Raw genomic sequence first — 288,358 nt, forward strand, 5'->3', positions numbered from 1 at the left:
CTTCTGTTTAGGACCAAAGCTTTCATAGTGTTATCAATAGTCCCAATAATAATTTTAAATTAAAATTTTAATGCTTTCAGTACCCTTGATTAATGCCTAAGTATTATCAAATACATTTTAAATTGAGATTCACTAGCAACTGACAAAAAACCTTAGGAAGATAAAATCATACAGGAGTAATAAAAAAGATAAAATATATACAGTACATCTTGACTGGCTTCCTTTACAGAAAATTAAATATAGTAATGTTATATATTAATAAAATAATAAAACTATGTATAGGAAATACAAAATAAATAAGGAAAAGACTGAGAAATCAGAAAATTAAGTATAGTAATTTCATATAAGTACATAAATTATGTTTTTAATGTATACTGAAATGAAGTGCTGCAGGGCATATGCAGAATTTGTTTACTGTATGTTTATTACTAGTGTCAAAGAGTAAAAGTATAAAGGTTTGGCATCACATAAATGTCAAGAATAAAACCCTTTCATAGCTATTTATGTATTCCTCTTTTGGGTTCAGGCTTTTCAGAAGCCATTGGAAAACTAAAGGAGTCAAAGAACACTGATTTTTATCATTCCAGATTGTCAACCGAGATGTATAGAATGGAGTGAAAATACCTTGCAGCAGTTATTAAAATCCAGCTCGAGTCAGCAGTATGGTGTGAGGCCTGATTATATCCAGTAATGTTCTTTGGTGTGTCATCTGTTACCTGTCTTGATTTCATTGCAACTGCAGTTTCATGTGTTTCATGTCTATATATGGATATCTTTTGATCAACCTGTCAGAAAGCATTTTCCTATTTGAACAGATGAATGGTTCATTTTTTCAAAGAATGATTTCTTCTTAAAATAAAATAAAATCCATCCATTTGTGAAAACTGCATAAAATACAGATCACAGCTCACGGATGCAGAAAGAAATATTATCCTAATTGTAGTTCAGGTGGGTAGCTGCGTCAGCATGCGTAGGCTGCAAAGGAACAAGTAATAGGTTTATTCCATGCTAAAAAAAAGGAGAAAGAAAACACAACGTTTAATAAGTGACACTGCATTTTATTAATGTTTTTCCAGGACCTTTTATTTTTTAACAAATATATAGCCATTCCTTTTCTAATAATGTCATGCAATACAGGGGAGCTGGAACCTAAACAGGCAAACAACAGACACAAGGCAGGATACACCCTGGACAGAACGCCAGTCAATTGCCAGCCACACACAGACAGACACAGATAGCACACCAGGAACTGAACCGAGGGCAGCAGTACTAACCACTGTGCCACTGTGCCTCCATTATATATATATATTCAGTGTACAAATATATATGTACACTGTACCTGTAAATCTCTGTTATAGTACTACTACTTAACATGAACTCACTTGGATGAAAACATGCCTTAGCAATAAATAATAGAAAAGCACAAAATGTGAGGAAGCATGTAACACCAAAAGTCTTAAAACAAGTTTATACTATTTTTCCAGATAAATGCAGGCTACAGTTTTCTTACATCAGTGCACATTTCTCAATCATTCTGACACAAACATGCATTCTAATATGTTTCTTATAACTACAATATCTCAGCTAGTCCATGTCTTTCCGCAAGTGTATTTTAGCCACCTGCACTCACTTATTTTGTGCATTTTTTCCTTGGTACAAATAATCAACATTATAATGATCTCCAGATCTATTCCAGCCATTTATATTAAGGCCTGATAATAACACACTGTTGCAACAGTATACTGTATATATATTAATTTAATATATATACTTATTATATATAGTAATTATTATTAGTTTCAGAGTATCTGCTGCTAGAAGTCATTCAGCCATCAATCGCCTATATATATACTGTATATTCACATGGTGTGAATTATTTTATATTTGGCTAATTAATTAAGGGTGAGTGGCACATTTCGACATATGTGTCAATTAGCCTAGGCATGGTCCCACATGGAGAGATGGTGTTGTATTTACACCATGGTGTTGGGTAGGAACGTTCTTTTGTGTACTAAAGGTTTTGATGTGAAATCTTTTTTTATTTCAGAATGTTTCCTTTCTATTGTAGTTTTGTCCATGTGCTCAGGCCTCAGGAGGTACCTGAGGAGACTTTGGCTTGTCACACTGTCACGGACGTCCAAAGGGACTAACCGTGGGGAGCAGGAGAGCAGAAAAAGACCCATGCGTAGCGGCGAGACGGGAAAAAGGCCCGGGCTCATTAGTGCAAAGAGTTCAGGAATGCCGTATAGAAACCTATGCCCTCAGGGAGCGGACGTGGGGCGCCCTGGTGCTAGGCGGGTCTCAGGACATCTGAACGTCAATGCTGAGCGAGGACAGAGTGCAAGACCCGGAAATATATAGCCCAAAGGAAAGAGAGGGACAGGAAGGACAGCAGACCGGAAACTAGGGACAGGACAGAGAAGGAGCGCCCTCTGGCTGCAGAGGGCGTGACACACACAAATTTCACCATTTTTTTTCTCTCAGCAACAATTCTTATTTAACTGAGTTTTCACAGTCTGAATCATCTTAAAAGTGTTTTGTAAAGTACTGCTAATGGAAAGCTGCAAGTTCCCATAGAAACTTCAAAGGGGATGGCAACAAGGAATTTCAACAGTACATCGAGACAATTTTTGAACAATATATATAAAATTCACACAGCCAATAACATTTTTCCTGATTAAAATTTAGAATCGCAAGCTAGATTGTTAGTGCTCCTACAGTATATGAGCTTTGGTCTTGCTTTACTTTACAGAAAGAAGGGTCTGTGTAAAGTTTGGGTCATTGTCTTTAACATTTCTTTTGAAAGTGTTGAAACATACTTTATACCATGCTACACATTTGTAATGTAATACTTATTCAGTGCCCTCTTTCAAAGTCACTGGTAACATTGTAGTCAGAAGAAAATTTAATCCACAGACAGTTTTATATGTATACAGACTTTAGAGAATACCAGGTGACTATTTTCTTTTTTCTTCTTGTAAAGCTGAAGGAGGACATTTGGACATTTGTTTGAAACTGTCCCTTTTTGTATTGAAGTATAAGATTTTTTAAATCATTAAAACCCTATTTTGCAACATACAACTATCATGCCTGCTCACACCCTAGTATTGCTAATCATCCTCAGAACCCCACAATCGGTGTCAGACCTCCTAATCAGTATCGTGGTTTTTGGATTTTTGCTCTTTCTTCTCTTCACTTTTTGAAGTTTCTTTGGCTTTCTTTGGCTTCTTGTTCAAGTTTTTTGGGGGGATTTTTGAACTTTTGCCTGTGTCCAAGTTTTTGCCTTTGGCTCTCCTATGACATCTTAGCTTGTTTTTTCACGGACTTGAAATCCTGTTCCTTCTCATATTGTGCTACATGGCTTGTTTGCTCCTCACTACAACTTGCTACTTACCTGCCATTACACCTGTCTTCAGTTTGGAGTGCCACACTTAACGTAAGTGCAGTGTTCTAAAATTAAGACAGAGCCAGTCATGGATCCACTATTCGTTAAGAGGAAGTTAAAACTGCTTTAAAAAATATGTCAGAAGCTATGGCACAAATGCAAAGCACCAACCATGCATTTTACCATGCTAAGCACCAACACTCCTGCTGTTACTTCATTCACTGCTGTGGCTTTGCATCCTTCTTCTTCATCTGACAAAAGTATCACAGAACCCCCCATGCCTCCCCAGCCTTTCTCTGTTGAATTTTCAAACTGCTGCAGTTTTCTCACTCAGTGCTGCATTATGTTTTCATTACAGTCATCATCTTTCCCTTCAGATCAGGCAAAATTTGCCTAAATCATTTTGTTGCTCTCTAGAAAAGCTTTAGCCTGGGCTGCTGCACTGTGGAAATAAAAGGTCCAATCTGCAAAGATTTGGCTCTATTTAAGAACCGGTTTCATATGGTTTTTAATGTACCAGGAGGCTCTTCAGAATCCTTACATCAGTGATAGTCAAATAATTTACTGAGGTCAAATGAAGTCGCTGTTACAGTAAATCATTAAATCAGCCATAATGAAACATAAATAAAATAGACTGACTGGGCCATTTCTTGTAAGGTCATTAAGTGAGTATCCATGTGAACTGACCATAACATAAATACAGGAAAAGACACGAAGTAGAAGGAAAACGATTTGATGTCAAGGTAAACTGAATGCTGAAAGCGTTCCAGTCTGAGTTTTATTATTGAAATGAGCTTGCTGTCTTATTTATCCAGAAATTCACATTTCTTCTATTTTCTTATTATTTTCTATTTGTGAGCAGTTAAGAAAGGTCATTAGCCTGGTTTGTATCTGTTTTGTTTATAATGATACAGGTTTTTGTTCTGGTTTGTTAACTTCAGATTCTAAGGACAGATTCTAGACTTTCTATGTCTATAGAAATGTAACCTTTTATATTGTGTAACATTGTGTGTTCTGTACTTTCGTTATTTAGTGTTAATAAATATTTGACTATGTTTAGTTCACATTTACTGCTCTATTATAAAGCTGTGCTGGAGAATAAAATAAAGTGTGTGCTGTGTGATGCTTTCCAATCTGTAACTTCAGGGGGTAAAAATATTAATCTTTAGAATTTTATTACACATTCATTGGATTCCAGATCCTGATTTTTACACTGATTTAATAACCTCCTTATTTTATCATTTGATCACACCTGTGATTTGTAACAGTATATAATCATATAGTTATGCCACCAATGCATTTTCTTTCTTGTCAACTCAAGGGTTTCGCAAAACTTTTTTGCTTTGTCTGAAGTTTGGAATAGCAGGCTCAATTTATGAATAGGTCTCATGTACATTTTTCAATACCTGGACTATGGCACATGTTAGTTTTAACCTGCTTTTTGTTTCTGAAGGAATATGGCAAAGGAATATTTTTTTTGACCATGAAGTTTGAGTAACATGTAGAACTTGTTTGCTTGATATGGTTGTTTGTGTGTAAATGTAAGCAGTTATACAGTATTTACAATCTTTGATGGGTGTATGAGTGTAGTGTTTAAATGTGCCTCTTGAACTGGCAGGTCAAAGTCCCTGTAAAGAATATTAGTTCCAGTTGTTTTGCATTCTGAACTAAGATTTAATTCTTTGAGCTGCACTTTTTTTGTGATCTTTCTATAACTTCTAATATTAACAAAAGAATGAAGGCACCATTACTCTTATGTATCAATATGTGTGCTTATCCTTCGCTTCCTTTGTTGCAATTAAGTTTTGACTCTGAAACCAGTAAAGGAGTACTGTACTTGTACTATACTGGTATTGATTAAAAGCATTCTCAAATAAATGTCATGAAGGAATGAGGCAGAGATTAAGAGAATTAAAATGAGATAAGGTAGTTTTGTAATTAATACAGAATGGAGGGCAAAAATGGATATACTGTACAGTATATTATGCATGAAACACGAAACAGATTCAACCCAAGTGTAAGCAAATTAAAGATTAAAAGTTGTAGCTAAAATTATGTAATAAATACATTAAGTAAAGCATATGGAAAAATACATTTTATAAAAAGAAAAGGCTCCACAAAAACATATAATGAATTGTGAGCACAGTTATAATATTGATATTTTAAAGGTCAAGAGAGAGACTGAAAACAATATTATAAAATAGGCTAAAATAAATAATAGAAGTATTTTTCATTATTACAGCCAAAAAACAGCAAATGCTGAAATATGTACATACAGTATATACATAATCCTTAAACCCGAAGAAGGCTCCACAGCCAAAACATTGTTTTTGAATATATAATTATTATTCCTCAAATATTCTGCACCTCCTGCAATGGGCATGGATGGAATTTACTTGCAGGTGTTGCAGATATCCTGTTAAAATGCATTTCTGCAGAACCATGCCTCAACTTCTAAGTGGCTCCAGGGTATGCTCTCCTATACAACTACTGAACTGTGGTGATTAGATGATACATATTGATGTAGACATCCTGATCACAGCCTTTTTGTGATTGAAACATATGGACTGTTTCATTTGGCTTAAGCATTTAAGTCTTTAAACAAAACTAACCACCCTTGGAGTTTAAATACAAATATTATAATGGAACAGTCCTTTCCAGACCCTATGCGGACGATACAATCCGTTGTAGTGAGGAAATACTGGGGAGAAAAGCCATGCAGGAATCGGGAATGAAGTGTCCAAAGTGCGCAGGTGTCCGTGGGGGTGAGTCCGGGGCAAACAATCAACAATCAATCAATCCAAAACAGCGCAAAAGTCCATGGCCAGTTGATCCATCCAAAACAAAGGATTAAAAACTGGAACCGGGTCGGAACCGGTGGGAGGGGACTCGCACGATACGGAGATCAGATGCGGAGCCTGGATTTACGTCAGCTCCTGGCTTTTAAGGAGGACTGGGAACAGGCTGAAACGGGACAGGTGCACAAAATCAAGTCCGAAGTGAAAGGGCCAGAGCGCCCTTAAGGGGGGGGGGGACTAAAGCAACCGTTGTAAAGTACAACATCACTGTCTGCAGCAGGGACTTTACCAGGAACCAATCGTGACAAATATGAATTGCAGGCATCTGTTATATTTTTCAGCTTTTATTTATAATTGTTGTGGAAGACAAGAAGCCTAGCACAAATGATGAATTCTTTCTAGCACAAAGATGTTCTTCTTTGGTTGTGGGTATAAAGAAAGGATTTGTCTCACATTCACTGTCTGAAACATTTAGATACACAATGGAGAAGACAAGCAAAAATCTTAGTCTCACCTGGAGGTGTAACCTAATCTAGTCTAATTTACTTCCCCTCCACTGTAGCTTTTTTACACTCTCTTTCCCATTTTACTGATCTCTCAGCTTACCTTCCATCTCTTCCTCTTTCTATCAAAATCCATATCTGTCAGAAAGGATAGAATGAAATATTTCCTTTGATATTAACAATATTGTAAAAATAATGGTGATGGAAGTCATGGGGTTACAAGTATCCTGTGTGAGCTTTGTTTACTCCTGACATCTTACTTTATATGCACAGTGTATTTTCTTTAGTAATCGCCGTAATAATTCAAGTGCAAAGGGGAGCTGCATCAGCATGTGTTGACTGCGAAGGAACAAATAAAGGTTAATTCCATGCTGAAAAGTAAAATAAAAAACACAGCATTTTGGCTATTGACCCATCTTTAGGTGTGAGGGAGAGAGTGGGGGTAGCAGGGATATAAAACAAAGGAGAACAGGAGAGAAGGTGAGAATGGACACAGAACAAGTGAGAAAGAGTGTCACGACTAGGGGAAGTCTCTGGGAGAGGTGTGAAAACTGAAAGCTGTAAATGAATGCAGGGGTTTCAAAAGAAATTAGCCTGTCACTGAGGCAGGGGGAGAAGGTGTGATCCAAATTTAAGGATAATGGTAGCTTCTGATATTCTCCAAACAACATGCATTGGTTTTGGAGAGCCACAATAGGTGCTCAAAGCTGGAAAGGGTAATATTTTGTGGTTGCCCTGTAAATTACAAGTAGTATTGTTCTGCTTGGGAAGAAAGAGAGCAAAGGAGTTACCATTAGTTTGCTACAAGCCCAACATGCTTTCAATTATTCCAGCAAACTCAGAAAACAGATGCTTATTTTGTTCCACCTCAACTTCTATAAAATATATCTTTTGCCAGAATTTTCATTTTCATCATAATTTTTTACAAATATTTTCAAGCCCAGGAGATTAGCTTTTCAAGACTTCTAAACAAGTCCTGATGGTAAAGATCGGGAATTGATTGGATACTATTATATTGATAATATTATTCTCTTGATGGTGTTGTTACAGTATGTTTAGCCATATTTCTAAATCTGTTCATATGAACTTCCTCCAGGTGGATAGCAGCAGAGGGACTTGCTCTCACACCATCCCATAAAACCAATAAAAAACACCCATATAAACTTGTTTACAAATACAGCATTAATATAGTTATAATAGTGAATTTACTCTAATTCTAGCAACTATCAATTTGTCCCATTGCAAGTCATACATAGCTAACTACAACAAAATATGTTAAAATGTTTATACCAATGCATGGCTATATAAATTGTCCACAGCTAACTTTTTAAATACCTTTACTTTTATTTTGTTGGACAACATATTGTACATTGATTTTACGTTAATAGGCCATCTAACGCAAAGATCTAAAAGTGCAACGTTTTTCTTAATATTTTAAAGCATTATTGATCCTTCTACTATAAAAAAAGTTGTGCGCAAGAAAAATAAGCCTGTACCACTACACAGCATCTGCCATCATGATTCTTTTCATTAGGGTTCTGATCCTCTTTTCTTCCAAACATATTACTCCTTTCATGGCGAACGTTTTATGTAGGACTTAACCGGCAGGTTTGCTTATTCACCAGGCTTCATTGGATGTTTAACAGAAGAATTAAGTTGCTTTGTTTTGTGTAGTGTTTTTTTAAGAGAAGGTTTTTATCTTGGCTTTTCACCCCTGGCTATACAGATGGAGCCATTCAAAATGCTCGGGCGATACCGCATTATTTTCCGGTACGCTGTACACAGTCTACCGCAAGTTACCGGTAAATACCGCGAGTTACCGGCAAATACCGCTAGTTACCGTAAATCCTCCTATAATACGACAAGCAAAATAATAGTATCCGGAATTTCCGCAAGGTGGAGCTAATAAAGCTCAACCTTTCATGTTTTAGCTGTCGCCATCAAAGTCTTTAACGAAGATATTACTAATAGTATTAATAATGAATGACCTTGGACAAGCTGTAAGTGTAAACTCAAAGTATTGCCCTGGTCAACATTCTTTTTTTCATTGACCGTCTTGTAAAAGTAACACCACAGCATTTCACAATCACGCATTTGTTTCCAATTATTTGTTTCCAATCATGCAAAGTACAGTAATTTTTGAGAATCGATTCACCATGCCTTTCACATGCTCATAAAAGAGATTGATTTAGGAACATTAACATATTACCGTATGCAAACTGTACTGTTTACAGTATGTATATGTATATACATGATTTTGTCATTCTTTGTATATATGTGCAGTACATCGAGTCACATGAAGACAGAGGTGAAACAGCCCTACACAGCCCTGTCGCAGTACACGAATATAATTATATCTTATTAATTTCTTGAGATACACGATTCTTTTAATACAGTCTTTGCTGTGCTCTAGAGGATCCTTGTGATATTTCGAGCTCTTGGTGAATGATAAGTGTTGCAGTTTAAATCATTTTCGTAGTTAGAAATTATGGAACGCTCTGTTAAAAGCAAGGGAGTTTTTATGTCCGTTGCAGTTTTTTTGCAACATAAACATAATTATATCGTTATTAATTTCTTGAGATACGCGATTCCATATTATATTCCCTTTTAATCAAATTCTAAAAGTATGCTTGTTGACTCCGGTATCACGTTAGTTAAAGACTTCGATGCATAAAATGTTTAGGGAGAAATGGAATACTGGTGTGTATGTTTTCTTTAAAGTACCAAGACCAGCTATATACTGTATGTTTAAGTTCCGAAATTAATATCGTTTATGGCCTTCACACGCATTGCAGTATGCTCCTATTCTTTTTATGCTCAGGCACTAAGATTTCCCTTCACAGGTAAAATTCCATATAAATATTAAATACTACAATGGACACAGTAAAGACGTTTACTGTAAATCTTTCTACGACAGACCAAGTGCCCCTGTGCCCCTGTCGGTCAACCAAACACGTACCGCTGTACCCCACGTCACCTTGCGTCACGATGCGTGACGCCGGAGCCAATTACCTCCGGTACGTGTCTGTACTGCGCACTTTGAATGGCTGCATCTGTATGTCCTGTCATACAGTATGTTATACCTAATGGTTTGCTCGTGAATTTCTTGATCTTGATTGTCCTCTTCCAACTCTTTAACCGGATCACTCTGCTGAAACAGAATTATTGAAGCAAATCATTTCTTTTCTCATAAGAAATATTATAGGTCATACTATAGAGTAAATGAACAGTTGCACTACTCATACACATTTGCGAGTTGTTTAAAAAGTCTTGGCAGGTAATGGTTCCTGGTAAAGTCCCTGCTGCAGACAGTGATATTGTACTTTACAGTGGTTGCTTTTGTTCACCCGCTGTATAAATGGGGTCCGGCATTGCTGGGAGGTAATTCCTGTGATATATCTTGAGGAAGTCATGTACTGTATGCTATAGTCCACTTAATGCTAAAGAAACTGGGATACTCTATCCAGTTGAACCACTGAAGCACTTCAGTGACTTTACCTTTTTATGTCCATGTGTCATTTTCAAAAATGCTCTCTCCCAGCGTGCAGCCATTTAAATTCATTTAAATGTCATGAACTATGACATGCACAAAGAAATGAATTTGTATAACCTTAGTGTCAATTCGGCAAATGAAAAAGCCAAGAACAAGTATAATAAGGGCTACTTGATATAAAATTCAGATAAGGGTTTCCAGATTTTTTTATTCAAATAAATTCACTGTTAAATTTATTTAACACTAATTTTAATTTAATATAAAAATATGAACTAAATATTAAATAGAAAACCAATAATTTGATATACCTGATATATTCACTGTATTTGTAATTGCTGTATTTGCTAACCTTTGTGTCATAAGGTGCTCTTGTTGAAAATATAACCCATTACATTGAAAGGCTAATATATATCCATCTTTTATTACATGCTTTATCCAATTTAGGATCACAGGAGAGTTGGAGCTTATCCCAGCAAGCAAATGGCACAAGGCAGGATACACCCAAGATGGGACAGCAATCCATTGCTGGGCACACACACAAACACAGAAATGGGTCAGTTTTCCCAGGAGACAAGTCACCTTCTAGTACAGTTTGTCTTTAACTGTGTTCAGAAACCAGAGCATCTGGAGGAAATCCACTCAAATACAGGGAGAATATACAAACTATGCCGATAGCATCCCAGGTCCAGTATTTAACCCAAGACCCCAGTTCTGCTAACCATAGCGACGCTGTACTACCATAGCTAATAAACAATAACATGATAAAATGTGTTATTTAATGGTGGAATATAGTGAAAAACCGTGGTGCTGAATCCATTTAAGAAGTGGACTGACAATGAAATATGTGTTTGCAAAACCTTGTTCACATCCATTACCTAAGGGATATTTCACACCAAAGTGTAGATTCAATTTAAGCTGTAGCAATGTCATGGCTAATTCAGTTCTAATAAACAGTGTTTATTGGAAATCTAAGAGGATTTGTCAAAACTGAAAGAGAAAAATGTTTCAACTAAACATTGTAAGAACAGGCTGTGAAAAAGGTTTAATTAAAATCATAAAATGTAGATATTTTTTATTCTACTGTGTATGCAGAATTAAATCATGTTCTGATAACCCAAGGCTTGGTTTGTGTATATTAACTGTTCTGATCCGATTTTGCCCTTATTCCTAAAAAGTGCAATGCATTAGTGTTTTAACTTTAGAGTATAATTACATGCAATATAAAATGTACCAAATGGTAATGAAAGTATGATTCCCAATTGTAAAAATGCCTGGAGAATTTTTGTGTGCATTATATTGAAATGTTCAAACATTGATGATTTTTAAACATTCCATATATGAAGTGAATGTTCATATTAACACAGTAGAGAATGAAGTGTTTTCTCTATTTTTATAAATATGTTTGGACACCGAGCTAAAAATAAAATGTTCAACCCTAATAGTGACAGAAGTGTCTGTATAGATCTTTTCAAAGAAGAATAGAATTTTATTTCTCAACTGAGCAACTATTACAAAAAGGAATGTGATTTGCTAAAGGCAGCTTGCGATATCCCACGTTAAATATATATATATACCTGTAACACTTCAAGACAGCAGGTCACAATTAGGTTCTAAAGGAAAAACAAACATACTAGGAAGCAAAAATTACACAGTTTTATCAACTCTAATCTATTTATTGATGGGATAAGCATTTTAAGTAGACTTATCTTGGGTTTAGTGACCCTTGAGGGGTTTTAAACCTGACAGCTGCCAAATAAAACAGATATTGATCTTTCATTTAATTTCTTTTGGAGTGAGCCACACTTGAGAAGGGTTTACTCAACAACATGACAATGACTGTTTATAGAAAAGATCTACCTGAAGAGAATAATAAAGACAAATATAATTTAGACAGGTGCTAATCGCTAAATTTGGTTTAATGGAGAGTTTAAGATAAATGTGAAAAAAAGTGAAGAAATAGTACAGTTATTGAATTAAAATAGCGTATTAATTATTGATAACTCTGTGATAACTAAAGTATTAATTAATGTATAAGAGAATGACAGTTACATTATTTAATATTTTTAATATTGAAATAATGCTAATTATTAATAATTGCTTATATTTATAGAAAATCTTCCCTTTAAAAGGATCCCGAGGAACATTTCACAAAGGATCAGATCCTCTTCATCCACTTCTTAAGTGCAGAACCCACCTGAGTGAGGTGCAGCACTCATTTTTCACTAGCAGCCCCACTACACAACAGATCAGTAAGTAAGAAATTGCTTTGCCAAGCAAAGTAAAGGGAACTTTAGAAACGTTTGTGTAGTCAAGACCTTGGCCTAATGTCTCATCTCAAGGATGGCATCTCCTATAGCACAGTGTCCCCAGTCATTCGACTGTGGTGGAAGGGTTGGTAAATTCTGGTCCAGAGGAAAGATTCCAATCTACTGGTCCTCTAATATGTTCTTTCATCAGGAACTTTATTACCTCGGATGTCTCTCATCACAGTACTACCAGCCTTACATATCTTCTGAGATCTGCCAAGTTAAGGCCACAAAGTAGTAACATTGCTGCATGTCCAGTCCTTAATTGAAAAATGCAATGAGTTTAGTGGTATCAGGTTCCACAGTGGGTTTGCTAGGTTCATCTGTACTTTGGGTGGACTGGACAGCTGGTCATTTACTTAAGCTTAGAGGCAGAGGCATCTGTTTCTATGAGCAACCAAAGATGGTGCTCACACCTTGATGTACTTCTAAAATACTACTCTCCGGAGTTAGAAACACTTATCATAAATTACAGACCTTTTTATCTTGCTTCTGGTAAGTGGTTTAGGTCTGTCAGTATAAGGACTACTAGCTTCCGTAACAGTACCTACCCAGAGGCTGTGAAACATGTGAACTCTGCACTTTGATTTTGAATTTTGTGCTTGGCTCATTTATAGTTTATCACCACTTCTGTATTTATCTAGTATTTATCACTACTGTTTTTATTTTATGATTGCCTAGATAAATACAGTAATGTGTTTAGGCTGGTATGAGAAGATGTGTTGGGTGGATGCTGTTTATTATTTATTATTGGCTCTATGTTGTATGGCTTAAATACATCTCAGTGTTGTAGATGCTCATCAGTCCCATCTTCAGTTGGATCCTCCTTCGTCAGCTGTTTCGGCAGTATCCACGACAACCTCCAGGGTTGAGGTGATCATGCTTGACCCAGAACTGATTGGCTTACTCACCTAGATGGTACTATTGATGCTCTGCTTGTACACCATATAACAACTCCTGATGTTATTGAGTTTAAGGTATTTGTAATGTATGTCTTTTTTTTTAAATGTATGAGTCAAATCCATGCAAAATGTTGTTATGGCAATAAAGTATTGGACTTATACTTCATTTACAACAAATGAAAAAAATGACAACAAATCAATTTGATAGTAGATAATAACTTAAATATGGAAGAGCTTCTGTCTCTGCAAATATACGTCTTATGAAGAGAACTAATGTATACAGTAAAAACGAACACATCCGCATTTGTACTGTTTGCACAAGGTTAAGGCTAGGACACAAGAGATTTCCTGGAAGTATTGCAAAGATGGCAAAAATCCAAATGTTTCACTGCAGTGAATGTTAGAATAGGCCATTTTCTTGTTTCTACTTAGGTCAGTAACCTTTAAAATCAGCACATAAATACACAAGTGGAAAGCAGCTGGAGCATGCTTGATTATTTCTGTAAGAAGATGTACTATGGAGCATACATAATTCATTGTTTCCCAATGTTCACAAAGAAAATATCCAATCCATTAATATCTATCAATTACTCTTCAATACCGACTACAAAGTGAAAAATATTTTTTTCAAATACATAATAGAGTCCCAGCTTCATGTCTCATATATCTTAATGACCAGATAGTGTAGATGACAAACCACCAGTGACAACAGACTGTAATAACTTCTATAACCCTCCTATTTCAATGTTTAATTTAATTAACCATGTATTTTCAATTCAGGGGCATTAAAACATTAACTTCACTTTATTTGCATGTAACTGAGTCTTAAATCTGTATCACAAATGTTGTTAAAATAAAAATTAGCCAAGGTATAACTAAGGTAAAACTGGCCTCTAAGCAATTTATTTGCAGAAGTAATGTAAGGTAAATTTCCCCGGTCCTTGCTCATAACTTGATGTTTCTTGAATGTCAGTATTCTTTGTTTTATGTTCATATGATTGTTAAAATATTTAAGATTTAATAATGTAAGCACTAATTTCAATAGCATTTGTGTACATTGGAAATATATGATTTTCAAGTCACTCCTCTCAGTGGATGACAGTTTTAGCACAACACTAAACAGATTTTGAACTTATTTCAAACATTCAATCAGAAAACACTGCAAAGGATTCAGGAGCAGATCTTCATAAAGTCTACATAAATTATAACACCTACTGTATATTATACCGCTTCAGTGTAAATCTGGAAATTTATTTAAAGAATCTTTTTATATCCAATATGGATTAAGACATTTAATATTCTCTGCCATTAAGTCCAGTAACTAGGTTTAAATAATGAGGACAGACAAAAAGCTTGTGCACATCACTTGCTGGGTTAATCCACTATGTCTAGAGATTTGATCAGGATGGAGAACCTCAAATCAGAGGCTAGTTAGTGTGTTCTTTGATCTAATCACCAAAGGAAGTCTGTCTCTAAAGAGGACTTGGAACCTTGGACTTGGCCTAAGAGGTCAGTTGTATTGGCCTTGTTGAGGAAAATTTAAACTACACTCAATGTAATTATAGTTGATATAATTGATAAAAGCATACATTGAAGCACTTCCCCTAGAATGGGAGGTTCAATGAGGGAGAGCCCCCTGTGAAATTTGTCACAATGAGAAAATAGCAAGCTAAGAAGTGATTCTTCTTGCTCACTTCATAACTTTCTCGATCTCCAGAACTGAAGAAAGACACTGCAAACTAGTTTTACCTCCTACAGACCAATGCCTAGCAATTTGGGATTACTCTTTGAGGAGTAATATAAAAGGAATTTCTGAGCACTGAAGAGACTGAAAGTGAATTTAGAGAGAAAAGGCTGTGTGTATTTAATGGAAGGAGATTTTGCTTCATTTTGGTACCATTCCGGCAGAGCTTGTATCTCTGTGATAGTTTATTTGGTCTCAAGAAGACCTGAGAAGAACTCGGTTTTCACACTTTAGCATTGGTTTTAAAGAACAGATTGTCCCATGGGGATTTTAATCTTTAGAAGGCATAATTACCTCCACAAATCTCTATACATTTGCAGAAAGACTAGTCCATCTTTGAGTGGTCAAGTGAGGTTTGTTAACATTGAATATTAAAGACAGAGCTCAGGAACTTGCTGTGATTGTAAACAATTTGTTAAATGGTAGTTTATGCCTTAGTTTATAGTATTCAGAAAAAAATGTCTTTTAAGTTTGTGCCTCCTTATTGCACTACCATCTCACTGTGCCCTGGAACTAAAGAAACTACTGTACATGATACACTTGGTTGGTTTTCATTTCTGATTATAGGGTACATGTTACTCATCATTTTACTCTAGTATTTTAATTTGGTGTCAGTTTTTTTTCCTTTTGTATTTATACAGTTCCCACCCCCTTTTATCACATTAAAAGTGGTAAGAAAGTGGTTTTCAAAATCTGTTTATTGTCTTCTTAATTATTTTCTCATTTGGCAGTCTCTTTGCAATTACATGTCATTGGTTATTCACAATTTACAATAGTATATATGGCAGGGATCCAAATTTTTTCAAAACATCTCCAGAGAGAATGTAGCTGAATAGAATTTATGTTCCTCTGATCTTCCATCCATGTCAGTACTCCTTGCACATACTGAATCTTGTCAGTCTCCTGTAAGTTAATGTTGACCTCTAGCCTTCACATCACAGAAAAGATCCTGGATGGTTTCACATAGGCAACTGATGTTTGTAGTGTGTATTTTTTTATTTCTTTCCCCTATCTCTGGATTAAACATGTTAATGCTTCTATTATATGAATGTAAATGGTAACGATTATTTACCCTATGACACTATAACCTGTGTTTAAACATGTTTGTTTAATCTTTCTGTACAAAAACTTAAAACTATTAGTATTATTGCAAAATGGGACTTTGAGCTGCTGGAAGGAAGTGGGAATAATGATTTTGATATGGAGGACTGCAAGATATACAGTACATTGAGTGGTCAGATTATTAAGTACACCTGCCCTTTCCATATAATTCATTGCTAAATCAGTGAGCGTTATACTGTATGTGCAGACTATACTAGTTTATGTGCATAGGCTCATGTGTGTATGTAATTCTGAAAGAGAATGGGCAAGACAAAAGAACATGGAATGATAGTGGGTTCCAGATGCACCAACCCTGCTGGGGTTTTCATGCATTACAATGTCACTGGTGTATCAAAAATATACCACAACCCATGAAACATTCAACCATCAGCAGTCAGAAACAGACAGTTGATTAAGGGGGCCGATGGAGGCTTACATGACTTGTGCCGATTAACAGATAGATAGTCAATCAGTCAACTTGCAATACAACAGTGGTCTAAAAGAGGCATATCAGAATGGACAACTTGTCGTACCTTGATGAATATGGTAGCCAAGGATCCAGCCAAGTTCCTCTCCTGTCAGTGAAAAACAAGAAGGTGCTAAAGGAATACAAACACTGGACTCTGGCAGACTGGAAGAACATTGGCTGGTCTGATGAATGGTGAAAACTGCAATGAGTCCATGGATCCATCCTGCTGGGTGTTAACAATTCAGTCTGGTGGTAGCTGTGTATTTTTTGTGGGATACATTTGATCCCTTTATATGTGTAGAGCAATGTTTGGATGCCACAAGATATACAGTATGAACATCATTTCTGACCAGGTGCACCCCTTTAGAGCACCAGTATACCCACCTGCAAATCAGCTTTTTCAGCAGGATAATGCTCCATGCAACAAGGCTAGGAAATTCCTGTAATGGTTCTAGGAACATGACAGTGAATTCAGCTTAATGCAGTGGCCTCCCCAGTCACCAGATCTCAGACCAGTCGGACATCTGTGGGATGAGATGTTACTCGGTAAATAGATCCACCAACAGCTACAGTAATTTGCAACAACTAAGGGACACATTTGAGTTGATACTGTATGTGCATCCCTGTGCCACACTTTTGCCATGTCTCAAAGAATTCAGTGTGTTTTGAGGTTAAATGGAGGTATTGTATTTTATTAGGTATTGTAGATGTATTTAATAAAGTGGACACTCAGTATATTAAGCAAAGCAGTGGTCTAAACACTGAACTTACTTTAAACCTATTTAATAAAGTTCAATAAATGCTTAGAAGCAGTACATGCATGGCACATTTTAGTTCAGCCAACTAACTGGTTCACAAACAATGTCAGCTCTAATTACCCATTTCATGAATAATATACAACAACTGCCAATGAGCAGCAAGGGGAGAGATTTGTTAATGCTTAAACCATTAAGTCTTTTGACTGAATTTATCTTTTCACTTCCTCCATTCTTTATTTGACAGTGATACTGTACATATTTGTACAATATCTACACATTAATTTCCCGGCAAGTAAAAATAAATACAATAATACACAAAAACAAATTCTCACAGCACATTTTCTTAATCTTCTATTCACTTATTAAATTACAAATTTATTAATTTGTTCTATTTACTGTATAAATAAAATCTGGAAGTCTGCCACATGCTTCCATTATCAATTATATAGTCTTGATTAAATTGTTCTACTAATTCTGATTAATTAGTATAGATGGAAAATTATAATTATGTTACAGAATGAGACAGGGCCTAAATAATACTGGTTCAAGCATTGTTGGTTTAGTACATTTAACAATACAAAACAATGAAGGTACTGACAAAACAATGTTTTGTTATATTGCTGTGTTGATAAACCAGGGGTGTCCAATTTTAATCCTGGAGTGCCTGTGTGTCTACAGTTTTTCTCTTTAAAACAACAGCACCTGAAGAGCTGGGAGATAGTGTTCTAATTTAGCTGGTAACCAGCTGTTTTAGTTTGTTAAGGGTTAAGCAAACCTTCAAACACACCAGCCCTCCAGGACCAGGATTAGACATCCCTTCTGAAAAAAGTTATAATTTTAAAAACATCCATGATGATACCATGCAAGTATATTGGATATTTTAAAATTAAGAAAATATTTCTGTTATAATATTTTGTTTTGACAGTTTGTCTAATTACATATATCACTGCACAGATTGGACAGATGGCTCATAAAAGATTCCACATAGTTTTGAAAAAGGAATACAAATCTCTCTTCAGACAAACCAGCATTTTGTAAAAAAGTCATTCATTCATCAAGAAGAACATGCACAGGAGATGAACAAGCTCGGCAGAAAAAATAAAGAAATAGCAGGCTGCATCAATGACTTCAATTCAGCTACTTGAAGAATCCCATAATTCTTCAGTAGTTCTAATGTTCCCACAGTCTTCACATAGAATGTAGAATCCTCTACCACTCAGCCTACATACTGTGTGTACAGGAAGAAAATTACATGTAATTTCACAGCAGTGACTTCAACTGAATATAAAAAGCTCACCACTACTGTGACTCCATACACAAGAATTGAAGGTTAGGCCGAGAAGCACATAGTCTGTAGGTTTGCTTGCAATACAGTAGCTACAGATATACACAATGTATATGTGCTACAAGAGTTTGACAGTTTCTATTTATAATAAAATCTTATTATCTGGTACAGTGTATGTTACAGAGGTATGTGAATTAATACAAAACCATCTATACCTGAATATTTACATAGCAGTAGACTGAATCCTGACTTTATTCCAAGTTTCCAAGCTACATGGATGCCGCTTTCTGGTGACAGCTTGAAAACAGTGTTTCTGTACCAAGAACTTTTAAATATAATTTTAGATAGATATCTAAATGAAAGCTATTTAGATTTAGCTATTTTATTTTATAAAAGTGGAATGGTTATGACTGCACCATCCATAAATAGCATAACATATATACGATCATGAAATATAGTGCAATGAATAAAATAATATGGGAAATGTAAAGAAATGAGTAATAATCCAACCTTCTTTTGGTAGTTTTTGTTTCAATTTAAAAGACAGAGATTCATGAAAATAAATAAAATGTAAAAACAAGTTAATTGGACTAAGCACACAAGACTACAAAAAATACTGCAAACTTATATGAAATTAAGTATGAACTGCAAGATGTAATAAAATTATATGTGCATATAATATGCTATACACTGTATATAATGTGACTGTGATTCATTTAACTAGTGCTCTCCTATCTGTGTCTTTTTGTACTGTTTTTATCCTTTGCAATGGTAAATAGCTGCTGTATTTGTATAAATACACACAAATGGACAATTTACTTGTTTGGTACTTTAAACTTTCTTGTGTATTATATTGTTCCATGGAATGTATTTTAAATCATATTGCTGCTTCTGTAATTATCAAACCATTACGTGGTCACTGACTTATTTCTAATTTAATTGTTTTCCAGATAAATGTAGTGTTTTGACAGATTAGTTTTACATCATAATCCAAATTCTTACAAAGATTACACTTTTAGCCACAAAAACTAATTCATTTATAATTTTTTTTTGCTTATACTTATAAATTCAGAGGCAAAATTGCTTATTTACCACTTTTAACATTACCCTTATCTCCCTATCCTCTCTCTATCCAGCTAGCTACTAACTTGATCTCATCATCTGCAGAAACTGCTCCTTCTTTCACTCTGTCACTCCCCTTGATGTCAGTGACTACTACTTTATTATATTCTGTCACTCTCATATCAACTTACTCTACCTCCCACTGGCTCTATTGGCAGCAACCTCTGGTCTCCCATTCTACCTTTGTTTCTTCTGCTCCCCCTCATCTTCCTAGCACTGATCCCTTTCCTGATCTTGCCCCTGAATCTGATGCCACCTCCCTCTTTTCTTCCCTTGTTTCTATCCTTGATGCTTTTTGTCCTAAGGGATCTCAACCTCCCTGTCACTCTCCAACCCACGCCTAGCTCTCCACTGTTCTTAGCGAGAACTAAGCTTCACTCAGCTGAAAGGAAATAGACAAAAAACAATTTACCACCCACTTTACATTTCTACCATTTCCTGCTTTTTATTTTCCACTGCTCTCCTCTACCAGGTACTCCTATTTCTATTCCATCATCTGTTCTTCAAATAAAAGCTCTTCTCTACCTCCCAAACAATGAGGAGGTATTTTAAAAATCATTTTCTATCTATGTTATAGTGAGACTATAACTATGCCTAGAATTAATTGTTCAGGAAAAATACAATGAAAATGTTTCTCTTCCAGTAACTGCCCAACTCCTCTGCACAAGCTCCTTAGAAATATCTCTGCTTTCATTAACATGATGCTCTGACACTGCAATGTCCAAACTAGAACAACATAACTTTGGTCCCCTAAATATATGATGTTAGAAAGGAAGACTCTCTGTCTGATGTTTCAAGAGGAATTGTTATGTTAGTAATTTGTGATATATCCACTGTCAAGGCCAGAATGATTCCCTAAGTAAGGAGCAGGCCACTTCAGTTTGCCAATGCACCTGATGTTGTCATGACCAATCACAATTTCACGTATGTTGTACCCATTGGATGAAACACACAGCTAAGCACAGAAGCTGTTAGCTGTACCATTTCAATGCACCAAATGCATGATCTTTTGGCAAAGCACCCAATGGACGATGACAGGATAAGCTTTGACATGGATCCAGCTGTTCCTCTCACTGGAGAACTTTCAAACCTCATCATTTCTGAGTAAATGAAATTGAGAAGTCACATTTTATGCTTCAAGTTATGCTTTTATTTTATGCTCCATCTTAATTATTGAGTTTTAAAGCTGATTGAGAAATATATATATACATATAGAATGTATGTTCACACTTATCTTGGTTGAACTGCATCATTTATTATTGTGTAAACAAAATGTTATTCTTGATGTCTATCTATGCACATTGCTAATTACAGTAGCCATAACATGCTTCACATTCGATTAAACAGTTTCTGCTTGTCTAAGTAAATTTGAACCACTTACTATACTTCCTTCTCAATCACACTCCTTTTCTGATGCAGTGCCAGCCTTTACCATTTTGATTCCACAGCTTCTCCTCATTTTTTTCTTTTTCAGGCACTTTTTCTTTTTCTCTACTTTCTTCTGAAACATCATAGGTCTGCCATGTGCACTCTTGATCACTTGTAAATTTTTGTCTCTACTTTTTCAACATATATGGGTCTTTTTTCTGGCTCTTTTCTATATGACTTTAAAAAAAGCCACAATCATCCTAATAAAAAAAGTAACTCTGCAATAGAGCCTCCTGCACCTTATTCTATTGATGTTTGTGTTTTCATTTGTTCCTGAAGTCACCTTATCTAAAGGTGGGTTCTGTATTCTCCTTATTGGTGGATATCAATACCATCAATACCAGCAGCCATATCACCCTGCAACTCACAACTGGCAGCCCACTGAAGCTAAGCAGGTGTGAGCCTGGTCAGTACCAGGATGGGAGACCTCCTGGGAAAAACTAAGGTTGCTGCTGGAAGAGTGGGGCCAGCAAGGGGCGCTCACCCTGTGGCCCATGTGGGTCCTAGTGCCCCAGTATAGTGATGGGGACACTATACTGTAAACAGGTGCTGTCCTTTGGATGAGACATAAAACTGAGGTCCTGACTCTCTGTGGTCATTAAAAATCCCAGGACGTTTCTCGAAAAGAGTAGGGGTCAATGGTCGAGTTCATGGTCAAAGTTCCCAAAGAGTTCATGGTCAAATTTCCCATTGGCCTCCTAATAATCCCCATCTATGAATTGGGGTCATTACTCTGCTCTCCTCCCCGCTGATAGCTGATGTGAGGTGAGCGTTCTGGCACACTATGGCTGCCATCACATCATCCAGGTGGATGCTTCACATTGGTGGTGGTGGAGGGGAGTCCCCATTACCTGTAAAGCGCTTTGAGTGGAGTGTCCAGAAAAGCGCTCTATAAGTGTAAACAACAACTATTATTATTATTACCATTTCAATATCTTCTATCTTTCTATCAGAAAATGCTTCCAGGCTTCCATATTTGATTTAACCACTGACCTTTGCTTTAACGTAAGATCTCTTATGTCATGTTATGTTCATTTTTTGTTTTTCTGTTGCTTTTCTAGGTGTTCCTTTGCATGTCTTTCCCTTGTAGTCTTGTAGAAATGACTTTGTCTGCTCACTGCACTTTTCATATATATTACTTTTATGAATTTTATCAACTTCTCTTCTGTTGCAGCATTCCTCATAGCTTGTCACAGCCTCCTTGCCATGCCACACTGAGTTGATAGCCTAGTTATAATCTATGAAGTTTATGTAGCATGTCTTTTTGACCTCAATGTGCTTTTTGCAGATTTGTCTGATCGTGAACAGTTGATTGATCATGCTTCTTTCAGGCTGAAACCCTGCTTACTTCTTGCCCATCACTTTTGGGGATTGTCCTGAGGGATATTTTTCAGTCATATTCAGCAGTGTTTTTCTCAGTAATTCCTGCATTATGTGTTATCTCCCTTCCACTTGTAAAATACATTGGGACTATGAGTGCATTCCTTCTCTTTGCATATCTCATTGACATATATTTTCTTAATCATATAAATTTGAATTCACATGCAAAGCCTTAAACTCAGCCTCTTTAAGCCTCTTTAAATATGATGTGCTTTAATTTCCTTATTCCTGTCCCACTTGAATTTATCATGTTAGTAGCAAAGATAATAACAATAATAATGCAATGTAAGTACTATTTAGAAAATACAAAATACTATATTCCATTCGATGAAACTACCCCTTCAGCCAATGCCAGAAACCTTGAAATAATTATCTTTCCTCTGCTATTCCCAATGTAAAGGTTTGCTTCTGCAGCTTTTTTTCTCAATTTTGCAGGAGATAATTATTGAGATATATCCTGCAGGTTATAAGAATTATTGCTGAGACAAATCTAGCAAATCATCAGGCTCCTGTTGACAGATATCTTACAAGTTAAAAGGGATCATTGTTACAATATGTCGATTTCCTGGCCAACTCAAACACACACAACCCTAAGAACACTTGGCCAGTTGTGGTATGCTACCTGACCAAAGTCAATTGACAAATCCAGACTCAGATTGCAAGATGGACTATAGGAATCATCCTGCACTCTAAACAAATACCTTTGGTGTTCTGTCCCCTCTGTAATCCCCAAATGTTTATTATTAAAGAGAAAACACTTCATTCTCCCCCTTGTTATGCTTTGCCAGAATCTCATGAATAATCAGCACATTCAAATTTAAATTTAATTAGGAGTTACTGCCACTGAATTTAATAACATTTCTTTATGTCTATAGTCTACACTGGTGATTAAGATTTTCTGAGAAGGTTTTTTCACAGCATATTAGTATTTTTCTCAGTATGACTAAAAAATGTGAGAATCTTATAATACAAGAAAAAATACAGTACATCCTCAAGCATTCTATGGATTCAGTGATTCTTTTGACCTTATAATTATGTAATTATTTTGCCTTTGTGCAAGCACATTTTATCTCAAATTTATTGCAATGCCATGATATTTAATTATGTTAATTAGAAGAACTGAGGATAGCTAATATATTAATAGTACTTCTCCTTCAAACAAAATTTTAGTATCAGGCATTCACTTGAGGACATTAAAAGAAAGATGTGGTGACCCAAGCAACTGGGATGATGTAATCAAGTCTCACACATTCTAACAGGACACTTGCATTAATTTATTTTGGGGCTTTAGCTTTTAGCCATCGTTTTTTTTTTTTCATAAGTGTGCGTCTCTTCATTGCACAGTCAAACTAGATTTTAATTCATATCATTATATACTTTGCAAACTTAAATATTCAGTGTCACTCAGTGTCAGTGTCAAGCCATCCTATTGAAGTCTCCTTTGCTGAATTCACATATTTTTGGCATATTACACAATTTTATTATAAAATGTAAAGCTTAGATTTTTTTTAACACCAGTCATAAATGGAGTTTTCTATGAATGCCTGGGAGGGATAACAGCAGCCAAGTTCAATTGGTCCTAATTTATAATCATTCTTGACATTATAATTTCTTCACATTAAAAAAACATAAATAGATACATTTATGTATCTATTTGTCCTTTGCAATTATCGTTTCCATCCCTAATTTACCTCATACTCACATAAGCACCTACGCATTAATCAATCCTTACTCTGAAAAGGGGTCTCAGCCTATGCCAAGCAGGTTTAACCAAATTCACTTGACCAAAATACTCAATATACATCTATAGACCTAATTCTTGGATGTTGTTATTCCAAGTGAAATTATATTACAACGTTCAGTTCTGATAATTACGTCACATAATTACATAACCTCGATTTTAAGCACAGTGGCATGGTGCTTAACACTACCGCCTCACAACTCTTGGGTCTGTGTGTGTGATTATGGACAAGGCTGTTTTGGTGTGAAGCCTGCATTTTCTCTGCAGCACATGCAGCTAAATTGCCCCCTTGCATGCATGAGAGCTCCATGAGATGTTCTGCTCTTATATCTGGGGATTTCCTATGCTTGCTGAATGTAGTTAGGCTCCAGCTCACTACAAATCTAGAAAGGAGCAGTAATGGATAATTTAAGGATAGATTTTACTATATATACAGTATAAATGAAATTGATTTTAAAATAAACTTCCAATATTACGGTCCCAGCTCTTTTCCAAATTTACATTAAAACGTATTAAAATGAGCCCCTGCCACTAAAAGATATTTAAAAAAATCATAATGGTCAAGAGATAAGATGTCTTGATGACATTCCCCAGAAAGACACTGAAGGGGAATTAACTACCTTTTACTTAATGAGGAAATGATTGGTTAAGCGATGGTTTAAAATAAAATAATCAGTGTTTATTAGGTGGGAAAGCCAATTAGCTACTCTGCTCAATTACCATTAACAAAAGATGTTCAGCTTAGTTAGAGTTGAGATAGAGCTAGTATTTTTGTTTGATCTATTTTAGTCTTGGTTTTCCTGTACTGTGAAAAAAGGTCAGTACAGTACAGTAGTAAGTCAGTGCAGTAGTTTAGCACTTAAGATGTTTTAAAGATCTTGGACTTGGAGCCTCCTCGATATTGTGATGTAAACACAGTATACGTGGTGTTCTCACAAATATTTGCATTTAAATGTTGCACACAAAATCAAATACCAATTCATTTGATTATGTTTCTAAGGACAATTTTTAAAAGAGAAATTAACTTTAATCACTTTGAACTTGATATTTATCAAAAGACCTTTATCTTTGATTTACAGGCATAGCTCCTTTTCCATTACTTCTTTTTCAGCTACTGCACTACTCTCAAATGGTTGCTGCTTTTTTTATTTAATTGTTGTAAAACATACAGGTTCCTTATTATTCAAGTGTATTTTCTATGTTAAAATATACATTTTAAGAATTAATGTATTACCTATGAAATGATATGAAATGTAAGAGGATTTGCAAAATTCATTTATCAGGAAACCAGTAATTATTTTTGATATTTTAGATAATAATGGTTAAACATTGTCAGATCAAATTCACTACTTGATTATACAGAACATTCTTTCGCAGTACCTGTGGATCTTTGTTACTGGCGCAACCTGCATACCAATGTAAGATTGGTTCCAGGTATTTTCTATCTAAAGAGGCAAAACAGAACCATGGAAAGGCTGTTAATATAAACTGTGGTTAGCTGGTGTTAATTGAAAAATGGAGGTATGAGTACTTAGAACTGCATGCATTTTAAGCATTCATAAGCTAGATTCCTATTGGATCACTGCTGCCATGCTATGCTTAAGGAGAAAAATTAAACTGAATTGTATGCTAATAAGGGGGAGAAGAGTACACTGTAGTATTTCAATTCCTTAAACCCTCTGCAAACACTGCCGTGAAACAGCATAGGAAGAATGTTTTAATATTGGTTTTAAAGAATGTTATGTTCTTTAAAGAATGACGCTCATGGGTTTAGCAATGCAAAACTTATTAAAACTACAATCCCGGGATGGAAAACTTTGGAGCAAATTTGGAAGTGACTGTATAGAATGTATCATGATTTAAATGTATTTCTGTATACTAGAATTAAGTGAATGCACTGAATGTCTGAGTTAAAGTGCTGTTTGTTAAAATGGAAATAAATGAAAGTGTCACTCTTAAACCTGATTTAATAGTAATACTCTAATGATAACCTACATTCACCTACATTTGTCCTAATACATTGCTCTAATCTATTTTTAGTGGCTTTCTAGATATCAGGAGATAAGAAGACATGTGAAACAGAATCCTTAGCAAGGAGAAACAAGACAATTTCTTATCTTATCTGACAGTACAATTTATAACAATTCCTTATTACCAAAATGTGTCTCTACAAAACAGTTTCTGCCATGAAACATGACATAAAGAATATTATATTTTATGAAAAAAATAAAATAAAATTAGAATTAACCCTCTCTGAAACAGTCTGTAATGAACTGAATCATTACATAGTGGTAGACTTAATTTAGCTGCCTTTGGAGTATGACCATGTTTAAAAGCAAAGGAATTTTGTTTCTTCAAAAACACATTTTTAAAGTGCTATAACAAGGTTGGAAAGTTTCATTTATATATTTTAATGGCAAAAACCATTGCAGTTAAAAACACTAGGGTATCACTGTTATTATTACATTTATTTAGCTAAAAACTGCTACAGTACAGGATATAAGGCCATATCTTTGGTTGTCATACATTTGTCAATCAAATGTAGTGATTGTGCCATGATGTAACAAAAGGCAAACATAAGAAACATTTTTATTATTAAATAATAAGGATAATTCAAACAATGTCCAAAAATAACAATATTAACAGAAATTCTGAATTTAATTTAAGTTATAATGGTATGACGGTAATTCAGTTTTTCTTTTGTGTGTTTTTTGCAACTTGAGTAGAACGAAAAGGAAATATAAACACACTGGAAACTGTATTAATAAAACCAATGGCAGAACAAGAACATGCACTGAAAGCTATAACATAAAGGTCTTTAAGTGAGTTTTAAACATGTTGACAGTTGCAGAGCTTTTAATGGATCTGAGCAATAAAATCCAGACGCAATACACTGTACAAAAGAAGGCTCTAACACTCATAGCTTTAAGCCTGATCTTTAACAGAGTGAGAGTATCAGAATCAACAGATCTCCAATTAAGAGCTAGTCTGTACACTTATGCCCATAAAATAACCTGGAGCCTTATACTGTATGTAAGTATGAGAACCTTAAAGTCCACCGTAAGGTGCCAGTCTAATTTACATAGTATGAGAATTACTGTACAGGCTTACATGCTGATGCAAAAATACAGTGTTGAGAAAAGGCTTGTGAATCCACTAGGATTTCCACATACTGTATTTGACACTCAAATGTTATCACATCCTAATCTAAGTACTAATAATAGATAAAGTTAATCTGACTAACCAAATGACATAAAACATGATACTCTTTTAGCATTTTTATCATTAAAAGATACAACATTAAATACCCATTTATGACAAAGTTTGTGAACCTTTAGATTCAGTACTTACTTTTGACTTGTCTGTCCAGAGAACATTTATCCAGAAACCTTGTGGATCATCAGTGCTCTCTCTGGCAAACTTCAGACAGCCAGCAATGTTCTTTTTGGAGATCGGTTTACTCCTTGATGTCTTTCCTTGAACACCATTCTTATTCAGCTGTTTTCTGATAGCTGTGTCATGAACAAGCACATTTACTGTAACTTATGTTACCCTTAGAATGTATAAGTCAGTGCCTCTAGGTATTGAATGCAATAAAAAATGTATACATATACAATAAAAAATCAAAAATTGTGTTTGCATCATTTTTAATTTCACAAAATGAAACATACTGTAGGAATGTTTTGAATACTTCTGAATAACACTATAAACATAAAAAATATACTGTACAGCCCAAATAAGTTTTTAAAAGGATTTTTAAGATTTTTTGAATAGTGCTTCCTTTATATCTAACCCCAAGGGCACTGCTGTAACTTGTAAGAAGAAGGCTGCTCTCAAGTGCTTTGGGGCAAAAGAAGTTTTGTGTGTTATTTTTATTATTCCAACTGCCCTCACATGAGCAGTAGACAATGGCCAATTGAATTTAGTGATATATAGTTTTATTACCACCAAGACAAAACAGTTGTCCTCCTTTTTAAATTATAAAAAATTCTAAACTGAATTCTGATAACATTGTGCTGTATTCTATATTCATTAAATAATAAAAATAAAAATAATATATTTTTATGATTCTTTGTCTTTTGAGTTCCATTACTGTTGTTGTGTGTTTTCATAGATATGTGCAACTGCAACTGTGAGGTTAACACTTTAAAGAATATTCCATATATGCCAAGATTATAGAGTCAAATATACATAGCACTGGAAGAAAAAATCCAAGTACAATTATATTTGAGCTTTTAATATAATAAAAATATTAAATTAAATTGGGATGGTCATATTAATTCAGTGCATCTTCAAATGGTTTAAAATAAGACTACAGAAAACTCAGAAATCAAATTATGATTGGGAAGGATATTAGCACATCCAGGCTAGACTCCCACTCACCTGATGGGTAAAGGAGCCAAGGAGTCTGTAATGGGAGCCGGTTAAGACTCCCATATAGTGCGCATTTAGGACCCTATGCAGACGGTAAAATCCGGAAGAGGCTGGAGAAGGGCAACAGGGAAACACAACAGGATCAGGACAGGATGACAGACAGGGGGGCATGACGGCAGTGTTCCTGTGCTCGAGGGGGCGTGGTGCAGGCGAACAAGTCCAAAACTAACAGAAGGGGAAAGCAGGTACCCGTCCAAAGTCCATTGCCGGGAGATCCATCAAAACAGACACAGAAATGGGAACGAGGAATCCGGACCATGGAAGTAAAATCATAATGGAGCCGGGTGCTCCGAGCCCCGGATCCAGATGGTCAGGACGCCAGGGAATAAGACCTGCCCTCGGGCTACCTGCGAGCCCGGGGAATAGGCAAGCCTGGTGGCATTCAGCCATCTTCCAATGCTGATCCGAGAGCTACGGAAATGCCACGCTTAAATAATAATCAGCAAACAGGGGGCAGGTGCACGCAATAACGAAACTAAAATACAAAAGGGTAGGAGCACCCTCTAGAGGAGGGATGAAGATGACTTAAACTCATGTAGTTTGTAAATGTGTAACAGTTTCAGACCCATGTAGTTTGTGCATAGCTACTCATGGAGTTGTGTAGTTTGCTTCCTAAATGCGTATTCCCTTATTTTCTACTTTTGTCCTATGGGTTTATTTCTTTGTTGGGTTTTATATATTTAGTCTTTGAGCAAAGCATCCCATGGTCTTGGTGTCTATCGAGAGTAGGCTTCATCACCAGTTTGATAATCTGATTTTGGGAGCACACTCTTGGACAGAGCATAATGCCAATCTACGAATCTGCCACCAGGATGTGAGAAAAATTAACTTTTCAAAAACAAAACAAAATTAAATAATGATTTAGAGTAGTTATTGTTAATTGTTAAAGTTATAGTTAATGAAGCACAATGAAAACCTAGCAGTTTCCAATAGCCATTTGGATATATAAATAATGTTATTTATCATTAAACTGTAAGCAGACATGTTTATTGATTATTTGAGTGCCACTGTTCCATTGATATAGCAACAAAGTAAGCCCAAGTCACTTAATTTGACAAAAACACCAGGTGCATAGTATTTGATATTTTAATTCAGATAAAAATGAATTGACTAAGGATCTATATAAACAGCTATTCAAAAGACATACTTTTATGTAATGTAAGAACAGTGAAAGAAACAATCATGCCCCACTCCAATAGTGAAAATCAACTGGTTGCTGTATAAGCATGATTGTAGGTGACTAGAGTAAGACAAGTTGTCCAGACAATTCGGTGTTCTGGTTCAACAGTCATCAGACTAGTCCGTAGAACCAGGAAACTGAATCTCTGAGGGAAAGCAATGTCCTTAAAGTCATGATACCAGATGCAGGACCATGACATCAATCTGATCCATCTGTGTAATCATTATGTAAACTGCAGTGGCTACAGCACTAGGAATTCTCAACAGAAATAACCTGTTATCTCTCTCATGACCCATATCCAATATAATGCCTGTGGAAGCAAGACAGGAATGGCAAAAAAAGCAGCCAACTATGACCAATGAGCCCTCGCAAGCTGACTACAGCTGCAAAGAAAGAATAGCAGAACATTCCACAGCACTACCTACAGGCTGATCAATGTTGTGCATCTATCCTGCCAGGATCATGTTAATGTTCAAAAATGTCATAACCATTTTTCAGATGTCCTCATTTTAACAGTGTTATATTGTCCACAGTTTTATTTCCCCACAACTCTTTGATCTATGCTGTATATTGTTCTGTGATTTTGATATTTTATGAAAAAAAAAATATTTGATTCATCAGTTAGGTCTGACTGCTGTGCATAATTATAAAAATCATATTTATTGGACTTGATCATTTAAGACATTAATGAATAATGTTCATGTATGGTGCCAATAATTCATGTGCTTTATTATTGGGAGTGGAAATCAGGTAAGAGATCATTTTAGTTTCCAAATATCTTTCCCTTACACCTTAAATACACATCCCTATGGTACATCCCTTTTTAATACTCAATACATTTGCAATCATTTGTTTAGCAAATGTTTTACAAATTACAGCTGTGGCATGAATTGCACCTGATATATTCTGTAGATTAATGTCTTTAATGTCTTTACTGAATAGGTAGCATCATGCTAATTTATCGCCTATATTAAATATCCACCATTTCACCGTATTTTGAGTCCTAAATGAAAGTCTAAAAGAAATGAAAAGTAGAATGTTTAAAAACTCCTTCAAATTGCCAGCCATAGCAATTTCATGGAGTACAATCATTATTTAATCTATCTACTGTACATCATCGTTCAATCCTTTTCAATCCTTTCTTGTGAATATTCTATATTCTATTCTAATTGTTAGTTTAATTTCTCTTTCCGATCAAAGACTTTCAATTTTCAGGTGTCCATCATACCAACCTTTCAAAGACATGTTTTACCATTTTTCTTTTATGTAGGGAGGTCAGATATAGAACTGTATCAGTAATAAATTTAGTGGTAGTTAATACAGGTTGTGAAAATAGTTCTTGGACAGTGTCCTGCAAATATATTCATCCAGTTCATACATGGACACTGCCCAATTCTGACTCTTCTCCATTCCAAAGTCGAATTCCAGCCTGCCAGAGTCACCCTTCCTCAGACCAATATTGCTCAGACCTGTCACGACTGTAATCCCTGCTCTTAAGGGCGCTCCAGCTCTTTCATATTTTAGTTGATCATGTGCACCTGCCGCCAATCCTGCCCCTCCTTAATTAAGGCGGGTGCTCTTGCTAGTCCCAGCTCTGCATTGGAAGACGTGTGTGTTTCTGTCTGTGCTGCAATACACTGGCAGCGCATCTACGATGTATCCCAACTTGCACCCATTACTTGGCAGGACAGGTTCTGCTGTAACCCAGAATTGGAAGGAGAAAATGGATGGATGCAAATAGTCCACATACAGTTCAAAGTACTCTGAAGACCAGGAGATTAATCTTCAAACTACAGATTATGACAATGATCAACTCTGTTATGATACACTAGGAAGCAGAACCATATACAGACATATGATGCTACTTTCCCCACATTTGAAGTCAGTGTCTAAAGTCACAGTCAGCTCTTTTGTTATTATTCTGGTTCACTGGGGCAGCGTTACTAAGTTTGGAACAAGTAAATGTTAATTCCAAGCTAAGGAGTAAAAAGAAGAAACAGTTGTTTTTCTGTCTTATGTTCTGCATGGAATTAACCTTTACTTAATGACAATTGACTGGTTTCCTGTCCAGGGTGTATCCTGCCTTGCGCCCATTGCTTGCGAGGATAGGCTCCAGCTTCCTTGTGACCCTGCAATGGAAGAAGGACTTAGAGAATGGATAACTAGAGTACTAACTAAAGATACTAACTACAGTTAGCTTAGGAGCAAGCTGATGTAGCTAGCACTTGCTAACCCAGCTCCCCATTTGAATAGCTAATTTTGAGTTTGAAATTGGAGCATATACTTTTAGGATTTTTGTGTCTTTAAATAGCAAATAGACAATATTAATTATTTGATTATCAGAGTTATCTCAAATACTTTCTATATTGAAATCATGGTGTCATTGTGTGAAGGACTTTTGTCCAAAAGACCTGTAAGCATTTAAATTGTGTACCAAAAAATCCCAATATATTCTTTTCATTTGTAACTATTTTACAAAAGTACAGACATATCATGGGTACATACAATTTAGTGTGAGTTTCTGGATTTTTCACACTATTGCAGTGATTAAGAAATAAGGATAGAGTCTGTAAAAAGAAAACATCTGGAGTTTCTCCATAATTTTGCATGAAAAACCGCTGCTTAACCACCATCCCCCTCCCTTTTGCATTGTAGCCAGTGTACTGTACGTTTCACAAGACTTTTGTATAAGAGCGCCACGCTGAGTAAAATTTAGATCCATGCCTTAAGGCTATGCTTTGGCTGTGAGAGTCAGTATTCCAACAGACCACAATGCATAAGTGTTATCCATAGGTTATCCATAGTATTAGCTTCAAAGAGATGAGAAGCATATTTACAAAATGTTTTTTGGTGATGTGATAAAATAAGACCATTATGTGCTTCAAAATTGTGATAAAAATAATAGTATATATATAGTAAAAAAAAGATAAAATCACAAATCGAGTTTTATGCTCAAGTTATAGCATTTAAATTTCGAGTCTAGTCCTAAAATAGTAAGAGTGCTTACATCTACTAAACATACATATATAAACTGAATGTCTGGAAAATCTGAACGCGTTTTTTTTCCCTGTGGATCGAACGTCCTTAATTTATGTATTTTGTATTTTTACGCATGTATTATACATAATTCTTCTTTCATTTAAAAGTTTGCTTTAAGAATCATTGTTGTACCTGAGAGGTCGTAGCTATATTTCTTCAATGACTAAGGGTAATGAAAACAGAATTTATCTGGAGTGCTTTAATAGCTTGTGCGTATCTCACACATCTTTCGGTTTTATTTTCAGATACAAACACTTTGTACTATTTTGAAGGAGAGCGCGGTCTTTACAAAGAAACTGGTGTTTGAATTTCAGCCCTCGTTCGTTTTTCTTTTACTTCACAAGACTCCGTCACAGCGGAGCTCTTCATTAACTAAAGCTCCCTTCGCTTCTGTAACTGCGGCTTCTGTGCTGTTAACGGTTCTCTTTCCTAAATGAACAAGAGCTGCAGTGAAAACCCTGCGGATATTCTCGTCACAAAGCTTTTTTTTGTTGTTGTTTTTGGATTACGTGTTTCGTGCGGTTTTATTCGTACTGAGCCGCTAAAAACGCTGCTAAAACGAAGGGTTGGAGAATGGTAAATTGATCAATAAACCGGAGTCGGAAAAAATACACGATTTGTGAGAGTGTGGGAAAGAAAAATCCCTTGTGATTTTCAGTCCGTTTCTGTGATCTATCTTGTGAGTTTTTCCATTCAGTCATTTCAGCACCACTAGAAACAGACAGCGACCGCTTAGCTTCCAGGAGATTGGAAAATGTACAATCTGCATTTCACTTGGATTTTACTGGAAATCGGCAGTGAGGAGAGCTAATAACGCATTCAAAAAGGAGCACATACAACTTGTGTTTAGTTTTGCGTTTCACTTTGGGGCATTTAATTTCTTTTTATACTTCGTCGTTCTCAGACACTCTCGGATGCTGCGTGGAAGATACGGGGACCAGGATCAGAGGCGATTTCCATGAGGTTATTGAGAAAGAAAAGAAGAAAAAAAATAGCCCGGAAAAACAAACAAGGAATATTGTAACTTGGGTTGGAAGGATTTGTGTGCATACAATAAAAAGGGAAGGGTTTTATAAATACTGGAGCTCCACCTGTTAACTGAACACCAGGTAAGCAGCTGAATTGTGTTTTAGTACTTTGTTTACAGATACCAAATAACAGACATTTTGATTTAATTAATAAAATAAGAGAAAACGTACGAACAAGTGTACACACTGCCCTTACACTGTATATACATATAGAGAAAGAGGGTGTAGTGAACAAAAGTATTTCTTTCATTGAGATTGTGTTTATTTAATGCTTTCGGAACTTTGTGAAATTTGCTGTCGCATTACTTCGGTCTTAGTTTCAGAAATATGTCCAGATCTGAACAGTGAGAATGCTAGAAAAAAAAAATCTCTTGAATTGCCAATCCACCGCGCTCTTTCTTTTTGTATAGAAACACAACGTTAAAGATTATGCTGATGTTAGCGCTGGTATTTGCTTATTAACAGTGTATAAATAATAAAATAATAATAATGAATCTTTTTGTCGACCGCGCAGTATATAATCGTTAGACCCAAGTTATCTTAGTTACAGGGACGATGAATCATTTGTTACACAACATATTAATTTAAACACATTTCAATAAACAATTTGAAAAAGATTCGGAATGCTTGAGGTTCAGAAATGTGCCGTGTACCTTGCCTGTTTAGATCCTGTAGTGGCTTAAGGAAAACTAGAACTGTTAGAACCTGCTAGTAGCCTACTTTATCATTGAAGAATGTGTCTATTAGGCTGTCTATTAGGCTGCGGGTTCGAAACTTACTAAAATTGTTTAAAAAAGAAAATATAAACACGAGAGTTAAGAGTCGGGACGCTGTTTTTCATACCTCCCAATTTACGTAATCGGTTTTTGATAATAAATTACTTTAAAGACTCACGTTTAAAGGTTCATGTTAAATAAATACCGGAGAGAAACATTCTGCAAGTAGGGATGCTGCAACAGCGGTGAAATAAAATCTTAAAGTCTTTAAATATTAAAAACTTACAGTTTTCCTGAAATTCGAGAATTTTTAACTTACAGTATTTAACATGCCAGACACTATTGAATATTTAGATAACTCCCAGAAACATTCAATATGGAATGATCTAGTTGTTTTTAAAACGTTTGAACCTGTGTATTTTTTTCTAATGATCTTTTTTGAAAAAAAAAATACTGTAGGTGATGCCGGTTATTGGGGTAAATCATTTCGCCTTGGTTATTCGTGCAAGTTCTATATCTATATTTTCATTACCATTTCTATTTGTATATTTATATTGTATGTTAGTGCACATATCTTTACAAACTCAGCAATGTGCTATAGCTGTCTTTTCAAAGCAAATCACATAACAAACAGGATTAACATGATAGCACAACAAGAGGAAAAGCTCAAAAAGACCGATGAGGTTCTGAGACCTGAAGAGAACCAACCTATGAAGGTTTTAACCTACGGAGTTTTGCTTCATTGTTTGAAATTGTGTTGGTTTGCTCCCTGTTTAAACTGGGCAGTTCACAAAATGTCTGGGTCCTGAAGCCTTTACTGAAATAATCAAATGAAGGTAGGAAGATAAGATGATGTCCTGAATTTGGATTGGATTGAGTCAAAACGTAGATCCACCTGCTGCTCACCCATTGCTTAAGGATATGCTTTTATTGGGAAGATGAAAAGACAATGACAGACACAACCCCATCATCCAATTATGTTTTTTATTTAGCAGTTAACATGGGGATTAGTATTTTTGATCTGTGGGTGGGTCAAAAATGTAGATTTGATCTGTCATGTTCGGCCTTCAGCTGGCCAACCAACCTTTGGGTTCCAGAAACATGAAGAGTTATCAGCTTGCATTTGGTATTGCAGTGTAGGGTTTCTAAATTAGGATTTCCTTAGGCACCCCCTCATTTTTTTTTCTTTTCAGCCTGTCATAGAACAATCCTTCATCCCAGAACTGTCAGACATCCCTTGCTTATGTCTCAAACAACAACTAAATCTAGTATCATGCGTCTTCCACGATGCCCTAAGGTAAACACATTTCCCTATGATACTGTATGTCTACAGTCCCCACAGATGCTGCAGATGAAAACAAGGCACTAGTATACAATTATTGATACAATAGAATGTGAAGATGTCACAACTAATGAAAGGATCTCTGATTTTTAAATATGTTCTTATGTAGTACAGTTTCCTATTTAAACCTTTAGCTAGTCCTGACACAAGATACTGTCATTTCTTTTGTGTTACTGGCTACCCTACATTTCGGATGTGAGGCAGAGGCAGAGTTGCGCACGGCCTTACTCCCAAACAACATAAAACAATATTTGAGTACTGTGGGGGTATAAAAGCTCCACAGGACTTTAGGAAGTATACCCTTCCACTTTGTTGAAAGAACAAGTACCTGGTCACTAAAAAATAATATAATTTTCCACTTTCCACTAAATTAAAATCCCTTTTCATTGTACATTGTTTTTCTGTAATAGATTTATATATTTAATGTAAGTACACCTCAAAATATTCCAATGAAAGTAACCAATATCAATTAAACACATTTAAGCACATATTATTATAAGGATAAGAGATTATCCTAAAATAGGCATAAGGCTAATGAATAATGGCAGTTGTATACTGCCATTATAGTTCAGCACAAATAATATTATAATATACTGTGCAATATTTTTATTGTTTGGGGAGGAAAAACAAATTTTACCATTATAAATCATATTTTTTGTACAGTCGCATGGTAGAATTATTTAACTGTAGAAACTGTAGTGACTGTAGTAATCAAATCATTTTTTGCCTAATATACAAAAGAGGGTAGACTGAGAATGTAAATTTATTGTTGTCGATTTCTTAATAGTGATTTTTAAATACATCTGAAAAGATCTGAAGTGATCTTATTATAACATGGCATTTTTTCAAGTAAATCAGAAGTATTTATCATCTACACACTGTGTTTCTGTTCAAATAACAATATAAAATAGGCAGAAATGCATTATTTAACAAAATATATATTTTAGGCAGACATGCCAAACCATTAACCATGAGTTCCAGATGTAAGCATCTGTATGCATGCCGGGGGTTGAAATTATTCATCACAGCAGTCTACACTTCTGTAATGCTTAGTTGCTGTCACCCAGCTTTAGACCTTGGCAAATATCATTTAGCAGGTCTACTATGATGCAAATCACGGCATCAGTATACCAGGCCAGCTTCTTAAACACACTGCATGTTTGGATGTACAGTTAATAGCACTCATAAGTCATTAACTTGTCTCAGCTACAGGGGTCAGCATAATGAACAAAGCACTTTGGTTAATGACATGTTATTGCTTTCTTACTTGTATCATTCTACGCTTTACTATTTGTTAAAAATAAATACCACATATGAAAAGATATTATAATAACAGTGTGTTTCAATTATTAAGGTAAAATATCTGTCAGTCCAAAAGGAATTACTCTGATGGGAGGATGAAGGAAGAGGGCTGAGTCCACAGAGCCTCACTATCTGTCTCTGCTTATGTCAGTTGTCATGTAATAATTCAGCATAATTTAGGTTGTGGGGACTATGCTTTGGATGAGGCCTGGATTGTTGTGTCATGGTCATCTGCGTGAACAATATCTCTGGGCCACATGTTGCCAATCCCCCTGCCATATGCAGTTATGGTGTTATTAATGGGACATGATGGATGGTTCCTCTCATAGCCCTGACCCAGGAGTCTGTGATCCACACCTCTTTTGTCCCTTAAAGATGCTCTGTTTAGTTGTGGAGGCGTCAGGTCCGGAAACTTGCCTAAACAGGTTTGGAGACCAGGAGTACTGTGGCTTTATTGATTATACATGTATACAAGTACAAATAAATGAGTGACAATTAGAGTTCATTAACTTACTTATTGAAACACATTGGAGTATATAAAGACGGTACAGGATACCAAACAGTATACACTTATACAATATACACAAAACAAATATAATAACTCTAGGAAGAGTTTAAATACGAGTCAGAAGAATAATTCTTGGCTCAGGAGATTCTCATGCATAGACATGATCAGAGAAACAAATCCTTTACTACAGAATACAGACTGAAAAGAGATTTAATCAAGTATATGAAATCTTAAGAGCTACATATACTGTAGGGTCAACCTGTCACAGCATTTCATACTCAGTATTAAAAACAAAAACACATTGTTTTGCAATTGGAAACTACAGATGCAACCTATAGTTGCACGAGTGGGCATCGCAGTATAACAGACAGCAGCAGATCGTGGCTTTTTTTATTTTTTCGAATCATCTGATGAAAGACTGCACTACTTTGTAAAACCACACCTTTGTATAGTTATCTGACAAATCGATACAGTATTACATGTTTATTAACACATTACTGCTTTCCTGCAATCATTGTATAGAAGTAGTAATTAGAAAAAATATTTTAGATGTTAATTAGAAATATGTATATTATACATAGTGGCTTCAAAAATCACATTTAAAAGCAAAAAAGAAAAAAGTTTGAGTGTTGCATATTGTAAGTTGCATTGTAATAATGGCACTCTGAAAACATTTGTCTATAATAATTAAAGATACTATAGCTTTGGATAAGTTTGCAACTACAGTATGTTGTTCTAGACAAATAGACAAATACGTCTGTGCCCCTTTTTCTTGTCTTGCAATATACGGTATATGCAATTTGAATTAAGGGTGATCACCCTATTTAAATGGATCAGAAAGTGTCTCCTTCATGTGGTTTTTAATTCAGCTCATGAGTCAAATACATGTACAAAAAAACTACATTTCCCAACGTATCACACGTTTAATGAAACACAACTACCACATATTGATCTTCTTTGAGCCGTGAATGACTAAATTCTGTATGCAGCACTAAGTACTACACTGCAATACACTTTCTTCCAACAACCGTTTTGACATGCATTCTAGATGGCTTCATCTGTAAAAGGACATTGATTTAGAGCAGAGAATAGGAATAAGATTTATTTACTGAATGTAGGTGTTGGGAACAGGCTACCCAGCTAGGTGTTTAAGGCCCCAAATCCTGAATAACATTTTAGATACATTTTAGATACATTTAGCTACTAAACTACAAAACAAGGAATATGGGCTAAATGACTTTTGGGTTTGGAACCTTTCTTTAGTCCTTATGGGTGTATGTGCAGTGCCTATAGTAAATCTACACACCCTTTCCTAACAGTCTGAGATAAGGACACATTTAATCAGAATTTATTTTACCTTTATTTATACAGTATATTGTAACGAGCTTCCAAGTGAAAAACAAAACACTGGAAAAATCTGTAAAGCAATAACATATTAAAAACTAGAAAAATGGTCTTAGTAAGTGTACACACCCCTGAGTTAGTACTTGGTAGAAGCACCTTTTGCTTGAAATACAGCCATAATTATGTTTGGATAGGTCTGTACTAATGTAGCACACCAAGAACTGGCAATGTTCCTTACAGAACTGTTAATGCTCAGCAGAATTGAGATGGGATTGATTATGGACTGCAAACTTCAAATTATTCCAGAGATTTTCAGTTGGATTGAGGTCAGTGCTCTGACTGGGCCACTCAAGGACATTTACCTTTTTGGTCTTTAACAACTCCTCTGTTACTTTGGTTGTGTACTTTGGGTTGTTGTCATGCTGAAAGGTGAGCATCTATCCCAGTTTCAGCTTTCTTGCAGAAGGCAGTAGGATTTCCTTAAGGACTTTTCTGTACTTTGCTCCATTCATTTTCCCTTCTATCCTGACACATTCTCCAGTCCCTTGTGGTGAGAAACATCCTAGTAACATGATGCTGCTCCTACAATTTTTCACAGTATGAATGATGTTATTTGGGTGATATGCTGTGCTGAGTTTGCACTAAATGTAATATTTAGGCCAAAAAAAAGTTCTATTTTAGTTTGTCATATCACTTGCTATCAATGTTTTGTTGCAGTTTTTTCAGTAATTTCTTCCTTTTTGCCCTCCTGCCATATAGGCCAGGTCTGTGGAGTGCTTTGGATATTGTTGTTAAATGTGCACTTTGACCAGTCTTGACATTAAAGCCTGTAGCTCTCTCAAAATTGCAATTGGCCTCTTGGGAAACTCTCTGATCAGTCTCCAACTTGCTTGGCCATCCAGTTTGGATGGATGGCCTGATCTATACAGGGTTTGGTGGTATCAAACACCTTCCATTTCTTAATAATCATCCTGGCTGTGCTCCAAGGGATATTTAAGGCCTTTTAAATCTTTTCATTTCCACCTCCTACTCTATGCCTTTCCACAAATTTATCCCAGAAGTCTTTGAATAGCTCTTTGTGCCCATTGTTGACTCTTCACTTTGAGACGCACTACCCAGCCTAAGAGACCTACAGAAAGCTGATTTTATTCTGAAATAATCAGAATCACTAGTTGAACAAAGGTGGAGGCTAATTGCATGTAGTTTGGAAGATAATTGGTTACATCAGAGCTAATTTACAATTGCTTATACCAAGAGTTATGTGCAATTATTCAACCTGGTTTTCTAGGTTTTCATTTGTAATTACTTTTCCAAATGATTGAGCATTTGTTTTTCACTTGGGTGTTCTGTGTTATGATGTTTAAATTAAGGTAACATGAATTCTGATTAAGTCTTGATTTCAGGCAGTCAGGGTAAAATTCCAAATTGTGTTACTTTGGAAAGGGTATGTAGACTTTGGAAAGGGTGTGAAGATCATATCAATCAATAACTTTTTCATGTTTAATTTTTATGAGTAAAGATTTAAAGATTTTTTTTCTACCATATTTATATCATGTTTCATGCACCAGAGGACATATGCATAAAACATTTCAATAAAGTTGCAGTTGAGGTCATTATATTTCAAAATTCCATTATTCTGTTAGAAATCCTGGCATTCTAAGCAGCATTCGAATTTAATATGCTTTCTACAGTATATGTTATTTTCAAGACTGACTTTAATAATTTTCATCCAGATGTGTTAAGTTAAATGACTCTAGAGAAAGTCTTGCTCCCTCATATACATGTATTTGCTCATGTAATATTGATCCAAAGTCGTCGCCTTGACATATATTGAAAGATCCAGGCAAATCAGTGTCCACTTCATGCCTGGGAAATGTGTTCTATCCCTTCAGCAATATTTCTTGCATCCAGCTCTGTCTTAAGCTTTACTGTATTCCTTCTTTATTTCCAGGTGATTTCTCTGTTCTCTTTTCTTGTTTTGAATTTTTTAAAAATGTCCTTTTGAAAAATCAGTCAGACCTGACTATAATATTCTATAATAGGTTATAGATGATTCTACGGTTCTGCTAAAATAAGTTGGTTGCTTTGTGCTCTTTCTAGTCTAGTTATATTGGTTCTTAATTGAGTTGGCAAATACGATGCATTACACTACAAAACCACAAAGTGCCTCTTATGTTTCAGTATTTTCTGATTTGATTTTAAGTCTCTTGCATTCCATATATATTAACAACTATTACAATGGACTTTAAAGTAGATTTTCATGGTAATAGTAGACAATAATATTTTTTGCAATTTTGTTCTAATTTCTGTTTCATTCTTTTTCTGGGTGATTATCATAAATACTGTACAGTATACAGATTATCATCATGATGATCATTTCAATAATGACTTATCCAATTCAGGGCCATGAGTGCCTGGAGCCTATCCCAGGAAGCACTGGGCACAATGTGGAAAACAGTCTGGATGGAACACCAGCTTATCGCAGAACAGAATACAAAGATACAATTTCAAATTAAGCATTGACAAATATTAATCACATTGGACACCTCTTTCTCTTTAAGACTGCTTATACAATCCATTTCTTGTACAGCAACAAATTGTATTCCCACATCTGATGTATAATCGATATACAGTACCATGGAATCTTCCTTCTTTTTATTACAGGACTCTTTGAAAAGTTTACAGTTGAAAATGCTATGGATTTTGATGGCTCATATACGTTTTAGGTCTAATGTCTTCTAAGGCTTACTTCTTGGACTACTTCTAATTATTCCCATACTGCCTGCCACCTATTGTATAATGTATTACAATACTGTAGGCTATTTATTAATTACTGCACATTTGTTCAACTTAATAAATTGCAAGTCAGTAATGAATTAAAATTGACAAAATGCAGTGTGACCGGCTGTCACACCAAGTGTATTTTATAAAAGCTGGCTACATATTGGACTGACACATTTGATAAATGCCTGAATTTTTCCAGCGTTTTAGAGAATTTAAAATTACTGCACATGGTATAATAAATGAAAGAAGTCACAACTAGTAAAACAATTTTAATAACAAGAACAGTATGTAAACGGAACAAGTACATAAAGATTATTGTAATTTCAACATCCTTCGTTTGGGCTGGGCATGAGTTAGATTGTGTATATGTTTGATCACCACATCAAAAAAGTACAATTCTGCTGTGGAATCATTTTAAATAAATATTTAATACTTCTTTAATACATCTAAGAAGTAGACAATATTCTAAATGAGAACGACCCAGGTATTGTCATGAATGACCCGCTAAGCAAATGGGAGGATGGACCCTATGTGGTACCTTAGGGTGCCTGGAGATAAGGAGGAAGTTTCCTGAGAAAACGAGGCCTAGACGAGTGGCAGGGTCGAAGGTGAGTTCCGTGGCTCGTAACTAGGAGGTCGGCGAGAAGGCTTCCAATCCAGGAGAGAGCTAGGCAGTAGATGAAGTCAAAGTGGAAGTTCCAAGGTTCGTAATGAGAAAAGAGTTGATTCCGAAAACAAAGGTGAGGTAGGAGCTCTGAAGAACTACCAATACCAGGCAAAGAGCAGAGGGTTAGGAGGGTTTAAGTATTGTGAGATGGTGTCGTTTGGCAGAAGTGCGCGGGGCTGGAGTATAATTAGCGCGAGTGCGCTTCGGAGCGGTGACTCTGTTTCTTAGGATCTGCCTATCTGCCCTAACTGCTCCAGGGGCGCCGTACAATGGCAGACCCTGTGCTCTGACCCCAAGCTTCTCTCCCTGTCTGTGTGTCTGTGTCTCCATGGAGAAAAGCTGGGGTATGCGAAAAGACGAATTCCTTATGCAAGAAATTGTATAGAGCTAATAAAGAAACATTATCACATTATCAACATGTAAGAATCTGGTGGGAAGAGTCCGTGACAGGTATTTTATATTCATAGCATAACTGGTCTTAGCATAACAGGCATGTGCCAGTGTTGCCAGACACTATGGAATGAGCCGCCCCACTGTGTCCCAACTGCAGAGAAGGTTTCAGCAGACCAGCAGGACAGATGACCGATCCAAGATCCAGTTGCCCTCGAGTGACCACACCAGAGCAGGACCGACACATCAGACAGGTCCATCTGAGAGATCGTTTCAGATCTGCCACCCGTACTGCTACTGAAACTGCCAGCAGACACAATGCCCGCAGTGAGGCTCCATGCTGCTCTCACCTCTGCTCAGGCCTTCTGCTCACATCTCCTAGACGTCACACCCGACTGGCTTGGGCCAGACAGAGGCTGTGATGGACTCGTCAGCAGTGGCATCAGGTCTTCTTCATGGATGAGTCACTCTTCAGCCTGTTCCACACAGACGGGAGGTCCAGAGTGTAGAGATGTTGCGTTTCTTTATCCCATCAGTACATATGTTGTTTTTCAACTGAACTGTTTTTGTTCAAAAATATAATAATCATGTTGAAAACGTTTACATGTAAAGCCAAACCTGCAAAGAAGATATGAGCAGTGAAAATTACTGGTTGCATAAAGATTCAGGCCCTTAAGTAAGTAATTGGTGAATGCACCTTTGGCCGGAATTATTGCACTCTGGACAGGTCTTTACCAGCTTTGCATAATACAATCAACTTATTTTTACCCATCTATCCTGACAAAATTCCTTTAATTCCAGTAAATATGGGATCAACTGCAATCTATAAGTCTCAACATAAATGTTATATTGGATTCAATGGTTTAGACCACCTCAGTGTGACTTACAGATAAAAGTTACATTATTCTGTAATCCAGTTAAACTACTTTATCTTCCACAGAGACCACAAGACTTTTGTTTTTGTCTTTAAAACGTTTATTTACATACTTTACATACCTTTTTTTTTTAGTTTTATCAGTTTAGAATAAATTGTGATGATTACAGTATAAATATACCTATTTGAAAAGTTATGACTTTAAACAGTCATAAGACAACAAAATGTGAAATCTTTGTCTGGGGATTAGTCATTTTGTGAGATGATCTGTATTTATTTATTGATGAAAGGTATTATTATGAAAATTTATTTCACAAGACATAGTATTAAAGAAACATCTATCATATGTTGTTTCATTTAGAATCAGGGGAAAAAGTCAGACTAAACACACTGATTAAAGAAAAGAAAAAATAAGGTTGACATTCATTCAGTAACAGGAAAGGCCAGTGAGACCATGGACACAAAATAAACATATCAGAATAGACTTCTTCTTCTGTTCTTTTTCTTACCTTGACACTTTCTTTCCCTCACCAAAAAGTCAGGATTTTCATTGTCTCTCTTACTTCAGGTATTTTTCACAACACTAAATGATTAAAGAGGAAGTTTGGTGCGTTTGTATTTAACTGAGTATCTGTTAGTTTTCTACCTGTCTTATCTCTAATGCAATATTTTATTTCTGTAGGTCTATATGTACGTTATTTTGTTTATTACACTATAAGAAATGTACATACCTAATTTACAGGTCCTCTTACCTAAATAATGATGTAATATGTAATCCTTTATCCAGAAAAGCAGCTTTCTTAGGGAGGAGATCTCATAAATCAACTTCTTGTAGTAACCTATTAATTGTGTTCGTGTTCCTCAACATAAAAATATATTTTTTAAGTGCAAGATTAATGTGCAATATTTGTATTATTACTTTCTGAAGCAGATGTTTTATGCAGTACAAAACATTTTCTAAATAATACTTAAAGAGGAATTTTATTCATGTTACATGTGCAGAGTTACCAAACAGATGTACTGTTTAAAGCAACAAACCTTTTCCCCAGTGATCAAACTATGGATAAGATTGCTGCTCTTGTATACATAGACTAAACTTTTTTGCTGCTATATACAGTATATAGTTTTGTGCTCCTGTATTTGTTCAATTATTGCCTATGGACTTGTATTAAAAAAACTAGAAATAAATTAATTCTAATTGAAAATCATTTTAAAAAAATTAATGAGCACAAAGCTCACGTAATCAAGATGAAAGATTAATTTTGCTGAAGCGATTAACTTCCACCAAATGATCCAAAACTATTTCAACCATTAAAAAGAGATTATATTATAGAGTTATGTTTAGATTTGTAATATGATCAATTCTCTTTTTATTTATGTTTATTATTCTGCTGATGCACTCAGTTATTTGCAGTTTATGGTGTACTGTAATAGTATAAATACATTAATGTTGAGCTCAAATTGACCATAGTTTACCACCAGTTAAAAGATAATTGATTTTGAGCCACTGTATCAGTGGACAATGCCTTCAGGGTTCACATACAGGCATCCTCTCATATAACTCTATTTTAAGGTCCAATGTCAGTTTCATAATGAACTATGAATAACATTCTGAAATGATTCCTATATAAATTAATACATAATGAAATGTCATACCCTCAAGACAGAACCTTAGAGGAACCTAGTAACCCCATCCACCATTATGTTTAAAATATGTAAAGTAGCTCACCGTAAAAACATGTCTAATTGCAAATGCTATCTATATATGTATGTATTATACATGTGTCTGTTGATATTTTGATTGTATTTACTACATACTGATTTGACAGTTTCTCGCTTGGTTTCCTCAACATATTGTTTTGTTTTGTCATAGAATTTTCTTTTAAAAGAGCTTAAATTTCCTACAGCAGAGTACTAGATCATTTGACATTCCATGTTTGACATTAGTTATTGCTCAGGTGGGTAGCTGCGTCAGCATGCGTAGGCTGCAAAGGAACAAGTAATAGGTTTATTCCATGCTGAAAAAAAGAAGAAAGAGAACACAACGTTTCGGCCGTGGAGCCTTCTTCAGGTGTGACACCTGAAGAAGGCTCCATGGCCGAAACGTTGTGTTCTCTTTCTTCTTTTTTTCAGCATGGAATAAACCTATTACTTGTTCCATTAGTTATTGCTCTGCAAGCCCAACACTTCTGTTGATTGAGATCCAAATATCCAAATTCATTGCCACAGCTGGATATATTATTAAGTTTATGTAATTAAAATGTTCCTGTATCAGAAGATACACATTTTCTAATCTCCGAATCAACTGGAATTTATTTGTGTTTTTCAATACTTTTAATGAATTAATATGCAGTAACATGCAGTTACTTTGATATTTGATATTTGACTTTGATGTTTGTTTTTCTGTATTTCATAGCCTTCACTTCTCTTTCAATGGTTTAATTTCCTGCTAGTAGAAGTTGCAAATAGAGATTTAGAATTTCCAATCCAGGGGGCTGTTTAATGAAGCAGGTTTAACTAATTCAGGATTTTATCAAAACAGATTTAATTAACTTGATAACAGACTTCAGGTTTACTCTGGTTTTACAAAGCCAAACTCAGATTTCAGTTATCTGGTTAAAGCAAATCAGTTTTATCTGACAAGCAACCAGTCCTTCATCCACACCAGCAAAAACACAGAAAAGAATGTGTCTTAATCCAGTGACCACAAATTATGGCTTCGTATTAAAAACTATGAAATCTGTTGTAGCTGCTTCAAAAGCCAAAGACAGCTGGCAAAGCATCACCAATAAATTGAATGTGAAAGCTAATGATAAAATCCAAAGAAATATAAGATTAGTACAGGTATTAGCATGACTCATTTGGTAACTGTGGTACAATGCAGGGAGTGCATGGTGAATTTGGGGCAGAGCCTAGGATTTAGGGAGATGCGTTGCCGTGGGAACCACACCTGACATGAATAAGTGAATGAACTGCAGGTGTAGAAGTAGTTTAAACTAGCTTGAATACTTCCTGGAGAGGGGGAAAGATCCAGTAGGATCTCAGTCTTGCTGTAGATGCTGTGGTGAGAGGACAAACGCGGAGGCTCTGCTGTGAGAGAGTCGGGCTAAATCATGATGGGAGCGGGTGTGAGACACTACCAGTCGGGGCGATGTTAGAAGAGTGTGCCACCGTGTATGAGTGAACAAAGAATGACTAGCCGCTGTAGTAACCCCGCGAGGGGGTGAAGAAGAACGACAATTCAGGAGGGGATTTTGAGAGGAATACTGTAGTCTGCGAGGAAAAGCAAGGGGGGATCCTTTGGTTACATGTGGGCGACCTCCAGTCTCGACTCTTAGAACAAGGTAATGTCCTGGCACTCAGACACACTGGCTGTCACGTGATTGTCCGAGCTGAGTCTGAGAATATCCCAGAGGGGCACTCTCTGGGCCCTGTGCTGCCTCTTTTATCTGGAGGAACAGTCATTCATTGGTTGAAAGTCTCTCAGGTATTCATGACCCATGTGGGGTTGATTAACTGATCAAGGTGGAAGATGAGTAACAATGCTCTCTGACCTTAGGGTTGTAAACAACTTGGGATGAGACTCTCCTTTGGAATCTCCTAGACAGGAAGGTGCCAGAGATGACCATTTATTAGGGTGGCTGGAGATTCTCAGCCCTGGGAGTTGTTCCTTATCAGGAAACTCTATCAGATAAAAAACCTCTTAAATCTGAACCACATGGAATGGCCTCTCATGGAATGGCACCACAGAGATAAGGGAGAGATAGACTGGAAGGGGGACAGCAAACTTAATTCCTGTATTATTAATAAGCATTGCCGCTACAGCCCTCCGGGAGATAGTACAGTAATGGCTGGGCACAATGTCAGCTGTGCTGGCAGCTGTGAGTTCACAACCTAAGGGCGTGAGAGTGAGATCCCAGAAAGGTTGTGAGTGTGTTAGAGAGGGACAGTGTGTTGGGTCTCGGCACAGTGTGTAGTGCGGAAAAGACTCATTGATGTAGGTAGTGTGTGTTTATTAGCCCAGCCTAGTGGCGTCGGGAAGAGGATGTCAAGGATGGAGGCAGACCTGGGAGTCCAAGGCACTGGTTGTGTGTGAAACAGTGGCCCAATGGAGTAGGAGCAGGAGGCTTCGTGTTGGTATCTGGGAGCAGGAGGTTCCTAACAGCGAGGACAACAGGATGAACTTGGTGAACTAGAGACTCCGAAGTTAACGGGCCCAGAAGTAACGGAATGTGGAGTCATGTATCCTGTTACCCTGATGAGGGGTTCAGTGTGATCACCACTCTTGGAGGAGAGAGTGTGTAAGATAAAGAAAAGGAACCCAAAAGACCTTATAAAGGGGCGTGACAGGGGAGAATGGGAGCCTGACCACACCCAATGCAGTGTTAATTACCCCCATGGCACTACATAACATAGGAAACTCCCTCGAGGTAACAGCCTTGTAGGCACACAGATTTAAAAAAACTTCTTTTGAATGAAATGACTGAAAGTTTTTTTTGTCTTTTGTGTAATCGGTGTTCATATTTCTTAACACTTCAGGTTAGTATTTTGATTTTTACCTGTACATTGATGCTGTGAATTGAACATTCCAGCAAGGAATCATGGTCGTCCCATGGCTCAAAGGATTCATCTGAAACCAATTTTCAGATCACTCCTCCTTTTATCACTTAGACACACAATCACTGATTCATTCATTAGCTATTTAAATAAGAAGCGCAACAGAAGGTTCACTTCTTCATTGAATTCAGTGACAGTACTGACATAAGAACAATCAATACTAGACATGCTCAAAGTTTCTCTAAGGATCATGAATCCCAGAACTGGTCTATGCCTCGGGCATTAAGCATTTTCCCCAGTGTTTCCCCACGACTGTCCCAGCTTCTACCCTAGTTGACAGCCAGCCCCTGCTATGACTGCATTGGTTGCTACCCCAGTTGGCAGTGGCAGCCAACCTTTGCTTTGACCATGTCAGCTATTGCCCCAGTCGACAGTCTGCTTCAGCTATGACTACAACAGTCTCTCCGGTCCACCTTTACCTGACAGCCAGTTCCTGAACAAGCCTGCTGTGGTTTGTTCAACTTTACCAGTCCACGGTGGTTCCTTTTGCTTCACAGTCTGTCATGACCTTTACAGCAACACGGGTCTGCAACAAGCCAGCTGTCATACTGTCTGACTGGCCCACTTCAGTCTCAACAACTCAACAACTTCATCAGTCTGCCATAGAGTACTATGGACTGCTATCAGGTAGCAGCCAATCGCTGCTGCGACTTCGACGGTATTCTGGTCCACTACACACCAGCAGCTAGTCCACGCAGGATCACAGTCTCCCACAGTATCTACAGCACAACCCATCAGCTGCAATCCAGAGGTTCATTTCCTCACTACCCTCTGGCGAGCTGTACAGCTCCATTGCTCCTCAATACACCAGCAGCCAGTATTGAGTTGCTCCTCAATACACCAGTTAAACAGAGACATTAATGGCCCGCCAGTCAACTAACAGTCAGCAGCCCATCTCTCTTTGCAAATGCTTCAGTTCTGCTGGTCTACAGCAAGTCGACAGTTCTTCAGTGTGGAGACTACTTCAGTGCAGAGCTCTGCTGGATCCAGTAAGGTGTAAGACTGACCACCATGGTGATGGTCACGGTCACTTCACCACCAATTCAGCAATTCCACTGTCACTCAAAAGGTTGTCAACATATTTACTAAACCTATGTGGCTAACTGAGCAATCTTGCTTTGTAAAATAGTCCCCAGGTCTGGACAGTCAGGTATTATTCTTTGAGTTGAATCTCCCATTCCATTTCAGGTTTTCTCTTGATTTGCACTACTGCATGTATTCTAAAGAATATGAGAAGTATTAGTTACAAAACATTATATATTGCATTTTAATACTTTTACATAACATAATTTATATTACATTTTACAAACACACAATAATATAGTCTAACAACAGTGGAATACATTATAGTAAGCTCTTAAAAATATCCATTTACATTGCAGACATAATACCAAGGAATTACATCATACAGTACACAGATTACCATAAACCTTATTTTTAATCTAGAAAGCACAGTACATTTTTACATTCAAAGTTGATGAGAAGCTAGAGTATTAAAAAATATATACTAAAATAAACAATACAACATAAAATCACAAGAGAATTAAGAGAACAGCTGCAAGCAGCTATGCTCTTATTTGGGACATCAAGCAAAATATCCCAAAAGGTAGGAAGAGAATGTTTGAAAGGCCCTTACAAACACTAGACTGAGAGTCAAGGACCTATAGAAAAATATGGAAGATTCTAAAGTAACAGTGCATAAAATAATGTACAGTTATCAGCAGCTAAGGCTAAGGTACATATTTGTTTTTCTCAGAAGACACAAATGCAAGAATACGGTATGTCAGAATGCAGTGAGCACAGACAAGCCAGATAAGGTAATTGACAACATCTTACAGTCTGGAGGGAGAGAAAACAAACTGTTTCTGAGGCATGGCACAGAATTTATACAGTACATAAATGAAAAAAGGCCTGGATTCCATCATGACTCTGCCCTTCTTTAACACTTCAGCGTCTAGAAACCTTTGTTACAGCGAGGCAAAGATGGAAGGAGGGACGTTCCACGAAACGCTACTGTTTAAATGTCAGCTCATTGGATATTGCTTTAAAGATTAGCCCAGCAACAGTGAACCAAGCCACTGTGACCTATAGCAAGTGATGCCCTGTCTGTCAAAACATAAGAACACAGGAAATGTTACAAACAAGAGTCTAATTGATTAGGTAATTGATCTGAGGATCCTTTAAACAATGTACTGTAGCAAGTTAGCTTGTAAACAGCACAGTGGCAGTGGTGGAGTGAAAGCCAACACCTCCAAAAATCAAGCCTTACAAGCCATAATCAAATGCTTTAGACCACATGGTTTTTGTTCATTTATTCTGGTAAACCTTTCTATTGTGTTATTTATTTCAGTGCATTTCAGATATATATATAAAAAGAGAATGCGGAAAGGCTATTGTGATCTTTTCACATGGTAAAATATTGTACATTGTTTATCTTTGCATTTAATGATTATCATCATTATGCAAGTGCATGTTCCTTAATTTGCACAATTTCTGGAAAAAGGCCAAATATTTTGGTCTTTGACTGTACCTCTGTAACTCATTGTGTTATTATGGTACGTTCCATGTTTCTTTGCTTTATACGGTAAAGTGTATTTGTCATCTGGACAACTTATTGAAACTGAAGATCAGGTTGAACCCATTCCAGGCAGAAAAAAGCCAGAACACTTGTACGCAAGATTAGAAGTGATCCAAAGGTTGCCAAACGACTAGCTATTCAAACCTGATTTATAGCAAGTGCCTGAGTCTGATACCCTGTGATTAACAGAGATGCTCCTGTTCTTATTATAAGCTTCAGATGAGAAACTCAGCTCTGCTTGGGGGTGACTCAGGGTTAAAACGAGTTTTGTGTTTGATCTGGTGCAGTACATAAGGCATGTTGCTAGAATTACTTTGGTATTTTTGTTTTAAAATTGTCAACCTTCATATTCTTCCAGTTACCTTCACTACATTCTGTCTGTGAAGATAACTATTTCTTAATACAGATTTATCTTCACTTGCTAGCTTATTAAATTGTTATATTTTGAATGTGAAAGCAAACTCTTACATATAAACACATGGAGTATGATAAGGAGCTAACAACATATTAAAACAATATATCATTGTCTTTGCTTTAATTATTAAAATCAAACTTGACACAGAATATATGGAACTTATTTTCTCTCATGTTTTGCAACTACCAATTTAATTAGAATAAAGACATTCCATATTTTCCATAATACTTCCATATTTTGTGATGAAATTCAGTTAGCAGAGATGCATTGGAATATCAGTTTCCTAAGAGTTACAACATAGGTTTATACAATTAAACAAAATAGACTTCTGCCTGGGAAATTGTAGCTCCAGATTCAATTCATAATTATTGTCTCCTCTGCAATGGTATTCACTCTTGGCCCTGCAAAGCGTAGAAAGGAAAATTTAATTAAATTGCTCACTTACTTACTAAGTGCTCCGCTGGAATAAAGCTGTGGTCTTCTCAAGGAAGAGGCGTGAGTAAGCATATCCTTTTCCTTATGTGTCTAAATTAATTAGTTTTTGTTATCAGTAAATAGTAGACTTTAATGCAATATAATTTTTAAAGAAATAGTTAAGATTAAACATATTTACCCAGACATTTTTGTTTTGAAGGTTGTATACTAGTATCCTCTTGGCACTGAAACCCCAAATTCAAACCATTAATGAATGACTATTAGCAAATTAACTAAAATATTTTCATTAATTTACTTCTGACCCCAACTACTTTAGCCCCCAGACATCCTGAGGACTAAAACCCTCCCCTCATGTGTAACCTTTCTTACGTTTGTACGCAGAAAGTTTGATTCAATACATCTTATTCCTGTTAATCTCAGTAAAAAAAAAACAACTTCAGAATTATAACTGCTTTAGTATAACTTAATGCATCTTCAAAGTAATTATTAAGGAGTATCTACAGGATTAAATGTTAATCCAAGTCCTATTCCTTTCTCATCACCATGAAATTCAAGGCGCAGAGCCAACATCATCTTTGAAGCTCATGAATGCCACTTTGTAACTAGCTATTTTCCATTAGAAAAAAGTAGTCAGTGCATCTTAATGTAAATAGGACGCTACTGCATTTTTCAAGGAATGTTTCAGTGTGAAAGTAGATTTTCCAAAATGTTAAGCACGGACATTCAGGTTTAACAGGATATATCGACATGTCTTGCAAACAATCCATATATTGACTTTTAATCACATTCATTATAAAAATAATTTAAAACAGTAAATTTTAACATTAGCAAATTCTAAACAAAATGAAATATATAATAAGAGTGAATTACAGAGAGATTTATTTAGCATTAATGCATTGAAACTACATATCACCATGTTACCTACTCATATTTATTTTTAAATAGTTATTCATTGTATCTTTAAATGGAATGATTGATTTACATAAAGACAAACATTTAATAAGGTTTGCATCAATATATAGGAAATCTAAATATACTGATGACTAAATTTCCCACTATTGTGCATTGGTACCCTGAATTATTCTGACAACCAGAATGATTTTATGATGTAATAAATACCATTTTACTCTTTTTACTTTTTAGTTTTTTTTGGCATGTAATTTCACTGTTTAGATAGACAATAATAGATTTGTGTTTTCAGTTGATAAAAGAGCAGCTCATGGAGACATACCTATTTCATGTTTGATAAATTTACAGTATCAAGAAAAATTCAAAATACGGAAGGGATTTCATTTACAGTGCATTGCATTTCTATGAAGAATAAACAACGTTTATTTTTTCAAAGTCATCTTCATAATTACACTAAATACATCTCTTAACCCAATAGCTAATGCAGATTCATTGCAATACATTTTCCTTTAATAATTACAGACTTTTACCTTTAAATGGCAGTTCAATGTCTTTAGTGTTAGAGCCATAAAAATTGAATCTCGTGCAAATTTAAAGGCCTAACTCAAACATACAATCATTATTAATAGCAAACACAGTCATGGCAGAATTAGCAAATTAAGGTTATACCTTTTTAATATCCCAAAATCACTTGATTTGAAATCTCACTAGGTATTTGGTAAAACATGACTGCAGATGTATTGGAAAGACTAAATTTCTGTTTAGGGAACTATTATTGAAGGTTTCACATGCAGCCTGTTTTTTAATAAATGTAAAGATTTTTTGTCACTATCCCCATTACTCCCAAACTGTGTATAGAAATACATACAAATGTCAATTATTTTCAAAGGAAATACCGTATCTCTGTTACACTTACAGTAACAGAGATAATCAATCCTTTAATCAATGGGAAACCATTTTCCAAATGGTACTTTATTGAGGATTGGGAAATAAGGATTATTTTGGCTGCTAAAATACCAATTTGAATGACTCAGATTGACTCCCAGAGCATGTTAATTAATTTAGGTAATAGCACATTCACTATATAAAAACCCTTGTTGTTTAACAGAGAGAATACTTTGCTTGTTGCATTCTGAGGTGTTTAACTGATGCCATAGTTACATACTAAATAAATCAACAAATTATTAGTACATAATATATTATTGTTCCATGGGATCAGTTTTTAGACTTTCTGAATAACAATCTCACATTTTTATACAACTGAATAATTTTAAAATATTAAAGTTTAGAGGATATAATGTAAACTATTGTTCATTTGTTGAAAATATTTTAAATAAAAAATACCTATTGTATGTGGTAAATAGTAGTAAATGCACATACTCTCACTTGTTTTAGGTTTATACAGTAGGTATGCTACTACATAAATTTACTTTTATTAAGTGTATTTATGGCATTGCAGCTCTACATCTGTTACTGCTGTAACCTCCAGATTAATGACTCAATACATTTATTGATCAGGCACATCACCTTATCTTAATTACAATGGCACAACCTACTCTATGGAGAAAAACAGAACTAAGATTTATTCTTCATGATTGACTGAAAGGATATTGGCTAAAGAAATACACTTAGAGATAATTATTTTTATTAAGATACAATCAGTGTTTCGAAAAGCCAAACGGGAAAATTAATAGCTCAGTCTTAGGTAATGGTTACACTTTCATTTTACCCTAGTAAATCCACTTTACCCTCACTGACACCATGAATCAGGATCCACTGAGGGGAGAACCACTTGCAGGAATGAATATGGAGAGAAGCACCAGCAAATTCATAGCTGCAGTCCCACCAGTTAACCAGAAGAAAATATCCCAAAACAAACAAAAAAGTTATAATTTTGCTTCCAGGCCAGAGTGTGTACAGAGAAGGCTAGTTATTATATGATTCCATCTATGAGGGGTCAGATACACTCTATGAAGGAAAATGTAACTTAAATTATAGAAATACATTTTTATTTATAAATAATTTAGACTCCTAAAACTATATTTGTTAACACGGAAAAGTTGATGGGGTCCGTATTTGTTATCTTTATAGATTATCGTATCTGGTTTTGACCTTGACTGTTTAATATTTTGTCACCAAGTAATGCTTGCTTCCTCTTTTTGTCTGCGTAGCAGTAAATATTCATCCTTTCTCTGGCAAGTGTTCAATTTTTACAATGTAGTTCAATTTAGCCCTCTGACTTCTCCACCTCCTGCACCACCTCAGAATGCGTAGAAGCCAAAGGTTAGACAATGCAGACCTTTCGTACTGTAGAATGGACAATTTGAGTTTCTTCTTTAAACATGAATTCTGAAATCTTAGAATGCAGACAATAACATAAAGGCAGAGAAAGAGGAACTAAAAAAATCACTTGGAGAAGCATATTCACTTCTTTGGAGATATAACCTGAATATAATCGAGTGGAATCAGTCTGTTTAGGTCAGCATTCCCCTGTATAAAAAGTTTATAAATTAGTTTGTTGTGATAGCCTATATTCGGGTGTGCAATTTGAGGCAGGTTGGCTTTGAAAAAGGCAGGTGGAAAAAAAATAATTTTATACATGTGATTGGTGCTTAAAGCATTGAACAAAGCCAGCAGACGAGGAAGGGATTGGATACCATTGTCTACATATAGCAATAAACCATCTGCTTAGAGCAATATAAAATGTTAAGTATTGTTAACATTTCATCAGTCATAGGGGTGAAAGTAGTAGACCAACAGATCATCTGTGCTAGATGTATTCAAAGACAATGGTGACAGTGGGCATCCCTGACATGTTCCCAAGAAATAGAAATTGGGAAGAAATCTTGTTTCTTGACATAATTGCTGATTGGTTCAGATATAGAATTCTATCCATACTAATGAAACATGATTTCAAAACGCATAACAAATCCCCATCTAATAAATTATATATCCATAGATACTTCTACTCAGACCACTCAAATGTCTTTATGATCTAATGACAGAATAATACTGAAGGAGATGATGTCTGTAGTTGAGTGTATAATGTGGAGAAGACAGGGACCAATAATCCTGTCTAATGACAGTGAACTAATTAAGTAACATAAACCTAGCTTGCATAAATGTATCCTAGCATGCATCTTGGCATAATTTCAATAATACTGATTTAATGGAATTATTACCGATATTTCCAGAGGGCTGTTATTTAAAGGCCATATGTACAATGTCAATAAAATGTGGACTTGATATTATATACTGTATGAGTCTCCAGTACAACTGTCTCTGTAGGTTAAACTATAGAAATTAAAGACAAACCTGTTAAAAGTATCTGAGATCTGACAGTAATTCTCTCTGTGCCAAGCTAATGACAAAAATATTAGGAAAACATCCATAAACACATTTAGCCATCCCCTCGGACCACACCTACACCATCACCATCTACCTCATTGTAATTTATTTATTGTATGTCTCCAGTCATTGTTTACACGTCTGTATTGTTTACATTCAAACTGTCTGCATGTTTACTTGCACATTGTCTATTGTTTGTTTGTACATTGTCGTGATGCACTGTTTGCACTTTGTTTTGTTTTTTACACTTGTTTTACAATCGAGAGACTTTCTGTGAGTAAGAATTCCATTGTACCAGTACCGGTTACATATGGCAATAAAGTTCAAGTTCAAGTTCAAGTTCATTACTGCACAGTATAAGATTTTGAAAGAGGATATGTTGAATGCTATTAAAATAATAATTTTCCCTAGATGGATGACAAATTTGGCATGGTGCCTTGCAGTGAGTTTAATTATTTTTTAGAATGTTGATTTCCAATGTTCCATTCCATGCTGAAAAAAAAAGAAGAAAGAGAACACAACGTTTCGGCCGTGGAGCCTTCTTCTGGTGTGAGTCTGTTTATCTGCTCACTAATCTCAAAGCAGACTGCTTTCAATCCAACCACTGTTAATATAATTTTTTAACACACCAATAAATCTCCATTTAGAGAATGTCTTAAAAGGTCATACGTCCCCAGAGTAGAATATGGACTTAACCTTCTTAAACAATAATATAGTACTAAATGCCTCCAGTGAAACTACAATTGTTAGAGGCCTTTTTGTGGCATCTTGAGGATGATCTACTGTACACCCTCCATAGACTGGCCTGCCCCAGCCAACAAGTTTTATTTTATAGTAGTGTTACAGTATGTCAAAACTCTTAAGGTGAGGCTACAAGGTCAAAACTCTCAAGATGGGACATGCAAGAGTTCGTTATTTTAAACAAATCTTCATAAATTGTCATGGTCATCAGTTAGCAACATGGGGTAATCTCTGCACCGTGTACCACAAAAAGACGTAATAAGCCGATTCTCAAGATTCTGAAGTGACTATTTGTAGCCAAAAAAGTAAATCTGGCAGAGATGTTAAACATACACTATATATCTATGACACTCAGATTAGACATACAATTTCTCAATACTATAGATGCCTAAGTGATTTATTTCCTTTGACTTTGATCTGTCAAGTGTATGATTTATGACTTATACTGTCAAATATATTATTTATTCATGCCTGCAACCTAAACAACTTTAAAGTCAGTAAGTTCTAACAGGAATTTGGTTCAAATACATTTTGTTCAAATATAATAGGATTGTAAACTGATGAAAAATTATTCCTTTTGTCTGAAATATTACTTTTGGAATGTGTCTTTCTCACCATCAACCACTAACACAAACTTTTGGTAATTTCTTTGCAATACAGTTAAAGCCCCATTTGTTTTGTTTTTTTGCAGAAGAAGAAGCCACCATGAGTCTTAAATAGCATTTAGAATTTAGCTCACATACATTCCAGGTCAAAACAGAAACTCATTTTTAGCAGAAAACAGATGTATTATCTAGGATTAATTCATATCTGTAATAAAGAGCATACTACTGGTACTAAACGAAAGTTAATGATAATAAATGGTACTAAATAATAGAATAACAAAGGTAAAGTTCTTAATCGTTTTAACATAGTACCACTCCTCCCACTCCTTTCCCCATTCCATACAGCAGAAACGTACACAAAGGTCCTGCCCTGCCAAAAGTAACATCCATGGGAGGCAAGAAGATTCCAAGTTGGAGTCCCTATTCCTTTCACCCCTTCCATCCCTTCCCATTATTATTTTCACAATAATGTGGTCACGGCCTGATCCAAAAACACCAGTGATCCTCCCCAAAATCCATTCAAGAAACTGTAACAGGTTTCATAGGAAGAAAAACAAACTCAAGTGCATATACAGTACCATACAGTATGTCATTTTCACATGTGTTGCAGAAAATCTATTTAAGATGGTAATGCAAACCTTTTGGATACAGTGAACTCTTTTCTTAATCGGATTTTGTTTTGGCACTCATTCACCAATGAGAACTGAAGCTGTCTGCTGGCATGAAGGACCTTAACTCTATGGGGTACAGGAATAAAAACAGGACCCCCCACCTCCCTCAGTAATCCTTTAATCCTAGGTCAGAGGGGCAATTAAGATTTGGTGAACTACATCAGCAATTTAAACAGAAGCAATGTGCTAGGATTATACAGTAGCATGAAGGACTGGATTTTCCCTTCCCTCAGTTACCTTCTTACTCCTGCAGGTGAAGGTGAATTTCTTCTAGCTGTCACTGTAATGTAATTGTAGTAGTGCAGTTCAGAACACTCCACCATGTGAACAGTGCTGGACTGCCTTAATTCTTCCACAAAAGAGTTGTCTGTTTGTGTACCAGCAAAACATGAAAATAAACACGTACTGTAAAACTTGTTGTGGCTTCCATAAGAGCATCTTTATATGTACTATGCACCATATCAATAAACAAGTCCTGTTGTGTCAGGGTTTGATACCTCTTAGGGATTGTTTTGTTTAGGAATTCAACTGGATTGTCACTGTTAACCCTACAAATTCAAATATTGTTTCATACGGACTAGATTTCAGGCTTGCTGACCTTGCATTCCAGACTTTACAGCATTGTTTCATTTAATTTCAGTATATTTATGTACCTTTGTGTTCAATTTAGACAACTGTTTCTGATTAGATTTCATCTGAATGATTATGGTCTTAGACAATCCATCAATCTTGGAGTTCTTCTCATGCAAATCATGGGAATCAAATTCTTTCAATTTTTTTCATTAGAAAAGTTGGAGACAGTATTAAACTTTTGGGGTCCCTACACAAAAAGATGTAGCAGGAGATCTACTTGGACTACATGTCACGATTATAGCTCCCCCTCCTTAAGGGCGCTCCCGCCCTTTCACTTTAGACTTTATTCTGTGCACCTGCTCCCTATTCCCAGCCCACCTAAAAAGCCAGGCGCTGACGCTCATCCAGGCTCTGCATCTGATTTCCGTATCGTGCGAGTCCGGGACCTGGAAGCGCCTGGTCCCGTTAAGGTTTTAATCTCTGTTCCCGTTCCTGTTCCCTGTCCGCTGGTTCCGACCCGGCCTCTGGTTTTAATTCCTTGTGTTGATGGATCTCCTGGTTTTGGACTTACCCATTTGTTTGGATTCTCTCTAAGGATTACTCTTTTGGATTGTTCGCCTCGGCCACACCTCCCCCGTCCACCAGCGCACCTTGGACACGCCCCCTGTCTTCAGCCCCGTATTCCTGCATGACGTTTCCCCAGTGTTTCCCCACTTCTTCGGATTGTGCATAGGGTCCGGAAAGAACTGTTCGTTACACTACAGTGTTAGTGGCCAGATACATTCAAAATCTTTTTAACCCTAACCCTAACCCTCATTGCTGATGAATCTTTTCAATGCTTCTGAAATGTTAACAATGTTATCCAATGATCTCTTGAAAACAGAATGATTTGCTTCCCCTAGCAAAATACCTGAAGGTGAAATGGTGGCAGCTTCTATATGATTATTTCAACTACATTACAATATACAGTACATCTATTAGTCAGAAAAATGTTATATTAAAAGATAATCAAATTTATCTTCAACTTTTCTACATTTCTATATATATGAGAGAGCATCAACAAGTTTTAGACATTCCAGCCTTGGACTAATGGTACAAATATAAAGGTCAAATTAGCAGTCTCATTTGACATCAAGGTATTTCTGTATTTTTTAAGTAAATTTCTGAGATAACCATGGAAAAGAAAAGGAAGAATGGTCTGTCAATTCCAGAGAGATGCAATTTCAGATACTGTATGTGGAACATTCTAAAGGTTAGACAAGACAAGGTCACCGTCTTAATTAATCAAGTCAAGGAATAGGTCATTAAAAATAATCCATCATTTCAGTCTAATTCAAAAGGTACCATTTCCACACCTTATATCAAGAATTCTAAAAGGAAAGGGTTCTTATTTGTAAATAAAATCGAAAAGAATATGTTAACTCCACAACCAATCCCTTCACTTCCACTTGCCTGTCCTACTGATTATGTTATCTTCAAAAAAACTTTGCTTAACATTTTGTAAAGAATCTTGTCTAAAGAAAAAATATAAGAATGTTTACAAATGAAAGGAATTCTGCCCAAAAGGATGACTTTGCAGCTAGGAGCTAAGTGACCTGAGGATCTCATCTGAAAGAAGTCAAGGATATGACCTTCAGCAACATAACTGATAGATTTCAAACTATAGTAAAAAACAGTTCATTGATAAGAACAATAAATACACAAAAAAGATGTCCCCACTCTTTACCCACTTAGAAAATATTATTTTCCCCTAGGAGGCAAATTTGCTTGTCATATTAGACCACAAGCAACAGTCTTGTCTTTACAAAATAACAATAAGAATAAATTAAAATGGAAAATTGTTTTTATTCAAATCAAAATATCCACCCGTCCATTTTCTTATCTCTTTATCCAGTAGGGGATTGCGAGGGAGTTGGAACTTATCAAACAAGAAATGGGTGCAAGATGGGATACACCCTGGTCAGGATATAAATCCTTTGCATAGAACACACAGAGAAAAACATTCACACACTCACACCAGGGCCGATTTTCCCAGAAGTCCTACCAAAATACAGTATAATGTTTAGTATCTAGCCTTCATTGTAATATTCATTTATATCATTCTCTTGGCCTTTATGGCTTTTCTTGTACTATATTATATTCATTTTAACAGGATCCTATTCTTTTTTGTCATTTCATAAAGTGCTTTCTTTATCTGCATATTTTGTCATAACTGATTTATGAAACCATATGGGCAACTGCTTTCTAGCCTTTGATTTGCTTAGTCTTGTGGTTAATCTGTTTGTCTGCTTCAAGCAGAATATCTTTAAAATGTTACAAACCATTTTCTACTGATTTCACAAATTTCCTATCCCACTTTCCATCTCTTAGGCTCTGCCTAATTCAAAACGTCTAGCATGCAATCTGTCCCAATACACTAAAAGGAGAGGAAAAGGAATCATAGAGCTAAAAATGTAAGTGAGGAAGCACATTCATTTTCATTATTGAGATGCAAGCTCAAAGGGAATTGGGAACATGTACCCATCTGTTCAAGTCAGTGCATATCTGTTTAAAAATGTTACTAAAGTCTTTTGTTGTGATGGCACGTAACGAAATGTACATCTCAATATCAGATTATCACAAATGTTTGATCATTGGTTTGTTGGTGTAATTTATTGCAAAATGTAGTGTATGTAATTCAACTTTGGCTTACTTTTATAGACTGACATAATGCTGAAATCTCTAAAAACATTAACAGATGAGGCATTGAGTGGAAAACGTTGTCTGCTTATAACCATATATCATCATAGAGCAATATACAGTAATGAGTAATGAAAATAATAAAAGTAATGAAAATAGAGAATGATGGATTGCTTTATCTGGTGATTTTAAAGACAAGATAAATGGCAAAGGTGAAAGTATGCATACCTAGCCAGTGTCCTTATAAACAGCATACTTGGGCATACTTGGAAGAGCACTTAGCGCCTGATAACACTATTGTTAGCACATGAAATGTAAACCATATTACTTGAACCACATTATTGGCCTTGGGATCAGTTTTCATTAATGTTCAACCAACAATTGACATTACAAATGGAGCTGGTTGAATGTAATTTTGGTATCCAGTGACAAATGGCATAATTGCATACATTCTAACAGCTGCAAGATGTTCTTTCATAAAGCCTATCTAATTGTAAGGTAATCATTTTGTCATTTAAATCTCAGGTTGCCATGACAGTATCTTGACATGCAGCTTATCTTTAAAGAAAACAATGATAATGACTTGGATCTTGGATATAGTACTTTACACATAGGAAGTACATCACCTGCTTGGGATATATGTTATATATAAGGCAGGTGTTTTTCATCACAGCCTCACTACACTGTACATTAAAAGAGGATGTCAGCTCACTCAAAAACCAGAATCTTTGTCCTTTTTCAATAATAAGGATGCAAAAGTAGTATTAACATTCCTTAGATATGAACATGTCTCAATGGCTGAATGCAGAATTTCAAGTAGAAGGAGACCTAATTGGGGCTAAAATGTCAAACAAAATTCAGCAGGGAGGCTATCCATACCATGATTTACCCATCATCATGTCCACCCTTAGATCAGATAAGCCTGATGTATATGGTATAACCAGCAAAATGTGGAGTTTATCTGCACTTGACCTGATAATAATACCTAAGTGTCAGTCACCCAGCAGGAATATTTTCAAAACCTTCATGATTAGTGTGTCTATTAAGGTTGATTTTCAGTGAAAAATTATCAGAAAATCAAACTTGTTTTTTACTTCATTATTTTTTACAAAGGCAGATAACATCAGAATTATCTTCAATACATCTTTTAATTGCATCCCATACAATGAGGGAGGTTGTATTCTTTGTATCAGCAATTGCTGCATTGGTTAGATGCAACAGTGTGCTGCTTATATTGTAGCGGCTGCTCCTACTCCATCAGACATTTGTCAGGGAGACAAAATGGAAATGAGGGCACCTGGGGATGGATCTGCTTATTTCCTCAGTAAGCAAGTGACGTAACCAGCCTCCCTCACCAAGGGAAGTCTTAGGCTCTGAACATTGAAACAGAGAACATCTTTCTGTCTTTTCTGTGTTCTATATTATAGCCTCAGGTGCCAAACGGATGGATCATGACTCATTTCACAATCTCCGTTTTTGCCTGATCGCAAATTTTGTTGAAATCCTGCAGCTCAATCCTGTTCAACAGCAATAATTTCCATCACTGATCACAGAACTGAGGTGCACTGCTGAATTTGCTCATTAGCCTATGCGGAACTGTACTGTGCTTAACTATAAGAACAGTGGAACGAGAGGAACAGGTGACTGAAAAGCAGCTATAGTTTCTAAAGGATCAGAAAAAAAGCGATAGATTTATAGCCTGGACAGATCCTAACATATCCTACATGTGAGATTTGTCTGTCCCAGAATAAAAAAAAATGAATGGATTGACTGAGATGCAAGACAGCTGTAAGATCATTTTTATTATTTCATTAAAATGATCAGGCTAAAGGATTTGAGTGACATATTCCTCAGAGTGACTTTAATCCATTTAAAGAGAGAACCAGGGCATTAGGCTCTAGCTGATATTGATGATTAGTGAAGGCATCTGAAGAACGTGCTTCTTTCTGCTAGAACAATTTCATAGTATGTAAGTTCTTGTGCTTAGTTCTGAACTACAGACCTCAAAATGCATAAACGCCTTCAGAACTGTATGCTACACCTTGTGAAAAGGATGATTTGAATTTACCGATTTGCTAAGTGTACTGTATGTTAGTAGGTTTCTACCAGAAAAGACAGTATAGAAAAAAATGCATTTCATCAAACTTTGGTTTCTAAGAATTTGAAGTCATGCTGCTTAATATTTTGAATTCTGTTGAGAAGCAGCAGCAGGAGAGTGCTGTTGGTAATATAATAATAATAATAATAATAATAATAATAATAATAATAATAATAATTGCTTACACTTATATAGCACTTTTCTGGACACTCCACTCAAAGTGCTTTACAGGTAATGGGGACTCCCCTCCACCACCACTAATGTGCAGCATCCACCTGGATGATGCGACGGCAGCCATAGTGCGCCAGAACGCTCACCACACCTCAGCTATTAGTGGGGAGGAGAGCAGAGTAATGAAGCCAATTCACTGACGGGGATTATTAGAAGACCATGATTGGTAAGGGCCATTGGGAATTTGGCCAGGACACCAGGGTTACACCCCTAACCTTTTTGAGAAATGCCCTGGGATTTTTAATGACCACAGAGAGTCAGGACATCGGTTTTATGTCACATCCGAAGGATGGCGCCTGTTACAGTATAGTGTCCCCGTCACTATACTGGGCCTTTAAGACTCACATGGACCGCAGGGTGAGCACCCCCTGCTGGCCCCACTAACAGCTCTTCCAGCAGCAACCTTAGTTGTTTTTCCCAGAAGGTCTCCCATCCAGGTACTTACCAGGCTGCTTAGCTTCAGTGGGTTGCCAATTGTGAGCTGCAGAGTGATATGGCTGCTGGCTAATATGAATCTGTGTGATTTTTTTATTTAAATCTGTATGACCCAATAATATTTGGAAACATGTATTTGCTCAAGAAGCCTGCTGTTTAAAGCTTTCTACACATAAATGTCAGTTTTGTCAATCAATGGTCAGTTACTGTATGCAGAACAATGCAGGACTCTGTGAGCACTGCATGTTTGTGGCATAGAAACCAGTGAGGGAAAGAAAAGGTGAAGGTATTTCCACAAGACAGCAAGTATAAGATTTGCTTCTGCTGTGTTAATTTATGTTCTCTCTATAGAACAGTTCAAAACACAGGTCTTATAGGGCAAACTGGCTAATCATGAAGAAAAGACTAATGTTACCCAAAGGTTTACAGGAAGAAACAGTTTTCTCTCCCATAAGATTAAAAGGGTAAATCACGGTTACGTTTCAGATTCCTGCTTCAGGTTAAAATGGCAGAAGAGCGGTGCTGCTGTCCTGTCATTTAAAATTAAGTTTACAGGGGAATCTAATGGGGCAAGTCAGGTTGAAAGATTTTAATTCTTTAGAATTATTATTAAATATGTAGTAAATAGGGTGCAGGTACCTTATAACAGAGGTTACATATACAGTATGTAGGACCTCCACACCGCACTATCAGCATTGTAAGGACCTGCCACAAGACATATTGCATCAACAAGTGGCATAACAACTGACTCTGACAAGGCATCTGCTGTCACCATTTGGGCAAGACCAACTAGTGTACAAGTTTAAAGATTATTCTTTGAACTCTATGTGTACCACAGGAGGTTTTTAATAACTTTTTATTGCTCAACAAATCAAATACCAAATTTCAAAATGTGGGAAGAGCAAATAATTAGAAATACCAGCTTTTTGTGGCAATTCCATAGTCAATGGCTTTTTCACCACCACATATGTAGTTAAAATACTATAAACCCTTACCTGATTAAAGACAGAAAATAGTGTTTGTCTTTAAATCAAAAATGTTTGAATCAAATAACCTCACAAGATGCATAATTGTGAACTAATGTATATTGAGTTTGTGGTATTCTGGTTTATATAGTCATTTGCAGGTATATAAATATATATAAACATAACTAACTCATGGATGCTGCCTTTCCACAGTATTCTTGCCGATGCATAATTGCACATAAATAAACCGATAAGGTTTCCAAAAGTACTATTAGGTTATAGATATAATTTGATTAAAATTGGTTAAAAAATTACAAAAAATTGTCTTATTTAAATCTTAAAATTAAAATCTCGTTTATGTGTTTATTTGTTTTTAAATACCATATGTCTTTAAAGCCATGTACAGTACAGTATAATATTTTATTATTAAATCTAAAAATCTTGTATTGTATTAAATTGTATTAAAATTTATGTTTTCTAATGACTATTTATGCAGTATACAACTACTAATTGTTCTGTATATTGTATGTAATTTAAAAAATGATAATTCTGTTAGTGTTATACATTATTGTGACATACAGTATCTCATTTGGTGTTGCGTTAGCGATATGGCATCCTGTCTCAACTGTGTAATCATTATATTTAACTAAATTGTGGCTAGTATGCATACACTTGATTAATTAATTAATAACTCAATGAAATGACTAACAAGATGCCAGCAGATAACTAGCAGATGCCAGGGGAGAAGAGGCGGCGTACTAGCTCGTCTATGGAGGCATCCGCACAGACCACCACTGCCGTCTATTTTGTTAGCTAATGTTCAGTCACTGGACAATAAGATAGATGAGCTAAATTGCTACAACGTAGAAAGGGACCTGAGGGAATGTTGCGTATACGCCTTCACTGAAACCTGGCTGGATGGAAAGGGGTTCACTGTTTACCGCATGGACAGAAACCACCAAGCAACAGGCAAATACAAAGGAGGAGGCATCTGCTTCCTGGTCAACAGCAAATCGTGCACCGATGTGGAGGTAATCTCTAAATCCTGCTCACCGAACCTAGAACACCTGACCATAAAATGTCGACCCTTTTATTTGCCGAGGCAGTTTTCTGCCACCATTATTATGGCCGTTTATATTCAACCTCAAGCCTGCGTGGAAGCAGCACACAACGATCTCCACGACATTAGAAGCAAACAAGAAAACTTTCACCTGGAAGCCATCTCAATTGTAGTTGGGGACTTTAACCACTGTAATCTCAGGAATGTACTGCAAAAATACATTTAACACGTCACTGTATCGAAAGAGTAGGCAATATTTTGGACCACTGTTACACAACAATAAAAGGAGCATACAAAGTGCTTCCCAAATCACGTTTTGGCAAGTCGGACCACATCGCTCTCCTCTTGCTTCTGGACTACCAACCGAAGATGAAAACCTCCCCCATTGCGAACAGGTCAGTGCACTGTTGGTCGGAGGAGGCAGAAAGCAGGTTTATAGACTGCTTTAATTGTACAGACTGGGGCGCATTCAAAGCTCCTGACACATATTTAAATGAGTATTCGGATGCGTTCACCAGCTATATTACATATTGTACTGACATCTGTGTTCCAGAAAAGAAAATTTCCCAATCAGAAACCGTGGTTCAACAGCGACATTAACAATAAAATAAAAGATAGATCCACTGCATTCAAATCAGGGGACAAAGAGCGGTACAGGGAATCATGGTATGCATTAGAGAAATCCACAAAATGAGCTAAACGGAGCTACAGAGTGTGGCTTGAAACGCAATGCGTGGCAGGGATTACAGTCAATCACAGGCTACAAGGACTGCAATCATAAGATTGACATGAACATCACATCCCTGCCTGATGAGCTGAACCATTTCTATGCCCACTTTGATGCTCTGAACACGGACACTGCTGAGAAGATCCCAAGTGTACAGGACGAGTTTGTTCTGAAACTCTCAGAGCAGAACGTGCAGAAGACTCTGAGCAGGGTGAAAATCTGTAAGGCTGGAGGGCCTGATGGGATACCACTCCACGTTCTTAGGACATGTGCAGTGTTTACGGACATCTTTAACACCTCGCTGTCACAGTCCATTGTCCCCTTAAAAAAACACTATTATTCCACTCCACAAAAAGGTAAAAGTGACGTGCCTGAACGATTACCACCCATAGTGGTCTGTGGTCATCAAATGCCTGGAGAAGCTGGTGTTGTCAAACATCAACTCCTCCATCATGGAGTCCCTGGACCCCTTGCAGATCACCTACCAGAACAACAGATCAGTGGATAATGCTGCATCCCTAGCTCTACATACAGCCTTGGAACACCTGAACAGTAAGAACACATACAGTATGTGAGAATGCTATTTGTGGACTAAAGTTCAGCATTAATTTCCATCATACCCAGCCAACTGGTGATAAAGCTCAGGGGACTAGGACTGTGCAACTCTGTCTCCAACTGGCTACTGGACTTCCTAATCAATAGGTGCGGATAGGTAATGAAACATCAACACCACTCACCCTGAACACTGGCACCCCACAAGGCTTCTGTCTGAGTCCAAGGTTGTACTCCCTAATCATTCATGACTGCACAGCAAGACACAGCAACAACCACATCATTAAATTTGCGGATGACACCACTATAATAGGCCTGATCAGCGATGATGATGAGTCCACTTACAGGGATAAAGTCGTAGACCTGCTGAGGTGGTGTCATAGCAATAACCTGGACTTGAACATGAATAAAACAAAAGAACTAATAGTGGACTTTCAGAGACACAGGCCGCACACTCATAGCCCATTCATCATTAATGGAACGTTAGTGGAAACAGTCACCAGCTTTATGTTTTTGGGAATTCACATTTCGAATGATCTAGCCTGGACTGTGAATATGGACTCTATCTTGAAGAAGGCTCTGCGGCGCCACTATTTCCTGAGGTGCCTCAAATGATGGGGGATGTCAGTATCTGTGTTGCTGAACCTTTACCACTGCACAATCGAGATCATTCTCACCAACGGAATCACTGTGTGGTACGACAACACCTTTTCTCAAGAGGTGAATGTGGACCAGAAGATTATCGGCCATGGTCTCACAGAGATTAAACAGCTCTATGAGGACCGCTGCCGTGGTAGAATTCTGGCCATCACAGAGGACAGTCACCACCCCGGGCATGAGATCTTTACTGCCCTCAGACAAGAGATACAGATGCAGCCATTCCAATTGGGTGAGGTATTTCGCGGGATACCCCGGTGGGCGTGTCGCGGTATCACACGGTATCACGCGGTGTCACGCAGTATCACGCGGTGTCACGTGGTTAATCACTCATCATTTGACGCTCTGCCGGAAACTATCTGGCGTCACCTTGTAAAACCGCCAGGGGGAGCTTAACCTCTCATGTACAGCATTTGAGCCTTTAATTTTGAACTGTGTATTACAGCATGTTAATCATCAGTCATTAATATGTTGGTATATTTTATGAAAGCAAGATTGCTTAGTTGGACAAAAGTACACAACCTACCTTTGTCAGAAATATTTATGCATCAAGCCTTTACTGAAGATATTACTAATAGTATCAATAATGGATGACTTTGGACAAGCTGTATACTCAAAGTATAATTTCTTTAGCACATTTGTACAAGCACTTGGAATCTGGTTGTTTTTATCCTGTAAAGGATAACACGCGTTTGCGATTTAAATCAGAACACGATTTAAATCAATATAAATGTTTATATTGTAACGCATACTGTCCAGCCTCCATTTCTCTATAAAAATTTACTCTGTTGCACACACACACACAATAGAAGCAGGAAGCAGAAGCAGGGACCGTTGTCAGAAGGGAAGAAGGTGACTATTCATTGTTATCAAAAATGACTTAGAATCGATCATGTTGCGATATTTTGAAATATAAAAGTCAATTGATTGTCCATAATATCGCTATTCTAGTTTTTCGAATAAATGTTTGTTAAAAGAAAAGTCCAGCACCAGCTGGATTCAAACACACAACCTGCTAGTTGTTAGTCAGGCACGTAGACCAGTAGGCTACAAGACAACTCGCATGAACAGGGAGGCGAAACAGCCCCACACAGCCCTGTCGCAGTACACGAATATAATCATACCGTTATTAAATTCTTTAGATACGCGATTCCATATTATATTCCCTATTAATCAAATTCTAAAAGTATGCTTGTTGACTCCGGTATTACGTTAGTTAAAGATTTCGAAGCTTAAAATGTTTAGGGAGAAATGGAATACGTGTGTATTTTTTTCTTTAAAGTGCCAAGACCAGCTATATACTGTATGTTTAAGTTCCGAAATTAATATCGTTTATGGCCTTCACACACGTTACAGTATGCTCCTATTCTTTTTATGCGCAGCTACTAAGATTTCCCTTCAGTGGTAAAATTCAATATCTACAACGGGCACAGTAAAGACGTTTACAGTAAGTCTTTCTACGACAGACCAACAGACCACGAGTGCCCCTGTCGGTCAACCAATAACGTACCGCGGTACCCAGCGTCATCTTGCGTCATGATACGCAACACCGCAGCCAATTACCTGCGGTACGTGTCTGTACCGCGCACTTTGAATGGCTGCATCTGTACAAGAGCATATGGTCACTTACCACTACGTTCTTCAATAGCTTCTACCCACAAGCAGTGCGATTTGGTGAACACATTTGGCTATGCCCCTCGGAATACACCATCTTACTCATTATAATTTCTTATTTATTGCACATCTGCAGTCATTGTTTATATGTCTGCATTGTTTACATTTGAACTGTTTACTTGTACATTGTCTACCGTTTGTTTGTATATTGTCTTGATGCACTGTCTGCACTTTGTGTTTTTTCACTTTTTTAACAATTGAGAGACTTTCTGTAAGTAAGAATTCCATTGTTCCAGTACGTGTACTGGTTACATATGGAAATAAAGTTCAAGTTCAATTTGCATTTCAGTAATTTAGCAGCTGACTAATATCATTTACAACCCATTAAACATTGCTGTATTTCTTTCATAAAGTATAGTGTCTGGCCCAGCTTTTCAGGAGGAAGTTTATCATTGTTAAGACCTTGAAGTACAACTGACTAATCAGGTCCAAAACATCAAGATGTCAATCATGCCAATCTCTAAAACTAATCTGAAGAATAATTAAGTAATGAACACACAAGCTCACTACTGACATTTATATCACTCCCTCTGGAATTCTGCAGGTTGATTTTTACAGGGTTCCAGTAAGTCTGATGGATAATTATAGTAAGAAAGAGATCCAGTACTTTTCATGTACACCATAAAGATAATGGAATTAAAAAAAAAACACAATGATGAGCTTTCTTTCATCATTCATATTACTATTCTTCAAGTGAAATACAGAATAAGCAAACTTGAAAATGCCATCTAAATTGCCCATTCTAAAAAAAAACAACCATATACATTACGACTATACTTAATTTACCTTATCTGAAAATTATTTCTTAATTACTCACACAGCAAGAATAAGAATAGTGCTCAGAAATATGTCACATTTTTTGTATGTCAATAATGTGGTCCAAACAAATACTGTATGTACAGTAGTCTTGGTCAGATGAATGCTCAGTGTGAGAAAGAATGGACAAATGACAGTATAATCGTTACCTGCTCTTCTTGGTAATTGGGTAGCAATTGTTTAGCAAATGTGTTTTTGCTTACATAATGTGCTTTTTATTTTAGGGCAGGTTTAAAAGTTTTTACTTTTGCTGCCTTAAATTTACCAGAGATTATGGAGCCATATGGTAGATCTGAAAATAACTGAGACAGGAGCAAAGAAGTTTCCAAATATTGTGTTTTCAAATTCTAATTGTACTTCTGCTTTTATGTGGAGAGGAACTCTTTAGCTCTTTGTCCTTTTTTGTGCTTAGTTAAGAAGTTACATGTATTACATTAAAATTTATGAATTCAGAATGTATTTATAATACCTTAAATAAGGCCTTAGAAAAATATTTTCATAGTAGAGGCTAACAAAGTTTAATCAAATTCAATTTACCTTACATTTATAAATGTTTTGGTTTATAAAATGATATTGATACTTTGCAAAGTAACTGTAGATGTCAATTTGATTAAACTCCTCTAGAAGTATTTTTTTTCTTATATAGCTCCTTGAGAATTTCAGTTTATGCAGATTCTATACATTTATATAACATTACTGAATTCCTCATTTCCAGCACACACATAACACCAGTTGTTAAAGAATTCTCAATGTAAACCAGGCTGGTTTCCACAAAAAAATGCAGCACAACAGATGTGGTACTGGCGCTTACCTTCATTAAAGGAGTACCTGACTGTCTCTGGCAATTTTGTCAATGCTTATGACATCTGTTTGGCAACACAAACTCCCAATTTTGACACCTTGGTCCTAAATGAGGATGCATTTATATCAAAATAGTAACAGTATTGCAATACCTGGTAAACTAAGACCCGGGAAAACAGTTTCAAGTCTATACAACCTCCATGATGCAAAAAACTACAAAAAAGCTCTAACATTCAACAATTAGAAATTGCGATACCAACCTACTCCAACATACCTTGGAGTGATCATATGTAGGAAGCTTACCTTCTGGGAGTACTTAAAGAAAATAGTAGTGTAGTCAAAACAAGGCACAATCTGGTCTCCCAACTTGCTAGTACAATAGGGGCAGGGCCACTATCACCCTCTGGACTTCAGCCATTCAACTATATTTTTAAGCAGCAGAATACTGTGCTCCTGTCTGGTCAAGATCATCACATACTCAGAAAGTAGAAACCCTGCTGAATACCACCATATGCAGCATCGCTGGAATCTTAGGCTCTATCCCATTCCCCTGGTTTTCTGTCCTAGCAAACATCACTCCTCCACAAATCCAACAACTCTCAATAACCTACAAAATTCTCAAAAAGATCCAAAACACCCCTCACCTGCCACTAGATGAGGACATATTTAATACAATAGGAATCATTGGACTTAAGAAACAAGCACCTCATCATGTGCCCTACCCAACAAACTCCCAGCTTTCACCTTCCAAGAAAGAAAGTGTCTCAAGACTGGTCATGGTCCATATCTTGCCTACCTTTATAGATGGGGATTCTATTTATTCCTGTGAGATCGAGCAGACTATGGCTTACATCCTAGAGGACTACCTATTCCACAGACTCACAACAAACCCTTAACATAGCTGGGCCAGAAGCTATCACTTGGTTTAGGAACTTTGCATTCACTAAGGAGAATAAAGAAATCACTTTCAGTAACTGCTTACTGTATGTGATGGTTTGCAAAAGACAGAAGCTTAACTTTCTTGGATAGGGTCCCTTGTGTCCTCACCTAAACTTAAATCGATATCGTTGGAAATATAACAGTTAGTAAGCATTGAGTAGTCTTCCAAGGCAGACCTCAGATAGTTTGTATATTGACAGGACAAGATGCAAAGTGCTGAATCAAGAAAGCGTGGATATAATAAACTGGAGGAAGCCCTAGTAAAAGTGCTACAAATCATTAAAGTTTTCTTATTACTTTGAATAAAACTATGACTAAACTTGTTTCCATTGATTTGCTTCCACATTGTTGGGTGACATCCAAAATCTCAGGAGAGATTTTGCTCATAATGGACACACTGCAACTGATAGAAAATTAGTTTTTTCTAATGCAACTTGCTGAGAAATGAACTATTCAGCAATGTGATTTTTATCATCTATTATTTCATGCCCTCTATCCTGTACAATTGATAATTGTAAATAATTTATATAAAAAAGCAACCCTTAGATGAAAGTGGCTATTTTATGTTATATAATTGTGTTCTCATGTTTTTGTGGTAACATATTAAGTATTAAGCTTTCTTAAATGTTTTAAAAATGTAAAAATATATTTAATCATACTGTATTTACACAGAAATCATATTCTCTCATCCTGATGAAAGTTATGTGTTTTGTGGCTATTTTTAATTAGATCACAACTGCCAGTGTCAAATAGTGTATTGGAATGAGTGAGGTATCACTATTTGTGGATGATAATTTTTCTTACTGTACGTGACTCTGCACCTGCATGTGAGTGAGGCAGAAATTTCTGTATGAAAGTTTTGGGAGTCATAATACTTTTAATGTGAGAGCAGTTTTTTTTTATTTTCAGACTTGTGACTTCTCAACTTATATAGTCATCTTTGGGCAAACTTATGGAATGTGTCCTCTTTGGAATCACAACACAAACTGAATTATGGATAGGGACTGTAGTCCCAGTGGTAAGAAGAAATTCAGTTACCTATACATGACAGACAGTTCTGCTATTGTTGAAACAAAATTAAAATACCTAAAATACATTTCTAGAGTTACAGAGTTACAAATATTCTTTGATGAAATATAAAAATAAATCCATTATCTGTTGTACAATATATGCAATAATTCACCAAAATACGGCAATTGCGTATGTCTCAAAGCATGCAATTTAATAAAAACCCTATCTGTCTAACAGGATATCCAAGCTTCATGCTATTTCAATATATAGATGACATTTTTAGCACAGTGTACAGTATCAGTTTGACATGAGTTGTCTTTAATATATTTGTATATTATATTAAGTTGTATATTATATTCAAGTATGTAAATTTGGTTACAAAAATCACACTTTTCAGTGGAAATATTTGTTTATGTTTTAAATGTAAAACATTTAATTATTTTACAGAGTTATACTTCTTTTTTTAAGGGTAGGTCTATTTAACTATTTTTATCCCACCCATCAAGATGCTTGCCTGGATAGGCTCCAGCTCCTCCATGACCTTGTATCGGATAAAGCACTTAAAAAAGTGATTGATGGGAGTGAATAATTTTGCAGTGCACTGCATGTATTGGTGTCTTTACTTTGCAAAGGTAAAGGTGGAAGATTTGCCACATGCTGTGATCCATAGTCCAAGCAGGTTTTAAAATAAGTGTGGCTGAAAAAGAACCATTCTCTTGTATGCCAGGTAATAGATGACATTGTTAAAAGTGAAGTGAACAGAAATATTACTCTCAATTTGTCATACATTGAAAAAAGTATTTTAGATGTAAGAAACACCTTTTGATGGTTGGAGAGCATGTGAATTTGTTTCTTTTTCACAAATGAGCCTCATTCCTGGCTTGACTTCTCTGACAGCCTCTTAGAAACTTGTTAATGATATGAGTGTGAAGTGAATTGCACACACCGAGGAGCTAGGGACAGAATGTGGTGGTATGTTGAGGAATGACAGTGACTCAGAGGACAGCATTGGTTAAGATGATAAAATGACTGAACATTCTGACTTTCTTTTTTATCGTACGTTGACAATATTTGGCGAAATCTGACGGCAAGACGACATCCCCTCCTCCAAAAGTATTTTATCCATAAAAGTACATATTTTAAAGATCCACAGATATGACATAACCTTAGAAAAGGGATGTCCAAATTTGGTCGTGGAAAGACAGTGTATCTGCAGGTTTTCAAGCTATCTTTAAAGCCAAGAGCTGGGAAACCTGGTAAACTGATCCAGTTAGGCCAGTAACTCGTTTAACTTGCTTAGAGCTCAATGGGAATTCAAACCCACAGTCCCAGTGGCCCTTCAGGACCAGGATTGCACAACCATACTTTAAAATGTTATTATGGGATAATTGCCTAGATTTCCTCAGAAACTGTCATAAAAAGTTAATTAAAAATGTGGGATTTCTGTTATCACAAAAGAGCTTTACAACCATGACATTCATTTTCTATGCTGTTCCATACAAATTCACATTTGTCCAGAGACACAGAAAGATCATCAAGCTTTTCTGGGTGCTCTGCGTGTGTTTTTTTTAACTTTAATTTTCCTGGCTGCGACAGACTCTCTCTGATTGGTTGATGATACTTTATTTGTTGTCAAGATGGATGAAGTGATCTGTGAAAAATTAAACAAGTGTCAAAGAATCATGTACAGCAAATGTTCATAGTGGAATTGCCAATTACACCACATCACAAGAGCTGACATAGTGACAGTTGCTTCACAGATTTAATTATGCATAACTGACACATTATGTTCTACAATTAATTATTAGATAAGTAAACATTAAAATAATGAAGATGATTTAATTTTAAAGTTATTTTGTTCGATAGAGCAATATATTAAAAAATCATGGTGTTTGCAGTTACAGTCTCAGTTTAGTTTAGTTTTTTCTCATCTCTTTTTCAAATAAAATAGCTTGTAGCACGGTATACTGTGGTTATTATTTATTGACAGTTTTGGTATACCTTGAAATTATATTTTGGAAATATTTTAGGTAATCTCCATGATGATTACAGGATTCCAAACACAGTATGATCCTTCTCTAACACACATGTTTTGCAAGAAATAATCAATAACTTTCTAAGTTTACAGTATGTACACATACCACATACAGATATCTTTGTTAAGACTATTTGAAATAACACAAAGATGATGATTTCTTTAAATTTCACTTGTTATACTGTGGGTATCAAAAGTATTCAGCTTCCTTTATTACTGTACAGTGGACTTTTTAAATATAGTTAATTTAGGAGGATCTATAGATTTTTGTTTTCACTTTGACATTATAGAGTGTATTTGTCTCAATGGCAAAGAATCAAAAATAAATACATTGTGATTCTATATTGTAACACAGTAAAATATGAAGTCTAAGGGGGTAAATACTTTTTCTAGCCACTGTATATACTAAATTTGTATGCAGGATATACAGTACAGTTCAAAAGAAAGTTGGCAAATTTACTTTACAATTTACAATTTACTTACAGTACAATGTGGTGTTGCCACCCTTGTTTCCTGAACAGCTTGCAATCTTATTTTTTGTATTTCTAAATCAGTTCTTTGCATCTTTGAAGAGATGCTATTTTTGTCTATTGTTTTAAGCACATCAAATCTGAGTTCTGTGCGTACTTTTTTGAAACAGCAGTGGTCAATGCATATAATTTCAGCTGGGACTGAGATAGCCAATTCATAATGGTAAACTTACTTTACTGCAGAATAAATCTTTTTTTTTCATTCTTCACATATTACTTTATTGTTATCCCACTGGAATTGCAGCTTTTAATGCAATAAGCCTTGTACTACAGGGCTGCTCACATTTGTATGAAATTTCTAGAAGATATGCAGTATTCATTGATCCTTCTGCAAAACAAAATTGACAGTGCCTGAGGGTGAAAAACAAGCTCATAACATGGCAGGAAACATTCCAACATTTCTTAAAAATGACCTCTCTTCATACAAATATATATTTTATTGTAGAAACAAAATAGAATTCTGTGATTATAAAGTTTTATTAAAGAAATTAAGCTTCTTCAAATATCCAATGTAAAACTGTAAATGCTTTTGTACATTTTAGAAAACGTTATAATATTGGTTTTCAGTTGTTAAGGTACTGTTGATTTGATCCTGAATTTCTTTTTAAAACCTTTATACTAATCCAAGGGCTTTATTCAGGCAGCTTGAATGATTCTTGCTCCATGTTTTGCAGAATGCAGGAATGGATAGTTGTAAATGAGCAGAGGCTTTGTGTCTCATTAAACTCAATTGGTATTTATCTGTGTTAATAATAACCTCACAAGGGTCTTCAGTAGACCTTATCATTCTTTCATTACCTTGGTAGAGTCTCTACTTTGGTTGTATCTCTCTCTTTTAGTGATTGTTGTTGTATTGGACCTTTTCCCTTGCTTTTTTACGTCACCGATTTCCAATTTATCTTTAACATTTGATCCTGCATTTTTCTTAGATAATTATGAAATAATGGTTCTCAATCAAGAAAACTACCATTAATTAGCAACAAATACGTTTCATTTTAAATGTACTGACTGCACATTTAGTTAACCTGAGAATGAGATTAGGTATATGCTCTTTTTCTTTTCTTTAATGTATGTAATTTTTGTATTTTTTTAATGTTAAGCCAATTGATTTATTCTAATGCAAGATCTGGACTCCTAAACCCTTTCTCGTGAACTGCCTCATGCTCTCACTCTTATTAGCACTTTCACGTTTAAGGTGTATTCTCTGATCTGTGCTTCACTGTTGATTTTAGGAAGGCAAGATTTTCTTTTTTGGTTTGAGTCAGATCTCTGTTCTCTGTTTAAGATTAAGGATATTCATTCTTTTAACTTGGTTACAAATAAAATTAGGTCATTTGGCACATTTAGTTCATTGGGTTGCTAGTAACTAATTGATCTGAATCCTTCATCCAGCCATTTCTTGAAAAAAAACAGGGTATGAGCCTTTACAGCTGAGCAGCTTGTTCCAAATTCCCACGACCCTTTGTGTATGGAAGTGTCCTTCCCCTGTTTTCAGATTTAAATGAACTTCCACTTAGTTTCCATTTTTGTCTTCTACTCCTTGTTTCACTGTTGATTCTTAAGATTTCTTAAGGCTGTCTTTAATATCATTGAAGATTTGTATTGTTACACTCAGCCTTCTCTCTGCACAAGAAAATAAAGATAAATTCTTTTTGAGTATATCTGGTCACTCTTCTCAGAACTGATTCCAAAACAGAAATATATTTAGAACACTTTTATAAAATTGTATAATTTGAAACTTGATACTCCTGGATTAAAAGCCTGCATTTCTAACTATATACCCTAACTTTTTGTTGACCATTATTACTATTTCCACTTTATGACATGTCAATATACTGTAAATGCTTACATCTTTTTCTTACAGTTTCTCTCTCAGTTTCTCACGTTATATCTATAGTTTATTTTTTCTACCTACACTTGTTTATAACTTGTTTAAATCTCATCTGCATGTCATTTGTCAAGTTCACGTTCAAGTTTATTGTCATTATACTCATATACAGGTATATGGTATAACGAAATGCTATTTAGCTAGCTCTCAGACAGTAAGAAGTACAAAAAAACCAACAACAATACTTTTGTTTAAGAAAAGAAAGACAGAGGCAACAGGCAATGTGCAAAAAAACAACAGTTAACAGGTAATGTGCAAAACAACATCAGATGTGCAAAATCATACATCAACAGAATGAAATAAAGGATAGAAAATTATGGGGAGTGAGATTCTTGACATGTGAGGTAGAGGTAGATTTCATTGTGTGTAAGAGCTTTGGTAAGAGAGAAGGCATTGTGAGGTTCAGATCGTAGGTGAGAGAGGCTGGGAGTTTAATAGTTTGTAGTTTAATAGTTTAATAGTGCGGGGGTAAAAAATTGTCTCTGAGTCTGGTAGTCCGGGCCTGAATGCTCCGGTACCGTTTCCCAGATGGTAGAGGGTCAAACAGTCTGTAGCTGGGCTGTGTGGGGTCTTTGATGATGCTTAGAGCATTCCTCAAGCATCGTCTGTCGTAAATGTCCTCGATGGATGGGAGGATCTGGGGACATATCTTAGCCTTCTTCAACCATCTTAGGAAGTACAGGCACTGTTGTGCTTTCTTAATCAGACAGGTAGCATTGAGAGACCATGTGAGGTCCTCAGTGATATGGACGCCAAGGAATTTGAAGTTACTGACCCTTTCCACTTCAGTCCCGTTGATGTGGATAGGGGCATGTCCATTTTGCAGTTTTCTGATATCAACTATCAGCTCCTTGGTTTTGATGACATTGAGGGTGAGGTTGTTGTCTTCAAACCACGTTGTAAGGAGATTGACCTCCTCCCTGTAGGCCCTCTCATCATTGTCTGTGATCAGACCTACAACTTTGGCGTCTTTTGCAAACTTGATGATGGAGCTGATGTTGAGTTTGGCCTTAAAGTCGTGGCTGTAGAGGAAGCAGAGCAATGGACTAAGCACACACCCCTGGGGGACCCCAGTGTTCAGAGTCAGTGTGCCGGAGGTGTGGTTTCCAAGCCTGACAGCCTGAGGTCTGCCAGTCAGAAAGTCTCGAATCCAGCTGCAGAGGGTGATGTCGAGACCCAGTGCACTGAGTTTCTTGACTAGTTTCTTTGGAATGATAGTGTTAAAAGCTGAGCTGAAGTCGATGAATTGTAGTCTTGTGCATGTGTTCTTTTTATCCAGATGGGATAGGGCAGTGTGTACGGCAATGGAGATTACATCATCTGTGGATCTGTTTGGCCAGGAGGCAAATTGGTATGGGTCCAGTGTTTTTGGAATTGTGTCCTTAATGTGCCTCATAACCATGATTGAATTTATTCAATTCTAAATACATGCATTGCCTTGAAATTTTAAGAATTACAGTGTCTTAGAAAAGTATGCACCCCACTTGGATATTTTATTGTGTTACAGCATGGAACCGTTATGTATTTAATTGAGGATTTTTGCCACTCATCAACACAAAGTACTCTATATTGTCAAAGTGAAAACAAAAACCCAGACATTTGAGTAAATTAATTAAAAATAAAAGAAAATAATTGAATGCATAAGTATTCACCACCCCCACCTCCCCAAGTTAATACTTGGTAGGACCACCTCTGGCAGCAATGAAAGCTGTGAGTCTCTTTGGAAACGTCTCTTTTAGCGTTGCACATCTTGACACTGGAATTGTCAAGTGTCATTGGGGGTGAATACTTTTGCAAGGCACTGTAAGTTCGTGAGAAACTGACTATCCCTTAGAGTCCTGTTGCCATTCATATGAACCTCTGTTTTATTTCTAAATTATGTTTCTATAACCTTACATGTAATAGTAATAGGTCTTACTGACATATACAGTAATTATATTGTATAAAAATAGAACTGCCCTTTTTACGGATGTTCTATTTGAAACTTTTCCAGTTAATGAGTATTACCTCCATCTTAAATAATTGTTGTAAAAATTTTGTTGATGGCCATTACCCTTGGGGTGATTTTTTTGTGCCTTAAGCAGAGTATCTGAAACAGTTGCTATCTTCTCTCTGCTGAATCTATATCCATTCTATCCTATTCGACTTCTCCTGAACTCTGTATCATTCCTTCATTGTCTGATTTCTCGAAATGGGTACCCTTGTTTTGGATTGTATTTGAGATGTTTCAAAATATACTTTACAACTTATTGTTTCATATTCCCTTTTCCCTAGTGGTTTTCTTACCTCTCTTTTTCTTCTTCCTCTGTTTTGAGTGTTTTAAAGACTGAATTAATAGACATTCAACCTTATGGTTTCTCTGACAAATAGAGCAAGAGAGTACCTTTGAGGCATGTATAATTTTTCAGTTTCAGCTGCTGACACACATAATGGTTTTTCCCTATCTACTGTAGGTGTGGATAATTAACATCTCCCATCATAGTGATTTCTACCTTTGTTCATACATATATCATGTCTTGTACAAAACTACATTTTAATTGTAATTTGAATCTGGTGGCTTGTAAGTCTAGGCATATTTATTTTTGGTGAGTCCATCCTTAAGTATACATAGAAAAGGTCACTATCTGGAATTAGGAATATGTTCTAAACCATATTGAATTCCCTCTGAAGCTTCTACTTTGTATCACCTCATATTTTAGCATCATCTGCAAATTCTTTTCTGTGAATGGATGCATGGAAATTTGCATTCTTTCAACTTGTCACTTCCACCTTGTCTTGAGTGACTGTTAAAAAAGAATGGAATCTTCTAAGTCTAGAAATGTTCACATTATTGTAGATGATCAAATGCTTAGGGTGCACTTATACTCACCTTGTAGTATGGTTTGTGCTTCACTTAAAAAGGAAGTTTTACCTGCATAATCTAAATTAACATCTGTTAGAAGTTGCTCCAGATAAATGAGCAACTTTTGGAGATAATAAAAAAAACATAAAAGGTACTTCTAAGAGCAAAAGTAAATTAAATTCTTCTGGAACTCATTAGCTCAGATTTTGTGAGACTGATAAAATTAGATTATTTTATATTTTTACATCTCTCATGCATATATCATGTAGGTATTTAAACTTTTGCTTTGGAAACGTCTTAAAAATTACACCTTAAGCCTGACCTGAAATGGGTTTGCATATTTCACTGCATCTTATGATAGAACATTATTTATATGTGAAATTCCTTTAAAGTAATTACTGTAAGTGACTGCATTCTCAGCTCAAAACCTTAATGTGTCAAACATTTGAACGATTTCTGTTGCAATCTGTTTTCTTTGACAAAATGGCTATGGAAATTGGACTTTATTTGACAGCAAATTGAGTTCTTTGTTGTATATAATGTACTGTATATCTAATTTTATATATATATCATGATGGACCTATTTCTTACAAATTACAGTACAGAACACCTATTGTATTCTTGAAAACATACCAATGTGACTTTTAACAGCTACCTCATTAGTAATTGAATATTCAATACACTTAGATCTAATTTTACTCTATACGCTATATACTTCAATATATGAATATTCATATATTCATGTGAACTACAGAACAGTTCTTATTAGGTTGCAACACTATCCATATCATCATCACTGACTCTAGTCTCCAGCTGCAGCTCTAGCAATTCGTGAAGGACAATATATTTTCAAATTGGATCTACTCTATTTTCTACAAAGAAGCTTGTGGGCATTTTATATAGTCGCCCTCTTAGGTTCATTCATCAAATGGCATTCATTGCATTCTTCGATGCCTTTATGTTGCATCAAATTGCCATTGTACCCAGTATAACTGCTCTAAGGAGTAAAAAGAAATACATTTGTACCTCTATCTGTGGTGCCTGGAATCTTTGATGTAAAATTATAGGACATTATACTTTGTGGAATGACTCATATTGTGTGAAAATACTGATTTAAAAATACCAATTGAAATTTTGTGTCCCTCTAAAATACAGTAACAAAAACATTTTTGTTTACAACACCCTGAAAGAAAATTCAGAACTATAATGACACTGTATATCTGTAGAGTATGTATCATTCCAAAAATAATTGGAATTGTAAACCTACTTGTGTTGGAATGCCTACAGAAATACAATAAATAATGTATCATTTTCTAATTTAATGAGTAGTATTACTTTATTAGTCATTTAGTTTTAACACCAGTATATTGTATTTTACAGTGCATTGATTATAATAGCACTCGCATCTTTCAATATGATGACTGTTTTCTGAATTCTGCTTATAAAAGCCTTTTAATTATGATTCTGATGACAGAAAAAAACAGGTCTGTCAGATAATGTTATAGAGAATGGTTGCAGTGTAGTCTGTGACATGCTTCAGCAGTAAAGCCTGATGTGGTTGAATTTTATCATCCAGTATGTGCTGGCTGGAGATCAAGAGGTAGTTTGAATGCAGTAGCCTATTTTATATGGAAAGAATATTAGCTACCTACACAGTGCTAGTTACAATTTTATTTTTGCATTAATACTAAAATCAGCTTAAATGGCAAAGGAGATTAGCTTATTATTTTAAGCTTTCATTTTGGCCACAGATTTCACACAGATTGCCATTACACATAATTTCCCTCAATTCAAGTGCCATTTCACATTCCCCCTCTGTCTTTTTATAAATTCAAATTCATTGTCACTTGACCATATTAAATTGCTTTATAAGTAACTCTTATAATTTGTTCAAAATATTGTATATTATCTTACCCATGTATACTGGTGTTTCTGAATATATTACTACCCATGTTCTGTATATTCTGATCTTGATGTACAGTATCAACTTATGCATGTGTGCAACAGTACTGTGGGGTTTCTGTTTCTGATTTTTTGTAATGCTATAGCTTTTTTACTACCTCATGAACCCTAAATGTTTTACCTAAAATCTGACATACTGTGTCTAAGAATCTACAAACAATGGGTAATACCTAACTAGTGTCAATATTTACACTTCTTAGAGCTTCAAACCAAGGGATATTTAGGTATGCTGGGTGTGAGACACACTGATCAAAAGAATCACCTTTTTTAGCTTAGTTAATTAAGTTTTGGGTAAATGATTGAGTGTAAAAAATGTAGCATAAAAGACAGAGGACAGAACAAGGGAAGGGGAGACCACAAGAACAGGAGAGACAGGAGGAAAGAACTTAAAGTGTGTGTCAGGTGAGAGGTCCTTATTTGAGATCTTCTGAAAGACCTGATTGGACTTAGAATTTGAACCATGCTAAGAGATTTAACTATTCTGTAGTTTTGGCCTTTCCTTCTTAGTGGGTACAGTTGGAAATATGGAGATAGGTTCCCATTTATCTTGTGGCACCTGGGTTTGCAGAGAAAGAGAAATTTAACCGCAGTTTGTATCTTTTTTAGTTTAGAAGGCAGCTTACCTGTTCTTTGGGCCTTTGTAAGTGTTAGGAGTCTGAATACTTTTCAGCTGTTTGGTTTAGATATAAGTTTCAGAGACCAAAGAACTTACATGCCTCTAACTATACAGCACCACCCACTTAGATATATTCCTGGCAAAATCCTTACAAGTTAGGGGTTATGATATTTTTTGACAAATTATTTATTGACAAACCTGCTCGCTCGGTTTACTGGTTTTCTCAATTTTCGTAGCCCCCATTTGTAACTATATATATTTCTCTGCACCATATCTTCACTCATTGTTTCACAGAACAAAATAAAAAAAAAAAAAACAACTACTTTTTAGTTACCTTTGAGGAATCTCCTTTGTGTAATTCAGCACTAAGGTGCCTCTGTGTTAATGAAGAGGACAATTATTAAAACAACAGCCAATGTTTCCCATTGAAAATCTACTCCTATTTTCTATAAGGAAGCAAGTTCAGCCACTAAGGTAAATCATTTCACAATTTTAAATATGTACTGCAGTTGTATTTTCAATATGTTCCCTAGAGATCCCCAGTGGCAAAGGCAAATAGAGAGCTAAATAGTTGTGGCATCTTATACGAGAGCCAAAACTTTGTCTAAGAATATTCAATATGACTCTAGTGACCTCAAACAAACCTCCATTCGGTTCCCTCCAGGAAAACTAGAATTGCAGGGGATAGTTAAATCAAGGTTTCACAGTATAAGGTACCATTTTAATAACTTCTAACATGCTGAATACAACATACTGTATATAATATTAGTATAACATGAAAGAAAAATCCTTGTGCTGATAAAAAATCATATACAGTATTTTTGTAATTAATAAGAAATTGTAGATTTGATGTATTACTACAAGAAATGAAAAAAAAATCGAATGTTTTCCTTCTGTTTACAGCTTTTCCCAATTTTATTTATTTTATTTTACTTTTATTTTTTTTTGTTTCATTTGAATTTCATTATTTTTATTTACTTTGCCAACACTGATTATGCCCATCGGTCATGCTAATAAAGCACCTTGAATTGAAATTGAATTGAATTAATAGGCAGTGAAAACATTTGTCTGTCTGTCCATGGGGGGAAGGGGGACTGTCTTTCATTGGAAGGTCGCCTATTCTACTCTGAGAATGTAGGGGGGGGGGATACCCGTGGTCTTTTCACTGATTAAGTTGTGTTAACAAAAACTACAGTATGCTTAAGACTTGTTAAACTGGTTTTTATTTATTTTTCGGCACAGCCAGCTGGCCCGAACCAGTAAGCTTCATGTTTTTTTTTTTACTTTTTAATTATACATTTTAAACACTTTAATTTTGAAAACACAACACACATTCCATACAGATACAGTACAATCACATTCTCCTGTCTTCCCGTGGAAGCAGCACCTTTCAAAAAGTCCCCTAAAACCCAAAAGTCTGTGAGTGACTGTGAAAACAGTCACAATGTACTTTGTACACACAGCAAGTGTTTTCGTATCTCTAGGAGGTCTTGTGAAAAAGCTACAGGCATGCCAAAATCGTTTTCGAACTTCAAGCTAACTTTACCCCGGTGTGGGCGATGCATTGTTATCTCAATTTCCAGCTAATTCATTTTACACCACGGGAAGACAGGAGATGTTAGTGGGGCTTAGTAACATCTCTTCCAGCAGCAACCTCAGTTTTTCCAAGAAGATCTCCATCAAGGTATTGGCAAGGCTAACACCCACTTAGCTTCGGTGGGTTGCCAATTGGGAGTTGTAGGGTGACATTGTTACTGGCGTTGAGTTAATCTTATCAGTATCTCAAACTGACTTTACTACAGGTGATACTGATTACTAATCCCAGAGACTGTATAAATCTACCCCCCCATAATTTGTGAATCATTCCTCAAAAAATATTTGTCATGTGAAAATTAATTTCCCCTTACTTTACATGTAAAAGATTTGTTCCTGAGGTTTAAAACATCATTCATTATTACCTTAAGAGTATGACATTCTGAAATTAAGAACACTATTGCATATTTATGGTCATTCACCCACTGAATTTACTACAGTGGTTAACATGATACATAAAATGTATATAAATAGTAAACTTGAACACTGACACAGTACATCTAAGAACTTTGCAGTACAAACAGCTTTCACTGGCTCATCTTCTTCTATGCTTTTTATCACTTCAGTCAGGGATGTTATACTTATTTTCTGTGCTTTTGTAACACCCAGAGTACTTGAAAGATTTTGCTGACATAATGTTCAATTATAAAAATCACAAAGTAAGCGAGACTGCAGTGGAAGCGACTACAAAGGGAAGCACCTTTTTGTAGAAAAATGACTTCTTACAGGGAAAAACATTGAAATACAGATTTCATTGTAGATAAAATTGTAAAACGAGTATTTCTATAGTGAGGGATGGGTATGTGTAGTTGCACGTTTATTTTCACCTATTGTTTAACAATTTTTAACAGAACTAAAATGTATGTAGTGCACACAAATCACAACTCTGCTATTTCAATTTATTATGATTAATAATACACATTTCATAATGCTAATGACTAATTGCATTTTAAAGTGTAAAATATAATTGTAAGATAAGCACAAGCATTGTAATATAAATAATACCATGTAACAGGTTTGACTCGTATTTCAATACTTTGTGGTACATAAGGCTCACCTGATGTACATTTAAATACAGACCTAGCCATTCTGAATGCACACCTCAAGGCACCGGAGTGCGCTGTGCATTTAAAAAAATATTGCGACTGGACTACTTTGTAAAACCTCCAGGTGTAACAGTGACTGCTTAACGTGGTGTGTGGAAGCTTTTGCGCTGTCACCAGAAAATGCCTGGTTTCAAATCCCAGTCAATGCTGAGACCCTTTAAATAATCTTTTTTCAATTATAGAATTTAAATTGCATACTGTTTAGACTTCTTTTAATTTTAATCTGTGTATTATAGTATGTCTAATAGTAAATTAATTTAAAAAGAAAGTAGGTGTTTTTTACAAAAAAACGAATTATTCAGTTGGAATATAAAAAAATATTTATTATTATACAGTAGCTTGTTGTGAATGTGATGTGCTTCTTTCAGTTTACATCCATTTTTAGATAATCTATATGTGGTCTTAATTAAAATTTCAGCAACAAGTAATCAGGAAACAGTTTAACTTTAGATTTTGATGAAAAACATACTTCACACATATTGTACTGCAGTGGCTTTAAAGTATTACTATTGAGATATTTGGAAGAAATACCACACATTCTGCGTGGCTGCATCTGTATAGCCCACCATAGCAATTATTATAACATTCCTGCTATAAGGAATTATGACAGTTTGGAATTTCACTTTAAGGACATATGAAAAAGGACTTTTTTTAATAAGTCATATTTGGTTTGGTATATACTGTATGTTCCATAGTATGTTCCGACGTTAGTCAGGTCGTGAGCAAAGTAATTTTATTAAACATCATGTAAGAGTCCTGTTTTGTATTCCGCAGTAACCTTGACCATATCCGCACTCTTTATAGAATTATAAGCTAATTATCAGTTTTAGTGCTGCCAGATCATGTGACTAATAAACTTTATTTGATTTTGGACTACAATGCAATAGGCTACTATCCGCCTATTGTTTTTCTATTATATTTTTAATTAAACACTATACTATAAATTGGACTTTTATTTACAAATCTGAAATATTTATTTCAGGTGCAGAAACCCTTCAGGAGTCTACTTCTTCTTTTTCATATGACAACTTTTGAAGAATCTTAGACAGATGTGGCCAGAGCTGGGATACAGGCATACATGTTACACACCATTTCTTTGGATAAAATAATTAACTTTGGCATACTTTCCCAAAGTAATAAAATTTAGAATCTCTTCGGAGCAGTAAACATATTTATTGCAATCATAATTTTAATGCATTATTCAATTTCAAAACGAAATGGAAATCCCAGCAGTCTGTTAAGTATTCTCTGTTGGAAATACAGAACAGTCTTGCCTGTGTGGGTAGCCAAATGGACTGTGTTGCTTGCTTCCATGTGAAGATAATCTGTTCATCAGGAAGCAATAGAACTAGGATGAAATGAGGTTCACAGATTAAATTAATGCAAGGTTCAATCATTAATATAGAAGACTGCTGTGAAGGCAAAAATGCGGGCACAGCTTTTTGATTACATTTTTTCTCAATTGCCTACATGCAATTCCTGAAAGGTTATCTTATTTTCAAAACACGTAATCTCAACTACACAAAAATAGCATGATTTGAGACCCACTTTATCCTTTATGATTGTGTTCAAAATGAAAATGTCAACTACTGTGTATATTTGTGAAAATCCAATCAATGCAAATCTTTGCAAATGACACACACACACACACACCAAATAAATAAGTATTGTAAAACAAAATGAATTAATTCGTTCACAGTTGAATGCAACTTATCCCATGTTTGTTCAACCTTACCTCATAGGTACAAATCCTAACTGCAGAACTGTTCAACTATCAATCAATACTTAATCACACATACTGTATATAAGGTTACTAGTAGGTTAGCATGTCTGAAAGATGGAGTGGGAACAAATAATTGGAAGAGAAAGAGGGATCTGAATGAGTGGTGGTAGTGCTGTCAGAAGGGGAAAAAGAAGGTGAAAGTGTATAATTATCTCTGATTAGTTGGTGTCATTGCCCATACTGTATTCCCACCACTGGCTATTTGTTGTACTGTGTGGAAACATTGTTATGTACAGTAACACCACTGGTAAAGTAATTACATTTTCAATGATTAGTATTAGATTGTGATTAGTATCATCTATTATTAGTTAGAGGTAAGGTAAGTAGAGGAACATGTACTAGGGTCATACTGATGTTGATATTTAGTATTTTGTATGGCGCTGTTTAAACGCTGAGAAAGAGAGCTTCTCAGTATTTAAACAAAAGAGTGTCTTACCAACACAGTTGTTCTTTGTGGTAGAATTATTGGATTTTGAGCCATGTGGTAAATATTTTGACTGCCTTGGGGCCTTTTTGACTCCTAATCTGTTATTTTCAAACTAAAATAGAGTTTGGGGATACTGTACATGTTCACTGTTTCAACTTTGTCAATATTGTTGTAGGAATTGCATTTAAGCACAGAGAAAAACTGCAAATATCAGGCATGTGGTACGACTAAATGTAGAGAAAATGGTTTCTCAAAATTGATCAGGTCATCTGGATCAAATTTTGTATTTTAAAAATGAGCAAAAATGTATAAATACATACAATAAATGAAAGGATGAGATTGGAACAAATTTGTAATCCATTGCCAAAATTACTGGCTTTAAAACGAATTCAAGATTTTGAATCTAAGCTAAAACCAATCATTGATCAAATAAATATTTTTAGAAACCATTATACTGTACTACATTTTACATTGAATGTTTTACTATTTTTTTTTTAATTAAGCCTACATCTTTCAGGTTTTTTGTAGTATTAGTCAAAATTGAACAAAGGAAAAAAAATAAATTTAAAACCAGTCCCAGCATTGTTTGTGCATTGGTGGGTGGCAATTTCTGAAAATTCAACAAAACAATTAAATGTATAGCCCTAATATTATGTATGCCTTATGAAAACAAATAAGACAGAAGAAACATATTATCTTTGTCAGTGTAATTATAAATAATAGGTTGATAAAAAGCAATATTTTTCATGAGAAATTTACTTATTAAAGTTTATGCTGTTTTAATAAGTTGTGTACAAAGGAGCAAGATCATTTATAAAAATTCTAGGCAGCTTACTGTATATGTTACAGTGACATGAAAAGGTTTAGAAAAAAATTGTGTTTTGGATTGGGGAGGGATCTTTATTGGACATTCCTGGTTAACACATAGTTTGCCATACTGTACATGTAATTTTCATTTTCTTTTGTCAATAAAATAAAGAAAACCAACAGATAATACATTTCTGAAAATGAAAAGACATGTTTAACTAAAGTTACTAAATTTAAGTTGTATGTTACAATTTCTGGTAATTTTTATATTTAAATTTGAAGAAATTGCCTTTTGTATAATGAATGCAAAACACTCCTTTTCTTAAGAATATAGAAGAGACTATTCAACCCTTAAAAGCTAATTGGTCCCAGGTCTGTTTCCAGTTATTTCTTCAAGAACCTGTGGGAATAGACTGAAAGCAAATTGAGTTAGTTTATTCCAGACACCCATATTTTTTTCTTTAAAGAATTACCTATAGCTAACCCAGGGGTTTGTAGCTGTAGTCCTGGAGAGTCACATTGCCTTCTGGTTTTAATTCCATCAGAGTTCTAAGTGTTTTAATTGGGTCACACAATCAATTGCTTAATTAGGGGGATTTAATGTGCTTTCCAGACCTGGGATCATTTATTGTACAAGGATACCTACAAAACCTGCAGGACTACGCCTCTCCAAGACCAGGAACTAACCCTGAATTAACCAGATTTTCTAAAAAATATATATGATTCACAGGAAATTGTAAAATCTTAGTCTTGATTTTCTTCCTAGAAAGTACAGGCTGAAAACAAAGCCTCATTTAATATGTAAGTACTACATTAATTAAAATATGCAGAATAACTTTACAGTGTAACAGTGTAAGAAAAATAAAACAAATGGTAGCACGTTAAAATGTAATTTCTTATATACTGACAATTTACAAATCTCCTTGGACTAGGAAAGCAAAATTTTTAGATGACTTGGAAAGACCTTAAAAATACTCACACTCATTTTTTAACTATATTGTTATCTATGATAGTCTAAATTTGTAATTGAATTAATAAATGTATTATTATTCTGGCAGAGTAACAATGAATATGCAAATACCCTGGCAAATAATATTTATAACATACTAATTTGCATACACCCTGAGCATATTAAGCAACATTTACACACAAAAAGTAAACTATTGTTTCTTGAAAGTTTTTTCATGTATTAAAAACTCTGGCTCACAAAGAATTCAGTGTTCTGCATATTTCTCCAGAAGATGTTATAATGCATTTATTTTTAAATTAAAAATACTCGGCTAGTATTCCCACATACTGTATGCCACCCAGCTATTATAATACTGTACTATACTGCACAAACTATGACTTCAATTACATTGTAGCCTTCAAATGTGCAAAAAGTAAAGGTCCTTAATTAATACAGCACAGTTGTTTATAGCCTCTTGTCAAATACATGGACTTTCTACAGGGTAGAGTGGGGAGCTGTGTCAGCATGTGAAGCAAAGTAACAAGGCAATGTTAATGGGAAGATGAAACATAAAAAAGCAAGAGAAAAAAATCATGATTGTGATGGTGGAGTTTTCTTCAGGTGTGTGAGGGGAATATATGAGAGAGCAGGAATGCTACTGTACTTTAGTAAGACATATTCTGTTTTACACTGATTTATTTATTTGCTGATTATTAGGTTTGTGTTCAGTCACATTATTATCCACAGTATACTGCTCTCGAAATGCCTGTAGGACAAGGGAACGCCCTAGTGTGTCAACTTTAGGCCTTATCCTAAAATGACATGACTGAATTAATTATTAAATCATGTAATATTGCTGAATTGTACACAAGAGGAATGCAACCACAAGGTGAAATATATTCAGGGTAATTGTTTGATTTCCATTTAATATGTCCCTCACATTAGAATAGATAGGAAATATTGCATAGTTCATTTAAAACAGGCTGAGGACCATGTGTTAGATCTTAGTGCCATTTTTAAAAGAGGTGAGAGTGGAATTATTTATCATTTACATTGTTTTTGCTTGTGCACCTGGTGTGTAATGTTTTCTACGTTCGTTCATTTATATTATATTAATTATGAATTTAATTCTAGATAATTGTCCCTGAGACATTACCCTGGACTAGAAACTAATTTGTACCTGGTCTGCACTGATATTTGCATGACAGCTTTGGTAGAAAACAGTTCAACCAAATCAAGTCTTAATATTTTCTTGTGATGTAATTTACTTTTAAGGCAGCAGGAGATATAGGGCTTTGGTACTCAAAATAGATTAAAACTCCTGCTGTTCTTATTTTTCTTCCATCAAATTCTACCATGAGAGGAAATTTTGAGAATTTTGAGATTTCACAACCTCTAACTTGAAAATTCCATACTGTTGTATACTTTTACTCGGTTAGGAACAATGGATTGTACAGTGGATTTTTTTGTAATGTATATGGAAGACCTGAAAAAGTCTGCTGCAGGTGGTCCAGGTGGATCAGTAGGTGGATCTCTTTCCTTTTAATCATGTTTTCATACAGTAGGTCCTTCAGTATGGTCGCTAGGGATACCATGCTTTAGAAGCTGACCTTAAATCAAGGTCCTAACTATTTCATGACGGAAGATCCCATAGCACAGTTTGTAAGAATAACAATGTATACTCTGGTGCCCAAGCTAAATTCCACTTTTAAATTAATTTTATTATTATACTGTTATGGGCGACACAGTGGTGCAACTGTTAGCATATCTGCCTTGCACCGCGGGGGCCCTGGATTCAGTTCATGGGGTGCTACATGTGTGAAGTTTTATGTTCTGCCCATGTTCGTGTCCATGTGGGTTTTTCTCTGGATGCTCTATTTTCATCCTACAGTCTAAAAACACTCTAGTAGGTTCATACTAATTAGTTAAATGGGTGAATGGGTGACTTACAGTGTTCACACTGTATAACCAAGAATAAAAGAAGAACTGTGTTTTATAGATATGTTCTGTAGCTTATATCCAAAAGAAACATAAGAACAGTTACAAGCCAGAGGAGGACATTTGACCCATTTGGTAGAAGTAATGAATAGATTCAAGGTTCCAGCTGTTTCTTGAAAGAAGCCAGGGTATTGGATTCAATAACATGGCTGGGTTCCTTGTCCTTGTTCCTTTTGGGTTATGAACTGCCTCCTACTCTCAAGTCTGAATACACTTCCCCAATTCCCCAGCCTTATGAGTATATGGAATCATGTGGTTGAAGCACTTTAATATACAGTAAACAGAAGGGGGCTAAAACTGAGCCAACTGTGAGCCAGAAGTGTGGGAGGGAATGTGTGCCAAAACATCTCTTCAATCGATTGAAAAAAATCCTCACTTATTCTTACACCTCCACTACAAGACTGAGGAAAAGATCTGACATCATGAACAAATGGCAACATCAGGAAGTGAATTCCAAGATTTGTAGAATTTGACATTTAACTGTCTTTGTTAGCTTTTATTATTAACAATGGTGGTAGAAATAATAAAAAAAATACTTTTTTCTCAAACATACTACCAAAAAATACTTTTTTTCTCAAACATAGTTGCTCATAGTCAGGAAGATCAACTTCACCATGGGGATGAAGCCTGGGGCTTCAGCTCAACTTGTGATACAGTATGTGCCAGTCACTCTAAACTAACCTTAACCTTATCAATGTGCACATTACAGCTCAGTTGTAAAACTGAGTTTGAAAGTATAACAAACAATTGTAACTAGGAACTTCTCAAAAAGATTGGAATGTAAGCGAATTTAATTATTGACGTACTGTATGATTTTTCATACTAGTCCATATGTATTTATATACTTTTAAGATGCATTGATTATCAGAGAGCATGTCTTTTCATATTTTTATATCATGATAATTTCAACTGTGTACTTTGTATCCTATCACAGAGTGATAGTTAGAGCTCTGAATTCTGAACTCATAATACTGTGGATTCAATCCCAGGTGCTTCTGTTGTACTCTTGAGCAAGGTACTTCACTCAGATTGTTTCTGTAAAATGCTCAGCTCCATGAATGGTTACAGATGTAACTCACTTCGGTTAAAAGTGTAAGTTAAATTAAAAATAAAGCAATCTATTTAACGTTAGTTGATATTCTCTCTGTCATTGAAAAGAAATAGTCTGTGTTGTAGACAATGAACAAAACAAATAGAAAATAAGCAGATTAACACAACTTGTAATGAAAACGAATTTATGTAAAGAAAAAGGTTGGAGAAGTTGATGGCATTTTCTTCTGAGCCAGACTTTCCCCAGAGCAGTTACAAATCGATCAATGCCGCACTTAAATTCCAAATGAAACGAGTCTAAAGAAAAATGGATTAAGGTTGTGGCTAAAGTGCAGGAGTGGTGGAAGCTTTAGTGTTCTCTAAATATTCTGAATGTGAAATAGAAAATCTTCTCTTGCTTAACACATAATAGAAGAGAAAAAACATAAATCAATAAGAATGCATTGGAAAAAAAGCCTTTGGAGTCTGCAAACATGGGAAACAAATAAAGCTAAAAGGTGTTCACCGGTTTTAGCAACCATTACACTGTATTTCAGTGATAACTCAGACATAAAAGAATCTAATAAGTTTATAAAATAAGTACACAAAGAGGGATAAAAAGGGATAAAATAGTTTAAGGTTGCTGTAAATATTTGGCTAGTGATTTACACTAGAGCTCTGTAGGAGGCAACCAGAATATGCATAAGATTTAGTTTCTCCTTTATTCACTATGTAATTACACACATACTCCAATTACCAAGTTGCATGAATGTAGTTTGCATATAGTCACAACATGTGGAAATGAGGGAAAATATGGAGAAACTTCACTGAATATGCAGACAGGGTTACATCAGGGTGAAGAAGGATGACGTATATATGCATAATAAGGAGTAGCATTGAATAACATGTTCTGGATCAACCTTCTGTGAGCTTGTATGATATTACAGCCCATGTTTTTCCAATACTGACTTAATCACCTGTGGACCCTAGCTGAAAACCATCATCCTATGCCAGACTACTCAAACTGATTTTTCAGCAGAACTCTTTTCTCTGTGACTAGCTCTGACTTCTGTGATCGTGGTTTCATAACAAAATTTTCAAAATGTGTCAGGACTCTGAGGGAAAGGAAGGAAGAAAATAATATCATCCACTTTTTTATTATATTTTTTGATTATCAATGCTTGGTGTTTACTTGATTAGCAGTTTTAAATAAAACCTATTTCCTTGCACAATTTAAGCAAAATTAAATTAGTGGAGTGGAGGTTTAATACATTTTCTATATTCAACTTGGAATGACTCTCTTCTCTCTTGGTGATATAATGTTAAATTATCTTGTGGATACTGTAAGGAAAAAAATACTGAATAAAATTCTGTGCATTTACTTAAATAAATAATGTACATGCCATTTACTTGTTAAGCTGTTTATAGTGAGGGGCCTTGCTATTATTATCATTATTTAATATATATATATAATAAATAAATAATTTCCTCGTGATTGTGTAATTTTCCTCTGGGTTCTCTAGTTTTCCCCCACAGCTCAAAGATGTACAGTCCAGTACTGGTACAGTAGGTTAATTGGCTTCTCAGAAAATTGGCTTTAGGTATGAATGTGTGTGTGTCTGGCTTCCCTGGATGGACTGGTGTCTAATCCAAGGAGTACCCTGCCATGAGCCTGTTATTTGCTGGGATAGGATCCAGCTTCCCACCAACCCTGAATTGGAAGAAGCAGTTAGCAAAAGAGATGGATGGATAACATAAATCACATACTGTAACAAATGCATATGGACTTAATACTGTACTAAAAGATCTTTTCAGGCATATGAGACTTACTAATTAGAAAAATGTTATTATCTATGGAATTCTTCTGTTATACTGTTACAGCTTTGGGTGACTGTGGAGTGTCTCTTAGCTTTCAGATAAAGTTTGTGACACTTGGAAGAGTAAACACTTCTAACTTCAAAGCGGAGAGGATATTTGCTGAGCTCTGGGGGTCCCTTTAAGAGAAGCAATTGTAAAATTTACCTTAGTATACCTACTGTACAGTCGGTAAATTGTGGATTAATGATTCAAGGAGCAGTACAGACACAAAAAATATAAGATCACATTAAGAGCACAAAGAGAGGGAAAGGAAGAAAGAGAAGAAGCAGAGACGAGAGAGGAGTCTTGAAGCTTGTGGCAGGCGAGAGCCCCCTATTTCATTATCATCCAAACCAAACCTGACTGGAACTAAGTATTTGAACCTTAATAGAGAGAGTGTGTTATTCTGTGTTTTAGGGAACTTGGGTTTCCTGGGTAAAAGATACCTCATTTAGAAACATCTTTCCTACTTAGTATGTAGTTGTATGGATAGGGATATAGGCTCCCATTTATTTTGTGGCATCCAGGGTGCAGAGAGATTTAACTGCAGGTTGCTTTGTATTTAGTTAACAGTTTATCTGTTATGTGGCCTCTGAAGGCATAAGAGTTGAATGCTTAAAAGCAGTCTAGGGTTTTCTGGGTGACCAGAATGTTAGGCCTCTGACATGCCTTTTTTGTAAGTACTGTACATTGAGTAACTTGTATGTTGTATGTTTTGTTGTGTGTACTGTAGTTTTTGGTTTGTCATTGTAATAAATATTTGTTTAACCAAGTGTGCCTGGATTGTTACACTTCTCAACAAAGGTGTGCCAGAGAATAATAACTTTACGTGCCTCTAATTACACCAACCGGATATATTGCTAGAAATCACACAATCACAAGTTGGGGGTTATGAATAATTATTTTACTTGTTGACTAAACTGCTCTGTCAATTCCTGATTTTCACCAGCTTCGTAACCCCATCCCCCCATTTGTGACAATACCTTCAGTATTTTAATATTTTACCCTGCTTATCATGCCTTATCTAAGGATACAGTAACCCCTACAGTGAAAAGAGTGTGAACTGTTAGCATTCAAATGTTTTCAAGCCTCCTGAGTGCCTCAGCCAGTAAAGGTGCTATACAATGAAAATGTTTATAGACTTTTTTGTAAAACCAAATATTTTTTTTCATTAAATGAGATAAGTAACACACCTGTTTTTTTTTTTCCTCCACAGTTCATGTGTACACCGAGGTCTCTCTGTAGTCCCTTGTAAGCTTTTGGCCAAGATCATCTTCTCAGCCAGGATTCAAACCAGACATCTCCCTGTTTCCATGTTCGCAATACACACCATGTGATGTGCTGTTACAGTGAGGTGAGCCCCCCTGACTGCTTTAATACACAGTTGGAAAATGTTCTTATTTGAAATACCTTTACTGACATTATTTTTAACCTAAAGAGTTACAGTCTATTTAAGGTCCAATCAACACACCCAAACACATAGAAACTGTTTAATGTTTAGTTCATGAACTGAGTTCTCTTATGTATTCATAAAAGTTCTTTATTTACATATTATTTTATAGAGGGTGGGGACTGATAAGTAAGTGCGTGTCAAGGATATTTTGAAGAGTTTAAAAAAATAAAGGTAAGTCTCTCAGAGATATAAAATATGGAAAGTGAGTTTTAGAATGTTTGAAGTATTTTCTAAAACCCAGTATGTGTGCATTCTTTTTTGTTTATTACAAACAATATTCTTGTACATTTTCATGAATTTCTAGGCATTTAAATACGTATACTTAAATTAAAAAAGGGAATTTATAATGGCTGGTGTACAATCCAGTGTTTATCCTGCCTTGCATCTGTTGCTTTCCTGTTGCTTTTATACAAACCTGTATTGGATAATGTGGTTAGAAAATGGGTGGATGGGACTTACAATGGGCAAATTATCTAAAACCAGTGATTTATTCTTCTTCCGTGCAAATAATCAGTTTTCATAAAATAGCAGGATTAACAGAATATGTTGTTAATTATGCCATACCATTCAGTAAATATTAATGAACTGCAGATGCTTTCCTTTCCTTTCACTTAAGATAATGGGGCCAAAGAGTCCTGTTTCTTGGGTTACAGGGATCGGAATTAGGACAACTGGGTTTCCTAATTAATATTGATGAAAATGATTCTGGTACAGTCATGTACTGTAAATGGATGATACTAAAATAGAAAGTTTAGCAAACACTGTTGTAGCAGAAAATCTCCCTAGAGAAAATTCTAGACTGTGTAGAAACATGGAACCTGGTAATTTTGTTTGTAATTTTGCTTGCACTCTAGTTGTATGTAGAATGGCTTTACATTTTCTAAACCAAACCAGTTTCTTAACAACCATTAGTAAACACACTTGGCAATCACAGTCCTATAGGTTAATTTCCTAATGAAATTAGCCAGCTACATATACTTGTAGACCTAGGCTTATTCCCTTCACAGTATAGTAAAATGGAAGAGGCAGAAAATTACAGGCCCTTTTGGGAAGTATGATAGGACTTTGTTAGTCCTAGAGTTGCTTTGTTTTAGAGTTGTTTTATTTATTCTGAAGAACTTTAGGATTTCCTGTATCTATTCATTCTCAGTAAACATGGCTCTGACTACTAAGTCCTCAATGGCAGAATAAGCAGAAGATGATACATCACCAGGAATATCTAAACAGCTACTCTGACAACTGAAGGCTGCATCACAATGAGAACTGCAATCATTTGGGTGTTCATGCCATTGCATAAAGGTTGGGTTCTAACAAGATATGTGGCAGCTGGTGTTCAGTTATTTCCCCACAATAAAATATGTCATTCACAAGAACCACCAATTCCCGGTACATTGTTCTAGTCCTTCTAGAAACCATCTAAATGAAGAGGGAGCAGATAGTGATACCCTGAAGCTCCTAGTCATGATCTAGCACACAGGTAACTTTTATAAGATCATCAGAATCTTTGGTTGAAGGAGTAGTGAACAGTGAACTATCATTTTTGAAAGAGGATTAGAAAAAATGTCCTAAACATAGTCTGCCTCATTACTCTTGGATTAATGAAAATGTGCAGTAAATTATCTCTTATTGTGGTCAAAGAAAATGAAAGAGTGTATTAAAATTTGGGACCATCAGGACCCCTGTGCTGTCCAGACAATTGCTATCCAGAATGTCTCACTGCATTTGTAGCTCAAGAACTCCAGAGGTCATATTTCAGAATTAATACCCTGAATGAAACCCACTGAACTCAAAGAACAAATAGGTGCCAGTACCCTTATTTCATGGAGTTGGATTTGCTGTCAAGAATGAAAACACCAGCTCAACCACCTTGAAATTTTCTGTTAATTCTTCTTTAATCATGACTATTCTTCTCAAATTTGCAGTGAATCCATGTTTAATTTAATCCCGTATTAGGATTCAAATACCAAAATCACTTCAATGACAATCTTGACCAATGTTTTGGGGAAATCACAAAGCAGGACAAATTCATTCCACATGTCTACTTCAAAACTAAGGTTGAAAGAAATGCCAGTTTCCTGAATGAAACTATTGGAAAGAAAGTTGTAAATGTGAACTTCAGTAACATTCTTCTCCTTGGAGAATTTAAGGAGCAGGGGATTATCATCACCAATATCATGCTTTTTCTGAAAAATCCACACCTGAAAAATCCTGGCAACATCTGCATTCAAAACACTGGCACCTTCTTGATTATGATTGCCAGTGCCTGGAATCACAAAGTTATTTAACAGGAGCAATGACATAAGCAATGACTACAGGGCTGGTCACCATTTAGTCCTTACAATTATTTCCTTAATTCCCCAAATGTCACTTATAGAGGAACTAATGATATTGGAATAATTTTGGCCTTAAAGGATCTCACTAAAAGAGACGGTTTTCAACACTGTTCAAAATAAATATTTCCCATGGCTACAAAGGTACACTTAGAATTTATGCTACAATACACCGCAATTGCTTTGACAATAATGGTCAGGTGATCACAAGTATAACATTTTCTACTAAGGTTGTAAGCAGAATGACCAAGCAGACGTGGCTAACCCATGGGCATTGGCAGAAATTTTCAAAAGGAAAACTCATGACAAGAACAACAGAGGGCAAAGAGAGAAAACTCAAAGGAAAATTAAACTTTTGCAGACAAATGAAATTTGAATTTCTTCACTGAAACAAGGCATCCATACGACTTGTATATCCTCGCATGACAGTGTTAGCATGCCTGACACCAGAAGCCCGATAGTCTGATGTGATCTGTTCCTTTGAGATCTAAAAAAGGGGGTGGCCTGAACAAGAAAATGGACTGACACAAAATCCATTAGAAGCATCCAAATCAAAATCAAAATCAGGAATTCACTACTGGCAACATTCCACAACACACCTTTAAAGAAAGCAGGGCAGGCAAATACAAACAGACACACTCACACCAGGACCAGTTTTCCCAGAATCCAATTAACTAACAATATGTTTTTGGACAGTGGGAGGAAACAGGAACACCTGGAAGGTAGAACATACAAATTTCAGACAGAGAGTACCCTGGGAATTGAGCTCAGATCTCCAGTGCTGTAGGTTCATGGTATCTTGTTGACAAGCCCAATGGTATCTTGTTAATTGTGTCAAGAAAACTAGAGATGTTATTCAGAAGCCATTTATAAAACTCTTCTTACAGTAACTGAAGACAGATGTAGTATCCGTGAACTGGAGAATTGCTAATATATCCATCCATAAAAATTGTGAACAAACTGACCCAGCTAATTATAGGCCAATAAGTCTGAATTCCTTTACATATATGGTAACGGAAACAATTACTAGAACAAAATTAGAAATAACATCCAAAAGAGCAGTCAGAATGGATTTAGAAAAGTTGGTCTTGCCTAAAGAACTTGTTAGAGTTATTTCAATGAGCGATAGTAAGAGATTTATACAGAGCATATGATGTGGTGTACAGTAGATTTTAGAAGGTTTTTGATAAGATTCCCCATTAAGAAGTAATTCTAGGATTTAGTTGATTTGTTAAAGGAGTAAAAAAATGTCTCATATTGACAGGCTGATACAACCAAATCTTTTTATTCTTGGATAGAAAAAAGACTATGAGGAGAATTGATACAAATATTCAATAAACTCAAAGGCAATTACATAGTCAATGCACTGGGCTTCTTTCGAATAAAAAGAATAGCAAACATAAACCAGAGAGGAAAACTGGAAAGTCCATGGGAAAGCATTAAAAACTGAGAACTAGAGGCATTTCTTTATCCAAAAGATTGTAGGAGTATGGAACAAGCTACCCAGCCTTGTTTTTGGAGCCGATATTCTGTCTTCCTTCAACAAATGCAGAAATTAATGACATACTTGAATCAATGTTTTGGGGCTAAAATAAAGGTACATTACAGTAAATCAAAACAAAAGCCCTATTTCCAGAAGCTAAAGATAATTAATATTATAGTTGTAGAAATTAAAAGGATTTTCTACATTTTTTTAATTCAACTATTGCCACAAATCATTACTAATGACTAATGTACTGGAACAGCCTGAGAACAATATCCTTTTATATCAGTTCACTGTTTGAATGAATGGAACAAATGGGATTGATTTGAAATTAGAGTCATCTTACTCTCTGGAGCAAGAGGAAATAAGACTATATGTTTTCTGCCAGTCGTCATGCCCTCTAAATCAGGCTCACCTTTCTTAGTAAAACAAGTAGGACATATTCATGGCAGTGAGCTAATGTGACTTCACGTAACACAATCGTGTCTGTTATACCACCAACTGTAACTATGGCAAAAAGGTATTTTGTCAAAACTCGAGGCATCACAAACGTAACTAAAAAGCAGTTAATCACAAAAATATGTCATTTGCATTGTTATGGAAGACAAATTATCAGCAAGTGATCCATATTTTCATTTGCAGTTCAATATCGCATTCACATTTCCTTAATTGCTTTTTAGCACAATATGTTCTGCTTCATATGCCCTACTTCTAATTATCTGTGAAATACACAAGCCTCTCTTGCATCTAACCACATATGAAATGTAAAGTTAAAGTACAATTTTAACATATGTAGCTTAATAAATCTCTTTTCCTTTCAAGTAGGAGATCAGTGAAGGACGATTACAAATTTCACCCTCATTTGCTTCTGATATTCTAAATATGATATGAATTTCCTTTTTTTATTACTGCAAAATTTGTCTTTCAAGTTCATATATACCTATTTTATTGAGTTAATGTAAATTAATCTAGCCAACATAAGATCCTAAGGTGCACATAGACACTTTTTAATTAACTAAAACTGTTGCGGAAAATGCTTTTATATACTGTAACTAAAACACCTGCTGCTGTGCCCACAATAAACTGCCTTTTATTTGAGAATGTTGAAGCACATATAGTATACAGTAATTCACAAGGAATAACGACATCCAAGAATCAGATACTTTGGGAATTTTTATTGAGTCTTGAAGTATAATATGTTCTGGTTTAACCTGCTTGGTTAAGGGGTAGTAGCCGAGAGATGAGATAACAAAATGCAAAGGAGGATATTGAGTTGAGGCAGAATGAATGTGAAAAAATGTGAGAAAAGGTATGTGCAAGAGTTATACAGTGTATACAGCTAAAGTCCATAATATTTAGAACTTAAAACAGCTGAGTGAGTTTTGGATTTCTACTTGAAGGAATTAAAAGGATTTTCTATATTTTTTTTAAGTCCAACTATTGCCACAAATCATTACTGATGACTGACATATTCTAACAGTCTGAGAATAATATGTTAGTCATTATCCCTCCTGAACTTCATTTAAGAAAAGACTCCTTGTATTATTTCTGTTGAAATGCTCACGTTTAAGCAGTTGTACACATAGGGAAGGAAGTACACATAGGAGTCACTAAAAATAATTTGAGTATTAATATTATGCACCTCTGAATATTAGGTGCATAATATTGGTGCCATGGGCAACAATTGTATGACAGCTATAATAAATGTCCCAGTACGCTCCCTTACGAACATCAGTACAGGTAAGGGCTGCAATGACACAACAAATTCTAAGGCATTACTGTAGGTGTTATAATGGTAAAGTAAAATGTAATTCTTCATTAGTTATTAGGTGAAAGTATTTGAATAATGTTTATAAATAAAATATTTATAATATCACCATATTTATTCAGTGAACAAATAGATCAAATGGGTTTTACAGTAAAATGTATTGACGTAGCACTTAAGGTTCTACCTGGTAAGGTTGATAAAACAATTGACACAACTCAGTACAGGATATCTAAATGTGATGCAAATCTGCAAATATTATATTAAATGAGGTTTGATATTAATATTTGATTATTTTAAAATGAGAGACTTTTACAAAGTGCAGGAACAATAAAATATATAGTTGAGATTTCCCCAATAAAAATTATTGTCTTGCTCCATTGACTGCAAAAATGCAGTTTCTTAGTGTCATGTTAAACAAGCTGCATATGTGATATTAGTATGAATTATTTGGCACATTCTGTGAATGAGATAAAAAAATCTTCCCAAGCTTGTTCTAAGCAGTTTGAAAATCTGATAAAAACATTCAAATAATGTGAATGATGTAAATTAACAAAATTTGACAAAATCCCCTGATGATTTAGAAAATACATTGTTACAGCTGTAGGTGACAATGGATGTGTCTCAAAAGAATCTTGAAAGAAAGGGTTATACCAAGCTAGTCAACATTTCCAGCTTCAAAGCAAAGGGGATGTTTGCTGAGATGTAGGGATCCAGATTCAGTGATCAAAGCAATCATAAAGTTTACGTTGGTTTACTGAAGTTAATTAAGTTCTGGTAAATGATTAACTGTCTATTAACAGTCCAGAAAGACACCATAATGCCGACATCACACTACACGATTTTTCCTAGGATTTTCAGTCCTAAGAGAATCAAGCACACCCGTTACCATCAATTGTTTAGTGTGACACCCGCAGCTGAAAAGCTGACCAAGTGGAAACATGTAAATGCTGAAAAGTAAGGAGACTATTATTGAGCCCTGAAGAACACCAGACTAAACGAGTCAAATTCCAGAGCTAAATCCACCAAGAGAGAAAAAATTAACAGCGATCAATGAGGTTAGACTTGAACCATTGAAGAGCAATATCAGAAACTTCAAAGACAATCTTAAGATGAGAAAGTAAGATATCATGGTTAACAGTGTTGAAAGCAGCACTGAGATCAAGAAGAATGAAGATAAAAAGAGAACCAGAATCAGAAGCCATTAGAAATCATTAGTGAGTTTGACCAAGGCAGCTTCTGTGCTGTGAAGTTGTCAGTGTCCAGATTGGAGGGGTTTAAAAAAGTGATTTGCAATGAGGTGGTTATTTAACTGAATTATAAGAGCACATCCTGGATTTTTTGCAGGAAAGGGCAAGTTGTAAATGGGGAGAAAATTGTTCAGGTTGTCCAGAGCCACGTTTGGCTTTTTTTCCATAGGAGTAATGGCAGCAGTTTGGAGGACCATTGGTACGATACCTATGCTCAAGGATTCATTTATCATATTGAGGACAATGGGGAAATAAGCACTGTACAGTCTGAAAATGTGGTTGAGTAGGCAAGGGTCAAAGGCACTGGTGAGATACAGAGTCCAAAGTTCAGAGGGGGAATCCAAGCGGTGTAGTCAGGGTGAAGAGAGGGTCAGATCCAGGAAACTTGGTAACACACAGTTCATAGCGAGGGCAAATTTAGAAGAAAAAATGTAAAAGGAAGCAGGGTCCAAAGCCAGGTAAACAAAGAGAGTTAACAAGTGAAGGGGAAATATGGGAATTAAGTACAAAACACAGCAGAGGTCAGAAATCCAAGCAAGGCAACATGTAGGAAACAGGAACTATAGACTCAATGTGCTCAAAGATCGAACTCTATGAGAGATCTCCAAGCTCTGTCAGCTTACAACCAGCATGGTTATAAATTGTTTCCAGGTGGTCTGGATCTCTTGTCAATTGGTTTCTCTGGCAAACAGCACTGGGAGACAGGTTGGACAGTGATGTAATTGGCTGTCGCATTAATGCTAGCTTGACAGCGAGGACAAACATGACAGGTGGTTTATTAACTGCACTGAATATTCCAGGTATTCTGTCGACATATTTTTCTAAATAAACAAACTGTTTAATTTTTCTTGGCATCATATCTACAGCACGTTCCAGGTACGCACCTCACAAGAGTTTGAAAGTAGAAAGATATGGGTAACTGAACAGTCACTTCATGTTTTGGGAGACAATTTCTCCTTATTCTCTGTGTGGCCACTCACCAATTTAGAAACCTGGCTTATAGCCCAGTGTTTTATTTTTCTTCATTTACAAATCTGCTTCTAGTCTGTACTGCACATGTATATTTCTTTTCGTAACGCACTAGTCACCAACTCCATCATTATCTTTTACTTCAGTTTTTTTCCCTGTTGTCAACAGCAAGGCTCGGAATTATAGCTGAACTAAGATAACTTTATATAATGACATATCTGTGTCAGTGCCCATTAAATCCAGGGCATAATGAAAAGAATAGGTCATAGTGGGTAGCTGTGTCAGTGTACAAGCTGCAAAGGAAGAAATAGAAGATCACTCTATGGTGAATAACAGAAAGAAAGAAAAACATCATAAGAACTTAAGAAGATAAGAAAGGATACAAGCAAAAAAACATTTGACCCTTTAGTTCATTTGGTAGTTACTAACTAAAAGGGTCCAACCATTTTATGAAAGAAGAATATTCCAAACTCCCACCACACATTGTGCCTTCTCTTTTCAGATTTAAATCCACATATACATAGTTTCCACTTATGACCTCAAAAAAAATTAAGAGAGTACTTTTCCTTCCCATCTAAGAAGCACAATGTACACATAAAAAAGCACAATATTTTAAAAAATAATAACAAAACAGTTTTTGTTTTAATTTAGGATCAAAATAAAAAGGCACAGGCACCTAAGTCTCATTCATAAGCAGCTTCACAGTTTCCCATATTATATATCTGTTTTATGTTTTATTCTAAATGTAACACTACCAATTGTATCACTCCAATCTGCAGTAATGCGAAATTAAGTTGGATCCTGAATATGCACACACAGTCTGGAAAGGTAGCCTGGTTCTGAACAACACAAAGGAACATACAGTTTTTGAAAAGTATTCTTCATTAATCAGTCAATCTATTTATTTTATTTTGCTGTAGTACCCTTTGCAATGCTTTGCCACGGAGCTCTTTGCAGATTTTTTTTCTTTAGTTATTTTTTCTGTATCTGAGAAGTGGTTAATAGATCCAGTGGTATAAGTGATACACTTCTGGCTGATGCCATAACAGGTTATGTTTAGTTTTTCACAATTTTTCAAGTGGCACTCATGTGTTTCATAAGTACTACTGGTAATTAGTCAACTGCCAAAAATGTTTCTGAGGAGTATAAAAGAATTTACTATTAATAAAAATGATCTCCAAACCCTACAGTAAATCTTGTTTTTAATTTTTAAAGAAGATTTTAAAAATCTGAATAGATTCTTAACTTATGCTTAAGATATGGGACTTTTTTCAATATTTACATGCTTAACATCTTAATTTAATATTCCAGAATCTGTATCAAATTGGAAGAATATGTATCCCATGTAGAAGTACCTCAGTGTCTACAAATACGTCAAGATGATGTGGACTCAGTGAAGACAAAAATGAAGAAATTACATGATTAAGGTAAATAAAAGGTTTTTCCTTTTATCATTTTCTCAATGACTTTTCTTTCTTCTTTGGTGCTTTTGCTTTTATCACAGAAACAGTCTACATCTAACATCCCTTGAATAGCAGAATTTTAATGTATTCATTATCAGGTGCACTATTACTGTTGATATTAAGAGGTAATGTCAAAGTAGTTGCTTGTGAAAGGTGTTAGGATTAAAGCCACATTTTACAAAACATCAATTTCTTACAGATTTGTTTTTGGTCTTTACAGTGTTGTGTTCAATAGTGTACACTCCACACTTTGAAAAATCAACAAAAAAATATTTAAATTTAGGCTGTGCCACAGGAAAAAAAATATCTATAGTCCATGAGATGTTTTTGTTTTTCCAGTATAGCAGAACATGCTGCTTTTCTACAACAAACATGATTTAAAATGATATTTTTGCTGTAATTGTCATGCCCAAGCTGGAAGCATCTCACTTCCTGCCATTGCCAGGGGGGTCCAGTGCTTTTGCCTTCCACCAGCCCAGTGCAAGTGGGATCAGTTCGCCACTTAATGAGACCAACTGTCCATCAATCAGGCAGTCAATCATCTAATTAAACTGAATGGTTGGTAAATAGGCGCTCCGACATTGAGCTTTTACAGACAAAGGCAACTGCTTTACTCAATTCTGAAAGATAACTTATTTCCATTACAGTTAGCTAGTACCAATCCAGCAGGCATGCCTCTCCCTTGGAAATCCCTCACTAGCACTTCCAGCAACCCTATCTCCGCTGCCTTATCCAGCTGGCCCTGCTGTTTGTATCTCCCTGATGGACTTTCTCCAGTGACCCTGCTGCCTACCACTCCAGGCAGCTCCTCTCCTGCTGGTCCCTCTGCCTTTCTCTTCAGACCAGCTACTGTATATCGCAGTTACTGTATCTCTCACTCCCTTACTTCCAGGCTGCCTGCATCTTTCTCTCTCTGCTCCATGTTGTTGCCTCACTATCGTGATGTCTTTCTGGGAGCCTTGTGTTTGGGTCTCAGCCTGTCTTCTCACTGCGGCACTGCTCAGCAGTGGCTGCAACATAAGAGTAATATTTTGAGAAGCTGAGATAATTTATGGGTTTTTTTGTATCTTGGCTATACAGCTGAATCTCCCATCTCTGATAATGATGATATTTTATAGAGTATTATAGATGAAACAGGCTACCTTCTGGAAATAATCCTAGGGTCAGGGGTAAATTCATAACATGGTAAGGATTATGGTTTTGTTATTAATATCCTATGAGCCTTATATACTGTAGATGTTGGTTATCATTACATATATTTCATTCAAATAATATCTTACTGTTAATTTCCATTTGTAAAGCATTTATCAGTGGCAATTGTATTATTATGTGCTATTAATGATGCATGTTTTACAGTGTATAGGTATTTCACTCTGATACATTGTATAGGTATAGTTTATTTATTTGAGTTATGTTTTTGAAAATGTAGCCTGGAGAATGTGCTTGTGTCTGTTTTTCAGCCCAACATGGTGTACAAAAGGAACAAAATTAAGCATTGTTTCTAAAACAATAAGACCCTTATCTGTAATTTAGGAGTGCATTCTGCTTATCAAAGCACAATTTATTCAGAGCAACATTGAGAAAAAAATGTTATGATTACATAATTGGAAACAAAATAATTGCACAAAACAATGTGAAAATGCTGGAATGTGGTGCAAAATGGTTAAGAAACACCATGATACTTGGTGTTCAGCATTGAGGTGCAGGCCCATTTCATAATCCCGACCCTAGCATTTGCAGAAGCCCATTTTACTCAAGCACATCATATTTTATGGCTTTTCAAATATGTGAACAGATGGATAGTGACCTTTTCTCAAGGGGTCAAAATCCAAATAGAAATTAATCTCTTGTGAATGTCAAAGACTGACAATTGGTGTTATACAAACTTCCTACATAAAATTATGCATCAAGGTTTTGGTATTAATCATAACACAATGTTTTATAAAACCTATTCAAGTTAAAGTTGTCAGTTTGTGACAGATAGGAATAAGTCCATTTATTGTAATGATTTAAATCACGGGTCCTTTATTTAAATATTTTATAGACATATACTGTAGGCATTTTTAATATGTCAGAATCTGCATGGATGATTTGTTTTAAGGATATAGTATCCAAAACATGTAGTGGTTTTACAAACATTAATCAGGACTATGCCTAATATTAATTTAGATAAGCAAGTTCGATTAAGACTATTACTCAGGGTCTGTCTAACTACCCCTTCATTACAGAAGTGGTGTACAAATGATGACTGAAATTCAATGTGTCCTATATATGTATGTGTGTGTCTGTGTTTGTGTATACACTGATTATTTATAAAGCCATCTGTTTTTCTGATTTGGAATCAATTATGTGGGTTGTTAATTGAGCTGTGGGGCCCTTGTGCTTAACCATCTACCAAAGATTATGATTCAAATCAATGATGAATGGTTTCCAAGATTAGTGTTGCAGTCATTTTAATGTGGAACTGGTCTTGTGTCATGTAGTTTGCTTGTTGCAGGAATGTTCTCAAGACATTAGTTCACACTTGGAGTCCATTTGCTCGTGCTGCCTTAGTGCTGTCATTCAAGGTTTCTCCAGGAAACTTATAACAGGACTTATAGTGAGATTGCAGCAATGACATCCCTCCCCTGCTCTCAGAAGTGTTCAGATCCCCATATCAGAGAATCATTACTTTATCACAGTGAAACTGATCCTCAGAAGGGCTGTGGAAACCAGGTGTTCAGAGCTAAAACTGAAACAGTGGCTCACACCTTGAGTATGAGCAATACGTAATATATTCAAAACGTCTTCATATGGAATTTTAACTAATTTAGGAAATTAAAGTCAATTAGTTGACTGAAATAAACCAGGGTATCAGCTACCACAGCATGATTAAATAGTGTGTTCCACATTCCCAAAAGCATTCTAGTCGTTTTTATTTTTATATTATTCTCTTCTCAATATGCTACAGCTATCTAAGTGCTTGTACACTGTGATTTTGTCTTAATTTCATATCCTGAGAAGTGCTTAAACTCATAAAATTTTACTCAAACTTCAGTGACATTAGCTTGGTTTGGTGCAGTGATGTGTCCTCTAAGCTTCAATCTGTCTGACACCACACTCCACCTAATTGCATCAAGGTTTGAAGGAAAAGTGTTCTCCAGAACCTGTGAATAACACTGAGTACACAGCAACCTTCAGACCCACATCTTAACATCAGATATATTCAAGATCTCATCTTTAAAATCACTACAGTGTACAGTGAATTTAAAAATTTAAAACCTTAGCAGGAATTACACAATGTAAAAGAGAATGTACATAAACTGCTTTTTAGGAATATACAGTATGTTCTGTATAGTAAGTCTGAATTCCACCTCTATTCATTCTCTACTGTTTAATCTGTCAAGGCTGTTCCACTCACTTGACATAGTTCATTACAAGGACTCTGGAGATATTTGTAAGCATTCTCTTCTGTTGAGAATTAAACTCTTAGACTGTACGCAGTAGGTTAATTGAATGTTTTCCAACTCTTCCGTGTAATTCATATTTTTCTCATCATTTTTAGTATATACATACTGTATAGCATAATATTTTGAAGTGAAATGTAAATTTACATCAATACATGTTATTTTGTCCGAAAGTAGAACTGGAAAATACGCTTTCACTCAACATGGGCTGAACAATGCACCAGAAAAAGTGCCAAAGCTTTAATTAGAAATACACAGAAAAAAATTATCATCTTGGCAGATCATACAGTTAAGGATGATTGTCTTCTATGAGTATCTTATCTGTGGATCTGCAAATTGCTGAAGATTTGGCATAAAACGTATCTTGAAAGAACATCAAATCCCATTTTTATTAATTATATGTGAAACAGCCCTGATAACATTTCTTATGATTTCTGTTCAGATTTTGTTATCCAACATCTTATTCACAGTATTTTTCTGTAATAATTCTGCCAAAGAATGTATTTAGGCATTTTGTGTTTGTCAAATGAAGTTACCTTGTTGCTCTATTGAATTTCACTTTTCAAATTTCACTAGAAATGTGTTGCCTCATTCTGAATTGCAGACAATGCCAGCAATATTTCATTAGAGGAACCATAAACTCTGATCTTCATTTTACCCAATGACAAAATACTAATAATTAATATCCATTATCCCAAGATTCAAGAGAGGAAAGGCAGCTTCAATAAGTGCTATGAGGATAAAATGCCTTTAATTATTCAGATGCATTGCTTAAGACAAGTGTTGCAATGTCCTCAATAACATAGCAATTTCTGGATCCACTTTATCAATATATCACACATAATCTGATCCTCATGATGTAGACAATGTATCCTACCTAAGCCACTTACTGCTTAAAACAGATACATTTCTAGTGTTAATGATCTCAGTTGATTCTCTGAGTTTTAATTTAAATTCCAAGAGTGTTAACACATCAGTGTGTAATAGAGACAACTCAATGCACTCTCTTTTGTAATAGTTTTATTTTTTTAAAGAAATAGGTACCAACATAATTAATTATAATTGCTTAAACTTAATATGGCGCTTTTCTGGACACTCCACTCAAAGAGCTTTACAGGTAATGGGAACTCCCCTCCACCACCACCAATGTGCAGCCCCACCTGGATGATGCGACGGCAGCCATAGTGCACCAGAACGCTCACCACACATCAGCTATCAGTGGGGAGGTGAACAGAGTATTGAATCCAATTTATATGGGAATTATTAGGAGGTCATGATGGGCTAATGGGAAATTTGGCCAGGACGCCAGGGTTACACCCCTAATGTTTTCGAAAAACACCCTGGGATATTTAATGACCACAGAGAGTCAGGACCTCGGTTTTACGTCTCATCCGAAGGACGGCGCCTGTTTACAGTATAGTGTCCCCGTCACTATTCTGGGGCATTAGGACCCACATGGACCGCGGGGTGGGCACCCCCTGCTGGCCCCACTAACACCTCTTCAATGGGCCTCCAGTTGTGAGTTGCAGGGTAATATGGCTGCTGGCTATATCTAAATATACTTTAGGTATGTATGTAGGTATCTAAACATCCTTTAGATAGAGCTGTTACGGAATTATTACAATTTATAGAGAGACTCATTTTACTTTTCTAATAGTTCCCATTGTACTTTCAATACTGTGAAATAGCCTTTAAAAGGAGAAACCTGTATCCCAAACATTTATTAAAATATTTTGTGTCTTCAAAGGTAAAATGTAAATGTTTCTATAATAGGTAACTATAATACAGAATACCTGCTACTTATTATTTACATAATATGACTTTAGTTTTTGCATGAAAGTTGATTTATTTTAAATAAATTAGCATAAATGTGTGCAAAATTCTTCAAATTAACCTGAAATGCAATTAAGTCACTATGTGGCTGTTTTGTCTTGGGTTCTCTTGTGTGTTTCATAAATATGCTGTGTCATGGTACCTCACCTGTTTTTTTTTTAACTAGTCAACCAACTGTTTAAAACAAAGTTCTGAAGTGAAATTTCTTAAGAGTCTTGCCACCATAAACCTTAATGTATTTGGAACCAGCTGTATAAAACCTAATGCTCGAATAATGTATAACAGCTTTTGTTCTCTTTGTTTAGGTCAAGGAGTTTAGCGTTTAATTTAGCCATCTGTCCTTCAGCAATGCCATTCGATGAATACGTATTTAAGGGACCAGTTACTCTGGGAAGAAAATCAAATTGAGCATCCACTTAAACTAATATCAATACAGGGGACATACTGTTCTTTTGAATAATGATTGAAAGCTTCCATGTAATATATTGCCTGTTTCTTTTTTAGGGTTTAAAAAAACAGACACTTTTAATTCTGCTAACAAGCTTCAATGAATTAGCTACTTCAAGTGCAGTTGCTGGGCCATGTTCTAGTATTTTTACATAACACTTTTATTTATTTGTTTATTTGTTAGTTCCAAGCACTAACACCTCATAAAACAATAAACATGATTGTATTTAATGTTTATTGATCCGGTTTAAAAGGCAAATGAGCCATTTAATCTTGAAGATAAAATCTCCAGCAATTTTATCTCTAGTTGAAATGTATACATTTATGTCTTCATGAATATACTGTATAATATATTCTAACACATATTTGCATGACTTAGATTAATTGTGATCAGTTTTATTCCTTGACTTTGTGTTCCAAAGTTATGTATTTTAGCAGAAAGGTTTAATGGTTAGTTCAATTCTATGCAGCATTTAAAAACAGTAATGGTTTAAAGTACAAAAGGTGACCTTTTATAGCCCAGCATGAAATCTGATTTGCAAGAATATTCATGTATTTATTGCAAAAATCAAGTAAATTACAAAGGACACAACAGGTACTGTAGATCACTGTTAGTTAGTTTATCACTGATCTCAAGAACAGTAGCCACCACACTCATAATATGAAAATATATTGATTGACAAATGTTGTTGTGTCAGGTTTTAGAAGCTTCAAATGAGCTATACAGCACGATACATCTTTTTCCTCATAGTTGCAATGTAACTATTTCTTATTTTGGGTCCTTCATCTGTCATTATTGATTTTTCCAGGTATGCCTCCTGGGCTTCACTGGCTCTGAAATTGACTTTGTGTTGTTCTTTAGGAGATTCTTAAAACCTAGGACATACCTGTAGCTTGTAGAAGCTTTCTGTTCTCTTCAGTTAATAAGTTTAATTCTATATAGGTATTTATTTCTTCAGTGCTGGATGTTTCTGGTTATTCTACGCATGCTTTCATACCTGCTCTTCATGAAACTGATGGAGGCTGGACTACGATGCTCTGCTGTTCTAGTCAAATTTGAAAGATTCAGGACTGCCAAATTGTAGTTGATGGCAAATCAAAAATTGAGGCATTTTTTGTGAGCAAATTAGTTTCTGTCAGTTTAATTTCTATTTCACCATGTTTCAAGACATCTGTACTTTGAAAATAATTCTGCCTGACCACGTTTGCTGCATTTCTTGTTTTGTGTTTGATTATTGTTGATGTAAGTAAAATTGATGGTAACGTTGGAACAAAAGAAACAGAAAACAAATTGTAAAATTCTTTAAGATACTCATACGATGATACTTTCCATAGAAGCTACTGTCCCTAAAATGATGATGGTGCTACCTGGGATTTGGCCCTGTCTTGATATTATTTACATGTAGCTTTAGACAGCCTAGATTCATTCCGTGTAGGCTTGGAATGCAACGGTTGAAACTATTAAGTCCTGTTTGCATGGCTGTTCCACTACTTAAGAACATAAGGAAGGTTACAAATGACAGGAGGAGCTGATCTAGCCTATTTAATAGTACTGTAGTTAAGGGTGAATGGAAAGGAATAGGAGTAGGGAGAAGGGAAGGATTTGGATTATTTTTTCTCCTGAGTGGCATCAACTCTGGTGTTGCAGGAAATTTCACAGACATAATCAATAGCAAGAAAACTAAAAATACCCCTTAAACCCTATGCCCCAACCATATTGATCCAATCCATAGACAAGCCTCCAGTAGGAACAGGGGTGGTAAGGCTTAGAATGGAACCACTCACTGTGGGAGTATTGCATTTAGAAACCGTGGAACTGTTATGTTGCAGATCCCTTCACTATCCACTCATCCTTGGATTTCCATGGTTACAGAAGCATAACCAAATTTTAATTATTTAACAATCTAATAAGCGGTTATCGTTATCACTGGTCTGGTCTACCTGGCAACTGACTTCCTGGGGAAACTGCCATAAAACCCATTTGCCATCTGGACTTCATGTGTGAGCACTGGTACCAGAACTCTCCAGCCTTCCTAGACCCTATCATGACTTTGCCAACATGCATTCAAAGAAAAAAGTGTAAACTCTTCCACCACACCATGAATATCATTGCATCGATCTCCTATCTGGCATGATGCCCCCTAGAGGCTGACTGTTTGCTCTTTTACCACCGGAATTGAAAGCCATGAAGGACTTTATCAGGCTTTATCCAACTTTCATCGTCACCTGCAGGAGCTGGCCTTTTCTTTGTACCCAAAAAAGATGAAGGTCTGTGCCCCTGCATTGATTACCCAGAACTGAATAAAATCGTTAGGAAGAATCGGTATCCTTTTCTGTTAATATCATCTCTTCTTGGAAGAGCCTTCCAGGCCACTATCTTCTCTAAAAGAATCCGAGAAGGAGATAAGTGGAAGATGGCTTTTAACACCCTTTCAGGACACTATGAATATTTTCTCAGCCCTGTGGGTTATGTAATGCTCCAGCCGTTTTCCATATTTTATTGATGACGTATTCCGAGACTTTATGCATAAATTTGTGGTGGCTTACTTCAGTGATATTCTGATCTTCTCTCGAAATTCCCAAGAACACATTAAACATGTCCGGCAGGTCCTCCAACGCCTCAGAGAAAACCACCTCTATGCAAAATTAGAAAATTGCGAATTACATAAATCTCATAAAGCCTTCCTGGGATATATTCTGTCACTGTTTTGTCTTCAGATGGACCCCAACAAGGTGGTAGCAGTTTAAGGACTGGCCCGTCCCAAAGACCCTGAAGCAATTTCAACACGTTGTGGGATTTGCCAATTATTATTGACGATTTATCTGGCATTTCAGTATGTTAGTGGCCCCTATCACCGATTTAACAAAAAAAGGGGCATTCAACGAGCAACGAGTGCAACGAGCATTCAATGAATACAGTAAGCTGAGATAAACACATTATGTTTAGTGCAAACTCTTTGGCAGATACTGTACTGTAAATCTGTATCACATACCTGTTTTCACTCCTGAATGTTCTCAAAATTGAGGCAACAGAGGATTGACTAACCTCGAATCAGCTTCTATCATTGTTGGGCTATGATTTATAACATGGTCTACAAGTGTGTCCCAAATTTCATGACATATCTACTGTACATACTTTCACCTTTCCCTTCTCCGGGACCTCCCTACCAGCTCTACCACACCACACATGGACACCCCTTGCTCCTGATCCTCTGATTTGGTGTTGTTCAGGTCTTTCTCCCTGCTCTTTATCCATTGTTTAATTACATTAACATGCCAATAATTCAGCATGTGTATTTTTAAGCACTGATTATTTCATTGAATAATTTTGCAAGTGCAGTTTGCAATGTGTGAAGTAAGCTTGAAAGCACATGGGAATGGTTGCTTTGAATTGTGAACAGATAAATTCATTTTGAGAACTGCATAACGAGTGTATTTAAGTGTAGAGGAGACACTTAAATACACAAGAGGAGACAAATAAAGAGCTGTTGAGCAAAAGTTTAACACATGAAGTATTGATTTTTTTCCTGTGAGATCCAAGACTGAATGTAAAAACTAAAAAGTGTCTTCAATAATGTTTCTCTCTCTCTGGGGCTATATATTTCTGGGTCTTTCATTTGCCTTCACTCAGCATTGACGTTCTGATGTCCTGAAACCCGCCTAGCACCAGGTCGCCCCACGTACCTGATGGCATAGGTTTCTATACGGCATTTCTTGAACAGCTGAGCCCAGGCTATACCCCGTCTTGCTGCCATGCATAGTGTCTATTTTTCCACGGTTCGTCCCTTCCAACATCCGTGACATGGCTTGCCATTTCTACTTTGCTTCCTAGTTTCCCTGTGTTACCTCACTTCAGGCTTTCCTGGTTTTGACCTCTGCTTGTCCCTGACAACAATTTGGTTTATGTTTGCTTCTTTTCTGAACCTGCAACTGAATTCAGTCTCCGACCACAGACCACTTCAGCATAACAGGGAAAATAGAGGCATTACACCATGAGATCCAATCAATAATCCTTAAACGCCACGTTCATCTGAAGTATTGGTCAGTCACAATATTATGAAATATTGTTTTTCATTAAAATATTTAATATTCCCAGTTTGTAGTTAGTGAAAATGATAGTACCATCCAAAGGTATTAAGACACCAAAGTCAAATTTGTGGTGCAAACTGGATCAAAAAGAATGATAAGTGTGAAAATAAGAAATATTTCTTTTTTTGTGTAGTTCGTTTTAGAACAGAAACATACTTTGTGTTCAAGTGACCTTAAGTATTAAGGGAACATTCACTTTAAGTGCAATTTAGAGTGTAAAAGTAATCTAAGTTACAACCATGCTTCAGTGACCTTTTAATACTTCTGCCTGTTTCTGACATGAAAACTAAAGCTTTTCCATGCAGTTCATGTTCTGGGTGACTAAACCAGATTATCCACCCTTCACTTAAGAACAACTGAAGTTAATGACACTGTTGCCTCACAGTGCTGAGTGTAATGTCAACAGAGAATCACTTACAGTAAACTTTTTATCATGTCTGTTCATATGAAAGCATAATCATAGGATTTGTATGATCAGCATACTTACTTAGTTTAATGTCTTGCATTTTAAGTGGTTTCCACACAACGTAATAAATTAAACAAACTGTATGAAAGATTATTTTACACATGTATGCACACAGTCATTCTAGCTTAAAATTAAGAGAAAATTCTTAGCACATTCTGCAGAATCAACTCCTCAGTCTAAACATTGTCCTCTCCCGTTTTGGCTAGAAGTTACATTTTTGCCACTCATTTATTTTCAACAGCCGCTCACAAATGACACCTAAGGGAATGTTTTGCAGCAAAAGTGGAAAGATATAAATGCTTTTACTCAGTCCACTGAATCACAGCCAAATCCCTGTGTAGCCTCTTTAAAACATGTCAGATAAACTACCATTAAAATGCAATCATTTTCTGTGTTGTTGTTTTCTTTAAAGCTACAGTGCTTGCTTTACTTATGGATTTCTTTTTTACACTGCATACTTCAGTTGTCTAAATTAAGCAGGCTATTATTCAATCACATATTTTTCTACTATATGTTGTCATTTGATATCAACATTTCATATGATATTAACATGTCATATACACGTTTATCACTTTTTTCCCAAAAGCCTTTAAAGATTCCTTATTGCATGATCGTATGCTCTACTCTACCTTTAAAATATAAGCATTCCTGCTTGTAAGATTAACTTGTTGACCTACTGATTAAGGTGAAACAGTGTATCTGTTGTTATTGTCTTAAACAATATATCCGGACAGTTTAAGGATTAAAATGAACTATATGACCATAGAACCTTAGTCCATAAATATTATTCCTGTTCTTTTATTCTTTTGATGGATCCTGGAACCTTCAGCCATTTTATTGTACTGTGTTCTGCAGTTTGCAAAACTTCAACCTTTTCTTAAAAGGACAGGACAGCAGCCCCATGTACTATTAGGAAATAGTATGATGGTGCAACCACAAATAACACTTAAATCTTTTATTCCTGTTCAAATAGAGCATTGAGTGTTCATATGCTCTATTGAGTATTGTGTTCACTTATTTCATATCACTGCTTTTCTATTTATAAATATTATGAATATATATAAATATTAGTTCAGGTGGGAAAACAGAAAGAAGACCCGGAGACCGCTTCAGAGATCATGTTAGGCCTGTGAAGATAAAAGATTTCTCCAAACCTATTGTTCCTCATTTCACCTCTGATGGCCACATTCACACTAATCTCTCCGTCTGTGTTCTCAAAGATGGTTTTCCTAACTCCTACATCAGAAAGACTGCAGAAACTAAAATTATCCTGCAGCTAGACCTTCCCCTTTCTCTCAACGACAGACTAATTTTTGTCTAAATTCTCTCTATTCGTGGTAGGTTTCACACCTCTCTTCACTTATACTGACTTCACACTACCTGATTGGCCACTCTGTCTGTCCCCTACTCCCGCCTCCCACTCCCCCTCTATCCCAGCTTTTGTCAGGTGAGCACCTGAAGAAGGCTCCATGGCCGAAACATTGTGTTCTCATTCTTCTTTTTTTCAGCATGGAATAAACCTATCACTTGATCTTTTATGTTTGCTGCCTTTTTCGTTGCTGTGTGTGATGTACCCCAAGTCAAGCAGGCAAGGACTGCTAGAAGAGAACTAGTGAGAGTGTTTGGTGAGCAGATGAATATCAATATCAAACTGGGGGCAATTTTAAATAACTAATACTCTCCAAAGTCTCATTAGCATGACAAAGAAACAGAAAAGGTAGAAATATCCTCGGAAATGAAGCCCTAAATACAGGGTTAGTTGCAGAGCTTTTTAAAGGAATAGCTTTACTTTGTGCACTGAAAGGATTTCCTATACAGACTTTAATCGACATGGTTTCAGAAACAAGGCTAATTCGCTACAATATAAGGAGAACTAGTTCGGGATTGTATTAGCACAAACAACATCTACATTTAAAGCAAAAGTAATAACATTCAAAATTGGGTTAGAGATTTTTCCTCATGAAGTTTAGGGGGCTAGCTGGCCAAGTTGTCTTAAATAATAATAATAACAATTTATAAAATAAATAAAGATTGGTATGCAGCATGAATATATTGTGGCCACTACCTGTGAATGCACTATGCATAAAAGTGAAGGTCAGTCAGTCTTGTATAAGTCATGAAATAGTCTGTCAGAAATCATTACTGACAACATGTTAGTTATGTAATAAACACATTCCTATGTCCATTATCTCACTGAAAGAGAGTTATTAAAAAGTCATAGGTGCTTGCTACATTGCAAATGGCATCTTCTGTTCATTTATTGACTGAGGCTAAACAGGGAAAGCAGATGGAAGGTATTCAAACTGGGAAAGTGGAAGGAAGTGAAATGTTTTTTCTGTGGTGGATTTGAAAACCTAGAACATACTGTAGAGCTGCTTACAGTGACACAAGGTAGTCAAAACGTTCTAAATTAAAGAACAGCAACTCTTCTCTACAAGGGTAAATAATCTGGGTTAGACCTTTGAAGTAAAGTACAAAGTTGATACTGGCCCAGTAGCTGCTAATAAACAGGTATCTAGATAAGCTGTACCCTTAAACAGGAGGTCAGGAAAATAATTGCCAGTATGGAAGCATAAAAAGTGATAGAGCCCTTGGTCGGTTCTTGGGTATCACCCATTGTTTTAGTGCACAAGGCAGAAGCAAATGATTTTGCTTGGACCACTATTGGCTTAATGGCATCACATTAAAATATTCATTACATTTACTTTCAGGTTCTGTGGTTTTCATTTCTGGACTTGAAAAGTGATTAATGGCAAGTTGACTTGGAAGACAAAGACAGGGAAAAATGTTGTCCTTATAGAAGGATGGACAGCAGAAGTAATCCCCTACTTCAGTCAAACATTTACTGGGCCTTAAATGAACTTTAAGGTTCTGTATAATGTCACTCAAGAAACTTTGGTAAAGCTTTACTGGAGTGTTGCTGTATAACGGCTTCATAATACCTTCATAAATGCTACACGAAACATTAGAATCACATGCATAATGAACAAATTACATATGTGCATAAGAGGTCATGACATTTGCTTTAATCTCATTTATGGCATATGATCCACTGCTAAAACACATGAGTAGAATCATAAGTACTACAGTATGTAATGTTTTTATATGTCTATTGGTCAGTGTCTTGTTTTTCTTTGATTTGTTTTCTAATAAAACTAAATCCATTGATTATTTCATTTGCCATTTGAAATAGTTTCAAACTTTTATTTATTTTATTACCTTCCATTTTTTCCTGCTCAATCGCTTTATTTAGTGTTGAAAATCTATGTTTTGGTAACCACTTTACTGTCTTGTTCTATTCAGAATAAAGCAGTTCCAGCATGTTTCATTTGATTTGTGACCAATAACATTTGTAAAAACTGCTTCATTCACAGCGATTCTGTAACTTGTAAATGTTGTTATATATTTTGTTTTGTTAATACATTTTCAGAGGAAATATTAAGGGAAGTAAAGATGTTCCTGTGCTTAAAACTGAGATCTTATTAGAATTATAACTACACATGATTAGGTCTTTTTAATTAAGACAGAATCCCAACATGTGGTTCATGAAGCTACTCTGCAAAAAGGAAAAATCTGTGTGAGTAAATATATGCTAAAACTGCTTTTACCCATCCTGAAATCCCACTTTTGAAGTCAACAAAGCAATGCCAGCACAGCAACCTCATTTAATGATTCAATATATACATATTCAAGCATATATACTGCTGTGTTTTAAAAAAAAATATTTATTGAGGAGATGAATAAGAATGTCACATGATTTAAGCTGTGTATTACAAAGGTTTACTAAGAACAGTTTATTTCTTTTTTAATATGTTGGATACCCATATATATTGAAGTGTAAAATCTAGATTTTCACATTTAAAAGGGATGGGAACATTGAGGGCTTCTTATTTAAGGGCTTAAAAGCTAAACATCTACATCTATCATTGAAGAGCCCTTTATAGGGTAATAGGTAGCAGGCATGCCTTTCTCTCTGAGTTTGTGAGGCATTGAATAAAGGTGAATAGGTGTTTGTGTAGTTAATCAGCTATCAGAAGCAGAATAAGCAGAAGCAGAAACTTGTGTGAATTGCAAAAATGAAGGTGACTTTCACTGCTCAAAATGTTTTAAATCCACTTCGGTGACCATTTTTAGTATGCAAAGAACAGTATCCCCAGAGTCTGCATAGCAGATGTTGATGCATTGGACACAGATTGTGGTAGCATTTTCAATTGGTCATACTCTTGATGAATCTGGATTTAAGATGATTATAATTGAAAGCAATACAATTTTCAATGATAAGAAGCTTGGTTATTTTACTTTCAAAACCTGGAATTTTCAAATAATATGTTTTGCAGATATCTCAAGTAGTGGCAGACATTTATAACACATATAAATGTATGACAATACTGTATATCTTAACAAAGCTATCCATGATATTTATTAAGGATACTTTTTTATGCTGAATGTTTTGTGGGTGTGTGTATATTTTTCACCATTTACTAATAGGAGGCCTGTTGCTGGACAGATGTGGACTGGAAATGAGTCATTGGCTGGGACTGTGGGGACAATTTTGATATATAAGATCTTGGATAAAATCAGTCACTTTCTCCCTTTACTTTTCATCCACTTGGATCCTCCGGAGCAACAAGGGGCTTAGCTCTGTTGAATGAGTATCCTCCTGCATACATAGCCAAGACATTAGCATTCCAGCCTGGATTTTGGGGACTGGAGCAGTACAGGTTTTTCCGACTACAGCAAAAAATGAATGTAATGTCAGAAAAAAAATCCTGTTCTTTCCTCAAATATTTGTTTAATTCAGATTTGAAAAAATTCCTTTTTTGCACTCACTGGACAGAGCTCATATTTCTAGGATGTATGATCTAATTTAGAGAAACCGTTCTTAGAGTGGTGCATCATTTTAGACAGGAGACTATCCTGTGAAGGGTCTTTTATTATTTAGAAACCAACATTATCTCCCTAAGCTGCAGTGTTTGCTTCAGTGGTAATAAGTTTAGTCCAACTCTAAGGGGACAAGTAAGGACAGCTTTTAATAATAACAGACCAAGTCAAAGAGGCTCACTGCTTTTGTAAGTAGATATTTGTGTGTGTTTATGTTGTAAATAAATATTTTTCATATTTTAAGTTTGCTTCCTATTTAATTACTCTCATTGCACCGGGAACTAAGAAATCATATGTGGACATGTGGTTCTTGATTAAAGTGGACAAGTCATGCAATATCTTAAATTAGTATCAGAGGATCATAACAGTATAACAGTCTACTTTTACTTTTTCCTTCTGTACACCACCACCAACCCATTTTATGTAACACTGTCAGGGAAATGACAATTTGTGAACCAGGTACATCAACATTTTATTGAACAGATCTACCATAGGTAATTTAATTATGCTCTTTTAACATTTGTCATCAACAGACTTGATCAAGAAGGGGGCTACAATGTACTTCACTTCACAGGCTAGTAGTGTGTGTGGCCAACAGTGGAAGTAATAAAGCATTACTGTACATCTACAATGCTGTTTGTATGCTTTGAACCAGGTTGCAGATGCTGTTTTGTGGAATTCTGTCCACTTCCTTTCATACAGCCTTGACTAGCATCTTGCTGTTCACTGATGAACAGATGAACTCCATGATGAAGCGCGAATAACACTAAAGTTTCAAGGCATCCGTACCATACCTGTCCCAGAAAAATCCATGGTTACACAAGCAGCGCAAGGACATACAGTAGATTGCCCTGCTGGAATATTGGCATGTCAGGATGAGTTTGCAGGAAGGGAATTAAGTGACATCCCAGGATTTGAGCAATTTAGAGCTGTGTAGTCAGATTACCATCAATCTGTACAAATGGAGCTATGTAGTGAGGAGTGTAGAACATTTGAATTTGTGCTGTCAATGCAATGATTCTATCTGAAACCATGGGAAATGTCCAAGATGCCAATGCACATACCTTATTAGTCAATGAAAATAATGACCTTGCTAAGTGTAAAACATTGTTCATTTTTTACTTTTTTTTTGACAGCAAAACGACATCAGTTACAAAACTCTGTACTGTGTGCTGTTATAAATTAGGTGGCAGCATGCTGAGCTCAGAATATTGTGGATGTGATAAAGCAAATCTACAAAGATGAAAGTCCGTATTTACTAAAAAATGTTACAGTATTCTCTGTATATAGTAAGCACAACGAAGTTGCTGCAATACTCAGCAGATACCACATTATACAACATTTAGTAGAACAGTTGTTGCATCCAGAGACTGACAATGTTTGGAAATATAAAGCTGATAAAAGTAGTTGAGTTGCTAAAGGGTAAAAAAAAGGTTATACAATGTTCCATCAGTTGTGAAAAATCTAATTTGATGACTAGCAAATGTTTTAAGAGTGGATGCCTTACTTCTCAGGCTTTTAAATGCTGGCTATCATGGCACAATACACTTAGTGCATTACTGAAAAATTATTGTTTTAATAGAATACTGGATGTTGAAGGAGAACAACAACAATAACCCAATATTAAAATACTGTCTTATTCCACAATAGGGAATTGCTCTGACTGCACTTGGAGATGTTTTGGAAGAAATGTTCCAGCTGTTACAATTAGCTGCAAAACAACCTTAAAAACAACCCCAAAGTGTGATCAAAAATAGAAAAAATTGAAGATGTTTACTTGTGCGGCCAAGTGAAATGTTAATTGGAAACAACATTTTAAAAAGCATTAAATACAACATATACTATTCTGCTCATACGTAACACTTGCAAGCATCTTGATTTACAGAGCTGAATGAGCCCAATGAGTTGTCTGCTTTTGAAAGAGAAAAGCTAGACTGAGGTAAGTATGACTTTGATTTTGGCACACATAATGTAAAGTGGCTTGCTCTCAGGATTCATAGATTTGAGAAAAATGGGCAAGCCTCAATAGAACACATATGGAAATGGTACACAGATGTGAAATCCATTGATAAAGAAAAAGAAACTAAGCGCAAACCAGACATTTACTGATATGTAACCAGCCTGCTCAAGAGTAAGGAAGTAACAGATCTGGCACCATTTATTGAAATACTGTATGTGGTACTTTCCAAGCCTCTAATGTGAACTGTGAATGTAGTTTCAGCTTAATGAATTAGATTGATACAAATAATGGCACTAACTCTGGATCAATTTTTGGACCATCTCATGAAGATAGTGTTGATCCAAGAGTCAAATAGAGAAAAGCTGTTAATTTTCAAAACATTACAGATTGCTGTTAGAATTACTAAATTAGTGTAAACAAATTGATTGACTAACAAATTGATTATGTTAATATTTAGTTCTTTAGTTATGTGTACTTAAGTGTTATTGTATTTTGGTAAAACCATATGGATCTTTGTCTTATCATTATCTACCTCAAGCTGCTCAAATCATTTAAGATCTTTTAAAGACTTCACTCTTTTAGAGGGAACATTGGTCAACCTCCACCATACACAGGCCAAGACAAAACGTCTTACAAACCATTAGCACAGAATTCTTTACAGATGTATCATCCTTCCAGATCTCCATAAAGGTGGCCTGTGCAATACCTTGCAAAAGACTAGGCTCTGATGCTTCTCATTCTGTTGTGTTGATAAATTTTAGTGAGCACTGGGTCCCTTTGTCTGTCCTGAAAATGACTGCTTACTTACCCTAGTCATTTCCATACACTTGAACTGCTGATTCACAAATTGTTTCAGCTTGACATTTCTGATGCAGTGGATGAAGCCGAGGGTGTGTTGATAGGTTTAAAGAGACTGTAGGATGTCCAAGCATGCTTTTGAAAACAGGGCAGCAACGTAAGAAGACAGACGGAGGGTTTAACCTCAATGAGAACCCACATACCAGAAATGAGTAATTGACCAAAAGACTGAGAGTAAGGCAGAGATAGAAGGGCAAACTAGAAAATGAAGACCCCAGTAAAAATAACTTTTATTTAACTGATTTATATTCTGAGAGACAGAAACATTCCTGTGAGATAGGGAAATCAAACAGAAGTTTAGTTAGAGCTAAAAAAAACAGCTGGGTTTTTCTTTCATTTTTCTTTCATTCTATTTTGAGACATGACTGCAGCTCCTGTCTAAATAATAAATCAAAGCTTTTTTGGTTAGTTCAGTCCTCTGTTTGTGAATTTAGACAATGTCTTTTAAAAAGGCCCAGGTGTCCCTTTCTCCCAGGATCTTGTACATAGTACTAACTTTTTTTTTATGAACCTGCAAACTAGTGCTGTTCTTGTGCAATACATACTGGTCACTGCAAAAGGGATAGATCAAACACATTATTTAGAAAAAAATAAATGTTAATGTCTTTTTCAATAAAATTCAATTGAAACTTATTTCCCCCTTTATATTAATTTGAAATAAGTTTCTTTTTAGCTTGCCTGTATACAGCTTGCCTGTATTCTCTGCTAGCAAAGGAATAAACTCCTATACAAGGGCCTTCTCATACCAACCGAGATGTTAACTGTGCTGTTTATTGTCAAATGTCTGTGTTCTGACAGAAAGAGGACATGTCAGAAAGTGCAGAAACCATAGAATCAGGAGAATTAATATGTCTTAATGAATGTTTTAGTGCTTGGTACCAAGCCTTTAAAAAGCTAACCAGCAGCAGGGTATAATAAAATACATATACTGTACACAATTCTATTAAAATAATTTGTTAAAATCTAAAAACAGGTGGTCTTATCCAGTGTGGAAAAGCAGTAAAGTTTTGGGATGATTTTTTAAAATATATGGTTATTCTGATTTTTAAAAGGCTAATTTTACCTTCAGATTTACAGATTCCTGCAATCAAATATCCTCAGTGAAAATAGCAGTTCTATCTTGTCATAGAAAGGAATAAACCCACGATGATAAGACTGCAAGCACTCAGGCTCTTGACTAGTAAAAGGATTTTCTGGTGCATTACAGGCTGAAGATTTGCTAGATGACTTCAACTCTCCCAACCCCAGCCTTTACACAGACATATGCAAATAGCATTCCATACTAAATCAGAAGGCAGAATGGAAATCTTTGGATTCAATGTGACCTATGGCAATTTTGGGTTGAGCCCACTTCTAGCAAAATATCCAAACATGAGTTGAGTGCAATTGCAATTTGAATATATTCATAATTGTATTGGGGAATTTTAATGTTTTTTTTTTCCATGTCTCTAGTTAAATTGTGCACATTAACACTACACAAATGGAAAAATATTCAAACTTGCATTACCTTACTCAAATAAAGAAATATTGGTATACAGCCAATTATCCTTATTTTGTGTTAAGCAAGCAAATGGGTAACAGCTATCTGTAAAAAAATCTAAGAAATAATCAAAAAAATTTTTACTGATACTCACATGAATCAATGCTGGTAATTCAAAGTTCAAATTTTTCACTTTCCTAAAATAGTGTTTGGGTGATTTTTATTATGATATACTCTTGGGTAATGTCATTTTTTTATTTTTGGACAGTTTGTATTCCATTAACAAGAGCTAATTACCTTTAAATTACAATCATTAGGATTAATGATAGGAAGTATCATGAGTAAAATAGCAGTGTCATTAATAAGTTAATGTATAGCACATGAATAGCAGCTGTCTCTACAGAACTACAGCTCATTTGTCTTGACTGTTAATTATTAATTATTGAAAGCACTTTTTTTCTTAAAGGAAATGTGCTTTCTGCCCATTTGATCTTAGTTTCATATTCTTTCTAATATAATTCTGTTGGGCACACTTAGAATTGGTGTGTAGGTAAAAATCACAGCTATTTTATAAGTTGTGCATTTACAGTAAGTCATTATTGGTAATGTGGCTGCTTCTATTCAGTTTTGCTGAAATTAAATGCTGAATCTGAAAGTGTATAGATGCAAGATATTAAAAAAATGTGTTGTGTCAGCCCATTGGAAGTGTAGTGGTGTTATATAGTGGTCTAAATCTATGGACTAGTCTTGGACATACTGATATGCAATTTTATATTTAAAAAATTGAAGAAATTGAAGCAAGCATTTTTCAATAATTTTATTTATAGAACATTGAGTGCTCCACAGTTGAATTAGTGTTTACTATACACAACAACCCATAGTATCTAAAGAGCTGAAGGTTTCATTTGACGTTTTTATATACTGTAGTTAAACTTCTGTTTTACACTAACAGCTTGTCAGATTCTGTCATCATGTACAGAAGACAAAAATATTACAGAAAGCAGGGTAGCTCTCAGAGGAACTCTACAAATCACTGCATCTGAACGGTACCTCAAACAATACATTGTATATTAAAAGGAGTTTATAACAAAAGTTTGGGAGGAATGACAATAGCCAAGTTCATTCAGCCCCTACTGTCAGTAATGTGTAATTAGTTATGATGTCCTTCCCTCACTTGAACATTATAAATACTATACATAATCCCCTTGTCACTCTAGAACACACCTTATCCAACCCTCTTCCACCCCATCTCCACCTCTACTTCTTCCCCTTGGTCACTCCTCACTCTACATGAGGATTCTAGCCTCCTCGTCCTATAACTGGGAAGTAAGCCCCCAGCCAAGCAGGGTAAGCCAAATTATTTACACTTAAAATACTTAGCAAAACTTTTAGTACACCTCATTCTTGGCTGCTGTCATTCCTAGTGAACATGAAAATGACTATTTAGTATGACACAATGAATGTAAAAATGTTGGTCTCATAATATTGTTTTTCATTAATTTTGTCTACAGCGTAACAATGATATAATTTTAGCAGTGTACCATTATCACTATTCAATTGCATGTTTTACAGAAATTACCTAACACCTGAAGCTTATGATGCTTTCAATTAAGCAACTTGCATAAACAATCACAACTTATTTACAGAAACGCAGCCTCCAAGAATTACTTATTACTGTCAGTAATCTAATAAATATACATTGGTACAAGGTAGAGGGAGGGAAGTACAACTGAAAAAGAGCAGGTTAATATTCTTAAATGAAACTGACCAATTATATTATTGTAGTGCATACGGCCGACATTAGAGATTGTGCGAGCCGGTTTACCAGCGCGGTGATGTAACCGCCCTTCCCTGTGAATAGCAGGGACCTCAGCCGCCAGACTTGGGGGAGAGTTCCCTTTAGCTCAACTGGTTGTGTCCCTGTTGAGTGAAGCCAGAGGCCCGGGTTCGGGTCCCCAGCGGTGGGGGGCCGAACTAAGGCGGCAGCAGCGAGGGCGCATACCCACGTGAACCCGAGAGTGCTACAGTATTAACCCTAAAGTCTGCCATAGATGCCAGGACCATATTATTCAAAGCAAGCCATATATGAATGACAAGAGCAGTCTGAAAAAATGAGTTTGGGGAATTTGCTGAAAGTGGCTCAGAGATTTGGTTCAAAACTTGTTCTACTATTCAGGTGCTAGGGAAAAGAGAGCAGGCAATATTGAAAGAAAACAAGGGTGGGATGACACTAGCATTGTAGTGGATGAGCAGAAAAGAAAAAGAGACTTAAAGACAGAGGAGGCTCTGGAGGAAGGAGGGACAACGATTGAGAAAAGAGTAGGTTAAGGAGCATCTTAAGCTGGGGGCATGCCTGGATATGGAATGCCAATTAATGTTTCTGAAACAAGTTGAATCTTCTACAAGTTGAATTTTACAAATATCTCTCCCCATTCATCTCTTGCATTTACTCCCAAATGTATTCCTTTAATTTCCTTTTATCTTCAAAGGCACTCTCCTTTACTTACTTTTTTCTATACTTAGTTATCTCACTGTAGATCTTGAGAAGATTTATATACTGTAGCTACCATTCTCAAAAGTCCTTCTATTTATCCTAACTTTCTTCAATGTTTCAGTCTCTACACTTTCTTCACTCACTATAATTCTTCCATGAATGGTACAACTCACTATTTTCTCACAAAATGCTTCTTGATCAACTAATTCAAAGCTTGTTTTGATTTTCTTATTTGTTTGATCCAGAATATCTGTCCTGAAGGTTAAGTAATGTATAATTTTTAGATCATTGAACCACCAGGATGACATCAAAAACAAAAGTCATGACAGCCCTCCTGGACATGTTTTAGAATCTTTATGTAGACTAAATTTATTTTTCTGCCACATAGTATTGCAGAATTTGTTTTAACATTTGCTTCTTTTACTAATACATATACAGGACAGGACTTCCTGTACCCTTCATTCCCAATTTTGCTTTTTTCTCCATTTCGTTATGTTAATTTACTGTTTTTGTGTAGTACATTTGGACTATTGTCCAACACTTTTAGACATGCCTATAAATGTTGTATTATAATTGAACATTTAAAAATAAATCAATAATCACAAAACAAATAAATAAATAATCATACTATAATATAGATATACTGTATGGAAGCATGTGAAACCTGGTGAATCCTCCTCATACAAATCCCATATAAATATACATTTTGGAAAATTAGCACAACCAATTTTCAATTTCCCTTTAGTCATATTCACCAGCTTTCTAAAGTTGGCAGCTGCAGGAAACAATTGGTCCTTTTTTGTGATGGGCTCGTCATAAAATCTTGAGCTTTTGCTTCTGGCATCTGTTACACAGGGGCACTGAAGGTCAAGTTTCTTTGCTGTTTTTTAATAATAAACCTGAAACTCTTACTCTTATGTGCAACCTCTCTTTGTTTTAATAATAATCCTAAAATCCCCTAACATTTCATATCCACTTTACCTATCAAACTGTATGTCAGCTTCCTGTTTCACAAAAAATTTGCACTTTATGAAAATTGGCTGTGTACTTTCTATAATTTCATGGGAAATTCTGGTACTCTCTTTTGTCCAATAGAGGACTATACCAGCAACATAATGTTGCTCTTCCACACCGACAATATAAAACACATTGTATACCGTATATGATTTCAACTACAGTACACAATTGTCAAGCCTGGGTATGGAATATTTTTTTCTCATAGTGGCTCACTCTAGCACATATTGTTTTAGTTTATTCACATATTCAAAAATTTCACACTTATTTAATGCAAATACTGCAAAGGATTAAGTCAACTGTATATTCATTGTAGATTCTCTTCTAAAAAAAATAAGTATTGAGATATTTCTTTGCAATATTAAACACTTTTGTTATAAAATAAACTTTTTTGCTTAGTCTGTATTCTTCACTGTTTACAAAAAAGAAAAAAACACTGTATTATAGTCAATGCCTGATTAAAATATTGTTCTTGCTTTTTTTTTGTGAACATTGTACTCCTTAAGATAAGATTTCTGCCAACAGTTGTTTTTAGACCTGACATTTGTTTTCTGAAAAAAGTTCCACACTCAGATTCCTTTGTGGTTTCTGCACACTCAGTTGCTGGCACTACTTTAATGGAATTTTAGCCAGAAGTGATATACTGTTGGCCCTTTACTCTTTGTCAGTTAGTTCACCAAGTACTGACTTTGGAGAAGTGCCATCTGACTTTCTGCAAAACATATTCACAAAAATTTTATTATACATGCTTTTTGTTTGTGTCTCACTTCAGGGTCAAGCATTTTAAAATCAAAATGATGAGTTGTACTTCTATTACTATAGAATGCCATTAATTCCATAGTAGTGACCTTAGCAGTACTTTAGTTTATGGAATTAGGGCCTAAATTCCTGTGATGCTTTTCTTCCCAGTGGAAGCTGCATTAAGCCATAAAATACCAGAACAATCAGAACAATGGAAATGTTTTAGATTTTATTACCATTTTCAATACCTGCAAAGTAACACTTCAGAACCCTTAAAATATAATTTATTTCAATGAGACAGTTCACATGATTTCTCTATACCAGATACTGGAGAGTAAATTGAGACTGGAACTATGGAGTCCTATTTATTTATATAATACTAAGAAGTTATAAATTAGAAGTGTGCAAGGGATGAAATAATAAAAACACATAAACATTTATAAATGAGAGGAAGCCATTCAAAACAACTAGCCTGTTTGGCAGTTAGCAGCTACAGTATTTTATCCAAGGATCTCAACTAGTCATTTTTTAAAAACAATTCCAGGATATTGTTTTCAACAACATAGTTGGGTAGCTTGTTCGGGCAAGAAGTGTTGATCAGGACCCTATGCAGACGGCAGAATCCAGAAGGGAGTGAATCAGACATGGGGGGGGGGAGAAGACTGGGAACTGGGCTGGTAGACGAACAGGGGGCATGTCGACGGTGCACTGGTGCTCAGGGGGGCGTGGTCTGGGCAAACAAGTCCAAAGGGAGTCCAAAGGGAAATCCAGGGTGAAAGCAAGAGTCCAGAACTAGATAATCCATCCATGACAGACAAGACAAAAGTTAAAAGCCAGAGCGGGATCTGGTGCAGGGATGGGGAATAAAATAGGGGTAACGGGGCCAGGCGCTCCAGCCCCGGACCCCGAAGGTCAGGATGCTGTTGTAAAGCCGATGCCTCTGGTAGGCGGGCTTCAGGGCATCCATCTTCCAAAGCTGAGCCCAGAATGGTAGGAGCACCTGGCTAATATAGGGAGGGGCTGGAATAGGAGGCAAGCGCAGAAAAAGCAACCAAAACAGGAAAGAGCCGGAGCACCCTTAAGAGGAGGGACTTACGGTTGTGACAGTACCCCCCTCCTTTCCAGGGAGGCTCCGAAACCCTAAACAAAAAAGGGTCTAAGGAGAAAAAACAAAACAAATGGAGTCCCGGACTTCCGGACTACCGCCCGCGGGGTCCTTGTGTTGGCTCAGCTTTCTGTCCGAGACACTTTTAGCCAATGTCAGAATTTCTTCCCCTAATACATTTTCTTATATCTCTGCAGCAGAACATACAGTAGCAGGAGCCTGGTTCAGGTCTTAAATTGAAGCTAACCCCCTTGGCTTTGAGTGTGAACAGTCACTTTTATTTTATTTCTTAATGTGTCCACTCAGCAGACAATCATATGAAACAAAAACCCAAAACCAGCAGGCAGAAATTTTGTTTTGGTCTTCAGAGGTCAGAATCTTCAATTCTAGGCCTGTCAGGTAGCTGAAAATGCTTTGTAGGCCTTTTTATCTACTAGCTTGGATAAAAAAGTTGGGACAAATTGATCAATTTGAGAAAATTCTACATAATGTTTTGTGAAGACTGGACCTGGAATGAAATTTCTCGCATCCCAAAATAAATCATAAAAATATTGAAAGCAATAACAATAAAAACCAATTGCAATTGCTGTAAAAACCTTCAGACACTGCTAGAAAGCCATTTTCTGCTGTTAGGCATTGAAAAAAAAACCTGAGTTGTCTTCTGGTGTGAAAAAAAGGACCACTGATAAGAATCTGATTGATTACCCCTTCTGGGTCAATGATTGACAGCTAGAAGGCAGGTGGAATACAGCCTGAGGCTTCTAGAGGAAGTCTCACCCCCTAAGGGCTCTAAATGACTTACAATACAATGAATGACAGCGTTTATTACCAATCAGATCACCTTATTACTGGCAGTCCTGTTTCAAATATCTATTCCAAACCCAATAACGTTCAGTTTCCTCCAGGTCTGGAGGTGGGTTAGTCTAGCCTTTTGTGAATATATATATCGTGCTTCAGAATAAGGTAAAAACATGGGATAAATATATATATTTTGCTGGTTTTTGCTTTTGCGGTCATGTTTTGCTGGCTTATTGTTTACCTTATCGATGCACTTTGGAAGTTTGGAAGTGCATCATCAGATAAATCATCATCAGATAAATCTTCGTGATTGATTGCCTTGGTAGTTTTTGGTTCTGAAAACATTTTTTTAAAGCTCCAGTTGTCCTTTTTCGATTGATAACAGGTTTTGTAAAGGTTTTGTTGTTTTATTGGTAAAAAACAATTAAATATGATGCAGGACTCAAAAGTAAATATTGACTTACACTGTGGTCGCTTGAGACTATTCGGCGCACGGGCATAGTTTGATTAAATTAACGGGGTTTTTTTGGTTCTAAAAAAGGTTCTGTGAAGCTCTAGTTGAACCTCTTATTGATTGATAGAAGGTTTTCTGTAAAGGTTTTGCGGGTTTGGTGATATAAAACGATGAAGTGAGATGCTCCTTTTAAGTAAATTTTTTCATAGACCGGGGTCGCTTGCGACCACGCTAAGCGTTAAGACTTCACACCTCTCTCGACTTCAAACCATATGAGTGTTCACTCTGCATCTCTCCTGCTCCCGCCTCCACTAAACACCCTGCTTTAGTTCTCCCATGCTTTATCAGCTGCTGACTTCCCTCTCTTTCTCACACCCGAAGAAGGCTCCATAGCTGAGACATTGGGTTTCTTTTCTTCTCTTTTCAGCATGGAATAAACCTTTACTTGTTCCTTTGTTCTATATCCATTGGGGTAAATAAATGGTTGTTTTCTGGTTGGCTGGTTGGGAAATGATTGGACTGCTGTTTTGACTTTATAAGATCCCTTGAGGATCTTCAATACTGTACTTGTATCAAATCCCATCACCTTTTTTTTTCCTGTTCAAGACTAAAAACATTAATTTCCTTCAGCCTGTCAGTGAGCCCAGGAATGAAACAGTCTGCTCTTCTCTGGACTGATTCCAGAGCAGCAATATTTATTCTGTAACATAGTGACCAAACGTGCACATAGTATTACAAATGAGCCCTTACTTGTACATTATACAATTTTAAAATAACATCTCTTCTTTTAAATGTGTTGCTTTTCACTAAAAACCCAAACATTTAATTTGCTTTTTAAATTGCTTCCCGAATATGATGTCTGTCTTATAGTGAGGCCATTGTATGTTTTCAGTATCAATTGGGCTGTATGGCGCTGTCTAAACACGGAGAAAAAGTGGTTTCCATTGATGGCTTTAGGACATTTTCTACTGGAAATTTTCCAAACTAAAATAAAGTTTGCAGATATGTATTCACTGTTTTGACATTGCCAATACTTTTTCAGGAACTGTAATTAAGCGATTGAGATTGATTAATACTCATTTTGAGATTTATAGATTTCTGTATTCAATAGCATACATGCATGAGATTCCTGGGTCATCTTTATTGTAATTTTAAACATTTTCGTAGGACAAACTGAATTAAGCCTATTGTACAGTACAGTACAACAGATTCTTATGTCACATTAATTAGCTATTGGGTTTATCATACAGCACAGATCACAGTCGAGTGTGAATGGAGCCATTAGAATTCCATACTGATTTCTTTTCCATGTGCTTATGTGATTCATTTCCATTTGATGGAAACAAATCACACTAGCATCTAATAAATATCAATAAGAAAGCTTATCTATGACCTGTTTAACCTGTGAATGCTTCATACAGTTCTTTCCAGTGCATCAGGAATCATAAATGTTCTTGTTATTATTTGTTTTTACTGTTGGCAAACTGTTCCATCAGCAGTTCATTATTAATTGAATAACTGAAATGGTTAAACTGAGGTTTAAATCTGGAAGTAGGCTAAAATGTATCTGGCCTATGAGCTCAATTGCAGCAAAACAGGTTAAACCAAAAGGACTTTGATGTAAACACACCAGATATGGCTAAAGTTAGGATTTTCTAGTCTTACACAAAAGGACTTAGATTTTACTTTTTTTTGTAATGATACATGTTTCAGAAAAAAAAGATATGCTAAAAAACACAAGAAAACGTGCAAAAAACCTTTGAAAAGTACAAATATTAAAATACTAGCCAAATAGAATGATAAAGACTTCAAAACAAAAAGTAGAGATGTAATAATATGCTGTATCTGGCTACTGTATATTAGTGCAAATCTGATAATACAACAGTAAAAAATGAGGAAAAATTCCAATTCAAAAACATTTAAAATAATATATATATATTTTTAAAAAGCTAGACAATGCTAAATGCTTTATTCAAGTCACAATATCAGTTATTGGTATTTGGCTTTAGCTTTTCTCTTACTTATAATGATTAAATGTTAACGAACCTTAATCAAGGAGGATTTATTCTTGCAGCTGTCAAGCGTAATCTAATCATGATTGGAACACTACCCTTTGGGAAGGTCAAGGAAGGCAAGTAGTGAATGTTTTTAACAACATGGAATTATTCCAAGTGGATAATGGCTTGGTTAGAAAAAAAAAATAGAATATTTTGGTTTGCAATATATGCATTCAGTAGTAATTCATTAGCTCATACCCATTTATCTGGTTTTCCTTCATCCTTTTCTTATTTATTTTTTTAATTTAGAATCTCTGTTTTTATTACACACTCGGCCTATTCAGAATCACCAGTTGTTTCCTTTGTAGTATACTAACCAGGTAGTGTTATTTAAAGTGCCTTTAAGAAAAAAAAGCCTACACACCCTTTCCAAGGTGATACATTTTGTGACCTAATAGCCTGAAATTCAGACACATTACATCAGATTGTATTTGACCTTTTTTACACATTGTAGCATGCAACCTTCAAGTGAAAGACAAATGCTCAAACATTCTGAAAAGTAAGTACATGCAGACAAAAGTGACTGAACTGGAAAGAGAAAGTAGAGTGTTCCGATGAATGTCAAAACGTGAAAACGTCACAACTTTAAGTGAACAGCTGAACAGAAATTGGTATTTTGGACACATGTAACAACATTTGAATATAAAACTGCATTTTTCAGGTCCAAGAGAAAAGGAAACTTGAGAACCACAGTTATTATCAGTCCAGTAAATCTGGTGGCTTTATATTAATATAATTGGTGATTCTAATTTACCATTAAAAAGATATATTGCTTGTGCTGTGAGACAGAATTCCTAGAATGTGTGCACCTGTGGTCGCTGACAAGGGGAGATGTATTTATTAGGACATTTTACAAGAACATGAAAGAGATACAACATATTGCCTTTTCATTGGAGATTGATATGTATTTACTAATTAATTGCAATTAATGTGCTGGATTTAATCAAATTCACATTTGCCCTGTGATTTTAAGAAACAGAGCTATTTGAAGTCTTCATTCCTCCACGAACTAAAGAACTTACGGAAGTTAAGTAAATGATTAGATAAATCTAATAACTCAGTAAAACTGCAGATATAGTGGTCTTTTAGATTGGAGCTATGCTCGACAAGGACGATCAAGACTTCAAGAACTGCCTATACTGTCCATTGACATTCTTGTAATTAAGATGTCATACTCATGACCAGAAAACCATCATTAAAAACACAAATGGACAATGCCACAGGCCAAATCTTAATACCAAATACATAAATAGTCACAATGTCAGTGCATTAATTAAAGTACATTTCTAGTGAGCTTTGGATGGATTTTTGTCAGCATAAACAACACGCTCAGGATTTTCAATATGGTAGATATAGCTATATGTAAAACAGGTTAGATCTTTATTTCCTTACACATGATGATCAATTAAGTTCCACACAGAAAATAGTAATCTTCTGTCATCTTAATTTATTTGTCCTTGTTTTAAGAATTTTATGCTGTCCTCTACTGGGGTTACTTGATGCTGTAATAGCAATCTGTGATTCAGACTCAATGTGTGTAAAAGGGTTAATACGTGTAATAAAATGATAACTTTTATGGCTGCCTGTAATGTTATTGTTTTTGTTCCTTTTTTTAACACATTTTTGTCTTTTCTCTTTTTTATCACAGGCCAGCTTTCCTCACTGTGCCATAGCACATGGATTTCAGGACTTCCAGTGAGGAGGTATGTGAAATAGCATAAAAAAGTCAAATGTTGCTGAAGTAAAAATGAAGTACAATATGAAAGAATCATGAGAAACTAACACTGAAATTATACAGTAGCTGCTGACATCTCTATCTGTATGTGTAAAATTGCAAGCCATCAGCAGGATCCACTAAACTAGGACAAGTAGGAAATGCAATCTTTATTCTGTTGGACTTTCACTGGGAATGAGATCTCTTTTACATTAAAGGAATAGCCCAGAAGACAATGCTGACAATACACAAATGCAGCCATTTAAAATGCGTGGTAAAAGGCCATACCGAAATTATCTGCAGATGAGCGCGGAATACCGCAGTACATGATTGGCTGGCCAAAATGACCCACAGGCAGCACTCGTGGTGCATTGGTTATTAGTGAAACAATTGCTGCCTTTAATCTCTTTACTGTACATGTTTAAATCCACTTAATATCGAATATTAAAATAGAATTTTTATATCTAAAGGGAAATTTTGGTAGATGAGAAGAAAAAAAAGAGGAGCATAACATGTCTGAAGGTCATAAACGATATTTATTTAGGAATATAAACATATTATGTAAGCTGTACTGTATATGGCTGGTATTGGTAGTTTAAATAAAAAATACACACCAGTATTCCACTTTTTTCATAAACATTTAAAGCATCAAAGTCTTTCATTCAGTTACTAAGTGTGGTTATTTTGGAAAAGTCTTTACGCGCTCCTTATATTAAGTTTATATACTTTAAGTTGTCAAGCGGTGCATCGGTGTGATGGGTTTAGCATATGACTCACATGCTGGAGGTCGGGAGTTTGAGCCCAGCTCTCAGCATAAGTTTTCTTAAATTTTTCTACATTTCTTTGAAAAACTAAAATATTAATATTATCGACACTATATTGAATTTGTTCGTATTTCTAAATATCACAACATGTTCAATGTTAAATTATTTATTAATAACAACTAATAATTTCAAACTGCTTGTATTTTAAAATAGTATTTTGTTTGGGGTGATTTGTTACTGTTTTCACAACCTTCAATTTATTAAACGTCTATTTTTGAGACAGGGTGCTCCAGACCTTTGTTTAATTTCTGAAATTCCTTCTTTATTCCCCGTATTAATCTTTTGTTTGAATACAAAAGTACTTGCATACTTTTTAGAATTTGATTAATAGGGAATATAATATGGAATCACGTATCTAAATAAATTAATAATGATATTTTAGGATTTAATTGCATTCATATCGTTAAAATTATTACCGTAGTTCACTTTCTTTGTAAACATCTGCTTCATTAATTATTCGCTCACTGATTACGTGGAAACATTTTCCTGCCCTTTTCAGCTATAGCCTAAGCTGCCAAGTAGCTTGTTGGCATAATGGGTTCAGTAAGTGATTTTGGAAGGTGGGTGGGGTTTGAATCCTGCTCAGGGGACGAGTTCTCCTTTAACAAATATGCATTTAAAGTAGTTAATATTATATACATTATATTGATGTTTTATTTTTATAGATCACATTGTGTTCAATAAATAAATACCAAAAACATTAAAAAATGTAACATTCTCTGGCATGATGGGCAACTGATTCTTTTAAAAATTAAAGAAAATAAAAGCATGTTCCTACCTAAAATTGCATGACTTTAAAATCCATGAAAAAATTAGATTAGTTATTTATGGGTTTAGATAGTTATTGACACTTTTTATACATGATCATCTAAGAATCTTTGTGTAAGATTTTAAGTTTCTAGGCTGCAGAAATGTACAGTATGAAAGGGATCTGCTCATTTGTATAAATGTATTAATGTCCTCAAGAAGACAAACAATAAAAAGAAGAATGTTGAAAACATACTTCTAAGACCTCACACAGAAAATTGGGTTAATTTTTGGTCACCACACCTCAAAAAACAGAATTCAAAGAGCAGGAGAGAAGGGTCTAAGGGGAGCATCAAAGTTGATAAAGGCTAGAATGAAGGAGATTTAGAGTAGATTTGATTCAAGTATATCTACTCTTACAAAGTGATTCTGTTTGTATATTCAGCAAAATAACTCAGAGACCTTAGTAGCTGTACAAGTAGCTAGTTATATTGATTTTGATTTCGAGACGGTTTTATTGACAAATAGTAATTATTGTTAACTCATGCATGTGCAGCGGAGCTAGTTCGGATACAGTGACGTCACCGCCCTCACTGTGCGTAGCAGGGAGCTCAGCTGTCTGGGCTGAGGGAGGTCTCTTTAAGCTCATGCGGCTGGTTCCCTGTTGCGTTGTGCCGGAGACCCGGGTTTGCGCCCCAGGTGCTGCGGGACGGAACGGGTGGCGGAGGGTACGAGCCCGCGCGGAATTGCAACGGTCACACATACATGATGATCACGTTGGAACATTTCTGCAGTGAAATGTCTGTTGCACAATCTGTATTTACTGTATATGCTTATACATCCCATTACTTTATTCATTACAGAGACTCATTAGTGAGCAGGAAGGGCTGCATGACAAGGCAATTCATGGGAACTCAAATGCTAGTTACGTCGACATGGCAACTTTCAGTACTTTCACAAATTTCATGATTTTGTGATTAATTCGAAATGTGTCATTTTTTTCTCTAACGTCAATGAATTTATTTTGTTACCAAGATTTAATAACAGGTCTGACAAATTGGGACTGCAATTTCCCTTTAAGTTACCTGATTTCATAATCTATATGAAGTGGATTATAAGAAGTAGCGAAACAGATTAAATAAAGTTACCGTTTACTAACAACATCTAACACTCTACAAGTGCCACCTATCAATCATCGTGTGTGCAAAACACACTGCATTACACCTCAGTTTGCTTACTGCTAACAGAAGTCTTGCTTGATACGCATTCTGTATTCTGTATTGTATTGTATTTAGGATGCATTTCTATGTCTTTTTTGGACTGTTACACTTTATATAGGATTTATCAATACTGGGTAGCAGTTTCTGGGTATTTCTGGATGGTCAGGACGTAGGCTTCTGAGGTGCCTTGTTTGTAAACTAGATAACTTGTGTGTTGTATGTTGTGTTGTGCATTATTTATTTTGTGTTATAGTCATTGTTAATAAATATTTGTTTATCCCAAATTGCTTCTGATTCATTACTCCTTTGCCAAAGCTGTGCCAGAGAATAAAACAAATCAAGTGCTTCTAACTGCACCAGCTGCTTGGGTATATTCCTGACATACTGTATCTTTACAATTTGAGATTTATGATTTTTTATTTTAATTGCTGATTATCTTGCTCTCTATTTCAATATTCTCTATTTTTTACCCCTATATTTGTAAAATAAGTATATTTCATATTATTTAACATTGGCTTGAAAATCATAAATTCCTGCACCATGGGCTTCCATGAGCTACAGAGACCAAATAAACTATGCCCTATAAGTATTTTTGTATTGAGTCAGTGGGTCAAGACAAAAAACAGCTAGAAACATTTATCTTTGAAAACTTGTTAACTAGCTTGTAGCTATTTCCTTCTAACCTTCCATGCAGCTCAAATTATTTGATGTTTCCATTCCATTAACAGATGTAATGCAAGAACATTATAGCAGTTTAGATACATACGATACAGGGTCTGAATCATTTGTCAAATGATGTAAAGAACAAATTGGCAATTTAAGGCATATTTAAATTGACCTTTTCCTTAGTAGGTTGCTAGTTAACATTCTATTCACACAGTCTTTCTTTTGGTGTCTTCCAAAACTTTGTCTTTGGTTTGAATTTCTTTATTTCCTGTATAGTGAAACAAGCTTTTGGTTTTACATCATTCCCCTGCTGCTTATTTAAATACTTTTGAAAAGCAGACGTCTGTGCCTCCAATTCAAGCATCTTATTCAGATCCTCATACACTAAATGTTGCTTTACAGTTTCCTTAATACACTTCTGAAATAGCCCATTGATAATTCATTGCACAAATTTTATAAAATCTTCAATATTTCAGATGTTTGCCTCTAACCTTTCTGGATACTAGATAATTCCTCATTTCTTGCTGCCCTTGTGTCGAGCTTTGTGCAATTACATAGCTTTTCTGATACATTTTACTATATATATGAAGATAGCACCACAGGTCTTATACCTAAGTGTTTTGGAAATAAGGAAATATTACATCAAATGATGTCTTCATCTAGAATGGAGCATTCTGTATTAGCTTTAAATTCTACCTCACATTAATACTGTACTATTTAATTTGAATTTACTAATGAATCTCCAGCCATTAGTTCTAGAAAAAAACATCAGACATTATTTTTCCCTCTATACTGTATTTCATTTCAATTATTCAGGTTCCATTTAGTATGCCAAAATATGTAGGAAGAAAATTCTCTCAATATGTTATTAAATTAACCTTCTTATTCTACAACTAGCAGAAACACATTATTTGAAATGGTTTATATTGGTTTTATTCATGAATGTTACTTAGTTATTTCTGCAATTGTCTTTTTAACTGCTGAAGGGATGTCATTTAGTTCTAAGGACCTTAAAACAACACCTTCTATGACATATAAAAATGTAGCCCACTTATTTGTAAATGTTACAAAATACGTGCTTTACATAAAAAATATTGGAGACTTCCAATAAAATTCTAAAAATAGTTCTGCAATGAAACATCACATTTTTTAGATTTAATAGATGTTTTAAAGGTCAAAAATTCTAAATATTGCATTGATTTTTGCTAGGACACTGCAGGAAAGCAAAGGACAGGATCTTGCTGTGATATTATCTAGGTGGATTAAATTATATTTTATATTTTATACAGATGCACTCGGTTCACCATTTCAGCAAACAAAATACTGGCTGAATGCCAAAATACATTGGTCACATGACCTGGAAATTGCTGTGACCTAAAATGATTATGAAATTATAGGTAAAAAACAAATATTTATTAAATAGAGGTATTTAAAGTAATAACAATAATTTCTATATAAAGTATCAACTTATCAGCTTTACCAATACACATTCTTAATTTATTTTTGATCACTTCTTTTAAATTCTTGTGAAAAATTGTTATCATGTCATAGAAATTCAGAATAAATATGTATTATTATTGTTGTGTTTGATATCAGTGTCTTGGTAGGTGCACAATAAATGATTACCTCAATTTTCAGGAAAGACTTAGAGCTGGAATAGACAGGAAAAAAAAGATGAATATTATACTAGATAATATATCCACTAGTGACCCCGACTAGCTCTGTTGGTAGAGCATAAGACTCATAATCTCAGGGTAGTGGGTTCGTGTGCCATGTCAGGTGCAAGGTTCTCTAATAACCCATCCTGGGCTGCAGCAGTATGGGGAAGTGTTGGCGGCAACAACACTCACACTATCTGCGTGGGACACAGGCCTGGCAATCTACTTCCGTATCTTGCCATGAAAACTATGGATAGTGACAATGGAACTGTCCATGGGATTGCCATGAGTTGGAACCCACTTGATGCCACTCATCCACCATGTCTACTAGCATCTAGTATCTGGTCATGAAAGGTACCTGAAAAAAAAACAACTTCTCAACTAAATATTATGGTATTCGTGAGAATGAGATGTAACCGTTCAGAATTTAACAATTTGGATTGCACTTGGGAAAAAAATCTAAATTTGTGATAAAAAAATATGGATCGAACTTTAAAGTGAAAGAGAACTTAAGGAACAACATTACGAACATCCTACATGTCATGTTTTTACATACAGAAAAAGCAGTGTGAACCAATGTTTAATATGTAGACCTACGCTGCGATTCATATTAATTGACTGGGTTTTTAACTAAAATTCACCATGTGCAATCTGTTTTAAATATTGCGTATGTCACAATAATTAATTGGTTTCATATTCTTTTCAAATACTTGTTATTTTTCCAAAGTCAGTAAAACATTTTACAGATTCAACATAAAATATGTATGGGTAATGTGTTCCAAACATAAAGCTTTATTATCTTTCTGTATGCAAGGTTTCTCCATCTGCTATGTTAAATTGCACCCAGGCAACTTCAATGCAACCTTCATAATTGTTATTGTCCTAACATCCTAAGAATGACTTTGTTCATTTCAGTATGAATGAGGGGGAATAGATCTGCAGCTCTTGACTAAGCTTTCATGAAGTAATGAAAGCTGAAGTACTAATATTTGCAGCTTACTCTAAAATTTTTCTGTGATGATTTAGATGGATCTTTTATTCTTTAGTTTCTTTTTACATATGTCATATGTTAGCATTCTTTTTTCTTAATCTTCAGTTTGATATTATAATTTAAATCAGGTACTCCGAGATCCATGGTAAGGGAGGAGGCATTTTGTACTGAATTATTTTATGTATAGTCCCCTCAAATCTATATTTCCACATGGTGAAGTAGATTTAAAGAAGTGCAAATAAATCTTAACTGCTTACATATACTCTCTGCCGGCGTGAACCTCATAAAACAAAACATTAATATTGTGCCATATGTTCACCATTCAAAGAAACTGAAATTATTCAAATTACTTTGCAGCAATGCACTAGACATCAGTACATTTCATTACTCATCCTTAGAATCTAAATAATTGTAAATGTAAATATTTAAACTGTTTGATCTTCTCCTAATGTCTCTATGACTTTATATTTCTTCCCAGAGACAAGGCTAGTGAAGATTATTTAGGATACAAATATACAGGTAGCCTTGTGGAAACTGGTATTAGTGCTCTTCTTTAACATATGCTTTTTCTACACTCATTTTGTTTTCAAGGGATAAATAAGCCAGTTAAACATTCATTGAAAGAAGCCATTGTGTGATGAATAGAGAACTGTAACCACAGCAACATCCAGCTTTCAGTGGAATTTTCTACCAAATGTTACAGTTGGTTATGTGGATATGTGATCAAAAAAACACAAAGTATCACCAGCATAACTACAAAATCATTTTTTTAAAATTAAAAATGTTTATACGTAAAATTCTTAGATGGTAATTTTTCTGCTTTGAGGTGAAATTTATACTGTATGTCTTGAAGTTAATTTAGAATATCGGGTTTTGTTTCAGCATTCTCTCTTTTTCTTGTTAATTAATAGATCTTACTATAAAAACACCCCCAAAATAAAACTGAATTTTGACATAAATCAGTTTAAACTACATAAACTTTAACATAAATATATATAAATGCAACACATAGTTTGAGTCTTTAAGAACTCCTCAGCAACACTACATTATCATAATATTATTATGATTTATTTTAAACTGCTGCTTACATTGGTCCATCATCTCAATGTGAAGATGAACCAATCACACATGCATTTATACATTATTACATACATGGTCTAACAGACACTAAATCCTTTAAGACATTCATGTGTATTTCCATTGTATACATAAAATATATATATATATTTTAATTTCTCTTTCAGACAAAGACTGGGATTTACTTGCTGCAGGATGGTAATCAGGAACCTTTCAATGTTCGATTGCACTTAGCCAAAGACATTCTGACTATTCAAGAACAGGATGTTATCTGCGTGTCTGGTGAACCTTTTTATTCAAGTGTAAGTAGCATTTTCTTCTTTAAATTATTTAAATAGATCAGACACATCAGAAACGAGAAAATACTGATTTAAGATAAGAACCCTGGTCTATTTGTACTTATTCCAAAACCATACACAACACTGACAGAATGCTTGGTTAGCATGATTTCAGTCCATTTCTGGCACATTACAGTTATGTGTTTGAAATTGTCCTAGACTAGTGGTTTGTCCTAGACTTAATAGGATTCTTTTGCAAAATTAAATTGAGTATAGACCACACATGCTTAGTGTGTTAATATTTTGCAATTGGCCGGCTATGCAGTGACTCTGGATTTATACTGCTGAATGAAAAATATCAACAGGTAATAACTGTCATATAAATAAAACATCAGTTCAGGTGAGTAGCTGCGTCAGCATGCATAGTCTGAAAGGGGACATGTAATAGGTTTATTCCATGCACTCTGTGGCATTTTTTATCCATAATTCTTCTAACCTGTCATAGCTATAAATGTGATGAATGAATCACTGAAACTATCAGATAAATTCATTTATCATCTTTGTGATGTAATAATGTTTAAAAGGTTCACATATACCAACATACAAGCAATGTGAAGGGGTTGTATCTCATTTAGCCACTAGGTTTTGGTTTTATGGCTGTCACACCCTCTGTAGCCAGAGGGCGCTCCTGCTCTGTCCTGTCCCTAGTTTCCTGCCTGTTGTCCTTCCGGTTCCTCTCTTTCCCTTGGGCTATATATTTCCGGGTCTTGCACTCTGTCCTCGCTCAGCATTGACGTTTGGATGTCCTGAGACCCGCCTAGCACCAGGGCTCCCCACGTCCGCTCCCTGAGGGCATAGGTTTCTATACGGCATTCCTGAACTCTTTGCACTTATGAGCCCGGGCCTTTTTCCCGTCTCGCCGCTTCGCATATGGGTCTTTTTCCGCTCTCCTGCTCCCCACGGTTAGTCCCTTTGGACGTCCGTGACAATGGCCATGTCTGTGCAACTCTTATCACTTCTTGAGAGTTCTTCTGACCTTTGAGGAGTCACAAGGAATAACAAATCTCCCATTATTCAGACATGTTCTAAGTAGGGGTTGCATGCAGACTGATTTGTTAGCAAGAAATGAGCACCCATACCCTAATATCAGATAGTATTAACTACACTTCAGCAAAGTTTTGATATCTGTTCTGCATTAAGTTATTCTCTAAGGGTTTTTGTAATCCATACATTTCCAAGTTAATCTCTTGTGTTAGCTAAAATCTCATGTGCTAGGAGAAAGACTCTTGCATATGTATTTAAAACCCACACAAACATTTCAATACATAACACAACAGTATTTTTGAAAACATTTATTATATCCTTCCATTTGCTCTGAAAAGCATAACCAAATTTAGAATGAAACCTTTAATAATAATAATAATAATAATAATAATAATAATAATAATAATAATAATAATAATAATTGCTTACATAAATATAGCACTTTTCTGGACACTCCACTTAAAGCGCTTTACAGGTAATGGGGACTCCCCTCCACCACCACCAATGTGCAGCATCCACCTGGATGATGCGACGGCAGCCATAGTGCGCCACAACGCTCACCACACATCAGCTATCAGTAGGGAGGAGAGCAGAGTAATGAAGCCTATTCATAGATGGGGACACACTTTCACACACTGCTTTAGACTCTACAACTAGAATACTACTTCATAGAAAAAGGCTCTGGTTATAAAATACAAAGATGTAAGATGAAGTTTTAACATTTAGTACTTCTCATAAAGTGCAATCTGTGTAAAAATAGAATCATTTTATAACCCCAAATAATATAAAGGCAGGTCATTAAGTTTAACACCATCTCTGAAAAATGCCAAGCTACATGAATGGCAGCCTTAAGCTTTTAAAGATTTTTAGCACTCCCAATGGAAAATCAACTTAATAGGATTAAAATTCTTACTCCAGCTGTTTTCAGTTAAAATTGAAGTAGAAAGTTAATTTAAATTGGTTCTAACTGAGAAAAAATAAAAGCCTTTCTTAAAGTCAAATTAGCTGCCATATGTCAACTTAAATTGACTTGTTTTTCAGGCAGAATTTCCAAATAGTTTTAATCACTATCTGGCTATAAAGAAAACGTATGGTCTAAAGCAGATAAAGATTATGGCATTTGACTTTACTGTTAACAGTTTGTTTAAGACTTTAGGTTTTAAGAACCAGCTGGCACTTTGTGGTTTGCAGAATCAGCAAAAGTGTTATGTTCATAATTTTATTTTAGAACTATTGGCTGACAATGATTTTATATGCACAGGTATACTGTACATAGTAACAGGTTAGCGAGAGCTGTGAAGGGGGTGCCTCGATAAAGGTTAGAAGGATGAGGAAAATATTTGAGAGTGCAGGATAAACACATTTTCATTTTCAAGCCAAGGAAATAAAATATTTCAATAAACAGTGTAGAGAATAGAGTATTGGGAAAACATGTGAATTGAAAGCACACAATTGTCATGTAAAGGCCAGACAGCACACACACCTAAAGAAAAAAAAAGTATTGCAGAGAATCCAGCATAATAAGCTTATTAGGAACTTCAGAAAAATGTGTCTGAGTGAGTTGTGAATGGACACCTTTCCCATGAAAGCAAGTTAAGGGCAGACAGTAAAGCAATTTGCTTCAGATGTAGCTTATTGAATTCACCTTAAAAAGGAAAGGCTAGGGGGTGAAAAGAGAACACTTGACAATAACAACAGTCTAGGTGAGGACAATAACTAGCTTTCCTTCTGATGGTTAGGAGAATGAGTTCTTTTAGGTTCATTCAAAAACAGGTGACTCATGGAGTTGTCTTTTGGAGCTGGTGAGCTCTGATTAATAATAATAATAATAATAATAATAATTGCTTACACTTATAGTATATATACTATATATATAACACTACTATATAGTGCTTTTCTGGACACTCCACTCAAAGTGCTTTACAGGTAATGGGGACTCCCCTCCATCACCACCAATGTGTAGCCCCACCTGGATGATGCGATGGCAGCCAAAGTGCACCAGAACACACCAGCTATCAGTGGGGAGGAGAGCAGAGTAATGAAGCCAATTCATAGATGGGGATTATAAGAAGGACATGATTGGTAAGGGCCAATGGGAATTTTGGCCAGGACGCTGGGGTTACACCCCTACTCTTTTCGAGAAATGCCCTGGGATTTTTAATGACCACAGAGAGTCAGGACCTCGGTTTTACGTCTCATCCGAAGGACGGCGCCTGTTTACAGTTTAGTGTCCCCATCACTATAATGGGGCATTAGGACCCACATGGACCACAGGGTGAGCACCCAATGCTGGCCCAACTAACATTTCTTCCAGCAGCAACCTTAGTTTTTCCCAGGAGGTAACCCATCCAGGTACTGACCAGGCTCACACCTGCTTAGCTTGAGTGAGTTGCCAGTTGTGAATTGCAGAGTGATATGGCTGCTGCTGGCTAGCAGAGGGATGGTTGATTAGGCAGGGTCAAATAAGGGAAGACTAGCTCTCTTCAGATTGAGCTCAGTACAGTTAGGAGCTCATGTCTTTTATAAGGTTAAAAGAGAAAGCATCTTTCAAAGGGAAGCCATCCTATTGCTGTCAGGTTAGGTGCTAGATTTCTAGAAAAGTAGTAGCAAAGTTAGTTGTTACCATATCAGGTCCACCAGTAAGGTTTTGTTTGTGGTAGAGACGACCTGGCCAAACAGGATCAACCAACAGTGGCCTTATAACTGCTGTTACTGGCGTTACAAAGGACAGATAAAAACAATGTGTTAACTAAATTTAGATAATTACATATTTATATATATAGTTGTTCAGGTGGGCAGCTGCGTCAGCATGCATAGGCTGCAAAGGAACAAGTAATAAGTTTATCCCATGCGGAATAGAGAAGCCTTTTTTCAGCTGACACCTGAAGAAGGCTCCAAAGCCGAAATGTTGTGTTTTTTTCTTCTCTTTTCAGCATGGAATAAACCTATTATTTGTTGCTTTTATATATATATATGTATGTGTATGGTCACTCGCAAATTCTTTTGAGACCATTCCTATGGTGTCCCATTTTGTGCAGTTACAAAAGGATGCATATACATTTATTTAAATATAAGATGTAACACTTTGCATTAATATTGATAAAAGCCTTTTTCCACATACTTGCAGCATCACATACTGTAGGTGCTTTGTTGCAAACCCCATGTGGGATATGACATTTGAGAGTGTTTTTTCAAGTTCCATAGCAGCCCCCTTTACGACTTCTGCAACCCGAAGTCGTCATTGGCCTCAGTAGACCCCTAATCAATTTGCTCCATGCCCAGCTGCTCAGGTTGGAAGGACAGTCTGATCCACCAATGTTTGGGTGTTTTCTTCATTTTAATGACAGACTACACTATGCTCAAAGAGATATTAAGGGCCTTTGACATGTTTTTGTTCCCTTCTCCTTATCCGTACCTTATACAACTTTTTCCTTGATTTGTTTTGAAGGCTCATTGGTCTTCATTGTTGAATCTTTGCTTGAAATTCACTACCTGTTTGAGGGACCTTAAAGTTATATATTCTGAAATCATGTAAATCATTATTAGTGTGGACAAAGGCTGCTCAACTAATTTCATGATCTGTTAAAGTAATTGTATGCACCTAAACTAATTTAGATTTAAATTAAATACTGTATTTACTTCTTTTTATGTTTTTGCATTGAATGTGTAGAGTATGTTTTGAATATAACAAATATTAATTGCAGTATCAATTAACAGTAACACGTATAACTGTATTACATACTATATGTTCAAATGTGAATTTTCTGCAAGAATTACTTTCCAAGGCATCGTATGCATGGCGCAAGCTTACCATAATGTAGACTACAAAGCTACAGACATACCAAGACACTATATAGAGTATACTGTATATATATATATGTTTAAAACAGCCTGCTAGTTTTTGGTATTAAATCAAAATTGAGATTTCACTGATCCTACCTTGTTTTTATTGTAAAAATGTAATTTGTTTTTAGCACATAAATCAATCACATATACTATTGTAAACAGGACAGCATAAAGTCTTTTATAGCTTTAGGGTTAAACCTGACTGGATGTTTTGCTGGAGTTTATGCTTCGGAAATCCTGAATTTAAAACTTGATTTTGCTTGAAAAGCCAAGTGTCCATTTGGTAGGCTTGGATAGAAACAAATCAAAACTAAACACTTCATAAATTTCAATGTTATATGATGCATAGAGCCTCTGTAAAAACAGTTTTTTGTGTTTCTGACTGCATTATGTTCAAAAGTGTTTATATCCAGCATTCTAGTTTATGAATCCACCTTGGGCTTTGGTAACCTTGATACATCCTCTAGTCTATTGGTAAGTTCATAAACTACTCATGAAGGATATTTAACCAATCATACATACAAAACTCAGTTGTGTGAGTGTTACGTCCCAGTGTGTGTTCTGTGTGTGTTTTTTTCTGTTATGTCCACACTGCTGACCCTTGATTGTTCTCCCTTCCCCATTGGCCCACCATTACACCACACTTTCCGTATGATGTCATCATCAAGCAGCATATAACATGGAGGCTTTCAGAAGGAAGAGGCCTTTCGCTTGACTTCGTTCCCGTTTGGTTTTGGTTATCGCTTCGCTTTGCTTTCGGATATTGCTTCGGCTTTGTTGGTTTGTTGTTTTGCTTTTTGTGTGTGTATTTTCATATAGCTTCGGCTTTGTTGTTTTGTTGGTTTTCTGTTAGTTTCTTTGTACTTTCGTTTGTTTGTGTGTTTATCCTTGTTTTGCCATTACCTTGCCCTAATGTGCTACAGTACATGTTCACCCTTTGTGTTCTTTTGTACCCTGCTCCTGTTGATTACTCTTGTTTTCCCTTATTTGTATTCCTGGTTCACTTGTGTTTTTGTGTGAACTTTTGTATATAAGGTTAGTTTAGGTTGTTGGGTACACTTCACACACTTAGTTGATTGTGTATTAGTACGGGTGAATGCCATTTGTCTTGTATGGTTTTGGGTAGTCAGTGCAGGTTAGTTAGGGTGTTGAAGACGTCAAAGACTGTGTGTTTCGGGTTTTCTTTTGCAGTCAAGTTAGCTTTCCCTCACTTACCTAGCCAGCACCATTTTGTTTGTTCTTTTCTTTTCTTTGGCACCCCTTATCACGCTTCCTAGTCCCTCACCAAAACCCACCTGCTTCCAAAAGAATTATCCTAGATGTTACACCCCGATACCTCTAGGCACTTGGGGTCGTAACAGTGACCTTTCTCTGCTTATAGTGAGTGTTCTGTAAGAGACTGTGATATTCAATACATTTTTATTATTGAACTTGATCCCTGGTTTTGATTGTTATCCTGTTGTAAATTTAATTTAAAATCAAGTTTAGTTTTACTGCTTTACTTTTAATATGTCCAGTGCTCTTTTTACATACATTGGCATGACATTTTGATTCATTAATTTTGAAACATGTAAACACACACCTGAACTTTTTCCTAAATTGACTTCTGCAATTTATGATTGTGTGCAATATGTTTTCATATTTATTTCTGTGAGAATAAACATATAAAATTAAAAAAATGTCTGTATTTTTCAAGAAAGTATTATATTATTGAATATTTTTAATCTAAATATGATACATCATTCAAGTTGCAGTACATATCTGCCACAGTTGGTTTGCATACATATATTTAAGCATAACAACGAAAATATACATTTTTCAGAATTTGAAACAATACACATGCATAACTGTGAATGTGCTATGTTTAGCTTCAAAGGTTTCTTTCATTTACTAATTACATTTTATTGAATTCATTTCTATAATTTTTTATCACACCTTTAAGATGAGAGAGTGGTTTAAACTGAAAATGTAGTCACTTGAAATTCATAAGTATAATGGAAGTTCTGTCAGAAAAAAATGACAGTGGCCCATCCAGACACCCATCCTCCATCAGAAAGGTGATTGGCTCATTCCTGTAACTGACCAACTACTGGCCGAACTATCCCATAACAATGCATACTTATGGACATTCTTGAACACATTGCCATCACTACACATAAAAACAAAAATTAAAGGGGTACAAATCCTATTAAAATAAGCTGTTAAAAACAATTTTATGAACAAATAGAAGGAATCTTGAAAGTGGTCTTTTCTAAAATCCTCCTTTTGGGTGTTAATTTCCCAGAAAACAAATTATGTATTGGAAGCAATTCCTTCAGAACATAAAAATGGACATTATATAAACAAATCTATGTTGTGGAACCATTCATAGTCAGGATTCATTTAGCACCTGGGCTTGGGACACCCCTGTGCTCATTACACTATTTTGCGTCTGGCTGTTTTTCAAACTATTACACTTCCATTTGCAGGCATCTCACAGTCCAAGTTTTTAAATTGCAGTACAGAGATACTCCAAGACTCAGTGAAGCTTACAGGAAGATATATTTATTTTTTAGAGGGAAGTCAGTTCTTCATGAGGCAAGACAAGTGTTCTACGAAAAAATAATTTTTCAAGCGTAGACATCTGTAAATAGGTACATAAAGCATCCTTCACAGGAACGTCCTTCTTAGGTATGCCTGAATATTTTTAGAAATGTGGTACTCCTTACCTAAAAAAAACATGTCTATAATAAAGTTATAGCACTAAGAAACATAGATAAAACTGATATTTCAGGAAGATGTTTTAAATATTATTTACGTTGACTTTTATCCTGATTTAAACTTTTCACAGAGCTGTTTGCTTATGCTGCTTTTGTGCTTAGTACTTTTCACATCCAGTTCTTAAATGTGAGAGTATCTATTTTCAGCAAAGACTTTAATTACCTGATTAAACTAATTGTTAACTTTAATAGCCAAAATACGTAACTTCCCTGAATCATTAGCAGGAGATGATTTACAAAGACTGTGAAAAAACATCTCGTCTTGATGATATCCCTGATTCAAAATTGTTTAATAAAGCTAAATTACCTTTTTCTAAAATATATTTTTTACAGCATTCTTCATAATCATACAATGAAATGGGGTTAATATGAAGACAAATTTATCAACATGTATTAATTGATAAAATGATATATTCCTTTTTTCTAATCATTCAGAATATATAGATAAAATACTATATAACCAAAACTGTTTGTACTACGTTGTACTACATTTTCTAATTTAGCTTCTGTTTATCTACTGCATAATTGTCATTGATACAAATTGATTTTTCAAGATTCATTAAAAATAGTAAATGTAAGAGATTCAGTTACATTTATTTTTTTAATTTCAGCCTTCTTTTGATTTGTGTAGGAGATGAAATCATTTAAAATGTATTCAGTCACTTCCCTTTCATTACTTTGTTGCAGGAAAGAACTGTGACAATCAGGAGACAAACAATTGGAGGATTTGGTCTAAGTATCAAGGTAAACAATTTTTTCCCCTTAAGTATCACAGAATATTATATCTTACCATTTCAAGGTTCTGACTGATAGTTTAGTTGTGCATTTTTAATTTTTGTTTTGTTCAAAGTGCGGTTTCAACATTCACTTATTACAGTATACACTGAGTGATAGTTTGGTCAAATTGGTTCAGTGTGTTATAAAAATATTTTAGGTTTTAACTATGTAAGATTACATATACTTTCTTATCATCTCATTATGTTAACATCTACCTCTTGCTTTGAAAAAAAAAGTTAAAAAAACTGACCTTTGCAGTCGCTTATTAAAGTGATTTTAAATACAATTTATGATATTTAAATTAGGTCAGTTTGTCAATGTTTTAATCTATGTATCTTGAGAGCTGTAGAATGGATAAACATATGTACACAAGAAATATATGACATTAGAGTTGGGATTAATCTATTACCAATCTTTCATCAAGATCTGAAAAACACACTTCACATTAACCCTGAAGATTTCTAGATACTAAATTTCTAGATACTAAACTGCTCTAGTGTCAATAATATTAAGTATTAAAAAGTTATTATAAAAATGCTAAAGTGGGTTTGTGTGTGTTTAATTGTAATTGTCTTCTATCTGAAACAAGGGGGCACTTAAAATAACAACACATTCATTTATGATGAATAATCAAAACACTAAGGGTCATTGTTAGATTTAAACTTAGAAAAGTAAAAACTAAAATGAATGTTAAAAGTACTGTATACAATAAGTAAGAAATAAATCAGAGCAGGGTGTGTTCAGGGTTGGTCACTTTGTAACAGAAAGAATATTAATGCCTTTGAAAGAAAAGGAATGGCAAGCCTAGATTAGTGCAGTGAACTAATATAGTCTTGATTTGAAGATATTACAAAGGAATTTTAATAAAGTGTTTAGAGTCCAGAAAGGTACTGACACCATCCTTCACTCATCTTGAAGGACTACTTCAAGTTCAACAGTGAGACAAGGACCTAAGGACATGCAAAGTAAGAGTAGGTACATTTTGAATATAAAACAGTACAATTTTCACAGAATCTTAATTGCCCATGTTAAATATTTCTCAATCACACAACATTTATAGGTTGTTTAGAATGTTAGTATCAATTCAGTATTTTGTTTTTATAAAAAGATAAGCATTATTATTTGGTTATAATAAAACAAAACAATGTTTTCTTACCTTACTTTGTGTTGAAATAGAGAACGGTAGAAGGTAATGCTTTATTATATTTATAAACGTGAAAGCATGGTTTCTTTATAAGTTTGCTGCATTATATTTTGTCTGTTTAGAAACATATAAAACAACATTTCAATCAAATGAATCCTTTCTATTTATCAATTTAATAGTATACATTATTCTTTTTTATGAGATGATATTACAAAAAATGAATTGTTTGGTAATGTTTAATATAATAATGTGGTAATGTGTTAATTGTAGTTATTACAGTTAGTACAGTACTACTTTTCTGACAAATATACAGAGCTACGGTCCTTTAAGGATTCACTGCACCACCTGGCATTTTTACAGAATAGTGCAGTCCTGGATCAGATTACATGCTACTGTCTGTGATTCTATGGTACCACCTCACAGCTTTGTAGTGCTAATAGAATAGCTGCAGTTCTGTAGATACGCTTGGGCAGTTCCTACATGCTGGCAGATTATGATACAATGCCCCATAGTACATATTATGAACACACATAAAGAATCTAAATAATAAAAACATTGTATCCAGTTTGGATCTCCCATTTTTATGTAATAGTCCCATAAAACAGTGTTTCAGCAATCCCCCACATACTGTATACAAGACATCTTAACCAAAACACAGTACGCTTTCTCTCATCTCCCAACCCTTGTTCTTAACTGTGACCTCAGCCTTTCTGTAACTTTAACTGTAAATTTCATTCTAATCCTATCCTTAAACCTATCCCAAACTTCAAATTGGCTGTAACGTTGTTTAGCCAAAAAGAGTGTAACCATAACAACAGTTATCGAGAAGGCAACAGTACTGGAGCTACAATACATGACTGCAGCCTCCAGCCTCCAGATAAACACTATTTTGGAACATACATTTCATCCAATATTAGCAGGGCAGTGACAGTGCAGTTGATCCCCCAAAAGCTAGGCCACAACCACACATGCAAACTTTCATTGGAAATCCTCTTTGACAGCTTGCTAAAACACTTGCATTATGAGTTTTGTATTTGAGTGACAAAGGAATTGTAAAGATACCATTCAGAGACAGATTAACTAAAATATGTATATTATTACATAAAAATGTGATTAACAGTTGTCGAGAAGGATAACCTGCTCTTTTGAAAAGCCTGTTTTAATAAAATAATATGGAATACAAAATGATGACACCTCCCTGCACAGTTACATAAAAATGGTAATGGCTTGCAGCTTATTGTTTGACAACATGTTGCGTTTATAGAGAAGGGTGTTATATATTCCTGATGGCTTTGTCAACTGTCAACACTAATAAAAAATAACTTTGCTAGGCAGGGATATGATTTTTCTTACACTCAGCATCAAAAGAAATTTAGCACATAATCGTTGCCTTTTATAAGAAAATGCATACAGATTTTGAATATTGCTTATTTGCAATATTTATAATTCATAAATAATTCATACTTGTAAGTAATTGTTCATTCATGCTTGACTGTGATATTTTCAAAAGATTTTCACAGTTGCAAACGTACTACATCACCTCATTAGTGAGACAGTTGGATAGGTAAAGGTCATAAGGTAATTTATACAGTTATATGTCCAGCCTGTTAAAAATCAAGCAAGAAAATACAGAAAGTAACAAGTATCCCCTACTTATCCAGAAAACAATGACCTTTTGCCATTTGTATGTTAAATGATAGACTAATTGTTGTATTGTTTATAGCCAGCAATTTCTAGCAGTTTTCCAGCAAGATGTTTCACCCAGATACAATTCATCAATAAGAGGCCACAATGTGGGAGACTATGTGTCATAACCTCACAAAGATCAGCAAATTATTGCATTCCACCTTCATGATCATTTTTACATGCAAGTTCAATTGAATCAGAAACACAAGGCTGCAAAATTCTCCACAATCCAGATGAGTAGTTCAGCTGTGAGGAGAAACAGTGTTTCTTGGTCAGACAACCTCACAGAGGACTAGAGTGCAGCATGAGTGGGAGCAACATCTCATAGTGGATCCAGTCCTCTTTCCAGTAAGTTGGGCAAACCCTAAATAAGGCAGAACTCCGCCATAGCCGGTGGCAAGCCCGGTTGAGAAAGGAGGAGCCAACGCCCAGTATCTGGGGGCGGTTAAATAACTGGACCAAGGCTTGGTGCACCTGACTGAAAGGAGGAAATGCCTTTTGAATAAACGCACTCCCAGCCTAGGGATGTGACTGAAGACACTGAGAGCGACTTCAAGCAGTTTCCGGCAGGAAGCTGGCAGGCACGGCGGTGTGCCTAAGGGTGATGTAGATGGTTTCCATCAAACCGGCCACGCTGAACACATTGATACAGGGCAGAAAGTAGTTTGGCAAACCACTGTGGGTTGTGTATGTTGACCTTAAGGCCTCATTTGATTCAGTTGACCACCCGGCTCTATGGCAGACGATTCAAAACATTGGACTACCTTGTAAAGTGGTCAACCTCATGGAAGCTCTGTATACGGATTCAAGCAGATGGCGTGAGATCAGACAGGTTTCTGGTGCGAGTTAGACAGGGCTCCATGATCGCTCCAGACCTGTTCCTGGTACCCATGGACCGCATCATGAAGTACACAGTCCATCAGGGAATGGCTAGATCAACCCTCGGCAATCAAGTGTTTACTGACCTGGACTTTGCTGACAACATTGTGCTACTGGCAGGAACTTTGGATGTGCTGAGATTGTCACTGTCACTGTGTTACATGCATGATGAAGCTGCCAAGTTCGGTCTGCACATCAATTGGCAGAAGATGAAAATCCAGCAGTTTGGGAGTGACTGCAGTTTGCTCAGTGTTAGTGTGGACAACCAGACTATGAAAGGCAAAAATATTGGAGGAATTTCATTTCCCTCAAATGGGTGCAGAAGTAATTTCCAAAAAGCTATATCTTAGTGGTCATTCCGCAATGAAAGTGTATAAAATAATAAAACGACAACTCCAAATATTGTGAAAACGTATTCAACAATTCTGTGACTCTAGAGTTTTAGTTAATACATAGTATATACTGTAAAAATAAGAAATAATTAAATTTACAAATTATTTCAAAACACACAGGCTATTTTAACAACATCCTTATACTGTAATAATAAGTGGAATACCATGCAAAACAAAAAATCCTGAATTTTCCTCTATTGCCATGAAAATCTGTGACACCATTTCATGCACATTTCTTACTCAATGTGTAATATGTGAAATATGATGCACCTGAAGATTAAAGCTTGCAAAATCTTTCACCATAGTTGCATTAATACAAAAAACAAACTAATAAATATCATGCCTTGACTTCTTCTCAGTTAGGGTTTGGCCTTAAATACTGAACACATGTTCATGAAAAAATCTGTTCAGAAGCAACTGATGAAAAGGTTGAATATGCTGAAGAAAATGTTGACATAATGTCAACTTTCAACTCGTGACTGGGTCATCATAGTCAAAAACATTTAAAGAATTTTTACTTCGTGAACTGTCATCCTAAATATACTGTAACGCAACGGGGGCTCAGGCGGGCGCCCTTGCCCCATCTGGTCGGCCCCATCCCGACTGGAGGCTCGAACCCGGGACTTCCGCGTCTCTCTGCAGCGACCTAGCCCCGTGAGCTAAAGAGAGATCTCTCCATAGCCCAGTAGCTGTGGTCCTGCTATCACAGGGAAGGGCGGTGACGTCACCCGCTCTGGTACGCCGGCTCTTACACACAGTGCTTGTCGGCCGTAAGCATTACAATACTATACTTGTTATATGTGTTTCCTAGTTAAGTCCTAAATTGAGTACACAAGCTTATATAGGCTGACATATGGCATTTATCACCATAAAAAAGGAAAATCACATTGGAGGCCTTAGTAGTTGTCCTAGATTTAAATGAAAAGCTTTGTGTCACATTTACCCTGGCAGATGGACAATCTTAGCTTTAAATAAAATAAAAAATACTGTAATTAAACCTATTCCCAAATAAAGCCCTGATTAGCCCACAGCATAAAGTACTGTGCAGGAAAGTCTAGACAGTAACTATTGTACATGACAAGTACAAGTGAAATCTTTTTTTCTCTGCCATTATATATACAGTACAAGTGATGCATCTTTTGACCTGTGCTGTCAGAAATAAATGTATTTTCCCAGACTCTTCAGCCTTAAGTGTCAAAGATACAGTCAATGCTTACAAATATATAAATAGTGAAGCAATAAGCTACCTGTTGAATAGAAGGCTAAAAAATAATACTAACAATAATTTGTAAGAGTGACTATTTTTTCTTAAATCTCAAAATCACTGTATGATGATCACAGAAAAATTAACACATTAACAATTACAGTGAAAACATAGACCTAAAAGCAAGATTTAAAAATGTCAGTGGTTGCTGAGTCTTTAATGGATTTGAATAGTGGGTTCTGTAGATGTGGTGCTGCAAACAAAATAGAATAGCAAGTGTAATGGTAGGATAGCTGTGTGTCATACATTTATTTAGCTGTATTTGAAAGCCAGAAAACAATCACACACAAAACATTTGTAGTGGTGCTTGAGATTCATTAATTTATTGTATGTTACCACAAGTGTTTCCAGAATGGGAAACAGGTTCCTAGAACTGAATTGGCACACTGTTCTCGAGAGTCAACATTAACATGCGTGCAATGTACTGTAACTCACAAAACAAATAAGAAGTTAATCACATTACATAGTCTCAGATTTACAGTTCTTATACCTTTATATAATCTATTCATATGTAGTACATACTGCATATAGGTATAATACAGGTCTATAAAATAGTTTAAAATTTTGAGTTTTTCATTCATTAAGCTCAGCTGAATTCAGGGCTTCAACTCTATCCAGTTTTGTTTGCATGTGTTTGTCAAGGTGTTCATTTAGTTTTTGCCATTAAATGTAAGTTTGAGCAAACAATTTATTTGCATGAACAAAAGGCAATAAACCTTTGGCTTAATTGATTTGCTCTCTATCTTAATGTTTTTGTTTATAACCAACTTTCAAAGTATTAAGTGCTCACCATTCCGTAATTAACTTTGACCATGGTATTTGTTATTCAGTAGTTAAATAATGGAAGCAGACCACTGTTGTGGCTGTAAACTCCCTCAATGCCATGACTCTTACTCATAAAGCTTGATTATACTTAAAAAAACACTTACCCTAAAACAAAAACCTTTGCATTTATGGTGTGGATGTTTGTCATTTTATGCAACCTTAATTAATTACTTGTTTGTACGGTTATTCAACTCTTTACAAAACAATATAAATCAAACATTGCAACGTTAAAGTTCCCTATTATACAGTGTATACTACTTTCCTCATTAATAATAATAATTGCTTACACTTATATAGCGCTTTTCTGGACACTCCACTCAAAGTGCTTTACAGGTAATTGGGACTCCTCTCCACCACCACCAATGTGCAGCCCCACCTGGATGATGCAACGGCAGCCATAGTGCACCAGAACGCTCACCACACATCAGCTATCAGTGGGAAGGAAAGCAGAGTAATGAAGCCAATTCATAGATGGGGATTATTAGGGGCCATGATTGGTAAGGGCCAATGGGAATTTTGGCCAGGACGCTGGGGTTACAGCCCTACTCTTTTCGAGAAACACCCTGGAATTTTTAATGACCACAGAGAGTCAGGACCTCGGTTTTTACGTCACATCCGAAGGACGGCACCTGTTTACAGTGTAGTGTCCCCGTCGCTATACTGGGGCATTAGGACCCACATACTGTAGACCACAGGGTGAGCGCCCCCTGCTGGCCCCACTAACACCTCTTCCAGCAGCAACCTTAGTTTTTTCCAGGAGGTCTCCCATCCAGGTACTGACCAGGCTCACACCTGCCTAGCTTCAGTGGGTTACCAGTTGTGAGTTGCAGGGTGATATGGTTGCTGGCTTATTACGAGGGGCTGAATCTGATTTGTAGAACACAGATGACTAGAAAACATTAAATCTGTCAGTGCAATGTGTGACAGTAAACCACATTTCAAACCATTGCTGTCAGATAAAATGCCAAAGTGAGATTTTAAGACAACCACATATGAAACACCCTGTGTTTTGTTTTGATAGATGAAAATGATGTGTATTTATTGTGATTTCAGATCCATATGTAATTCTTTGTATTTGCTTGTAGCCATTTCAAATAACATTCGTTGTCAGGGTCCAATGACCACTCCTCTCTGTCCACAACTAGTTTGACATACAGTGTTTCGATCTGACCATACCACATGGAATAAACTGTAGAATTCAACTGTCAATGTGATTAACAACATTCTCTTCATTTTTTGCTCTATATCAGGGGTGTCAAACTCATTTTTAAAGGGGGCCAAACTAAAAACATTTAATCATGTCACAGGCCACACATCCAGAGATAAATACTGATTAGAATTGTATCATAGATTTTCCACATATGCAAGTGAATAAGCAGTAGGTTGTAATCAATATTTCCAGTACTTTTAATTAATTATCCATTCCCACTTATTGAATACTTGTAACTGGCTAATTGTGCTCACAGATTTATATTTTTGTTCCTTTAAGTTGCTGTCCTTTAATATGGATGTACTGTTAAGTTTGTCATTTGTTTTTTATGTGTTTCTTGGTAACAACCCTTAAAGGATCCCAATGACTCCCTTTCTGCCATGGGGCTAAGCAGTTAGTCTCAAATGCCTACAAACTCAGACAATTAATATATGAATCAAGTCCCCACATAATCTCCATTCGAAGCTAAAAGTCTCCAGGTCCCTTAATCGGAGTATGACATTTCCTTCCCATAAATAAGTAGTCTAATTGCTCTCCTTTGCATTACCTGTAGAACTTCAAAAACTTTCACATGGCATGGTAAGCAAAACTGAAAACAATATTCAAACAAATATATAGCACAATTTTTATAATATGATTACTCAATTTGAAACTGCCAAGATTAAGAGTCTCTGGCAATAACTGTTATCCAATCTAGAGTGAATAAGATACACACACATGCTCCTCCAACACACCCACCTGAAGAGCCATTTGCCATTTGATACATTGCAGATGAGAGGTATAAAAGAAGAGGTGGAAGTTACCCAGCAAGTCACATGACTTTCTGTTTGCCAGAAAACCATTTAAACCCCGACCTAACCAGTCATACACAGTAAATTGTGTTCTACCTCCTAGGGAATTCCTATCACCTTCAGCTAGTGACATGACCCAGGCTTGAACTCGCTTTGAACTGCTTTCAGTGAGCAGCAACTTTAATGAACCACTTGGGAGCCCTATATCTATGAACTTTATTGGCCTTTTTATTGCTTCACTACACTGACTAGATGAAAAAAGCAATGAGTCAATAATATCTTGCACTTATCCAATTTCAAAAATGTCAAACTTATCTTGACAAGTGTCTGCCTGGATCTGATCTGATACATATCCTAATGAGTATTTTATATGATTCTGTTGTTTCTGCTGAACAGCAGACATGATTTTAACTTTGCAAATTCAAATATTGCAACATTAAAATTCATGTTTTACCTTAAAGTTCATGATGGTAAATGTATTCAAGATTTTCCTCCACACATTACTTATTCTTATTTCCAGGTTGCCTGTGATTATATTCAGATTTATAGCTTATGTACTTTTTAGACCTACTGTATTACTGAATTATAATGTATCACATTTACTCTTAGTTTATCATTAAATAAGACACTGTTATGTTATAATTAATTTATGCTTTATTACTTTTGATCAGTTAAGATATTTAATCTCAATTATAGGCAGTATGATATAATTAGATATATTTCTGGATTAACCATTTTTTTGCTATTATTTAAATGTACTTCATCTCACAAAATTAGAATTTCTGTTTCCTTCTATTAATAAATACTAATACAATTAGAATAATATGTTTTAACATCTGAAATGGTTAAACAAAGCAATTTTCCTTTTACAGCACCCAGTTCAATATGTTTGTTTCCTTATCACGTTAGTATTTTTTTCTTATACTCTGTGGTTGCTCAATTTCTTCTACTAAAAATCCTAAATGGATACCAAAAGAAAACATCATGGAATTTAATTTCACAGCCTATTGTGGTTTTTCAGTGCAGTTTAGTGTTTCCCCCAGTTGTTCCCCCTTTGTTTTGCTTTTTATTTCCCCCAACATTTTCTAGTTGAAAAAATGGTCTTGGCATGTTATTAACCTACAGTATGTGCCCTATGGAGTCAGTGAGACATTGAGATCATTGAGAATCAGAAGAAACAGGATGTCTTGAATTAGGATTGGGCAGACTTGACCTATTAGGACTATTACTTTTGATTATAAATGAGGGTTCATTGCTTTAGTCTCCCTAGATCTTAAGGTGTTGAAGACTTCAAGAAACCTATTAAACCTCCTGGACAATAGAAATGAAAAAATGAGAGCTTGTGCCCCTGCCACTGGATCTTTCAGATACAGTTTTTGTTAACATTGGAGAGTTATAAAATTAATTTAAATCTTTAATAATGATTACTATCTCATATTTTGAAAAGAAATATGACCTGTTTTTTTCACTCGATTTAGATAACCAGTTCTGTTCTAATAGAAGGGCATTTGTGTTTTGTAATTTATTGTCCATAAACCAGACAATTTGAATGAAAGAGCTAAATTCTAGCATAAATATGGAATTACAGATGTGTATTGCAGATTCTGGCTCAGTTGTATTTAATTGTGTCCTGAGAATAATAGCAAGGTGACCCAGATGCCATTAAAATTCACCTGACACTCACCAAATTGTAATAGTAAATGACATTGTTTTAGATATCAGGTGTCAAAATGTACTTTTTTAAGGTATACTGTAAGTTTTTTTTAAAGCTATCAAAAGTGAGTTTTTAAGGAGATACATTGTTTTTCACAATCTCTGTGCTTCGGGAATATCCACGTGTTGTTTGTTTATTATATTTCTTTTAGGGTGGTGCAGAACACAATATTCCTGTTGTAATATCAAAAATTTCCAAAGAACAAAAAGGTATATCTTTTCTAATTGTTATTGTTTTGTAATTACACCTAACAAGAATTATTCATACTGTAATTAGTTGTTGTTAGTAATGAATTAGTAATGAATTAATCATTCATCTTGTTGTTTTTATTGTCGTTGTGTTTATTTTTATATAATTAAACTGATTTGAATTTTATTTTTAAAGCTGAACTATCTGGTCTGCTGTTCATTGGAGATGGAATCCTTCAGGTAACTTTCAGTAAATTTTGGTATATTTGAATAAATTAACTTTTAAACTGCCTACTCTCTATTACAGCTTTATTTTGACTTTCAGATAAATGGAATAAATGTGAGAAACTACCGACATGAAGAAGTGGTGAGTTAATAGCTTTATTTTTTATTCATTACATTACAGCTCTTAGTTTAAAGAAGATTATTGAGCCTTAATACACATATGCCTTTTTGTATTCCTTTATAGTATATTTTCATAAAGCACTGTAAAAATATAATTTACCTGCCCCAAACATTATATGGCCTTGATCATAAACATTCATATTACAGTACATTATCAAGGGATGTGTTTATACAGTATGCGGAGGTGCTGGGTCAATTGGTGTCTGTCTACAGTCAAGGTAAACCTATTACTCAGCGGCAGGAAAGGTTATGAGCAGAAACTAATGCTTACTTATAGTTTTGATATGGGCCAGTTCAGGAGTACACATGGGATCCTGTTTACAATCTGGAAGATCTCAATCAGACAATAATAATATTATTACATGCGTAATGCATTTGTCTAGTTTTCAAATGATGGTAATTCAATGTTTATGCTTACTGTATGCTTATTTCAGGTGCAAGTTTTAAGAAATGCAGGAGAAGAAGTAACGCTGACAGTTTCTTTTCTGAAAAAGACACCAGCTTTTCTTAAACTCCCTCTCTGTGAAGACTGCACATGTATGTTTTATTTTTATATTTTTAAATGATTTTGCTGTTGCTGTAAATTACTTCTCATATATTTATGCTACTTCTTACTGTCCTCGTACCTGGGCCTGGATTAAATTTAAACTTTTACAAATCACCCGTCATATTATGCAATTACTTGAAGGCCTCTTTCTGTGTGCCAGAGGGGATGTTATTCTAACTAAAGGAAATCCTCCCAAAAAGAGTTTAATTTGAGTTATTATTGAGATATCCTTTGAGGTTAAATCCATTAGCATCCTTGTTCATATTAAACTTTATTTAAATTAATATGAATAATTTAATCAAGAATTACTCGTATTTGCAAGTGCAATCTTTATATATGGTGTCACCTTTAATTCTTTCTATTCTTTCTATTTCATACTGTACAACCTTATAAAAAATAAAACTTAACTGATTTGAAATATTTGTAATACCATTAAATTAATGTCATGTTTAGGTATGTGAAAAGCAGAAATTTACAAGCTTAAGCTGAATTTATTAACTGGATTTATAACTGGCCAAAATAAAAATAAAATCACAAATAAAATGTGCAAGTATTTATGCTAGTATGAAATATAATAATATGCAATTTATAAGAGCGATCAAAGAGCAAATCTTTAATACAATTATTTGACTTAAAGTGGATTATATATCATGTTCACCTGCAGGTGTTCCCAGTGACCAGAGTAGTGGAACATCATCCCCTTTATGTGATAGTGGATTGCATTTGAACTATCATCCAAACAATACGGTACAGGTTTCATTTATTTTTCAAAAGATTCAGAAATTAAATTTGAATGGACCTACTGTATATGACCTTCCATGGGTTTACAAAATATTAAACAAAAGCCATCCCGCACCAGCAAATTATAACTCACTCGGAGATGTGTCTCCTGCATAGTGAATGAAGTATTATCTTTAATATACTATTAAAGAGAAGGTCATCGTGTTTTATTTTAGGATTTAATTTAGATGCAGAAATTATCATGACTTGTGTGACATTCTTGTGTCCCTATTTCTAAACATCTCTTGTTACTTTGTTATTTTCTATTGTCCTTTGTTTTTTATTAATCTAGTCTAAAGTAACTTGTTTTATTAAGTCACATGACCAAAATTAGATCAAACTTTGCAAAGGATAGGAACCAAGGTACAGTTTTGGTAATAGTTTAAGAACTTTTAAGATAATAAACTTGACATATTTAGGATGGAAACCAAACAAAAAAGTAAATTAAAAACACAAAGGTTTAAAAAAGTTACCTGTACCTTGAAATGTTTATAAAACCATGATTCTGAAAATGATTTTATACATGATTTTTCAGAATTTTCTGTCTTTAATTGAAGAGCATTGCTGCTTTCTTGGCATTACAAAAACTTTAAAATTTATTTGCAAATAAAATATTTTAAGTTAGTTACAATTTACAATCATTTGGATGGCATTCTTTCTAATGGTGTTTTAGTGGTGCAAATTGGTCTAAGATTATTCATCACTTATTCCAAGTACTTATTTTGCTTGAAATGGCATGAAAATACAACTCTTTTGTAAACTCAACTTATTAGATAAACTCAGTTTTAGATATAGAGTGCACAAATGGCAATTTGTTTTTTTTTTATTAAGGAATATACAGTATTACACCTCAGTTTTTTAAACTTAAAATATTTTAGGAGGTACAGATTACAGTATTGATGCTAAAATCAGTTCCTACAAGCTACTATACTATCTTTTTATGCATTCAATGTTATTTAATTATGACTGTGACACAAATACCTATAACTGCTAAAACAATAGATGCTAGGGCAGGATACATTTGAAAGAATTTTAGAAAGAAGAAACATGTGTTGTTTACAGTGGTGTACTGCTGAATCTTTCTAAAACCCATGTAATTGATGGCTGGGAAACAGATGAACAAAGTTCTCAGTGGCTTAGTTTGCTCTTAGTCAGTTAGTCTGTGAGAGAATCGATTGTTTAACTTTTCTCCAAAGAAGAGTAGTCAATAATTTTTTTTTGGCATATTTTATATGAGAGTACTTCTCCTGATATGTTATAAATGTCCTTGATATATTTTAGGATACTCTGTCTTGCTCATCTTGGCCTACGTCCCCGGGACTGAGGTGGGAGAAGAGATGGGTTGATCTGCGTCTAATTCCCCTGCTCCATTCCCGCCTTTCACAGTATATTCCAGGCACAGACATTTGCAGGTAACCAAATGAGCCGCATCTTTCCTGATATTACTTTTGCAGAAACCTTTCACCTTTGTATACATTTTAGTATCTATTGATTTTTGGCAGAGAGGTACATTTTCAATTTATTCTAGGACTGTGGTTCAAATACTTATATATTTGCATAAATGTGTTTGTCAATTTCAACTATATGTTCCATTTCCTGGCATTCTTGGTTCATCAATTCAGTTAATAAAATCTGCATTGACAATATACAGTAATTTATGATAGGGATTTTTATCTCCCGTCCTTTTATGGTGATATAGAATGTATCTAAATTAGCATAAAGTGATTAGGACAGGCATATCACTTTCATAATGCTGGAAGGTTGCTGAAAGGAAGAGGGTGTCTCTTAGTCTTGATAACAAATTATGGAGAAGTTAACAGAAGACTACACAGTACACTAGGAGACCAGCTCAGGAGCCTTTGCAGAAGACTACTTCTTGTGAGGACCATAGTATTCATAACAGATTATAGTTTGACATGACTGCTAGGTGGCCTGCTACAGGTAAAATTCCCATCCTATAACACAGAGCCTGACCGAATTTTGCGGGTTAACACAGAGATCAATATAAATAGAGGTGAGTATTGTTGACTGACTAAATCATGTCCCCGAAGCAAAAAGATATAGAGATACCAAGAAGTGAACCTTGCTTACTGTAGTGGGGCTCAGCACAACTATTATGGTTTATGCTCAGGGCTGCTCTGAATAACTGTTTACCAAAAGGGTCATGAAGATTTACATGTCTTAAAAAATGACTCATTCAAATCACAGAACATACCCATGAGTTAATGGAACACAATATCAGAGCATTTGCTAGTGGCATCAGCAATAATATTATAAATGTTTGTAGATTTTTTACACCATGTCCTTGTTTTATTGTTGATTATGTGCTGAAAAAAAAGCTTTAAAAATTGAAGAAGAAAACTTGTGTGATGGCAGCTTATTCTTTATATCATTTTGTGGCTCTATGGAGAAAAAATAAAATAGTTTAGCAACACTGCATTCAACATATATGTATATATTTAGAACTTGATTATTTCTTCCAAACCAAATCTGAGCACAAATTTAATTAAATACTTAACTACATTTTTTACCATTTAAGTTAATTAGAAAAGTTTGGTGTTTGATTATGCTGCTTTCTGACCTGATTCACTGTGACATGTCTTTAGGCAAAATGCATTTCAAGTGATTGCTGTGGATGGGGTATGCAGTGGGGTAATTCAATGTCTGACTTCTGAAGACTGCTTAGACTGGCTTCAAGCAATAGCAGCTAATATTTCCAATCTCACAAAGCACAATGTAAGTACAGTGCACTGTCAGTGGCTAAATAGGTAGAAGTTGTTTCAAGCATCAATTAAAACAAAATATTGCAATCTACCTGCATTTCACTTAAAATACTAAACTCCCACTTTTCTTACTATGTCATTTTTAGTGATGCAATCATTTTTACATATTATATCCAAATTGTTTCTCCAGTTTCTTATAGGTTTGCAGGTTGAAGCTGTTTATTTTTTAACTAGAGTTTTTAATCACTGGGGATCTTGACGTTTCTTCAAAAACATTCTAGAAAAACAGAATGTTATTTCACTCCACATCCACTAGTGTTATTGCTATTGAGTAATTGTTATTTACTGTCTCCTTAATACCTACATTAGATACGCAGTTCACTCATAGTAGTGCTGAATTAACTATTTTTTGGTATATGTAACATTTGTAGCTAAAATTCCACATTGGGATTGACCTCTTAAGTTATCTTTTTGGTTTGTAGCACGGAATCATCAATTAAAAAGTTGTTAAGACTGGATAATTTCAATTTGAAATTGAAATTGAAAATTGAAATCCAGTTTAATAACTGGATAATTTTATAAAGTAACTGCTTTGAGACCTTTTAATGTAACCATACTATGTTTGCCCAACTATATAAATAGTAGTGTTTTACATTTTGCTGTGTTACGTCTACAGAATAAAACCATGAACAGAGGAAATTATGAAATTGCCTGGTTCAATCCGAAAATAGGTTGTCCCTTGATGCTTTATTCCTATATGAATAAATATGATTACACTCTTCATTGCAGATCAAGAAGATTAACAGAAACTTCCCAGTAAACCAACAGGTATCTTGACTATCACATGTATTGATCAAAATGCCTTATTTGCAGTGTTGCTTATTATTAAATTTGTCTGTAAGTTTGTTGTAGTCTTATGTTTTATTCTCTGTCTTTTTCTTGTTTTTAATTTGATTTCATGCAATTTTGTACTTCACCAAAAGATGCAGAGCATGGAGTGATGTTTATATTTAAAACTGATTTTGGTTGATTGATTGATGTTGGGGCAGAGTTATATTTGGAATATATTTTCATTATGTAAATTGATATTTATTTAAGATTTTTTTGTATAATTAATATAACATCATAAACATGCTAGCACTTTATTCATGTATCTTATCCTAGCAGTTTTAACCAACATATAAAATGTTGTCACTGTTACAAATCTTCATATAATGAAGAGAAAGATTAATATATATATAAATGTTTGTATTGGATTATCATTTTATATAAAGTGCCCTACAAAGAAAATTATCATCCTTCGCATTTGTTGTGACTTCACTGCTTTACTTTTAATAAAAAGCACATAAACAAGTTCAACTGGGTACTTCGATTAACATGCATCACATAGTATTCCATAATCAATGTTCTTTAACATGAAGGTATAAATCACCATAGAAAGTATATATGAATCAAAAAGGCTCAAAGTTGCCCATGTACTGTTAATTGAATATTGTTTAATGTTCTGCATGATGACAACTGTGATTTAGAGATTTTGACAACTGAAATGGCAATGCCACAATACGCACCAGTATATGCTGTAATGAAAGTCAAGGTTATTTCTACACTTGAAAAGCAAAAAGAAAAAAAGATGGATCCATGGCTTTTTCTAGTGATACCTAAATCAAGTAATTTATGTGATTGTTGACATCAAAACAGTTTTTGAAAACATTAATGACTAGAAAGTTCTTTATTAGATTAGATGTTTGAACATGCTGAAGTCTATACATTTATTTTAATCAGTATTCACACCTTGTGAATACTCACCCTGAATTATATATTTCTAAGGTTCATGTGTGCTCAAAGACGAAAATATTTTCCACCTATAAATCAAAGAACCCTTTTTACAGCTGCAGGTATTGATCATTGCTTAGATTACCATATATATATATATTATAGGGGCAACTTAGAGAAAACAAGCCTGCTGAGACAGCTTAGAGCTTTTTTTTGTTAACAAATGAGAAGAAGTATGTACCCCTGAGGGGCAAAAAGAATAAAGTGCTTTTATGCTTGATTGAAATGATGAGTTTTTTGTTGGTGGTGGTAAAGTAGGCTATGTAAAGTCAAGAAATCATAATGTACCCTCCACAGATCACTTTCTATTCCAGTCAGTTTGACATCTTGTTATTTACAGAGTAAACTAGGGGATCTTACCCTCCATCACTAATGATTTGGATCAAGGTCTGGAGCCATGTACTGTAGACTACCCTAACTTGCAGTGGTAGATTTATTCTGATAAAGTTTCCTTTTGTATTTTATTGAATTAGAGATTAATAATTTGTTCAGTTATGTAGTATTGTAATGCTTTACTTTTAAAGCATATGAGTGTTCAAATGAATTCTAGTCACTCAGCCTTTGTTTAAAATTGAAGTGACATAGTTTTAAATCCCCTGAGTAGATGCCTTCTTATATTATTTTGTTTTAGCAAGACATGAGCATTAAGAAGAACATAATTATATATGCATGCCTCCATCTGATCCATCCTTCACATCAATTCACCATTATACAAAGCAACCACTTGTCTTGAGCACAGCATGTCACAGTAGTAAAAATACCAGTAGAAAAAAATAAAACTACAAAAAGTTTAATTTCTGCTTTCAAGTTAACGACTACTTGATTGAGATTTTAGACCTTAATTAAAAAGTATGTTTCTATTAAGCAATATTTCCTAATTAATAAGTACTGTGTCAATACTGTGCCTTTTCTTGACAGATCATCTATATGGGCTGGGTAGATGAAAGGGAACAGGACTCCCTGCAAGATCGAATGTACACACCAAAGTTCCTTGCCCTGAGGGGCTCTTCGCTCTTCAAATTTTCAGCACCTCCAGTAAGTTCCTGTTTACCTGCACTTTTGTCCACCAGGATAAAGGCAGATTAAAAACTGCAGGGACTAAAGTTTCAAAATAAATTCTAGTTTAACAGCCTTGATTAAATTCTTTCTTAGTTGTGCCAGTTGTGTGTAATATTCAAAAACTTCAAATAGAAACTATATATGAAACTATATTCATATACATATACAAGGTTCTATATAGGGGGTTATACAAGATTTTCAAATCCTTTTCACTATTCTCTTAAAATGTTTCCTGAAGATTCTTGTAGTACACACAAACAAATTCTCTGAAAATGTGTTTTGGTATAATTAACATGAAGCAACATTCAACAGAATTTAAATGTATAACAGTACCATTTAAGAAGGCACTGCCTAGTGATGCATGTTTTATTTTACAATTGTTATTCCTAACAATGCAGGTCATTTAATAAAATTGCTTTATAATGATCTGCTGGATGCATATTAAATTGGTTCAAAGGAGTGATTTTCCTTTCAGTTTAATTTAGAACAGTGAGTGTGGACACCCTTCAAATAATGTAATTTTTTGTTAAAGATACTCAATTTTTAGCTCAGTCTGCAACACTAGACCTCAAATAGGATACATAATTTTCTTGTAATTTATTTTATTAATATTAATGAAATATGAATCTCCTTTAATACTAAAAAAAGTAACGCTGACTAGCTAATGTGCATTTCAAGTACAGCTGTTTGAATTTACCAAAATCCATCAATTTTCAGTCGACAAATACTTATTTGTTTAGAGCTTTATATATGCTCATTCGGGTTTCTTTATGTTCTAATCTTTGAACTCAAGAGTTAGTGTTTTTTTTAGAAACCCGAATGTGGTTACCAGATTTGCATATTGTGTTACTTATGACTATTTTACATACATTATTTAACATATGCAACAGATTACTGCAATGTTGTATTTGTCCTGTATTACTAAAATGGAGGAATGGAGGCAGTTGTTTCAATAAATTACACTCTTTTGGAAAAAGATTCTGGCAGAATGTAAGATTTTCCACTTTTCACCAGTTAATCTTACATTTTAATAATTTTATCAGTCTTAAATTATACCATTAAATCACGTTATGCTAATACTTTACACTTTTCCAGGATGGTGGTCTGAATTAATTGTGTGGTGCTTAACATTTAATATATCATTAATAGTAATAGTATACCAAAGAACAAGTAAAAGGTTTATTCCATGCTTAAAAGAAAAAAGACAAAACATTTGGGCTGTGGAGCCATCTTCAAGTGTGAGGGAGAGAGGAAAACCGGCAGCTGATAACGCAAGGGAGAACAAAAGCCGACTGTGGAGGGGAGGCAGGAGCAGGAGAAAAACAGTGTCGACACTCAGGTGGAGTGAAGTCAAGAGAGGTGAAGAGAGGTGTCAAAACCTGCAAATGAATAGAGCGGAAACGAGTCTGTTGTTGAGAGGAAGAAGGTGTGATCCTAGTTTCAGGATAATTTTGGTTTTGGATGTCTTTCTGTAAAAGGAGTTTCAAAACCCCTTTGTAAGAACACAGAGAGGTAAAGGCCATTAGAGGTGAAGTGAGAAACTATTTGATCCTCACAGTCCTGACATGTTCCCTGAAATAGTCTCCCAGTCTCCTTCCTGACTCACCAATATAAATAGCTGGGCATTTTCTACAATAGACACAGTAAATAAGGTTGCTGGAAATACAAGATGTCATCTGAGTGATCTGGAATTGTTCAGAGGAGCCTTGAATGTACGTGGTATTGGATATGTATTTACAGGTAATGCAGTTCTGTTGCTGGGGAATGTGCCTGGTGTGGATGATTGCTGTGGGCAGTAAACGCAGCAGTGAACAAGAAGTTTATGCAGATTAGGTGGTAAGAAAAAGAAGTACCAGTGGAGGGATCATCCTATGAGATAGGGAAGTTGTCATTAATGGTCCTGGGGATAGAAAGGGTGTTAGGGAGGTAGGGAAGCACCAATGGAATGTGATTGTGAGTCTGGGAGTTCCTAATTGGGTTGATGATCCTAGGGCTATTTTTGGTTCAGGAGAGGGCCCTGTCAGTAATATGGGTGGTATATCCTCTGCTAATAAAAAATGTTGCATTCTGGGGGCTTGGTTATTGACGTCCATGTCATCACTGCAAAGTCATTGGAATATGAGGAACTGTGAAAAAGGGCGAGAGTTTTTAGTATGTGTGGTGTAAAAGAAGTTGTACAGGAGAGAGCTGTATGAATCTGTGGGTAATCTGTAATCTGTGGTAATAGACAGACGTAGAGTGTCGTTGAAGGTTAATGGATAGATCTATGTCCAGAAACTGAAGTGGAGTGAAAGATATGTTAATTGTATACTTGAGGGACAGGTGGAAGTTGGTGAAGTGATACAGGTAATGCTTCAGATGGTCATTAGTGCATGTGGTGGCACCTACACAGTCATCGCCTGTTGGTGTCAGGGACAAAGCCAGTGTAGGAAATGAAAAGGCATTCTTCTACCCATCTGACAAAAATCTTAGCATAGTTGGGTCCCATCCTGGTGCCTATGGCAACTCCACTTATCTACTGATTAAAAAGATTATTGAATGAGAAGGCATTCAGTGTAAGGACCAATTCCCCAAGATGTTGCCAGCAGCCATATCACTCTGCAACTCACCACTGCCAACCCACTGAAGCTAAGCAGGTGTGAGCCTGGTCAGTATCTTGATGGGAGACCTCCTGGGAAAAACTAAGGTTGCTGCTGGAAGATGTGTTAGTGGGGCCAGCAGGGGGTGTTCACCCTGCAGTCCATGTGGGTCCTAATGCCCCAATATAGTGATGGGGACACTATACTGTAAGCAGGCGCCGTCCTTCAGATGAGATATAAAACTGAGGTCCTGACTCTCTGTGGTCATTAAAAATCCCAGGGCATTTCTCGAAAAGAGTAGGGGTGTAATCCTGGCATCCTGGCCAAATTTCCCATTGGCCCTTACCAATCATGGCTTCCTAATAATCTCCATCTATGAATTGGCTTCATTACTCTGCTCTGATAGCTGATGTGTGGTGAGCGTTCTGGCGCACTACGGCTGCTGTCGCATCATCTAGGTACATGATGCACATTGGTGGTGGTGGAGTAAATTACCTGTAAATAGCTTTGAGTGGAGTGTCCAGAAAAGCGCTATATAAGTGTAAGCAATTATTATTAATTATTATTACAAGAGTGGGGGTAAGTGGATCAAGCACTTTGCATCTGTCTACCATGTGCTTGAGGGCTGAGAGTATCATTGTGGAGAATGATGGTGTATAAGGATGTGATGTCTATGGTACAAATGGAACATTCTGGGCCCTGAAACTGGAAACTGTTAAAAAGTTGGGAGAGCATGCTTAATGTCCTTAATATATGAAGGAAGCCCTTCAACCAGAGGTCTCATAAGGCTATCAAGAAAGGCTGAGATGTGAGTTGTGGGACAGATGCATGCTGCGAAGCAGGGATGTCCAGGAGTGTCGGTTTTGTGGATTTTTGGAAGGAGGTAAAATTGAGATACCTGAGCTTAGTAATAGTATTGAACTTCGTAATTACTTTGTAACGACTTGAAGCTATAGCATTTGTGTACTTCATGGCAAATTCTAAAGCATGGCTTGCGTTATGTTACAGTTTTGGCATGTACAACCATCTCTGAAACTTCCACACTTGCCATTATTGATGATCAAACTAATGGTGGCAGCATTTGAAACAAAACACAAAAACGTGTTCATGCTGATGAACACCTTCGAGTCTGCCTTCTGTGCATCAAAATAATTTAGTATTATCTGAGCTCATCTCATTTGAATATAATAGTACTACAACATGTTTGTCAAGCATTTAAGATAGTGAACCACATTAAATTGACAAAATTAAAACTATTGGTTTCCATTTGCTTATTGTACAGTTTATTTTAAATATCATAACCAAAATTGTATTAGAACACGTTAGTCAAACCATAATTCTGGATCCCTATAAAAACAATTATTTTAGTGATTAAAATAGTGTTATTTCATTGACTGGTGTGTGACATATTAACGAACCATTTAAAACACCTTTTAAATCCTTAATAGAAAATATCTAGATAACTACAAAAAAGGGCTGAACTACTTGCCATGATTTGTATAGTTTAAATCATTGTGGCATTTATTAGTATTTTCTAATTATGCAGAGTGCACTAGTAAGTTCGTTGTGCCTTAAATCTTTCAAAGGATCACATTTAATAGCTTTTTTACCTTCTAACATTTAGCAAAATAAAGCATACTTCTTTAAAACCCACAAACTTGTTAATTGTCATGATAGTATAAAATATAAGATGGAAGAAGATAGCTAGCAGATAAAATTAAAATAAATTTATTTTATTTTACATAAGAGCAAAATTAAAGTTTTTGCGTTATGCTGCTGTTTTATTATTCTTAGTAAATCCATTAATAAAATAGATACATGATTATGCATCTGTTCTTCTTTTAAAAGTCCATTTGTTATGCTTAAGAGAATTGGAGCCATACACGTTAACTGGGTATTTTTTACAGTTTTCTGAGAAAAACATACAGTTCTGTATCCCCTTCAGTTCCCTTCTGTTTTACAACCTTTATCTGTTTAGAGGTCTAAAAACCCATTATCGTAAAACCTCCAACTGTTGTTACAATGCCAAGTCAATAATGTAGTGCACTTTGTAATGTATTCTGGTTATATCAGCAGAATTGTATAAAGAAGACTAAATTGTTTAATTTTCCAGGTCACAACATGGGACTGGACAAGGGCTGAGAAAAGTTTCACTGTGTATGAAATTATGTGCAAGATTCTGAAGGTATGAACAGTTTTTAATATTATGGTTTAATACAATATTCTTTGTTTTTTTTTCAAATATGTTCGATTAATTGTTTGTGCCTTTCAGTTATTCTACAATCATAATTTGAATAAAGGTGTAATAAAAATAAAATATTTACTGAAAAGGATTAGCTAGATGGCTTTGGGGGCATTCTTTTTCTCTCTTGCAACTTGGAGTGAATTTCCCTAACTGTAAACAAACTGTAGCCAATTTTCATGTCCTGCATTTTCCAATACTGTATTTAAGGTGATAAAAGTGTTTGCATTTAGATTTTACTGCACTGGAGTGAAATGTTTTAAAAATGATTATCATTCTAAGGATATGAAAAGTGCAAGAAGAATAGTTTCAAAAAGCTTTTTTTAGCTTTTTAAAAGTTCATTCTTTTAAATAGCTAAAAACCCATTTAAGAAAATTATATGTCATATATTTGTGTGTTAATTATTTTGTTCATTTGTAAGACACACCACCTCCCACCTTTTAATGAGGTGGTTATTGAGGTCTATCTTACCATATGTACATTATATACCAAGGCCCAGTTCCCTGTATTGGAAATTAAACCACTTTAAACATGTATGTCTACAGTGTAAGATTGGTAGCTCTAGTCTGTAAGAGCTGAAGCTATCAAGTTTTCCAAACAATTTTTCAATTTGCAAGTAATTAAGGGCTAAAAATAAGTGACATGACTCCTTCTCAGAACAATTAGTTGAATTAAGTCATTGAAGATCAACGATACTATGAAAACCAGAAGACCATCAAAGCCTTGAGGACTAGATTTACTCTTCCTCTTCTGTAAGGCTGTCGGTAGGAGTAACAGACTGTATAGTTCAGTAGTAGGGAAAACAATTAATTCTATAACGCTACTAAACTGAACAGTGAGCCAATGTAGTTTATGCCTACGAATCAGTGTACTTTGGTCAGTGTGAGGAGTAATCATTTGTTATCATGATTTTCATTATAGGTTTTCTTTAATGAGAGTGACCGCAATGAATCCACTCAGCTTCTAATCATTAGCTCACAGATGATTTTTCCAGATTTCAGATAAACAATATTGTGTGTTTATCCTTGTAACCCAATTTAACATTGTTTATGCTCTCTATTCATTCAATCTATAGCTGTCTTTTCTTCCTCAGACACATTTGTTTGGTTTGTTTCACATTTGTGTTCTTTGCAGTATTGTATACACATTCAGGCAGTAACCTGTGCTTAGAGCTCCACAGGGAAAAGTCAGCCTCCTAATGCTAAACATTCTGATGTGTACTATAACGTTTTTACAAATAGGAGGAGCAAGGCAGGGCTATTTCCATAAAAACAGCAATGGCATACCTGCTGTAGATGTACATGGAAGGCGATGTATTATTATTTTTTTGTATTCTTTATTATAAAAATGGTGACATTCTAGACACTTCCGTTCTGGAAGTGTGATTGAACTGGGCATGCAATTTACGCACAAGTTCGTGTGTCTCAGATGGTATAACTGCAAGTTCTCTCAGGACAGTGACCTTCTGGACCAGCGAAAGAACTGCTTCAGTCTTCAGACTGAAAGCGGAGAGGACATGTTCTTCAGTGTGGAACTGGAGTGTGAATTGACACTTTGGGAGAAAGCTTTCCAGACTGCAACCTTCCTGGAGGTTGAAAGAATTCAGGTATGAATTGTGATACAAGGATTTGCATACAGCGTGTCGAGCAGATACTCCTGGGTCCATAATATTTCCTGGCTCTCCCCAATCATTCTGGTGAGGGTGTGTCATATATATTCATGTATATATATTTAAGAGACAAAGTGTGTTATTTTCAAAAGGAGAATCATTTTCAATGGAAATGTCAAAGAATGTTGATTTTAATTCCATCAACAAATGTGTTAAAAAATCCAAAATTATTTATTTATTTTTGCACATATAACATGCTTTATAGGTTTTTGTGTATTTCTTGGAGAGTGGAAATAAGTACATACAGTATTAAATTATTCAACTCAATAGTTCAACAAAATAATGGTATCAAGTAAGAATTACCCTGTAGAGTACAACAGGTCAACCAGCAACAAATGGCAGATCATGTTTCCAGGATTTAACCCTTCATTAAAACTAAATATAACAGTATAACCTTTTTTCACTAAAATAATCAGATGAAAAATCTGAAGACATACTGCAAAGGAGTTATCTAGAAAATCCTATAATGTGACACTTATGTGACCCCTATTATTATGAGTATATGTTAATGTTCATCACCATCTTTCTTTATGAAAATAAGACAGAAATCATGTATGTTGATAAACATATCCTAAGTTATGTTTAAGTAAATACAAGCAGAACTCCTCCACAGTTAAGACAGGAAAATATTGTTGCTTTTTTTTATATGTTTCCTCTTGCTTTGTGGGGCTGCACCTGTTACACATAGCATGCTAGTCAGAAGTGTCAGTGAAGCAAAGAGATTGTCTAATCTTTAAAACTCAACAACCGAGGAAGAGGTCAACAAATGCTCTACACATTATGTGCCAGTATGGGTGACTGCTCTGCAGATAATGCTGTAAAACGCTTCAGCAAAAGGAACTTGCCAAGAGGATCTGTGTTACCTTTTTACCCAGATGGTCTCTACTGGCATGTGCAATGTATTTTAAAAGACAATTTTAAAACTTAAAAGATATTAAAGGAATAAGGAAAAACACTTTCAGGAGCATTTACACATGTGTGGTCCACTTTGAAAGGTATGTTAGTATATAGAGTGATTAATCCACTGATAAAGCCTGCTAGTTTTTGACATGGCAAACAGTGTTTTTGTCAGTTATATTATATTGACATTACAGTGATGTGTTTGTCCAATGATGGCTGTTTTCCACAAGAGATACTGGAAAAAATGAAAGATTAGCATCTTTCAAAAAATAAAAGTGTTCCACAAAGAGCACTAAGTTATTGGAATAAAGTGCCGATTAAATTTTTTTTACGAAGACAAAAACACATTTCTTACAGTATGTTTCCTCTAACTGGTACTTTTCATACACAATAGAACAAATTGTACTTTTGCTTAAAAAGGAAGATGTTAAATTAATTTCTTGTCCTAAGAAAATTTTCTGTATGAAACAACATTTTATTAATTTAACTGTGAAAGGTTACGTTTTTTTTTTGTTTTAAAGGACAACATACATTTAAAGAAGAGTATCTTATTTGGTTTTCCCAGTTTAGTTGAGCAAAATGTCTGAAAATCTTTATGAATATACTTCGGAAGACTGAATTTCTCTAAAATGTAAAAAATTCTCTTTCTTAGTGCAAAACCTATGCATGTATAATGGAAAGTCACCTTATGGGACTCACAATAGATTTCAGCATGGGATTTATTTGCTTTGATGCAGCATCAAAGGTAAGTTAATGAAGTAAATCCAATCTTTCTGCAGTTATGAATATTCACATGTTTCAAACTAGTGAAGGAAACAATGCTTAAAGTAAATTAATAAGGAAACAGATCATTAACAGCCCTCTAGGAGTTTGGGCCCAGAATCCCAATGACTGGATTGATAAGTATTCTTGGGTAAGCAGACAAAAGATTAAAATTAATTCATTTTTATCCTTTCTATTAATTTTTCAGCACAGTGACCTTTTATGTTGACATTCATTATCTGAATTAAGCAAAGGCAATGTATTATGTGAATTTCAAATGAATAAAAACACATGTTGTCCTCACAATTGAAAGAAGGTTTAACATCATGTTAAAAAGGATCACTAGGAACAATATGATATATTTTAGTTCTATAGTGCACCTTTGTTTATTCTGTTGAGAAATGTAATTGTCTAACACTAAACTTTAGACATTTGGGGCCCTAAATTCAAAATATTAATTTCCTCTCTTTGCTTCTGATGGGGATTTAAGCTCTTAAAATGGGAGAGTTTAATACTTGTGTATAATTTGATCCCAGTTCCCAGTCAACTAGGTTTAATAAGGAACAGGTAATAGGTTTATTCCATGCTGAAAAGAGAAAAAAGAAAACACAACGTTTCGGTTGTTGAGCCTTCTTCAGGTGTGAGGTGTGAACCTGAAGAAGGCTCCACAGCCGAAACGTTGTGTTTTCTTTCTTCTGTTTTCAGCATGGAATAAACCTATTACTTGTTCCTTTGCAGCCTACTCATGCTGACTCAGCTACCCACCTGAACTACTAGGTTTAATAACTTTCTAAATGGATTAAAGATTACACAAATCTTTGTCTTAAAATATTTGACAAAATCATGTAAATAAAGTCAAATATTAGAGAAAACAAGATGGGAATATATACCGGTAGTTTGAAAGCATACCCCTATAAATATTATTTGTACTGTTCTGGAATATAATGCTATTAGTATACTGACAGAAATTAATTTGATATTTGTGCTGTTCAGGCAGTCCTTTGGCGCTACAAGTTTTCCCAGTTGAAGGGGTCATCTGATGATGGAAAGAGCAAAATAAAATTTTTGTTCCAAAATCAAGACACTAAACTCATTGAAGCCAAGGTAACAACTTTTCTGCTGATGAAATGGTTTGACTACGAATCATTCTTTTATTTAACCCAATACCTTTCTGGAGAATTATATTTTCAGACATATGTCCTTATATATGTATTAAATGTAATTTTAGTTAGAGAAATTGCTATGTTATTTACTAGGTAAATGAATAAAGCACTTTCAAAAAGATTATTTTTTACGACATACTTGATCAATTCTAAACAAGATGATAAATGCTTTTTTCTCTGATATACAGCCATCTAGAATGTGCGAGGCGTCCATAGGCATGCTGCGGTAGGCACAATGGTGTACAGAGACGATGTGCAGCACCCCATTTTTATTTTTACCTGGTTATCGAATGCAGAACTGCACTACTGTGTAACACAGGCAGGTAATACAGTGAAAATCTCCCAACCACCATGTTACTGCTAAATGGTGTACTGTCAGTCAAGGCAAGTGTGCTTGTAAAAATAACTTGAGTCATTGTGAACATGTTAAAATACAACTAAAAAAAGCCACAATATTCACATTAAAATCACTTAATTAAGACACTGAATGGTATCGAGAATGTCGGCTTTTCTGGATCACATCAGAGAATGTTGTGTGTAGTGAAATTAAATAATAAAAATGAATAGGTACTATGGTGAATCAAAATGAAATGCTTATTAACCTAATAGTTATTTTATACGCTGATCATATTCAGTGCTAGCTACAAACAATGACAATTCCAAATTAGATGTATAACAGTGTATCAGTGATCATAAAATTACCTGTTTAAAGACATATATACGGTATAAAATAATGAATAATTATTGTATTAATAGGAATTAGAAAAGTAGTAATTTTTATATTATCTTTATTTCAGTGGCAATAAGCCACATCTGTGAAGACAATAATAAATAAAATTGTGATTTAACTGTTTATCGCCTAATATCGCAAGAAGACACGTGTGTTGTACTAGTAATGTAATTGTGTGTACAGTATGTGTAAACAGGTACAGTTTAAACAATTTCCTAATGAAAAATAAGATGCTTTTCTACTGATTTAGGCTACATTTCACTACATTTGTGTCTGTGCAAAACAGTATTTCTATTTTTTTAGCTTCCAAAATAGATCATAAAACATAACAAACATGACAAAATCTTTTTACTTGCTGGAAAAACTACACTTCCCATATAACCCGGGTTCTGCTTCATTGTGTCTTGCAGGTCCCTTCCAACCTTGATGGTTTATAATTACTTATATAACTTATTTGTGCAAATATATGTTGTATATCATTTTTAATTTGAACCTTGCAAGTGTTTATGAGAAATGCAGTTAAAAAAATTTCCCAAACTAACAACAGCAAGTGTCCCAGTTAAAGAATTCAATGCAAAAAATGTTTACGATTGAGGTGGAATGCTGTTTTGTACATTCTCTAACATTTCTTTTGATAAACCCATGTGTTGCATATTATTTTTGATTTTTACATATAAATACAGTACCACAGGCATTCTTGACAACTGCATAAAGTATCTTATCAAAATTGACAGTAAATGGTTTTATTTTCAGCCACCACTACACATGGCTGAACAGTACATGCAGTGAATATATTATATTTATACACATAATTTAATATCATCGATAATGTTCATAAACCTAATTATATTTTTATGTTTATTTTTAGCTACCAAAATGTCTCTTTAGTTACATAATTACAAATTAAGTAGATATTAAAAAAGTACTGTGGGCTTCCTGTACATAAGTGTTACAATCCTCTACTTCGAAGTACCGCACATACTGTAGTGATCTAATGTCTAGTTTTATTCATGGCATGTAATCACCTTTTCAAAAAAATGTACAGACATGTTACATTATAAAAAGTAGCTATGCTGTGTATTGTATGTCCTATATAACATATAATATGACATACAACATGTTACATTTTCAACAAATATAATTATTTGACTAATAAAAACAGATAAAATGAAGCTACTGTTTCAGTAATATCTAATAAAACTTACAGCTACAACTACAATATGCCACCTATCAAATTGTTTGGAGCAGTGAAAGGCTGAAAGGGGTCTGCCAGACAGGACTGCAGTATACCTCAGCATGCACTCTGCTGGCACGAATGTTGACGCGCATTCTAAATGGCTGCATCTCTACATATTATCATCTATGAATAAAAAGCTCATGGAAATGTATTTTTTGCTTCAAGGTCTATTTAATTGCATACGGAATATCATATTTTAAAATATATTAGGAAGCAATTGTGTTTCTGCTATTACACATTTTTCACATTACAGTATATTGTTCACTTGGGTCTGGAACATGTCAATTGAAATATTTTCAAACATGCAAAAGAAGTATTTAATTCTCAGTTGTGAAACAAAGACATGGGTTATAATTTGAAACTAAATGAGAGTTCATTCAGGACAAAGCACACAAAAGTTGACACTTTGGGTTTCTGGTGTTTGGAATAGGCTTCTCAGCTAAGTCGTTGAAACTCAGAATCTAGCATCTTTTAAGAAACAATTGGATACATATTAAGTTTGATTTAGTTACTTAATTACCAAAAACATATGCCCAAATGACTCTTCTTATTTGCCAATATGACAGTATCTTCTTATATTATTTTCCTGATTCTTTATAATACTACATGCTCTTTTCTATTCTTCAAATTGTTCTTCTTTATCATGAAGCCACAATAATATTATGGATTTACTACAGCCAGCTATAGCCTGGGTTCAGCAGAATCACCTCCTGCTTCGATTGATGTGTGTTGATACTGTATATTTCCAGTCTTCCCAAATGAACTGAAGCAAGCCCAGAAAGCCAAACGGTTCAGGAGATTTTGGATGAATTGTCAGCTTTTGAACTGCATGGGCAGGGTGTGGGGGGCAGTTTGAGTGCATGCTTTTTCTCATTCCCAGACACGAGAGTACAGTACTGTATATACTTGTAGTTTTGTGTATTTAAATGTCAGAAAACCATTTTTCCTTTGCAAGCCAACACAATGTGGCTGATAATTGACAACAGACAATAATAAACTGCACTTTAAATGATTTTGTTTTTAAATTATGGCAGACTTGAGTTGTCTACAGCTGTAACAGCCATATTAGCTGTCTACTGTATCTGTGTCACACTGAATGTAAATCACTGTCTGCTTTTCTCATTGTTTCTCTTTTCCTTTGAAGGAGCTGGAATTTTCAAATCTCTTTGCAGTTCTTCACTGTATACATTCTTTCTTTGCTGCCAAAGTTGCTTGCCTGGACCCTCTCTATGTGGGAAGTCAGGGTGCTGCTGCTGCTGCTGTTGCTTCAGCACCTGCTCCTGCTACTTGTGCTGCTGGAACAGGAAAGATTAAATATTCCACCTGACAGGTCCTGCATTCCCCCACCCCCACCCCCTCCATCTCTTTTTTTGATGATACAGTCCATAATAATTCAACATATCGTAGGCTAGAAGGAATCAGGATCATTGTGGCCAATTCAGAAGTGTTGCTCAAATAATGACGAACAGGTCAACATTTTGGTATGTTTACTCCATGCAAGAAGATGAGACTGCAGTGCAACCTGAAAACCGACTGCGGATATATCTACATTTAACTTTTTTTTATCTCTGTCATTTTTAAACCGACTGTAAGCAACAAGAAGCAGTTCCACAATCAGCTCCTATTAAAAATTATTAAACCTTTTCCATATTTACTGACAGACAACAACAGCAAACCATCGTGTTTCTATTGAAACCATAGTGATCCTTCAGAATGTTTAGTCACAACCTGAAACCTCTTGGGATTTGGAAGCATGTCTGATGTGTAGACACTTGAGGTACAAAGGCAGGAAAAGTAAGTTCTCTGTTGTACTGTTGTATATTTTGTTTATACAGCATTAAGAAACGAAAATAATGTACATTTTAATTAAATAGTGGTTTTGACATTTGTACAGCCTAGAGTGCTTTAGATTTCACTTTTGTAAATATCCCAGAGGCATGGAAATGTGCAATAGGGTCTATTTTGCTGATGACTAAATATAACTTATTTATGCTTCTTGCTTGTTTTTCATGCTTTATTTAAAATGATGCAACCTGACAAATCTTGAGACAGTTTTAAAGATAATCATACGTAATCGTAATCAGAAGCAATATTGTGGGATTAAAGATTATTTTCATCACTAATGTTTAATTGCAAAGTGTCATACTTTTTTTAATAAAGCCACTGTTTAATTTCATTCTTGTCCATGTGCCACCACACAAACACAAAAGTTTTTATTTCTGTGATTGACTGAATACTGATGCCTGGCAATCACATTTTTTATTAGTGGTTAATTTATCTCTCTGTTATACATCAACATCAATTAAATTCTTAAAATGTCAAAAAGTCATTTTATAGTTTGTTTTTATGTGTGAACTTGCTAGGCAGTTGGCTATATTTAGAAATATACTGTATATATTGTGAAATCTCAGGCTTTCCTTCACATTGTTATAATGGACTGTGAATACAGTATATCTCATGTTCTTCATGCTTGTAAAGACCAAAAGCTCCACTTAAGTCATACCATGTAATCGTAATGTTTAACTAAATTTCAGTAGTTAAATTCATGTATTCACTCTCAGGCCTTATTTTGTACATTGTTATATATTATACATACACTCTATAGTTGTCTTCATCTTTGTAAATATAAAATAAAAACATAAGACTTATTTTAGGTTGTATTACCCATTCACTGAGTGTGGACCAAGTTACCAAATTATTTTTTGATGATTGTATACAATATAACACTATAACACTATTGAAGTACATTTTATACAACAGCTTTGTAAAGAGAACATGAAGTGTAGAATTTCCAAAAGGTATGCTATTACTGGATTGAAAATAAGCATGTTCACTAATTAAAGACAAAAACTGAAGTCTAAAACAATGTGTATGTAGCATTATGGACCAGATTAGTTCTGAAATTTTGCTACTTTAAAAAAAAAAGTTTTCCATTTTAGGATTATACAGCTTTGTTTCTTTTTGACATTTCCCTCTTACTAGCTTGGAGATGTTTATGTTTTACTTGATTTCGATATAGTTTATCTACCATAACTGATCACTCTCAATAGATATCAAGAAAAGGATGGAATCAAGATTGCACTTTAAACATTGCACCTGAGAGAGAAACCTCATAATTTCACTTCAATCAAAGGACATATATATTTGTTATTTCAGGGGAAACAAAAACATGAAATTAACTTTTCTTTTACATTAATCTGGGGTTTCTAGCAGTTGCATACACTTTGCCTTAGAGATTTAATCTTGGAAGTGATATGGAGAGAGGTGATAGGGGATAGCTCAGTGGGCACAGGGCACAAGGTAGGACTTCACCTTGGATGGGGCCACAGTCCATCACATGGCACACAAACAAATGTGAGGGGAAAATTAAAGATCTGGCCAGCATGTATTTTGGTTGTAAGAAAATAGAGCAGTTAGATTTAATTTTAATAGCACTCTAAGCACCTTGTGCCCAGATCTCTTTAGAAGTATATTAAAAGGGGTTGTAGGACCTACCAGTCTTGAGATGTTAATCTGAGGTCCTTGAATACTTGCTCATAAAAGATCCCATGATTCAGGTCATAAGACTAGAGGTGTCAATCCTTGCATCTTGAATTATGCTTCGTATTTCCACAATTTGATTTACCTACATTTCTCCTTTAATTCACTTGGTTAAGTAATTTCTCACTTTTCCCACCCAATCTGCTGTTTATTGGGACTACTGGTGCATAACAGCTGCTGTGCTTCAACAAAGTTAGTTCTGTACTTCAGTGATGGATGGTATCTGTCCTCTCCAATATGTATTTCACTTTGAGATTCTTTGGGATTAAAATGGCTATATAAATGCAAGGGAGTATTGTTATTTTATTAAACCAATACAATAAACACTAAACACTATGTGGAGTCTTTAAATGTAGAACTTTTCTAACATTTCATTCAGATATCTAAACTGAAAATTTGAGGGTTTTTTTGCCAGATAAGAAAATTGTTGATCTTTTTAATAAGATATTTTATAAATATATACATATATTAATTGAAGATGCATTTGTTTTTCAATAGAACATGGAGATTTGGTCTGAAGATCACATTTCTCTTTTGAGTAATTTTAGTTTAATCAATTAGAATGGCAGCTCTGTAAACATGCACTTAGAGGAAATACATTTCAGAATTGTTTTGCAACATGATCCAATATGCACAAACAATTGCACTAGCAGACAGTTTGTACTGGAGTTTGAAAGTTAAATTCACCTTTCAAACCATCACTAAAATATACAAATTTCATCAGACATTTAGTACGAAATAACACCAGCAACTCTCCTGCATTTTGGGTCTGATAAGAATATTCTAATTTAAACTTTTTAGTAATTGATGCATATTTAATATTACATATTGAATATTCCTGTTTCTACCATGTTCATACTACCTTGCATAAATTGTAGTAAAATATGTCACAAGTGGAGAGTTGATATATGTTGCAACCTATGAAACATTAAATGTTCCAAATTTATGATATTGTCGGAATTGCAGTTTTATACATGTTCTAAAGTTCTAAAGTACTGAAGTATTACTATAAAAGTATAAAATGGAACAAAGCATAATTTATGAAATTGTACACAAACTTTAAAAGAAGACATAGTGGCATGGTGGTTGGTCCGGCTGCTTTGCAGTATTTGGGTACTGTGGTCAATTTTTGCTTTGCCTCCCATATAATAATAATAATAATAATAATAATAATAATAATAATAATAATAATAATAATAATCATAATAATAAACTTTATTATATAGCGCCTTTAAATGTGGCTTCTCAAAGCACTTAAGAGGATGACAATAACAATAAATAAGAAGACTACAACAATAAATAAGAAGAATACACAAGATAGGACACAATTACAATTACAGCAATACAACAATAATAATAGAGGAGACCGTGGAAGGTCGTACTAAGAAGAGCAGAGGGGTGAAGAATGGAACCAGTTAAGTAAAGGCTTTTCTGAAGAAGGTTTTGAGTCTGGATTTGAAGGAGTTTAGAGAAGGTGACTCTCTAATATCCTTGGGCAAAGAGTTCCAGAGCTTGGGGGCATAGCAGGAGAAGGCCCTGTCGCCCATACAATGTAGACGGGCAGAACTAGAACTCGTATGTTCTCCCCACATGTCCTCATTCATTTTCTCTTAGTGTTGCCCAAGACATGCTGCTTGGTTAATTGATGACTCTGTCTCTTTGTCCCTATGTGCTTGTTGGACTTTGTACATTGTGTTGGACTGACATCCTTGTGCCCTATGTTTGCAGAAAGGGTTTCCAAGTCCTTACTAAGTTTAAGTGAGTTTCAGATGATTGTGTGGATACATATAATTAAAATAACATCAGAATTACTCCTTGAAGAAAAATTTCATTTTTCAGTGCCCCCCGTTCCCAAATTCTCATTTCAATCAGATGCTCACTTTACTGTATTTACTGCCCAAAAAGTTAATTAAGAAACAACTTTAGAAATATGGTACTTAATGGACAGTATTGACTGATCACACATTGTAAACATACTGCTATTGTTTTCGAGTATATGTTTTCATGGAGTCTTAGTTACTGTACATCAGGCTTTGAAAAAGAACACAAGGTCCAGGCAAAAATATAAAATGGTCCTAATTCAATTCAATTCAATTCAACTTTTTTTGTCGTTATACTTATAAGGGGGCATAGTATAGTGAAAAGTGTTTCTCATTAGTCACTCGGGTGCAGTATATAAATAGAACAGAAGACAAGACAATAGACAGTAACACAATAACAATAACTGTGTAATAACATAACAATGTAATCAAAAACTGTGCAAACTTACTGTGCAGAGAAAAATATACAACAGGACAAAAACAGTGCAAAAGTAATTCGGGGAACAGTGCAAAAATAATACTAATACTAGTAAAAATTAAACTAGTCCAGTTTTAAGTATGATTTCGGCTTACATTCAGTTGTTGTACAGTATATGTAGTGGTGTAGGAGTACAGTCGTTGTGAGTACAGGAAGAAGTGAGGAGAGATCATAGTATGATGGGAGGGAGTGGGGGCGTCACCGGCTTAACGGCTCTGGGGAAGAAGCTATTTATAGTTGTGTGTGACTGGAACGACCGGAACCTTCTGCCAGATGGTAGGGGGACAAACAAGTTATGACTGGGGTGAGTGGGGTCAGACATCATTTTAGTAGCTTTTTTCAAACTTCTGGTGTTGTAGATTTCCTGGATAGATGGTAAGGCATTGCCAATGATGTGTTGGGTAGTTCTGACCACCCGCTGCAGGGCCTTGCAGTCGGATGTGGTGCAGTTGCTGTACCAGACTATGATGCAGCTGGTCAGTATGATCTCCACCGTACATCTGTAGAAGTTGGTGAGGGATCTGTGGATGCAGACGTATTTTCTTCAATCTTCTCAGGAAGTACAGCTGCTGTTGTGCCTTCTTGATGAGACTGGAGGTGCTTAGTGCCCATGTGAGGTCCTTAGAGATGTGAAGGACATCTTCACATGTTCTTCACATGCGTTTTCACATGTGAATTGTGAAAACAATTTTAATGTTTAAAAATTTTAGATGGAACAACTTTTTGCTTGGTTATCTTTACCTATGTATGGAGAATAAATTAATATATATTTAGAATATATGTGTTAGATGAAAGGTATGCAGGTTAATTGAAATCATTATTGAGCACAATTATATTCATATGGAATAGTAGTTTTTGTCTTAATTAGGATTTATTCAAATTATTACAGTTCTGGTCTCCTTTAGCTTGTAATTGACTTCTAGGAATAAGGCTTCTCTTAACAAAACTAGTACAGAACAAAAGAAATTCTGGGAGAAAGAAAAGTTAATTAGAATGCTCAAAGACAAATTGCACTACCTTCCGAGTAATCAGATTATAATCAGTACCTCCTTTATTCTATTTCAAAGCATTGTATTGTTTTTCAAGAAGATATGAATCTATGAAAGAAGGATTATTAATGAGCAATTAAATATGCCTTCACTTTAATTTAGATTTTATTTTCTCTACAAATTTGCTAACATAAATCTGTACTAGTTATTTAAAGTTTTAGAGCAATGAATAAGATTTTCATAATCTGAAACTACCAATCAGAAATCTTTTACCAGATGATTTCTTTGTTATTATGCCACTAAAATCAGACGTTTCAATGTATTTTTCTGTCAATTTGAACTTTTACCAATCCATTCCCTAAAGACAGTTGCATTTAGATAGCACTAAGGTGCAAATATTCATAACTGTTAAACGACAATGTGTAATACAAAAAAAGATATATCGTACAATTAAACTGTTTTTCTTCCATGTAATAGTTTATATTCTTGAAACAGGATTTAATTATAGTCACCTACTGTACACACATATTTTACAATATTTTGCAAATTAGTCTTCAACTGCCTGAGTAGTAGGACAGGATTTCTAAAGTGACACAAGAAGAAATACAAGAAATTCTCTGGATGTATTCCCTGCAATGATCCAGTTTTGGTCATCATTTATGCATTAAGTGGCCCTGCAAAACTGCAATCCTCATTACAATACAGCACAGAAAGTGTCTTTGCAGATCACTGAGTGTTTTGAAAGCCACTGGAAAAAATGACACCATTCTCTTAGACTGTGTTTATGGTGGTATCACAACAACAGACCTAAGCATTCAGTTTACAGTTTACAGTATGCTGTTTTAGGTAGCCTGTATGTGTAATTAATGAGCAAACGTCAACTCCCAGTTGCAAAGAAAACTCGGATGACAGAAGAGACCAAGTTATCTGTGATTTCCACAAATGTCCCATCTCAGTTGTTCAAAGATTTTTGTAAACCATGCAGCAACATCTACAAGCCAACATGGAAGATCCTTCTCAAGAGGAGAATAACTCTCGCATTATGTGTAGTTTTGAAGTACTGTAAACTATTGAGCTTTGCTTACTTTGATTTGGACTTTTTCATACATCACAGCTTTGCATAGGTTAGGCAGCATATTTAACATATTTGTAGCTGTTTTGAGCTTGGTGTTAATTGTGCAGCTTGTAACGTTGACTGGCAAAACCCAATGAGTACTTGCTTTTATGCATTTAAAAAGATCTTTTTAAAAGACAAAATAATGTAATACCTCATTTTAAAGCTCTCTGCTTTGTTTAACTGATTAACAAAGAGTTTTTATTTCTGTATTCTTTTTCTGAAGACCTTGAAAAATATAAAAATGTGTTTTTTCAATTTCATTTTCATATCAGATTCATCACAGTTTCATGATATTAGCAAACATTAATCAATTGTAGCTCTTTGTAGGATACTGACAAAGTCTCAGAAAACAAATGGTTCTGCACCTTTTGCCTTGAGAATAATAATATTATTATTTATAATTATTAAATAAGAACAATAAACCGTAGGATTTATTATTTTATTAAACAAGATTTGTGGGTACACAGCAAGAACCCACTTTCTCTTCATGATCCTGAGTACTTGAGCGACACATGACTATGAAATATACAAGTTTGTGTTTCTTTTTACTATATCAAATTAGCATGATTATTCTTACTGATTTAATCATTTTTTGTATTAGATATCCATTTTACCTAATTAAAACACAATCACCACTAGTGAAACAGTTTGAAAGCCGACTTAACCTAAAGGATATGCTGTCCTCCAATTTAACAAAGTGAACATTATAGTAAAATAGTTTACTGAGAAGGTCATAGAGAGTTGAATACTTAGGCTTTTTCCCTGTCTGATAGTGGTACACAGTTAATGGAATGACTGCTAAAGCAAAGACCAATAAAGATCTGCACTGTTCAAAATAGAACAGTACTCCTTCTGCCTTTTAAAAACTATTATGTGTTTTTGTATATTTTACTGACAATTGTTACTTTTACTTCAGAGTTGCATTTATTTTGAAGTTGAAGACTGACCTCTACTACTTGATTCAAATAACTGTGTATGATGCTTCTTGATTGTGTACTGACATATTGTCTTTCCATAAACTAGAGAAAAATAGTCATTATGTTTTTCTGTGAAGTAATAATTCATCCTTCTACATTTCAGTTCATGAAAAAGTCCCCATAACTAATTTAAAATGGAGAAATCTGTTTATTTTAATTACTTATTGATAATTATTGATTACATATAAATGGTGTAAGTAATTGGTATAAATGGTGGAGTTTGGTCAGATCTTGAAATTTGTAGACCTTATCCTATGACACTTTGGCATTGTTTTCATGCTGTCATTTCTATTTAATCTCAATTGTTTAGTTCAATCAAGAGTGTCATTAAAATGAGAAGACAGTGAATTGATCAAAATAATGAGAACTGATTGGTGACAGGATACATATACATATTTGAAATCAAACCCTACCAATGCCAATGTGAAAAAAAAACTATTTTTATAACACTTATATTTCTCCAATATTACCAACACTGGTACTGTACATCATGCCTCATCAAAGAAAGCACTAATAGTGTCATCCTACGACATTGTAAGGGCAGGAAATAAAAATGCCAGAAGATGTCAATGTAATAAAAACAAAATGAACACAGAGAAATTAACATGGATTGTTGAAAGAAAAAAGATTGTTCAGCTGGCTCTGGCTTTTTGCCCATTTCTTGGAAAGACTTTTGTCGTTGCATTTTAAACCTTACAATATTCCACCTGCGCTGCAATTACACTGCATAATAAATGTTGAAAAAACCTTGAACAAGGATAAAAATTAAACCAAATAAACTACTGATTGTTTTCAAGTAATGACTTTCTTTGTAATGTTTTCTTTTAAAATAATCAGTTGTTTTGCAGATTTGTTATAATAACCCTTTCTCTTTTGTGTCTCTTAATTAAAAAGAACATTGTTGTCCATCACTACTCTTCTTCAAGGTTAAAATATTAGTGAAAATAAAACTGAAGAAACCATGAGTCAACCCCATATTCCTGAATGCAAATACATTAATTTTCATAAGATTTGGGGGAGATCTGGAAGTGGTGAATGGCCTACACTGATGTCCTGTGCCTGCTATGTGCTTTTTACGCTTCACAGCACGCTGATGATTTTTGATGTTGCTGGATCAAAGATATAGGTCATTAAATTTTAGATGCAATTATCTTCATCTGGGATCTCACTAATCTATCTCAAGCTTTCATTCAGCAGATGCCACTGTCACTTTCCATGGAGTGTTAACATTTAAATGCAATCTAGCAGTCACCATTGAGTTTAAGTGAACCCCAGCCCCCGATCATTTGCAGGTGTGAATGGAAATTTGTAGTAAAGAGGCAAAAATCCATGACTATCAGGTTTGTTTTTCTTTCATTATTTTCATTTTGTAATATACTTTCAAAATCAAGAGAGTTTCTTAACAGTAGCAACAGCCTGTGTGACATATGATATTAATTTAAAACTTGTATTGCCTATAAATTCTGTCATTCTGTAAATAGATTAAAATTAACCTCCATAGTTGGTCTTTTCCCCCCATCTTACGTCATGTGAAAACCAGCATCTCACAGTCGATCGCACCCTCACCTTTTTTTTTTCTTGCTGACCAGATGCAGCAATTCTTGCTTTGCTGGGCAGTTGTGTTTTAGTTTTTTCTATTCTCTTTTCAATTACTGACCAGCCTGGGCTGACACAGCCCCACTGGCCAGTAATCAATTATCCTATTATCACCTCCTCTTTTTCCTGTTCTGTGTTTGTATGTATGGTCATTGTGTTAGGCTTCCCCTGGTTGCTGTTTCGTTGCTGTGAGCTAGCATTGGCGTGGCAGCCTCTGTTCCACCCACTTGTCTATCAACACCAAGCCTCACCATTATCCCATCCCCTAGCTTTGTACCACAGACTGCACACAGCATTGCACTGCGGCACTGTTCCTCTGTGGGGTGAGCTAGAATTGCTGGCATGGCATCTAACCTCTGCTCCACCCACCTGATTCTCTGCACAGGTTTCCACAGGTCGATCAGCAATTTAGGGGCCCTGTATCTAAAGCCTCTGCCTCCAGAGTACACACTCCTTGATTATTGGTTCTTTCAGTTCATCACTCTCTTGGTCCACATTGATTGACTTAGGTTAGTCTCCAGCATATTAATCTTTTTCTTTCAGGGTGTGCGTTTTGCAGCAGTCATTACAGACACAGTTTGGCTGTTTCAAAGATTACTGGTTTTAACACCATTTATTTGAAATATTGAGTGTGTAGTTAGCTTGATGCTTGAAACCTATGTTTTTTTTAACGGTTTAAGAAGTGGTTGCAGTTATAACCAACCAATATGGTCTCCAAATGAATAACTACTAGGTGAAGGTTCAAAGAGAGAAGCAGGGTCTCCTCCTCTTCCTCAATTATTTAATTGTCTTTATTTAAACTTCAAGCTGTCAGGTGTTTGGGATGTCTCTCCCAGCTTTTTATACACAGCAGCTTCTCCTACGCAACCCTGTGTGGCTTACACTGCCCCAAAGGGCACCACACTTCCCAGGATACACTTGCACGACTTCACTACAAAGACTGGCCTCTTAACAAGCTTCTGAAATATCTTTTTGCAATTCATTATTCTTCTTCCACAAAGCAATCACTTGGGCCTTTTTCTTCCCTTCCAGCAGAACCAGTTCTGCCTTCACTCTTTCAGCAGCAGGTCCACCACATCCTAAAACTATTGATTTTATGCCTCCAGCAAAATGGAAAATTCTTTCTACCTCTCTAGTCTCAGAGTGGTCAGTCTCCCCTTCTACTTTGGTCTCTCAACAAAATAACTCAGATTTGTGAGGCATTCACTTACTCTATTGCCAGCCATCCACCTCTAGCAGAAGGCTCCTCCCCACCTTCACTCTCAGCACTGCAGTAACTCAAGCAGCAGTTGCCATTCATCATCACCAGTTTTTTTAAGGTAAAGATCTCATAAATCTTGTGACTCTCCTCCAAGCTATCTACTTCAGAATTTATTAACGACTGCATAGAGAAAAGGTGACAACCTTACTGTTACTTTCAAATCCCACCATCCAAGTATTTTTAAAATTTTTGTATTAGGCTTTTTTATTTACATAGACATGTTGGGCTCTGCCTATCCTCTTATGTGTGAGCAGCTGGATAATTACATGTAGAAGATAACAAAGAAGCAGTATTTTTTAGATCTCATTTGTTTTTTTCTTTAATTTGAAAGATTCAATGAATTTCCAATGATTTCATTGATGTAGACTGACTATCGGCAATTTTTAATCTGTCCTTCACTTCAATTAAGTGCATTGTTCCTGCGTATGTCCTTTGATTTACTGCAAAGTCTAGGTACAAATGTTCTTCATCTGCTCTTTAAGTAAACATGTAATTGAGGATGAGTAAATAGAAAGCTCCAGCAATCTGCTGTTAATCACTCTGTGCTGCTGAGATATAGTGTTTACTTTGGGATTCTTATGCATTAGAGTAAACAACTGCTCCCTCTCACGCTAATATATTTTATGAATACAAGAAAACGTTCTGAGCACAAGCTGCCCTGTCATTTCTTTGGATAATCATATTGTGGACTACTTTCCTCTTGACACCAACCTCATCCAGTGCATATTTAGCATGTGCTCCCTGCCACCTCTTACTTTTTACAGATGCTTGGGTGGTATTTTGAGACTCAACATTTCCTGGTCCTGTCAAATCCAACAGCATTCACCATCTTCTACCCTGGGACTTTACCTCATCCAGGCCACCAGCCACCTTTGAGTCCTCTGCCAGAGAGGAAGTATTCTAGCTGCAATAACAGATTCAAAGTCCTCATCATCAACAAAGAAAGATGATCCTCCTCTCTAATTCAAAACTTACTTTTTCACCTTCCTTGAATCCCATTATCCAAATTCCACAACCTGATGTACTCAACAGCTCCCTTCCCTCTTTAGTTCCAGAATTACCATCACTTCTTATTGTTTCTAAGATCTCATACTTGACTAACATCATGCCTCTCGAACCTACTGGGTCTGCATGAAACTATATGTCAGCAACCCATGCACCATCCATGCACACTACTTACTGTTCTGTTACTTGGTCAACATACTTTTATTGCACTTTCAATACCCTTACTCTTTCATCTCATTCATCATCTTTATCACACACACAAAGACTCCCTGCATTTCTCTCCAAGGGGTGTTTCACCATTTCAATCAATCAACTTCCCTAGCCTGGTCCCTATCGTCACAGTTCGGCTAATACTCTCAGAATTTCAGAAATCAGTAGCTCTGATCTCCTCAGGAAAGCTTTTGCTATCTTCCTCTATTAATACATCTGTGGACACAACATGCTTACTTTTTGTTTTTTAATGCCAAAGATTTACAAAATATACCATCCCTTTCACCTCCAGATTTCCAGCAATCGAGCTCTGCTTCTGTGACTTACCTCACACACTAAACTCACATTCTTTTCCCTTCCTCAAAAACAAAATCTGTCAAGAATACTCTATCCAGCAGTCCCAAGTTTCACTCTTTCAATCTCATATCAATAACTCCTCTTTTACAGTTCGACACCTTCCAGTATCTAATGTTCTTAATCATTTATGGACATCCAAATTCCACAACCCCATGCCCTCATCTGTTCCACCTGGACACCCAAAGGTTCTCCATTAGATTTGCAAGAAAAGGGGGATTTTTACTCTCCACTAAGTGGTCAGACATTCTCACAGTCTCCCATCTCCCTTCACACATTAACTCCTGTTTGTCCTTCTGATGGAGCAAGCTGAGGCTTGGTTCCAGCCTCCTGCTAGGAACTAAATTGCACACACCTGCCTGGATTGAATGATTTGCCTCCTGTGGAATGGAATTCCAATACAGATATTTGGACCTGTGAAAGAAAATGGAGAACGGAGAAGAAGGAAAAACAGAGAATTAAGAGAGCTCCATAAGGACCCTGATGTTGTTGATACTGTCAAAGGAAGAAGATTATGTTGGTATGGCCATGTAATCAGAAGAGATCAAGACCTAATAAAAAAGGTAGTAGAAGAGACTATTGGGGGAAAGAGGCCACGAACCAAGAACAAGATGGCTTGATGCCAGGAGAGATAGGATGTGCTGGAGGAGGCTAGTTGACGAGGCAATGGACCGGCTTCGGTCCGAGATACCACCCAAGTAAGTAAGTAGGAATGGAATTCCACATTTCATAAGGATGAGAAATGGAGAACTAAGAGGAGTTACACATGCCTATCCTCCTGATGATTTTATTGAAGATTGAAGATTCTTTCTGCAGGAGATGAAGAAGAGTTGAGGGGCTCTGCATGTTCAACAGTGAAAGACCACCCAAATGCACATGTGTAATCTGGGGATATGCTGGTTCAGGGCCATAATAATTGGTTAGGAGGTTGACATTTACCACAGTACCTCTTTTATTTATCAGTTTTGTTATGCATTGACACACTCTTTTGTCTTCACGGGTATTGAGAGCTTTGGATGCACCTAAAATCAGAGCATCAAATAGACTTGCATAGTCAGTAATGTCTGGTGTGCGAAGTAAGTGGCACATTTCTTTTGAAGGTAAACTTGTTATTTAACTCATTCCAGATTAGATTAAAAAGTCAAATCTGGACAAATATAGAACCCCCTATAAAAGGTCATTTTGGCTGAATTACACAGAGGAAATACATTCAGTAAAATTTCCCCAAAGCAGAAATAAAATGAATAACAGTAAAAATTGTCACAATTTGATTTAGCTTTAAAAGCTAAAATAATAAAAGAAACTGAGCATACTATCTATCATACATTAGAAAAATATAGCTTTCTGTTATTCCTAATGAAAAAAATAAAATTCATATTTTTGAAGTCTATCAATTGGACTAAGCAGTATACAACAGTATAATTCACAACATTTCCTTTCATTGAAAGCTTATGCCTGTCACGCCCTCTGCAGCTAGAGGGCGCTCCTACTCTGTCCTGTCCCTAGTTTCCTGCTTTGCTGTCCTTCCAGTTTCCCTCTTTCCTTGGGCTATATATTTCCTGGTCACTTATTCTGCCTCGCTCGGCATTGACGTTCGACATTGATGTCCTGAAACCCGCCTAGCACCAGGTCGCTGCTCCGTCCGTGGCCTGAGGGCATAGGTTTCTATACTCCAGAACTCTTTGCACTGTCGAGCCCGGGCTAACTCCCCGTTCCGCCGCCTCGCATAGGGTCTTTTTCGCTCTCCTGCCTCTCCACGGTTTGTCCCTTCCGACATCCGTGACAATGCCCAAATCAAGCATCTTAGTGGATTTTCTTAGAATATTAAATACATTTCATGTATGTTGAGGTAGTTGTATTAATGTTTTTTTTTACTTTTGAACATGTTAAATTTAAAAATCTAAAACTTGGTTTTATTGAGCAGAATTCAACAATTGTTATTCAGTTATTAGACTAAGGTGTCTCTATCTATGGTGAAACAAATTTAACACAAAAATTCATTACATATCTACAGGGGGTGGACGAAATAATGTAAAAATTGGTGTTTCTCATTTTCATAACATCGCAGTGGTCAATCAGCAATTCAGTCATCCAATCTAGTCCATCCCCATTTCTACACAGTGTGGCAGTTTGTCAGTACCACCAAGCCGTAATTAACTTACACTCACCTTATTAACAGGAGGGCATTTATTCAACATTGTGACACTCATTCTTGCAGTTACGTGCTTGTAGCCATCCAAAGCTTTGCACAGTTTAAAGATGTGTTTTATAGTTTAAACATATCAATACATCTTATCAAAATTAATATGAATCACTAGAATTCTTTTTAATTAGGATTTAATTACTTCATAATAGGAGTCTTTTTTGTTAATATTTCAATCATTTTGTCCCCAATGTATACAGTAGGTACTGTATCTACTGTATACCTCTGGAGCTCTGTAAAAAAAAGGATGCATTTCATCTGAAAAGTTAAAAAGATTGTTATTTTATGAGCCTGAGGACTTGAGTGAAAGCTTTCATTTCATGCCTCTGAGCTATTGGTTTATTTAGTTGAATTTATTTGTTGAAAAACCTGCTCACTTTTAACATCAAGCTATTCTACTACTGACATATAAAACATTTTGGTCAGGAGCCGTTAAAAGAATGTATTAAACAACCAGAGGCTAAGCATTTACACATCACTGCATCTTTACTTAAGTTTAATATTGTGTTTAGACAAAGTCACTCAAACAAAATATCACCTGACAACCATTAATTTATTAATGAGATTCTCTTTTGTGAATGTTCTCTGTGCATGGAAACCACATTTTCTCAGTTTTCTACTAAAACAGAAGACCTCAGGAATGTTGTTTTGCATAGGCTATGTTTCCTATTTTTGTCTTTTTTTAATGTACTGATGGAAAAAAAGAAACAAAACATTTTCTGGAATGAGAATACCATGGTTATTGCTTATGGTTTGTGCAGTGAGGCATTTCAAATTGCAAATCACACGAAAGCTAATTAGATGCACTTTTACCCAATGAGGTCCAGGTGAAACAATGCCTGATCAGGTCACCTTTAAAAAGTCCACACTTAGTCAGTTTTCTGTGCATTCCATAATGCCTCGAATGCCACGAGAAGCAAGGCAGAGGGCCATTGGCATGCTGCAGGTGTTACCAGATACTATGGAGTAAGCCACCCCAGTGTATCCTGACTGCAGAGAAGTTTTCAGCAAACTGGCAGGACAGATGACTGTCCAAGATCCGGTCGCCCTCGAGTGACCACACCAGAGCAGGACCAACACATCAGACTGATCAGACTGGTCCATCTGAGAGATAATTTCAGGTCTGCCACCCATACTGTTGCCGAAACTGCCGGCAGACACAATGTCCGCATCGGTGACAGGACAGTGGGGCTCCATGCTGCTGGCCTTAGAGCAAGGCGACCTGTCAGAGGCCCTCTGCTCACACCTCCTAGACATCACACCCAACTAGCTTGGGCCAGACAGAGGCTTCGATGGACTCGTCAGCAGTGGCATCAGGTCTTCTTCATGGATGAGTCACTCTTCAGCCTGTTCCACACAGACGGGAGGGCCAGAGTGTGGAGGAGGAGGTGTTGCGTTTCTTTTTTCCATCAGTATATATTAAACATTGTTTTTTAATTTTAAGCTACATCATGCTCTGTTGTATGGACTATTTTACTCCATGTCACAATCATTAATATGTGGCCTGAGTATTATCCTATTGCAGAGCCAACTGTTCAGTTATTTACATTAAGGACTGTGGGGTATTCTAGTTAGGCCAATTCTTGTAAACACTTATGTTGCCATTAGTTCTGTATAATTAATATTTTTCCTCCCTTCAGTATTTTGTGTTTTGTTTGTACTTTATTTTTTTATTATTCAGTTTCTTTGTCTGTTGTGTTTATTGCTTAGAGCAGTGTACTGTAGACATGCCCTGTACATGACAACTGGTAGCAGTATATTAAATTTCCATTGTAATAAGCAGTTTTTGTATTGTAATTGACATGCACTCCTGAAGAGTTAAAAAAAGATTTAACTGTAAACAGTTGCCTTTTATTCCTCTGTTCCCTGGTCATGCTTAGTTAAACTGTTTTGTTCTGTCCCTTTTATTGTCTGTGTGTGTGTTGTGAGTAAAGGGGGAAGCAGTCAAGCATCTACAGAACATGCCGCAGAGTATACGAATCCTAAGATTCTGGCAACTACTGTAGGTCGTTTATGTGAGATGGGTTTAATTTCAGAATCGGCAATTTATGAGACAATTAATTGAAAGATTATCAAACACCAAATATGTCATGACATACATTCTAATATTATTTGTAATTCTGATCCATGAAATAAATCCTTAAAAGGGTATCCAAACAGAAATGTTGTCCACTGGTATGTCAAACTTACCATATTAGGTTTTTTGACATGATTATAGAACAATAGGTCTGAATTCCGCTTGTATGTTTATGGTAACAATAATTGGAACTAAACAAAAGGGTCAGCCATTGTATATGGAAAGAAGAAGGGATAGTGATCAAGTTACATAGGGTAAATTGTCAGTTTACACATAATACCTAATTAGGAGGATTGGCTTATACTTGAAGCAGCAAATTACATTCAAAATTATTTTGATCAAATTCATGACTGGCAGGTGAGGATTAATGCATGCTCAAGCACAGGTTTACATATGCAGTATTATATGTAGTAAAAACAAACTATGAATGCAGAATGGGAAACACCGAGTTAAAAGAGGCTGTTTTTTCAAAAGACTGGGGTGTTTGTGTTGATAATTACATCTTCTAGACAATATGCAGAAGAAACTGAAATTATATTGTATATAGTTATAGCTAAAGGGGTAGAATTTAAATCACTAAATGAAAATGTTATTTTAAAATTGTATATCTCAGTAATATGGCCTCACTTATAATACTGTCTACTGCTTTAGTCACCACATATAGAAAAATATATTACTGCTCTGGAATCAGTCCAGAGAAGAGTAACCAAATGCATCCAGGTGCTTACTGATATGTCACAATGGAAACTATGTGAAAGTACAATTAAAACTGACAACAAGAGGCACTTTTTACTCAAAATGTTGTTGGAGAATGGAATTAGCTACCCAGCCATGTTATTGAAACGTCATTAAGAAATGGATGGATGAGATCCTTGGATCAATTATAAGTTCTAACTACCAAACAGGCTAGATGATCTGGCTGACTTTCTCTTGTTTTTAACTGTTCTAATCTTCAAAAGGTCTTGTGCAGGTGGTGTGGGGAATAACAACTGGAGAAGGCTCTTAAGGCTCAAAAAAGAAGTTTATTGCCTTTTATTTTTACAGAGAGCATGCTAGTCACTGCGGGGAGGTAGTGAAGTGCCTGAGAGAGAGGAAAGGAGAAAATGATGCATCTGCTGCAAGGACACGATGCAAATGAGGGTGAAAGGGGGATCTCTCCCCATTTTATAGAGGAGGAGAAGGAAGCAGGTGAACAAGGGTAAGGGCAGAGGTTACTGGATCAGTTCACTGCGGGTTCAGAACTCCATGTTTTTAGATCAGTCTGTAATTGGTCGAATTGTGTAATGCTCCAACTTTCAGCTGCCTGTCTTTACTGTATGTGCTACCTCCTCTTTCTCTGATCCTGCCATATCAAGTCAGTTCCACTCTCTGCTTCAGTGCATTTTCAGTGCAACTTGGTCAATTTAATCTGACTTTAAAACTGTAATTTCTCCAGTGCCATTCTATCAAGTTCAGCTATTTTAGCTTTCTTCCCCAGTTCCATATTTATCTGAAAGTCCCATCGTTTTTCTTCATTTTCAGTCAGAACACTTCAGAACACTGATCACACATCCCTGTAACGCCCTTTGAGACTCCTCTGCCTATGTTAAAATTACCATCAGATTCTGTGTTTCTGTTGTGGTCTGGCTGAAAATATCCTAGGGTTTCCGTATGATCTTCTGCAACCAATTTTCCTCTATGAGTACATGAGGAAAAGGTGGCTGAAAAGTCTGCCTCATGTCTGTCAGCAACCAACTCATCTGCTGCTCTGCAACATTTTTCACCATCTGAGCAGAACTCAATTTCTCTTTATAGATTTCTTTAACAGATGGCAGGTCTATGAATGTTTCACAGATTTACACAGAAAAATCGTGGGCTTTGATCTTTTGTTTTGCAATTTCTTCTTTCATTTGGATAATCTCATTCTCAAGCAGTAACTGTGATTCCTCTTTTTCATTTATTTCCCCTGGCTGTCCTCTAGCATGGCCATTATAGAAACAAAACCTTTGCTGTTTTGTCCTGCTCTCTTCCTCCTGTCAGCAATGGCTTAACTGAGGTTGGACTACAGGTTCTCCACCTATGCTTTCCTGTTCTCCACTTCACCTCAGTAAACACTCTGGACTGGAGCTTAGGGATAGAAGTAAGAATAGCTCCACCCCTTATCCTTTCGGAGGATAAGCTAGGAGAGTGGAAGGCATGGAGGGACTCACTAAAGGATTTGAGAAATCTTCACATCCCACGCACATACGCCCCTCATGGCCTGTCCAAAGCAAAGTACACTGAGTGGTGTCTCTTCTCAGATGCCTCTAACAAGGCCATTGGAGCAGTGGCATACCTCAGAGTTGTTACCAGGGATCGATGGAGCCATGCAGGATTCGTCCTGGGGAAAGCTAAGTTGACCCCCCATCCAGACCCAACGATACCCCGACTTGAACTATTTGCAGAAGTGCTGGCAGTGGAAATGGCGGAACGCATTCTGGATGAAACAGACCTCAAGCCTGATGCAGTTCAATTCTACTGTGACAGCAAAGTAGTTCTTGAGTACATATTCAGTGACACCAGGCGTTTCTTTGTGTATGTGCACAATAGAGTCCAGTGAATTTGGCAGACTACAAGGCCAGAGCAGCGGCATTATGATAGGTGGGTGGCTGAAACACGCAGCAATGGACCAAGTTAAAAGGAATCCTCTCAGACTCCCAAGAAAGAGCCATGTTACAACTCAATCAGTGAGGCATTACCACGAAAAGGTGAAACACCAAGGCCGTCAATTCACAGAGGGAGCCATCAGAGCAGCAGGTCTGAGGATAGTTGGCGGTAAGAAGCTAATCTTTCTGTTCTTCACCACCAGTTCTGTGTTACATGTCGTAAGCTCAGAGGCAAAATAAAGGAACAACAGATGGCGGATCTTTCCCAAGAATGCCTTAGCACATTCCCTTCGTTCACTTATGTAGTTCTGGATGTACAGTATTAGGCCCCTGGACAGTTACCACACGGTACACCAGAGGAGGTGTGGCTCAAAGCAAGCGCAGGGCAATGCTATTCACTTGCATGAGTAGTAGATCTGTGCACATTGAAGTGATCGAGTCCATGGACACCTGTAGTTGTTTTAATGCCCTGCAAAGATTCTTAACATATTGCTGTCTCGGTTAATGACCAACACAACTATTTTATTTATGTGTAGCATCCAGGTTTTTATTCAACTGAGGTGTAAGAAACTAGCACAAAATAGTCTTTCAATTAAGAAAACTGAAGACCTGTACATTCACCATCCACTGTTACATTTAATTGAGTTTATTATCAGGTTTAAATAAGATCTTAATTATTCTGAATACAAATGTACAAATTTAATCATCTTTGCAATTCTACATTTTACAAAAATAGAAAAAATAAGATTGCTAAACTGGATTATATTAATTAGGTTATTTTAATTAAGGTATGCCAAGGGTTATGCAGAAATGTATACATGAGCTATGCTTTAGATGTGATACAAACCACCTCCATAAATGTGTAACTGCAAAAGGCTGTTCCTAGATTTTCAGTATGAACTTGTGCAGATTATGAGGACCTTACATTCATTGCAGTATACAGTACATCTCATAATGAAAGATTATATCACTCTATATTTCCTCTTATATGAATAGTTATTTTGTAATAACACATTTCAAAATGTGAGAGATTGAGACTCAAAAACACTGGTTTGTAGTGATTTAACTTTAAAAACCTTTTATTAATACAAGAGAGGCTAACTATCACGCCCGACATCCCTCACTAGAGGGCGCTCCACTGCTCCCATTATTGTTCGTGTGATTAAGCTCTCCAGGTGTACCCTTTTAGTGTTATTATTTAAAGACCAGCTCCTCCAGTCCTTGGGGCTCATCATTAGGGTAAGATGTCGTGAGGCCCGCCTAGCACCAGGAAACCCTACGTCCGTCTCCTGAGGGCATAGGCCTCATCCCCGACACCTCCCGCTTCCTGAGCCCGGGGTCTGGAGGATCTCGCCCCGTCACCCTTGGACTTCCATGTTTTGTTTGTCCGTGTGCTCCCCCCTCCCGGGGATTTTAACTTTGTCGCGTCCCAGGATGGATTCCTTGTTGATGGACTCTTGGACTGTGTTTTGACCTGCCCTTGGACCCGTTTGGATTTGGATGCCATTTTGTCTTCCCCATACACTTTCTCACGGACTGTCACTATTATTTTGTGCACTATTAAACCCCTGTGTGTACCCTTTTACCACGCCTCCTGTTTTCTCCAGCTCTTACCGCATCGCATAGGGTCTTCTACAAGATCTGACACGGATTTCAGTCCGTGTCCGTGACACTAACCGCAAAAACAAAATGCAGGACTGAGTGTTTCTCTTGGTTGTCAGGAAATTGTGGAACTAAAAACACCCCAGTCCAAGACTATCTGTATCTGTATACATGCTTTTAATCTAGACATAAGACAGTTTTGGTAGAGCTTAAACTTTCAGGTGTTCAAAGTTGTTAACATGATTCCAATAACAGAAATGAAGATACATTGTATCATCCTAGCAAAATATATTCACTTATAAAATAATACACAATGTACTGTAATATATGGTTTGCTTTTGGAAATTCCATGCTTACATCTCATAAAATTATAAAACATCAAATACAATATTTTCAACCTAGTGATTTAAAACGAATTTAAATTCAATTACAATTGAAGTCACATATTTCTAGGACAAATTCATTTTAAGTAAATTTTAGTGTGTAAAACTTCAGAATTTGGTTGTATATATTCCCTTGAGACAATAACAGCATGAAGCCCTTGACTCATTGAGATTTTTTTGCGTATTCATTGAAGATACTTTGGTTCAACCAGTTTGAGTTCTTGATGAAGCACCACCCAATATATGGAAACATTTTCTTCTATATACACAGACAAAATATTTTTGTAAACTAAATAATTAATTCAGCCTTTATTGTCATTAGTGACATGGTACTTGTTATTTTTTCTTTCTTTTACTAAATGTGAAATACTCCAATATTTCCCTCTACCCTCTGGTATGTTTGAGAGTATGTATGTGATACGAATGAAGTGTGAATGATACTTACCCTTTTTGTTGTTTCCCTAAAATCACTGCAGTGTGATCAAGATGGCCACCAGTCACCTTTCCTGTTTGTAGTATCACACAAATGATCTTAAAGGGAAAGGTGACTGGTGAGCCATCTATAAATAACCGATGTGAGGTTAGTTGTTTTGTTTAAGTGAATATATCACTGTTGCATGACTCTGTTAAAATGTATAAGGGTTTTTTTATGGTTAAATACTTTATTTTGATCAATTTGCCCATCTCTGTTAAAAAAATGTGAGCGAGTCCCTTTAAGAGGATGGTCCTTAGAAGAGGAGGGGCTATAAAAGGGACTGGAGGGCTCAGTATGGAGGAGGGTGCCTTGGAGTAAAGGTGTGAAGAGTACTCCTGTGAGGGTTTTTTTTTTTGTTATCCCTATTTTGATGGCAATAAATCCAGTTTTGTTTGCATTTGAAGACTGCTGTGTGGGAGTTTCTTTTCTTTTGAGCCAAAGGTGGCTATGCATAGTCCTTCTTCATGATAGTTGACCAACTCTCTGTTTCCATCTCTGAATGATACATTAATTAATATGTATTTGTATGCGCTTTACATTTTTCTTCATTATTAATTCATAAGGTTTTTTTTTCATTTTCCTTTCATATCATTTTTTTTCAATTTACATTTGGGGGTTATGAAACTGGTGAAAATCAGGAATTGACTAAGTGGTTAAGTCAATCAGTGAAATAATTATTTATAACCCCCAACTTGTAAGTAATTTCTAGAAATATACCCGAGGGATTGGTAAAATTGGAGGCACGTAAATTCTTTGTTCTCTGGCACAGCTTTGTTGAGAGGAGTAACAATCCAAACACGCTTAACAAATATTTATTACAATGACAAAACACACAAACTACACAACACACAACATACAACACAAAGTAACAAGTAATAGGTTTATTCCATGCTGAAAAAAAGAAGAAAGAGAACACAACGTTTCGGCCGTGGAGCCTTCTTCAGGTGTGAGAGAGACAGGGCAGTAGCCAAAGGTAAAGTAGCGGGAGAACAAAGGTTGGGAGGGAGGAGGAGTGAGAGGCGGGAGCAGGGGACAGAAAGAGAGGTCAATCAAGAGGTGTGAAGTCAGAATGGGTGCAGAGAGGTGTGAAATGAAACTTCCAATGAATGGAGAAAATTTAAAAGAACAGTAATCTGTCGTTAAGGGAAGGGAGAATGTGTGATCCTAACTGCAGAATAATTTTAGTTTCGGTGGTCTTTCTGATGTATGAGTTCGGAAAACCATCTTTGAGAACACAGACGGATAGATTAGTGTGGTCGTGGCCGTCAGAGGTGAAGTGAGAAACAATGGGCTTGGAGAGATCTTTAATCTTCACAGCCCTGACGTGTTCTCTGAAGGAGAACCTACCCACCTGAACTACAACACAAAGTTACTTAATGTGCAGTATTTACATTTTAGAAGCCTAACACAAGTTCCTTAAACCATAGAAAAGCATGCTCTCTCTAACAAGGTTCAAATACTTAGCTCCAGTCAGGTTTTGTTACATGAAGTAGGGGCTCTCGCCTGGCACAAGCTTCAAATCCCAAACCCTCCAATCTTCTCTCTCCTCCCTTCTTCTCCTGGTTTCTCCCTTCTTCCTCTCTCCTGACTGATTGACTGATTGATTACAGTCAATCACAGGCCACAAGGGCAGCAGCCAGGAGATTGGCACAAACAACGCATCCCTGCCTGACGAGCTGAACCACTTCTATGCCCGCTTTGATGCTCTGAACACGGGCACTGCTGAGAAGACCCCAAGCGTGCAGGGCGAGTTTGTTCTGAAACTCTCAGAGCAGGACGTGCAGAAGACTCTGAGCAGGGTGAAAATCCGTAAGGCTGCAGGGCCACCTCGCATCCTGAGGACATGTGCAGCCCAGCTGACCACAGTGTTTACAGACATCTTTAACTCCTCCCTGTCACAGTCCATGGTCCCCACCTGCTTTAAAAAAAACACTATTGTTCCAACCCCCAAAAAGACAAAAGTGACATGCCTGAATGATTACCGCCCAGTAGCATTAACATCTGTGGTGATGAAATGCCTGGAGAAGCTGGTGTTGTCACACATCAACTCCTCCATCACAGAGTCCCTGGACCCCCTGCAGTTCGCCTACCAGAACAACAGATCAGTGGATGATGCTGTCTCCCTGGCTCTGCATACAGCCTTGGAACACCTGGACACTAAGAACTCGTATGTGAGAATGCTGTTTGTGGACTACAGTTCAGCATTCAATTCCATCATACCCTGTCAACTGGTGACAAAGCTCAGGGGATTAGGTCTGTGCAACTCTGTCTGCAACTGGCTGCTGGACTTTCTTATCGAGAGACCACAGGTGGTGCGGATAGGCAATAAAACATCAACACCACTCACCCTGAGCACTGGAACCCCACAAGGCTGCTGTCTGAGTCCAAGGTTGTACTCCCTATTTACTCATGACTGCACAGCAAGACACAGCAATAACCGCATCATCAAGTTTGCCGATGACACCACTATAATAGGACTGATCAGTGATGATGACGAGTCCACTTACAGGGATGAAGTTGTACAGCTGCTTAGGTGGTGTCATAGCAATAACCTGGACTTGAACATAAAGAAAACGAAAGAGCTAATAGTGGACTTTCGGAGACACAGGCCACACACTCACAGCCCACTCAGTATTGATGGAACGGAAGTGGAAACAGTCACCAGCTTTAGGTTTTGGGGAATTCACATCTCTAAAGATCTAACCTGGACTGTGAACACTGACTCTATCATGAAGAAGGCTCAGCAGCGCCTTTATTTCCTGAGGTGCCTCAAGCGATGGGGGATGCCAATACATGTGTTGGTGAACTTCTACCGCTGCACTATTGAGAGCGTCCTCACCAACGGGATCACCGTGTGGTATGGCAACACCTCTTCGCGAGAAAGAAAGGCACTGCAGAGAATGGTCAATATGGCCCAGAAGATCATCGGCTGCGGTCTCATCGAGATTAAACAGCTCTATGAGGACCGCTGCCGTGGTAGAATTCTGGCCATCACAGAGGACAGTCACCACCCAGGGCATGAGCTCTTCACCCCACTGCCCTCAGGCAAGAGATATAAGAGCATACGGACACTTACCACTAGATGCTTCAATAGCTTCTATCCACAAGCAGTGAGACTGGCGAACACATTTAGCCAACCCCTCGGACCACACCTACACCATCACCATCTACCTCATTGTAATTTATTTATTGTACGTCTCCAGTCATTGTTTACACGTCTGTATTGTTTACATTCAAACTGTCTGCATGTTTACTTGCACATTGTCTATTGTTTGTTTGTACATTGTCTTGATGCACTGTTTGCACTTTGTTTTGTTTTTTACACTTGTTTTACAATCGAGAGACTTTCTGTAAGTAAGAATTCCATTGTACCAGTACCGGTTACATATGGCAATAAAGTTCAAGTTCAGTTCAAGTTCAGTTCCTGCTCTTCATGTGATCTTATATTGTGTGTGTCTGTACTGCTCCTTGACAATCATTAATCTACAACTTACCTAGGTATACTAAGGTAAACTTTGCAATTGTTCCAGCCCAAGGAACCCCCAAGACCTCAGCAAACATCCTCTCTCCTTTGAAGTTTGAAGTCTTTACTCTTCCCAGTGTCACAAAATTTATCTAAAATCTAATACACACTTCTAGGTCACCGAAAGCTGTAACAGTATTATTGGATCAATATTAAATGTATACCATATTAAAGCAGTAATTTTATTGAATTGTGCTTATTGTCTTGTATATAATGGCATTTAGATTTTGATTTTGTGAGCATCTTTAATAATGCTGCTATTGAACATAACATTATTTTAAAGAAAATTCCCTAAATTGCAAATATCCGCAATATGGCAATTTGTGGAAGTATAATATTTTCTCCTATGCTGGGTGCTGTAGATGTCTCATTTTCTACTAGACTGATACAATAAGCCATAAAACAAATAAGCTATTCTCCTAGATATGTTACCATCTAAGTCAGGTTGATTTCTGTACAAATGTTAAAGATATATTACTGTGGACTAATCTCAGTCACACAGAAGAAAGCTGTATTTAACAGCTCAGAAGAGACATTCTATTCCCCTTTCTTTATAGATAACGTTATCTCTTCCCCTAAGGTCAACAGATTAATGTCCAACTCTACAATGGCAAAATGATTTTTTATCTCTTTCCTCTCAAAAGTGATAGAATTAGCCGTACATTTAAGCATTATTATCGCATTATTATCACAGATATGTGATCTGATCTTCATCTAAATCATAATAATAAATAAAGGCATACACACAACAAACAACCCACACATTTTATATTGTCATATCTTTAGTGAACAAATTGTTTAAACAATCAAGGTCATTGACAACCTAGAATGGTCAATAAGCAGAGACTAGTGGTAATATAGACCAAATAAGCAATCACTTGTTTCAAATTAAGTAATTAAGTTCAAGGATGGATTGTAAATCAGAAGACATTGGATCTTCAGTACAATAGCTAAATAGTTGGGGATTTACCCATTGCTTGAAAGAAACTATAACAAAATTAATGGTTGACATTGGTCCATACTTTCACAGCCATTTTAGTAATGTGCCTTCTGTTCTTGGATTTAATTTCACTTATACAGTAAATGCAGCCATCTAGAATGTGCCTCACAACTCATGTCAACAGAAAGCTCTCTGTAGTAATCAACAGCCCTATCTGGCATACCACTTTCAGCCCTTCACTGCTCAAAACAAAATACTAGATGGCACTTGTGTTGTACTGCAACCAATTAGCAGCTGCCCAGCTCATGGCAGCGTTTCACATTATTCTGCAGCACTATTTTTATTGGGGACATATCAGATATTAAAAATATAAGAAAATATTTGTTATTAAAATAAATTAGATATCTACAATTCATTGTAGATAGCTCACAGGGTGTCCTGATTTGGGTCACTGCACACACTCATATCGAGAAGCATGGACATTTGCACGGAAAACAGGTGGAATTCATTAAGATGTGAGCCAAATGCATTAACAAAAAACTATATTAACAGATGTCTTACACATTTATCACATACAGTGTCAGTAACATTGAGCACAGCGATGTCACAATGAGTAGGTGGACAGGTGAAGAGTTAAAAACTCCTGTGAAATAATATTCACCGATATCCATACATCAACAATTACAGCCATTCTTGCAGACTGCATTCATCTAGATGCAGTTATTTACACCACTGGTTTACAAGAGATCATTAAAATCACATTAAAATGTTTCGAGCAGTGCATACATTAATAGAACTGCAAATTACAATATAAATACATTAATGTACATACAGTGCAGGCTTTAACAAAATTAACACTTGTATCAGCAACAATGCAACTTACTCTACATGACAAAGTCTTTCAAATAACTTCTCAAAACTTTAGTTTTAATTTGTCTTCTTTTTTGTTTTTTACAAGTTTACTTGCTTTTAAATACAATATGCTTTTAAAGCCATATGTATATTATATTTTTAAATTAAAACCTAATACTAAATGATTTCTAATGAATGATTATACAAAAATACTATAAATACTGTATGCTGTATGTAATCACAAACGATAATTCTCATAGTGTTATACATTAAGCAAAGGAACACATAATAGGTTTATTCCATGCTGAAAAGAGGAGAGAAAACAACATTTCGGCTGTGGAGCCTTCTTCAGGTGTGAGAAAGACGGGGTAGACAGCAAAGATTAAATGCACAGAAGAACAAAACTGGGAGAGGGGAGGAAGCGGGAGCAGGGGAGAGGTAGAGAGGCCACTCAGGTGGTGCAAAGTGGAAAGGGGTGAAGAAAAGTGTGAAGTCGAAAACTGCATGAGAATAGAGGAACTACGGTCGTTCATTAGTTGAAAGTTTCATGGACATCCGAGACCCATGTGGAGTTAACCTGCCCTACCAGTTCCTGATTGGCTGATGATGAGTAACAATGCACTCTGACCTTAGGGTTGTAAACACCTTGGGATGACTCTCTCTTGCAATCTCTCAGACAATAAGGCGACAGAGATGGCCATTTATTAGAGTTGCTAACGGGAGCTTTGGGAGTTGTTCCTTATCAGGACACTCTATCGGCTAGAAGAACACCTTAAATGTGAACTAAATGGAATGACCTCTCTGTATCAAGCACCACCGAGATGAAGGAGAGAGGGACTGGTAAGGGAGCAGCAAACTTAATTCCTGTACTTTAATAAGCCTTGCAGCTACACAACTATTTATCTTAATCTTCATCCCCTACACTGTCCAGAAAGTGAAAATGTTTCAACATAAACACTCTGCCTTTTCATAAGTAGATCTTTCAAGCTTCAGCTTTGTACTGTAATTCTTCAATATGTGTACCACTTCCATGCTAAGTAAGTTAAAATATCCCAGTTGGAGATGTAGAAATAACGTTTATAATTTATTTAAGTATTAAAAGGGAAAATGCCATAATAGTTTGTATTTATTTGTTGTATTTATTATATATCTGATTTTTTTTTCATTTGTTTTTATTGGAATAATGAATTCTTTCTATAACTGTAATGCAAGCAAAAGAGTAAATTTCTGCCTGGCATGATGTCCCCTCAAATACTTTGTAATATCTCTGGACATTTGTACAGTAGAAGCCTGGTTCATGGCTTAAATTAAAGCTGTAGTAGTTCAGGTGGGTAGCTGTGTCAGCATGTGTAGGCTGCAAAAGAACAAGTAATAGGTTAATTCCATGCTGAAAAAAAGAAGAAAGAAAACACAACGTTTTGGCCGTGGAGCCTTCTTCAGGTGTGAGAAAGACAAGGCAGTAAGCAAAGGTAATGTAGCTGGAGAACAAAGGCTGGGAGAGAGGAGGAGTGAGAGGCGGGAGCAGGGAACAGAAAGAGAGGCCAATCAAGAAGTGTGAAGTCAGAATAGATGTAGAGAGGTGTGAAATGAAACCTTCAATGAATGGAGAAAATTTAGAAGAAAAGTAGTCTGTTGTTAAGAGAAGGGGGAAGGTGTGATCCTAGCTGCAGGATAATTTTGGTTTCTGTAGTCTTTCTGATGTAAAACCGTCTTTGAGAACACAGACGGAGAGTCTCTAATCTCTAAATCTCTAATCTCTAATCTTTAAATGCAAACCATAATTTCTGATTTGTGTAATAAACTATAAAGTACTGTACATAATATTCGACTATGAAAAAGATCAATTTGAGTGACTATGATCATAACAAGTCCTGTGATATTTTTAGTTTTAAATGACGAAAACCATCACCTCAAATTTGGAAGGGCATACTGTATGTTTTCATCCCTACTACTTGTTCTTGTTAGGGATCATATTCTGAAGAAGCTCCAAGCCTCAAACCCAATGTTCTCCATACCTCAGCTGCACCATGATTTCCTGTCCATGAAAATAAGTAAAAGCAGAGAAATTCGCTTTTGACTTAGTGCCAATATTTTGGCTCATCTTGATAACAGATAAACTGGATAGCATTTTTTCTGTGTTGTTGACATTCTCCTGTTTCTTTTTGATATTGTTAGTTCACTCCTCCACATTTCCCCCTTAATTGATAATGTTTGTAGCTTTCTAGGATCTAAAATATATTACATGATAATTTGTTATGCTACTGAATCCTATTACTTAGTAACATTTCTTCCTCTGCATATTCCAGTTCTGACACATTCCTCGGATTTTACTTATCTGCACGTAAAGTGACCTACTTCTTCAGATTTATGAATAGGATTTGTTTGATGTCCAGAAAAACAATAAAGCATATTTGATTAGATGTTCTTATCTCAAGGTCACATTACATGGAATTAGTAATAGTCACATTTATTTCTTAGTTTCACTGATACCTATTTCTCTCACATCAAAATGTAGTAGGCGTTTGTTTATCCATCCTGCTTTAATTTTCTACCTAATTTATTTTAAGATATTCAAACAAAAATACTTGAAAACAAAGACAGACAGTATATCATCAAACAAGACAGTTCAAAAATGAAAATGAGAAGTTTAAAATTTTGAGAAAATAGAAATAGTGGAAACAATGGCTTGAAATCTGATGAGAAAATCTTTTCCACTACTCCTTTTTATATAGAACAATTCTGATGTTCTGCTTTCATATGTTTGTCTTCAATATATTTCACCTAAAAATCTTATTAAATTGCTTATTGTTTACTAAATCATTTTCAATAAATACGTAAAAATGTATAAATAATTTATATATCGAAGTAGGAACCATCTATATAAATAAAAGCTGAAGTATGAAATAATTGCCATTTTAACAGACGTTTCATGAAAAGATGAAAAAGAAAAAAAATAGAATGGCAAAAACTACTTTCAGGTAATTAGGTACCAGGGACTGCTGGAGAGCAGCAGAGAATATGAGTATCAGTCTGAGACTAAATCACATGCTTTGATAAGAAGATATTAGTTCAGCACTTTGGTTTCCCGACACATTGTAAGCTGTATTGATAAAATGCATTCAGCGAAGTTGGGGTATTTCTTTTTAATAATATATCTGAAATCAATGACTTCAAGAGTTTTGGCAGAGATATTGATGAAAATTAATTCAGTCATTTCAAAACATTTTTTATTTTTATTGTTTTATTGGTAATAGACATACTGTATTACATGAGTTCCTTCTATATAATGATGCCAGTGTTGTGATCTGATGCAATGTGGCTCAGCAAGCTGTTCATGGTAAGTTCTGTTTTATATAGACTACAATTTTGTGCACAGGAGCTGGTGTCTAGACTCTGACGTATAAGGCAAAAATCTTTGCTTAGATTAATTTTTCCATGTAAATCCCTTTTTGTAAATAACTTTAAAAATATTAAATATTTATTACAGTTAATTGTTATATTCAGGATATTATTTTCTTGTCTATTACATTTTATGGTGTTAACTGTACCCCTTTCAGCTGCATTACTCATTAATTTTAATTTTTCATTTATGCATAATAAGAAACAGCAACATTTCAACATGTCAGAATTAACACAAATTCTATCAGTTTAGGCTATACAATAAATTATATCTCTCAAAAGATACATTTAGGATCTGTTTAGGCCCATAAAGATTGCTGTTTCACTCAAGGATGTCAGATGTATCAGCATAAGATCACTTCCTATTCAAGTACAGAATACACGTCAACAGAGGTGATCATTTCTAATAATTTTCAGAACGGTTATCAAAAAACAAAGATCCTGCAAAGCCAATCAAGAAAAAAAAGCGTCTTGTTTGCTGCAATAATATAGACATGGGATCTTTAACACAGGTGTTGTGGTTGAAGAAATGTTGGAAAAAAGTTGCCTTAATGGTAACTGAAGGTGCATGTGGTTGACAGACAAGTAGGTACTGCAGAGAATCAAAATGACGTGTTTATTAATGTGTTAGTTAGTACTTTCATATGCTCATCATATACTAGTGCCAATTCATCAAACAATATAGTACATAAACCCCTTTTCAGCATCAGTATCATAGTGACAAATCCACACATGATTGATAACAATGTAAAAATTACCAGCTTTATAATCACTTCCGTATATACAGTATAAAATAATTAATAATCATTGTGTGCATACAGTACAGTAATTAGGAAACTTGTGATTTTGTTTTATGTTATAATTACTATATGTAATCTATATTCCATTGGCAAAATAAACCTTATATGTTAATACAAAGGCAAATATAATCGTAATTCTACTGTCAATTGCCTAATATTGCAAGTCATACACGTGTTCTAATAATATCACTGTGTGGTGCAGTATTTTTAAACATTTTCAAAATTAAAACTCTTGTTCCCACATGTATTACACATCATTGCAGTGCTACTATATGTCACTCTGATTGGATGACTGAATGTGTGAAAGAGTTGGAAATGTCATTTCTTAGTTCATGTATAGTATTTAGTGCCACAAACAAAATTAAAAACTTAAAGCATTGCTTAGGGATGGGTCTAGTGATGGGATAGGAAGTGTTATTTTTCATATAACTGCAACAAAACATTATATATAAAAAATATTTTGTTTCAAATACAGATCCAGCCATCATAGAATGTGCATCAAAACGAGTGGTCGTGGTAAGAAAGAATGTTCAGCATCTGTTAAAAATGATCAGAAAATTGTAAATGGTTTTGGCGACCTCTAACTTTCATTCTCTCCGCAAAGCTCTAATGTCAACTGTGTCCCTGAAGAAAAAAGTGACATAATTTCTTTTCAGCAGATTGATTGGTTTGTGAGCTGTGCTCTTAACCACAAAGTCAGACTAAATTTGAATTAACCTGCCCCGGCGCAAGTTAAAAATAGAGGATATGTTGCTTTGCACTGTACAATCTGATTAATTAAAACAAGGTTTTCTCTGTTTAAGATTTTATACTTCCCCATTCTGAATAATTAAATATGGTCCAACTCCTTTTTTAATTTTAAACAGTCTGTTTCAAATGAAACAGTAGGTATTTTCTTCACGAGATGTAATTTTTAAATCATTGACGTGAGCTGAGTATATGAACTAAAAGATTTCATTTCCTGACAGATATCCACAGATATCCATACTATTCATTAACTACAGTATAGTACAGTAATTGCTGAGATCTTTTGCAGACTGCCATCATTTAGATGACATGACTTCCATATAGTTTTGCAAGAGATCATTATCGTTATGCTACAGTACATACATTTTTCAAGTGGAGATACTGTACAGTACCTCAGGGGCAAACTGCAATATTAACAATTTAAATATATTCATCTTAATATAGTGCAGAGTTGTATAACTTGTTTTCAACTCACATAATTTAGAAATGTGTTTGGGTCTCTCAAAAGCAATTCATGGATATACAGCACTTCATAAGTCCCTTGACCCATTTTAATTTTAATTTTATTTTTTTATCTAAAGTGGAACTCAGAAATAAAAAACAATGCAAAAAAGTAATACCACAAAAAACACATTTAAAATGTTGTTTTCATCAATTTGAGAAAATCAAATAATATTTATTGTTTTTGTAATATAAACCAAACAAAATAGATGTAATTAAATACTATTTATTAGACATAAATTTATGAGTAACATAGTTGACATGAGAGTAATTTAGAAAAAGGCTGATAGAAAGCTGAAGCAATCACTGCACGCAAGAAATCCACAGTTTTCATTTTTTTGGGTCCTGCAGGTTCCACCCTGCCTTGATGGTTTATAGGCTCAATGATTTGTTGTTCATTGTTTTCAATTTGAACCTTGCAACTGTTCATAGGAAACTTAGTTAAACGTTTAAAAATGTCCAAAAATAAGAACTACAAGTGAGTGAGAATTTAATCCAGAAAATGTTAATGAAGAAGGTAGAATACTATTATTTTCAGCTATCTCTGCAAGCTATGTAAATATATATTTTTATATTAATACATTAATATTAATAACATTTAGGAACAATATTATATTTTGGTTATTTTTATTTTCAGCTACCAAAGTTCCCTTTAGTTACATGATTCCACATTAAGTGTATTAAACAAAGTAGGTTTCCTGCACACGAATGTTACTGTACTTTGAAGTACCATACATAGTGGGCTAATGCAAGAGCTTTCAACCTAATGGAACCAGGCTCCATTCGTGGCATGTAACCCCCTTCTAAAAAAAAACAACCACACAGCCTCGTTACATTTTAAAAGAAAGCTAGACTATGTATTTCACATTTTTATATAACATAAAAACCTACATTTACAATAAATAGGATTATTAACAAAAACAGATTAAATGAAGCTACTGTTCAGTAACATCTAACTCAGCACAAGTGCTACTTATCAATCTTCCTTCAGCACTGAACTGCTGAATATTTGGTATGCTGGACCAGACTATAGTATACTGCAGTTGGGTTTCCACAAACACAGGTCTTAAAGTGCCTTCTAGATGGCTGGATTTGTGATTTGTATGTAACAGACTCACTCCAAAAGGAAATTGTTTCTTGAATAATAATAGAATGTTAATAGAATACTAAAGTCTTTTTTTAACTGCAAATTATTCTGGCTGTTATGAGGTTCATATACATATCTGTCCTCTCTAAAACTATTTGGCAATGACAGCAATTGATTTGTGATATTTGTGAGTGATTTGTTTGTGATGTGTGAGTAGGCAATGTGGTGTACAAGTAAAAAAGTTTGCAAATATCCATATTGCTGAATGCAACTCGCACAATGTGATCACAATGTAACCATTCTGTGGGGGGAAGGGGAAAAAAGAAAAGAGGCTAGGGAGATAACTGAAAGGACCATGGACCTTACTGTCCTCAATAGCTATTGTTATTTCCTTTATTAACACAGTTGAGGTTAATAGCCTACATTGGAAAATGTCCATTGTTGAGTGTCTGCATTGTTAAGACTGTCTTGTAACTTCCAAGAAAGCAATGAAAGGAGACAAAAGTACATCATCCATTCCCTCAAAGTACCCTCATTACAGTGAAGTTACACATGTTTCATTGCAACATGAACAAGAGAAAATCAAGACACAGCTCTGGCAGCCTCCTTTTTAGTTTAAAGACTGATAGGTAATTTGAAAATACAGATGGGATTACAATTTTAACTTAATCCTCACGCTTTCATTTTTGTCTCTGTTAGAATGTTTAAAAATATATTAAGAATGCTATAAACACTACATTTTTTTATCAAATACTCTTAAATTTAGCCTTAGCGATATGGTTTAGTCTGTGTCAGTTTTAAGGTTTTGTTACTAACTTAATTATTCTAAGGTAAACTCATGATATTATCAAGTTTATGTTTCTTTAGTAATACTTTATAAACATATTTCATTTATGAAGATTCTATGTGCACTCCATAATGTAGTTTTACCAAATATATGCCCCAATTCTAAGAAATGTATCCAAATGATTAATGATACATTAGTTATACTTGTTTATTAAAAATGTTATATATTTCTTTAGAAAATTAAAAAGGTTATTTAGAAAATTATAAAGGTTGTATAGGCCCCTGATGTAAAATTAATAAGTTTATTTACTTAGTTTCCATTTACTGTACATTTCAGGTGCTGAGTTTAAGATGAATTAGATCCATTTATTTATATATTTCCTGTTTTACCTTGGGGGTATAGTGAGTTGAAAAGACTTTTGCGCAAAAGCAAAATTTGCTCTTAATTTGCTGAAATCTATATGAAATATATAGAAATACTAATCAAGCTGTAGATAGAATATTCATGGAAATAAAAAATAAAGCAAATATTTGTTTTTTTAAACACAATCCAGGTATTTAAAATTACTTCTGTAATGGAAGAAAAGAAGTGTAAAGTTTACACTGGAGCATGGTCCTTTACAAGTTATCGTGCTATATGTAAAAAAGGGGGCTTTGCCTAGTATTAGATTATTAACTACAGATAATATCTCAGTATTAGGTAGTTAACTATTTGAGAATTATCCTGTACTGTATAAAGTAGAATATTTAAAAATACTTATTACATTTTCTGAATTCTTGTTTTTTTTCATCCTAATGCATGAGTGTATTTAAAAAAAAAGAAGGAAAAAGTTACATTTAAAATGTGGATGAGATTTCAAATCTCTACACATCAGGTAAAAGGGTAACTAAACAGATGCTACATAAAAGGTATGTGCAGTTGGCATTTAAGATGTTAGAACACGCTACCTTTCTGCAGCTGTTCAGCATGGCTTCACAAAGGTCCACTGCCCAGCGCAGCTGCTCAGGGAAAATAACAAGGAATAACAAATTATTTGTGCTCCTCAAACTTCACACATGCACACACACCTGGATAAATGTTCTGCTGTTGACCTCTGTTATTTTGAGAAATGTACTGTATACTTTCTTATAGAAACCAACTTAAATTAAACAGCATAAACAAGAGAAAACCAAGATTTAGATACGGACACCTCCTCTTTAGTTTAAAGCCTGTTGGTAATTTACAAGCTGATGAAGAGTAATAACACATTCATTTCTAGCTTTCATCTTATATTCAAATGAATATGTACTGTAGGTTTCAGCAGTTTCTGCTTTAAAATAATAAGAATAAGAATAATAAGAAGAATTCCTTATACTTGTAGAACTCTATTTGTGTTCAATATATATTGTATATAGGTAAGGTATGAGCATGATGAGGTAGAGCAGTGTGAGATTGATTTGTCATGAACTTCGCTTAATAACTTCCAATTTGTGTATTTTAGGGCTGCTTTGGCCATAACCCACAAGTGTAGATATATTTTTGAATAAAAATGTAATTTAATTCTAAATTATGAACTATAATAAGTTTTTTTTTTTAATTTACTGATCTTAAAAACATATACTGTAAATAATCAACATGAGAGCTATACAGGAAAGGGTTCAATCATTAGAATGCAAATCAAGTGGAATGATTTGAATATTGGCATTTATATTTTGTTATCTTTAATTCTGGTGAAGAAATAGGTTGAAAATAACACATACAGAATAAAAAGGAGTTGCATTACTTGAATAAATATTAGCGTACATAGGTAACAGTCTACTTTACAGTGGCTAAAATAAAATGTATTCAGTCCCAGAGTGATCACAAATGAGAACTATACAATACATATACATGAGACAAATCATGATTTTCCACTCAATTCAACTGAACATACTGTACTGTATATGAAATCAATCAGATTTGTATTTTTATAGCACCCTTTGTCACAAATTATCATAGAGCACTTTATGGAAATTAGTACAACAGATGCTCTTTTTACAGGTACAGATCACAAAACATGGAGGAAAAAAAAACTCACAAAGGGAGAAAAATCTTTTGTTATGTAAGGCATGATGGTTGCTTCTCCTCCATGCAATGAATCTTGTGAAATATAAAAATATATTTGCAGTTGTGTCCTTTTCAATTCATCTGGGATAACACAGATCAGAGGTCTAGGAGAGTGCAGCCTTTATTTAGGGTCTGGCATCAATGGGCAGGCATCCTGGGTGTTAGTGTCACAAATCACTTGAACACATTCTCATCGACAGTTGTAGGCCACGACACCAGGACCTCAGGTATTAAAAGATAAATAATGGGAGTGTGTCAGTGGCCAGATGAAAAAAAAAAAGATGGTGCTGAAAAAAAAGGTATTAAGCCTTGAGCATTGATGTGAAGTCTGAGGCAACAGGAGCTCCTCACATAAAATTGTGTAGGCCATTCCACATCATAGGGGTCATTTACCTAAAAGCTTAGCCTCTTGTATCTATTTTGGACATACTCAGATCTACAAAACAAAAAGGGATCAGAATGGAATCCATGGGCTCAACCTGGTACATATACTGTAAGATTTTCACTTAGGTATGGGGATTCACATATTCATATTCACCATTAGTGCTTACTAATCATCATTAGAGCTTTTGGTGCTTTGTAGGTTAGCAGGAGAGCTTTGAAATCTATAATGAAAAGCAGTAGTACTGGGGCAGTAAAGTAAAATTGGTATTTTCTGCTTTGTACTGTTGACATTTGTATTTTTAATGAGAAGATAAAATTTAGGTTTTAATTCCAGATTTTTGTGAAAGCATGTTAAACTGTGTGTGAACAAAATGTTTTTGTGTTCAAATCCTTCCCAAGTTCAGCCTAGGTATTTGGAAAAATAAAGTTTATTAAGGTAGTGTATAGTTAACATTTATAGGATACCCCTTACATGCAATGTCTCTGAAGTGTACAACATATTTACATCACCAGACTCATGATATGTTCCTTTGTCATGCTTGTTAGTGAGATTTCCTGACTTTACTTTCCTCTTCCATGTATAGCTGAAAAGTTTCCACTTCTTCCTGATGATCTCTCTGGTTAGGTGTGCACTGTGTTTTGAGTCTATTATCTTGCTGCAGGGTGAATTGCCACCCAATAAGTGTGGAGGCATTTTTGGATGTGGGCAAACAAGATGTTTCTGTACACTTCAGAATGCAGTCTGCTGCCATCATTAGTTATATCATGAATAAAGACCCGTGTGTTAGTTCCAGTGCAAGTCCATGTTTCACAGATGAGGTGTCATTTGCTGTTTCTCTCTTTTGCCACACTTTTCCCTTTCTGTCACTTTGATAAAGATTCATGTTCATCTCATCTGTCTATAAAACGTTGTTCTAGAATGGCTGTGGCTCGTCTTTGTACTTCTTTCAAAATTCTAATCTGGTCTTTCTGTTTTTTTTTTTGCTCTGATGAGAGGTTAACATCTTGCAGTGCAGCCCTGTACATATTTTTCTCCTGCACTCTGGAGATTTTCTGCAATTTCTTTGGCTGGTTTTCCTTTACAGCTCTAATTTTTTATATATATATAATCAATTGCTGTCGTTTTCCTTGGATGCCCTTGTCTTTGCTGATTGCTTACTCTTTCAAATAGTTTTTTTTTTCATATTATTAATTGTTCACAATTGCTTTCTGTTCCCTCATAGACATCTCTCTAGTCTTATTTTTGGTTAATGCCTACTAATTCAAGAGTCAGATCCAAAATGTAGACTCCAATGGCTGGGAACAAAGGGTGTATATCCACAGCTATTTGATATTTTCACAATTGATCCAACATGGAATACCTGGCCAATTAGAAACACCTTTCAGCCATTTATACCGATATTTACAGTATGCTCACCTGCATTGGGAAGATTGAACATAACCAATGACATTTTCCTAACATGGCTAAACAAAATAATCTGTTGTTATTAAATGTTTGTAAAATATTATCCAGAAATCCAGTATTCCAAATTTCTACACATAATTTTCTTTTCTCAGTATGATGTAACAATAAATCATTGCATGGCGAGTAAGCATCATATTAGTGTTTTGCGTAAAGAGATAAATATACTGGATGAATATGAAAATGACGCCTAATTTCATGAAAATAATCCAGCATCCTCCAGTATAGTTTTGGAAATCAATAATCAATTAAAGCATGAAATTGTCATATATAATATTTAATTAAGCTTAATTGACCTTTGTGTCACCTTTGTCTCAAGTTTGTGTACTTGCAACACTGGTAGCTTATTAGAAGATAAATTAAGGAATATAAATAAAAATATAAATCTTTCTGCAATAGAAAGTTTACAGAAAAGATCTCAACCTACTCTTATCACTGCTGGTACAGTTTATTTTTCCTCTAAGGATTAAATTAATTAGATAAATAGAGCACATATTGTGTAATTCATGAACCAGATGTGCCTGAGCATTTATATTAGCAACTACGCTATAATGGATACTAATAATACAGCATCCAGCATTACACTAATTGAAAGTTATAGAGACTGATTTTCTAATTGCCCCCAGCAATTTATCTTGTGCTGTTATTTTACATTTATGTTTACCTGTCTATTCTCTGCCTGACTGACAAGGAATTAAATACTTTACCCTCCTTCTGTTCTTCCTCATATTTCTTTTCTTCGAACAGACAGATCCTTCACTTGTGAATTTTCATTTAATGATATACAGAATTTCTCTGAACCAACACTTAATATACAGAAAATTTGGAAGCAAATATAGATAATAAAAATAAAAGTATCCTGTATATGTGTAGAAAGTTAAAAATACAAACTCTTTCTTTTTGAATAAAAAATAAAACTTATTTTCTTTTATTTAGTTAGTATTATGTAGTCTGTAATTTAGCACACAAATTTATGCATAAACCCCTTAAAATCTGTAACACATGAAAAGAAAATTCATACTGTGTCAATAACTTGACAGCATGTTGACCTTACTAATGAGGTTTGAATGGGAAGCTGCATTGGTGTGCAGGCTGAAAAGGAACAAGGGTTATTTCCATGATGAAAATACAAAAAAAAGAAAAAAATGAACTTAACTAATGATTATATATATGGGTAAAAGCTGATATTCTGCTGTACTCCTGTTGGATTCCATCTTGGTTGCGTATAGGCCCAGAAACAGCACCATCCTCTCAACAGCTACCAACTGTGCTAAGGCTAAAGATTAGGTCCTTATCTAGTCTTCAGCCCCTTGGTACAGCGGGTTTGCTAGTAGGAGTTCTGTCTAGTTGATCCGAGTTCAATTTCTGCTTCGGGCACAAGTTTTTAGGGCAGAGCAGTGGCACTGTGGCTAAGGCTCTGCATCTGTGACTCAAAGGTTGCTGGTTCAAATCCTGTGGCTACTCTGTTGGGCCCCTGAGCAAGGCCCTTAACCCTGGCTGCTCCAGGGGTGCCATATAAATGGGTGACCCTGCACTCTGACTCCAAGCTTTTCTGCCTGTCCATGTGTCTCATGGAGAGCAAGCTGGGGTATGCGAAAATTATGAGACAAATTCCTAATACAAGAAATTGTATATATGGGTAATAAAGTGATCTCTTATCTCTCTCTATCTGTAGGAGGAATTGACACTGCCTAGGCTTCAAGGGGCTTATGACAGAACTGTAATGGGCTCAAAACCCTATTACACATGACTACTAACTTATGTCCGACACTTGACATTTAAAAATCTTGTATTATTAATAACTGTTTCATTGTTAACTGTGTTATTATATTTCTGATATTGAAGCATTGAATATCCAACAACAAATACTGCGCAGTTTGCTGTATGCTCTAATTTAACATGTTTTTTGAATTGGTAGTAATTTTGTTTTGTTCTACAAAATTTCTAGCTCCAAATACTAAGGGTTGATTGACAGCAGTTTAAAAGGTCTAGATCCTCAATCTTTTAACTACTAGCCGCTGAACCAACTAGATTGACCAAATGCAACCTCTTCCTGATATCTGTTCTTATGTTTTCATATTTTAGTACTTTTTAACCCAAAGAACATCACTGAAGTACTGTACAACACACAGCTCTACAGTTGTGATGTAGAGTAGTAATTACGTGCCAGTATTATTACTATGCAACTGATGATTTGGAGAACTGAGAATTTACTTCATTAATTGTATTGAGGGGGCATTTAGAAAGGAAATTAAACTGTGTAAACCCGAAATGAAATGTGGCCAGGAAACCAAAATGAACATCCCTTCTCTTTCTAAAAGTGCTGCAGGATCTTTAATGGCCAACAAGGAGTTCAGTTTAACATCTCAGTAGTAGGAAAACACTTTCTACAGAACAATGCCTCCTGGGGGCTTTGGTTTGGAAATTCTGGTGCAGAGAGAAGAGTGCATCATCCTACAAAACCTGTGTATACACAGTTTTTCTTCCATTGTTAAGGAAGGCCAATTAGACTAATTAAATCAGCATATTACAATGATCCCCCAGTCTATCACCACCATGCTATGCCAGTAAACAAAGACATTGTTCCCTGCATGAAACTAAAACAATAGTATTCTTCTGAAATGCCGTGCTTTATCAATTCAATTAATTTCTTAGCTTTCAATTACTGCATGTCTTTAGTCACAGTCCTTAACCCTCAACAGGCCTATATAAAAACTGGAAAACTGGAAAATGTACCTGTTGATAATTGTAGAATTCTGTCTTGTCACTTGTAAAATGGTGTCCTTCACTGTGTAACTATCACTGTTGTAGTAATTAAGTGTTAGGAAATAAGATGAAATAATATTGTTACTGTTGTTATTGTTATAATAAGCCAATAGCACAAAAAAATATCTAAATATGAAATGACAAACACGGTGCCTAAATTCATTATTTATTAAAAGAACTAAAGTGTTAATGTTAACATTATTTTTAATCACACTTTTTAATATTATAAAAACATAAGAAAGCAATAAAAAGACAAATGATGTGTTGGGTTATATAGTTAAAAATGCAGAATTGGATCACACTAAATCAAAAGATGTTATGTTAAAATCAAACAATGCCCTAATGTAATATCATTTAGAATATTGTCCATTATGAAATAATAAAAATGTGCTACTTTTGAGTGCATCTAGAGATGTTCAGCCAGCTACATTCCTGTGTTAAAACGAATGTCCTGTTTTGACGGGCTAAAATAATTGAATCATTTTAGTCTTGAACAGAGGAGACTACAAAGGAGTCCTAATTCAAATGTTCAAATCCTCAACAACACTAGCAAAGTCATCCTAATGGACTTCTTCAAGATCAACAATGACATGCCAAAGAATACAAGTAGAAATTATTTTACAAAGAACGTAAGATTTATATTGACTTCCATTTGTGCCCCCTTTTTTGTCTTCCTCAAGCAATTCATATGCTTAAAACCATTGTCAAACTGAAAAAGCAAAACAGCTAAGCTAATGGGTCAAACACCCTCGTCTCAGTTGCAATGTTACTTATGTTACTTTTGTTCTAAAAGTAAATTACTTGCTCATTATTATTCAGTTTCCAAAGATTGTGGTTCCTATTTAGCAGATAAGTCAATCTAACAATCAAAGACTGACATACCCTATACATACAAGTTACAGTTAATTAGGACTGTATATGTTATACAGTACATGAGTACTGTGTGTTGAATACTTTAAAGCAGAATCATTTAATTTTATTATTATTTGTAACACAAAGACTGCTATTTTAACACAGGTCAATTGACAACACATAATCATACCTTCATAAAACCAATTATGTCTCAGTTCTTTTTCTGCCATTTGACTACTTCTGTACAATATTAGATTCTAAAACTACTATTTAGAAATAATTAAAATGTGATTAATTGGCTCTTTTGTTAAAGGAATCAATGAATCCTGGAATTAAATATTTGGTATGATTTTAGAATAGGGGACACCTGTAAACTACGTCTGTTACGTACTGTACGAATTTTGTGCTTAAATTGAATTAACGATAAACAAGAATCAGTTTGTATCTTGGAACACTCGTTCAACATTTCCAATTTACTATGGCAATTACAAGAACCTGATGTACTGTAAAAAAACTCTTTTAGAAAGGACACAATTTGTTTTCTTTAATAAATATTAAAAGTGTAAGCACTTTTTTAACATTACTATTAAAAAATAATAGTTAAAACGGTCTTTAGGGGCCAGCTACAAAAGATCTGACTTTATCTGTTTTTTTTACAACAACAGAGCAAACATAATGGCTTATTTATACGGTAGCATAATGTTATAATTCTCTATACTGTAAGATTTCAACAAATGCGTAAAAAACCCTAATGTGTATAGATGTACAAAGTCTAAAGAGCAATTGTAATTTGAATCAGCCTCAAAGTTTGTATGTAAATGAAAATGTGGAATTAAATTAAATTACATTTTTTGTCTTGTTTTAAATTTGTTACTTGCAAAGATGAAACTGCTACTGTGGTAGTTTAAAGAGTCAGTAAGACATGAGTGACTTGGAAAAATGTCCTTGTAAATGAGACCTCTTGAGGACATCCCATATGTTGTGTTTTTTGCTTAGTTCTTAAAATACACTTTGATCATAATGGACAAATCTAATTACTGGCCGTATACAGTATGTCACTTGTGCTCACTGCAGTAAAGAAGTGTTTTGCTTTTAAAAACATCCTGCACTTTGTTTAAAATATTTATGTAGTATTAAAAATGTTTAACGCATTTACTATTAGGAAGCTTTCTGACGGGAAGATAATGTGTCAAAGGTTTTAGTGTTAGTCACTCAATCAGGGAGTTTATTGTTGAGACTTTGATTCCTCGCCCCTTACCATAACCAGAAATTTCTGCGTGTGCTTCAAGAGCACCTCATTAATCGCTCTGTATTAATTCTTAAATATGCATTATACAGTGCAATTAAAGACACATTAAAGAAACAGCCAGTAATTACTCAAGGTAGTTTTATGCTATATATTAGGTTATTTAAATTCATGAGGCAAAGCAAAGATAGGTTTTGGAGAAGCTCGGGCTGTTTATTCACGTTAGCCTGTTCTTGTGAAACATTAAAAGGGCACGCTGGGAGGCTAATGGTATGCAGATTAAAATGAAAGTTGTTTCATGCAAAATATAACATAGCTTAAAAGCTTTTTTTTTCCCTTATGCTGTCCACAGTAACTTTAGATTTGCTGTTACTCTTGGGTTTGGTTGGGCATAATGTGCTTATGAGAGTGACAGTACACTATAACTCACTTGACTGTTTACAAAACATAATATCTTTCGGATTGAACGTGGTAAAACTGTTCATTTAGTCTCAATGTAGCATAAAGCATATGCATCTTACTGTGTTTATGTAGCTTTTCATACTGTTAGAAGGACGATCACAAACGAGAGGAGGTCCAGTAAATGCAGTAAAATCTTGGCATTTGTGAGGCACATTGAAGGTTCCATAAACAGAGAATTTGTGAATACAGGACTTAATTAATTATGAGGAAAATAGGGAATGGTTCTGTGGCTCCCAAAACACATATTTCTGGTGCCTGCAGAACTGTTAAAAATTTACTGAGTCCTCATTGTTTTCAAAATTTATTATTTCAGACTTACTGTTATAGCTTCTGATTAGAAACTAAAATGGAACAACTGGCCTGGCAACTCGGATGTGTTTGTTCTAATTTCTGTAATGTCCATTGGGCAGTACTAAGAAACAGCAGAGAATGCCAAATAATTATTCAAAATTAGTTTTAAAAAAATCAAATTAATATTATTCATAAACACACATCATGTCTAAATCTCAATAATGAAAACCTAATCCTTGAACCTATCAATAAAGTACAGTATAAATATGAATAAACTCATTTTGCTTTCTTACCTCCATCCAGTCATTGCCCTGATTTTTTGGTTGTGATTGACATTTCCTTATGGCCAAAGAGTAGGTCCCTCAGGCAGTTAGATTACCGTTTTTTTCTCAATTGCTTAAATACAATTCCTGAAACAGTATTGACAATATCAATAAACAAACTCTATTTCAGTTTGCAAATACATTATGCATTACAAGTGCAAAATTCCATAAAACACTCAAAATATTCAACACAATGCTCAAAATCAAATAAGTCTACCAAAGACTACAACAGTGTTGCTAAATGAGAAAAAATATTTCTCAGTGCACCATACAAAATATCAAGTATCACCATCAATATGACCCTGAGCCCATGTTCCTTTACCTTACAGTCCAAGTTCTCGATAGCAATAGTGTTGCTACAGTATAAATAAGGATGTTCCCACTCAGAAAAATTACAAAGAAAAAATATATTTAGGAACAGGGTGCTAACATTTTTCAGTCGGTAAAATGAAATCAATGCACATATATAAAGCAAACCAATGCAATATTGTAAAGAATGTTACAGTACATAAATACAGTAAATTAACAAATACAAGTGGTCCAACTAATTGAAAACCAATTGTCTCTCATCAACAGGTACAAGTCTGATGCACAGAACATTCAAGGAAACTAAACAATGATCTATGTTGCAGGACCCAATGTTGGAGAAGTGGGCAATGACACCAACCTTTGATATGGCAGTGAACATAATTATATTGCCTTCACATTGTCTTGGCACATGTTCCTTCCATGTCACTTTAGTCAAACCATGATTTATGACACGGTTCGAAATGAGGGCCCTTATTTCAGTAGAGATATTTGTGAACCCTCATCTTCCTCTTCCCAATCCAATGTCACCGGCACTACTACCATACAGTTAGACCCCTCGTCCTCTTTCAACCAATAGTTCCAGCTTTCAGCAACACTAACTCACTGGTAACCTTATACAGTATGATAACCTTGCAGGAACTGCGTTGAGGGAATTGAGAAAAACTTTAAACCCAGACCTGTTTTCCACATTGCTCACTTACCATACTGCAGCTCAATACTAGGTTGAGCCTAAATCTGAAACTAAGGGATTTAATTTTTTTTAAATTAATTAATGCTTAAATGTCTTTTCGTGTTTGTGGCATATTATGGGCAACCAATTCTTTTAATTTTAAAGAAAATCAAAAATAAGTTGCTGATATTTGCATTTGTATTTGGAGCCGATTATTCAAAACCTTTTGTATCAAGTGTGAGGCTTTATTAATGAACTCTGCAGTAGAACAAATACCACTGAAACAACGTGGTGCTGAAACAAAAAGAGCAGTGTTTAATTTGAATTAAATATGAATAAACTTGCTTGTAAATGATTGAAATATAGTAACATCATAGTATTATGGACTACTCCTGACAAAACATCTCAATACATCAATGTAACAGTGCTTTGCCGGAAAGTATAAATAGGACATTTTTTTAAAAAAAGGCACTGCTACAAGAAGAAAAAGACCAACAGTGACAGCCTTATTTAGGGAAGATGTCTAGCAGTCTGAAAGTAAAGTATGCAGCGCAACTTATTGCCAGACAAAGTGACATTTTTTCTCACTAAGCTTGATTCATCCCTTACTGTAAAGCACTGACAGCCTGTCAAAAATTTTCATTGTAATAGTCACTTCTTTCTGTATATGAATGGGACCTGAATGTTGAACACTTGATGGTGAGAATGCATTAGTAGCCACTGCAGAGAAGGTCATGATACTACATTAAAACTTGCCACTGTCAGTTCAGTAGGGTTGACAGATTGTCTACCGAATGACAGCTTGCATAGAAGGTCACATGCAGTGACTGACATTTTAAATAATTTGTCAGTTGTCCTTTCTACAAGAGACTACGATAAAACTATAAGGTGAAAAAATTACACTCTGTTCTTTCTGTATCAAAATGTGAAAAAATGTCAGCATAAAATGCAGTTTTCATATTACATCGGTCTTCTTCTTCTCTTTCTTCTTTTTATTGTACGATAAAGCAGGACAGGCAGCTTTATCAAAATTTAATGGCATTCAATGTTGCTGCTCTGGAATCAGACAGAGATCAACCAAACAAACCCCAGGCTTCAAGATAATGTACTTTACTAACAGCTATAAAATTAATAGGTTTGAACAGATAAGAACATGAAGAGACCCATTTCAACATTGAAACTCCAGCCTCCACTTGTCCACATTAAATGCCACCTGCCAGATATTTGACCACTCTTAGATTCTATACAAATTATTTGAAATTTCTTTTGCATTTCTATAATGTTTGCTAATCCTTCTCTTTTGATATGATCTAAGAACATGGTTAGATTACTGTAGATCTAGATGACTGCAGTGAAAAGCATCTGGACAATCAATTGAAATTAGTCACTGGAGATAATGGTTAAGTTTTAAAATCTTTGAACTGACCAAATTCTCCACATTTGAATTGTATTTTTCTTATAGAAGGGGAAACTAAAGTCAGAAGACCCCGCAAACAAGAAACAACTGAAAGTGGCTGCAGTAAAAGCTTGGCAAAACATCTCAAAGTCACACGAAGAGCATAGTTATGTCAATGGGTCACAAAGTTGAAGCAGTCATTGCATGTAAGTGGTATTAGACCAAGTCACATCCTTACACTAGTTTATTTTATGTTGATTTGTCCCAATACTCATGCTGACGTGAAATTGGTGGCAACTGAGCCCAAAAACATTTTATTCAAACATTGCTTATCATCTAGGCACATGAATACCCAGAAACAAACACTGAAATTCCATATTTTTGCCCCATATTAAACATTTGATCTTAAATACAAACTTCATTGGTACAAACCAGAAATGACAAATTTCTCTTCATTGCCACAATACTTAAGCTTTATCACTGTAAATGAGATTTTTAGCTTTGTCAAACCCTAATTAATACAGCTGGTTTTAAATTAATTAGCTTTATTTAAGTAGCTACTATACAGTATATCTGGTAACTATACCTCCTCACCTGGTTGAGGAAATTGACTATTTGTCCATAAGGATTGAGGTGTCAGTACCCCATCCTTTTTTGAAGTATGAACCCAGGAGCTGCTACAAAGTCAAGATGGAATGTACAGTAGGGAATGATAAAAAAACTAGAAGCTCACAATCTAGTAAGCATGATAAATGATATGCTATACTTTGGTAGGCAGAAGTGGGCAAGAATAGGGTTAGACCTCCTCCCAGTTTTTTTGACTGTCACAGTTTAGTCAAACCTTAATTAAGACATAGAAGAGGCATAATTTGAAAGTGAACTTTTCTGGGGCAATTAATCTTACTAAAGAGAAGGACAACCCATCTGTAAGTAGACCAGAGAGAAAAAAAAAACTTGGGACTGTTCTTGGAAATACTGGTTCAGCAACTGTGAAGAAGAATGAATGAGGACACCATAACATTGAAGCAGAATCCTTAATTTGCAGAACACTGTGACTGTTCTTAATGGTTTAGGCTCAGATCTGATGTAAACTCAATAACATCAGAGCAACAGCACTCAGGGTTTAAAAATGACAGATCGGATTCCTTCATTAGCTGTGGAGGCTGTCCACTCCTGGCTTTTGTTCTCTTGTGCTGACTTCCCTCTCTTCCTCACACCCAAAGAAGGCTTCACAGCCGAAACGTTGTGTTTCTTTTCTTCTGCTTTAAGCATGGAATAAATCTTTACTTGTTCCTTTGCAGCCTATGCATGCTGACACATCTACCTACAGTACATGTACCACTAATCATTATCACTATCCTTATAAAGGGAGAGCACATGATTTTATGGCCTTGCTGTATATTTTTGTTTTTGCCTGTACCTACAGTATATACAGTACATATATCTTTCTATGCCTTAAGGAAACTTTTAAATTTAGAACCATTGAATTCTATAGTCTGTTTTCTATGTACTTCATGACAGTAAAAATTTTAAGAACTCATTTAACTAATTTAAGAACAAGAACTAATTTAAGACAACTTATGGGATCACATCTTTGATAACCTAAATGTTATCTTAAGTGGAAGATAACTAAATGCTATGTTTCCTAAGTGGTAGCTAGCCCTGAGGCTTGGTTATGGGAAATATATGGAGATACTTAAATGAGAGATGCAGTACACTCTCATTTAAAGAACATTTTTGGTACAGAATATATGTGCAACATTTATTGCTGCAGAATTATGTCTTACATATAAATGTTTGGTTTCAATTTTCTGTGAATAACTGTTACAGAAGACGTCTGAGTTCTGCTGTATCAGGCTTTTCAATCTGATTCACGTGATGTTAATATTAAGATACTATACATATAATACATTGTTGAATCTTTAATGTACTGCAATAGATAGGTGCAAATTAGTCTCTTCGGTGTGTATACTATGTTTCATAATAGGCCAATAGTTATTGCTACCAGCAAGCACATATTTTAATATTATGTAGTGAAACAAAAATGTCAGCAAGTCTTTCAGGACATGACCATGGAATTTGGCAGATTCGGTATGTAAGTATAACAGATTGTCTCATATTACAGTAGTTAACTATATATTTAGATAAATTAATCCATACTACTGGAAGGATAAAATGTTGCTTTTTGTGCTAAAGTATGCTTGTGGCACTTTAAGAAAAGGTCTGAAAGTTAGCAAGAGAAATTGTACTAAATACATTTAAAAATCATCTCTAAAAGTGGCACACTAACAATCCGATACGTGTTACTCACTTGAGATCTAATTTATGTTTCTCAAAGGAGCAACTCTGCTGTAACCTTCTGTGACAACTATGAATTTACAATATGGAAACTGCAGGACGTACCTTTAGAATTAAGAAATAAATCACAAAAGATGTGTTTCTGAGACTAGTTTACGGGCTTAAAGTAAATTTGATAAAAAGCTAAATATAGTCAGTCTATTAGGAATTAATAAAACTAGATTTATTACATCAATATACTTTCCCTTGCTTTAATACAAATTAAATTTAATCCAAATCCTAATACTTGATACAAATAATAATTTGTGTAGTATCACAATAACTACCTGATTCGAGAAATCTTACCAAACCTAAGTGCATAATAAGGTTGAAGAAAATTAATGATTCTAGTCTTTTCAATTGTTGTTTTGTATAAGCAATTTCTAGCTGCTATATCCCTAAATATTATCAATACTTCACCTTCTTTTCCTTCATTCTCTTTTCTTTCCCCACCCCACCTTATTCTTGAGCCACTTAACTATTTATCTCACTCAATACATTTATCTACAGCTTCCTCTATATTAACTTCTTCAGTTGTTTTACTGGTTTTGACTCATTTTAACGGCTTTGGATGGACACTCCTACTTCCAGTCACTTTCCATGCCTTTCTTCATCTTTCAGCTCTCTCTAGCCTCTTCTATCTAACTCAGTTGGTTCTATAGCTCCTGAGCAGTAGCAGTCCACCCTTTTCCACTCATCTTATACTGACTGCACTCTGCCAAGAGAAGTGAAATAAATTTAAACTACCTCCCAATCTGTCCTGGTCCTATTTTGAGTCTGTTATACAGTCCCTTGCTCAAGCATGCACTCATCCGCTGTCAGTGTTTATGACAGAAAATCATTGATATTTTATGAAAAAGTGAATATTCTCCTATTTGGAATAGAAAGTATAAATATATTAATAATGGAATATGGCTTTGAACTGACATTTCTTGGATCTGTCTTTCATGAGTCAGTTAACTTGTTGAATTTAGAATGCGTCATATGCCATCATTCCATAACAGTGTGATATAGTACATCAAAGCTTAGTCCTAGCTATCATTTATTCATCACTTATTATTTTACAAAAACAAATCGTAATACAATTTTTAATTTATACAGTACACAAGAAAGCATCTATTTGCAATTCTGGACTTTAACATATGATTTCTATATATTTAAGAGAAAATATGGAACAAATGCACATACAACTTACACATACAAGTTTAGGCATGTAAATCTAGAGAGATGTTCTTTTATATGACAAGAGAATGGTATCTTTAATAATGCTGCAGTTACCAGAGAAAAAAGAATTATGGAGCTGACATTCACATTGATTTATGTTAGTGCCACATAATGTTTATCTTTTTTGTTCTAAATATAATTACATTACATTGTAATTTAAATGCATAGTTACACATGCATATAATTTAATATTTTCATAAATGGTCCACAGATGATAAATTGGTTTCTTAAATTGTATATTTTACCAAAACAAAGAGAAATGAACAAATATTTTAATACTTCTGGAATGGAATGGAACACATCAGTAATTACCAACAGGGCATCTGTAGTGCCCCAGAGCTGTTAATTACAGAAGACCTTTTTTACCGAGGTTAAATAATGCTAACTTATTCAGCATTTAGTTTTAGACTTTTTATAGCCTATTTCGTAAATACAATAATTTTATGTTTTACATTCTATAACTGCCCCTATATTATTGATAGGGTTAATGGAGTTCTTTGTAACAATTTAGAACCCTAAGCAGAGAGGAAATCACTTGATATATCTTTATATGAGGAGATTTAAACCAAATCAACTTGTGTTGATTGAAGCTGATAGAATAAATCAACAGTATTACAGTTTTCAGGAACTGATTCAATGCAATGGTAATCATACAAACACAGTGAGGAAAATTCCTTTGAAGGCAAAATGTGGTATGAATTTAAACCATGATGAAAACAATTTCTTTCTATATGATGGAAATTGTAATAATAAAGTATAGAAAAAGGAATGGCCAGAGAAACTTTTTTCCTGAAGTCATTGTGTTCTTCTAGACTTAAATAATAACTAAAATGAGCCAGCTTTTGCAAGTCTAATTGCCTGAGTTAAGGCTCAGGCATCTCCAAAAATAAACTTTGAATAGAATTAGAATCACATTAAGTTGTCCCTCTGGATTAAAAAAAAAGTCAGCATAGTATGTGCCCCAACAATCTCACAAATTATTTAAAAATATATCACTTACAGAAGCAAATAAATAACCTTAAAAAGTAAACAGTACCAAATGGCATTAGGAGTACATTAGCTAGCAGCAACAGCAGTTCAGTTTTAAAATGAAAGTACTAATTGTAAACAGTGCTAAGTTTTATTATATATATATATTTAATCAAGGCAGAAATTCCAAAAGGCACTTGGAAGGGTACTGTGAATAAAATATCCAAATAAAATATCTTGTGGATATAAGTGGATTGCTTAGGTGACAGAGCTAATTAATTATTTAATTGTTCAGTAAAACTCTAGTAATGACAAAACAAAGTGACAATAAAATGAAATAGCATTCTTAATACTTTGGCGTCTTTCCCTCCCCTGGCTGTGGATATGATGGCATTGGGCAAGGATCAGTGCTGTCTCACCATCCCTCCCCACTTAGGAGATATGAACCAGTGAAAAGTGCTGCAACAGTGATGTAGGGGAGAAGGAAGGATGTTTGAGAGGATGCGTGGTGGCAATGTTCATTCAGCTGTATTCAGCAAATGAGCTGCCATGTGCAGGGAAGTAGAGGGGCAATATTAGAATCTAACCTCAACCCGAACTTCCAGATAGTAGTTTAGAGTGCAGTGCTTGAGAGACATGTATGCTTATGATGAGGGAAGTCAGGAAATGGCAGTAGCAGCAGTAGCAGGAGTGGCTAGCCTCTTAGTGGCAGAGACCCATTTAGCCAACGTCCGCCTGGAATTTCCATCCCTTAAACATTTTGTTATATCTCTGCAGCAGAACATACTTCTCACGATCGTAACTCCTCCTCTTAAGGGCGCTCCAGCCCTTCCTCGTTCTGTCCCATTCCCCACACCTGTTCCTTATTCCAGCCCCTCTTTAGTTTCACCTTTAAAGCCAGACGCAGGCGTTTGCCCGGCGCTTCTCATTGAATCCCGTTTCGTGAGAGCCCGGGGTCCTGCTGCGTCTGGCTCCGTTATGGTTTTAGTTTCCTGTTCCTGATTCCCCGTCCCGCCGGTCCCGACCCGGTTCTGGTTTTTAAATTACTTTGGATGGATCCCCTGGTCTTGGGCTCTGCCTCCTATTTTGGATTTCCCTTTTGGATTTATGCTTGGATTGTTTGCCCCGGACTAACTTCCCCTGGACACCTGCTCACTTTGGACACGCCCCCCTGTCTCCTGACCCACTCCTGCATGATATTTTTCCCGATTGTTTCTTCACCTTCCGGATCGTGTCGTTTGCATAGACACTACTAGAGAGCCTTTATCTGCTGTTATGCAATGAAAAAAAAACTCAGAGTTGCCTTCTGGTGTGAAAAAAGGAGCATTGATAAGAAACTGATAAAAAACCGATTGATTGCCCCTTCTGAGTCAATGATTGACAGCTTAAAGGCAGGCAGAATGCAGCCTGAGGTTTCTAGAGGAAGTCTTACCCCCTAAGGTGGCTGAAAATACAATGAATGACAGCGCTTTCTACCAATCAGATCGCCTTATTTCTGGCAGTCCTAATTCAAACATTTACTACAAAGTCAATAGCCTCCAGGTCTGGAGATAAGCTACTCTAGGCTTCTGTGGATATATATCGTGCTTCAGAATAAGGTAAAAACATGGGATATATATGTATATTTGCTGGTTTTTGCTTTTGCTGTCTTGTTTTGCTGGTTTATTGATTACCTTATCCATGCATATTGGAAGTTTGGAAGTGCATCATCAAATAATAAGTGACTTTGTGATTGATCGTCTTGGTTTTAAAAATAAAACTTTTTTTTAAAGCTCTGGTTGTCCTTTTTCGATATATATAATAGTTTTTTTTGGTTTTGTTGGTAAAAACTATTAAAAATTACGAAGGAATCAGAGGTAGATATTGATTTACTCCATGGACGTTTACGACCACGCTAAGGATAGCACACATGTAACTATGAACGTTTTTCTATTAATTCTAAAAACGGTGTTGTGAAGCCCTAGTTGAACACTTTTCGATTGATAAAAGGTGTTCTGTAAAGGTTTTGTGGTTCTGGTGATATAAAATAATGAAGTGAGGCGGAACTTTTGAGGCAAATGTTTCTTAAAAACTGGCGTAAACGTGCACGTCCAGCTAGCTTGGACTCCATGGTGTGTACCAGAAGATGCTGGATGACCAGAAGAGTGGTTTGACACGCAAGCCGAAAGAGAGCTATTGTTGGCAGGTAGCATTACAAGCTCACTTGAGACTGGAATTCTGTGGGTAACAGTGGAAGCCTCTGACTGGAGTAAGCCGGCAAAGAACGTGGGAGTTGCAACTTGCTGAATTGAGCTAGACAATAAGAACATATTTCAAGCTGAATCCCTAAAAAGAGAACAAATATCAGTCGAAGCTTAGGGAGGGGGAGGAGTCAAATGCTGATACCACCTAGTTGGACACCAGTCAAAAGGATGGGTAGATGGAGATGGGAACACAGTGCTGTAGAGCATAGTCCAGCTAGGGTGTAAGTGGGAATGAGCACTGCCTCCATCTGCCTCCATGTGCCATGGGATGTGGATGGGGTCCACAACCAAGGACAATGACACAGAGAGCCCTGCTGCATTTGTTCAGTTTCTGAGAGGCTGGTTGGAATCAGGAAATCTGAAACAAAAATGTGGATGGCATAGAGTGCACAAAGCCGTTTGTGGAGCCTGGATGAAGCATGATGAATGTAAGGTCACAACCTTGCCAAATGTAAGTTGTGTCCATCTTTGACTTAGCGGTACACAGGGTGCTCAAGGTATGTGTGGTAGCACAGTGTTCAGCTTTTATGTGTGGGAAACCAGAAGTGTGACATTACAATGTGACCTCTACCCAGCCTTCTTCATATTCCTTTCCAGCAGAACATATGGAACTGGTTGTCCACTTTCTTGCTCTGTTAAAAAAAATCACAAACGTTTTGTACAAAAAAGAATGATAGCATGGAAACATTATCTGTTTAGTTTGTAGCATTATTTTTGAAGTTTAAAATTGAACATATTGGGGCCTGGGTTCAACAGTGGAGTGGGGTTTTCCCCATGTCTGCATGGCCACCTCCTAAAGACATATTAAAACAACTGGTACTGTATCTCTAAACTATGCCTGTTGTGATTAGTTCCAGTTGCCATGACTGTTAGGGGATTTAGGGTCTTTCTGATAATGGATGGATGAACAAAGAAAATGCACCAGTACAGTGTTTATGCACTGATTCACATGCTCCATAGCTTGAGCACCTACAGGGGGGAATTTTTTCTGTGCTAAGCATTCAAAAGCTTGTTTTTTTCAATGATGTAAAACATTACAGTAGATTTCTTTGGCATTCAAAAATAAAATATTATCAGTCTAATGTGCATCATCTCTCAGTCCTATAACCCCTGTCCCCCCATTCTCCTTGCAGGCATTGAAATTGTTTTAATACAAAAAAAAGCAGTTTGTTCTCAGGAAAAGGAAAACAACAGCCTGCAAATATGTATATTGTGATGTAGAAGTATTGTAGTTGTTACAAAAAAATATTGCATGTCTCAAACAATTTGCCCCAGTGAGTTATTGAAGATGACATTTTGGGATTCTTCAACAAGCAGCTGCATGGCATTTTGGCATCAATTAGCTCCTAGCAACCAAACAAAAAAGATGGGCCTCCTCTTGCTTTTAACTTATCTCATGCTGTTATGTTTATTATGAATAAGTCAAGGCTGAAATGCTTTCAATGAATGTGTTAGTTCAACTCATGGCTGTGTGTAACACAGTTCAGATGAAAGCCTGTATTTGACTGAGATGGATGATAATATCACTACACATCTGACATCAGGCAGAATGGAGACAGATCTCCTTGTTGCTTTAAAGTATAAGATGAAGAATGAAAGTTATGCTGAAACAGACCAGCATAAGTAACTGCACTGTATACACCACAAGATGTTTTTACCACTATACCAGATTAATGTACAGTATTTGTGTATGTGGTATGTGAATTGATGCATCAAGCTTTTGTTTTTTGTTTTTGTCTTACTTAGCATGCACAATATTATGATCTGTATCTTTTTCTGAATTAACAATGTATGTGAATTAATCATTTTCAAAATCTTGGTGAGTGAACACATATGGATTTCATGAATTTTATGATGCAAATTAATGTTAATGATAATGATATTATTAACTGTCAATTGATTTTAAAAGGCAGGGAGAGTTCATAAATTACTCTTCTGAACTTTTTTCCCAGAGTGTAGTATGCTAGGCTAAAATTAAACAACAACCTGTAAAATATTCCTATTTAGGGGAGTCTTATTATTTTTATGCATTGGTTAATGGTTTATTGATCTAAGAAACTAATCAAACATTTTCAAGAAAGCTCATTATGTGTCACTATGCACAGACAACCTTTTTTCAGTCCTGTCACATTAAAATAAGCATCTACCTATCCCTTATCCTTATTTATTTGAATATTATAATAAAAAGAGTACATTTGATCTGAGAGGATTTGTGCTGATGCATAAAATATGCATGTTTGTGTTGGTAGCTTGTCCAGTCTGAACTGAATTGCACTACAACAACATTGCTTTAAGCTTTCTATCATCTAAAATATTAAGGAATATAAACTTCTGAAATGCTGACTCTGGTAGAAAACTTTCATTACAGATTTGTTTTAATGATTTTCCTATTTAAAATTGCTATCTAAAGTGAATTAAAAATAGTTTTTGCTCAAATATAATGCTTACAGTAGGGATTAGCCAGAGTGAGAATTGCTATATCATCTTTGTCATCAGTTTTACTTATAATAAACAAATCCATATCAAAAGGGGCAGCACAATATGCGTTACAAAATGAGAAAAAGGTTAAATGAGTGAAATAATTTAATCAAAATATTCCACACAAATCATCACAGTGGCAGAAACAATTCAACAATGGCCAACAGCTACAGTATATCAACCCTACAACTCACAACTGGTGACCCACAAAAGCTAAGCAGGTGTGAGCCTGGCTAGTAACTGGATGAGAAACCTGGATGGGAGCTTCGATTGCTGCTGGTAGAGGTGATAGTAGATTGTGACCCCCTAATAATGCCCAGTGTATTGGCTTCATTACTCTGTACTCCTTTCCAATGACAGCTGATGTGTGGTGAACATACTTGCCCACTTTGACTGCTGTTGCATCATCCAGGTGGGTGAAATATTACCTGTAATGTGCTTTGAGTGGAGAGTCCAAAAAGTGCTATATAAGTGTAAGGGATTATTATTATTAAATGTAGACAATACAATAAAAGCCTCTTTGAAAAGGTGCTAGTGGCTGGCTTTATGCAGCACAAGAGTTTTCTTTATACTTGTAAAATTGTCTTTAATTTTCTCTATACTTGTAAAACAAATGATTCTAATAAGACATAGTCAGAGCAGGTATTTGACCCTTTTTTATCTAGAAATGTGTAGTCCTGCCCTTTTAAAACCATCAGATACCAACAAAGTTATGCTATATAGATATATCCATTTTAATTTTATCGTTGTACTTTATGTCTTTCAACCTGAATAATCTTCACTCCTGTGACATTTTTATATAGATGTGTGTTGTGTGCTTTATACACCAGCATGTTGTGCTGACTAAATTTACTTGCCAAGAAATTTGAGGCTCCTATCACCATAACAACCACAGAGCACATATATTTCACTGTTTCTCATTCAGAAGTACTAAAAAGTCTTCATTAGTAACCTTTTCAGTTACACCAACATATAAGGCTTGAGGAGAGGTGCAGTACCTGATCCTGGCTTCGTGGTTAGCCATAATGATTCCCACATCATTACAATTAACCACCAAATCAATACTGTTCTTTCATTCAGACCTAAAGAAACCATTAGTGTGGATTACTACAGTACGTGAGTATCGTGATGAAGCTGAAGGTGTAACAAACTGCACACAGGCAGATGAACTTCACACACTTTGTCTATTTAAACTTCCTCTCTGCAACTTGTCGTTGCTCATTATTGAAGTTTCCTCACCCTGAGCTGCATATCTAGTCAACATTTTTCCCTGATCTATTGTTTGTTCTTGTGACCTCCTGAATTTCTGACCTATCGCTTCGGATCTACGACCTCACTCTAGCCTCACATGCAGCCTACACATGCTGATGCAGCTGCCTATTTGAACCATTTACAATTTATATTAGCATATAACATGCTTCTTATTCTCCCTTCAGTTTTTAGTTTTTGTAATTTTGCTCTCCCTGCTGGCTGTTTTTATGTGGTATCATTGCATTATCTTTACAACAGGATCTAATGTTTTTGTTGAAGCACTTCAGTAACTATATGCCTGCCAGCATATCAGTCTGCTAACAACCTACTTGTTTACTGCCAGCAAAAGCATTGCCATTTACTACTTTTTCAAAGTTAAATGTGTTTGCTTCCATAAAACACTGAAACTTGGATTCCAATGTAATTTTTGAATGGAGTTTGGCTGGCTGTCAAATTGTTGTAGTAACCACACAACAAGGACAGTACAGTAAAAAGCAATAAAAATCCAGCTGCTATACCAAGTTACCACAGCAGAAGATTCTTACAAAGTTCAGTGTTCTGTGTTATTCTATTATGGAGGATATACACAGTGAAGATGACATACTTTAGCATCGCAGATTATCTCCAGATGCTCCATCTCATACTCTAAATCAGATAGTGCAGCCACACCAAAGCAGAAGCAGCAAAAGTGCATCCTTTGCACAGAAAGAGATTATTGTTTATTAAGATAGAGAAAGCTGGGTTAGAGGCCACTTTAGATGCACTACAGCTTGAAGAAGAGGCAGCTGCGAACTCAAACAGAAGTATTTATAGCAGTAGTAATATTGGAAAGGGGGGAATTTTGCAAAAAAAAACTAGTGTCCCTATAGAGCACCAAATTGTATCTAAACACACAGAAGAATATGTCCAGGAGCAAGCTACAGTAGGTTGCTAAATAGTTCTCAGTCCTTGCCAAGAACCATTGAATGATAATTCAATGTCATTTTCACCAGCCTAGCATGATGACACTCAGGTGACACATTATTCAGCTGATAGATATGTAAGTCCTTTCAACCACACTGAAAAGCAGCGCCAAGTCAAGCGAGCTGCATCACACTTACTCTACATGCACTTTCATGCAGAAGGTTTTTTTGCCATTCATAGACCTGCCAAGCAACTAAAATTGGACTGTGGAACAAACTTCATTGGAGTCTGTAAGGAGTTGCAGCTTCACAAAAAGCAGCAAAATGAGACTGGAGTTATAATACCTAAGAGAGCAAGACTGCACATGGGAATTCAAAGCTCCCTGTTCTTCTCACTTAGGAGGAACCTGGGAAAGCAGGATTGGATTGGATCACAGAATCCTAGATTGCATGGTGCTACAAAACAGGTCTTCTTAACTCTCACATGAGGTTCTCTGCACTTTTCTACCTGAAGTTACAGCCATCATGAGTGCCAGACCTCTAGTCCCAGTCTCCACAGATCCAGAGTCGCCTTTCATGTTGACCCCTGTAATGCTGCTTACCAGAAGGTTTGTGCACTCCTTTCACCACTTAATTTCACTGACAAAGACCTGTACCAGTGCCATTGGAGGCATGTGCAGTGCCTGGCCATCAAGATCTGGACTTGCTGGAAATTTATCCCCCTACTTTGCAGACCTATTTTAAATGGCAATGCATTCACCCCAGAATTAATGTGGGTGATCTTGTGCTGTTGAAGGACAGTCAAGCCAACTGTAATGAATGTCTATGGTGCTCTCACAACTGCCGCCATCCTAAGCAATAACAGAAAAGGCGGTAAAGAGGAAGTCAAGGTCATGAACCAAGGGTCTGTCCAAAAGCTCTTGAAACCTATATCTGAGGTCATTCTTCTTCTAGCCAAAGAGGACTGAAATGTTATAATCATTTAGTCAGACGGGGGGTATTTTGCATTCGGTTTTTAGTTTTTATAATTCCACTTCCCCTTCTAGCTGTTAGTATGTTTCTATGGTATCTTGACACTTTTGACCCAAGAAATAGGATGTAATGTTATTGCTGAAGCACATTGTCATAATCAACTGCCACCATATCAATCTGCTACAATCTACTTGGTACTTTGGCAGTAAAAGCACTGCATTTTATTCCTTATTCAAGGTTGCATGTTTTGTGTTTGCTTAATAAAACACATAATCTTGGATTCTTGACACAGATATAATTTTTGAATGAAGTTTGGCTGACTGTCAAATTGTGGTAGAAAACACACAACGAGGACAGTACTTGTCTGTACCAATGGCCACTCAAGGACATTCTTTTTTTTTATTCCTAAGCCACTGTAGCATACCTTTGGCCCTGTGCTTTGGATCATTGATCCACTAAAAGGTTAATTTTTTGTCCTAGATTAAGGTTTGAAACAGGTTTACCTCTGAGAATTGCTAGTACTTTGCTCAATCTATGCTCCCATAATTCTTGACCAGTCTAACAGCCCCTGCTGAGGGAGAGCAGCAGGAAAGCTGCTAATTATAACTATGTTATAATTCTGCCACAACTATGCATGACAGTAGGGATGGTGTTTACTAAGTGATAAACTATGCTGAGTTTCTGCCATTTGTAAAAGCTTTGCATTTAGTGTAGATCCAAAAGTTCCAGTTTTGCTTGTCTGTCCACAAATGTTTTTACAACACGTGTGCAGTTTCACTAATATATTTTGTTGCAAACCCCATGCAGAATTTCAGATGTTGTTTATTAGTTCCATACAAGCCCCATGTGTAGAGGGACTGGAATATTCAATTCAACTTTATTGTCATTAAACTTACACAGGTGCATAGTATAATGAAAAGTGTTTCTCATTAGTCACTCAGGTGCAGTATATAAATAGGACAGAAGATAAGACAATAGACAGTTACACAATAGCAATAATAGTAACATGTAATAACATAACATAAATAACATGTAATCAAGTAATCGAAAACTGTGCAAAATTCCGCAAACAGAGAAAATTTAACAGGACAAAAACAGTGCAAGCTAATTCTTGGAACAGTGCAAAAAAATAGTGTGGTTAAAAGTAGTATGGTTAATTAATATTAAATATTATTATGCCTGTTACAGTTTTACTGGGCTATCGAGGGGACAGTACAATTTTGGCTTACATGTGTGTGTGGTGGTGTAGGAGTACAGTGGTTGTGGGTACAGGAGGATGTTAGGAGAGATCATAATAAGGTGGAAGGGAGTGGGGGCGTCACCAACTTGACAGCTCTGGGGAAGAAGCTATTTTGGAGTCAAGTTGTGTGCGACTGGAGTGATCGGAACCTTGTTGACCAATGGACGTTTCCTCCCATTTCATTTTCTCTTTCAAAGACATCATTGGCCTCTCAGTGGCATACTTAACCACTGTGCCCAGCCACTGTTCCTTGCCCAGCTACTCAGCCTGATCTGTGCAAAATTTGGGTACATTATACTTCTTAACGATCAACCACAATGCTCAATCAAATATTAAAGGTCTTTGGAATGTTTTTATACCCTTCTCCTGATCTGTGTCATTATATAATATTACCCCTGAGTTATTTTGAAACCTCCTTAAACTTACTTGAAATTCACTACATGACTGAGATACTTTAAAGAGATAAGCATTCTAAAATCAAGGGACCCTCTATTATTGCACAAAGACAGAGGCTAATCAACTACAGTAATTTTGTGGCTTGGTAAATTTTTGCAACTAAATTAATTAGAGTTTGCCATAGTAAAGAGTTGAAATACTTATGCAATCATTACTTTTTGTTTCTTAATATTGTCTATTTACTTAATCTTTTTTTGTTTTTGCTTCAGATGTTTGAAGAAGGTTGTGTACATAATATCGATTGCTACTTCCAAGTGTCATGACTGCAAGCTATAAAGAAACAAAACACAAAAACTATGCAAGAGTCTGAATATTTTTGCCAAGCATAAGTCATCACTCCTTGGCAGCTAGCCGAAGGTAAAATTCACAGGCAAATGTGAGATTCTTAGATCGTGAGGTTTTCTTATCAAGATGTGTACACATGCAGGCATGATAGTATTACACATTTGGACAAAAATAAAAATAATCAAAACACCAAGTGATGTTAGGGGCAATTACCACCATCTAATCAGATCTAAAAAACTAAGATTTTGATCCTTGTTCAGTACAGGGTTTTGGAACCTCCAAGAAAAACCTGGTTGCTGTTGTAAGTGATGATGATGTCCCATTATGTGGACTCAAATTACTGCCCCAGTATGGTAACTGGAAAAGGTGTTGTTCTTTGGATGAGATGTTAAACTTTAGCATTCAAATTTTCTTGGCACTTTTTAGATGGGTGATGATGAAGTCTGATGTGTTTTGAGAAAAAGAGAGTTTTTAGTATGAGTCCTTCATGAGCAATATGAAGAATTGTAGAAAAATAAAAAGGCAACACTCTACAATACAAAAATGTACTAATAAATTAGCACACATGTATAAAACAATACAAAGTAATTTTTAAAAGTAATTTTCAGTGCCTTTCACTTTATGTCCAGCATCCTTCCCCTTACAGTATATCCCAACCTTGACTACCCCAGGGCTCTCAGAAATAGACATAAAACTTTAAAAGCAGGAGTTCTATGTAACTGTGAACTTGATCTCTAATCTGGTGTTAAAAGGAGGCAACCTTTGGTTTAGGACAATGTGCTTGATAAACAACACTGAAAAAATTTGCTTGGCGTGTTTCAAAAAGAAACAGAAATAATTCTGCAATATGAAAATACATCTTCTTTCATTTAATTTAGTGTGAATAATACCTAATAGGTTTCAGCTCAACAAGAAAGGAATCCAAGGGGGAAGATAAACTGTAGTTTGGAACTTGTTCTATCCTGTCTTGATGATTCTGTCTTCTTTCTATGTTTGTTTTGTGCTGTTCTGTTCTGTGCTGTCTTTTTACCACATTGTCACATACTGCTTTTAATTTTGTGGAACCTTTTAACCTGATAACAGGTCCAGCCATCTGGCCTAGAACATTGAATTGCTTTAAAGCTAAATATCACTGCAACTGTGGTGCACAACAATACTCTGTTTATTCCACACTGGGCAGGGGTTCTAATATAAGGGGCAATCAATATAGGCATTTCTTAAGACTTCCTAAATACAACATTGTTATTTAAACATGTTTTCTTGCATGTCAAATGAAGGTAATGGCACAGATTGATTATTTATTGTCAAGAAAGAAAGAGGTGTTAATTTCCAGTTTAAAAACAGAATCCTGTTCATGGCTTTGAAAATGTATTAATGTACTTAGTGGATTTCTTATTTCACATAAAATGCACATTATTTACTTGTAACTCTAAACAGTATTTCAGTATTATAGGTAAATTAATATACAACTATTGAATGTGCAAGTCATAATGGCTGTACCAATCACTACTGATGTCTTTTTTAAATACATTCTTCAAACCAAACTATTCTAAGATAGTGTTTGTTTTTCTAGATAAAATGATAGTAATAAGACTATTAAGAAACCCTCATCCAACAAACATATTGAAAAACTTGAATGGTATTGGCACTTAAAAATAATTGGAGGCCCCATGCATACAGTAAAATATACAAGGAATACTCTATATTGCTGTTTTACTATCTTCTCGCTCATATAAGGTTGCATAAAATAGGTACAATGCTAGGATGTATTTTAATGTAATTTATACATAAAGAAAATACAATTAACCATAAATTACACCAATAAGATTGCTCTCCTTTAAAAAGTAAAACAATATTTATATTGCACATAGTTTACAACAACAGTAATTTAAATTGTATTTTTTATAACTGTACTGAAATATGTTTAGAAATTGAAACGAAACAGCATCTAAAATAAAAATGATAATTCTATTGGAAATAAAACAAGTTTAAGTTATTTTAAAATCTCAGAAATGTTCTTTTGTCTCTCATCACATCAGTGAAAAGGTTACCATTTCCTTAAAATGGCAAAAGATTGCAACAGCAGTCAACATATATTGAAAAACTTTCTTTTAAACTTTATTTAAAAACTTGAGAGAAGGGAATGAAGAAATACAGAATGTATAAAAACTGGGGAAGGAAAAGGAGACCATGATGAATTTCTGCAGTGATTTTTCCATTTCTCATGAGGTACAGCTGCACAAAGCCTTTTAAAGACAAACCAGGTTTCCTGGGATGTAGCATTTCTGTGACCTTTACAGAACCTTATTAAGCATCCAAACATATTTCAGTATTTTTTAGGCAAATATTTTACAAAATTCCCCCTTTAATGAATTAGACAAAGCCCTCTATAATTAGACAACCATCACTGGGCCATAAGCAATTTAGGATGACAGAATAGTGTGCAGCTTAAGGAAGCTGTGAGCATAGCTTTGTAATAAGAGTAGCACAGACATATTCTGAAGGTATATATGCCTACAGCTAGATTGGCTTTGACAGGGTATTCCCAGCTGGGAATTAGCCATATTTGACTTTTCTATCTAATTTGGAAATGGACTGCAGGAATATATATTTTCCTCTTTTAAACTAATACTTTAAACTTAGGCATATTTCTTCAGTCTTTTCCTAACAATGTCATTGTGTAAGAAAAGTTCTTTAAAAGAAACTCTGCCAAACTTCATAGTGAGCAGATTGATAGTGACAGCAAAAAGTACAAAAGTGTAATTCCACAGCCCACTCTTCTTCTTTGTTTGATATTAATGTATGACAGGGAGACTTGCTTAACAGCTCCAATGTGTTTGCATGTCAGAATGACACATGGGGTCTGCTGCACCCTTTGGATCAATACATGAGTGATGTCCTGGAGCCTTTTTTCATGACAAGCTGGGCAATCTTACATCTATTTGGTTTTCTGCTTTTTAAAGTGAATCAAAGCTGTTTTCACATGAGGCAAATATGCATGCACCCCCTGGCAATATGAGTCAGCTTTAGATTGTCTATAGCAAAAGAATTTGAAAACCAGGATGTGCATGTTGAAAGCATCTGACCCAATGATGTAAAATGCTCACATAATTGGTTAGGAATACATCAAGGATGTTATCTTCTCAATATTACCTCTGGGAGTTGTGAAGTCTCAAAGGTGTGTATGAGGGGCATAGAGGAATTCATCTTCATAGTTCACTTTGATGGGTTGTGCACATTTAAGCAAAGGGCTATTATCGTCACGGAAAGCAGGCCAAAAAGAAGATTATTTGCTTTATTTCATTTTGTGTTGGCTTTCAGTGCACAAAATAATGAAAAACATTAAATGAATAAGGGAACTGGTTCTAATGTCTTTGTTGCATGCATCTCAGTATATATTCAATTATTATTGAATATATTCTTTATAAATTTGCTTCATTACTCTACTCTCCTCCCCATCTATCGCTGGTGTGTGGTGAGCGTTCTGGCGCACTATGGCTGCCATCGCATCATCCAGGTGGATGCTGCACATTGGTGGTGGTGGAAGGGAGTCCCCATTACCTGTAAAGCGCTTTGAGTGGAGTGTCCAGAAAAGGGCTATATAAGTGTAAGCAATTATTATTATTATTTTATTTTTTTGTGATTGTTGAATTGCAATTTAGGGTGGTGTGGTTGATAATGCTGCTGTTTCAGGGTTCTTTGGTCCTGGGTTCAATGTCAAACAGGAACACCTTCCATGTGGAGCTCTCCCCATGCCCACATTGGTCTTCACTTAAGCTCTGCTTTCTTCTCACCCTCAAATTCATACAAACTAGGTTAGTTGCTGTCTAGCTTAGGTGCTTTTGATGTCCCTATGCCTTTGTTTGTGCTCTGTGATGGACTAGTGTCCTGTCCAGGTTATGTTCCTTGGTAGTGGGTTTTCTCTCAATATAGTCAAGTGGATAGCACACAAAGGCAAAGTTATGTAACTTACGCAATCAGATATTAATTGGATTCCCTGTGGTTTTCATTTTAAACTAGTCTCAAAATATGATACCTTTTCCCCCACTGAACCGTTCTACCTAGTGTTCGGATGCACATTGGAATGGAAATGTGTTCTCATATTTGCAATCTAGAATAAGGAAAATATAAAAATGGTTGCACATTTCTTTTTCTATTTTGCTTCTTTTGTCACTTAATAGTTTCCATGTGGGTTGTTTGTTAAAAGCATTTTGTTTGAATAAAATAAGGATTAATCCCCATTTTCTCTATCACTTTTCTTCTAATTTCTTTCAAATTAATGCTGAATGCAGGAATAGATATTTCTTAAATATGCTGCACTCATGGCCAGATATACGTTTTTGTTAATACTTTCGCAAAAAAGACCTCTTAATATGATTTCAATGAACAAAACTGTATGTTTAAGAATCTTACCAAGAATTCTTGGATTAGTTTCTGCTAATTAATTTGACCATAAATCAGAGCTACTGATTGAAAAGAATGTCCAATAATGTTATTTCTGATACTGTTTGACTGAACATTAGTGGGGATATACAGCATAGCAATTATGAAAAGAAGCATCTCACTTATAACTGTAATCAATTGAACAGTATGTTTATTAAAAAACAGGATTAATCTACAAGCTGTGTAAAGTGAAGTCTCAAGCTAGTAGTACTGTATGCATGACCCTTACTGGAAGTAATACAAGCTTACACTACCTTTGTACCAGGTTGCAGATACTGTCTTGCTGGATTCTTCCCATTGAGCCTGAATAAGCATTTACTTTACCTATTCACTGATCACTGACTGCTAGATGCCACATGTCATCCCAGCTCATCCCATACATTTTCAATGGAATTTGAGTTTGTAAAAAAGGCATCCACAGCATAAATGTCACTTTCTCATAGTGCAACACAATCAGTGTTATACTAGCATCATAAAGACAGTTATTGTCCTACTGGATGCAGTCACATTCATGTCAGAATGAATTTATATCACAGCTAAAATAATGCCATATCCAAAATCCATGTGTTAATTTTACTAAATACATACTGTATAGAGTGAGTAGGTTAAACACTCAATATAGAGAATTAGAAAACTCTGTTTTCATCTACATTTGCTCCTAAGGGTGTCTGAAGAGGGAATAAAAGATGGATGTTATGCATTTACATCTGGAGATTCCAAACATCTCCAATCAGCACATCTTTGATATCAAAAGCAACCATATAATCAAGATCAATTGTGCTACACTTTTAACTTACTGGTTCATAAAGATAAACAGATGAGATAATAAAGTTTTTCCTATAAACATACAGTATTGGACATACAGTATGTGAAAATTGGATTTCCCAAATTGGGATTTCAGATTTTGAGCTTTGGAAATAAGTGTTAATGGAGTTTTTAATGAAAGTTCGGGAGGAATGAAGGCAGCCACGCTCATTCGACACAGCTGCTGCAATTCTTGCTAATCCTGACGTAAGCAACCGGTCTCCATAAATATCAAATGTCACCCTCTCCTCTTCCTCGTTCGTTTTCTGCATGCACTGTGCATGCCTAATGGCACATATGCAATGACGAGCGGGACTCTGCTGTGGTTTCACGAGCCTCTGCAGTGCATTAACGTGCCTTGCCAAAAATAGAAAAAAAAAGAAAGAGAAAAAAGAAAAAAGAAAAAGAAAAAAAAAGAAAAAAAAGAAAAGGAAAAATAAGAGAAAAAAAGAAAAGAAGAAAAAATAAAAAAAAGAAGAAAAAAGAAGAAAAAATGTTAGAAATATTTCCAATTGTCGTTGCTGCTTCTCTTTGGGGCCACAATTGGAAACAAAAACCGTCCTCATCCATTTGGCCATCCATGCAGTAGTTCATATAATCAACAAAGGAAGGTCTTCATCCCAAAGCATCATGAAATTCCTCTGCCGCCTTAAATGGATTTCTCTCACATCAATTCATCCGCGCAGCTGCTCACGTTCCAGGCCACCTTAATGAGATAGCTGACTCTCTCTCTCTCACTTTCAATTCAGGAACTCGGCACCAGATGCAAGCCGAACCCCTGCACGGTACCTCCCTATTCGGAACTCATGTTCCTCTGAATCATCCTTTCTATCGCTATCTCCAGCTGGCCCAGCAAACTATCCTCTTAGGGATCGCCCCTCGAACTCTCAATTCTTGCTGCACTGCCTGGAAGGGCTTCCAATCCTTCGACCTCTCCGCGAACATTAAATTCCGTTCTTTCGATATTCTCACCGTATCATCCTTCGTTTGCTATCGTAGAAACTCACTCAAGGTACGAGCATCCACCACCAAAGTATACCTGTGCGGCATCCACTCCTTTTCAGCACGATCTGTCCATCCCTTATCTACCCTCAAATTACTCTCCTTAAAGGCTTTCGGTGGCTTGAAAAAACCACTTCCGAACCTACGCGTACCACTTACCTCAGACATCCTTGAATCCTGCATCTACGTTGTCAGGTCAGGTTACCACTCACCCTGGGTCAACCGCCCTCTCGAATCTTTATTCTTGTTAGCCTTCTTTATCTCCCTAAGGTGCTCCGAAATTACCGCTAATTCCACATCCTTCGATCCTTCTTCTCAACCCTGCTTATCCAACATCTCCATCTTATCTTCCAAGACACTGACCTTCTATCTCAAGAAAAGCAAAACCAACCAACTCGGATCTGCCACTCTCATCTATTATTTCAAACTCTGTTCCTACATAAGCCCTTACGAGCCTCTATCCCATTACGCACATCTTCGCACCTCTGCCAGAGCTTCGCCTACTGTCCCTCTGTTCGCAAACGAGAAGGGCCGTACCATGATACCATCCTAAACATTCTCTGGGCACTCCTTTAGATCAGGGGCCGCATCCTCCGGATGCGCTCGCCAAGGCATACCCCAGTATCTCATCAAGCAACTCGGCCGTCGATCCTCCGAGGCTTACCATGTATACATTAAAACTAACCCCGGTATCCTCAAGCAGGCACTTTCTCTCCTCAGCTGAATTGGCCCAATAATCTTTTGTTTTTGTTTTTCTGCACTGGTGACTGGGGGTCCCGCTTGGTTCTTTTGGGGGGTCCTATCCTCCCCGTCCAACGGCCGGGAGGTTGGCCCTCAGCCAAGCGGGTTACGCCAACATTCCCTTGAGCTGCATTTTTCAAAAGCACTTTGCTGTGTTGTATGTCTGTTTTACCTAGACCTGCTTATAAAAGATCCTGTATGTGACATCCTTCATCAAGTGACATGATACCTATTTTATTTTGGTGTACTTCCTGGTGTACTTCAAACGGCCTTGCATTCCCACTGTTTCACAATTTCATTCCTAATTGAACCCGTCACATTCCCACATGTACCAGATTCCTCAAATTCTCACTCCCAGACCAATTATCCAAAAACATCCCTTTTCCTTCAGTATTTAAAGTTCCCTCACACACCAACCCATGCTTACCATTGAGAAGCCTCCTGTAGAATTCTCTTGATCTTCTGGTACCAAATCTTTGCTCCTGCCTTTTGGATTTTTTCTTTGGATTGTCTTTTGGATTTCCCTGGTTACTGGACTCATTGCCTCCTTAATTGACCAAGCCCCTGGATTATGTCTTTTGGATTGTGCCTGTTCTATTGTGCATTCTGTGGGCTTCACAGTTCCGCATAGGGATCCTCCTATTCTGCCAATTGGTTTCCAGATATATTGTAGAGATGCTTGCATTAGGTACCAGAATTTCTGAGAAACTAATAACTAATTTTGTATATGACTTCTTATGGTGACCTAATGCATTGGTAGCTATTACAGTTCCTGTGTGAAAGTGATCTCTGTCCCACTAAATCTGACAATCCTTTGGTGATTAGTTTCCAATGGCATGGTATAAAACAATCATCTGTGATCTCTGTCAGTTGTCAGTATCATGAAAGTCTATTGATTGTTGATGGATAGACTCTGAATGCCTAGTGAATTTGCTTTGTGATGTTTCTGCCATTAACATTCATTCAACATATTTTCTGTTTCAAAGACACAAGACATTGTTGAAGTGTGATGAAACATTGTGATCCTTTTATGTCGACACAACACTTTTGTCTTGTGTAAACTCAAAACAATACGGTTCCTACAGTGCACATTCTTTAAACTTTATACACAAGACAGTGAGTGTGAGGAAAGGATACATACAGCCTTTTACTTTTCCCTCTAGACAAAATTTCCAAACCAATGCCACATTACAGTGACCAGGAACAATGTGCTACAGAATGTGCTCTCCTTTGGATGAGATGGTATATCAAGGCTCTGACAACTTAGAATTGAACAAAAATGGCTCTTTATAAAAGAGTAAAGTTAACCTTGGAGTCTTGACCAAATTGAACTTGCCAGTAGGGAAATAAGTACAAAGAAAAAGGCCAAATCACATTAATACTGAAGTTGATTTTCATATTTCACATATACTGTAATTATCAATTAGGGCACAGACAATGTTTCTTTTAAATAAAGAATTTAATGTATAATGTGGGAGTTTTATTTTCACTAAAATTATAGTAGGGGTTTGGAGAAGAAATAAGCATATTCAGTCTGCTTGCAAAGTGGTATGCATAGTAACTACAGTACAATTGAATTAAATAAACAAAGTTCAGTCAAATATATTCAGGAGACAGTATCTCACTCGATCTAAGACTCTAAAGAATATAAGCTATTTAGAAATAAATGTGTGGGAAATAAGACTCATGTTCTTTTAGACAGGAAATGTTCTTACGGACTAAAACAAAATGCTTACCTTTCTTACCTAAAAAAGAAAAATCCTCTGAATGAAACAGATTTAACTGTCTTAGTGTGGTAATCCATCAGCCTTTATTTAGTAATGTTAGGTACAGTACTTCAGTGAATTATGTGGATTTTCTATCTGTAAAGCATTTTGGGATTTTTTTGGATACAAAATGCAACACAAGTGTATGGTATGGTTTTGTTTTCTCATAAATTTCCTTTTGATAAATTTCCTTTGATGGGGGTAGTTGACACTACATTGGGCATGGTCAGGGTCCCATTCTCCCCTGTCGTGCCCCTTTATAAGCTCTTTTGGGTTCCTTTTCTTTATTTTACACTCACACACACACACACACACACACACACACACACACACACACACACACACACACACACTCCTCCAAGAGTGGTGATCACACTGACCCCCTCATCAGGGTAAAAGGATACATGACTCCACATTCCGTTACTTCTGGGCCCATTAACTTAGGAGTCTCAGGTTCACAGAAGGAACCTTCTGCTCGCAGACACCAACACAGAGCCTCCTGCTCCTACTCCATTAGGCCACTGTTTCACACACAACCAATGCCTCAGACTCCCAGGTCCATCTCCAGTCCTGACGTCCTCTCCCGACGCCACCAGGTTGGGTTACACAAACACACACTACCTACATCACCGAGTCTCGTTAGCACTACACAACATGCCAAGACCCAACACACTGTCCCTCTCTACACACATTCCCAACCTTTCTGGCATCCAAAGTCCATTGTCTGACAAAGCGCAAGTCCATTGTTTTCATAAGCATTCCTGCTCAATCTTTTTAAAACATCATGGCACTCTTAAAAAGTTATACCTTCTATGACTAAAGACAGTGTTGCATTGTGATCCACATTTCTAAACAACATGTGTGCAATTAAGTTTACCAGTTTGTTCAGCTTAGGATCTTACAGTCTAGGTCCTTGAATTAAAAAGGGGGAAATAAGTATCCATCTCATTCAACAGTGTATTGCATTTCTGAAAATGATACTCAGTTCATCATCTATTTATGTTTCTTTTATTGTAGAACAGTGATTTTTACTTCTCTACTAACTTTTTTCAACAATAGTGACTTCATTTTTGTTTCATCATTCCAAACACACATCATTCCCTTATCCTTATTTATTACTTAATTGATCTCATCTTGGCCAGCAGCTGTACAGTACCTCTGTGTATTTTTGGTTTACATTGCAGAGTCCAGCATTTGCAGTAGCTGCTCAATACCTATTTTTCAGCACTTAATTGTTGAATGCATGTTTCAGAAACTGTATATAAACATTTGTACATTTTCCTGGATTGTTCACACATGAAAAACAATGTCTGGCTTCAAAAAGAGCCTGGTTCAATGTGTCAATGATGCTGTCAACATGTAAAATAATATTTTGGTAGATGTTAACATAAACAATCAATAATAAGAGATATTGGCACATATGATTAATTATTTTTAACAAAAGATATTTTAAATTTGCCACAGTACATTATGGATTGTTTGTGTAGTTTGTCAAACAAAAATCTATAATCAAGAAATTTAACTTTGTTTTTGAAAAGTTCTTAATGGGTTATATACGAAAATACTTAGAAAATGCAAGTTCTTTTTTTCCTGTTTGGTTACATAAAATATCTGTATACTGTATAATATTACATGAAAGGCAGAATAATTATTCAATATTATTTAAGACACACAATGTTTTTTTTAATACATAAGAAACATTTTCTAGCTGCCAGGGGTAAAAATATTGGCTTGAGAATTCTAATAGAAGAAGTTTTGAAGCTCAAATTCTTGACATATTTCTGAACTGGGTTTGTTTATGTTACTTTGACACACTTCAATTATTCTCTCCAGAGAAATAAACTGTATAAAACAAAATATTAAAATATCAGGTATACAGCTTTGTAAAAGTATTCAGACCCGTATACAGTTTTGACATGTTGTTGTCTTTAAACTTGCCATCATGAGAACATGAAGCACATGCAGTCATTTGAACTCTACATAAAAGTTCCCCATCGTTTATCAAGGCACCAAAAGGCAACAATGTACAGTAGGTGTCTCCTGGATTATTCTGTTCCTGGAATAAAAAAAATATATATTACAAAGATCAAAATCTAACACTAAAATTATTTTTCTTGCAGATAATGCTGTTACAGTCGACTATGATTATGTATCATTATGCCCTGTTCTTACTCCAACACAATACGTCACTAATCCAACCAGTGGTTTAAGTTGTGGTCTCCGATTTTAAGTGAATAATAAGTTTTTTTCAATGTGACCGCAAATCGAAAGGAGTTTTTTTTTTCTATTGTTTTTTATGTGTTAAAGGTACATTACATGTAAATAACAGTGTTGCAACATATCTCAGACTAATTACATTATTCCTTATGGTTATTGATTCCCCCACATTATTTCTGAAATACCCAGGGCTTATAACCGGACCCCTTACTTTATTTAGCTACTGTACAAGTGAAATGCACACTCTAATTTATGGTCCCTATCCCAGACATATACTAGTATATATATATACTAGATACTAGTAGTTCAGGTGGGTAGCTTCGTCAGCAGAGGAACAAGTAATAGGTTTATTCCATGCTGAAAAAAAGAAGAAAGAAAACACAACGTTTCGGCCGTGGAGCCTTCTTCAGGTGTGAGAAAAACAAGGCAGTATGCAAAGCTAATGTAGCGGGAGAACAAAGGCTGGGAGAGAGGAGGAGCGAGAGGCAGGAGCAGGGGACAGAAAGAGAGGCCAATATATGAGATACTACCTATAGCAATTAATATTCGTTATATACAGAACTTACTCCACACATTCAAAAAAAAATAATTTGATCAACGAGATAGATAATTAAACCAAAATAATTTTTTGGCCAATACCAAATTTAGGTGCACAAAACTGACATTTTAACATTACCTAAATTTAATAAATAAATCTGTAATAATCTGTAAAAAATGTATTGTAGAAAATACATGGGTTTTTACACACTGTGTGAGCTGGATCAAGCTCTCTAAATTGTATTTATTTTAGTTTATTCTTTTGATTAGTTGCTACTGTATTTTGTCATATTCCTGGCATCTGAGTTTATAACATCTGAAGAATACATGTTAATTATTTTACATTTCAGCTTTTTATTACATTGCATAGATCCTACAGTACATAGAAATAAACATGAGTGTCACAGATGGTGATTTATGTTAGACCTGGGAGCATGTCTAAGATTTTTTTTGGAACTACCCTGAGTACCTTCATCAATATTTTAGTCAGGCAATATCCAGGTTTCTGAAAAAAATGTCTCACAAATTATTTTTCAATGAATATAAAAGAGCTTACCTCTATGGTGGATTATTTTTTGCAAGATGATTTGCAGTGTTCCACTTAAAAACAGCCTCTCTCCAAATTTCTGAAAATATTTTATTACTTAGAACTTCTCGGTTTGACAGTCAGGAGAGGAAAATAGATATGATTTCTAAACATTATAAATATACATACGTACATAGTATAACAGTGGCAGTAGCAGAGGCTAAGTCAATTTGTAATTTGTGAAAGTAATATATGTAGTATACTATATACAGTGTAATGCGGGCTGGTTTAAATGTAAAAATTAATATATTGGAAAAACACCTTCACTATATTCAGAAATGAAATCTAGTTTTCTTCGTTCCTGATACAGTGCAATGACAATGTAATGAGGAGGCTCACAACTGAAAGTCAATTATTTATTTACAACACCTAATTACAATACATAAATACACATTTCTTTACCATTCTGTGAGTTTCCAATTTCCACTCCTTCTCCTATCCTAAATGACCCTCGCTTGTCCTTAATATGAACTTATCTTGCTGAAATCTAATGGAAACACAGCAGCTTAGGAAGGTACAGCAGATCGCTAGACAAAAAGATCCTCCACAGCACAATCTGCTCTCTGAAGCTGATACCCAGTTATGTGAAATGTTTCACTAAACTAAATAAATCATTCAAAAGATATAATCTTTGCCTGGAAAGTACAGAAAGTGGATACATTTTTCAGCAAATATAAAAATACTTTTTTGTTCCTAAATTTATTTTCAGTCTCCTCAGTGCTCAGAAATACTGTTAAGGTTTAATCATTCATCACATCATAGGCCTGATACGGGAATTCACAAGCTTATTTTTTCAACTGAATGGGTGTAAGTTATGGGTGACCCTATTTCTGTTTTAATAACAAAAAACATTTATTCACCTCTTAGTTTAGTATTTTGCTAATTTGCATGTAAATTGTAACTCCAACTCCAATGAAGGAGGTTCAGCACATCTGATTGAAGAATATTATCTATTATTTTCTGATCCTACCTGTAGCCTACTTCAAACTAACGTCTTAGGCCATACCAAGTTCTGCCTTAGTGACAGATATACTAACAGTTAACAAGAACAGGTGCAGGTGGCCTACATAAGACATCTGTGTTTAACCATTGTTACTGGTTTGTACTGGGACAATGGTACAAGAATGTTCAATGGCTACTTCAATAACTGTAACAGAGAAAAAAAATATCATATAGCTCTTGTTTGCTTTTTCAGAAAAGACTCTATATCTTCCCTTCAACCTCAGCAATATTTAGGAATCCCCCATAGTTTTAAAAGAAGCTTCCTGGTCATGCATCAGCAGATTTAAACTTCAACATCTTTGGAAAGCTGATCAAGGCAAACTTATATAAGCTGGTAAACACAATGTGCTTGTAGATGGTTTTTATCTTCTCAGCAAAGCAGGAATTATAATTTGGGTAAAGTAAACAAGGCAATGAATCTTTTAATAATTTGTACAATAGAGAACTGCCTACATTATTAACAAAATATAACAAACAGGTAAATTGGCTGTGATCTTTGTGTGAAAGCAAGATGAGGCTACTGAGCTCTCTGACTGATTGCATTTGTCTCCTGTGATGTAGATGCAAAGTGATTAAGCGTCATGATTCTCTGTCCATGATTCATTTTTTTAAATTATATATATGAAATGACAGATTCATTATTCTCACTATAAATAAACTGGAACATGGCAAAAGGCTAAGTATTATGGAATTGCAGTGATGAGTTCCCTGTTCAGAAGCTTAAAAACTAGAGTTGTGTGGAAAGGTGTCCACAGAGATTTTAATGCGCTGTCATGCTTATTGTATTAACATGGTCATTAATGAATCAGTGAATGCAAAACATTTGGCTTTTTCTCTGGCAATGGGAGTCACAGAATATGATTGGGCTGCTATGTCTCTCAGCAAGTCAGTATAGTTATACATGAGTTCATGTTTCTTAGATTGCATCTGTACTTAATGTTTAAGCATTTGGGAGCAGTTACCTTGTTATAGGGTGATTTATTTTTTTATTTGGTCTTTTTCCATTGGATCTGTTAAGCAGATTATGCTTACCATTTTCTCTCTTGTTACTAATGTGTTTTGTATTACATACTGTGTGTCTAGCTCCCAGAGAGCAGGTTATCCTTCACTGCTGTGTTTCTAAATGTATTTACAATTACAGCATATCATGTTATATCCTAGTGTGTAAACAGCTTCAATTTGCCCTCCAGGAGAGCTACAGTAAATGGTTACAAGTTTTAACATTGTAAGAAGGTTCTTATCACTACTTCAGGAGACTCATCTTAAGTGTAATGATGTATACAAATTTCAAAATAAACATCATAAAGTCATTGCTCATTATTGCTGTCAGTGGTTTTAGAGTGGTTATGATTTATAAGTATATCACATTTTATCATGTATGTACACTACTCATGATTAACCTTTCTGGTACTACCTAAGGCTTAAAAAGATAATGCATTTGTTATAAAAATAGAATAATTCGATTTTTAATAATAATAATAATTCCTTATGCTTTTCTGGATACTCCACTCAAAGCACTTTACAGGTAATGGGGATTCCCTTCCACCACCAATGTGCAGCCCCCACTTGGATAATGCCACAGCAGCCAAAGTGCACACAGTATGCTTACCACACATCAGATATCGGCAAGGAGGAGAACAGAAGAGCAAATTCATACAGTAGATAGGAATTATTAGGAGGGCATGATTGATAAAGGCCAATGGGAAATTCTTAATGACCACAGAGAGTCAGGACCTCAGTTTTACATCTCATCTGAAGGAAAGCACCTTTTTACGGTATAGTGTCCCCGTCACTATACAGGTGCATTAGGACCCAGGTCAAGTGCCCCCTACTGGCCCCACTAACACCTCTTCCAGCAATAACCTTAGTTTTTCCAGGAGGTCTCCCATCCAGGTATTGGCCAGGCTCACACCTGCTTAGTTTCGGTGGATTACCAGCTGTGAGTTACACAGTAATATGGCTGCTGACTAATTTTAATCTAGCACCAAACAATTATTTCACTCTGCTACTACATGCTTTAAAAACCTTGCATAATATTTAAATGTCTGAGATGTTTGGCGATCAAGAAATAGAAGGCTAAAAAACTTTTTGCATTACCTATTTCTCTCTCATTGACACTGTTAACTCTCACATTAATTATGCATTTGATTGTCCACCTTTACTGCATTACATTACATCCACAGATTTACAGTCCTCTTATCTGTTCATGTCTGGGTAGTGCAAGGCAAGACCAGCAGGATGCAACTGCACGGCCAGATAGCTACAAAGTGGTTGCAGAGCAGCGGGCATGCCACGAAAATAAAAGGCAAAAGTACTAACAGGGAACTCCAAGAGAATGGTCAGGCAGTCCAGGTCAAACTTGAGAAGACTAAACAAAGCCTTGGGAGCTTTTGAGAAACAAAGCAGAGAAGCAAGCCTGAGTTGGAATATGAACACTGGAGAGAAACATCATAAGCACGGGAGAAACAAAAAGCCAGGTCAGGGAGCAAGGCAAAGACCAAGTACTGCAATGTCAACGGAGTGGAAATAAATACTCTGCCCACAACGAAGTGAGTGCCATTTTAATTGTGGGCTAGCAGTATTGACAAGCTACACAATTGCCCTGCCAAGGAGTGGTTGGGTAGGTTGGTGTCATGGATGTCGGAAGGGACAAACCGTGGAAAAAGACCTATATGCGTATTGGCGGAACGAGGGATTAGCCTGGGATCAGCAGTTCAGGAGTCATATAGAAACCAGTGCCATCAGGCAGCGGACGAGAGGTGACCTTGTGCTAGGTGGGTCTCAGGACATCCGAACATCAATGCCGAGCTCAGGGGAATGAGAGACCCGGAAATATATAGCCCCAGAGAGAGAGACACCGGAAGGACAGCAAAGCACAGGAAAATAGGGACATAAGGACAGAGTAGGAGCGCCCTCGGGCTGCAGAGGGTGTGACAGTTGGGTAGATTGGCCACCAGCCATGGTGTTGAGGGAGCTGGAAACAGCACTCACTTGAGCATGATCGTTACAAACACACCAAACAGTATCTTTACATTTGGTCCTTCTGAAAAGTAAATGCCCAATTTTTACCTAATAGAGCAGATTTCTTTGTACACAAAACATGACAGCTTCACTATAAATATGTAGAATGCCCTAGGGTTGCTCATATAAGGATGTTGCAAAATAATAACCTTCTTATATAGGGGGCAGTCAAGGACAGTATTAATGTTGTACCCTCTAACCCTGAGGCTCTGAAATGAATTATCTGCAATTGTTTTGGACAATTCCAGACGAAGAACAGACGTGGCCAAGATCAAAGGATTCTTTGACAACATTTAAATGACAAAATCTAAAGCCTGTAGGACAGCCCAAGAAATCAGCCACTGTCCACACATAACTACAGCCTTTCATTTTCAATCAGTCAGCAGTATTTGTGACACAACCATTGAGGTTATGCAGGCCTAAAGCAGTACAGATGTTCATTCCAGTACAGTATACAGTAGGTGTAGCAGTCTCTACAACTTATGTCAGCAGGAGTACAGTATCTGTTAAAACATACATTTGTATGTAATGGAAATATAACTATCAAGGAAGCCACAAGAGAGAGTTCTCATTACCCATTGTCGACAATACCTTACTTTTTCTAGAACACTATCACATTAACTACTCCGCAGAGCAAAAACCACACGTCTGTGCTAAGATATGTTCATTTCACGAGTCCCAGACTAGCCGGGTCCCAGACCTGTTATAAGTCCCTGACTTATTGAAGAGAACACCCCTGTGGCTTGCTTTTCAAATTATTAATTTTTTAAAGATCACTTACTGACGTCAGACGGCTGCCAATTCTCCAGACGCGTCTCTGGAAGGATAAACAGTTTATCCCCCTAGGTTCGTCCAATTTGCTAAAATTTTCCGGGTCTGGATGGAGTTTCAGCAGCCGTCCGGGCTCAGGTTTGTGATCCCGGACAAGCCCCCAAATTGTCGTGAAAATATAACTATCAAGGAAGCCACAAGAGAGAGTTCTCACCTGAGTAAGGTCTTTATTTCAATATTGCAATATTGGGAGCCCTGTTGCCACTCTGCAAAGTGCATCAGAGACTCAATTTGTTACAAGCAGTACAGGGTTTTTATAAGATGTTGCGCTGCAAGAGAAAGCTCAGCACTTTGTCCCTTCTAACACTTCCCCTTTCCCTAAGATTCCATCATAAAAATGAAAGAAGAAGCACCACTAGATTTGTTTTTCAAAATGTATCAGTTACTTTTGGCTAATCTAATGACCCAGACAGCATATATTGTTTTGGTACATTGTCTTCTTAAGTAACCTAAACAGTGCGTACTTTGTTGAAGCACTGTTTTCTAAAAGTCTGCCCGTAGCACAGCAGTTACATCCTTGAAATATATTTTCTAAAAGCACCAATATATTTTTTGCAAAGCTCTCTACATGTTAAGAATCAATTTACTTATTAGATTTCCATTTCACTAACCTACACCAGAGATGTGTTTTTATTTAATAATTCACAAGCTTGGGTTTTGGCACTAAGAGATACAGTCTGTCACAGACGTCCAAAGGGACTAACCGTGGGGAGCAGGAGAGCAGAAAAAGACCCATATGCGTAGCGGCGAGACGGGAAAAAGGCCCGGGCTCATTAGTGCAAAGAGTTCAGGAATGCCGTATAGTAACCTATGCCCTCAGGGAGCGGACGTGGGGGCGCCCTGGTGCTAGGCGGGTCTCAGGACATCCGAACGTCAATGCTGTGCCAGGACAGAGTGCAAGACCCGGAAATATATAGCCCAAGGGAAAGAGAGGGACAGGAAGGACAGCAGACCGGAAACTAGGGACAGGACAAAGAAGGAGCGCCCTCTGGCTGCAGAGGGCGTGACACAGTCCTGAGCATTTTAAAGTAGAGTTTTAATGGCAGTATGGAAACTACAGAACTTCAGTCGAGCATGAGTTCAAATGATAGAAGCTGTTGTCCTGGAGAAGCAGCTTCATGTGTGATTGTACACATGTTATTCTCATCCGTGCAATGGTAAGTGTCATCCACACTAAATACAGTACATCAACATCATTAACAGACATTCCACACATATGGCATCATTAGCTGGGCATCTGTAGTAGTGTGAAGTACAGGTAGAGAATGACACTTGTAGCATAGTTTTTCCATGGGAAGCATGAAAGTTGTTTGTACTGGGATCATCAACCAAAATGGTATTAATTTCTAATTTTTCTTCTGATATCTATTCCACTGAACTTTAACATGTACATGCACAAGGTGTATCATTGGTACAGAGCGTGCTGTCTACACATGCCACACAACCTCTGACTCCATCTCTGACTTAAGCTGTTCAGCAACTACAATGAATCTGTGTACAGTATGAAGAATTCTTTAACACCAATCAGAGCAGTTGCATATTGTAACAAACATGGGTTGCGTACATGGAGAAAAACAGGAAATGACCAAGCAGATTAGCCAATAAGTACAAAAAAAACTCCAACTTGTAAAGAGTTTGCCGAGAATATACCCAAGCGTTTGATACAGTTAGAGGCATGTGAATTTTGTTCTCTGGCACAGCTTTGGAGAAGAGAGTAATAATTCAGGAACTCTTGGTTAAACAATAACAATACAGTCTAAACCACAGACAACATTATCATACAACACAAAATCCCAGATGCTTACCAAGAATTCAACTCTAAATAGTTCAAGTAGGTAGGTGTGTCTGCATGTGTACGCAGCAAAGGAAAAAGTGAAGGTTTATTCCATGCTGTAAAGAGAAGAAAAGAAAAACAACTTTTTGGCTGAGGAGCCTTCTTCGGTTGTGGGAGCCTTTCAATAAATCTTCACTTGCTCCTTCAACTCTTAATACTGTACCTACAAAGGTACAAAGAAGTGGTCATTTGAATAAGAAACAACCTATGGTTGTAGACATAGATTCCACAAAATAAAGGAAAACCTCTCTGTTCTAAAATGCATCCACTAATCAGCAGAGGGTGTTTTAACCAAGAGATTCTTCATGCACGGAATCAGTTCAATAAAAATACAGAATAGCAAACTATCTGATCATTTCCTGGTTGATATCGAACAAGGACCTCTTGCCTGACACATGCTTTATGTTCTGTCTCCTCCTGCCTTCCCACTCTCTTGTGGTCTGTTCTTCCTTTTCTGACTCCTTTGTTCTGTCCTCTATGCCAACTCTTAATCATTTAGAAAGTTCACAGAAAATCCATTGGTCCTAAGCAGTGAATAACCAATGGCTTGCTCAAGTAAGCAGTTGTCAAACAGTCAGTGTCAAGCATTAAAAAAAGGACAGAGTCACTTGGAGACAGTAGGAAAGCAGCAGGCTGTGTCAGAGCAAGGGTAGAAACCCTGGTGGCCAATACTGTATGTAGTTTTGTTGAAAAAAGGAGATGGGAGGTCTGGGGACAAGTACAGCATGTTTTATGTGGCAGAATAATCAAATAGAGAGTACTTCACATTAGGCCACTTTCTCTACTTAACATTCTTTGCATGTACAACATAACCTGGAAGATGTTAATTTTATTATACCAAGTTTCCTTTTCAGATTAAAGTAGCTAAGAGGCTGATTAATGATTTTATAGCACCCCAAAGCTTTTGCTAGCCTGACAGTATCTAATTCTAAATATAATGTTCAAGATTTTCTCTTGAGGATGTTGGAACATGGTTGGATTCAGGAGCATATGTCTTATGGGCTGCACACTTAAAAATCTTTAATTAATCCAGTTAGACTCTAGAGTATTTAATTTTTAATAATGTATCAGAGTATTGAGACATTTTTTTTCTGCCTAAACTATCAATGATGTTAAATGTAGCATACTGTAGGTAGTAAAATAGTAAAGTTTACCAATCATACTCTTTCAAAACTACAGGGCAGGAATTAACCAAGCATTATGAATCCTTTATTCTCAGGAACAGTTCTGATTAGACAAGACAAATATTTAAAATGACAAATAACTCACAACTATACAACATATAACAATACACAACATAAACCAGTTACACTACAAACATTTTTTTCATTATATTAATGGATACATACATTCCAGTGAATCCCACAGGCTTACCTTCCATAGAAATAGAAAGTCCAGAACTGTAATGTTATTGTCTTAATGCATAAAAGAGACAAACAACATGAAAGACCAAAGAGAGAAAACTTGCCTCTTAATACACAAAATGGATCCTAACCAAGACTAAATCTCCCTCCCAAAACAGATGTTCACAAATGAATGGGAACCAATTCCCTATCCCAACACAGCCTTCACAATAGGAGAGATGTCTTTAGTCTGCAGGTTTCACAATGACGTTCAAAGTCCAGTACTCAGAGTTCAGATTACCTGAACAGAATTTGTTTGAGTCTAATTTCAAAAAGGTGTTTTCTCATAACCCATGCTTTGGACAAAGAGAAGGATAATGAATGATGATGATCTTTCTTCATCCTGTCATTCTTCCTCCCCTCTTCCACTATCTATTCTATCTCCCATCTGGTGAATTTCTGCTGTGGTCCATTCTTATGGGGACTAGCTTAATGACCTTACAAAGAATAGTCTAGTCGCTATTGAATATTTTTAATATGGCTCATTTAACAATCTTAGAATGACTGTTTAACCTGAGTTAATTATTAAGAACACCTTTATTCGCATGCTTTATTTTCCATGGCCCAAGAACAGTTATGGATATAGAACAAAACTAAACCAATTGTAAACCTTCAAAATAAGGTACTTTTGCTGCAAACTATCAACCTTTCAGCTAAATTTGCTGAAATGTGACTGCCCCTCCAGTTACAAACACATGAGAAAAGAAGGATGAGCAAACATTATAGAAGCAGAGAAATTAATTAAAAATATAGGGGACAAAATCATTTAGCTCTTTTAACTAATGATGACAATAAATTAATACAGTACGTATAGGTTTTGTTATTTAGTGTGATACAGTAGAAATATTAAATGAAAAAATACAAAAGTGGAACTTTTTGCAACTAATGTCATGTCATGTTAGCATTTTACAAAAAGCTACACTGTTATGGAGTATTGGGTATAGTAAAGTTTTTGACTTAAAGTATATTATTATAATGTATTATACTATTTTATAACAATTAGAGTAACATTAAATATTTATATAGTTAGAATTATTATTAGACTGTTTTGAAGTCTGCTTTGTGGACATAGAGAGGTTGAGCCCTATGGATGGGTTTTAAGAGTGCCCATGGCATTTCTGCAAAGTTTAAAATATAAGTACATAAGATAAGAATATTATTCTCATAAGCAGAAAAAAAAGTTTTATGTAATTTTCTGTATAATTACCACAACCTGTTACATTATTTGATTTTTTTACGAAGCAGGATTATTTGTGAATACAATTGCTGAAAAGTAATCTGTCCTTTACATTAAATCTATAGATAAAAAAAATGGGAAACTTCACAATATCAGTTTATGCATCTGCTAGGCTGAACTAGACTCATAAATACCTGTATAAAATATGGGAAACCATAGAAATAATATATGATATTTTGTTTTCAATCACAAAGTAAAAGCTGGGCTGATTGTTTTCTGAGTGTAGGGTACACTAACAACAGTGCTGGAAAAATCAAGTTACTGTAGATTGTGAATGGCTTTAAGGCAGTTAACATCCACCCCAATTACATCATGACAGAGCTCATTATGTCACTCTGTAAAAAGATATATAGTATGTGAGATAAAAAAGCATTTTTAAAAAACATTTGGTACTTCCTCACAATTTAGCCAGTATGGGCGTCTGATAAAGCATGTCCTTAAAGTGTGTTTTAAATAAAAATAGGATATATACTTGGCTTGTTCCAGACTTGCTTCAACAATTTTTTTCATGTCTTTGACAATGACACAGAGGCAGGATGAAATTCAAGTTTACTGAGCCCAATGTTTCAGCAATGTGGTGCTGGGACTGCCCCACAGGACAGACAATGAACTAAAGATAGATATCAAATAACATTCATACGCAGTTTTTCTTACAAAACAGATGCCTTAACTTACCTGTCCCTATTGTCCAGTGATCCTAATCTGGTAGTAGACAACACATTCTCTCACATTAACCTTTTTAACATCCTTCTAACATCATCATACAATGCAGTGTTCTGTATAGAATAAAATTTGTTAAACACAAATAGAAAGATATTAAGATTAAAAATGATTTAACAGAAAGACCTTGAACAATTGATTGTAGCAAAGCAAACCCCTTCTCTCCTCTAACTTTAGTACCAGCACCAGCAACAGGGAATCTAATATTACAGCACAACACAGAGTAAGATACAGTACACATACAGTAATAAAAAATGGTAATCCGATTACTGTTTGTGCATCTTTAATGCAGTGTTCCTAAGGTTCCCAACATGAATTTAAACTATATATATACAGTAAAGAAGACATTCACAATCCTAACAATTAATTCACTCATTAATGATGAGTCAAATGAATTAATTAATTCAAATCCTAACTATTAAAAAAGATAAATTTATTACATTGAAATTGAAAGACATTAATGCAGAAAGATAATTACGTCATACTAATAACCGACGTAAAAATTCACCAGTCATTAATAAGTCTTACAATACCATACATATAAGAAATAACATGTAATACCTGCTGATTTATATTGTTACAGGGTATTGTTAGTGACTATTGTCTTAAGTGTCCTTAAGAATCTAGAAACTATGGATAACACCTGGCTTGTGTCAATCTTTCCAGTTCTTGGTAGTTTCAATGCAAGGAGATGTTTGCTGAGATGTGGGGATCCATCATGCAACATTCAGTGATCAAAGCAATCATAAAATTTACCTTGGTTTACCCTAATTAATTGAGTTTTGGGTAAATATTAAAGTGTCAATCAACATTCCAGGAACACAGACTGAACTGAGAAAGGAGAGAGAAAGAGGGAACGGAAACAGGCAGAAGGTGAGAGTTTCTTCTCCAGATAATCCAGAAAGACCTTTGAACCTGGCCATTGCCTTGCCATTCTTTTGTTTTTCTTCATTTCCTGTTCAGAGAATCATTCAATTAAAAAATATCCATTCCTGGTAGTGGATGCGTTTTTAGTAAAGGAAGATAGGTTTCCCATTCATTTTGCGTCATCTGGATTTACAGAGAGATTTAACTGTAAGTCATGTTCTGTTTCGTTTAGAAGGCAGTTTTTTCTCACATTTAGGTCTTTGTGGGTGTTTTATATTAATTTTAATACTTGGTAGCTGTCTAAGATTTTCTGGGTGGTCCAGACATAGGCGCCTGGAACATCTTGTTTGTATATTTGTAAATAGTGTAACTTTTGTGTGTTGTATGTTTGTTGAATGTTATTTAGTCTGTGCAATGTCCTTATTAATAACTTTGTTGAACACAGTGTGTGTGTGAATTAATATGCTTTTCACCAAAGCTGTGCCGGAGAACAAAGAACTCAAGTGGCTCTAATTATACCAACCACTCAAGTCTATTCTTGGCATGGTTGTTAAACACTGTGATTATTTATTTTACATATTGATTAAACCAGTTGGTCAATTCCCTAATATTCCCTAATAATAATTTTCATAAGCCCTGTTTGTAACAATATCGTGAGCAAACAATAATAACATCAAGAAGTAAGATGTTCTCTAGTTATTAATGTTCTCTTTATTCCATTATCCATCTTAAATATACAGTAGGCCTATGTTATTTACTGTAGCTCTTAAAAGTGCTTTTGGTTCGCCAGAGTTGGGATTTACTAGCTTTAATGAACTGACATTAATCGATTATAATAATAATAATAATAATAATAATAATTGCTTACACTTATATAGCGCTTTTCTGGACACTCCACTCAAAGCGCTTTACAGGTAATGGGGACTCCCCTCCACCACCACCAATGTGCAGCATCCACCTGGATGATGCGACGGCAGCCATAGTGCGCCAGAACGCTCACCACACATCAGCTATCAGTGGGGAGGAGAGCAGAGTAATGTAGCCAATTCATAGAGGGGGATTATTAGGAGGCCATGATGGGGTAAAGGCCAGGGGGGAAATTTGGCCAGGACACCGGGGTTACACCCCTACTCTTTTCGAGAAGCGCCCTGGGATTTTTAATGACCACAGAGAGTCAGGACCTCGGTTTTACGTCTCATCCGAAGGACGGGTGAGATTATGAATATTTCGAGCTTTAATTAGTTATCACAGAATGCAAAAAAAAACAATAAAAATACAGTCTTACCTGTAACAGCATAGATAAACATATTAACAGAAAAAAGACTAATACATTTCATCTGAGTCCATAAAACCATGAATGGTTGAAATATTTAGTATTCTTAATACATCATGTCTGGTATTTACCAAGAATACCCCATTTTTCCTTTACACATAATTCTGCCTTAGTTTAATAAAGCTCAAACCTTCTGACTTTCATAAATTTTCTTTGTGAAAAGGCAGGTAGTCAGGACAGCCCAAAGTGAACCAGACAGCAGCGAGAATCATTTTTCTCCTTTATTCATGATGTACGCACAATGGGAGTTCCACAGTACATGTAAAACTCAAAGATGTAGGGCAAGCTTCAGATGTTAAATAAACTCTCAGGTGGGGGTGGCTCACTGACTATCCCCCAACCTCCACTATCAATTTCAATCTTAATTGGTTAATAAATTGAGCAGTCCAGTAAATGATTGCAATCAGACCCTCCCATCTACCCTTCCAGCTTACAGTACATCCTGTAATACTCATCTCTAGTCGTCTTTACTTTCATCACCAGAACTTAGGGGTAAATATGGAGGTTCTCCATAGCATCCCCAGGACACAGGGATGCTGAACTTAGTGTCCCCTTCTTTAACCTGCATGGGTAGTATACCCCCCTCCTTAATCTTCTCTGATAACCAGTTTGTACCAACTCTTATCAAGATGTTGTAGAACCACCATTCACTAGTCCTCTCTACCAAAGTTGTGTTATGTCTTCCATGACAGTCCAAGTAACAAAGGAACAAGTAATAGGTTTATTCCATGCTGAAAAAAAGAAGAAAGAGAACAACGTTTCGGCCGTGGAGCCTTCTTCAGGTGTGAGCCTGAATTACTTGTTCCTTTGCAGCCTACGCATGCTGACGCAGCTACCCACCTGAACTAGTCCAAGTAACATATGTTCCTGAATATTAATGAGGACCCTATGCAGAATAATCAAGACAAACTTGAGAGGCGTAGTCGATTAAACAGTCCGAGGTCGGAAAGCCGAAGGAAAACAAACAGATGCAAAAGTACAAAATAAGAAGTGGAGCCGTAAGCTGTGAGGAAGCCGAGAGTCTAAGCCAGCGTAACAACATATTCTCAAAATATTGTGTGGGATAGTAGGCTGATGGTCTATCAGTGTCAGTATACATGAATATAAGTATTTGTATATAACATTAACCAGAGACAGAAACTGGAGTGACTCAAAATTATTCCAATAAAAACGTGAAGTTGCATTAGTGATATATTAGTGATAATAAAGTAATTAACATCGACCATCTGAGAATCGAAAGTTAAATCCATACCAGTAATCATTAATAGTGATTTCAGTATACATGATTGTAAAAAAGTAATTAAATTGTTCTGTCCCTTCACTCTCTACCCTGTCTCTATGAATCTCTCAGACAGTAATTTTCTTTAATACTCATTAATGATGGATACAGCCGGAGTACCCTCGGCAGAAACCTCAATGTCTTTAATTACCCCTATGTTCTTTATCCTCCAGAGAGAGTGCTTTCCCCTATTTACTGTGGTCCACATCCTGTCAAAGACATCAGTGAGACATTTGACAGGAAAGATTTTACAGACTTTAAGGAAAGTTAGGCAAAAGGCCTGTAACCAATCATGAAACAGTACCCAGAAAGCCTTGGCAAAATAATTTGTGCGGTTACAGTCTCTTCCCCACAACAACACAGTAAGGGTAGAGTGTGAGGCCCCAACGGTAAAAGAAGGTTCATAATGACAAGCACTGGTATAATATGCTCCAGGCTAAGTCTTTGTGAATGTTTGAGAAAAGCCCAGGGGTTGTGTTTTTACGTCTTTATTGATTGAATTTCCATTAAAATGTCCACACAAAGCATTTTAAGCCTATCTTTGAGACTTGACAATATTTTGAAACAATACTGTATTTCTTCTGACTTAAGTGCTGTTTATAAGGCATCATGTGGCTTAGATATCCACAAAACAGATGTGCTCCCAGCTTTATTTACAAAACACAGATAATTCATAAAACCTATTTAAGAACTATGTATTCTAGTTTACTTTGATGCCATGGTAATGATAAAGATGTCCATGCAGTCTTTCATAGACTGTATTGCATAGTAACAATGACAGTGTTAGAAGTTTTTTAAGTAACTAGTTTTTAATTTAACAAGGCTTTACTATGTGATTAATTTATTGCTGAAAATGAATTGTAATATGATCACATTTTACTATTTTTAGTTTAGCTAAATCAGTTTCTTTCCCCTGCGTACCTTTGTTTAGAGAAATCATATGCTCCTTTAGGAGTAGAAGGTCTAATAATTGTACATTAACTTAACACAGCTGTCACAGCATTTTAATGAATATATGGCTCTGATGTTTGTTTCTATCTTGCCCTGACAATGGTGCTCATGTACAGACCTAAGAATTCACTCTTATATGAGAGTTTTCTATTATGTTACCTTAAATGCCTTATTGTACAATACATTTATTTTAAGTTGATTTTAATTCTAATTAAGTCTGGGTATTTGAAGTTCTGAAAAACAAGAGTTGATTCTTTGTTCTGAAACACAAGAATTACATTCATATTTTATTTCCTTTGGTCTTACAACTAAACTTCAAATATAGGTGAGAGAATATTGGCCTAGGTCAGTGATTTTTGGGAAGCTACTAGAAGAAGGTTTTTTTTTTCTGTAACTCTGTAACTGTTTTCTTAAATATTGAATGGGTAACGGGTTTATTCCACGCTTAAAGAGAAGAAAGGGAACACAACGTTTCAGCTGTGGATCCTTCTTCAGGTGTGAGAAAGACAGGTAGACGGCAAAGATTAAGTAACACAGGAGAACAAAAGCTGGAAAACTGGAAGAGAAGGGAGAGGGGAGAGGCAGAGAGGCCACTCAGGATATGCAAAGTGGAGAGGGGTGGAGAAAGGTGTGAAGTCAAAACAAAACCTGCATGAGAATAGAGGAGATTACACGAAAATTGTCATTGAGAGAAGGGGGAAGGTGTGTACCTAGTTTAAGGATGAGTTGCGTTTCTGTTGTCTTTCTTCAGTGGAAGCCAAGAAACCCTTCTTTGGGAACAGAGACAGAGAGATCAGTGTGATCATGGCCGTCTGACCATATGAAACCATGTACTCCATTTACCCACAATTCAGTGTCTTAAGAACAGAGCAACTTCTTTGTTCTCTAAAACCAGCTCCAGTTGCCTTGCACGCCTCCTTCCTCCCCAGCAAAGAAACTCTGTAGTCCTTTCAGTGGTCTTAGGCATCCTCTTCAGTTCCAAGCATCCTGGACAATGTGCTACAATATGAGACTCTAAACCTAAACCAGCATATCACCAGATAATAAGTGCCCGTTTTAGCAGTCTATCACTGTTACTGCCTTTCGGAACCAACAGTTGGTCCTCTATTGGAGAACCAACTCCAATTGGTTGGACTAATTTTGATTGCCATAGTACCTTAAAGATTTCTGCCACTTCTGTACTTCTGTGCTAATAATATAAAACAAACAAATTTGTTCTTCCTCTGCACACAAGACATGTTGTTGATTGTTGTTGACTGAGAAGATCAAGTTTTCTTTTGTTGTTGATTAGGAAGATCAAAGTTATGCTGATTGACTCTGCTTATCAACTCCACCACAATGCTGAAATTAGCATATACAGTACTTTCAACACATTACAACTAATTTAATATTGACATCTACTCATTACCACGTCTTTTGATGGACGTATTTCTTACAAACACAGGTTTCAGGGAACAGTCTTGATAATGGGTTTTTCACTTTCTATCAAGGAGCTGAGCAGCATTAAAGTCAGTTGTTAAAGCAGTTGTGATTAGAAGGCCGATTCATCAGATTTCTTTATGCAATTTAAAACGTTTTCCAATGTGTCAATATTGACAGGTTTATCCAAAGTATAGGTAGTTGAACAAAAACTCTAAAAATATTTTGTAACATTAGTGGTGAAAAAAAGGCATATTCACAGTAGAATGAAAAGGCTAAGGGACTTATGGGACTAAGGTACTTATTACAAAAAAAAATCTTATTAGGTTTCATAGGGGATCATGTATATATAGCACATTTGTTAGTCAGTAGCTAATTTGTCTGAGGATCTTGTCCAGCTGGTCCTTCAAAAAAGTCAATGTATATGCTTCAGCAATATGAGTGGGTAGTTTGTGTTTTACTCCAACAACCATTTGCACAAAGTGATGCTTGCTATTTCCAGTTTTAAATACACTTTCAGTTTTCTTCCAATTGTGTCTTCTGGTTTGTGTTTAACTATCGATTCTGAAGATGTCCACTGGATTGACTTTGTCCATAACTTTTGAGGATTTTTAATACTTGGATCCATCATAGTCTGTTCAAGTTTAAAACATGTTAAGTTATTTTATCCAGAGAAGTTAAGAAATTCCATTAAGGCTGGGGATTACTAAAGTGTCAGAAAGGCATGACATAAGTCACTGGGATAGCATAAATCATTAAAATCATTTTCATAATATTTTAGTGTTTATCACCTACACATATACGGAATTTGGATTAATTAAAATATACAGTATAATTGAGTAAGAACATAAAACCAGGAAGTTCATAAATCTCGAATTGTTTAAACAGGAATTGAATGTACTTTATTGAAATATTAATTATTTCTTGGATTTGCTAGTTTCATGTTTGAACTCGATACGATCTGGGTAACATATTTGTTTCAGGGTATTATGCTTGTTGCCCATAAATCTGGAGTTCAACCCCTGCTACCCACCTGTCCAGTGAGGTGAGTTGCAGAGCTCACTGAAAATACATTCATTCTCTAGTTGGTTTAACTCTACTTGGTTTTTATTTATTTGATCATGTATTATTAATACATAGTGGGTATTATTAATACATTGTGTTGTATGATAATACATCACTCAAATGAGTTTGGGTAATAAATGTAAATCTCTGCATCTCCTTAAGATGAGAGTCATAAAGATGAGATTGGATGATAAATGTAAATATCTGAAACTCTGAAGATAAGAGTTATAAGGAAATTTTACTCTTCATAAAAATATGCATTGTTCTGTTCATGAGTTAAGCTTCTTTTACATTGTGGTTTGTAAATACCACTTATTGCATTCTTTGTTGCTCATGTCTCTCAGCATTTTTTGTCAACATTTTCAATTGTAAGTGCACTAAAGGCACTGGGATATTTTTCGAGATTACATGTATATACAGTAGATACAGAGGCTTATTTTTATTTATCATTCTCCAACCTGAAAAATTAAGCGGAAATGTGGAAATATACTGTATGTTTTTAAGAAAGGCTTGTTCTGAAACACTGATAAGTTATCAAGAGAAAGAGAAAAATTCCCTCTAGGCTATCTTTTGCATGCAAATCTGTTTTAGCTTTGTCTGAATTGTTCATTTTGCTATTTCTCCCATTGGAAGGATGGAAGAATGTTCATAGAAAATCTTCTATTCATAGAAATCTTCTGAGAAGCCAAATATTGTTTATTTTTTTCAGAAATAATGTGGAACTGAAAAGTCTCACTGTAGGGAATCAGAAAAATACTAATTGAAAGCATTAAACATTCTGAACATCCTTTGTCGTCCATTGTTATTATTCTTTCAATACTGTACACTGTAATTAAATTTGAATTAAATGTTTATATATTCACTTTTCTCTGAAGTTCATAGAGATGGAAATGATTGATTCAAGTATTGTGTCAAGCATTATGACTACCATTTGTTCTCTTTTTCTCAGGGGACAAAAAAGCACATCATGCAACAAGTAACATTCATTGTTCAAAGATAATAAAATAGAACTGGGAAGATTCAAAGTATTCAAGAAGATATATCTATATAAGGGATGTAATTTCATATAACATACATACTGTATGAACATGTGAAAATACAGTAGTATATAGTAAACAGCTGTGAAAGTGTGATTAAGTATAGACAGGCTTGAAATATGATACAAATCATGGGAATGTATGGAAAAGGAAAGTAAATGCATTATAGTTCAATCATAGTTCATAAACAAGGTTTAATGAGGAGCCATACTTAAGAATATTATCACTTATACTGTAACTGCAACACATTCACGCTTATTATCAGGAATAATAAAGATGCCTATGACCTCTCTTTAAGCCACATTAGGATGCCTTTTATTGAACTAGTCTCTCATCAGGAATTTTAATGTAAGAATTCAGTGAAGCAAATATATCACAAGGAAATTATAAATAGACTCAGGTTCCTGTTTTTTCTTATAGTGGTATTTAAGAAGCTCCCTGAGAGTTCTTGGCCTGCACTTAGATTCAGAAATGGGAAAGGTAAGAATAGGGCTCTGTCAGGCTAGGATAGTTAGGGTAGAGGGAGAATTCCTGGCAGAATTCCTGGTCCAGGTCCTGGCAGAAAGTGTGGTGAGCTCACAGCCCTGGGACCACCAATGAGTGAAGATGAAGGGAGTGAAGAATGAGTAGATATAGGACAAGAACTTGAACAGAGCAGACAGCAGCTGGGTGCAATGTTCCCCTTATGTGACAGTAACATAAAGGGAAGCATAAAACATTCGAGGATCCTTTGCCCAGCCTAAACACTTCTGTTAGACAAATAAAAGAGGTTGTTCTATCCACCGTATAGGTTAATAGAGGAGCAGCAACATAGCAAAAAGTGGTCACTCTGTAGAGACAAGGAGGGGATCAAAACAGAGCATCAATCAGAGCTTAGTCTAGGAAGAACTGTATTGTGGATTTCCAGGCAAGATTAGAGCTTTACTTGGGCAAGTCAACAGGGGTCTACTGTGAACGTTACAGGGTAATAAGATGTGTGGCCACTGATGGAAATAATACAAGCTGTTAATCAGCATGCAAATCATACTTTGCACAATGTTGTGGATACTGTCTTGTGGAATTCTGTCCCAACCCTCTCAAAGAGCCTGAACATATTCCTGTTTCTGGTCTGTGAACCCTTGATGCCACAGTATCATTCCCACTCATCTTACCTGAAGCTCAGGTCTGCAAGTACATTGACCATCTAAATGTTTAATTTGGCATGAAAGCATTTGTCACACAATTAACACAAATATATGTGCTGTCTCACTGGAATGTTGTAATGTAAGGATGAAACTGCAGGAAAGTCAGCAAATCAGTTCTTAGTACTTGATCAAAGTAGTGCTGTGCAATCAGGTTTCCATCAGTCCCTACAGGTAGACTTCTCCAACCCAGGACACTCCTCCCTTGACCACTGGTTATGGACCTCCCCATTAGTTGTTCTGTCAAACACAGCAATTACCATATCACTCTACTTGTCAGTGTCTGACCTGCTGAAATCAGGTTGGTGTACACAACACCTTCATTCATCCCTCCACTGTTAGTGAATCCACCTAAGGTATTGCTCCAACATAACTATGGCACAGAAGTTTCATTATTGATAAATCCAGAATAGGGTCTAATTTCTGTAATTTCTTTCGTGATTTCCACCATGATTGATATTCAACAGGATAAGTCTTGCCATTCCCTGTGCCTAATCAACTCTCTCTTTGATGAGATTATTTATGCAACAAAGTCAACTACAGTAAGTCAGTCATGAATGAGCAATTAATCAAAATGACACAAAAAACTTATTATTAATTTCCAAAATATACATATGTTTCTTAAAACAAGCAGGTGAGTTTATTTTGCTTCATATGTAAATGTAATAGTATTTTAAAATCTTCAAATAAATTTGTCATTGTAACTATTGATTTACACAGATTTTTTAATTTAACTACAATACTTCTAAAGTCTGATTTATATATCTGATCTACATAATGTAACACATTTGTGTTCTGTTTAAATAAGTTAATACAAAACTCTCAGATGCTCTCTGCCTCACCAAGTGATTAAAAGGTTCCTGGCCTTCAGGCGACCATTTCATACTGAGGGAACCCCTTAGGGCTGAGTACTGTCAGTTCAATTTAAAGTAGAGCTACAATGTAAAAAATCTGATCTCAAGCATACATGTTTGTAATAATGACAAATATGGAAAATTCTGCAAACGATTTTCATGCACAATGACAACCACATATCATAGTTGTGCACAAAACGTAATTTCAGTTGAACAGTTGAATAGTTAGGCCACAAGTACACTGACATGCAGAAGTATTCAGACCCATTGTGTCCCATTTTATAGAAATGATGCATATAGAATGATGCATACAGATATTTAAACTTAATATTTTATTTTAAATCTGAATACTGAAGTAATACTGAATCCCAAACTGAAGACTTACTTAGTCTTAATAAGGGTAAGATATGTTACAATAAATGTCAGCAAAATTAAACCAAAAAAAAATTAAATACAGTATGCTGATTGCGTAAATATTCAGATCTGTGGTCTCAATATTGAGTGGGAGCACCTTTGGCAGTGGTTACAGTCCCAGATCATTCTGGGTACGTCTCAACTAAATTGCACACTGATCATAAACTTTCCTGTCCATGCTAAAGAGAATGCTGCCACCACCATCCTTATCAAAGTCTAAAGTCAACGTCAACTTTATTTCCAAACCAACCCTTGGGGTTGTTAGGAATTGTTTGTGGCGTGTGCAAAATAACAGAGATACAAAAAGAGAGAGCTACAAATAAGAGAAAGAAAAAGCATTAAAAACCTGCACATATCATCCAATACAGAAATTTATAGATGTACTGCACCAAACATACTGTAGTTCAAGTACATAGCTGCGTCAGCATGTGTAGGCTGCAAATAAACAAGTAATAGGTTTATTCCATGCTGAAGAGAAGAAAGGAAACACAAGGGTTCAGCTGTGGAGTCTTCTTCGATGTGTGGAGCCTTCTTCTTTGACACCCGACACCGTAACATTTCTCACCAATTTCCCACTTGCTCGGACACTCATTTTGGATAAATGGCCTGATTGAGGCTGTAGATGCATGGTAGGATGCATCTTCCATTTCTTGATGATTAAGTAGTTTGTGCTCACAGGGATATTTAGAGACTTCAATATGTTTCTACCCTTCTCCTGATCTGTGCTTTTCAATGACTTTGTCCCACAATTGCTTTGATCCATGGTCTTCATGTTTGAGTCTTTACTTGAAATTCACTACCTTACCAAAGAACCTTACAGACAGATGTTTTTTTTATTCTGAAAATATGACCACCACTATCATTGCACACAGACTGAGGCCACTTAAATAACTGTTTGGCTCAGGATGGTAATTCTGTGCAAATGAAGTGAGTTATGACACAGCAAAAGGGTATGAACACTAATTCACTCATGACTTGTCCATTTTTACTTCATATTAGATTTTTTTTGTTTCTTCTAAACTTTTTGTTTTCAATGTCCTTATTTGTGTTTATTTTTCCTTTTTTTAAAAATTATGATTCTAGCAACTATATCACTTCCAAATAAGAACATTTCCAAATACTCCAACAAGCATAACATGTGGGTCAGTACAAGCAATTCCTGCTTCTGAAGCATTTTACTTTTCCCATTAGGCCAATTGATTTTCAGTACTATATAGTCCATTTGACAACAAATCCATAATATTTTGAAATCTAAGACTACAAAATAATTCCTCAGAAGAGCAAGGCAGAGCATGCAGATAAACACTCCATTAAGTATTCCACTTCATTTTAAAAGCATCACTTTTAAAAGAAAAAAGAAAAGTGGAAAGAAAAGAATGAAAGAAAGATGAGGCAGGACAAGCAAAGAAATATGTACATGCCTAATACTAACTTTCATGGATCAAGGGAATTTTTTCTAGTGGTGCCTCATTATTGATGTATAAACAACAGAACTTATAGGTACTAATGAACATTTTAAGAGTAAAAAATTGATTTATTTAATTAGGTCTTCCATTTCTCCAAGAGATGTGGGATAATCTGCTTTATTATTCAATAAAGCAATAAATTCAATAAAGAATTCAATTCTATTGAATTCTATGCATGACCAATGTGAAGCAAAAAATTAATCAGTGACAATACAATTGTGACATATTAAGTCAGCATTATGTAATATCAACATTTACATGAAAAAGACTGAAGTGTCAACACCAGCAGACTTTCTTCTTTATTCTGAAGTTGCAGAGTACACCATAACATCAATAAGGACATCATATTTTCAGATGGAAGCATGGTGTTGGTGTGCTTTGACTTTAATCACCAAATATCAAGTGGCTTATTGGCTTACCACTAAATTGAACCAAGAAATTAGATATATTTATGTGAGCCTAGCTTTGAATGCTGTTCTTGTGTGGCATGAGATTTATAGGTGCTGACTCCAATACTCAGGATTTCAAAACTCTTCACAGCTATAAGTCAGCAGAACTCAGAATCTGTAGAAAGCAGACTCTGCCTTCATGCACTGAGGGCCCCTTTGTGTTATGCTATTATGGACTTTTAAGTAATTGGGGACCAAGAACAATTGCATAGAACATTAAGCCTAGCCTACCACAAACAAAACATTTTTTGAGGGACATCAATTTTAGAAAAAACTCTATTAAAAAATACAATCTCTATATAATAAAGGCAATGCTAATTAGTGTGTAGTCTAACAGTTAATGGATGATACATAACCTAGGGCATGATTGCAGTCTGTAGAGAAAGGAGGGGGTACTGTTTAGTCCTGCCAATCCAAAAGTAACCTGATAAAAGCTCAGAAATGACAATGTGGCTAGAGAACCATACATATATACTATTTGTGAGGAAATAAGTCATTTTTGCCATAGGTGTAAATTTATACTGTATTTGCTTTATACTGAATTTAGAAGAAGAGGAAAATTAGATTTTTCATAATCTTTCAATTAAACTTCCCATTACATTTCACAATTTCCCCACCAATAGAATTTTTTCCATAACTCATCCTATAAAATTAAAAAATTAAAACTAAATAAATTGTGAATTATAATGTAGATCAGGAGGCACCTGAAATTGCTAATATTCTTGTCCATTAGTCAGAATTGAAGAACAAAAATGATAAATATACTGAATTGTAAAGCAGGAGCTTTCAATGAAGGCAAAATATTTATGTATTTCATGATGGAAAAGGTAACTAATCTTTATATAAAGCAATTTACTATTAATTTAATGTTTATTGCCATGCAGAAAAGCAATTTGTCAATGAATTTACCTAAATTTAATGTTGCTTAGGAAACGTATGCAATACATTGCCAAGAAAACGTTTTTTTGAACCCCGGATATAATTATGGAACTTACATTTTCTTGCCATGAAATCCTCGTTTAATCAAAACCATCCATCCTTCCATTTACTCACTGACTTATCCCATACATAGCTGTGGGGAAGCAAACCCAGCAAACAACTGACACAAGGCGGGACACTCTCTAGACAGCAAAGGAACAAGTAATAGGTTTATTCCATGCTGAAAAGAGAAGAGAGAAAACACAACCTTTTGGCTGTGAAGCCTTCTTCAGTTGAGGTGCTCACACCTCAAGAAGGCTTCACAGCTGAAACGTTGTGTTTATGAAGATATAATTGTTTTGTTTGTATTAAATATACAATAATGTGTACCAACATAGGAGCTCTGCAAATTTTTTATCAGCACTGCATTTTGTTAAATGTCAGTGAAATATGAAAGACATTGAACTTTACATTCCAAGATGCTTGTGATCATTATTCTTCATAAGGAGACTTAAAACAACTGCAATGAATGAATTGAAGTTCTTAATATCATTGTAAACATAATAAAATTAACATTTAAAAAAATGAATCAGAAATATGTTGTTTTATACTACAATGGGGTAATATACTACCAAGTCACAATTAATTTCTTATTTATATTATCTGCCTTATGAAATAATATTAGCTGCTCTATAACTAATAAGAAATGAATAATATTGAAAAGGGAACTTTTCTACAATAAAATAATAAAATCAGCTAATAAATATAAAGAATTATACATTTATATCTGAAATGTGAAATTGGAAACGAATAAAGATGATAAGCATAGCAGAAATCAGCCTATTGTATCATTTTTAATTAAGAAGGTTAAATATATATATTTCTCATTCAGAAGTGCTTTGTGATAAAACTACTTTTCTCAGTCTGAGCTTTCAGACTGCTTGTCTTTTAATCTTCAAAGTTCTGCTTGCTCAGCTTTCACATATTTGTTTTGCTCTATCTCATTTTTCTTATTGCAGAAACAAAAGAAAAAAAGCTTACTCCAAAGGTTTATAAATATGTATGTGACTGGATAGAATGTAAGTGAACCAAGGTTATTAAAAGCCTACTGGAAGTATGATAATAAGCAAGAGAAAATGTATGCAACACACAACAAGGACAAATATAATTTTTACACATTTCTGTCAGTTTATACAAAAATTTAAAATATACACACATATTTAATCTAGGTTTTAAGTATATTAAAAATACAGTAAATATATTGCCCACATTTTAGACAAGATAAGATCACTTTATTGGCCATATACAATTTCCTGTATTAGGAATGTGTCTTTTCGCATACCCTAACTTGCTCTCCATGAGACACACAGACAGGGAGAGTAGCTTGGGGTCAGAGCGCAGGGTCAGCCATTGTACAGCACCCCTGGAGCAGTTGGGTGTCACGATCGTAAGCCCCTCCTCTTAAGGATGCTCCAGCCCTTTCTTGTTTACCTTTGATTTCCTGCAACTGCCTCCGGTTCCAGGTCCTTCCTTCAAAAGCCAGACACTCCTACTAATCTGGGCTCAGCTTTGGAAGATGGATGTCCGGAAGCCCGCCTACTGTACCAGCGTGTCCAGGAGAGGCTCAATGGCATAGGCTTCGCAATGGCGTCCTGACCATCTGGGTCCTGGGCTTGGAGCACCTGGCCCCATTACCCCCTTTATTCCCCCAACTCTTCGCCATATCCCGCTCCAGCTTTTAACTCTTGTCTTGTCTGTCATGATGCATCACCCAGTTTTGGACATTTGCGTTCTCTGGATTTTCTTACAGACTCCCTTCGGACTTGTTTGCCTTGGCCACGCCCCCCCCCCAGCACCGGCACACCTTGGACATGCCCCCCTGTTCTTCTTCCAGCCCCAATTATAGTCTTTTTCCCTTGTGTTTGTCTCACTCCCCTCCAGATTCTGCCTTTTGCATAGGGTCCTGAAAAACGCTTGGTGACATTGGGGTTAAGGTCCGCAGGATACCAACTGGCAACCTGCCAGATCCTTAGCCACAGAGCCAACGCACCAATTTGGTGTTATACCGTATACTGTATGTATATCAAATAGAACAGAACTGGTGTCTTGGCCAGTAGCACCTTTTAGTCCAGATGTCACTTGTTCAAGCATCAGTCATGTCATTATTGACATTAACGGTACTTAAAATGAATTGGATTTCCTTGGGCCTGTGGCAAAATTGCAGCTCCTAGTACCTCTTGGGCACCTGGCAGTGCTTAGTTTGTAAATCAAGAGGTGTTGTAGCTCAAAGAGAATGTGAGATACAGGGTGTATAAAGGGCAATGGAAGTAAAAGAGAGCTTAACTGTGACGTGCACATTGCACCAATATGACACACTTTCAATGCATTTTCGAGCCAGCGTTGGTAGTAACATGCTAACTGAACAAAAAAGTTAATTATCAATTTTAAATACTATTATCATATTTTATAAGACCTACTCTACTCATTTTTTTTTAACATTTCCACTCTGATGGACCTATTGTCAGATCTGTAGGGTTTCAGCATCTGTCTATATGATCTCCCTCTAGCCTTTACTAGTTTACTGCATCCCCTGAAATTAAGCCTGGTCGGTCAGACTCCCGTGAAATGAGTTGTTAAAGACCCTGTGCAAGACAGTATAATCCGGAAGTGACTGGAGTAGGACATACTCCAGGCGGTGATTTGGTGCATGGAGGGAGCGTGGGGGAACGAGTCCAAAGGGAAGTCCAATGGGGGAAATCGGGGTGCTGTCCAAGGTCTAGGTGCCAGGAGATCCATCTGAGATGAACACAGGGAACAGGGATCTAGGAATACGAATAGTTAAAAGCATAACAGGACAAGGTGCTCCGAGCCCCGGACTCAGATGGTCAGGACATCTGGGGAAAAGACGTTGCCCTCAGACTGCTCCTGATCCCGGTGGATAGGCGGGCCTTCAGACTTCTGTCTTCCAAAACTGAGCCCAGATCTACGGAGACTCCGGGCTTAAATAGGGAAAAGGGAATAAGACACAGCTGGGAGTAATATAACTGGAAACACAATGAAAAAGGTAGAAGCGCCCTCTAGAGGAGGGATGAAGACCGTGACAGCAACCTACTATATATATGATGAGACTTTGTCAGATTTTTCAGAAACCTTTGAATCACAGCAGTAACAGCAGATATTGAACGATATTGAATGCTGATTTTTTCAATAAAATAATGACATTTAAATAAATAACAACATTTTTGAATTTTTGTGAATGTCAAATATGTCTTAACATGTTACACAATAACATATTAATGGGGTGTACACTATATGTTCCACACACAGAAACGTACAAAAGATTAAAAATAAATAAAAACAACAACAACCGATTTCACAGTTTCACACAACTCCTACAGGAATCCACACAACTTCACCAGAAACCTGTGATGTTCTTCACGCAGACGAATTCTTAAGCAATTTGAATACCCTGTTCAGGTAGACATCCCACTATCTTAGAGTACATTGCCAAGAGTCTGCACATCTTATTTTATTTTGTTTTGGATGGAGAGACTGTCATACTAGATGTTTATTCTGTTTTATTCTGTTATTCTGTTTATTCAATTTTGAATCACAGAACTGAAAAACATGGACACAATCTGACTACGTACACCTAAAGCCATACAACCTGTTAAGAAAGTAAGTTTTATGAATGTAAATAAGCTAAATAGCCTAAAAGTAACCATACTGACATGAACATATTATTTTATTTTAAGATAGAATTATTGTGTTTTGCATAATTTTCATGAAGCTGAATAATTCACATTTTTGGTTTAGAAAAGGTACAAGCAGGTGCATAACACATTGACACATTGATCATTGACAATGGCCTGCACTCAAGTGTTTTCTTTAGTGTTCTCCATAATGCTAGATGAGGATAAAATGCCTTGGTTTGAATATGTTCTACAGCCATTTTCCTGAGTGCTGTTCACCATTGTTTACAGCTGGAGTACAGGAGGATGCATTGCAAGTTACATACTCTTTGGCCAGTTTCATGGCCAACATTTTCTGTGGACCCAGAGTTTTTGATATGTCATGAGATGAGATTTGTTTTCTCCATAATCAACCATGGGTGTTTAGTTTGATGAATTTCAAATGATTCCGTAGTCCAAACAGTTGAGAAACACCTGAGTTTCATTACCATACTCATATCACTTGATGAATCATCTGGCACAACCCGCACCTCATTTTACATAGCCGTGCATCTAGCCAGAGCAATGATATTAGAGACAACCAAATCACTTCTATAACACAACTTACACCTGTTTGCTGCTCCGAGCTGCCACATAGGCTTCAACATAGGTTCCTCAGAATTTTACTGAAAAAGTACATTTGACATTTGACTGGATTTAACCATTTTTACAAATTCACAGATACAAAGGCCAATTTAGTAGAAGAAAGTCTAAACACATCCCGTATTGTGCATTCTTTACTGTGTAATGTATGGGTTCAGGATCTCAAATTCACCTGTCAGAACATCAGAAGCGTAACAAATTCAGACGTACTTGCAATGTCAGAATATCAGCTGTAGTATTATTAATATTGTTAAAGTTGCCTGTGTGATGAAACCCTGCTGTACTGTAAGTCTGATGTAGACAGTGATATCTCACTAAATCACTGAAAAAAACAAACTATATTAAAAAAACAGATCATTCAGAAAGGAAGAAAAAAAAATGTGCATGGACACAGACCTGTTTCTACTCGTTTATGACCAGATGTTGTACACCCTTTACCATTTGTACTTTGCATTATAAAGTTTTTCTCTTGAACCTCTCAGTTTGTTAATTAAGCTCAGTGATACTGGATTTTGCAGGTTCATTAAAACGTAGGTTTATTGCTATTATTTTTAAAAGAAAACCTCAACAGTCAGTGATAATCTTCCTTCAAGAAAAAGCATGTATTTCTGATTAAAATTTCACCTTGAAATGATTTCTGTCACAAAAAATAAAATGCAAAAAGTCCACAAATAAAAGTCCACAAAGCTACATTAGTTAATTATACCAAAACTCTGATTGACATCACAGAACAAACAGACATAATAAAACCAATCATTGCTAACACAAACTAGAATACACAAATTCATCACACTGGATAAACCCATAGCACTTCACATCATGTGCTCTGACTGCATACAATACACTTTCAGATATATTATATTATTATATTATAAAACAACAATAATTTGTGAACATGGCTTATTTGAAAAAAATGGATGGAAACATTACAAAACAATTATAAACAGATTGAGAGAGAGATAACTCAAGTATCGTACCTTCAAGAAAGCACATGGAGTGCTGGCCACAATGAGGCAGAACAGATGTGTAGGTGTGTAATTAGCATCCCAATACACAGTGCCACCTAGTGGATTACCCAAATCCTTTCTCCACCCTACATCCACCCCTTGTTTTGAAGGATAGTGTTCTTGACATCAATTAACCAATTATTTATTGCCATGGTGTAAGTGTGTGTTGGGTGTAGGATATTGTGCAAGCAAGCTGTAAACAGGGTTCTCTATTCCAAGAGCTCTTAGTCTAGATCTGTACCAGATGTCCGACCCCTTTTTTCATGTATTGTGTCTAAAGCATGGACAAATAGGATATATGCGTTACATTGACAAAATTCTAATCACCTAGGAGAGTGCTGTGGCTGTAGAGTTTCAAATGGTTTATCAAGGCCTTCCTCTTCCTGTGGACCATCAGGAAAAAAAAATTGATCCATTCCCAAACTCAAGAGCATTTTGGTCCCTAGCAATAATAGTCTTCCTTTCAAGGATTGCATTTCAGATGTCCTTACTGTTGTCTCTGGCCCTCAAACTAAATCAATGCCACCTATTGGTAAACCCAAGTCATCATCATCATCATCATCATCATCATCATCATCATCATGATGTATATTTGCCAAATAACTTATCCAGATGAAATATGATGTCATCTTCCATTATAGACGGAATTTTTGTGCGAAGAGAAAAATAAAAAGTAGTAGTATTTTCAAATTTGGACACTGCATGTAGGGTAGAGAGGCACTAAAATATATTCACTTATTTTAAGTGTATGCCTTAGTTAAAATATATAGCATAGTAAAAACAAATTGAAGGACTTAATGTTAAGTTGAATTAAGGTTACCATTTGTTGTACAATACTTTTAGTTTCACTTCATGTAAGACATTTATAGATCAATTACTGTATTATTTCACGGAAAATGTATATTGCAGTCTGAAACCTAATAAATAAATTGTAATAAACAATTTGACAACAGCAGTTTATTTCGAACATCTTTACAAATATTTTACTTGTTTTATTTGTATTTTAATGAATGGAAAGTGAAGAATAAATTTGTCAGTAAAAACTTAAAACATGCCGGATAGTAGAAAGCAAATTGTCAATATTGACAAGATACGTGACACTTATACGTTGAAATTATTTAGGTTACGTTATTTAGACGTATTCATTATTGCACTGCAAATTCATATAACTTTAAATATATTGTGAACAGCATTCTAGAATGAATTTAGGTAAACATTTGCTGGATTGCGATCTTATATGGGGAATCAGACAAAACATTTCTTCTTACAACAAGTTTCAACAAGCACACTTTCTCCTAATTTCCTCAAACTTAATAAGATGAATTATCTTTTCAATAACTGTAATGGTATGCAAAAAATGTAATCTCTTTTGGTGGAACACTACAAAAATAAAACTATTTCCTTTTTAACAATAATTTGAAAGCAAGCACCTTGGTCCTTCATTGAAATTGAGTGCTACAAATGTTATAATGACAAAATTTTACCATCATGAATCTCAACTTTGTAGCATGCTGCAGTGTACTTTCATTTGTACTTTTGCATGACTTTTGGAATATATTACCTCTCCATTTACAACATGACATGATAGTATCTGCTAACATTTTTGTCGAAGACCATGTGTTGCTGAATACAAAGCCAAATTAGTTCCCCTGCCTAAGGGTAGAGACAAATGGTCCAACTAAAGCTACAGCAATTTCACATATCTTATATTCAACTGTATTCATTTTTCTGCATCTTAGTTTTTCAAATATTTACCTAGGTGTACCATTTGTGTGTTGTTCCAACATTGTTTTTGAATTGTCTATAGAAGGAATAGTTCAAATGGTTCTTGTTAGCTTAGATCTGCAGTCAATTATGATTTATCTGCAATCCAGTACAAAATGGGCATTTACAGTATAGAAAATAAAGTCACATAGTTGTCATTTGCCTTTTTTGTACAAAGTTTTTGAAGACAATGTTGGACAGTAAACCTAGAAAGCTTGGGTCTTGATTTCTGAGTTTTCTTTACAATTGCTTTGATCTATGAATTTGGACCCACTACATCTGAGCAAACATCCCCTTTGCTTTGAATCTGGAAATGTTTACGCTGCCAGGTGTTTCACATCTAAATTATTAGGGAGACTTCCTTGTCACCTGTCAATGTAACAATATTAGTCAATTTCTTGCAATCATATTTGCAAGAATTTGCATAACCACCCTGTCCCAAAGAAAAAAGAAGCCATTTGATCACATGCAGAAATTTACTTCCTTGGCAAGTTGGTATCAGGACTCGTTTATATGTCTATTTTTTCCTAATTTATTTTTATTTATATAATATATATATATATTATATTTTATTTATACAGTATATATACTCTGTATGTATTAACATTTTTCTGTCTTATGTTTTCTCCACTAAGACCTTGTCTGCGCTATATACAGTACCTTGTTTTTATCCACCATGGTTTTCTGTAATTCTGATTAATAAGAAATACCTACTGATTGATAGATTTGATATCGTAATATTTTGGTCAGGGTATGCACTGTTTAAATCTATCCAATTTGTCAGAAACTGTGGGAGGAACAATGGGAAATTCTGCTGACCCCATGTGCAGCTCTTAGCTTGCTATTCCTTTACCTTATTTGCATATTCTTCACCGTTGTCTACGTCAAACTGTAACTCCTCCTTACCGAAAGAGTTCAGTGCACGTGGATGAGGATTGTCAGCACCAGTTTACTTGTACAAATCCATATAACTGGATGTCTTAGGTTATCCCAAGTTCCAGATCTGCCTTAGAGTCAGACTTCTCGTAAGCAGTTGTATGGAACAACTTGACATAAGTCATTTGGGATGGTGTCTTGTCATGGCGGTTAGCATTGCTTTGATTCAATAATAACAAGTTTTATTTGTTCTCATATGGGTTTCTCCAGGTAATCAGTTTTCCTTCCACCACCCAAAGACATGCAAGGTGAATTAATTGGTGTCTGTAAATTCTCTGTGCTAACTGAGGCAGCACATTACATGAAAGATAACACCACAGGGAATTGTAACTTGAGGTAACTGTATAACAAAGTAGTATTTATATATTTCTAGGCCTCTCTTTGAGATCAATATTTGCTAAGAATAAAATCAATGCCAGAGACTTAGACAAACGTCCTTTGAGTTGTCCGATTTTATTAATATCCATAAGAGGCAATAATATATGTTTTCTAAAGTAGCATTAAAAAATAACCTTTTGATTTTGATCCTGAAAAGCAGGCACTCCTTCACATTTGAAACATAAGCAGTTAATTGCATGGCAGAGAAACATACATTGCAAATGCATTGTGGCGTCTGTATTCTCTCAATGTCTGCTAATTACTGCTCTTTCTTAAAAGCTATTACCATAATGGGATGGCTTTTGTTTTTTGGCACAGAAAACCTTTTGAAATGCAACATTAAAAAAAAATCTAACCCTATCTTTTTTATAGCGGGACTTCCAGTAAAAGAACATTTGAGATGTTCTAAGATAAAGATAATTGTGTTGGGTTATAAAATACTAATAAATGGTTACACATATTTAAAGAAATTTGGTTTTATAAATGCAGTAGTACAAAAAGGACTAATTGTGGAAACAGCTGAAAAGATCATTGGAGCCTCCATCCCTTCCATTTCTGTCACCTATCACAGACGCTACTTACACAGGGCCTCCAGTATAGTACATGACCCCTCCCATGAACTATTTGCCCTCCTACTGTACCATCTGGGAAAAAGATATCACAGTATGTGGACTAGCTCCACCAGACTGTAACAGCTCCTTCCTGCAGGCTGTCAGGCTCCTCAACACCCTGGAATGCACCCAGTCCATTTCCAGAAACAGGGTTTAAATCCCCCCAGTGTGTTGTGTATATTGTATTATGTATTTGCCTTGTAATTTGCACTATCTGCACTTTACACTATGTGTATCCTGTCTACAAAGTCTATGTCAGTGTCCTGTCTGTCCTGTCTGTATTTGCACTGTCAACCAGGAGGAACGATATTCCATTCTACTGTATACTTGTATATGGCTGGAATGACAAATAAACGTGAACTTGAACTTGAGTAGTAATTGATTAGATTGGGGTACTGTCATTATATGATAAAGAAATTTGACAGAAGCAGCACTCATTATTATGTTTGGATTAAATTTAAGAATATTCAGAAAGAAAAACTATTTGAAGTATCTTAATATATCAGAAATATCAGTATGATAAAGTAATTTAATAACTCACTACCAACATTCAGAAAAGTTTTATATTAAAGCTACTACTGTCTAAGTTGTTTTCTATTTTTTTTCTATTTTCAGAGAAACATAATTTACTTAAAGAAAAATGATAGATGGGATAACTGAAATCGATATTACACTGTTAGGCATAGGCATAATATTATGGATAATGTTGTTTTCCAATATTACAATGATTCGTTATTTCATAATAAAAGGAAGTCGCAAGACATTTGAAGACTGAAAAAGATACTAACACATCTCTAACTCCTTGTTTTGCATAATCAGAAATCCTAGAGCTTAAAGAACGTATCAAGTGCTGAAAAACATTTTAAGGGAAATGAAATGGTGGCCTGCAGGCTGTTGTGAAAGATTCTTCCTTTACAAGGCAAGAGAAAGCAGTTCAAACATTAACAATATGAATGAATTTAACCTAGCTCAGATGTATTTCTTTTATTCAAAGATTTAGAGATGCAGAAACCATGCACACAAATTAACAGCAAGCCCTACTCTGTCCAAGGTAGAAACCAAACTGCAAATTGACACACAATTTAAATAGAGTGTTTTTAAATTGGAATGGTTAATTTTTGCCTTTGTGCTGTTGAGTAGTTCACAGAAGCACTAATTAAGGAGGCACAGAGGGGATATTTAAAATAGTTTGCAATATTGGTTAAGTCACCTTCCTAAGAGAATCTGGCCATAAGAATGAGACTGTCAGAACACCCCACACACATGAGGGATGATCCAAGGAGATGCTAGAAGGGTGGAGATGGAGTAACAACATGATATTTACACGTGGTTTGTAGAGTGGACAAGATTAGTTCTAAGGATCTGCGCCTGTGGCTGGAAGGTTTCCAGTTCGTATCCCGCGGCTGGCAGAGGAATCCTACTCTGTTGGGCCCCTGAGCAAGGCCCTTAACCACAGCTACTCCAGGGGTGCCATATAAATGGCTGACCCTGCGCTCTGACCCCAAGCTTCTCTCCCTGTCTGTGTGTCTCATTGAGAGCAAGTTGGGGTATGCGAAAAGACAAATTCCTAATGCAAGAAATTGTATATGGCCAATAAAGTGATCTTATCTGATCTTATCTATCTTTTCTTATATACAGGGTATATAGCATTTCATTTTAAGGCTTGTTTTCACCCCTGCCATTTACAGTATCCATGTTTGCAATGTCTTTCATGTCCATTATTATGATATGTAATAATATCTTCTGTCATGTCATTTGCCAAACTGCTTAATAGCATACAGTGTCGCGGGGATCAAGCAACGAGCACAAGGCAGGGTACACCCTGGACAGGGCGCCAGTCCATCGCAAGGCAGGTGCAA

The 288,358-nt window shown here is 35.7% G+C and overlaps 1 protein-coding gene across 4 annotated transcripts; it reads left to right on the forward strand.

The window, feature by feature from the left end:
* Nucleotides 1–33,333: 33,333 nt before the first annotated feature.
* sntg1 (syntrophin, gamma 1) lies at nt 33,334–182,318 on the forward strand. Of its 4 annotated transcripts, none has more exons than XM_006634031.3 (20): nt 33,335–34,177; nt 96,199–96,336; nt 105,544–105,659; nt 135,467–135,521; nt 142,883–143,017; nt 151,330–151,386; nt 161,476–161,533; nt 161,709–161,752; nt 161,838–161,879; nt 162,352–162,454; nt 163,129–163,211; nt 164,526–164,656; nt 165,851–165,980; nt 166,757–166,795; nt 168,719–168,835; nt 173,552–173,623; nt 175,135–175,287; nt 176,903–176,995; nt 178,006–178,116; nt 181,287–182,318. In XM_006634031.3, the coding sequence occupies exons 4-20, from the start codon at nt 135,495–135,497 to the stop codon at nt 181,467–181,469; spliced, it is 1,578 nt and encodes a 525-aa protein (XP_006634094.1). In that variant the 5' UTR covers nt 33,335–34,177; nt 96,199–96,336; nt 105,544–105,659; nt 135,467–135,494; the 3' UTR covers nt 181,470–182,318. The 4 variants fall into 4 exon arrangements, with proteins under 4 accessions (XP_069047615.1, XP_006634094.1, XP_015208867.1 ...); XM_015353381.2 differs by lacking the exon at nt 33,335–34,177 and adding an exon at nt 73,477–73,567; XM_069191514.1 differs by lacking the exon at nt 142,883–143,017 and having other exon boundaries at nt 33,334–34,177.
* Nucleotides 182,319–288,358: the final 106,040 nt, after the last annotated feature.

The sequence above is a fragment of the Lepisosteus oculatus genome, chromosome 6, assembly GCF_040954835.1.
Source record: "Lepisosteus oculatus isolate fLepOcu1 chromosome 6, fLepOcu1.hap2, whole genome shotgun sequence".
NCBI classification, from domain to species: Eukaryota; Metazoa; Chordata; class Actinopteri; order Semionotiformes; family Lepisosteidae; genus Lepisosteus; species Lepisosteus oculatus.

Coding starts and splice junctions, on each gene's coding strand:
- sntg1 (XM_006634031.3), top strand. CDS start 135,495: ATGGATTTCAGGACTTCCAGTGAGGAG. Junction 163,212..164,525: donor ACTATCATCCAAACAATACG/GTACAGGTTTCA, acceptor GATATATTTTAG/GATACTCTGTCTTGCTCATC. Junction 173,624..175,134: donor TTATGTGCAAGATTCTGAAG/GTATGAACAGTT, acceptor AAGTTCTCTCAG/GACAGTGACCTTCTGGACCA.